Source organism: Cyprinus carpio, chromosome A6 (genome assembly GCF_018340385.1).
Source record: "Cyprinus carpio isolate SPL01 chromosome A6, ASM1834038v1, whole genome shotgun sequence".
Lineage (NCBI taxonomy): Eukaryota > Metazoa > Chordata > Actinopteri > Cypriniformes > Cyprinidae > Cyprinus > Cyprinus carpio.
In genome coordinates, this window is record NC_056577.1 from 3913644 (window position 1) to 4197275 (window position 283632).

The 283632-nt window shown below is 35.8% G+C and overlaps 4 protein-coding genes across 7 annotated transcripts in view; all 4 read left to right on the forward strand.

Annotated features, from left to right (window-relative positions):
• The first annotated feature begins 26816 nt into the window (after positions 1–26816).
• On the forward strand, positions 26817–150786 carry LOC109080458 (plexin-A1-like). The gene is made up of 32 exons (XM_042759170.1): positions 26817–26968; positions 51036–52400; positions 61256–61438; positions 75005–75112; positions 92101–92201; positions 94741–94864; positions 95083–95236; positions 96457–96556; positions 101081–101195; positions 109521–109721; positions 115961–116057; positions 117087–117277; positions 118509–118660; positions 120200–120320; positions 120406–120542; positions 122357–122524; positions 123761–123854; positions 124574–124807; positions 126870–127013; positions 128180–128414; positions 130777–130919; positions 130998–131254; positions 136018–136084; positions 140527–140673; positions 140969–141128; positions 141319–141422; positions 142521–142617; positions 143544–143734; positions 146270–146439; positions 146530–146742; positions 147608–147758; positions 147843–150786. The coding sequence occupies exons 2-32, from the start codon at positions 51222–51224 to the stop codon at positions 147936–147938; spliced, it is 5634 nt and encodes a 1877-aa protein (XP_042615104.1). The 5' UTR covers positions 26817–26968; positions 51036–51221; the 3' UTR covers positions 147939–150786.
• Positions 150787–204941: 54155 nt separating this feature from the next.
• On the forward strand, positions 204942–216445 carry LOC122134354 (protein NLRC3-like). Of its 2 annotated transcripts, none has more exons than XM_042757580.1 (6): positions 204942–205034; positions 208750–209017; positions 212391–212435; positions 212665–214420; positions 214808–214923; positions 215854–216445. In XM_042757580.1, the coding sequence occupies exons 2-4, from the start codon at positions 208762–208764 to the stop codon at positions 214248–214250; spliced, it is 1887 nt and encodes a 628-aa protein (XP_042613514.1). In that variant the 5' UTR covers positions 204942–205034; positions 208750–208761; the 3' UTR covers positions 214251–214420; positions 214808–214923; positions 215854–216445. The 2 variants fall into 2 exon arrangements, with proteins under 2 accessions (XP_042613514.1, XP_042613513.1); XM_042757579.1 differs by having other exon boundaries at positions 214750–214923; positions 215854–216441.
• A 6324-nt stretch (positions 216446–222769) lies between these two features.
• Positions 222770–231783, forward strand: LOC122134236 (NACHT, LRR and PYD domains-containing protein 12-like). 2 transcript variants are annotated; one of them, XM_042757582.1, is made up of 4 exons: positions 222770–224046; positions 226290–226463; positions 231291–231464; positions 231730–231783. In XM_042757582.1, exons 1-4 carry the CDS (start codon positions 223913–223915, stop codon positions 231752–231754), a joined length of 507 nt encoding a protein of 168 aa, XP_042613516.1. In that variant the 5' UTR covers positions 222770–223912; the 3' UTR covers positions 231755–231783. The 2 variants fall into 2 exon arrangements, with proteins under 2 accessions (XP_042613516.1, XP_042613515.1); XM_042757581.1 differs by lacking the exons at positions 231291–231464; positions 231730–231783 and adding an exon at positions 226773–227221 and having other exon boundaries at positions 222772–224046.
• Positions 231784–248050: 16267 nt separating this feature from the next.
• Positions 248051–283632, forward strand: part of LOC109075607 (NACHT, LRR and PYD domains-containing protein 12-like) — a 60561-nt gene continuing 24979 nt past the window's right edge. Inside the window, exons 1-8 of one of the 2 annotated variants that reach the window (XM_042757578.1) lie at positions 248051–248122; positions 264028–264296; positions 266406–266447; positions 266667–268470; positions 268811–268984; positions 270011–270184; positions 271415–271588; positions 277989–278162. In XM_042757578.1, the coding sequence (XP_042613512.1) occupies positions 264041–264296; positions 266406–266447; positions 266667–268470; positions 268811–268984; positions 270011–270184; positions 271415–271588; positions 277989–278162 (2798 nt within the window). In that variant the 5' untranslated portion in view covers positions 248051–248122; positions 264028–264040. Of the gene's footprint in view, positions 248123–263994; positions 264297–266405; positions 266448–266666; positions 268471–268810; positions 268985–270010; positions 270185–271414; positions 271589–277988; positions 278163–283632 lie in introns of those variants that run through there. The other variant, XM_042757577.1, reaches the window with a different exon arrangement.

Here is a 283632-nt window from a genome sequence, read left to right on the forward strand (position 1 = left end):
CAAATGTACAAATGTTCAAGATAAAGTCTTATAGGAACGCAACCTTTGAACCATCAACTTTATTAACAACCCAATAAAGGTGTATAAAGTTTAGAAATAAAATGAACTGTAAAAGGATCAAAGCTCCTGTGAATATAAACCTACATGAATGTTCTTGAGCTGTTTTTCAAATTAACATCAAGAAGTTAAATATGGCTCTAAAGGAAAGTGTGCAGGTCAACTGCTGTAACTGGAAACTGGAGGTTTTGCACCTTTAATCACATTTTTTGTCTCCACAAATTGTGACAAATACATATTATGTGGTCTTTTAGGTAATATGGTCATAAGTGCCATATACTGTATGTCACACCACAGGACGTCAACTTCTCAAACGCATTTCATATCAGTGAATCGGAGCTGAAGTTGAGCTGAGCATCATCATTCATGCGGTTTGTGCAGCACAATGTCTGTACAGATGCTCTCGCTCAGAGTCTAAACAGACTTAGTTACGCTTTAGCTGTGTGTGTGTGTGTGTGTGTGTGTGTGTGTGTGTGTGTGTGTGTGTGTGTGTGTGTGTGTGTGTAAACAATAATTACACAAAGAAACACACACTGCTCTGAAGAGTAGAAAGACACACAATATATTCTCTTTATCTCATTACATGAAACACAAAAACATGTATAGTCATATTAAACCTCAAAGTTGAATAAAAGGAAAAATGTAGTATATTATATTATATACAAAACTTCATATTATATAAACAGACTTCATTGACCGGCTCAATATGGCAAATTCTGACTCAATCAGTGGATTGAATTTGAGGCAAAATTATCTGTTCGTTAACCCACAGCAGACAAAGATGTGTACAAGAAGACCTGTTTGAAAACAGTCATTATTTGTACAATTTCAATTGGTGATGCTGGTGTACACTAGTTTTAAACGTACACACACACACACACACACACACACACACACACACAAAGTGGATGCTCTGCTCTGCTTATACAATCACACACTCCTCCATCCCTGAATCTTTTCTCTCTGTGTGTCTCCTGCTCTGTTGAGGTGGGACCTTTAATCGGCTCTCGTCTGCTGCAGTCTGTGTGTGATGCTTTAAATGACGGCTCACATTTTTAAGATTCAGCCTACACACACTAATCTGAAACGCTTTGGTTAAGCTCTCAGAGAGAAATGCGGAGCGTGACACAAATGCATCTGACACACACACACACACACACACACACACACACACACACACACACACACACACACACACACACACACACACACAGGAACAAAGATCCTGATACAACTGATTTATATTGTGAATATATGTGTTGTTGGATATTAGGGCTGTAATGTAATATTCATGTCCTTCATCTTAAAAAGGGTTTGTGCTTTCACTCTGTCAAGCTTTTGCAAGAATAAATCAGACTCAGCTGCTCGTGTTATCAGATCAGACTGATATCTGCTCCAATCTGACATGCCTTAACTAGACATACAGGTGTAATTTCCTTCATTATTATTATAATGATACAGTCAGAATACACAAATCTACACCACTTACAAATATCCTTGACTTATTTTCTGATATTTTCCTCTAATGCTGCATGTAACAAACAAAGTTAAAGACTCTAGTCTTTTTGTTCCTACACTCTAAAAACATGTTTTTTTTTTCAAAGTTGTAAATGAAAGAAAGATTATCAGAGTATGCTTTACAAGAAAATACTATTTCAGTCTTTCTGCTTCAAAATGCGTGTTTAGTTTAATGTGTTACTTGCTGTTTCTTTGTAATTATGAAATTTACTAGCAATTTCTGAGTTTTGTTGTTTCTACGTTTTTTTGTTTTTATGTGATTTTTTAGTTTTTTGTGTTTTTTGTTGTTTCAAGACCGTATTAAAGAGGCCCACGAGCGTAAGAGGGCTAAGTACGCAGGGCTCAGCTCGCAGTGCCGGAACAAACGGCTGGAAAACTCGCTGCGAGCAGTCGAGGTCGGGTGCCGAGGCTTCGCTGGCCACTCACTGCTTGCGAATCCTCAAACTCCTTGGAGTGAAAGGACTGCAATTGAAAAAAAGCCACCGCAAACATCTTAGAGGCTTACAGAGGGCTTCTCGGTGGCTGTGGATCCATAGGGGGGATCCGTGGAGCAACATACCACTGTTTGGACACAAGCCGGGGACTTTTGCCCGTGTGAGGTTGTACTGAAGATTAAAGACCCTATGTTTTTCAACTGATGACGTGTCCAGTAGCACCAGAAGGTGTATTCAAAACTCTACAGTTGTTTCTACACTAATTGTTCCTATGCGTACAATCCACTGGAGTTTCCTGCTGAAATCAACCAGAGGCACATTAGTGGCCATTAGTGGCCGTAAAACACCAACAACTTTTTGACTACAGAGGCAGATTTTCGATTTAATAAAGACTTATTTTTGCATACTCTGTTATGACACAAAACACTTTTACCATAGCAGTGATTTGGTAAACTAAATATTTCTGATGTTTGCATCATAAACCAGCCACCATACGTGTGGCGCTGATGTAGTAGCTTGGGTGTGGTTTTTCTGATGTAGTAAACTTGCTGCAGTGCACAAGATCCTGTGAAACACGAGTCACAGTAAAAGACTTGTAGAAGCACGATAAAATGCCATGATTGTTTTTTATCTCTCAGTTGCTTTTGTTAACGCTCCCAGTCAGTTTTAGTGTAGGCAGTACATTGTTTTCAAATGCAATAGAGCATCAACCTTTTAGCGCCACTCACTGGACATTTCTATGAAAGTTTATTTCCACCATAAAATAAAAAAGGTAATTGCAATTTTTTTTTAATCTCACAATTCTTACTTTTTCTCACAATTGCAAGTTTACATCTTGAAATTGTGAGTTTATGTCTCGCAAAAATTGTAATTGCATAAACTTGCAATGAGTCAAAAAGTGAGATAAAAAAAAAATCACAATTACCTTTTTTTTCTTCCATGGGGGGATAAACAGACTTGTGACATGTAAACTCAAAATTGCAAGTGTGAGAAATACATTTCTAAGAAAAATGTCCTAACTGTGAGATAGAAACTTGCAATTGCATAGAAAAAAGTCAGAATTGTGGGATTAAAAAGTATTTTGAGGTGGAAATACATGGAAGCCCGCCACTGCTAATTGCGACTTTTTATCTCATTGCAATTCAGAATTTTTTTTCAGAAACCCACAGTTGCAACTTACAAAGTCAGAATTGCGAGACTTGTAAAAAATAGTCTTTTCCCCCCTCCAAATTGGATTTAATAGTTCGCAATTGCAAGTTTATATCTCACAATTCTGAGAAAAGAAGTCAGAATTGCAAGAAAAAAAGTCAGAATTGTGAGATAAAAAGTTGTAATGACCTTTTTTTCTTTTTTATTCAGTGGCGGAAACAGGCTTCCATAGAAATGCTAAATGGTTTAATATTAGTTTAATGCTAAATGGTTATAAAAAGCTTAACACGATACCTCTAAATCAACACTGAAATTTTAACAAGCATGATAAAAGACGTTCACAACATAGATTTGTTCTGTTCAACCTTTAAATGAATTTGAGAGAGTTTATGCACCATCTGCTCCAGCTGTGCTGTCACTGTATTTCATCAAAGAGACATAAACATTGTGTTTCTGCGTGTGCACTATTACTGAGGTAATGTTTAAACACAGAAAGACCACTCAGAGCAGAAAGTCAGAGGTTAAAATATACAGAGACACTTCACCAGAACTGAGACTCAGGTAGCGATGAAGCAAGAAACAAGAGAACGAGCCGAGAATCAAAAGATGGAGCGACTGCGAGACATTTAACATTATCTGAGCTTTAGTTATTTGCTGTTTATCACATTAGACTCTAACTTCTCTGAGGGAGGAACTATGGGATTTCAGCTTCAGTCACGTCTCTTGTTAGAGGTGTTTGAGAAGGCGTTCATCGTTACTGTTACTAGTTAGTGATCAGAACAAACTGCTTAAAGGCATAGTTCACCTAAAAATGACAGTTCTGTGAAGAAATACTCACACTGGTTTCACAGACTGATGATTGCTGATGCTTTTTTTGTCCCTCTTCTTTCTACATCTTGCGTCGGGTAATTGTAGATTTAATAAGATAACGGAGTCTAATTACTCCAGCTACGTGATGATACAGACTGTGAGATGGTAATTACACTGATAGATTATAATCACTTACAGCGTATTGTTTTTGTGTCTTGCTGGATTTAACAGCTCAAAGCTGAAGGAACGAGCAGATATTACAGCGATGAAACTCAACGGACCGTATTTCACACTCCTGAAGCACTGAAGTCCAGTTATAATGTCAGTCAAGGTTTCTTGCATCAAAAGAGTCATAATTTAGGTTTTCATGACCATTTTCACTCCTTAATATTAAATCTTTTTGATACTGTACCTTTAAGACTTCTTCTCACATAGTAATTTCTGGACTGTGTTAGTTTAGTATAATTTATACAATATTTAATGATATTTTGAATTAGCTTTTATTTTTATAGCTTTTTTATATTTTCAATTCAGTTCAGTTAATTTTGTGGGGTGTGTTTGCCAGTTTTTTTTTATTAGGTTTTCACTAATATTTCTTTGTAGTTTTATTTATTTTTTATTTATTTATTTATAATTTTTTTTTTAGTTTTCGTTATTCCCATACATCAAGTACATCTAAATGAAAATTAAAACTAGCTGAAAAAGTAAATTTTTTTTTTTTTTTTTTTTTTTTTTTTTTTAGTTTTTGTTGTTCATATAAATTGAAATTGTAAATAGTATTTCAAATAACAAAAGTGTTTTTTAAAGGATTTAGTTTTAGTTTTAGTTATTTCTGAGCAGTGTTAGTTTAGTATTATTTATTTGCTGTTAATTAATATGTTTTAAATTAGTTGTTATTTTTATATTTTCATTTTAGTTTTTGTCATTTTGTTTTGTGCTTTTGTTATTTTTATTTTTATAATATTTATAAAGAGTTAATTTATTTTTATTTCCGTTTTTAGTAATTTTAGTAGTTCAACTTCTGTTTTTTTTTTAGTTTTAAGTTTCTCATCTAATATTTATATTTTATTTTCAGCTTTATTTCAGTTACCTGTCAGTAGTTTCAGTAGTTTTAGTTGAACTGTAACAATGGTTTCTGAATGAACCATTTTGCAGTTCAGCTTCAGGTAAAACTAATGCAGTTCTGTGCTGTGAATGTTGGTTTTTGTCTACTTAACCATTATATCAGATGTGTTTATTTAAGAAAAGCAAGCAGATCCTGCGCTCCATCAATCTAGTATTATTGTAGCAGTGGTGAGTAGCAGGTAATTTTTCTAGTTGCTGGTAAAAGTTTATCTGAGTGAGAAGTGATGATCTCTCATGAATGGGAAGCTGTGAATGTAATGTTCTGCACCGCTGTGTTTTGTAATTGTGGTTATTGCCGTGTAAATGCCCATAAAACTTGCCAAATAAAACGTTACGGCGTCTCATTCGGTGTTCGCTGGCTGAGAGATGTGCTGACAGAGCTAGAAAATAATGCCGCTGCTTTAATTGAACCTGTGAGGATGCTGAAGAGCTGCTCCATACACATTTAATAAGAAAGGTTTTTAAGCATTTATTGCATTGTGGGATTGGTTTAGAGAAGGTAAGAGAAGCAGGAGATTTAGAGAAAAATCACTACTGAACCAAAGCAAAGCGAGAATGAATTATGATATCTTGGTTTTATTCCCCATGAATTTGTATGATAAATGTGGCAGAAAATAAATAAACATTTGCTCATTGTCATTGGAGAACCTGCAGGATCACAAATAGAATATTTCAGAGAGATTTGACGTTTCTTGTGTGTGTTTTATGAATGAATGCAGCTTCACATGACTGAGTTCAGACTCTTTGTGTCTGTTTCTGCAGAACACTGAATACTATCAACAGACTCTACACGGTTTCTGCAGAACACTGAATACTATCAACAGACTCTACACGTGTTCCAGCAGGAGGCGCCTAAAGCAGAGGCCACGTGAAGTGAGTACAGATAGAGACAGTGCTGCTTTAATTTATTTTAAAGTTTTTGTAATTTGTGTTTTGTGATTTTTTTTGTTGATATTTAATTTTTTTTAGATTTTTTTTTAGATTTAGTTATTTTTTAGATTACATTAAGCTAAAATAAATGAAAATGAAAAACTTTGACTTGGCAACTAGCTAAAATAATTTCATACTTTTTATAAAGTTTTTTATATTTCTAGTATAAAAGAAAGTATTAAAAAAATTAAAAATCATAATAAAAATTATATTTTATTGTATTTCAGTTAATGGTTTTTTTTTTTTAATGGTTTTAGTTTTCATTTTTACTTAACTTTAATAACCTGGTTTGAGATGTCTTAAGATAAAATTTTAACCTTTAATGACTCATTTTCCTGTAAAACAGTGTATCTCTGTTGAGTCTGCCTCTCTTTTCTCTTTTGTGAGAAAAAGACAAATTTGGTTGAAATTGATCTGATTTGTTTGAAGTGTTTCACTAGGGTGGTAGGTGGCTTTTGATTTTTTTTTGCAGTTCTCAGTTTTGTCTTGCACTTGTGATTTGTTTTGTTGTGTTCTTGAGCTGGTGTTTAAAAACAGTTTGAAGGTGATCCTGTATTAGTTTATTTTGATTTTACAGTAGAGTGATTGTGAGTAGCATAAAACCTTTTATATGAATTGCATTCAACTGAACACGCAGAAGACGCTGCACTGCTCACACCTGGCCAGAGACTACATCAACTGCATCAACACCTCCAGGAAGGTGCATGTGGGATCTGTGTGCTTTTATTAGGGATGCACAATATTGCAAATTGTTATTATTATTGTATATAACATTAAAGGACAACGCACAATCAACCAGTCATTAATTGGTCAAAAATAAACGCTGATGGCTCAGTGTTATTTTTTAAAATTATTTATATATTATTATAGTGTTTATTTATATTTTAAATGTATTAATTTATTAATATTTTTCTTTATTTATTTTTAGTTTTAGTAATTTTGTGACTTGATTTTATAATTTTTTTCAAATTAGTTTTTTTATATTTCTGTTTATTATATTACTATTATTTTATTTATTATTTTTTTTATTATTTTTATTATTTTTTTGTTGTTGTATTTTTTTTAAGGTTTATATAAATACTATATATATATATATATATGTGTGTGTGTGTGTGTGTGTGTGTGTGTGTGTGTGTGTGTGTGTGTGTGTGTGTCTGTATTTTCATTTTTTAATAGATTTTATTCAGATTTATTTTAATCATCAAAATAATATGCATTAGTTGTAGTTTTAGTTAGCAATAACAGCACTGTGATGAGGAGATCAAGACCCTGATGTGAAGCAGTTAATTCTATAACTGTGTAATAGCTTGGTGTAATAATAACAATTGTAAATGTACACTTGGATAATTGTTTAGTACTTTTTATTAACCAAGCATAGTAAAAGAGTTTACTGTTTAAAATGTAAGAAAGCAGCCCTGATGATATTGGCAATTAGAGTCTAATCAGACGCACACTGATAATAAAACAACATGATAATACTGGCTGATAGTGATATTTAATTCATATTTCTCGCCATTGTGTAATGAAGAGCTAGTTAATTTTAAAACATGCCAGAGTCATTTTGCAGGAAATAAGAAGCAGCCTGTCTTGTTGTGTGTATTAGTTTATATTTATCGTATGCTGGTGTGTGTTATGTGTGTTTGTTTGAATGAGCAGATTTTTTTCCAGAATCAATTTAATATTGGATCATTTTTTATTATCACACACACACAGTCAGATAACAGGAGGTGTGTGTGTGTGTGTGTGTGTGTGTGTGTGTGTGTAAAGCTGGCGCAGTGGCCGTATGCTAACTAAAGCGGGCAAACTGCCACACTGCTACTGAAGTGAAACACAGTGCTAATGAAAGACATTTACATTCAAAAGAAGGGTCTACAACTAAAGACTGAGTGCAGCTCTCCAGCACTGAAGACTGAGCATTCACACCCAAACACTACCCTGATATATACTCTGCTAGAGGATCACATATAGTCTCTTTGTTGTTAGTTTAGTGTTTATATATATATATATATATATATATATTTATTGGATATATATATATATATATATATTTATTGGCATTGAGAGTTGAAATTGACATAAAAAGTCGAAATCATGATGTAATAGACTATTATGGAATAAAAAGTTGAAATTAAACACATCTCAATTGCAAAAAAACTTTTTTATCTCATAATTTTGATCTTTTAGCTCATAATTTTGACTTTATCATAATTATCAACTTTTTATCTAACAGATATTTTCATTGCATTATTTCAGCTTTTTATCTCAGAACAGATTTTTTTTATCTCATAATTGTAACTTTTTATCTTATAATTATGACTCATCATTTTGACATTATGACTTAGTCATAATTAAATTAAAGCCATAATGATGACAAAAAGACAAATTTGGACAATTTGAGATATAATTGTCCAAATTTGCCTTTTTGTCATAATTAAAGCTTTTTATCTCATTATTTCAACTTTTATCTCATAATTATGATTTTATCATAATTGTGTTTTTTAATCTCATTGATTTTTTTTATCTCAATTTAAAACGTTTATCATAATTATGACTTAGTATCTCAGTGTTATCAAAATGTTATCAAATATTTTTTAATCTTAATTTTGGCCTCTTATCTCATAATCTTGATTTATTTCATAATTTCAACTTTTTATCCCGCACTTTTTTATTTCATAATTTAAAATTTTATCTCATAATTGAGTTTTCATCTCATAATTTCAACTTTTATTTCATAATTATGACTCACTATCTCATTTTGACAATTATCTCATTATTACTTAGTATCTCATAATCAATCTCATAATTGTGACTTTTTATCTCTTAATTTCAAACGTTTATCTCATAATTTAAATTATGACATTTCATAATTATGATTTATCTCATTATGACTTAGTATCTCATTATTTTGAAATTATATGTCATAATTTACCAAAGCAAGATTTCTTTTTTTTTCTTATGTGGCAGAAATGGGCTTAAATAGACCTGAGCAGAGAGCAGAACATCTCAGAGACTTGAGACTCTTTTCACAGCAGACTGAAAACTAGTGAAAGCTCAGATCAACTTATCAATCTCCCAAAACATGCTAACATTGAGGCACCCAATTGTTGACTGGCAAGAACTTCAGAATGTAAAAAAAGGGAAAAAAATCAAGCTATTTGTTTGTTTTTTGTACCATATTTTGTCGTTAAGTGGGTTCAGTTTGCATCATTTCAGACTGTACCACTTTACTGTGTTAAAACCACACAATCTGTTAATATGATATTAATATGATAATAATATGATATTCTGCCTCAAACAAGAGATCACTTTCATATCCTGATATATCCAGCTGTTTGAAGATTTTCATATCCAGGTTCAGTGTGATAGACGCTTCAGAAGCCGGAACAGATCAGCCCGGTTTAGTGCGTGAAGATATCGAGATCTCGCTCCGCTGTGTGATTGAAAGAGCGCTGATAACGGAGGACACGTGTGCGTCAGGACGATCCTGAGATCATGAAGGCGTCTGACATTTCTCAGGTGCCGTCCTGCAGCTGTGTGATTGATTCAGATGATGAAGCTGACAGCCATTGTTTCCTCCAGAACCGTTCTCCGGACCGTGATGGTCGAGGTATCGCCTTCATATCTCTGAGAAGACAGCAGACGTCCTCTGACCTTCAGATTTGTAAGGAACTCACTGACATCTGAAGCTAAATATGAACGTGAATGTCTCGTTCTAGATATTTCCTATGGACTGCTGTCAGAAACACAGACTGTACCGCTTTCGTTTTTGTAATTTTCTTTCTTGTGATGTAGGAAAAAATGTTTGTAATGAATCATATATTTCATCAGTTTTAAGGTTTATGTTATTTAAATACTTTATTTACTAATACACAAATAATCACATTTGATTCTTTTCTTATTAAAAGATTTGAAGTAAAAGAACTAAAAGATTAGATACATAACATGAACAATGATATATATATATAATATATTTAATATATACAATTATAAAGTGAGCATTTTTTTCAAAAACAAAAAAAAAAATCTGAATATATATATATATATATATATATTCTGCTCACTAAGGCCCCATTTATTTGATCAACATACAGTAAAAATAGACTGTAAAAATAAGTGATGTCAATATATGTTTTTCCATTACATTAACTTAATCAACATAATTAAACCAATTTTACATTTTTTTAAGTCATATGAGATTCAACTTCATTAAAAAAAATTTTTAATAATAATAATAATAATTTAAGTTGAAATGCCTTGTAAAGCCAGTTTTATTCAACATAATTTAAGGAAGCAACTGTTTTTTTTTTAACTGCTATAATATTGTGAAATATTATTGCAATTTAAAATAACTGTTTTCTATGTGAATATATATTTAAAATGTAATTTATTGCTGTGTTAAAAGCTGAATTTTCAGCATCATTACTCCAGTCTTCAGTTGACTCATTTCTGTCGTCACGCTGTCTAATATTTTTGGAGTCAGTGTCTCTTGTTCCTGTATTGTGTCTAAATATCTCATTATCTGTGCGGGACAGTAATGATGGTCCGTCAGAAGTAATAAAGTGAGCGTCCGGTCAGAGCAGGTGTCTGCGGGGGGCGGCGGGTCTCAGCGAGGCGTGAGCTTTGACTCGTGTGTGTGTGTGTGTGAATGCTGCTCAGTGATGAAGCCGCCGGTCGGGTCATTAATCTGCAGCAGTGTCTGCAGGACGAGGACAGGAGGGAAGGTGGTTAGTGGTTCCTGATGCCTGCGGCGCTGCTCTGCTGAGGCTGTCGTCTTCATTTTATGCTCCTTCGGCTTGATTGGGACGCTGCGTTCCAGCTGTGGCAGTTTCTCTGTGCTGTCGGGATGAAGGGCGCGTGAGGATTGAAGATGTGTAGCTTTACAGTCATGGGCAAAAATATGGGCACCCTTGGTAAATACGATCAAAGGAGGCTGTGAAAATTAATCTGCATTGTTAATCCTTTTGATCTTTTATTAGAAAAATTCACAAAAATGTAACCTTTCATTGGATAATAAGAATTTAAAATGGGGGGAAATATCATTATGAAATAAATGTTTTCCTCTAATACACATTGACCACAATTAACGGCACCCTTTTATTGAATTCTTTTTGAAACCTCCATTTGCCAGTTTAACAGCTCTAAATGTTCTCCTATAATGCCTGATGAGGTTAGAGAACACCTGACAAGAGATCAGAGACCATTCCTTCATCCAGAATCAATCCCAGACCCTTTAGATTCCCACTTTCTCCTCTTCAGTTCACTTCTCTCATTTTCCGTAGGGTTCAGGTCAGAGGACTGGAATGGTTATAGCAGAAGCTTGGTTTTGAGCTCAGTGACCCATTTCTGTGTTGTTTTTGAGGTTTGTGTTTGGGTTATTTTACGGTTGGAAGATCCAAACGTGGCCCATTATAAGATTTCTAACAGAGTCAGTCACTTACTGATTTTTTAACTGTTGGTATTTGATAGAATCCATGATGCCATGTATCTAAACAAGATGTCCAGGACCTCCATCAGAAATATAGGCCCACAACATCAAAAATACAGCAGTATATTTCATTGTACACATGGGGCACTTTTTTTCTCTGTGTTCATCAAACCCATCTTGAGTGTTTGCTGCTAAAAAAGTAATTTTTTAGTTTCATCTGATCATAGAAGCCATTCCCATTTAAAATTCCAGTCATGACTGATAACTGAATATGCTTTAGTTTGTTTTTGAATGAGCTAGGAGAATTTTTCTTGTAACCCTCCCAAACAACATGTGTTGATGTAGGTTCTGTTTGACATTTTTTTAATGGTTTTCTGACCCCAAGACTCAACTATTTTCTGCAATTCTCCAGCTGTGGTCCTTAGAGATCATGTCTTTAGCTACTCAAACTCTCCTATCTCACCGCACATTAGGGGGACGATATAGACACATGTCCTCTTCCAGGCAGTTTTGTAACATTTTAATCTGTGTTTATTTAGACATGAGCAGCTCATGATCCGGTGTTTCAGCGGCTCAGTTCTCTACATCTGCTCTGAGTTTGACCCACTTTAATAAGTGTTTGACAACACAACATGTGCTAGACCATCTTTTCAAAATTTGTAAATTGGCTGTTGACAGCCAAAGAGTGTCCCTATTATGCCACTTTAAGCTTCCTAATATGGTTTTGGGAGTCTCCTTAATAGGTTTACATGCATGTAAATATTACAATAATACTTGAGTAATACTTTTACAATATTAATAGGTTTTTGTTGATGTGAATGTTTGTTTATTATTTGAAGAACTTCTTGAGTAATACTTTTACAATATTACAACACGCTACAATACTTTACATTACATAATAAATTGATACACTTTTTAGTACTGGTGTATCATGGATGTATCATGGATGAATGACTGTTTGTTTGTTCGTTCTCTGCAGAACTTGCTTGTGAATCACGGATGAAGATGTGTGTGTGTGGGTGTGTGTGTGTGTGTGTGTCGTTGTTTTGTGTGTGTGTGTGTGTGTGTCTGCGGTATCAGGATGGTGTTGGTTTGCTAAGCTGATCTTCATTTACTATGAGCAAATAAAGTCTCGTCAGCAGCTGTTTCTCTCTTCAGTCTCTCATTACTTTCCCTACAGTGAACGTGAAGAGTGATCATCAGTCTGAAACTGTGTTTTCTGAGGCCCGTGCAGATGAACATGATGGAACTGCACCAATATGAAGGAAAAAAATGCCTTTGTCCACCAACGTGTGTTCTGAGTAAATGCATTTTCTCACAACATATAAATCACTAATATTTAGCATAGTTGATGCATTTTTAAATCTCTAAAATTTCATTATTGTTGCATTTTTAAATCTCTAATATTTCAGTATAGTTGAATTTTTAAATCTCCAATATTTCAGTATAGTTGATGCATTTTTAAATCTCTAATATTTCAGTATAGTTGAATTTTTAAATCTCCAATATTTCAGTATAGTTGATGCATTTTTAAATCTCTAATATTTCAGTATAGTTGATGCATTTTTAAATCTCTAATATTTCAGTATAGTTGATGCATTTTTAAATCATTAATATTTCGTTACTGATGCATTTTTAGATCTCTAATATTTCAGTATAGTTGATTGCATTTTTAAATCTCTAATATTTCAGTATAGTTGATGCATGTTTTTTAAATCTCTAATATTTCAGTATAGTTGATGCATTTTTAAATCATTAATATTTCGTTACTGATGCATTTTTAGATCTCTAATATTTCAGTATAGTTGATGCATTTTTAAATCTCTAATATTTCAGTATAGTTGATGCATTTTTAAATCTCTAATATTTTAGTATAGTTGATGCATTTTTAAATCTCTAATATTTCAGTATAGTTGCATTTTTAAATATCTAATATTTCAGTATAGTTGCATTTTTAAATCTAATATTTTAGTATAGTTGATGCATTTTTAAATCTAATATTTTAGTATAGTTGATGCATTTTTAAATCTAATATTTCAGTATAGTTGATGCATTTTTAAATCACTAATATTTCAGTATAGTTGCATTTTTAAATCTAATATTTCAGTATAGTTGATGCATTTTTAAATCACTAATATTTCAGTATAGTTGATGCATTTTTAAGTCTCTAATATTTCAGTATAGTTGATGCATTTTTAAATCACTAATATTTCAGTATAGTTGATGCATTTTTAAATCACTAATATTTCAGTATAGTTGATGCATTTTTAGATCTCTAATATTTCAGTATAGTTGCATTTTTTTAAATATCTAATATTTCAGTATAGTTGCATTTTTTTAAATCTAATATTTTAGTATAGTTTGATGCATTTTTTAAATCTAATATTTTAGTATAGTTGATGCATTTTTAACCCCATTAATATTTAGTATATTTTTAAATCACTAATATTTCAGTATAGTTGATGCATTTTTAAGTCTCTAATATTTCAGTATAGTTGATGCATTTCTAAATCACTAATATTTCAGTATTGTTGATGCATTTTTAAATCACTAATATTTCAGTATAGTTGATACATTTTTAAATCACTAATATTTCAGTATAGTTGATGCATTTTTAAATCACTAATATTTCAGTATAGTTGCATTTTTAAATCTAATATTTCAGTATAGTTGATGCATTTTTAAATCACTAATATTTCATTATTGTTGCATTTTTAAATCTCTAATATTTCAGTATAGTTGATTTTTTAAATCTAATATTTCAGTATAGTTGATGCATTTTTAAATCACTAATATTTCATTATTGTTGCATTTTTAAATCTCTAATATTTCAGTATAGTTGATGCATTTTTAAATCTCTAATATTTCAGTATAGTTAATGCATTTTTTAATTTTTAATATTTTAGTATAGTTGATGCATTTTTTACAAACAAAATTTATATCAGTAATATTTGCTTCAGCTGTGTGAGATAATAAAAGAGATCTACAGAAATTGGCTTTAAGATCATGTAACAATCTTTGCATCATAGATTTACATGATCAAAAATGGTCAAAAAGTAACTGATGTTTTCTTTCTCGATGGGTTGCTTTTTATACTTTGACTCACTTTTTCTGGCCTTTGCAAACACGGGTTTGATTTTTGAATTATAAATATGTCTGTGAAATATGACATATCCGTGTTCTGTGATAATTGAGTGTTTCATGAAGTTCAGAAATAGATGTGTTTCCTGCGAGAGGTGGAATGAGTGTCTGTTTCCTCAGGGATCAATAACTGATCTCTCTATCATTCTAGCGGCGTGTGACTTGATTTCCATGCATTGCTTCTCTGTGCTTCTCTGGCACAGACTCACACTTGTGTTTATGAGTAGCGGATGCTCAGGAGAGGACGGTGGTCTGTGTGCTTGTAGTCATGGTAACGCTGGTGGAGACAGATGAAGATAACAGGTTGGAAAATGGGATCTGGCGTTCCCGATGTGTCGTATTGATCTCCCATCGCTGCGTGTGAATCACAGAAAGAGAGTGTTAACATTGATTCAAACATGCACCTGCAGAAATATAGTTTACTCGTGTGACTGAACATATGACAGCGCTTTATTATGTTTGCTGAGCCCATATTAAAATAATACCAGGATATGAAACTGCTTTCTTGTTTGAAGTAGAATATTATATGATATGAAGATGGCCTAACTTTAGGGTCAAAAACACTGAGCTCAAGAAAAACAGATGTTTTATTGTTTGAAGTATATTATTATGTTTTATTAAGATGGCCTAACTTTAGGGTCAAAAAAATTTTTTACACTTTTAATAGAAAAATCACACTTTTTTAGCAAATATTAAAATTGACAAAAATATTATGTGATGTGATGATTTTTCTCAGTTTAACTATAAAGTCAGATGACCCCATTTTATTTTTTTGTAATCTTTTATATTTTCTGTTTTTATTTTATTATTAGTTTTGTTGGGGTTTTTAATTAAATATGCCTATATCATTTTATTAACTTTTATTTAAGTTTTGGTTGTAGTTTTTTTTAATTATTATTTAAGTTTGTTTTTTAGTTAATGCTTATTTTATTTCAACTAACAAAAATGTTTTTAATGGTTTTAGTTAATATATAATAACTATAATAACCTTGATTTTAAGTATATTTTTTAATAATTTATCAACTCATGCATATTCATAGCTCTCTAATGGTGGTTAATGGTCATATTACATGCAGAAAAAAATATTTAATATTTTTTAGTAAGTGTTTAATTTTGATTAGTTTTGTTTTACTTTAAGTATTTATCTATTTTAATTTTACATTTTTATTATTTAATTAATGACTTTTTGGGGGGAACCCTGATTTATTCAAATGATATGGAAAGGTTGTAATTGGAGGAACAGTCTATAATCAGCCTTTGACTGAATAAAATAAATTAACCCTCAGAATATAATTACAGCAATGTGAAAATATACAGTGTCAGACACTCTCACAGATTTTGAATTTCAGCATAATTATGTGATCATAAAATTAATGTATCACCCAGTAAAGTGCAGCATGTTACACATTCATCAATGCAAACAATGAATGTTTCACATATTATTGGTTAACAGCATCAGTATTTAAATAAATGTTCACTTAAAGATCTTATATAGACCATATCTGCATTTAAATGCCATTTGGATTAAACATGTTGATAGACGTGATGTGTGACATTTGAGGCAGACAGGGATATTCATAAATCACACACAGTTTACCTCATCCGAAATATCACGAGGGCAGAACCTTTATTACTCTCAATGTTATAAGTGAAATTGTCATTTCAAAAAGTTTTAATTTCATTCACTTTGAATTTTTTATTCTAATTTATTGCACTTTGCACATGTCATGAGGAGAGAATGAGCTGTTCTCTCTGAGGGTGAAACTTTATTCACAGCCCGAAGCTCACATACAGACACAAAGTGAACAAATGCAAATGAAAGTTTCTCAGCAGGTGCAAAATGCCTTCAAACCATGAGAAAATGCAAAAAAACTGAGCTGTTGCAAATCTGTAAATCTCTCGATAAGCGTCTGTCAGAAGGGTGTGTGTGTGTGTGTGTGTGTGTATGTGTGTGTGTGTCTCCTGAATTTGCATTTATAAGCATGCATTCACCATTACGCCATTAGAAAATCAAATTCCTTGATTTCCTCCTGGAAGCGAGATTGGCTTTTTACTTTCTTTTAAACACTTTAAGACTTTTTTTTTAGCACCGTGTGTGTGATGGAATCTCATTTCACAGCTCATTTAACACTCGTGGAAGCATATTCATGAAAATAAAACCTCTCCGCCGTCATTTCCATTGAGCTCCGTGTTCTGCGCTCATTATGACCTGTTTACTTGCTTTAGTATAATGTAAAATAATTGTATCAGACTTGTTGCAGTAACAAGTATTTGATGGAGAATAGTTGGGCTGATGCACTACTGCAGGAAAACACAGTTTGAGTCTCGCTGAACTGTAACCTACAGGAAATATTCTGCTTAATCACAGTTTGCCTGATAATAATGCAGATGCCAAACCGCAACATGCTCTCATGCCAACAACATTATCTGATTATGATTATTATAGCCAGTCAATCATTATCTTGTTATCTTGCTAACAGTTTACTTCATATAAACTATAAAGCATTGCTCAAATTAAGATGCAAAAAAGGAGCATTAAAAATTTGATTTTGATTATATGTTTCCGCTAGGGGTGTTGACAAAGTACTTTTTTGTGATTTTTGTAGATTGGTTTTAGAAGTAAGTGAGTGTTTGAGTAAATTGGTTTTAGTGTTTAAAGAAATTTGTGTGATTTTAAATATGTTGTGCAGCTGTTAAATTGAGCTCACAATCAGTGAAAATCAGATTGCTTTATATGATGAACAGCAAGCAAATATAAATCTAATTTCAGATAAACTCAAAAATTATTATTACAAAACCAAAACTTATGATCTGTATCTAATTTCTGACTGGATGAGCCACAATTAAGGTTGTAAAATGCAAAAAAAAAAAAAAAAATAAATAAAAGCAAAAAATTTTCTAAAACTATTACTTGGAGCAAAAATTGTTTGTTCTGTTTATTTTTAAAAAATTAATTAAAAAAAATAAAAATTGTTCATGAAACTGAATATGAGTTAAAAAGCATTTAATGTATCATGGCTCATTGCTATTAAATTTCTGTCTAATAAACCTGACATTGTGTATTACATATATTGTTGTCTCTTTGACAAATTTCTTTTTTTGCCTTTTGCAATCTGCTAAATGCATATATGTAAATGTTTGTACAAACCAGCCAATCAGATTGAGGCTTGTGGGCTAAAGTGAATTATCAATATGGCATCTGTTTCATAGTGTTTGTGTCTTTTACTCACCACAAATACAAATGAGGTTAAATGCTCTTTACAAATGCTGGTAATTTTTCAAAGGCCACAGGCAATAAGGTCAAAGGTTAGAGGTAGTTTAATCTGATGTCATTAATCAATAGAGGTCTTGAACTCCAGTCCTTCCTGTCCATAAAAAGAATCCAGAACATTCCGTTGATGAAAGTCTGTGGAATTCTCTTGGGATTGTTTTTGACTACTACAAGAAAACCATTCAAATAACCTAAAATGTCCAGGTTTTGGCCTTGTTTTCCTATTAGCGTTCTCTCTACAGTCCTCATACATTATATGTGTGGTATTTGCATTACTTTGACTGTTCTCTAGATCCCGTCGATTATGTACAATTCCTGCATGCTATTGGTCAAACTACTTTTCACTCAATACCTTCAGCAAGTATGAAAACAATAGGAAAACAAAGCCAAAACCTGGACATTTTAGGCAATTTAGAAATCCATGGAAAAATTGGAAGTATGGTCACCCTAGAAAAAAATAAAGCATACTAATTCAGAACAGGCTGAAATACTATGCAATAAATTAATTTGTGACAGCTTGAAAGCTCTAAAAGGAAAAGTTTGCACACTGCTTCTTTGACAAAACAGCAAGTAAACAGAAACACATCAATTATAGCTGAGGAAAATAAACTTGTGATGTTGCACACGTATGTGAAAACACACGCTGTACGGTGGCCTGAGGGCGCCATTTGAGATTGAGTGTCATTCCGCATGAAGAGCTCGGAGGAGATGAGAAGCGTGGAAAACAGTTTACCTGAGACTCCCAGCTGTGTGTGTGTGTGTGTGTGTGAGTGCGTGGTGTAAAATAACAATATGCAAAAACATGTTACAGAATATGTGTGCATTGATGAGTCTACCGTCATACACAAAATATTTGAATATTCCAATAATAACTGAGCATTTCACCTCAGGCCTCAGTGTGTTTGCATTCATCTGGCGGTCTCGTGGTCCTGACTGAACCGCCTCAGGGCTGTTAAACACAGAAACCAGATCTCCGCTTTGCTTCTGTCGCTTTTGACAGTTATTTGAGGATCAGTTCCACACCTCCAGGTGTAAACCAATGCCGTTCTCAGCTCTGAATCCCAGATAGAGCCGCCCGCGAGGAAATCAGTCACCTCGCCCTGAAATACTCCTCAGAAGAGCTGCTGAGAGGTATGGAAGATCATTGTGATAAGAGTCAGTCTGTCCACCGGTCTTCCTCAAGGATCAATTTTAGGACCTTTGTTGTTCTCACTTTATATAAAGGACCTTCCGTCTGTCTGTCCAGATGTTTCTGTGCAGATGTATGCTGATGACACTGTAGTCTATGTTCACGGTAGTAATATCTCTCAGGTAGCTGAGAAAATCACTAACTCTATGGTTAATATTACAGCTTGGCTGAAACATTCTTGCCTGCAGTTGACTACATCAAAAGCAGTAACGTTTTTCACCATTTCCAATAATAACTTCAGTGTTGAGCCAGATGTTTTTGTGTCAGGGGAAAGGCTGCAGATCGTGTCAGAATACAAATATTTGTGAGTTTTAATTGATTCAAAGTTGTCATTTAAATCACACTGTAATCAAATAAAATTTAACCTCAGTAACTTTAGACACATTCACCATCAAACGTCTACACAGGCAGCAAAAATGTATACGCACTCTATGATCTTTTCACATATCACTGTAATCATACCTATTTGGTCACAAGCTAGTGTTACATCTCTGAAACCTCTGCAATCACTTTACAAACGAACTGTAAAAATTCTGGATAAGAAACCAAGCATTTCTCATCATTGTCGAAAAACACAGTTACTCAGCTGGGAAAACATGGTAAAATTTTCAAATCTATGTCTTGTTTATAAAATTATTCATGGTTCATCATCCCCTCCTCTTCATCAGTTTGTCGACATCCGAACAGCTGATCATAATAGAACCAGAGGTGCAGCGAGGGGAGATTGTATCATTCCCTTTGGGGAAAGTGTATTTGGCCAAACCGCTTTTTCTGTTCGAGCTGCTACTGAGTGGAACCTCACCCCCATAAACATCAGAAATCTAAACACATAGAGTACAAATAAGATCCAGTTAAAGAAATGGCTCGTTGATAATCAGAGCTGTCAACATTAGCTTACTAGACCTGCTCTCGCTGCCCCTTGTTGGTTTCTTGCTTAGTGTGTGTGTGTGTTCATGTATTTGTCTGATGTTTGTCTGATTGTTGGTCTGTTGTGTTTCTAATGTACATCATAGCTTAATAGTACTTTTTATTAAATGTATTGTAATTGTTTTATTGTTATGTAAATATGTAATTTTACTCTCTTTTCGGGTGACTATTACCATCTGTCTAGGGGCTGCAGGTGAAAAATAGCCTTCTGGCTAAATCTGGCATATTGCCAGAAATGTTTATTAATATGCATTGTCCCTGTAATAAATAAAATAAATAAATTAATTAATTAAAAACTCACTGAGAGTGACTGATTGGTGCTAAACGTGTGTGATGCTGCTTTGTGCTCCTAATTCTGTCACTGTTATATGACAGAGACGAATGGCTCTGATGGTTTGTTTGTGGGGGAGTGAGTGTGTGTTTGGAGAAGGCTGAAGTGATGTCATGAGTCACTGGGTGTGATGTCCTGGCAAGCAGGAGATAAGTGCTAATGAGCAACCAAAGCTAGTGTGTGTGTCATTCAGAACTGAAAATATAGCTTACAAAGTTTGGACACATTATGATTTTTAAATGTATTTAATGAAGTCTCTTCTGCTCACCAAGGCTGTATTTATGCACTCAAGAATACAGTAAAATCACTAATATTGTGAAATATTATTACAATTTAAACTTTATTTGGTTTTTTTAGGTATATTTTAAATATGTGTTTTATTTGTGTGTTTATTGTTGAATTTAATTTATTTCTGTTATAGTATTTGGTTTTACATGATCATTAATAAATAGTGTTATAGTGTTCCTGTGGCTCAGTGGTAGAGCATTGCGTTAGCAGTGCAAAAGATAGAGTTTGATTGGACACACAATCTTTAACATCAGCAGCAAATGAAATAGGAGCTGGGGAAGTGTTCCTCCTGTTTCTAAGTTTATACACTGATTATTCAACACTGGGGCCTCATGTTCCAGACAGTCAGAGTTTATACAGACTCCTCCTACAGGTTACATAGTTACACCAGTAGGTGGCGACTTGATGAGTGAATCAACTGAATCACTGATTCATTCAAAACACTTATTAATTCAGGAAAGAATCAATGAGTGAGTCATTGAATCTCTCACTCAGCCTAGTCATTCAAAAATGCTTGAATGCCCCCTTAGACAGGAAGAGACCATCTGACCAACATATAAAGCAACAACATTGTTTTATGTGTCATTTAGGGCTCAGTAAATCTGAAAAAGATGACAGTACAATAACAGATGGAAGCGGAAAACACTCAGTATCACAACAGTCCAGGATGAACAGAAACATGTCACAAACTTTGTCAAATTCAGTGATTGGAAGCCAAATGATGTCCTCAGATGGATGAGCTCCATGATGTTCTCTCAGCTGTGTGCTCGTTCTCGTGGTGCTAAACATCTGTGGATTTGTGGGCTGAAGTGACACAAACAAACAAGTATGGAGCAGCAGATTTTGCAGAGCTGCAGAAAAAGGATGGCAAAAAACATTTTGTGCATAATTTACATATCTCAGTTTGTGGGATTTCATAGGTTTGATATTATAGTTTTATTCTAAAATAGGAAAAATAGTCTTTTTAACTTTTGACTGCTACTGTACATTTGGACCGTTTATTTATGTTCTTGAGAAGAAACAAAAGGGTCACAAACAAACACACATAAACACTTTGCACACTTATCAACGTGAGCTGAAGATGCTAAGCAATATTCAGCGTGTCGAACTGATCCCAGAGCAACTGCAAACATCAACATATCTTTGTTTTCTGTTTAGCATTCACTTTGACTGAGTGAAGAACCTCTAAGATCTGATCCTAAAAACAACCTCAAGTTCAAGACAATCAACCATCAGATCATATCCTAAATGAAAAACTCTTCTGGCTTTTAGCCAAAAACACTGCTGTTATTAGGGGTAAAAGGTTATATTTCACTCAGATAAGTTGAGATCAGGGTTATGTTATATTGAAAACCATCTTAATACAAGAGAGAAGACATCTTAGCTTTTTTAAAATGTAGCTTTCCAACTAATTTTTCTTCTTTTTAAATGTTCATCTGTAGGAGTTGACCCCCTGATTTGATTTCTGAATTTAGTCTCTGTATATGGACAGGATTTGACTGAAACTTGTGTATTTCCACATTGTGTAATTCACAGATCACGTATTAAATGTGCAGCCATTACTGAAACCACAAAATCCGCTTTGCTTGGTGCAGTTTCAGTATGCAATTATGCATGTAGGCGTTTTATGACTTGTGAGAGTTTAAGGAATTGTGATTGTCATTGCTGTGATCAGCTGTTCCTGCTTTCATATCTGCTTTAACAACATGTACATTTTTCTTTCAGCTTTCTATATGACCTTTTTCATTGCCATCGATTGTCAATGGACTAGTCTGAACAGGACTTGATTACACATAAAATTATAAGCACCAGAATATAGAAAAATATCTAAGTGAATCATCAACTGTGGTTTGAATAGCAGAACCACTGAACATGTCTTTTCGTTTCACGTGACTTTAGCTGGTTTTAATTGGCCTTGAAATCAGAAAAAGATATTTTTTATCATTGAAAATGAGATGACATCTGAGGAGAAAAGCTCAGAAATGTTCATTTGTTTCAAAGCATTGGATGTCTTCTGTTCTGCTCCCTTACCAAAAAGTAGTATACTTCAAGTTTGTTTTTTTTGTTATTGTTTAGCTCAATTCAAGTATATTTTTAAGTATACTTTATGTAGCAAGTATACAAATATCAGTGTTCTAGTAGTATACTTGTAAGTGTTTCAATACTCCTTGGGACTAAATTGGCCCACCTTCTAGTAGATAAAAGTATACTTTTAAGTATACTCTAAGTATAACAGTAGCAAACCAAACTAGTTTACCTCTATGTTTGTAGTTTGTACTACAATTATACTAAAAGTGAACTTATAGGTATACTGATAGTTTACTAATTAAATACTTTGTACACTTTGAAGTACAGTATAGTCTCAGTAAACTACTAGTTTAGTAGTTTTATAGTGCAAGTATACTAATAAGTTTTCTTTGAGTGAACTTTACATCAGACTTTAAGTATACTACTATGTCCCTATTTAGGTTTAATTTGTATATATTTTGTTAGATGTATATTTTAACATACAAAACTTCCAAAGAAAGAACTGGGTATCTGCTTGTAAACAAAAGCATTTTATTCTAGCTTCATGCATTCTTTTTTAAACACTTTAATGTGGGTAAGTTTCATAAAAAAATAAAGAAATAACATTTTGAACAAAAAAGCTGAAAAAAGACTATGAATTGGATTCAGAATGATAATCATAACGTAGATGGAGTTGATCAACACCCCAAAGCTTGACTATAATTATTACCTTTTCATTGGTCGACATTTTATTCTATAACGTTACAGTTTTTATGCTGTTTCATGTCAGATGATTGTGTTAGATTACATGTGTTAGTATCTGTTGTTTCTTTTTCTTCTTGACTTGTGTTTTTTTGTAAATTCTGTGCAGAAGATGTGTATAGCGCCCTCTACCGTATAATAATAAAAACACGGATTCTAGGAGCACAAGTATAGCTCAAATATATTTAGACTTTTTGTTCTACCGTATAATGTTTAATTAAATGTCATTTAAAGTACATTTCTGAGGAGTACATAAAGCCCATTTTTGAGAAGTGCATAAAAAGTAAACTTAAAGCATACTTTCCTATTTTTAGTTTAAAAGAAGTATACTAATAGCACACTTGAATAAACTTCTTTTCGTAAGGGCTGTCACGGTCTGGCATACTAAAAGAGGGATTAAATTACGTTAAACTGGTGTCATATTCAATAATGAGGACTGATTCATCCAATTAGGATGAATTCATAAAGTTTCTCAAATGCTAGTAATTGTTTCACTGTGGGTTTATGGAAGTAAAGACATTATGTGAACAAAAACTGTGGACTTACAAAGGAAAAACCGAAGCTCAATGGGAAAACCCGTCGTCTGCTTGAAAACATTGTGGCATGGGACACAACAGCAGTCATTCTGAGAAAAGCAGCTGTTTAAAGGAAATGCAAAAACCATTCTCCTTCCAGATTTTTTTAATATATAAGACTTCACCATCAAAATACTAACCCTAAACAATACAATTTAGATATGTTACTCAAGAATACAAGAGTTTGAAACAAAACCACACAATATGACTCCAATAATAGACTTTTGATGAACTTAATATGGGCAGCTATCTGTAATCCGAAGCCCTGTAACCCGAGTGGAGGATGTTGTCTCCTCAGCTGAGCTGATGGAATTAGATGTGATTATAGAGTCTCAAAGGAAGCCATCATAGATTTACATTCAGTGACTGAGGGTTTGTCTCAGCCAACATAACAGCGATTCAGCAAGAACTGCGTGTGTATGGATGTGGCAAACTTTATAAGGTCTTTTATAAGGTATACAACAATTATATGGTTAAACAAGTGCCTTGGACTCTTTAACAAGCTCAACTCCAGCCATAATGCAAAGACAGTAAACATTGTCCAAGGTCAAAGCCAAAAATAGTCAATTCAAATTCAAGTGAAACAAGAGTCCAAATGTAATCTGAAACCAAGAAGGCAATCACAACTACCCTCAAACCAAAAAAGAAGGCTTCATATTGCAGTACTTCCATGACTTTACGGTGCATAAGAGACATATGCAAAGTATTTAACAGTTGAAATCACAAGAAACAGGTGTGTGGAAAATAGGTGAAAACAGCATCAATTTGTTTCGAAAATGGTGGAGAAAGTGTGGTGCACAGACATTCTGGTTGTCAAAATAGCATGATTTGCACAAATAATTGAATATACTTGTACGGTTTCAATAAAAACAGATCAGTTCAGTAGGTTAGTCATTTGCTATCTGAAATATAAATAAGATTTGGTTTAGAAATATCGAAAAAAATCATTTAAACAGAAATTTTAGGAGAACACTCATTCTTGTCAACTAATTCATATAGTAAACAAAGTGTCTCATTAAACTTGATAACTTATTTCCAACTTTTGTCAGTCCAGGAAGGTTCCAAAAGGGTTTTTTTTTGCAGAGGAACTATTTTTGGTTCCCCAAAGAACTTTTCATGTTCTTCAATAGCTCTAAAGGCTCTTCGTGGAACCATAGATGCCAATAGCTTTATTTTTTAAGAGTTTAGATCAGTGGATAAATACATGGATCAGCAGTTAAAGGTCCAGTGTGACTGGTTGGTCGAGTGGGAATGTTTTTGTTGCTTTGAATATGATGGGTTTTAAGTTGCATTCCAGGCTATTCTAACTTTTTTATTTTAATAAACCCACATTGCTCTTTATGTGAGTGCATGTATATCTGGAATTTGCATTTTGTTTTGTGAACAGATAGAACAGATATATATAAAGCAATACAGGTCTACATTGTAGCATGAATCTGAGTGCTGTGTGAGAAAACACACTGCTATTGCTGTCTGCAACGAACACTCAGCAAAACATTAATTCCAGTGCTGGATGACCATTCACTGTATCAAACACTAGAAGAACTGAAGATGCTTCCTCTGTATTAGATTTATCCCTGCCTTGAGCGGTTTCAGAGTGGTGGGGAAAAAATCAGCCATTGGAACTAAATGACGCTTGTGCCTCTGGTGGTGTGTGGATGTCTGTATGACACCTGTGCAGAAAACAGAGTTGTTAATCTCCTTATGGCTGCAGTCTTTAAGTAGTGGAATGCGGTGGATGGTTGTATTGTGTGTGTGTGTGTGTGTGTGTGTGTGTTTTAATAGCTTGTCTAATCTCATCCCAGCAGGGTTGCCAATCCTTGCCATGTGGCTGTGCCTCTAACAGGATTCAGAAGAACAGAGGGTCAACAATTTATTGGGTGATGACCAGTCAGTGAGTGCATGTGCTGAGGTAAATTATAGTACAGAATAACTTCTTGTTGCAGTTATGTTAAACTTGTTGTCAAGTGACCTAAATAAATAAATTCACGCAGTATATTAATGTTGTTTTATTACATGATTATCCAATATGAGCACAATTAACAGAGCCAGATGCTGTCCAGATCTGTCCTGTAAACTAAGACATGTCATCAAATGATTTCCTTTTCCAGGCTAGTACAAACACTTGGATGTGGTTTGGCGAGAGTTTTTTTTTTAGAGACATGAAAGAAAGACATTAATCATATGAAATGCAATATCAAAGTATCTATGAAGATCTGGCTTTGTTGCAGCTCTAGCCTTTTGTAGTATAATGATTTGTTTGTTCTGTGTGAATTATTTATATTGACAAATACTTATATTTACATGTTTGCTTGCATTCACACAGTGTTTGAGTCTGTGGAGTTGGCGTGTGTGCGTGAGCGTAAGTGATGTCGCCACCAGCGGATCAATCGAGTCTGTGGCCTGAGAGAGCTTTTGTTCTGTTTTCAAGTAATCACATGCTCGCACAAATACACCAGTCTGTACTTAACTCCATCACATTATCGCTATAGGGATCATTTCACAGATGTTTTATGCACAAGTGAGTTTCCTGTGGTTTTATGCCACTTATAATACAAAGGGATCAGTTTGATTGCTGCTCTGTAAATACTTTTTGTCTAAAATCTGTAATTGAAAACAAAAATGCTAAGCTTCTGAATTTTTGAGAAATGCAACATAGCAATTGTAATATATTGTGTTTGTTTGTTTATTGTGTAATTGTATGTTGTGCTACATTGTGTTGTGTTTAATGTCGGGATCAATTCTCTACAACAATTTTCTCCAAACTGCAAACAGCTTCACAAGAAGGTTTACATTGTCGTGGCTTTACACGCCGCCAGGCGGCGCTCTAGAGCAGCGTCCGGGCGCGCCTCGCACCTCGCGCGTGATTGTTCGTTTCCAGCGCAGCCAGTCCTCGCGCTGCTTAAACCGAAGCTGCTCGCGTTCGCAACGCCGACACGCATTCCACTCGCGCCACGGAACGGAATATTTAGGCGAGTTTGGGAATTTAACTATGACTAGGACATGCCATCCAAGGATCATTCAAACGTGTAAGTGCCATAAACGAATTACATGAACGTTCTACGTTAACATGGTTAGAAATGTGAGTAGAAATCTCGTGTAGTGTGTAATTTAAGCACTGCTGTGGTGTTCAAGTGTGGAAAGCAGCGTTGGGCTCCGAGTACCACGGATCTTTCCGTACGAAACTTTAAGAACCCGGCGTTTGGATTTTGAGTATTGGTCGCATTTAGAGACTTTTATAAACACTTAAATCTCAGGATTGCTGGAATCTGGTAAGTTAGCTGGGAAATGCGTTTTCACCCAGTCCTTTTACAAGAGCGTAACCTGGAATGAAAGACCGGGAATTTATTACCGATTACATTTCCTTGAGCGCTCGGCTGAATGGCAGCGTTATAATGTATCGGTTTGGTCTACTTGATCCGGGTTGTATACTTTCCAAACACGTTGTTTAGTTAAACAAAGTCGGGTCGTGGTTGACTGCGTTGTCAAAGCATTTCGATTCCAGAGAAGAACAACAGCAAGCGGCATGGTGAGGGATTGTTCTGGTAGGGTTAGGTCAAAGTTACTGAGAACGATAAGAAACTGTCTTTTCATTGGCGTTTTGAGCAATTCGCATGCAAATAGACGTTTCAGGAATGGTGTGTTTGTAACACTCCGATTTGAAATTCGTCTCGGAACCATGTGTTGTTAAAGGGGCTATTTTTAAACTAATGTTACCCCTCCTGTTTCAACCATCCAGCTCTCTAAAAGGCACCCTCATCTGAGAGGACCACATGTTGCTTTTTGTCAAAATCGATAGGCTCTAATTGATTTATAAATTATTAGTCAGGTGTGTAATGTTAAAAGGGCGTTAACAGCAGAACGGTTTATGGAAGCGGTGCATCTGAAGGTTCTGTCTGTCCGTGGGTGTGTATAAGCGCCTACATAGGCTACTATTCATTTTCTTGGTCTTCAATGGATCTGCATGTATGTAATCCTGTGCGGAGCATGAAAAGCATATATAAACCATTTGCTAGAAGTTGACAGACGTGTTCTGCCCCTGCATGACCATTGAGCTCGCGCAGGCTTTTTAATGATCGTGGACTGGTGGGTTTTGGTTACTGATGGTTCTTGAGGGTTTTAGAAATAGACCCTAGTAAAACGATTGGTCTCGACATCTCAGACGACTATTCATGGTCCCTGTCTTTCCCATTGTTATCACGACGTGACGGTTAGGAGCGTGACGGACATTCAGATGGAAATTGGGAATGTTTCATCAGGCGTGATGGAATCGTTTGTTTGGACTCCTAACACAAACCTAACGGGGGTAATCTCACGGTTTGGCAATGAAAAACGACTTCGGGCCCTGTGGGTCAGCGAGTTAAAGCCATCTCCCTCTTTTGGATGTGTATAAATATAATTCACGTCACGTTAACCAAACCACTGATGGGTTAAGTTGACTTTATTACTTCACTATTAGAGTCCTGGATCCTTGTAAGTGTGTCAAACAATTTCGATTCGTCAAAGGTTTAACAAAGACTTTTAAGCTTGCTAGAATTTCGATTCGTTAAATGTTTAATAAGGACTTTTTAAACGTACTATCACGTTGAAACCCTGTTTGTTAGCATTAATCACAAAACTAGCTAGAGTTTGAGGTCTCTTAGACCCCACAAAGGCTAGAATACGAACCTGATGTAGCGTCGAGCAAACTTTACCTCAGAATTAAGACCTGTACGTGACCCTACGAAGTGTGTTTTTACTGTGAAAAATCCTCGCGCCGGGAGCGTTGGCGATGTGTGGAGTTTGGAACTGGCCCGCGTGCTGCTGTAGGATGTGCGCATGCGCGCAGGCTTCCCCTCCTCTGGCGCTACTGGTTTTTCTCTGACCAACAGCAAAACTAATGACAAAGATTAGCTCCTTTACCAAAATAATTTATCTCGGCAAGACAAAACTGATTGGAAATAAATTGCACGAACGGGGAAATAATTACTGAGCGAAAGATACAAGCGCTGCACTAAATTGGGCACAAAGGGAGAGAATTAGGCTATTGTTTTTGTTATAGATTATTATGAGTGGAGATGTAAGTGAATTTGGAGAAATTAAAGATTAATAACCGTGCATGGACGAGAGATGAAAATCTTGGCAAAATTGCTGCTATAATAGGTGTTACAGTTTACTGTACTATGGTGGTACATATAATAATAGATTTGACATACCATGGTACTGAACAATTATCCATGGTATGTGCATGGATAATACAGCCCTGTTGAAAAAGGCAGCATATGCTGGTTAGGTATGTTTTGAAGCTGGGATGCTGGTTTATGATGGTCCTTTGCTGGTTTAAGTTGGTCATGTGCTGGTCCTAAACTGGTCCGACCAGCTAAGGACCAGCTTAAACAAGCTCAAACCAGCATCTCAGCTTCAAAACATACCTAACCAGCATATGCTGTTTTTTTTTCAACAGGGAGAGCTACTTGTCGAAAGACTCATGGCTGTACCATAGCATTTTTGGTTTGTTAGTGGCTGGTGTTTAACTAGGAGAGTTGCCTCTTTGTATATTTTGTGCTCTTTTTGTGTTGTCATCGTCCCAGGCTGCAGCATGAGAGCTCATAATTGTGGCCCATAGCTCACCCTCTGTTTGACTTCTATTTATAATCTCTCTGCCATTCTCTCTCTGTCCCTCACTCTGTACTGGGTAAACGCTTCTGTGCCGCCTTGCCAATCCATAACGCAAGGGTTTCAAGCCCCATAACCAGACTGAAAGAAGTCTGTAGGGCTCCTTATGATCTATTGGTCTCTTATATGCTCTATCATAAGTTGTGATAGTGAGTTATGAAAATATGGTCTCTGATCAGAAGATGTGACTCCAGAGACATATCACGGCTCTCAAGCAAATCAAAGTGAACTATAGCCGTTAAATTACAGGCCATGGACACCATTATGAGCTCTACACAGCAACAAACAGATTAACCAGTTAGTGAAGTAGAAGTGTTGATGTTTTTCTAGCTGCATTTTTATAATTAGCATGTTGTGATTTAGCTGTTAACCTGGTAAAACCAACTCAGAAAATTCTAAATGCAGCAGGACGACTACTTCCTCCTCTTTTTAAAAAAAAAAAAAAAAAAAAAACTGATTTTACATGCTTGTAAGGTGACCTGTTTTTCCTTTTTCCTCATTCATATTCTATTCTCTCTCTCTCTCTCTCTCTCTCTCTCTCTCTCTCTCTTTCTCTCTCTGTCTCTCATTTTCCTACTTGTCCTAAGGCCAGTGGTGATATTAAAAAGCATTTAAAAGGCCTGGCTGTTACTCTGTTTGTTAAAGAGCAAACAGCGAGAGGTCGTCTTCACACACACACACACCGCTAACTCTTTCCAACCTTCAGACAGTTACTGCACAGTTTGACCTGCCATGACATCACATGACACGTTCAGTTTCATCCATATTAGTGATATACCGATAAATTGGATGATATTTACCCGTTTCTAGACCATCAACATTGGCTGATAACTTTACCCACTTGGCTTTACCCACTAGACTTGTTAATGGATAATGGCCAATTTTGGTTTTCAAATAGTTTAGTGAATTTTGAGTGTATGCATGTTTATCCAGTTGCAATAATTTGTATTTGTGGCTTACATCACATAGGCCTATTGCCTTTTAATTTGACATTGGCCACCTCATTCTCTAGTATTTATCAAACCATATTGGTTGACCACTAGTCAACACACCATACTGGAAACTAATATCATGCTTCAGAATGCAGAAATGCTCCTCAAACTTCATTCAAGACTCTCAGTATGACAGCTGTCATAACAAACATTCATTTTGACCATTGCAGTTTAGCATTTGGTATTTTTTTGTATATTAATCATACCTTTTATATTCTGTTGATATGTGGCCTTTCATTTGAGGTGCATTAGTGTTACTTTTTAAAGAGCTTTAAATCAAGAATGTCACAGTGCTGAAGTTCGGTAGTCATGACCAAATCTGATCCAGAGCAAGAAAAGCAAGTTTCTTTAGTTTGAAAATTGTATCACTTCGGTAAAACTCAGCAACGGAGACTGGCTTTCCGTGGGATGTGCTTTTTCTTTGGATGGCATGTGAACACTTTGAGTTGGCAGTTATACATTATTAATGTCCAGCTTTTTCCGGTTTTATTTTCATCAGCTAGACTTTTAACTTTTTCAAAGGGCATCCATTCTCTCTCTCTCTCTCTCTCTCTCTCTCTCTCTCTCTCTCTCTCTCTCTCTCTCTCTCTCTCTCTCCTGTGTGACATCTGTTATGTAGGATGAGTTGTTTCTCAGGAATGGCCGACAATTGCTGTGGTTACACCCTGCAAGCAAACCATTTTCCTGATTATACTTGAATGTATATAGATTCTCTCTCTCTCTCTCACATTCCATTGAATTGTATTTACTTGATTGTGTATTTCATGGAACTGGTCCGACAGTTATGTTGCTGTGCATATCGCGCCTCCCATGGCCGAATCTCAACTGGTATTACACGACACCTTGCAGGCCGCTGGCTAGTAATGGACGCTAATGTAGTTAATTAAGTGCGTTGCCTCTGCACGCTATAACATTTTTTTAATGACTCTCATCGCCCTTATTTCTTCTCATTCTTTTGATGCGTTGTAGGTCACCTTTTTGGATATTTTTACCTCAATTTTTACTAACACAGTGCACAACGGCGATTTGTATTTGCAGTGCTGTCGACTTAAAAGTTGCACAGCTAATCGTAGAGTAGGTGCGTCAGTGTCGAGATCATCCTCCTGTAATTCTGTTCTTGCACAATCTCATGCTATCCGAGAGTTGATCCTTAAAGTCCGTGTAAAGCAATATTAAATGTGGCTCCAGTGTATTATCGAGGTACGGTTTCAATCCCGCTCAAAAAAAACCTGAGCACAAAAACTGTTTTAATGGCTTAACTCCACAATTCAGTGCTACATTGTTCACAGTATTTGTAACAAATACACAGTATTTTGTGTTTTCAGCAATACATTTCTAACATTTTTAATGTGTAATCTGAATTGTCTTTACACAGACTTTAACGATTTCAGAAGACTTGTATGATATGCATCATGTCAGTTTTGCACAGAAAAAGAAAAAAATAGTTTCAATAGTGGTTGGCGTGAAGTGGGAAGCAGCTCGGTGCCACTTTCCCACTGCTTCACCCTTTCATTTTTTTTTTGCAATTTCATTGGCTGATTGCTGCTGTCTTGCTTGTTGTTGATAGTGTGCACATCTGTAGCATCTGCGATCCTTGGCAAATGCAATGAGCTGGCTGCAATTTGGGGTTTTTGTTGCAGACTCATAGCTGAAGTGTGTGACTTCTTTGCCACTAAACGAGATCGCAAAATAATGCCTGTTTCAAACAAATAGCTAGTCTCACTCCAAACTCACGGCGTTGGTTGAGTCAGTGTTGCTCTGGCAGGCTGGATGGGTGTCTCAAACATATTGATGGTGGTGCCACAGTGTTTACACTTTTTCAGTGAAAACAAATCAAATGGTTTACTTGAAATTATCTCTATTAAGCTGAAAATTTGACACACTTCAGCTTTAAAACACGAAAGGACTTTTGTTGTATGGTGTTGGCTAGTCTTTACAGCTTCGTGTGAAGCACATGGTGTCTTGAACTAGTACCTTTTGCACTCAAGTGTGTTTGAACAGCACAAATGACATGAGTCTGTCCTGTCAGAGAATGAAGAGCGAGCAGAATCTGATCTTCATGATGTGAATCTGGAGCATAGCGTGGGCTCATGTTTGTGACGTAGTGATACGCTCTGTTGGACAGAAGTCAAAGTATTGTAGTGGAGTTTACTGTTGTGTGAGTCATGGAGATAGTATGTGATTCAGATAGGAAATGGTCATGCATCCATACGGCTGATGCTAAATGTTTTCTCTTTCTCTCTGTCAACTTGACTTTCTCCCATCACTCCCACTCGCTCTGCTTTTTCTCCCCTTTCCTCTGGTTGTTATTCTCTCCGCTTCTCGCATTGCTCATCTCCTGTGTTTTTTTTGTGTCAGTTTTTTGTTGTTTTTGTTGTATGTGTGTGTTGTAGACCCAAACTGAGATTTGTTTTCCTTGTGAATGCAGTCAGTGGCTAAAGCAGCAATCAGGAGGACTGGCTTCTCCCAGAGTTTTTCTTCTTTACTCTGTATTTTCCGATTGTTTTTACAGTGCATTGCTTTTAAGTGCCGATTTTTCTAGATCAGGGGTTCCCAACCACATTTCTGGAGATCTCATAGATCTTACAGATCTTAGCTTATTCGCCTTATTCTTATGTGTGGAAAAAGCATTATTTTATGGGGGTAATTTTGGCAATAGTCAGTGAAAAACTGAGATGCATTAGCTCAGATCAATGAGGCATGTGATCAGTCAGTTTCAAAACCTGTGCTAATTGAAAGAAAACAAGCTGACAAAAGACTGAATATAGAATTTGGCAATGATATTGAGACATTTACAATTGCAATTGTTTTATTGGTCATTTTAGACCAGAGACTCCAACAAGGTGGGGGAAAAAAAATCCTAAAAAAGTGCAAAAAATATCCATATTGATTTGGGAAGTTGTTATACCCTGTGAGCAAAGTCAGTGAATTTTACTCTGATGTGATAACATGAACTAGCATTTTTGGGAAAAAGACAATCCTCTCTTAATAAAACAACATGAATGTTAAAGATGCTTTTGATGTTCAGTGTAAATTCAGGGTCCTGAAGCAGAACCAGTTGAAAACCGCTGCACTTTCAGAATCACAGTCGCAGCTCTGTTCTCTGTGGTTTCACACAGCGCCACGGCATTGCATTCTCTGCATGTTGCACACACACATGCATGCATTCGCTCAAACACACATTTCTCTTCCGCCAGTATTGTGTGCTTTTCTCCTCCTGCAGTTTTAACCACACAGCCGTTTAAATAATTCAGCATCTTAAGCTCAGCTTGTAAATAATGCGAGCCCACATATTGCACTGCAGCGAACTGTTTAATTCAATACAACTCAGTGCGTTCATAATTTCAAAAAGCCTCTTTAATGCAAATGTTTCAGTTATAAATGACACATGTACACACACAGCAACACATAGTTTTAATTATAACGTGCTCCAGTGACAACTAATGAGATTTATTTCCTTCAGTGACTTATGGCGTTGCTCAAACAGTGTTCTTCCCATGAGCCAACGCGTCCGTGCTCTCTGCTCTGTGTTTGTCTTGCACTAAGTGGTTGTATATCTAGTGCTGTTTTATTACAGAGCTTGCACTATATTCAGATTCCCTTTTGTTTCTGCAATTAATTCAATCCCAACTGCTCTGCAGTAATTCACCCGCAAATGTAAATTCTGTCATCATTTAGTCATTCCCCATTTTGTTTTCTTTTTCCAAGAAATACAATAGGAGATTTTAGGCAGATTGTTTGAGCTTCTGTTATTCATACGAGGAAAGTTTGGAGCCAAGCTCCAAAAATGTCAAAAACACCATTACAGTAGTCCATATTATACTGTACAAGACGTTTTGTGCCTAAAACCTGAACTTGCATAAAATATTAACACAATTTCACTATTGCTGCCTTGCAAGCATGTTACAGTGAGACCTGAAAGGAGCACTCAGGGTTATATATGCATGCAAATTAAGGTTTGCATAAGGTTTTGTCTGTAGATTGTTCTAGTTGCGCTGTGTGTTTGTGTATGCGACGCTTTCTCTGTATTTGTTTATAGGTTAACTGTTAACGCTTTATATAGGCAACAGCTCCATGCACCATAGAAATAACATTCCTTATGGCAAATGCATGGAGAGATTTGATTCACAAGTGGTTTTAAGAGTTGGCATTTTACATTTACATTTATGCGTTTAGCAGATGCTTTTATCCAAAGCGACTCAATTTGTCAAAAATAATTGAGGGGAAAAAATTTAGTTAGAAGCATATTGCTAAACAAATGATGTGACTCTCTAGCCAACAAAAAAATACATCATCACACACATATTGGGTAAAATTAACTATGTGATCTCAGCACAGTGTTTTCAAGGATTGCCTTCTCTGTGAAGGATGCATGTGAATGATGCTGCCCTGAAATATGGTATAAATAAATATTCTGCCTAACTCTATGGCGTATGGCAGACTGATAAAGCTTTTAAACTCTGCCTCGGCACTGTTCTGGAACTGTGTGTTTGTGTGTGTATGTGAAGGCCAGAAGCTCTCACAGATTGCAGTATGACATTCATGCTTTTGCTTATAATCCTTCAGTGAGCGTATCAGTTATCAGGGAGGCTGCTGTGTGCGTTGATTGTGTAATCTGTAAATTCTAAACTGTGTTAATGTTGTCATTTCACACTTCACTGCACCTTTTAAGGAGCCTGTTTTCACATTACTAACATTCCAGCAGCATGAGATGAAGAAACAGCTGTTTGCGTGTTATTACAGCATATTGTTTTCATTTCAGATCATGGTTATGGTGTATAAAGATATAGTTTTTTTCGCTGGAAATTCAATTACAAAATGTTTGACACATTAATAACCATGGAATAAGGCCTACATTTGGATAACCCAAACAATTGCCTGCTTTATAAATGAAAGGCTGTGTATCGCATTTGATTAATTTCCTTTTTATTTGGAACTTGATAGACACAATTCAACAGGTAAGGTTAAGCAAATTAATAAGTCTGATATCAATGCAAAAATGGTGCAATGTGACGCATCAAGACTAGCCTAAATATCTGTAATGAAGCTGTCAAAACACTCACTTGTGGTCCATTTAAAAGTTACCCTCTTAAAAAATAAAGGTCTTATTGACTTACTTGAGTTACTTCTGTGGAAACTTTACATTCCACAAAAGGGTTTTTATAGTGTTAAAAGGTTCTTAATTATTAATGTCCGTCATGCCAAGAAAAAAAAAAGTTTTTTAAAGGGATAGTTCACCCAAAAATTTTAATAGTCCTTTACTTACCCTCAGGTGACCAAACATTTCTGTTTCAGTTCTATGGAAGTCAATGGCTACCATCAACTGTTTGGTTACCAACATTCTTCACACTGAGAAACAAACTCATACAAGTTTGGAACACTGAGGGTTAGTAAATGACAGATTTTTTTTTTTGGGTGAACTTTACCTTTAAGAACTGTTCTCTAAATGTTTTTCGGAAAACCCAAACTTCCTTTTTAAATCTTTTTTTTTTTTTTTTAAGAGTGTAGACTTTTTTTTTTAATGCATGCTATTGGCTTTTTACCTTTTTTTCGCCCAATATATATCATGCATTAAACTGAGCTCTCCACAGATTCACACATATCTACATCACATCATATACCGTCATGCCGTAGTGTTTCCATGGCACTGCTCAGCGATGTGTGAAACAGTGGAGTGTCCATCAGGAATGCGGTGTCACCCACATGAACACGCCGCCCCTGACCCCTTCAACAGCCCCGCATTCATCCATCTCTCTGCCTCTCATTCTCTCGCTCTCACTCTTTGTCTTCACTGCTTTTGTGTTTGCCAAAGGCCCAGAGAGTCACTGGTGATGAGGCAGCGGCACACTGTTTCCCGCGAGTGAAATGCAGCGGTGTTTTACTCTCGGGGTCGAATGTTAATCCCAAGCGAGCCGGTGATGCAAATGAACGCGGAGGTCGAACAACAACAACGATGTTAATTTGGGCTTAACCCGTTGAGCTGTATGAGTGGCTGTTCATCTTGTCAAAGAAGTTCATGGAAATTTGTTTGTTATTGTGGTTTTTGTAAGAAGTGGGATGTTGGTGGACAGCTGCTCATCGTATCCATTTTTGATGCACAGTTTTGGTTTAAACAGTTGGGCGAAGTTTTATTTTAAACGCTTTAATTATAGATTATATAGACATGGAGGACACATGTGTTGTGTAAAATGTGTATGTCTGTAACATTTTACATCCCACCTTTATTCTGATTGAAAACATCCATTAGGATTTCATTGGATGATTAAAAGGCTGTGATTATTAATAGTGTAAATGTTTCCCATCCACACAACCTTGGTTATGTCAGCAGAAAAGTTGATTCAGAAGTGCAGAAAGTAAAAAAAAAAAAAAAAAAAAAAAAGATTATGAACGCAAACTTCAGAGTGAAATGCACAGATTCATTAACAATAATACTAGAAACATTTAGCCTATTAAAAGAAGAAACATTAGTGGATTATTACATGGCAGTGTTTTTCAGGGATAGTTAATATAATTTAATTTAATTTTTATAATTTAATTTAAATTAGTTTCTTTTTTAATATTTAAAAATAAATTAAATTTTTATATTTAATTTTTAATATTTAATTTAATTAAAGGTGTAATTTAATGTTTGTGCAATTGTTGAATATAATAAAATTATTGCATTTAAATTTAAGTTATGCTACACATATATATACACTTTTTTTAAACTGCTCTAGACACGCAGGTCATGACAGTACTGCTCTCATGAAGTGGGTGTTGTAGAAATACATGATTACAGTGGAATTTGATTGGTCACGGTTGTGTTGTGTTCTTTTCTTCCCAATCACTGAGTCATCAAATATCATTCAGCATATTACACATAAAGAATGTGTGTTTTAGTGAATGAGTGATACAGGAAGATTTTCCACCTTGGTGTTTTCTCTCACTCTGGTCCTCGAGCGTTTCTCACGGCCGGGGAATGTCGTACAGCTGGTCGGATGATCTGATGTGGGATTGTCCACCTGGTTACTCCCTCTCGCGCCCTTCGGCTCTCATCGGACGGGTTTCTGGCTGGCGTTTGGCTGGGTTTGATTCTCCCGGGCTGCTTGGCTCGGCGAGTGGATGAACGAGTCGTGCCAGCCAGACGGAAACAAAGAAGCAGGCCAGATCTGTCTGTCATTGGCGGCTGCTCTACAAACACACAAACACACCCACAGAAACACGGCCATGTGGAGAGCTGGGAAACTCGTCTGGTGGGTGTTTCCACAGAGTGAGACAAGCTTATTATTGATTCTTCAGTTTGGTAGTAGTCAGACAGAATAATGTTTAGCTGTAGTGCTTAAAGATGATGTGCACATTTTTGGGCATCAGTATCTCCTGAAGAGTGAAACGTCGTTTTAATTTTTATAAACAGTTGATCTCTTTGTTTTTAATGTAGTGTGAATATGGAGGAAAAAACTACTCAGTATTATTCAAAGACTCAAGTTTAGACTCAAAAATATGCAATTTAATGCAGATGCTGATATTTATATGGACAAAAAGTGATGAAATTCTGATGCTTTTAATCTGAAGCAAGCAGATACTTACATAAAATACGTCTTAGTTAGATGGTATTAAATGCTTAGTTTGATCAAAACATATAATGCAATGCAATACAATGATGATTGAAAGATAAACAAATAAACGTTCCTTAGAAGCCTGATGATCATATTTGAGGCTCACAGATTTTTGTCTGGATAATAAAGTAAAATTAAACCGCTTTAGTCCAGTAAGCGTTTATATGAAATATTGCTTACTATATCAAAGTTATTATTACTCTGATAACACAAGGCATGGAGTAGATTGCGTGCAACAGGTTTTTCTGCAAAGTTTTGATCATGTCAATCATATAGAGGCCTTAGACGTTTGCATATCAAATATGATACAGCAGTTTTTATGGGGATAAATGTGCAATGAATTTTAAGTCTTTTTTGCAGTGCTTATGTAGCTGCACATCTCTTTTTCGCCGGGTTGTGCTAATGCAGTTTCTTTGTATTAGTTGCATAAGTTTTTATGATCGCAGGGTGCAGCCAATCACAGCACAGCCGGCTTGATTTCACCGCTGGAGGTTTCGATGAGAAATCAGCGTCTTGATTGCGCTGGCGTCACACAGATGATTGCAGGAGACACCGAGAGCGTCCTGTGCAAGCGTCATGCCGGGACGCTTTCCGTCTGTCTGTGCTTACGGAGGAAACTACAGCATAAATGTGTCTGATTTAATAATATCAGCACAGCAGAGAGGAAAAGATCCAAATCCTCAAAAGACATTCCGAAATGCACGACCAAGTGGAGAATTGTTAACCAAAAATATTATATGCATAATCCAATCAAATTCTGATGGATGAAATCAAGTTTGGCTCTGTTATTTCATATTATGGAGGTTAAATGAGCAGAGTGTCATTTCGTCGTGTTTGTGTGTGGTGTCAGATTTGAGTTGAGTTTGTTTGGTAGCACTAGAGCATTATTTGATTGTCGTCTCAGTGAGATCAGTGTCTGATATGGACAAATACAGTGTGTTTTGGAGACTAGTTAAGACATTTATGGAACTGAAGTTGATACTTGAGTATATGTTATACTGCCTAAATCAACATGTAGTGTCAAGTTATCATCTTGGAATTTTTTTTGTATTTTTAATCAAATTCTGTGTATCTGATCTCTTGGCAATGCGTTCTTGTGAAACAGATCTTGGCTTAAACCAAGGCTGGTTCATGATTAATGTTATTTATTTGTTTAATCACTCTAGCATTGTAAGCACATTGCATTGTTAAAAGATAAGTCTCATTGAAAGGAGTATCTTTTGCTCACCAAGGCTGCATTTGTTTGATCTAAAATACAGAAAATATTAAAATATTATTACAGTTTTAAACAGCTGTTTTATTTATGTGAATATCTTATTTAAAATATCATTTATTTCTGTGTTGCACAGCTATATTTTCAGCATCATTACTCCAGTCTTCAGTGTCACATGATCTTCAGAAATCATTCTAATATGCTGATTTGCTGCTCAAGAAACATTTCTGATTATTATCAATGTAGAAAACAGTTGTGCTGCCCAATATTTTTGTGGAAACTGTGATACATTTTATATTTCAGGATTCTGTGATTAATAGAAAGTTTAAAAGAACAGCATTTATTTGAAATAGAAATCTTTTGTAACATTTTAAACGTATTTACTGTCACTTTTGTTTGTTGTTTTAATGCATCCTTGCTGAATATAAGTATTAATTTCTTTGAAGTTTAATAATGACATATTATGAAAATACAGATAATACAGCTTTTATCAAATTATAAATTATATTTTTGGATAGTTGTATATAATGGGAAAAAAATATTGTTGCCTGAAATTGCTTTAATGTAGTTAGTGACCTTTTGTTAGTTTATGCGTAGCTCACTTTTTGTTTTGTTTGTTTGACTGTAGTTTAAATCGCATGACCTGTGGTTTGAAAAAATACAGTCCTCATGATTATATCTCTCATATCTTCAGTATATCCCCCAGCTCTGTGTGTTTGCACGTTACCTGTATCTTATGTAAATATTGAGATTTGAGAGGTTAGAACCACACACTGATGTCATGCATGCAAATACAAACCGCTCAAACTCTCAAGGTGAAAGTGTGTGTGTTCTAGCGGTGAAGAAGTCGAGCTGGTCTGTCCGGTTGAGTCACTGGTTAGAGGTTTCTCCGCTGGTTGGTTTATGACAGACGCTACAGTCTCAGAGCTGTGGGTTGAAGTTTGTTTGAAACCTCTTGGATCTGCGGGATACAGACGCTCGTTCTCATGGTCATGCTGCTATTGTAAACAGCACTGTTAGCATTGTTTGCTAAGTAAACCATCAGTAGTGCTTAGGATCGCTAATCTAAGCATGAAAATGTGTCATCCTACAAATTTGTATTCCAGTAATAAATAAAAATTGCATTATCCAAAATGCAGAAATGTTCCAGAAATGTACTTTTTGCATTGTCTCAAAGGGATAGTTCACCCCAAAATGAATTTGTCATTTCGTCACACTCATGTTGTTTCACAAAATCATGTTGACCAAAAAAGAAGATATTTTGAAGAATGTTTTGTAACTAAACTGGCCCCCATTGACTTGCATAGTATTTCTTTCCATACTATGGAAGTCAATATTTTTTTTAATAAAATGGTGTTGATTGAATTGCATAGTATTTCTTTCCATACTATGGAAGTCAATGGCTACCAGAAGCTACGCTATATCGAGTTCATTATCAAAGGCGATTCATCTTCAATAATGAGCTCGATATAGCGTAGCTTCTCAGTGAACTACGGCTCTGTGTATTAACTGCTGCTCCGTTTGAAAGCAGGTGATGGCGATTTACCGCTAATCATGGAACCGGCTTTACTGACGAGATGCACATGGTCATATTGTTCGATATATTGTCCAGCCCTACGTTCAACAGAAGAAAGAAACTCATACGGGTTTGAAACAACTTGAGGGTGAGTGAATGATGATCATTTTACTTTTTGGGTGCACTATCTTTTTAATGCTACAGTGCATTTTAATATGCGTTTGAAGCGTGTTCTTCAAGAGAACTGTGAGGAAATGTGTTCATAATAACAGCAATTTAATATCTTGTAAACTTCTCAATCTTCATTTTCCTCAATTAAAGTCATAAGTGTCTAATTGCGTGACATCACCTTTCCCTGAAGTTGCAATCAGCACTCTCTCTCTCTCTCTCTCTCTCTCTCTCTCTCTCTCTCTCTCTCTCTCTCTCTCTCTCTCTCTCTCTCTCTCTGTCTGTCTCTGTCTGTCTCTCTTTCTGTGTGCAGTGGCACAAATCTGCAATTCAGTTTGCAACAGTTTAATTTGTGTTTAAGATGCAAATGTAGCCTTTCTGATAATGAGAATGCTAAACAGAGAAAGGAGTCCAGAGTGCTCACACACTCATTCATTAGCTCACAGTGTCAGCACACACACACACACACACTTGTGCACGAAAATTAGATGCAAGACAGAATAGAATTATCTATCTGTAAAGGTTACAAAACGAGAGTAGAGGTGGCCAGAAAACAAATTGGATGGAAGATTTTACTCTTCGACTGTTTTAAAGACATTAATGCTGAGAGACAGACAAGAAACACAAACGAAAGAGACACATGAAACAAAATCTGAAATAAACAAATGTGTGTGTATTCCATTTTATATAAATAAAATATTTTAAATGCAATATAAATAATACAAAAAGTTATGAACAATTTAACTTTTTTTTTTATTTCAGTGTGTACTTAAAATACATACACAGTAAGTCGTTTAATCTAATTAAACTTAAAATCACAATTATGATTTATTTTTAAGGCTTTGTAAGCTAATAAAGTATAAACTACAGCACTGTTATTCTTTTTTATATATAGTTATATAGTATTAATAGTATAGTTAAAATTTTATATATACTGACATTTATTTTCTATGAGATTTTTATATCATTAAAAATATATTAAATAAAATATAAATAAAATATTAAAAATATATAAAAGTTATTCATTTTAAGTTTTGCCTTTTACATTTTAAGTGAATGCTTAAAACACATACAGTAAATCATTTAATCGCATTAAACTAGGAATCACACAATTATTTCTGACTTCCTTTAAGGCTTTGTAAGCTAATATTGCAGAAAAGTGTAAACTAGAGCACTATTCATTGTTCTTTTTTATAGTTATATAGATTTATAGTATAGTATACAGGCTTGTTTTATAGCAGATTAGGCATTGCACATGCACAGATTGCAGACTCCAGAGGTGTTCACCTGTTCCTCATGCATCTGATTTCATTTGGAGAGTACATGTAAAACACTGCTGCACCGGAAAAAAACAATCCATCCGTTTCTGAAATTCACTTAATTTTCTTGTTTGCATAACACCATGTGACTGGAATTTAAAGAGCACTGTTATCACAAACATGGCAGTGGATATGATGTAATAATGGCGATAGACGGGTGAGCGAGTGCAGCTTTGAGCCTGTTTTACTAGTTTGTCATTCATTCCCTCTGCGTGTCATGCATATGCATGCATGCAAATGTTCACGCGTGTGTTATGCACATCATGTAATGACTGTGAGATTGACTGCTCAGATGTCTGTCTCGTTCTGCTGTTGTGGAAGGTGATGACACTGTTTGATTTAAAGAATGTGCACAGTTTCATCTTGTTTTATCTCTCGCAGACACTCACAACTGTACTGTATCTTATGTTTCACTGACCGTGTGTTGCGGCCAAGTAGGAAACCGGAGAGACGGCAGGACAGACAGACAGTTCACATGTTGCTGCTTCACTCGGTTCCTCTCGTTTCCTCTGGAATCTTAACTGGCTGAACCCTCACAAGTCATCGGTGCAGGGGATTCTGGGTAATGGTCTCGTAATCCCAATAGCTAGGTGATGTAATGGAAGGGTTTTGGTCATCCTGGTCTGTTTTGAAGTAACTTGAGACAAAACGTTCTGGTTTTCTCTTTCATAGTCTCCAGTTTGGATGATTTTAATGAGAGAACATCTCTAAATGCTTTTGATTCACACTCCGAGACGAATCACTCTGCTGTGAAGGACTGGCACGAAGTCAAAATATTAAATAAAGGCTGAGGGATGTTCAACAAGCACGTTTTCATAGCATCATGTCTGTTGAGCAAAACAGTCAGAGGTTGAAGGTCGTAGTGCAACAGTCAAGGTCTGGAAGTAAAAATCCTGTTCGTTTTCTCCAAAGGGGGATTGATGTTTAATAGGTTTTATTGTAAGAGGTATTGTTTTGTAGTAAAATAGTAAACGTTTTGTGACCTGGTTAATCTCTACCAATCAGATAAATATGACATGCAAATCATGCCAAAAAATACTTAAGCCCTTTCCCCTACCATGAAGCACTGCAAATGACATAATAAAAGTCATATGCTCTCAAACTACTTCCGTTTTTTTATATCTATATATCTTGCAACACATGGAAGTATAATGTATAAATATATGAAAATAAAACCATTATAACTGATAAAATATGGAAAAATTAGTTACATTTTTTTCAATCCATTTTAATTCGATTCTCATCCGCAGTGCATCGTGGGATTGTAGCTCTTTCCCTCATTAAAGCCTTTAAATTCACAGTTTTATAAATTTGTCTGATTTTCAATTTTTTTTTTTTTTTTTTTTGCTTTGCAGAATCTGTAATGTTGTGACTCATGTTGTGGCTTCTTTTTTTTTTCTTGCTTTGCAGAATCTGTAATTTTTTTTAATCCTTATGTAAATTTTACTTTACATTTTTACATTTTTTTTTTTCTTGCATTTTTACATGCAATCACAGAATGTTGCTATTTTGTTGATACAGTGTTTTCTTTGGTTGCTAGGGTGTTTTGAGTGGTTGCTGGGTGGTTTCTATCTTATTCAAAGATTGTTAGATCAGATAATGGGATCATATAATGGTTTTATGGTTGAATATGAATGGTGATTTTTATTATAAATGTGTGGTAGATGTCATGAGTGCAATGAACTGTACAGGTTTCAGGAAGCTCAAAGCTGCATGCAGGGGCAGGGCTGGAGATCAGGGTGTGTGATGGGGGATTTTACTCCTCCATGTTGGGTAAAGAGGGTTAAACGATGGGGGAAATGTAAACAACATCTGTTTAGCCCCCTGACTTCAGTTTCTGACAAAATACTGGTAACTACCAGTAACACTACAGTAAAACAGTGTCACATGCTTTAGATTCTAAAACTACTTTCATTGTTTGAAGAAGTTTGTTTTAATTTATCGTTTTACAGTAGTAACTGTGGTATTTTGGGGTATTATTGTGTAAATGTTATGCATACAGATAGTAAATGTTGGATGTGCATGGATATATTCACACCCCTCCAAACACAGAACACTGTTTCTTCAGTGACGTATCTGTGCACTGCTGGATAAACACGTGTGTTCAGTTTTGCATGCGGTTTGTTTGTCTTCAGCTTATTTACTGTTTAATTAGAGGGATAATGAGCTGTGAAATGACCGTGCCATCGCTGACTGGCCACTTCCTGTGCACTCGTGTTTTCCTTCCTGTCCTGTTAAAAATTTCAGTTTGAAACTTCGAATATCAGAACTGTCAGTATTCAAGCTGTTGAAAGTGAACAATCACCCAAATATTATATACTAGAAACATATTAAATAGTGTAAAGCAGCGATTAAAATTTAAAGCAGAAAGTGCCTTCCAGTTCAACTTGTCTTTGAATAAACCTTGTGTAAAAGTTTCTTTTGGCATTTTAAAATTAGTCAATATTGCTGTAGCTAAACAGTTGATGAAGAAACATTTTTCACTCGGAAATTGAAAGTAAATTTCACAAACAAACAGCAAAGAATGCATTGGATTTGAATTTGATTATTTTTGAGTTTTTTAAGTGGAATAATTTTTTTAGTTTATTTATGGTGGAAAATAGTATTTTTAGAGTTTTTAAAGTGTTGTAGGTCTTGTTGAGTTGTTTGATTGAGTATCTGTAATGCAGTTGTTTTCAAATATAGCAGCACATAATTTAAGTATGCATATTGTGCACATAATGGTTATTGTTTTTTCTTTTTTAAAAAGTATTCCATAGTTTGCCATACAGTTTCTCTGTGTTTTTTCCCAACTGAGGATACTGGTTTATATGAGTATATTGCTTTTGTGTGTGCGTTTTAATACACTTCTGTTTGGGAGTGTATTCTGTGTGTGTATTCTGTGTGTGTATTCTCGCTCCATCTGAGAGGCGGGTGCTGTAATTGATATGCCACAAGTAATAAATCAGCCGGCCGCCTGCCACCACTCGCCATTATCTGAGGAGACGGGTTTAGAGGTCTGTCCGCAGTGTGTGGACGTGAATTTATGCTGTTTTCTGAAGCAGAGGGGCTGTGAGACGACTCACAGAGTAACGTGTCCTCGGGCAGCTGTGGGAAAAATGGAGAATGAATTGACTTCCATATTAACTGTGTCTCATGTTCCTTATGTTGAAATGTACTCCAGCGCTTGTTTCGTTGCTGTGTGGCAGTTTCTAAGGATGAATCTCACAAAACCTGTCAGGAACGTTTCTTGCCCAAAGCATTTTTTGCTTAAAGATAATAAAGAATGTTTTAGGACCATTATAAGTTTTTGCATTGCATTGCATTTCCTTGATGATGCTGTGGTTGTTTTAAATAATTGAATAAAACATATATAGTGTGTTTCTGCGTATAAGTTATTGGATGCTTATACATAAAGGTTCTATGACTGTAATGTGTTTGCACAGTAGTCTGTCTGCGGTTTTAGGAAGTGTGTGAGTGGCTCATTTGACACAAGTAGAATCTGATGCCAGTGATAATATTGAGCTAGACTGAGATCCGTGACATAAATAACAACATCTGTGATAACTCCAGCTTGTATGGGCATATCTATATATTCAGCGGCTGTTTCACTCATTTGGCGTCTGTGGATTCATTGATCATTGTCATTTAAGCAGTTACTGATCGTCTGAAGTGCAGGTACTCATGGGAAATTGGCAAATCTAAAAGTGGAAGATTAGAACACAAGATGAAAGAAAGCCTTCAAGGATGTTAGACAAGAATTTCTTTTATCTCTTGATGAGACTGATAATTCTGCTCAGATGTCAGTACTTTCTGAGGCGTTTAGGGAGACATTCTTTCATTTATATTTTCATTCATTCGTTTCAATTCTCATGCTCGCTCATATCTCTAAACTCGCTACAAATACTTTTGTGTTGACTGTTTTAACCGTTTCATTGCCATGTAGCCGTTGGAGGACACACAGATGCACTTTGGTTTGTTATTTATGGGTGTTGACTGTTTTAGAAGTTTGATTGTAATGTTTACACTTGATAGAGATACAGTTTTGTTATATAGCTTAACTTATGATTTGCCTTACTGTGGCGGTACAATAGTAGAGTGATGGTATAATGGCATGGTACTGAATGGTTACAAAATTCATGTGCTTTTGTAGTATTTCAAAATACTATTGATACTAATATTATTGCATGGGTTACACTGGGAATGCTTGTAAGGGTTACCATTTTTATTGATTGGTTTGCTTTTGTAGTGTTTCAAAATACTATTGATACTAATTGGGCACTTCTGAATACCGTGATTAATTATATATTACAAATTAATCAGAATTTGGAATGCATTTTAAAGAAATATTATTTTTCCCATCAACTGCTCAAAATGCACAACACCGCTGTATGCTGCTTGAAAGAAGCGTGTGCTCTGATGTAAAAGAGCGTGTGAGAGGAGCATGTGGGGGAATGTGTGAGATGTGCTGTTTTTGAGAGCATTCACTCTCTGACAGCAGATGGCGCTAAAATGCAGCCTTTACTCTGTAAACCCCATAAATAAAGCAGCTGCTACTTTCTGAAACCTATTTAAATAATTTTTAATAATTTTTAATAGCCATTCAGATTTGTGGATTTTCTGTGGTGTTCTTCACAGCGCCAATCACTTAAATATTTAGACTTAATGGGCTATTTATTTTCAAACTTTTTTTTTTTTAATCTGGACTACAATATTGCCCTAGATATTGTTTGAAAGTGTTTTGATTCTTTATTGTTCATTCACACTTTACATTGGGGCTTCTTTAGTCAAACAACAAACTGCCAATGGAAAACTCTTCTAAACATTCATTAATCTTAGGTGAAAACTCTTCTAAACATTCATTGTTAAAACTGAAAGTTTGCAACTTTATTTAATGAGCTAACATGAACTAAGACTTGTATTTTTTAACAAAGATTAATAACTTCTATAGCAAATGTAGCTATTGCTCATTGTTTAGCTGTGCATTTATTGAATGAGCACTATGCGATGTCCAGACTGATTACACTATATTTTATGTATTGCACTGTATTTTATGTAAAATCATTTTCTATTTTTAAACTTTCTTAAATTCTTTTTAAGTCAATTTTTAAATAATTTTCAAAGTTCTTAAATTGCTTGTTTTATTTTGTGTTTATTTTTTTCTTCATGATTTTTTTTTTTTACTTTTATGTAAAGCACTTTGAATTACCGTTGTGTACAATATTTGCTATATAAATAAACTTGCCTTGCCTTGAATGTTAATGCATTAACTAAGGTTAACTAATGAGGTCTTATTGTAAAGTGATACCTATTGGTCTTTATAGTTCTTTTGCACTTTAATGTGTAAAACTTTTAACTTATAATTTTTTCTGTATTACTTTATTTTATTTAAATGTTCAGTATTTTTGTTATAAGAAAAGTTATTTAACCTGTTATACTGTATTATGACCACTGTTTTTTTTTGAAACTAAATTTCAAATACCGTGATAATACCGTATACCGTGACACAAGAATTATCAATTAATCGCAACAGGAAAATTTGATACCGGCATATCCCTAGTTACCATACTTGCATATATGGAAAAATAACAGAACAGTTCAAAGTTTCTATTAGGGCTGGACGATAAATCGATTTTATCGATTAACTCGAATGTGTAGTTTACATCAATTTGTTTGAATGAAAATCAGTTTTCTTTTTAACATCCGCTGACGCTCCACTCAGGGCTCCCGTAGTTCTAAATGGGCTCAACCTCCCCCCGCCCCCCGCGTAGAGACATGCTGCCAAGCAGAGCATGTGAGCGAAACAGCGCGGTGTGAAGCTCCGCTACGTTTCCCGCTTGATGGACGTGCGCTCCACTCAGTCGCACCAAGCAAGCGCCCCGTTAATATTCCGCTCACCCTCGCCATAAACCAATTCCCGCTCAGATCCCGCTCCGACATAAAATGTCTCTAGCAGGCCTAATGTTTACTGTTTGTACCGAAAGTCTTGGATAATTGTCTAAAATTATGCATGCAGATAAATGGCAATTTTTCAAAACGAAAATTCTTCCATTCTTCTTAATTTTATTAATTGTATTAGGCTGATTTAAAAATCTATTTAATATATTAATCTAACCTTAGTAAACATAGCCTACCTAAATTTCAAAAACTGAAGAAGTGTATTTGGATTTTCATGAAAATAGCTGCCGTTGTTATTCTTGTTATCTAACGGTGTAGACACAGTTAGACACTGTCTGCTCTATTTACAACAAGATGGAAATATAGACTAGAAAAATATATTTACACTGGCTCTGTCCTACGTCCATGACACTGACTCACTGCGGAGTTGGCAGTTTTAATCTTAACGGCTCTTAACCCCGAGTGTGCACATGGATGGTTAGATGCATGATGGGCTAGTATAATCTTGCCAGCATTAAGGTAATACTGCCCTTTTTTTTTTTTTTTTTTTAAATCATCTTGTCTCAGTTACAAATTTGACTGGTAAATGATAAAGACTGATAGCCCCTTTTGTATTGCATTGCCTTGCATATCAGGGATGACAGATTGATTAAAAAGACATGCTATTTGTGACTAGATTTAGCTTTTGATACTTTGCGGTAAAAGTGGCTCTCTGATTGACTCTGCCCTATCAGTGCGGCTCCCATTAAAAAAATAAATAAATAGTAAAGACCTTTGACAGTCTTACAGACTGTATCCAGTATGATAAGAATGTTATGTTACTTTTATTTTATGTAACGTTTTTCACGGTTTACAATGGCAGGACCTGCCATCTTGTCTTTTTTGGCTTGTTGTTTCTGATTGCAATTTAACCTGAAGGGGGGAATCCAGATCAAATCCCAGAAGGTAAAATCAAAACAAAATAAAGTTAAAACTTGTTTTAAACAATTTCTTTGTCATCTGAATATTGATTTTAAGTAGGGGGAAAAAAAATCGATTTAAAATCGGATTTTTTGTTAAAAAATCAGGGATTTTGGGTTTTTTTTAGGCCATATCGCCCAGCCCTAGGGTTACTATAATTTATTATATGGGTTAGTCTCTGAAATGGAATAAATTTAGTCGGTTGGTCCTCTGCTGATAGACAGAGGAGTACTTTCCCTTTTCCAGTCCATTTTCACGCATGTTTCTGGAGCTCTGTGGAATGACGCCACTTCCCATCATCCCGTCCTTGGGGAATGATGGACAGATAAGAAGGCCTTCAATCACCAGAACAGGAAAAAAGCAATGGAGATAAGAAATGGGCAAAGAAAAGGAGAGAGAAAGGAAAACATTCTTCCTATTTTCCCTCTGCTCTATCTCCCCTTTTTATTTCCTTTATCTTTAACCGTTTTCGCTTGCTTCGGGGCTCTCTTCTGTTGCTGAGATTTTCCTGTTTTTGTAGTTCTGACTCCCATTTTTTTCCCTCAGTGGAAATGGTGAAGTTGAACTCAGATTTGTTTGTTTGGATTTATTTTCCATCATCAGCAGAATCACAGTCTGTTTTTACTAACAATTACGTAGGTAGTAATTTTTATCAGGTGCTTTTATCCAAAACAGCTACAGGTATAGTAAATTAGCTATATAGACCAAAACCAGTTTTTGTAACAGGCTGTGAACTTTTTTCTGCTGTAAAGTTAGGCATTTTAACATGGGGGGGGGGGTCTATGGGATTGACTCCCTTTTGGAGCCAGCATCTAGCGGCCAGTCGATGAATTGAAGTTTAAGTCACTTATGTGTTGGTTTCAAGAGAGAGAATGGAAGGTTGCTGCTTGGTTTAAAGGCCTCCCTTTTGAGTTACCAGTCCAGATTTTTATTTACTGTAATATCAGTTCTGGGTTTGTTGATCTGTTGACTTTAAATTGCAATGTCTAAACCAGGGTTCATCAAATTTTAATAAATTTGAGTAACCCTGAAGACCTAGGTTAGCTTGTACAGTTATCTTTGATTAGGTCAGTGGCTGTCCAGAGGCAGATTTGAGGATCCCTGGTCTAAACTTATGGCCCAATTACTATTAATAATTGGTGTATAGGCCAAGCATATTTTTAGCGCAGTTTACTGGTTTGTCACCACTTTGGATCATTTAGCCTAACCATGGTGTACAGCTATAAATTAATCTTTGTAATGCATTGCTGTGGAACTCTTCCTGGCTTTATAGTGTAATCTGTTTTCTCAGAGCTGTGAATTTGAAAATATGTATAAATCATTTCAAGATGATTTGAAATGGCACAATATCATTTTCTTGCCCTTGTAAAGTTCAGAACCACTTCAAGCATTTCAGACCTCAAAGACTTACTTTAGGCTTGCTTGTTTTCAGGGCTCTTTTAAATGTGCACTGTTATGTACTTGGATACTTCATCTACACAAAGCTGCTGTCAGATGCTTTGTGATGATGGATGTCTTATGTCCATATTGAAGCAGGACCAACTCTACAGCTGCTTAGAGTTGCTTAGTGAAGAGTTTGTACACAGTGCGTCTCCAATCCATCTTCACCCTCAGAGCTATCAGTCTAAGTAATTAAAAGTTGACACGGTTCACCTCATTTGACCACACAATTCTAAATGATTTGTGGCTAAATGAAAGATATCGTCTTAACTCTCTTTCCTCACTGTTTGACTTTGATAAATGATGCATAATGAATTGGATATGTTCCATTTGCACTCATAATGTGTTTTTTGCCCTGCAGGAGCCCAGGACAAAGAATTGAGGTGGATGTTGAAGTGGATGACTGTTGTGTGAGAAGGCAAGGAACCGTTCAATCAATAAAGCCTTTGCTGAGTCCCTTTCTTGTTTGCTGAGTTCGTTTAAAAGTCCCCGGTTGAAGAGGAAGCGTGGACCACCATATTCTTCACTTGCGAGGAGCAGGGCAGATATGTGGCCTCAGCGAGGGCCACAATGCTTTATTAGCCCAAGGACTGCGGTGCTCTTTGGGCTGGTGACTATCTGCATATTCCCCCACTTTTCTGAAGGATCCCCAGAGCCATTTAGGTCCTTCTTGCCTCCTGACTGGGGTCTAACACATTTAGCCATCCATAACAAGACAGGGGATGTGTACGTTGGTGCGGTAAACTGGATCTACAAGCTTTCTAGCAACTTGACCAAGTTGAGGAGTCATATGACTGGTCCTGTAGTGGACAACGAGAAATGCTATCCACCTCCAGGTGTACAGGTATGCCCCCATGACCTTGCCCCAAACAGTAATGTGAACAAGCTGCTGCTAATAGACTATGCCCAAAACCGACTCATTGCTTGTGGAAGCACCTCGCAAGGCATCTGTCAGTTTCTACGCCTGGATGATCTTTTCAAGCTTGGCGAGCCACACCACCGTAAGGAACACTACCTTTCCAGCGTCGTCGAGTCAGGAACCATGTCCGGGGTCATCATCTCTGAGGGACAAATCAGCAAGCTTTTCATTGGAACTCCCATCGATGGAAAATCAGAGTACTTCCCAACTCTTTCGAGCCGTAAGTTGATGGCCAATGAGGAAGATGCTGACATGTTCAGCTTTGTCCACCAGGATGAGTTTGTCTCCTCCCAGCTGAAGATCCCCTCGGATACGCTGTCCAAATTCCCTACATTTGACATCTACTACATATACAGCTTTAGCAGCGAACAGTTTGTCTACTACTTGACCTTGCAGTTGGATACCCAGCTAACTTCTCCTGATGCCAGTGGGGAACAGTTCTTCACCTCTAAGATCGTCCGACTCTGTATTGATGATCCCAGGTTTTACTCCTACGTGGAGTTCCCAATCGGATGCACCAAAGATGGCGTAGAGTACAGACTGATCCAGGACGCCTACTTGGCCAAACCCGGAAGACAACTTGCAAACTCTCTGGGCATATCCGAGCAAGAGGACATATTGTTTACGGTCTTCTCCCAAGGCCAGAAGAACCGGGTCAAACCCCCAAAAGAGTCAGCACTCTGCCTGTTCACGCTGACGAAAATAAAGGAGAAGATAAAGGAAAGGATTGATTCATTCTTTTATGGGGGGGAGGGGATGTTTTTTTTGTGGTTGCTAATCAACAAGGAGCTACCATGCATCAACTCGGTAAGTCCACTCTCTGATAGCAGGCCATTAAGACACACTGCATGGCTACAACGATTGATTTGTTGGGTTTGATGAATGGATGTGCTTCAGTAATGTTCCCTGCCAGAGATCAACTTCCATTATCTTGGTGCAAAGGGTGATTGTGATTAGATATAAGTGGAGAAGTTGTAGATCAGACTAGGGTTCTGAGGGTGGGACAGCTGGGAATGTTAAGGAGTGGCCTAGTAAAGTCCTCTAGATGAGTAGAGTCTCTACTCATTGGGTTGGCGACTGCAAATTTGAGGACGGCCCTCATTAAGACTACTTACAACCATTGTCAAGAACGTGAAGACTTAGACTATTACCTTGTGTCTAACTGTGTCTAATAGTCTAACGTCATTTAAATTGTTGTAGAATATAAATATCACAAGCTCTCTTCCTGTCACCCACCTCCTGTTTCCTTTTGCGTCCATTCTCTCTCGTTGTCTTTCTCCCAAGTGCTTCCATTATTCAGTCAGACAGGAACATCATTAGGGGAGTTGAGTAAATTTCATGAGTTGCTCTCTCGCTCATGCTTTCTAATTCATTTAGCGAGGCTTGATCCCATCTTCTCTGCCATCAGGGTCCGCTGGGACCAGGGCTTGCTTTTCGTCCTCTCGTTCACTCGCTCTTAATCTTTCTCTCCTGATTCGTCTCTGTTCGTCTCACTCGCTCCGTCTTTCTTGGGGCTTTCAGTGGCAAAGAATGGCTTTCATTTAACCAAGCACTCAGAGATTAAGATCCCCATTTTTATTTTTCTGACTCTTTCCAAATTGGTTCAATCTTTGCTCTTTCTTTATATTATATTTGTTTTTTTTTTGTTTTAAGAGTTTGTAATTATAGAGAATGAAAGACATTGAAGCAAAACAGAGTGGCTGAATGTGTGATGTATAAATACTTCAACATTATAAATCGTTAAAGCTCTTCACTCTTTTTTTTTTTTTTTTTTTTTTTTTTTTTTTCTTTTCATAAAGTTCAAATATATAACAATGGGCTCTTCACACTGTGCTTACCACTGGATTAGTGTCTTTTTAAATCCTTTCTTATGGCCATTTTTAATCCTGGTTATCCCTGGCCTTTACACAACTGACCCCACATTTCAGTCCTAAAATTCTACAGTGTGAAACAATTAAGGAAGATCCTAAAACTAGTCAATTAGTGATTCGGTGGGAATTACAGTGCTGCTTTTAAATGGAGATTTATTTCACAATTGTAGCAAGGACAGCTCTTAAATTGTTGTATAAAAACAACTCAACAAAACTTCTTCAACCTTGAATGGTTGATTGCAGAGTAAGTTTTACCCTGTGAGTCCAAATGCTCAGGTTTCGTTGAAGCGCATCCAGGATGCATATAGGGACGTGCTATGCTAGTTATTTGGAGCCTTTCTCATTTCAATTTCAAAAAGCCCTTTAAGATTTTTTTTTCAGGTTATGCTAGTTTTGAATAACTGTTAGAAAAGGTTTCTTATTGTTGCAGTCTATATGGAAATCAAAGCATCTGCTTATTTTTGGCACAGTCCATGGTTTAAAATGTAAATCATGTTGTTATTAAAATATTGTTTCCAAACAAATGTTCTTTAATTTTCTATAATCCTTATCAGATTAAAATTTGCTTAAAATTTTTAAAACCACAACACGATGATAATAATAAGCACTAAAGGAATAGTTCACTCAATCTAATTTCTCACATTTACTGACCTGAAGATGGATGTCAAATGAGTTTGCAGTGACATAATGGTGAGTAAATGATTAGACTTTCTAGGTTTCTAACTATTCCTTTTGATTATCCTTGTTAAATTTGGTGGTGGTTGTTGTTGTTGTTGGCATGATGCTTGACGTCAGTGATTAAGCACACTGCTAATTAACTTCTTTAATGCCGCGTGTCTGACAGAATGCCCCACCTGTAACGTGTTCTTACTCACAGGGACAGAAATGAGCTGTTTAAATCTCATCCAAAACAGAATGCTGAAAATCTGGTGCTGCTCAAATGATTCACGCTGATCAGATCAGGCAGCATGCTTAATATAACTTGTTTAACGCAAGAAATCTAAACATAGTTTATACAGTCATGTGTCTCTCTCCATCTCGCTCTCCCTGTGGAATGTGGTGTGTTTGGTTTCGCCTCTGCCCCAGGCAGACACATAATCATCAGTCTGAAAACATCTCACACACACACTCACGCATGTCTATTGTTGTGAGGTTATATGTGTGTGTGTGTGTGTTGGTATGTCCCTCTGCAACCTGTTTAGTCCTGCATTTAGTTTTCACTTCACCAGTAAAGTGTGAATGTGTGTGTTTGTGTGTGAGAGAGAATGTAATTACTTTAGCACACACACTTTTGAGTGAATGCAATGCTCATCTTGTCTGTGTGACCCATGAGGATTGAGAGAATACTGCATCACATCAGCCATCAATCGAGTGTGAAATAGCAGTGGGACCAGAGTTCTGATCCAAAATTCATCATAGGTGCTCATGACTTTAAAAAAAAACATACCCTACTGTTCAAAAGTTTTTGGTGTTTGTAAGATATATATATATATATATATATATATATAATATATATATATAATTATATATATATATATATATATATATATATATATATCTATACTATATATATATATATATATCATTACATACATACATACATACAGAGCTGGTAGCATTACTTATTAATTGTAATCAGTTACTGATTACAGATTACATGACAAAATTTTGTAGTCAGTAATATAATCTCTTAGATTACAAATTTTTGGTAACGTAATCTGATTACTTTTGTTTACATTTTAGATTACATTTGTGCTAACCCTAATTTGATATCCCATAGGCTATATATGAATAGCCTAATCTTGTACTATTTTGATAGATACAAGAAAGAATATATTCCAAAAAAAAATATTTAATTTCACCAACAGAGCCCATAATAGCTTCGCTTGTTCAAGTGCAATGTATGGACAGTTAATACTTAAAAAATACTAACACTAATGTACCTTGCTGTCAGTGTTTGCTAGTAACCACTGAATAAAACAAAATCACATCTTATGATTTTAAAGCATATTTACTTTTTTAAGAAATTTATTAAGTAAATTTAGAAAACAGCTACATTACAAAAAACAATATTGAAAAACATGAAATTCACAGCAATATCACTGCTAGGTCAAATATTTAATCTAAAAAACATTAGAAGTGTATATGACTGTATCAATGAAAAACATCAAACAATAGCTACATTGCAAACATGAATTTGAAAATAATAAATTCACACAGCAATGACATTTTCTATCTATCTCAAAATATTTTAAGTGCATAGTAACAATGAGGAAAAGACAAACAATATTACAAAAATGAATATTAAAGAACATGAAACTTACAACAATAACACTGGTAATTTATATATACAGTGTATATATATATATACAGTGTATATATATATATATATATATATATAATATATAAATACATACATACATACATACATACAGAGCTGGGTAGATTACTTATGAATTGTAATCAGTTACTGATTACAGATTACATGACAAAATTTGTAGTCAGTAATATAATCTCTTAGATTACAGACTTTTTGGTAACGTAATCTGATTACTTTTGGATTACATTTAGATTACATTTGTGCTAACCCCTATTTGATATCACATATAATGAATTAGCCTAATCTTGTGCTATTTTGACAGATATATATATATATATATATATATAATATATTCTAAAAAATATATTTAATTCACCAACAAGAGCCATAATAGCTTCTTTTTCAAGTGCAATGTATGGAAAGTTAATACTTAAAAAATAATAACACTAATGCACCTTGCTGTAAGTGTTTGCTAGTAACACTGAATAAAACAAAATCACATCTTATGATTTTTAAAGCATATTTACTTAGAATTAAGTAAATTTAGAGAAAAGCTACATTACAAAAAACAATATTGAAAAACATGAAATTAACAGCAATATCCCTGCTAGGTCAAATGTAAAAAAAAAAAAAAAAAAAAAAAAACACTAGAAGTGTATATGACTGTATCAATGAAAAACATCAAACAATAGCTACTTTGCAAACATGAATTCTGAAAAAGACTAAATTCACACAGCAGTGACATTTCTATCCATCTCAAAACATTTTAAGTGCATAGTACTAATGAGGAAAAGACACAAAACGACTGTAGTATACATGCCAGACCAGCATGTGGCACTGAAATTCTGCCACAGAGATACACTAAGAACGGAGAAGACAGGGACTATGCCCATAAACCTTGCGCTTGGTATACAAACAAACATGGAAACAATACATTTATTAATTTGTGTTAATGTTAATTAATAAAAAGACAATTGTTCTGTGTTAGTTCATGTTTTTGTTGCTCTTACGTGACGTAGCATGTTTTGACTAGGGGCGAGACGTGGGCTGATGACGTCATCGTTTCAGAAAATATACGGATTTGTTGTCCACACGAAAACGCAAAGGTGGCATTTTCAAATTTATCCACTCTCGGACCCGGTTTAAAAAATATCGGTTTCACTCTCTCAAAACGCCAGATCCGTGTGGACGAAACACCTATACGATACAAAATGTATGCATATACAGCGAAATGCGTCTCCGTGTGGACGGGGCCTTGAAGTGAATAAGGTAGTGTAATGAAGAAAAATCAACATTACAAAAAATATATTAAAGAATCATGAAATTCTCAGCAATAACTTTGCTTGTGTCAAAGATTTCCGTGACACAGCAAATTAATCCGTGGTAGGCAGATCTTACACTGAACAGTGACATTTTCCCGTGACTTTCTTTAAAAATTAAATCATGTCTGTACATCCAGTGATTAAAGGCTGCTTTACCCGCTATTTTCCATTATCTTGTTGCTGATTTCTTCTAAGCGCGATTCTGACACCCCTCCCCCAACTTGAAGAATCACGAACGTATATAAGCGGCAGGTTTATTAGGAAAAAATATAAACGTTAAAAAAGGAAATTTAGAGAATCAATTAATTTTGAACAACTTATTACCATTGTGTAAATAATATGTAATCATGTCCATAAAAAAGTAACTGTAGTCTGATTACGAGTATTTTAAAAGTAGTTTTACTCATCTAATTACAAGTACTTGAGATTTGGAATCTGATTACGTAATCCAGATTACATCTGTAATCCGTTACTACCCAGCTCTATATATATATATATATATATATATAAATAAGACAATTTCTGGGTCAAATCTTTCATCTCAAACAGCTTCCTATCCTAGCCCTTCTTTTTTTTTTTTTTTCTCGTCTCAAGAAATATCCGAGTCCACACGAAACCGCAAAACCAACACAAAACAATGTAGTATACATGTCAGACCAGTATGTGGCGCTGTAATTCTGCCACAGAGATACACTAAAAATGGAGAAGACTACATGGACTATGCGCATAAACCTTGCGCGTGGTATACAAACGAGCATGGAACAACACATTTATTAAGCTGTGTTAATGCTAGTTAATAAAAAGATAATCGTTCAGTGTTTGTTCATGTTTTTGTTGCTGTTACGTGTCTGACTGGGGGCGAGACGTGGGCTGATGACGTCATCGTTTCAGAAAATAAACAGATTTGCTGTCTGCACGAAAATGCAAAGGTAATTTTTCAAATTGATCCACTCTGGGACCCGCGCTTTCAAAAAAATATCGGTTTCACAGCAAATTAGTCATGGTAGGCAGAGCTTACACTGAACAGTGACATTTTTCCCGTGTCTTTCTTTAAAAATGAAATCATCTCAGTACATCCAGTGATTAAAGGCTGCGTTCCCCTACATTTTCCATCGTCTTGTTGCTGATTTCTTCTGAGCGCGATTCTGATACCCCCCAGCCCCCCCTCCCCTTCGCCGGAAAAACTCGAAGAATCACGAAACGTTCTGTGTTTGCTGGGTATATAAACGGCAGGTTTAATAGGAAAAATATAAACGTTAAAAAAGGAATTGAATTGTGAACGACTTATTACCATTGTGTAAATAATATAAAAAAGTAACTGTAGTCTGATTACGAGTATTTTAAAAAGTAGTTTACTCTAATTACAAGTACTTGAGTTTTGGAATCTGATTACGTAATCCAGATTACATGTAATCCGTTACTACCCAGCTCAATATATATATATATATATATATATATATATATATATATTATATATATCAGTTTCCACAAAAGTATTCGGCAGCACAACTGTTTTCAGCATTTTAAAATGATTTCTGAAGATCATGTGACACTGAAGACTGGAGTTATGATGCTGAAAATTCAGCTGTGCATCACAGAAATAAATTGCATTTTAACAGATATTCACATAGAAAACTATATTATAGTTTTTACTGTTATTTTTTCTGATCAAATAAATCCATCCTTAGTGAGTTGAAGAGACTTAAACATTAATATGACTCCAAACTTTTGCATAGTATTATATATCTTCACAAAGAAGGCAGTCCTATAATGCATTGCATCATGCTTAGTGGGAAAAAAATATATATATATATATATCTGCTTTTTTTTTTTTCCTGTACAGCCATTCACAGGGATTGCCTTTATGCTAATAGTTAAAAGTCTCACTAGACAAGACTGATATCTAAATAAGCTCAGCTGATGATGGCATAAAGATGTTGAATTAAATTACTTTTGATGTTTTCAAAACAATAAATCCCCCAGCCGAGCTTTCAGTGTGTGTGCGAGTGTCAGACTGCTTGACATCAGGTTTTTTAGCTCAGAGGAGAAAAAGCGAGTTTGCTAAGTGAATTGATGCCCGTCTGACTCCTTCCTCTTTCTTTTCTTCTCTCTCCTTTCTTCCTGCTTTGAGCTAGAGACTCTTCTGGATGGATTAAGACAGAAAGAAAAACAGAGTAAAGGAGAGGTGAAGAGAGAAAGGCACAGAGAAAGAAAGGTTATTGATGTATGCCTGGGCGGCTTTAGAGGACACACACACACACACACACACATTTACTTAGCCTTCTGAATGATCACATATCACAGACTGTTGTTTATATATAAAGCAAAGACTAACCTAAACTCTAATCCTAAAAGAAAATTTCACAACATTTAGTTCGAATAATTTTCACCTTTTAAGATTGTCACTAGTGGGAGGTTTTGTCAGATTTAGCTCACTTCAGGAGTTTTCTTTTCCAAGGTACAGCTGTAAAGTGTGGCAAGTTAGCCAAAAATATTTTGGCCTTTAAACATTTTTTGAAAAAAACTTTTAAGTAATGTTTGTTCAGATGTCTTTCAAAATATGTGGTGAATAATGAGTGGAATTTTGTGAATGGACGGCATTCACGTTCTGTTCTTTCACTGGAGTTCTGTGGGCACCGATTCCATCAGCGAGGAAGGTACTTTATGTTGGCTGGAAAGAGAAGAGAAGGATTCTGGAAGTAAACAATCCATTGAGAATCTCTGTGTATATCGAGAATGATTTAGAATGAGCCGTCAGGTGAAGTAATAAATGCTTCTGTAGAAACCAAAAAAAAGGGATATGATCAGTAAGTCGTGGCAACTTACGTTTTATATTTCTTTAACTAGTCAAAATGAGCAAATTCAACTCCTATGAGATTCAACTTGCTGACTTTTTAAGTACGTTTAATAAAATTAAAATTACTTGTGTAACCAAGTTGATAATACTTAATTAAGAACTTAAGTTGAAATATGTGAAAATGTTCTACAGTGTAATTTTTAAAGTAGCCATGTAAAATCATCCTCAATGATTCAGTTCTTTGATTTGTTTTATGGGACGAGAAATTAATTCATTCCAAACAATACTCTTCTAATTTCATATTTTTAAAAATACTTAATATTTTTTGAATTAATTTGGTGAATTTTATGGTTAAATGTTGTGATTGAATTGAAATGGTTATATAGATTTGAAATTTGTTTAATTTGTTTCAAATGTTGTACTTTTTTTTTTTTTTTTTTTTTTTTTTTTTTTTAGTAAAGAAATTTAATACTTTTATTCAACAAGGAGATATTTTAAGTTGATCAAAAGTGACAGTAAAGACATTTCTAATGTTACAAAAGATTTCTATTTCAAATAAATGCTGTTCATTGGAACTTTCTATTCATCAAAGAATCCATTCCTGAAAAATAAAATGTATCACAGTTTCTGCAAAAATATTCAGCAGCACAACTGTTTTCTACATTGATAATAATCAGAAATGTTTCTCAAGCATCAAATCAGCACATTAGAATGATTTCTGAAGATCATGTGACACTGAAGACTGGAGTAATGATGCTGAAAATACAGCTTTGATCACAGAAATAAATTACAGTTTAACAGAGATTCACATAGAAAACAGTTATTTTAAATTGCAATAAATAAATAAATATATTTATTTATTTTATTTATTTATTTATTTATTGTTACTGTATTTTTGATTAAATAAATGCCTTGGTGAGCAGAACACTTCTTTCAAAAACATTAAAGAATCTTACTGACCCCAAACTTATATATATATATATATATATAATATATATATATATATATTATATATATATATATATATATATATATATATAACAGATACTTTAAAATGGCAGTCTGTTGGATAATGAAATGTAAATTGGTTTTCTAAGTATTGTAAATATATATTAGCTTTTTCCCACTCTCTAACTTTCGTGTCCTCACATCCCCTTTCCAGAGTTTCCTGCAATACAGTGACCTTGCTTTTTCTATTTTGTCTTCCAAGTGATAAATAACCATACAGCTGTCTACCGCTGACTTCCGCTGATGTTGTTTTTAGGAAAACCCACCCTGACAGTCCGTCTTACCAAGACACTGACCTTTAGGTGCAGTCCCTTTCTAACTCTGCCTCCGTTTGTCTCTTCCAGCCTCTCCAGATCGACGATAACTTCTGCGGGCAGGATTTTAACCAGCCTCTAGGGGGCACCAGCACCATCGAGGGCATTCCCCTCTTCATAGACAAAGATGACGGAATGACTTCGGTAGCTGCTTACGATTACCGCGGCAACACTGTGGTTTTCACAGGAACACGCAACGGCCGAATGAAGAAGGTAAGCATCGTAGAGTCACACATCTTGTTTTTTCGATACTGTGTGTGCATTATTGGTATCTTGTGGGGTTTTCTTTTTTTTTTTTATTACAAAACCTCTGTTTGGTTGACTTAGCAGATTGTTGAAAGCTATAGTTGAAGAGGTTTAAGAAGCAATTATTGGTGTATTGTGTTGTTTTTTTATATTTATTAATATTAAGTTGCTGTGATGGAGAATAGTTGGTCTATGAGAAGTTGAAACCATCAACCAATTAGTTAAACTGACAAATCTGTTAAAGGAAACATCAAAACGGATGCCGTTTAGTTTCTTAGTGCATGTGTGAATGATTTACACCTTATTCCAAAAAGACAATTTGTTTCATTTTTCATTCAAATGAAATTGCTCTGCTTCTTCAGAAATAATGGAAACCATCAACCAACTAGTTAAAGTGACAAAATAGTTTCCTAATGCGTGTTCCTGCTTATATTCTGAAAGATTTATCAAATTGCTCTGCTTCTGAAACGGCTTTCCTATTCATCTGATATCACTTACGAGTGAACTGTTGGTTAAAGTAAACAATGGCAAATGCTATTTTAACGTTGCCTTTAAAACTAAAGCATGTCATTATCCATTGATGAATGCTGATTGGATTCAGTTGTTGTGTTTGGGACTGTAAGTAAGTATTAAATGGTGTAGATGTTTACAGTAGACATTTGGAGATGATTGAGACATAGCATTATGGTTTTCATTGTTTATAGTTTATAGTTTTCTTTGTTATGACACAGACATTGCATTGTTGCATTGTGGAAAATGGTTTTCAGACCTCCAGCATCATGTTTTCATGTTCCCGTATTGCAGTAGACTGATATATCACTAATATTAGACATTTGGCGTCTTGTAATTATCGGCATTTCCTGATGATATAGTATACATTTCATAACAGCTGGAGGTTGAGACATTTCTGAAGTGTTTTAGATGCTAGTGGACCTGTGTGCATTGGCTCAGGTTTTCAAATAGTAGTTTGGCATCGTGGCTCATTTTTGTGGTTTTCAGGTGTGAAATGTGCAGCATGCATCAGGTGTGTGTGTGTGTGTGTATGATGAGCTCAGAATGAGGTGCTTTCACCATGTTGTGTGTGTGTGTGTGTGTGTGTCGGAGGCTCGCAGGAGTGGAAGGACTCAATGGAGCATCAGATGATGGATTCACTGAGATGTGAAATGGAGGACAGACTCTGTCCATCCCTGAGAGATGGACTGAAGATGAGAATGAAATATCCAGCAGCTTAATGTTATGCATGACAGTCAGTCACAGAAGGGCTCTTCTCTCACTGTGTCTTCAGTTACACAAACAATCTTTCACTTTCGTTGTTTTTTTTTAAGGTTCATCTGTTTGTAGTATTTTGGACCCTTTTCAGATTTATGATTTTGGTGTGAGCCCAAATCAGTTTAGCGTCAGAGTTTGCTTTAATTGGTTGGTGTGAAAATGGTTTTCAGCTCTTGAGCGTTTTAATGTTATGCTTCTTAATTTTCAAAGCAGAAGTAAGCCATTTAATGTGAATGTGCCGGATTTTAGATTCATTCACTGCTGAATGACTAGAGGAATAACAGTGTAGTAAACCATAAAACTATTTGCAGTACAAACAAGAGTGTTTAAATGATACCCACTGCTACGGGTGTGTGTTCACTGCTGTGTGTGTGCACTTTGGATGGGTTAAATGCAGAGCACGAATTAAGAGTATGGTCATCATACTTGGCTGTGTGTCACATCACTTTCACTTTATGATTACGATAATAAAATAATGTTTGTAATATCAAGCAGAATATAACAGGCTACTTTTGTACAGCTAAAATAACTGGAAGATAACTCCTCCTCGTACAATAAAATAAGTGGTTGACCGATATATCGGCCGATATTTGGCATTTTTATTTGCCCAATTCTGTTCCAATTCCAAATCTGTTTGGACAACAAGTGTTTTAAGCAGGACTTTTATTTTGAATCAAGAAGTTGTAAGTTAGAATAAAAGTAAGAAATATAAATCTGTTTATTTTAGTTTTTTTTTTTGGTCTTCATTTGGATTCCTTTTTTTAAAACAATGTACTTTATAGTAAATATTATGTAAAAGAAATATACATTTATTTGCAGCAACTGTTAATCTTTAAATTAAATGCTATGATATCATATATATCGGCCATCAAAAAACCTGTATCAGTTGACCACTACTCTTATACATACTCCTAGCTGCTTGTTTTCTAATAAATTGCCTTCAGAAAGCGCTTCATATTTGTTGCATCTCCTGCAATTCATCCAGGATACTGTTTTTTCTTGGTCTTTTGAAATAAGAGTTTAGTACCAAGCAGTCAACAGGATCTCACACTAGTTCCAACCAGGCATAACATCATAAAGCAACAAGATATTAAATGCAGTTTCTTCCTTCTTGAGAGAATCTTTACGTATGGCACAAGCCATTTCTGTAACTCCTCACGACTGAATATTGAATATCAACTTTTGGAAAAGTAATTGTTGTGATTGCTTTTATACCTTTAGTGGAAACTGACAAGTTACTTTGCGTCGGAAATGGCTTTGTGTGGCTCCTGGTTAGGAGTGTTTTAGCTGGTAGTTGTTGGCGAGTGTCTGGCAGTGCTGAAGCTGGATTAGTCCCGCTGGGCACGAGGAAGTCGTCTTGAGCTCATCCCGTCTGGGTTTACTGCGCTAGACGATGCATTCTGGTCAAATCAACAACAGATGGACGAGCCAACTGAGCCGAGCACACAGTAAAGTCGGCCAGCCCCCCCACTCCTCTCGGTTTACTAATGTTGTTAATTATGGCTCTATACAAACTGCTGCGGATTCCTCCTTTGAGCTTTTCTGGTCTTGACTCTTGAGTGTCGATAGCAGGTGTTTGTTTGTCCTTTTTTACCACGCACCCTGATTTTTGTGTGTAATGTGTAGTGTAATGTGTATATGAGATGTTTTTTTTGTGTATTTTGTGTTATGAGGCTATTATTGTGGGTTTTGTTTTGGTGTTGTGCTGTTTTTAGAAGGTAAACTCCCTGTAAGCTCAGGATTGATCTACTGACCCACTGACCTCTTGACCTCCATGACCTCAACAGATGACAGTTTATAGAGTCACTTGATCTCTCTTTTTTTTTTTTTTTTTTTTTTTTTTTTTTTTTTCTCTCGCTGTTTTCTGTCTCGCTCACTCTTTCTAATAATATTTTCAGTAATAGCCACTATTAGTGGTTGCATGCTTGTACACAGTTTAAATCACTGTTATTAGTGGTGTTTTCTGTTACATCGCCCTGCATCATGTTTGCGGAACAAAATCCAACACTTGTTTCTAACTAATTTTAAGGTGCTGATTCCAAAAATAATGTCTGCGTTGCTGGAGCTTGTCACACTTTCACACAGATATGTTATGTTATTATATGAAGTCTTGTATTCTTCCTTAATCGGCAAAAAAACTGTAAGTTACACGATGCATTTTAAATTCTACATTTTGTCATTAAAACTATTGATATTTGCCTGCTTTTGTTATTTTGATGTGCATTAAAGCTGAGACATATAGAGCTGGGTAGTACAAATCATTATTTTAATGCATTTTATGATGCTGAATTAATAAATCTTCTTTCTCTTTGCTTTTTTATATCAATATGGTACGATTAATGGCAAGTTTAAAACAAGTTAGATAAAATGTAATCTAAAAAGTAGTCAGAAGAATATGTTTGTTATATACATTTAACACTTAATATTGAAGTTGAGTTTTTACTCCATACATGAATGATTTCTCAAAGCATGTCTTTTTTTTTTTGGGAGGGATTATTGAGATTTATAATCCAAACCCAACCCCATTTTTTGTTTTATCATCAGACAGGTGAAATCTTGTTCAGCTGTAGCTCAAACAGTAGAGCATGCCGCTGGCAACACCAAGGTCAGGGGTTCAATTCCCAGGGAATGCATGAACTGGATAAAAGCATCCTCCAAATGCATAAAAGCAAGTGTGAAATGCATCAAAATGAAATGTCTGGGTAGTAATAGTGACACTTGACTTAATAAAAGAGTAAGAACAGAAAATTATAATGAAAGATAGATGAGTGATGCATTCTGGGAATACACTGGGTTGTGGTTACGGGTTTGGATCAAAGCTCACGCACACAGAGGAATGCTGTATCATCGCTCCTCTTACATGCAGTTCAGAGTGTTGGCTGTGATTGGAGCTGCGGAGGTTAATTACACACATGCGTGTGCACATAGCAGCGCTGCTGGGTCTTGTGTGTGCTGTGCTGAGCTCGACATGTCTGTAATTAGTGTCTCAGCGTGAGATCTGCCTGAGAACACACACACACACACACACACACACACCGATTCACTCTGGTGCATTTGCCTTTGAATGATTATTGATAATAACTCTGATTCATCAGTGTAGATTAGACGGTGACGGATTATTACAGATGGCACTGGGTACGATACGACAGCCAGCATCTGTTCATCTGCTGTTTTGCAGTGTTTTTGTGGATGATGTGTGTGTTGGGCATTTGGTTTTATTTGTTTTACACTACCATTCCAGTCAGTAAGATTTTTATTTTTTTCCTGGAAAGAAGAAATGAATACTTGCATTCAATGGATCAAAAGTGCCAGTAGAGACATTAATAACGTTACATAATATTTCTGTTTCAAAAAAATGCTGTTCTTTTAAACTTTCTATTCATCTGTGTATCCTGAAAAATAAAATGTATCACTGTTTCCACAGAAATATCATGCAGCACAGCTGTTTTCAACATTGATAATAATCAGAAATGTTTCTTAAGCAGCAAATCATCATATTAGAATGATTTCTGAAGATCATGTGACACTGAAGACTGGAGTAAATGCTGAAAATACAGCTGCGGCATCACAAGAACTAAATACAGTTTAACAATGCACACATTCACAAGAAAAAAAATTTAAAATTATTTTTTATATATATATATATATATATACCAGAAATAAATATATATTATATAATATATATATATTTATATGAAACTATTTAAAATTATTTTTATATATATATATAAATTGTACAATATTACTGCTTTTACTGTACAAAAATAAAACCTTGCCTAGCAGAAGAGAGATTAACCAATTACAGGTTTATGTAACATTAAAGCAACATTTACTTTAACTCCAAGACATAGTTGTAGTGAATTAAAAAAAAAAAAACTGTAATTGATGTTTCAAATGTTGTAACAGTTCAAATTTAAGTATGATTTGACTGTCTTTTTAGCTGAATAATACTGGAAAAGATTTAAACCACATAGAAGCACTTTGTTCTTTGAACATCTAATTGAAACTCTGAAGAGAAACAGTATGGTTTTTATTCCTCTTAGCAATAAATGACCACGAGTATTCAGTTTCACTATTGATTGAGTATCATAAGTGCAAGTTCACCAAAATAATACTTAAGTGTAGTAATGAAGTACAATTACTGCAGTATTGGAGCTCTGACAGCTGTCAGGTTCATTGTGCTCCACGATTATGTTTCATGATGCAGGATGTAAATTCAATAACAGTCTCCATGAACGAGAGGAGCTTTAGAGAACTCATGCAGAAGAATGAATGAGAAGATCATCTCAGTTAATGCTCACTTTCTTTTCATTCACAGTAGCGTCTCTCTTCCAGTACTGATGGTGTTCGTGCTGACACACACAGGAGGGGGATCTGAGACAAGAACCCCCCCACACACTTGATCAGCGTAGTTTGTTGTGCCTTCATTCATGTGTAATTATAGGGCTATGTTTAAGCTGTGTTTTGTCTGTTTTGTGTGTTATTTTAGCATTATTTATATACTATTATTTATATACTATATATTATTTATTACTATATTGAATTAGCTTTTTCATTTTTCATTTTAATTTGTTGTTTTATGTGCTTTTGTAATTTTTATTATTATTTTTCATTTTAATTTAGCTTTAATGATTTTAGTGCTTCAGTGCAACTTTAAGTTCTAATTTATTATTTAATTTATTACTTGGTTAAGTTCTAATTTTCTCTAGTTTTTTTATTCTAATATTTTCAATTTATTTTACTATATTTGCAATTGATTTTACTTTATTTAAATAAATGATATTTTTAGTTAACAATAATAACATTGTTCAATATTGACATTGGTTAGTCAGTTTTTAATAAAATCAGCAGGAACATATTTTGTCAAAGTGAAAAAACGTTGTGTGTTTACATGTCAGTGCATGTGCAAAAGTACTTCATAGACCCTCAGCACTGCCAATCATGCAGTTTTTAAGTCTGTGAATTCAGTCTAAAGGCTCGTTCACACCAAGAACTGAAACTATAAAAATAACTATACAAGCATCTACACCAATGCATGATAATGTTCTGTTTATTACAAGCGCGTGCTGCAGTTTTGTCATCTGCTGCTTTACATGCTCACGCTTTTAGAAGTCAGTGTGAGAAGTGTGACTGCAGCTGGAGACGTGTGTGTGTGTGTGTGTGTGTGTGTGTGTAAATGTGTGCATGAATGTCGCATGGTGATCATATTCCATTGGACGCTCCCGTTTGAACGTTCCCACGGTCATGTCCTAAACATACACATGGATGCCTCAAGACTGTCTCACAAAGAGCGCAGTGTTCGTCACCTCTCACACACACACACACACACACACACACACACACACACATACATTCAGACACGAGGATGAACACAAAGACACATCTGTCTGTGTGTGTGCGTGAGTGTGTTGTGGTGTTTCAGGCCTGGAATCAAATAGGACGAGAGTCAGACTATCCACACACATGCGTTCCTCTTTGACCTTTGAATATATTCAGTTTTTCTGTCTGTGGTCAGAGAGTGAGACAGGACAGGACAGGACGGCTGAGTTATGGAGAGAGAAAGCTTGTCATCTTTTCAGATGTGCTGAAATATTCATGTTATGCTGCTCGGAGGGACGGCCTCTGGGAGCTTTTACAACACACACACACACACACACACACACACACACACACCGAGTGATGCTCAGGTGACGCTTGAGGTGTTTTTTGTGCTGTAGGTGAGAGAAATCTAACAGTAACACCAGTTTGTGTGACTTCCTGTCTGAGTAGGTCACATGATCTTCAGCAGTGAGACGTTATTTAATTTGAGGTTTATTCACGGATGGTTTTGGAGGCGTGTAAAGCCAGTATAAAATCAAAATAGACTTTGTAAGCTTTCTTAATTCATGTTGCTACTCTTATTGTGATTTATTCATCAATGTCGTTATTATAAAGAACATTTTATTTGTCCTCAATGTATACACATTTTAGACACATACACAAGTGCTGTCCTAAAATTTTATTTTTTTATTGCACTGTATTTTTTTCTTTATCTTTCTTTTTTTTTTCTCTCTATTTTGCGCTGGTTCACGTCACATTATCTCATGCACAAAGTCATGGATTCCTTGTCAGTCGATCTCCTTTGAATTTAAGTCCCCACTGGGATTCAACTTTTTCAGTAATTTATTAACACATTCTCATGTTCACGGTTTTCTGCTGTTGGTAAATGGTCACATGACATACAGGGAAACCAGTCAAATATTGAACTAATTATTTTTATTTGGAGTTTTCTATTGGCTGTTTCTTTTTTAATTTTTAATTTAAATTTTACATTACTTTTTTTGTGATTTAATTAATTAACTAGATTTTCATCAACAAGATGTTGGTTACTGATCACATGACATTCAGGTAAACAAATCAAGTGTATTGTTTTTTTTTTAATAAGGCCTTATATTCTATTTTTTTTTTAAAATTATTCATTTTATTTTTTTATATTTGATTTATTTTCCATCAATGCACAAACCCCTGCAATTAATAAATAATAAATGTATTAATAAATAATATTTTTGCATAGCTCTCTGTAATACTTGATTCTGATTGGTCAGTTTCAGTTTAAATATTTCTCAAAATATTTAAATATTCAGACCTATTTCTGAATAGTTTCCCATGCAACTTTGTATAACTTGGATGCACATGCATGAAACTGATTTGCTCATGGTTTGTGTCTCTGCAGTTTGTGCAAGTAAAATAATTAAATAATTTCAGATGTCATATCCACATATTTATGCATAACTTTTTTTTTTTTCTAGCAGCACTATAACATTTAAATTCATGTTCTTTGTGTCGAGCCAAAAGGTCCATCCTTGCATCTGTACACATCTGTCCATCCCAAACAAGCCTTTCTGTGTGTTTCTTCATCATTGTGTTTCTATGGTAACCTCAGGGATTCTTCAGTTGTGGGTTCAGTCTCTTCAGGTGAAAAAAAATTACATCTTACACACACACACACACACACACACACACACACACACACACACACACACACAGAAACACACCTGCCTCGGTTTAATAAGCCAGCTGTTCTGGCATTTTAATCTCTGTGTGTGTGTGTGTGTGTGTGTTTCTCTGATGTGTGTGTTATTGTAATAGTGTCAGAATGAAGCGATGCTGTGACTGCAGCTTACCAGCTAGTTAATTAGCTGTGTGTGTGTGTGTGTTGTGGAAATCGTGGTTTAGTAGGAAAATGCCGCAGCAGCAAACCATGTCCTGCTTTATTAGACCCTCGCCGGCTTTGTTTTTTACTGTGTGTGTGTCTCGTGGGGCCGATAGCTCTGCAGTCACACTCAATTCTGTCTGAACGCAAACGCTTGTTAAACTGAGAGCCAAACCCGAGTTGTTTTTGTGAAGCGCATGTGAATGGTAACATGCGAGCTCCATGCTGTACCTGCAGTCCTGGAACGCCTCACTGAACTGACTGTAATCATAATGAATGCGTCTCGCCCAGCAAAAGGTTTATGTTTCAGGATTAACCTTAATTAAATATTAATGCATGTGTGTGTGTTACTGAGCTCCACCTCAGACCAATCAATATCTGCATCTGTAACCAGAACCACAGTCACAGGATTATAGTCTTGCCTTTATATTTATATGTGCTTTTATGATGATTAATAGGCGTTACACACAACTTTTAACTTTTAGAAGTGGAAAAGGCACTAAAAAACCCCAGTGTTTAATAGATAATTTGTTGCTATGCAGTTGTATAAGTGTGTTGCTATGTAGTATTGTGGGTGGGTAATTTGTTGCTATGCAGTTGCTAAAGTGTAGCAGTGTTGTTTCTATGTGGTTTTAAGACTATTTCGGGTGGTAATTTGTTGCTATGTAGATGCAAAGATGCGTGAGTGATTTAGCAGTGTTGGTGTGTGGTTGTTAGGGTATGGTAGATGGTTGTTAGTTTGTTGCTATGCAGTTGTTAAGGTGTATACATGGTTTCAGTGTGTTGCTATGTGGTTGCTAGAGTACTATAGATGGTTGTTAGTTTGTTGCTATGCAGTTGTTAAGGTTTATACATGGTTTTAGTCTGTTGCTATGTGGTTGCTAGGGTATTGTGGACTGTTATTTTGTTGCTATGCAGTTAAGGTGAATAAATATTTTTAGGTTTGCTATGTGGTTGCTAGGGTATTGTGGATGGTTGTTAGGCTGTTGCTATGCAGTTAAGGTGTATAAATGTTTATAAGTGTATTGCAATTTGGTTGCTAGGATATTTTGAACAGTTGTTAGTTTCTTGCTATGCAATTAAGGTGTTTAAATGTTGTTTAGTGTGTTGCTGTGTGGTTGTTAGGGAATTGTGGATGGTTTTTAGTTTGTTGCTATGCAGTTAAGGTGAATATGTGGTTTTAGTGTTTTGCTATATGGTTGTTAGGGTATTTTGAATGGTTGTTAGTTTGTTGCTATGCAGTTGTTAAGGTGTATTAATATTTTTCAGTGTGTTGCTATGTGGTCGTTAGAGTATTGTGGATGGTTGTTAGTTTGTTGCTATGCAGTTGTTGAGTGGTGAAGTGTTTTTAGTGTGTTGCTGTGTGGTTGTTAGGGTATTGTGGATGGTTGTTAGTTTGTTGCTATGCAGTTGTACGGGGTAAGGTGTTTTTTAGTGTGTTGCTGTGTGGTGTTAGGTATTGTGGATATTGCAGTTTGTTGCTATGCAGTTGTTAAGGGGTATAGTGTTTGAAGTGTTTTGCTATATGGTTGTTAGGGTATTTTGGATGGTTGTTAGTTTGTTGCTATGCAGTTGTTAAGGAGTAAAGTGTTTTTAGTGTGTTGCTGTGTGGTTGTTAGGGTATTGTGGATGGTTGTTAGTTTGTTGCTATGCAGTTGTTGAGTGGTGAAGTGTTTTTAGTGTGTTGCTGTGTGGTTGTTAGGGTATTGTGGATGGTTGTTAGTTTGTTGCTATGCAGTTGTTAAGGGGTAAAGTGTTTTTAGTATGTTGCTGTGTGGTTGTTAGGGTATTGTGGATGGTTGTTAGTTTGTTGCTATGCAGTTGTTAAGGGGTGAAGTGTTTTTAGTGTGTTGCTATGTGGTTGTTAGTTTGTTGCTATGCAGTTGTTAAGGGTTAAAGTGTTTTTAGTGTGTTGCTGTGTGGTTGTTAGGGTATTGCGGATGGTTGTTAGTTTGTTGCTATGCAGTTGTTAAGGGGTGAAGTGTTTTTAGTGTGTTGCTATGTGGTTGTTAGTTTGTTGCTATGCAGTTAAGGTGTACAAGTCTTTTTTTAGTGTGTTGCTATGTGGTTGCTAGGTGGTTGTGTATTAGCTCAAGTTGCTGATATTTTCTGGATGGTATTAATATATGAACTCCGCTGATGAGCTCCAACAGCTTCAAACACATCTGATGAAATGATATTTTAGAGTCAGAATGATGAGTTCTGTAAAGTGCTGAGGATGTGGAGCTGCTCGTTCAGATGAAGTGCACTCATGAAGTCCATTGATGTGAGTGACTGAGTGTCTCTCTGTGTTTGAGAGCGCGGTACATCACGTGAAGGACTGTATAAGCGTGCTCAGCGTGTTCAAACAGGGTGCGTGGGGCTCATTTCTCTGGCGTGATTCTGGCGGCTGTGCCGGCGATGGATGTGCTCTGAGTGTTCAGGAGGAGCCGTTCTCTGCCACTGACTGAATGTTAAATCCATAGTTTGATTAGAGAGCCGCGTCTGCGCTGGCAGCCCAACGGAGCCGTACATCAGGGCCAAAAGAGCCATCTGACTGAGCGCAGCAGTCGAGGCCACCCGAGAAGAGTTCAGTCAGGGATAAAAGAGGATTTACTCTGTGTGTGTGTGTGTGTGTCGTTTGGGCCTGATTGTTCATCTCGCCCTGTTTGAGGAGTGAAAGATAGAAAAAGAGGAGTGTGAAAAACAGGGATTTGCACTACCACTAATTTTACTGACGTCTAAAGTGAAGTTTTATAACAAAAGTTTCCAGGTACAGTACATCTTGAGAAAGGTTGCTTTGGTTACAGTATTTGACAAAGGTGTAAAAAAAATGCAGTGTTGAGGAGAAAAATGCAGTGCTGCAATCACAGTCACTGGTATCTGGGTGGGTTTGAATTTCTCAGAGGATGCCAAGAGGAATGGAGATGAACAGTAATTTGCTGTGTAGTTTTTACAGCAGCTGTTTAAGGGGAAATACATGGATGCTTTTGATTTGGATGTGATTTGAAACTGTGTCTGTGGAATTTACACTAGTTCCATCTGAATATAGTCCAGTGTTGTTATTGGTAACCAAGACTTAACCTAAAACCATAAAAAAAAAAAAAAATAAAATATAAATGTAATTAAAATAAAAATGACAAAAAGCTGAAAATAGATTTAAAATAATACAATTGCTAAAACTAAAGCTGAAATAAAACTAAATGAAAGCTACATAGAAAAGCAATGTTTTGTATTCTGAACCACAAATGCGAATTGATGGTGTTAAATTTTAAATCATTTTTATATTTTTATATGTGTTATTTGATTTTAAATTGTTATTTTTTAAATGTTGACATTTAAGTATTTTGACATGAATTCTTTTGACAAAAATTCTAATTGTTTGTTTTAAATTTTTTTTTTTTGTAAAGCTGCTGGTTTGCTGTGTGTCTCGGCATTTGATTTATATGTATTTTTGTTTTTTTTAAAATTATTATTGTTTTTATTATTTTTACTTTTATTTATTAAAAAAAATATGCTTGTAAAAAAAAAAAAAAAAAAAAAAAAAAATTAAATGGCAAAACAACAAAATTACTTTCATATTCATATAAAAGCTAATTCAAAGTGGCAAAAATACTACAATGTTATATCAAACAGTGCTAGAATAACACTGGTTTAGTCCCTGAAATGCTAAAAAGTCAAAAACTGAAATACAAATAAATGCTAAATAGAAATCAAAATAGATTACTTTCCCTCATATTTTTTTAAAATGATGACAAACGCTGTGTGTCTGTGTGTGTGTGAGAGAGAGAGAGAGAGAGAGTATCTGTGGTTAAGACGGGTCCCTCAAACACACTCGACTTCTGTCATAATTACTCTGTGTGTGTGTGTGTGTGTGTGGCTCTCTTGGTAGCATGCGTGCATTGTTTAGTTGGCTAATAACTGCAGATGGAGGCTGTGTGTGTGTGTGTGCCAGATTTTCAATCGCTCTGCTCTTAGCAGAAAAGGCTTGTAATAGTTTGTGGCCCTTCATCAGGCGAGGTCAAACCCCTCAGCAGCAGCGGTGAACACGTGTGTGATTGCTACAATCACCGGCTCTGCGAAACATGAAGCACACTACAGCACAACGAATGTGATGATAATCATTTCAAATAACAGTCACATGACCTCATCCTGCTGAATGTCAATATGGAATCAAAACGGAACCTATTTGCTTTTTTTAAAATTCACATTTTTGCTTTATTTATTCTGAAGAACAATGTGTAGAGACACTTTTCACCTTCCGATCAATTCCTGATGGATAAAGTCAAATCACGCTCTGCTGAGTGACGTGGCCACATGTAGAGACAAATGAATATGTAAATGAAGCTAAATGAAATCAGCTAGTGGTTTTAGATGCTTGACGCCACATTTGACAATGTCTTTTTTTTTTTTTTTTTAATACAGCTTTGCTGTGTTTGTTTGTAGGGTTGAACAATTTGGCCAAAATTTTTGTGATTTATATATCAATTTGACTTTCAAATATTTTTTATTTTATTTTTTAATAGTAAAATGTAATAATTATATTAATAAAGATTATTTAATATTATTTTATTGTGAATACAATTATTAAATACATAAGGCTTAATAAATATTTCTATTGTAAAATTGTATATGTAATAATTTCTCTCTAAAATAAAAAATAAATATAACAAGAAGAAAAAATACTGTAAAATAAAAAAACTAACAACAAATATTATTAAATAATATTATTTTATTATGGTTATAATTACTAAAAAGTATTAAGCAAAATAAGTATTTCTGATGTAATATTACTATTGTAATATTTCACTGTAAAATAAAAATAAATATAATAAGAAAATAAAATTAAACATTATATAATAAAAAGCTTTGAGCTGCTGTAAACACTGGATCTTGATCTGCTCATGTGTAACTGAACACAGTGCCACACGTCACTCTGAAACACACAGAGCTCTATATATATATATATATATATATATATATATTATAATAATATATATAGTATAAATATATATGGCTCTGTGTATGTATGGTATGTATGTACATACATGTCTGTGTGGAACAATGCTTTCCTGATGCCTCGTGTCTCTCAGGAGAGCAGAGTTCACCCGCAGACTAAACTACAGAGAGAGGGTGGAGAGGGAGTGTTTATGCCCCGAGGAGAGAGACCTCGTCCTCGTCCTCCTGTGCTGGAGTCACACGTCTGTCTGAGTGTTTCTCTCTCCCAGAGGAGCACTGAGAATGAATGAATGTGCTAACAGACATTTCACGACACGTAAATGAGGACGTCTCCCTCTGTGTGTGTCTGTATTGTCTCTGTATAATGAAGGGAGGCAGGTCATCTGCTCTGCTTTAGAGTGTGTGTGTGTGTGATGGAGGAGTGTATACATACAACCATCTGCTGTCAAACTGCACATGCTTTAGTGGACATGTGGAGCTACGTATGTTGTACTTTTAGTGTTTTAATGCAGGGATCTCCAAAGCTTTTTGTTTTAGAGAAATAGTTCACCCAAAATCTATTCTTCGTAAACGTACTGTTATTATTATTATTTTTTAATAAAATATCACAATTGAAATAATTCACTGTAAAATAATAATAAAAAACATATTAAGAAAATAATAATAGACAAGGCAAGTTAATTTATAAAGCACGTTTCATACAGAAAGGTAATTCAAAGTGCTTTACATAAAAATGCATAAGAAAAAAAACATGCAAAAATAAATAAACAAAAAGCAAAAAATGTAAAACAGTTTTAAAATATATTTAAAAAATATAATAATAATTTATATAATAATAATTTATCACAGTACAGCTGTATAATTACCACACTAATAATTTTCTCTTTAGTTGAAAACTAAAGGTTTATAAGTGTGTGGAAATAAAAAAATAAAAAATAAAAAAAAACTGTGATTATTTACTCACTCTCTTGTTGTTCCAAACCTCAGTGTCTTTGTCTTTTCTGTGGAGCACAAAAGGAGACGTTGCACTGTCAAGCTGTAAAAATGACAAATAAATAAATCACCATTGGAGCATCATTACAGTTGTTCATATGACTCATCTGCATTATATTCACAGTCTTCTGGGCTCGTATGATGTGTGAAACCAAACCCAATTTAATCATTATTCACAGACTTCTGGACTGCTGTTATGATACTTTTATTATTTTTATTTGGAGCATAACAGGTCCTGTCACCACATCCTTTCATTAAAGTGCCCCTATTATGCCATTTGTAAGTTTGCTAATATTGTTTTATGAGTCTCCTAAAACAGGTTTACATGCATGCAAGGTCAAAAAACATGTTAATTTTCTCAGAAAATAGATTTAATTTTACCTCATATCTAAATGATTCATAAACGACTCGTGCGAAGCAGTTCAAAGAATCAGTTTCTCTAAACCCCTCCTTTCCGTGAGCCCTCACTGCTGTGATTGGTCAGTCCCACACTATGGACTTCAGTCATTTCTCTGGTGGGAATAAAGGATCACTGTTGGTTCCTCTGTCATAGTTAATCTAGTGTGTGTAGCCTCCGTGTCTCAGCATTTTAAGCCGGTGCACCGCTAGTGTAACTTTGTTTTCATTTTGCGCAAGTTGCAACTGTTTCGTTCTGTGCAACAGAAACACTCGGTGTAGCGGAGCCTTTACGATTAATTAACCGTGACATTTTAAAATGCGGTTAATTGCTAAACCAGTTAATCGCTGAATCCCTATATGAGATAGTTTTAATTAACCGTGCGAGTCGACTTTTTTTTTTGACAGATAATAACTTTATCTATCATGCACTGTCGGCGTCACAACTTTGCAGATAGTTTATGTTCACATACAGCTACATGACACAGTGCATGAAAGTGTAATGTAATGTCAAAAAGGCATAATAAGGGCACTTTAAATGCAGAAGAGCATTCTGTGTTCTGTAGAGGAAAATCAAACAGGTTTGGATCAATATGAGGGTGAGTGAATGATGACAGGACTGAATTTTTGGGTGCACCATCCTGTTATCTTTTGCTGTGGCTGAATGCCAAAGAATAGCATGTCCTCATTTGCTGCTTTAAATGCAGAAGAGAAATAAGTCTGTGTTCTGTAGAGGAAAATCACAACAGGTTTATCAATATGAGTTGTTGCGAGGATGACAGATACCTGAATGTATGGTTGAAATCATCCTTTTAATCTTTTGCATGTGTGCTGATGCCAAAAATAAGCATGTCCTCATTTGGGCTGTTAATTAGCTAATAGAAACTGTTGCCAGGAGACGGATGTCTTATTAGGAAATCATTATGAATCCCCAGAGGACACAAAATAACAATCTGTGTCTGTATTGTATCATATTTACAGTATATATATCTGCGTGTGTTACCAATGCAGTACTATTGTCTGAGTTATCAGTGTTCACTTCACCATCAGACTGTGTGTGTGTGTTTAAAAATGTGCTTTAATGCAAACACTTTCTGTGTGTGTGTGTGTGTGTGTGTGTTTATAAATGTGCTTTAATGCAAACACTTTTTCTGTGTGTGTGTCGGTCACTCACCGGTGTTTCTGCTGTGTAATTGTCGTGTGTATTAGCTGTGATCTTCCGCTGTACTCCATCTGATCATTTTGATTGATCTGTTCATTGGCCATGTTTTTACCCTTATTTGTATAGCACTTTATATCATACAGATTTGTGTAAAAGCAGCTTTACAGTGTCAAACAGGAAAAATGGTTCAATAGTCAATAATGCAAGAGGACAATAACAAACAGTGATTTTTCAGCTAAAATCAGTTCATTGATGTTTCAGTGATGTCATCGTCCAGTTCAGTTCAGTTTAAATAGTGTCTGTGCAGTCAAGCCAGCCATGTTGCCTGACATGATGCGTCCCCAACTAAGCAAGACAAAGACGACAGCGGCAAGGAACCAAAACTCCATCGGTGACAGAAATGGAGAGAAAACCAGGCTCAGTCGGGGGCCAGTTCTCCTCTGGCCAGACGGAACCAGCATGCTGTGGTTTAATTCCAGGCTGTTCTGCAGCGATCAGCGCTTAACCATTCAGGAGGGGTTACCATAGCAACCTGTTGGATTAGACCCTCACACACACACACACACACACACACATTACTTGATAATTTGCAGTACGTAGCATCTCAGAGACAGTGAGACACGAGAGAGATCACTGTATGTTCCCTACATAGACAGCACCCTAACTGAGGTAGAATCCCATGAATGTGACGCATGTGAAGCACATGAGAGATCTGACTCTAGTGATCTCCAGTGTCACTACTGATGTGCATCAGGAGCACATCTCTAAAGCTTTAAAATGCTGCCTATGTAGGAGCAAATTCTCCATCACTATTGGTATTATTTTCCATTTTTGCCAACATTAAAATATAATTTTTCATATTTAGTTAGTTTAAATAACAGCATTTTAACCAGTGATACCCTTTTTTACTTTTCTTTTTTTTATGTTTTTAAAAAAAATATGCAGAGAAAATATGTATGACTTGCCAATTATGGCTTTTAACAGCTCTATATTCTATTCTATTCTATGAATTATATTATATTATATTATATTGTTTTATTTTATTTTTTATTTTTTTTTTTTTTTGAGGGGAAATTGCTGCTTGTTGTTTGCCAGTAAGGGCCGAAATTGACTCGTTTCTAAAAAAAAATTATTTTCTTTTATTTTATTTTTCTTTTCTTTTATTTTATTTATTTGATTTTATTTTAGTTTTTTATTTTATTTTTATTTTATTTTATTTTATTTTATTTTATTTTATTTATTTTATTTTATTTTATTTTATTATTTTATTTTATTTTATTTTATTTTTTTATTTTATTTTTTTATTTTATTTTATTATTTTATTTTATTTTATTTATTTTATTTTAACTTTTATTATTTTTTTTTTATTATTTTATTTTATTTTATTTATTTTATTTTATTATTTTTTTTTATATTTTATTTGATTTTATTTTTTATTTATTTTATTTTTTTTATTTATTTTTATTTTTTATATTATATTTATTTTTTATTTATTATTTTATGATTTCTTTATTATTTATTTATTTATTATCTATTTTTTATTTATTTTATTTTATTTTAGCAGAGCAAATGGCTCCATGTATGATTTGCTAGTAACAGCTAGTATTTACTGTAATTTCTTATATTTAATTTTACTATAACAACACTTTTTATTTTATTGATGAGGAGTTTTGGGGTGTATGTTTTTTGATGTATTTGATTTTTTTTGTTGTTTTGGGGAAGACGGCGCAGAGATTTGAGGAAATGTGCTGTGAACATGTGTGGGTGGTTTATTAACATCTTCCTGTGTGTTTTGTGCCACTGCTGCTCCTTCCTGTCCTTCTGTGTGTGTGTGTGTGTGGACGGCGCAGAGATTTGAGGAAATGTGCTGAACACCTGTGGAAGTGAATTAACATCTTCCTGTATGTTATGAGCCACTGCTGCTCCTTCCTGTCCTTCTGTGTGTGTGTGTGTGTGATGGGCTGCCCTGGCCTCTGAATCGGTTTTCTCTGGAAAACACTCCTTTTCCCAGAACATGAAAGTTCCCGTGATTCATTTCTATTGTTTCGATCAGTTTCTTAAGGAAGAGCTGTTTATAGACGTCACCTCCCTTACAGAAATGTGTTGTCGTGATAGCATCATGGTAATACCACGGTATTTTGAGAGATAGTCCTCAGAATCATTAATAAAAATAGCTGATTATCATTTAGTTTAGCTCTTATTTTATAATCTTTGTTTACATTCAGTTTCCACGTTTTTAAAAGAAAAGACAGCAGATCGGAGTCAAATCTCCTTTCTTGTCTACAAGTTAACAAACTTGGTTAGTAGGTCTGCTGAATATATTTTTCTTCTAATTAGTGTAATTTGATAAATGAAGCCGTGAGACACAGAGTGACTGAACGTCTCTGCCTTTATTGAAATGTTGTTCACTTCTCTTTGGACCCCAAGAGCTTCTTTCCAGACACCCCTAGAGCGCTGTTAATTACTCACACACACACACACATGCGCGTGTGGATCGATACACACTTCACTCTTAATTGGCGGTGCTGACGTTGGCTTGCGGTCGCTCTGATGAACCTCTAAACACTCGCTGTGAGTTCAGTCACTGTTCATCGGATTCACTTTCGAGACACATGCCGCGTCCAGGGGTCGATGCCCCTGCTGTTACCATGGCAACAGGCCAGACCGCAGCTGCAGCATCTGTTTCCCACCTGGTTGCCTGGCGACCACCCAGCTGTCAACACACTGCTGCCACATGCCACAGCTGAGTGTGTGTGTGTGTGTGTGTGTCCTGTAGCTCCACACGTTACTGTACACTCACAGTGTTACTGAGATGGGTTGTGTTTCTTGTCATTTAGATTACATTTTTTTAACATTCAAAATTTCTCAGTTTAATTAGATATAGATTAAAAGTTATATTATTTTTTAAATGTTAAATTTATTTTTATTTACAGTTTTAAATTTTTTATTTATTAAATTGACTTTATAATATTTTTTTTTATAATTTTACAATATGTACATTTTATTTATTTATTTGTAAATATGATATAATATAATTGAATATAAATATAAATATAATTTAATTTTGAGAAAGATCCTTTACTTATGTAATCATGTTTAAAACCCATCTTTTTTCTTTTTAATGAAGCCTTTACTGCTTGACAGGTAGGTTTGAGCAGATTCATCTGTTTATTTTTGCATCTTTAAATTGAATTGAATATTAAGTTTTAAATTTAAGTGCTTTATATATATATGTATAATTATTTTTATTTATTTATTTATTTATTTATTTGTTTTTATTTGTTTTTATTTATTTTTATTTATTTATTTATTTATTTATTTATTTTATTTTTTATTCATATTAACAATGAATTGCTTTAATGTTAAAACAGTGAAGATGTTTTTCTCTCACTCTTCCTCTGATTTGTTTCTGCTCGTGTTGAATTAAAGAGAAACAGGCTGGACAGATTTCTAACTTTGGGCAGCTGACTGATGGTAGCGTCCAGCTCCAGCGTTGTTTGTGACTCTTAAAGCGTCCTGATCATTTCAGATGTTGTGTGGATGTGTGTGGGTGGACGCTGCAGTGATTTCAGGGGACAGGAAGTGGAATATGTCATCGTTTAATTACGCCTGGCTTCCTTAAACACTCATTTTAGGCATCGTTGCTTTAGTAATCACCCACGTCTCCCTGAGGAAGACCAGTCCTCTAGTGACTGCAGACACACACTCAGACACACACACACACACACAGACACACACCCCCACGTCTCCCTGAGGAAGACCAGGACACACACACACACACACACACACACACACACACAGACACGACACACACACACACACTCAGACCACACACACACACACTCACACTCAGACACACTCAGACACACCACACACACAAAGTAAGTGGGTAATAGTTGTGTTAGTGTGTATTTGTGGACCAAGAGTTCACACTATATTTGACGCCACTTTCACATAACGCATAAGTCTTTACATTTAGTCTTTATATCTTTTACTGTGTTATTTGTTTCTGTTGGTAGGTGGTGTGTGTGTGTGTGTGTGTGTGTGTGTGTTTTAGTGGTGTGTTAATCACGCAGCAGCACTAGACAGTGTGGCTTTGTGTGTGTGTTTTGGTTTCTCTTTCAGTTTGATTTAATGTTTCATGAGAGTTTGTGTGCGGCTGAATGTGTGTTAAATTAAGTCAGTGCATGTTTAAAGGCAAAAGCATGAAGTCTGCAGTCACCACTAAACATGAAACCGCATCAGCAGCATCACAGTGTGAGATCACAGCCGTTAGTATCACCACACCATCATCAGATCCGGTCCAAACCTCACCAGCACTGAGTTTAGGCCTGAAGTCTGGTGCACTTCGCCTGCTTTTACAGCCAAGAGTTTCCATTTAAGAACAGACTGTCTGACCCACAGTTCATCATTGTATGTGACGTTTAGAGCTGCGTTTGTCTGAAATAGGTGAAGCTATATGCAGTATTTACGTTTGTTATCCTCACCCGGTTCAGACTGACACAAAAGAGCCGCATCTGTAGAAAAACACATATTGAGCACTTATGGTTTGAACCGTCTGTAGAAAAACACATATTGAGCACTTATGGTTTGAAATGTGTGTAAAGTTTTATTTTTGTCTATTATGGTTTGAACCGTAAGTCACGTTTTCATGCTGTCTATTTTATTTTTTATTTTCTAATTTTTTTTTTTATTTTATGTTTTTTTTTTTTCATTTTTGTTTTTTTTTTTTCATTTTTTTTGTTTTTATTTTTTTTTTTATGTTTTATTTTATTTTTTATTAATAAATTATTTATTTAGTTTAAATTAATTTTAGTAATTTTTTTTTTTTTTATATTGATATATGTTTTCTTTTTGATTTTTTATTTAAGTTTATTTTTTAATGTTTTTTATGGTTGTAGTTTTAGTTATTGATAATAACGCTGTCGTGTTCCCATGAGTGCAGGTCTAGAGCAGACACTGCTGTGTTTCTCATCCTGAGTTGTGTTTATTTGACTTCCTGTAGTTCTGGGAAGCACAGATCCGTCAGTGTCACATCTGTGAAAGTGAGCATCATCTGGAAACCATCAGATTCTCTTTTATGCATATAAACACATGAAACATGTCACACAGCAGATTCACATGCATTTGAAATTATAAATATTGCAGGTTTATCTTATCTAGTTTTTGGGACTATTTCGGACGTGTAAACACTCAAAGTTAGATCGTCCAGATGAAAACACATATATTGATTAGACATCTCAGCAACTTTCCTAACAGGACTTGATGCCATTTTTTTGGTTTGTTTGATAGTACATATGTTGATTAGACATCTCAGCAACTTTCCGTGATTGGAATTAAGAGAGTATTATTGCGTGGAAAATAGTAGCCAACGGTGAGCATCTTCTCAGTTCTAACGTATAATAAGAAGATAAAACGAGAAGATATACTAAAATAGCGCTCTATTTAAGCTGAAATGTCACTAAGGATAAATGAATACATAACTAAACAGCTGTATTAAACAGTAAATACTCAAACAAACATTAAATGAATAAAAATTATTGACTAAAACAAACTATATAGACATTTAAAGTATTAGTAAAAAATGAAATCCTAAAATCAATAGACATTAAACATGAAATATATAAAAATGAATAAGAAAAAAATATAAAAAAAAAATAGGAATAATAATAAACATATATCTGATATAAAAAATACAATTTTGTTTTAAACTGAACGATAAATAAAAATGGCAAAATACAAAACTTAAAACATTTCACAAAAGACTTAGTAACTAGACATGAAAATTGAAAACAGGAAAGTGGTGATAAAAGAACTGATATAAACTGAAAAAAAAAAACGGATTAGGAAAGGTGATTTTTCAAAGACTAAAAAATAGGTAAAAACCATGAACAAAAAAATTATGGAGCCGAGAAAATGTTACATTAAAATGAAAATGGGAAATATAAACTGAAGGCAGATCTTAAATTAAACCAAACGTAGTAGACAGGTATACGAAATTTTTTTTTGTTTTTTGTTTTTGTACTTAAAATAAAAAACTAAAATGGAATATAAAATATAAAAAACTAGAATGTTCAGAAAAATATAGATAAAAACTACTATAGTATATAAATGATACTAAAAAATATTAACATGGTGTGTGTGCAAGCATTGTTAATAATACGATACCCAGCGCGGTATTAATAAAAACTACTACAGTATCTCAATGATACTAAAAATAACACTGGTGTGTTGCAGCATGATCCCAGGCGGCTTGTTTTAATATCTTCCTTGCATTGGAGTGGTGTGTGTAACTGATTTTATGTGGTTTGAGATGAAATGTTGCTATATCAACAGATGCTGATTACAGATACTCAATCCTCCATAATCCTGTTATAGGGCTGAAAGCGCAGACTAAGCGCGTGTGTTTGCAGGGCAGATACGAGTAACAGCGGCACCGTCAGAATGATGCCTGCGATCGTGTTAATGCTGCATGTTTACTGAGAGCAAAAGAAGTGATGGATGTGTTCAGCGTGCAGGAACAGCCCCCTTCCCCTCACCAGATCATATTTACATTAGTAATATATACTTCCCCCGGGTCTCATTACATTCATACACTCATTATGTAAGAACTCACATGTGTGCTATCTGAAGTGAAAAGGTACTGTCATATGCTCACTGTATCTAAATGAAAAGTCTGTCATCATTCATTCGTGTGTGGATGCAAACCTGTGTGACTGTGTTTCTACGTAGATCACAAATAGAGTTTGTTGTGAATAACTGCTTAAGCTATAATGTGATCCTAACTACTCTTCTACAAGGGGACGCAAGAGGGGTCGGGTAGGTTGTTTTTTTTTTTTTTTTTAAAAGCATACAGAAGGCTGTACTGGATAGTGAGGCAATAAATACATAAAAATTGTGCACACGAATATATATACAATTTTCTTACAATACACGCGCGTTTTATTCTACAGCGACATATATTGTTAAAATGTAAGTTACTGTATTACCGTGTGATGTGCAGCTGTATTTCTCAGCAATCAATACTGCCAAGTCTTCAGTGTTCACATGATCTTCAGAAATCATTCTAATATGATGACTTTGCTGCTCAAGAAAGATTTCTGATTATTATCAATGTTGAAAACAGTTGTGCTGCACAATATTTGTTGTGGAAACGGTGATTGAATTTTATTTTTTCAGGATTCACAGATGAATAGAAAGTTCTAAAGAACAGCATTTATTTGAAATAGAAAGCTGTGGTCTGTTTCTTGTCTTTGCTGAATGTTTCTTTATCGTTGTCTCTGCTTGTAAAAGTCAAGAGTGCTAATTGGTTCGTTAGCACAGAGTTTGCAGTTTGAATGAATCGTAATGATTAATAATGGAAATTCTTTGACATTTCATGGAGAGCCAGTGATTCCAGATGACCTTTGTGTGAAGACGTTTTGTTTTTATAAGTGGATTGTGTGTGATTGTGTGAGTTTGGTTTTATTAATAGTGTTTAATAGTGTTGTGTTATTTTTTGTTTGTTTTTTTCATTTTTTGGTTAAATTAGTGTATATTGTCTTGTAGTGGTACGTACAGCGAGGGATGCTGACACTGAAAATGACTGGATTTTTGATCACCGGCTCTCTATAGACCGCGTCCATCGATTCCCAGTCGATGTCTCTCCTGAGAGGACGCACACCACAGATGATTAGCAGTGGCCGTTTGTATGTCCTGACGCTCTGATGGATCCATTAACTGTAATGATGTTTTGTGTTTTCACATGATTGTAGTAGGTTTGGATCGTGAGTGTTACTGGGGATATTAATGAAGATGATTAATGGTCGTGTGCTTGTGGCTTTGTGTATTATTGATCAGATTATGATTAATTTCGGTGAGTCCGTCCCGGCGCAGGCGCTGAGTACGACCCGAGCCATATGATACGGTGACTGGCGAGGGGCAGTTCCGGTGTCTGCGGGATAACGCTCTTTTCAGCCACCAGACCTGCAGTTCATCTACACGCTCACCGACAGACAGGTGAGCACACTGGCTTTTACAACATTATAAATAATGATTTTTGACTTTTTATTGCAGTTTTGTGGTTGATTGTGTTTAATTTTGTTTAATATCAGTGATGAAGTTCATAAAAAAAAAAAAACTTAAAACCTAAAAATAGGATGCATGATGGTTATGCATAACCCATTGTTTCCAGCTGTGGTTGTTCTGCACGAAGGGTTTGCAAAAGCTCATCATGCAACCAGAAGTTTTCATGCAGCTATTTCACATCAATGCACACTGAGCAATGATCATTTCAGACAGACGCGTCCTGGTGACTCTTGTTGACATTATGCATTTTTATTAATTAAGCTGAGTAATTGTTGTTTTTGTGAGTATGGTACTGGTGGTTTTTGTTGAGATTTTTCATTTTTATTAATTAAATGTTTATATTAGGTTATACATCATGTGTCGGAGCATATAGCTTATCATGACAAGACATGTTTTTGTTTATTTATAGTGACATCATGTGATAAACTGCATGATTTTATATTAGTTTTATGTGTGATTGGTATGGGCCGTTATGATAACCTTAGATAAAAATATAATTAATTTCTGGGTAAAAAACACCTTTTTTTCACTGAAGACATTTTATTTTTAAGAAACATATAGAACATTTTGGAACAGTAAAAATGTCAGGCTAAATAATTCAAATAAATAATTAAATTCTTCTTAAGTGCAGTCACTTAAGTGAGCCTAAACCTGCAGCTCAACAATAATCAGCACATAAATTATTTTGTAAAAAATAAAATAAAAAATGCAGTCATTAAACCTACAGCTCAACAAGTTTTTTGGAGACTTGCTCGATTTTCTAGACATTCCATCTTTCACTTTTCAGTCAAGTTATGATGCAGGAAGTTCACCTTTCCTGGATTAAAGTCTGGAGCTATGGTTTGGAGCGGTGAGGTCGAACGATGTGTGCACATACACACCCAAGGAAAGATCGGAAGAAGCACCGACTGAATCTGCTCACCCACACACCCACAACACCACACAACACACAGCGCACCGCACACACATCAAACTCACCCACCAGTTCAATTCCCAACCACTTTTGGTGGATCTAACAAACCACACCACCACACCCACTTTATGCCCCCCACACCCCTCATTACCAAATGATTTATGACATTTTATGCGTGTTTCTTACACCTGTACACAACCACGTCACGGCAACCCTTTCACTCTTTCGTTTTTGGGTCGTGTTGTGACATAGCCCTGCAATAAAGAAGTTGCACGCTTACATTTTCAAAGAGTGCTATTTTCCTCTCATACCGTGCTCCTGTCAGAGTATTTCTTCGTATGATAACTGAAAATCATTACGGCAACCTGAAGAGTCCTGACACCTTGACTCGTCTTTGACCAACATGTACACCAAAAAAAAACTGCAAATACCGTCGCAGTGTTGGTAGGCTAACTTATGAAAACAGTGGTTGACATATGTGGTCTGTGATCAAAACACCGCTGACGATGGATTTCTACCAAAAACGCACACCTGCCCAGCCCGCCTATGACGTAGACAAACCCGATGAAGGGCGAACCCATTAATCAAGTGCAACCACTCATACCTCCAAAGTAGTCCACAGATATCGTTTTTATATTCTTCAATCAACCTGCATCGTCATGGCCGATGACATCACTGCTAATTAACATCTGAAATATTACATTATGTTGTGCTGAATCTATGGGTGTAATATATATATATAAGTTATGTAGCACTATGCCCTAATATATTATGATATGATATGTATTATCATTGTATATATAGCTATGTATATTTGTAATATAGGTATATGAAGTTATGTGTAAACCCCAACTATGTAGTTAAAATTACTCGCAAGATGTCCTAATATATGTATGTCGCTATCATATATGTATGTGCGAATCAACTATTTCCGTGTATCTATAACCATCGTATTGTCCCCTTAATGTATGTGAGACATTCTGTATGTGCCCTTGGGTATACATCAGTATTTGTATACTTTTGTTTAGAATTGGAACTAACATTTTGTGAAAACAGCCGTGTGCGAAATCAGTCAGACCCATTCATGCAATGATACCGGAATTCTTAAAGATGCAGTGCAAAGACCTTTCAGACATTATGAACTGCGCAGAAGCCAACCATAATGCTAAAAGCAGTCGATATGTCAGCCCCAGTTATTGGATGATTTCGTCTTGAATGAACAGAGTTGTGGTTTACAATCCGTGAGGGCGTGAGGAGGTATCAAGCGATGGAGGAGACCATGTGTCCAAAAAACTTAATTTCTCCTCACTTAGATAGTCTTAACCTTTTGTGTGATTCATAGTCTAATCGCCCGACGGCCACTTGAACGGACTCTGTAGTGTTAATACTGTTTATGACCTTTTATATCAGGCAAGCGAGTGAGACCAAACAGTGACACTGCAAATAGTGTCACTTCCAGGCTTTCGTTTTTGTGTAGTGTGTCGCGTAAAATATCCTGCAAAATGTGTGTGACGTAGAGCTTGTAATTCCACATAGTTTCTTAATTGGTTTAATGTATTTTATACTAACACACTTCGACAGGAATGAATAGATAGGGAAACACGGCGTGTGGGGTCTGCGTAGGAATGCGTGTTTTCACAATTACACCAGCCTCGTAGTATCAACACGCACCAGATGGCCTTAAGTTCTCACAGCTAATGGACCAATTAAAATGCAATCACGATAGAAGGCGGGTGTCTAACAAAGCTTTTAAACCTCCTGCGTAATCGGACGCACCTCCAGATGCTGAAACCTAGATAATAGACACATCTGGATGTAAGCTTTACTTTTGGGACGGAAACTCAAAACTCCCTCACTCAAGCGCTCATAGCAGCATGCGTAAAACTATGTAGTCAGAATAAACAAGTGTAATCAAGTCGATGATTCTACACTGTTAAAAAATATATGATACCGCCATATATCGCATATCATATATATATTATATAATATTCTCTTATCACTATTGCCAAAACAACACTGATTAAAAAGTATTGGGATTGTTAAGCGTATTATTCAAATATTTGCAAAACAATTTGGTTTGTATTGTTTTATTATATCTCTAGTGCTACCATGGCCTGCAGCCGTTTGCATCGCAAATTTCAGTAACCGAGGCACGAATATGAGCGGAAATATTAACAATCATTGTCACCAACAGTGAAGAAAAGAACCATGTCAATGTATCTATTTTCACTAAAAGACTGTTGGGCGCAGCTGTATGTGTGAGCAAGGATACTCACGTATGTATCACTTTTGTACACATGATCTTCAGAAATGCATTTCTAATATGCTGCTTTGCGTGTGCGAAATCGGATCAGCGTCATTTGCATATAGAAGTCTTAAATGAATGTTTTGTGCAAAAGGACCAGTGTCAAGACATTATATTTTTGGGGAAGGAAATAAATGATAAAAGTGTAGAATGTGGGCTCTTTATTGGATGATTCGTCTTGAATGAAAGAGTTGTGGTTTAATACAGAGGAGCTGTGATGGAGGTTATCACATGGATGCACAGGAGTGTGTGTTTAAGCTCATGTGTTTTAAAGTCTTAACCTTTTTGTTCCGTCTAATCAAATCATTGATCATCTGGAGTAAAGTTAATCCCATAATCCTTCATATCAGCAGCGAGTGATTCATCCAGTCTTACTGCAATTAGGAACTTCAGATGTGTGTGTGTGTGTGTGTGTGTGTGTGTGGTTCAGTATTGATCGTGTGTGTGTGTGTGTAGAGTCTGTATTAAAAGCCTCTTGATTGGTTGAGATGTTTTTACTAAAACACACTGACAGTAATGGAAGAGAGAGGGAAGGATTTCTCTTATTTCTGCTTTAGGAGCAGTTCACACAGCACACGCTCTTATAGTATGTACACGCACCAGATGGACTTAGCTTTCACACTAATGGACCAATTAAATCAATCAAGATGCAGAATTTACAAATAAAAAATAAATAAAAAAAATCTTTAAAATTTATGCAATGACACCTCAAAAGTATTTGAAATGCATGTAAATTACTTTGTGACGGAACAAACTACTCCTTCCATAAAGCATTGTGAATTGTAGTCAAATAAAAATGTTTATTATTTTTTGAATGAAAAATCTAATGTTTCCATAAAGCATTGTGAACACACAAATATACACAAAAGAACACAAATATACCTTTATAATCCTCAGATAGTCTTATATTGTTAATGCAAAACATACACTTTCTCCAAGTTTGTGTATTTGTAAAAGTCTTTTGGGGTTGGTAACCCTAACGATATTATTTATGTGGCTCATAGTATCAAAAAAAAAAAAACGTGCCTCAACCCCATGGCTATTTTTTGTTTGTTTTGTGTTTAAGTTGGGGTGCTTAATTCTTTTTAAATATTTTAGTAAAGTAGTATTAGTACTGTTAAATAATATAAAAAAATAGTTAAACTAGAATTTATTTCTGTCAAGTCTTTCATCGTGACACCATGAATCTCTGCAGAAATCAATTCTAATAGATGAATTTGCGCTGATCGAAGAAACAATTTTCTGATTATTATCAATGTTGAAAACAGTTGTGCTGCTGAACATTTTTGTGGAAACTGTGATACATTTTATTTTTCAGGATTCACAGGTGAATAGAAAGTTCAAAAGAACAGCATTTATATGGAATAGAAATCATTTGTTACATTATAAGTGTCTTTACTGGCACTTTTGATCAATTTAATGCATCATTGATGAAGAGAAAAAATAAATGCATGTTTTATGATGAAAACCTTTGACTTTAAAAGTTTGTAAATACACTCCACAATCATTTCCCACATCACCTGATAGCTGAGTTTATTGTCTGGGATATAGAGGTAGATATATAATTTTAATGCATGTTTTATGATTGTGGGTGTGTGTGTGTGTGTGTGTGTGTGTGTGTGTGTGTTCATGTTACACACACGTCGTCATCGTGTCTCATATTTGATTGACATGTGAAGCCTGAGGCTCTGAGTTTTTCCTCATCTCTCAGAATGTGTGTGTTTGTGTTTTACACACTCTATCATCAGGTGTTGTTGTGTGTGTCATTTATCTTCAATTCATTTGCGTCTGTTTTGACTGCAGTGTAACACACTGAATATCAGATGAATGGCGCTGGCGGCTGCTCACGAGTGTGTGTGTGTGTGTGTGTTACATGATGAGTTTCACCGTGTATTAAAATGACAAATTAATATTGAATGTGTGTCAAATGGTGTCGCCTTTATTGCATGTTAATTTTCTTTTTTCCCCATTATACTGTATGTTTTTAAACACACACACACACACACACACACACACACACACACTGACAGGCTGCATATGGTCAACTTGTTTCACTGAGTGGCCCTTGTGCCCCACACACACACACACACACACACACACACACCTGACTCTGTCATCCTCACCATCTGTTCTTCCTCTCTGTTCGTCTTCATCCCTCCATCACGGTTTTTCATTTTTTTTCGTTTTTATTCCTCAGTCACGGTTTGACTCTTTATGTATGTGTGATATTTGTTTGTTTGTGTGTGTTTCGTTAGGGTGTGTTTGTGTGTGTGTCCCTCATGCACGCTGAAGTCTTAATTGTCCCTTCAGATGTAAACCGTGATAACTGTTAATTATCATCTGTCACCCCATGTGACTGATAGCATGTCTGTTTGTTCTCCATATGCTCATACTAGGGTCCATACATACTATCACACTTTCACCTTGTTCGTTGTCCTGTTCACTTTCACTATCTATGCTTTAACACAAAGGGTCATACTCCATCCCTGAAGGCACAGAATTGCTGATACTTCGTTTCACACCTGTTAGTTTTTGTACATGTTTATCATACATCGGGGGTCCTGCAATCGAAAAAACAACTTTTTTTTGCCAGTACATTTTGACAGTTTGTTTATTTCATCCAGATTTGGCGCATATATGATTATATCACATTGGGTTTCATATACTATATAATATAGGATTATATATAAAGATATATAATCTTAAATAATGCTCTATATCTAGATATAATATGGATATATATATAATGGAAATGTCTTCGGAACCGGGCTTTTTATTCCGCCCTCATCTCCTTTTCTGCTTTTCCTCCCTCTCGCCACTTCCATCATTATTCTTTTTTCTCCTCTTTCTTCTGCAGGTACATATTTTTGTAACATACATAGTTAGGTATTGTTACTATATGTTTTACTATCCTTCATCTAATTGATAACCAATACTTTGTGTAACCATAACAACATTTGTGTTAGTGAAAAAAACCATTTCAATTCTTTAATTAATGTGCTAACTAAGCTTTTTTGATTCAATGCTAACTAACTTTAAGTGCTAGACCTATTGCAATCCTACCCCTCTATCCTAATGCCATCTCTCTCTACCTCTGCTTGCACTTCCTGCCTCTCCACTATTTTCAAACACCACCACACCCACACAAGTGGTGGAACCCACACTGACAGATTTATTCTGTTTTTTAGCAGGAGGGCTGATAGGGTTCCTGTCCAATCAACGCGATCTTCGTGGTAATCGTCCAGCATGGTCTGCTGTGATGATCAATATTCTGTCTGATCTTCGTGGTAACTGTCAAATGGTGCTGCATGTGATGAGCAGATTCTGTTCTCTACTCATGTGCACTGTGTGACTGCTGTACTTTCTCTTGCTGTGTGTTTTTCAGTGAATGTAGGGCTGTTGTGACTGTGGTATTTGTTTGTCTCAGTACAGCAGCTGCTCTGAATGTCTGAGCTCCAGAGACCCTCACTGCGGCTGGTGTGTCCTTCACAACATGTAAGCAAACACACACACACACACACACACATGCAACACACGTCACAGAGTTACAAATATCTACATAAACACATTTCCTTTCACCAATCTGAACTTTACATGCAATTTGACCGACATGAATAAGTTGACGTTAAAACTCTTCATTTGTCACCCTGGGCTTGTTTTCTGAGCGTCTGTGTTTTTGCATGTGGTTAACCGTGTTTTGGCACATCAGTGGATCAGACTCTTCCTCAGGCTACAGAATAAATGTGGTTTTGTTTTTTTTGCGTCTGTGTTTTTGCATGTGGTTAACCCGGGGAGAAACTAAACAGGGTCAAAGACATTGTTGAAATATTCATTATGATTCACATAAACGGGTCACCGAGGCTCCTCTGATCTCACTCACGGGAGAAACATTAGCAGGATTTCAGCCGAGAATGATTACTTAAATGTGGTTAGAGATATTTGACAGATTCTCTGTTCACTATCATACTGGCGAAACAGAAACCATATAAAAAATTTTACTAATTATTAATTATTTTTGTATTTATGTTTTTTTTTGTTTTTATTTTATTTTCTAATATGGCAGTAAGCTATGCTTCAAAGCTGGAGAAGTGAGCAGGATATTTGTTAATTCCCTCTGTGAAAATCTCTGAAACCTAAATCAGCTCCTAGATTTCTATATCTTTAGATGTCAGCTTTTGCCCTTCAGGGGTCTGTGAAGTCTGTCTGTTCATGTCGGAGCGCTCTGATGTTGGTGGGGTGAGGGCTGTTGAGAAATGCGATCACAAGCATCAAGCTGTCCTGTGTAAAAATATTGTGTTCCGCTCAACCTTCTGGCAAACATTAGCAGTGAATAATCCTGTTCCACAACTTTACCACAACTTTACCCACAAAGAAGCAGTTTTGCAAGCTGTTTAAATAGTTTTCACATGTAACATCCACATTAAACGGCTGATGAGCGCAGAAGTCAGCTTCCAGATGTAAAAATCCCATTCTTTTTCTCCTTGGTGAGAGAATTATTTTTAACAATAGTATAAACGGTAAGGCCGAACACTGAGGTCACAAAGTGATGATTATATGATTTCAACATCATTAAAACATGTTTAGTTTCAAATTCCCAATAAAGAACTGAACTGCTCCTCATCCTGAAGAGATCCACCAACCAGAGAAGTCACTGTTACCATGGTAATAAAAAATAGGGACCGCCCACTTCCTTAAAGCGTTGCAAATAACCTAATATCTCCTAAATAATAAATAAATTAATATAATTGATATCATATATTAATACAGTTATATATGTTTTATAAATTTATAAGATTATACATATATATTTTGCAAAAGTCTTAAAATATATTGCATATTTATGTTATGATAATTGTATTGTGTATTTGTTTTTTTTTTTCAAACCATTAAGATGTTTTACATGGCAGTTTCATTATTTTCATGACAATTATGCAAAATTTGGAGAATCCCAAATTCTCATTATCAAAATGCAATATTTAACTTTATATTTTTATATTAGATTTATAAAAAAAATCTATAATAGAATACAAAATAATCAAATAGAAATAGAAACCAAAAATAATCTAAATTATTCAAATAATGAATCTAAATTAATTACGTAATATAAATAAAAACAAAAATAATGTAAATGTTATACAGTGTGTGTGTGTGTGTGTATATATATATAAATATATAATTTATACACACACACACACACACACACACACACACACACACACACACACACACACATGTGACTGTGACACTGGAGCGCAGTCTTAAGTCTCGGGGTATTTTTGTAGCAATAGCCAAAAATACATTGTATGGGTCAATATTACTGATTTTTTATTTGATGCCAAAAATCATTAGGATAATAAGCAAAGATCATGTTCCATGGATATATTTTGTAAATTTCCTACCATAAATATATCAAACTTCGAGAAAATTTTTTGATCAGTAATATGCATTGCTCAGAACTTCATTTGAACAACTTTAAAGATGATTTTCTCAATATTTAGATTTTTTTGCTCCCTCAGATTCCAGATTTTCAAATAGTTGTTTCTCTGCCAAATATTGTCATAACAAACCATACATCAATGGAAACCTTATTTATTCAGATGATGTATAAACCTAAATTTTGAAAAATTGATACTTAAGACTTTTAGTGTTTTGGTTTTGTGGTCCAGGGTCACATATTATAATCAGTATGTCAAAAAAATGTGTTGTCTATTGTTTGGTAAGTAATCTGTATCTCAGTTTCATATGCTTTTTCGCTTAAAATTTCCCATTTTTATTTATGATTCACCAGGGAGCTGCTCGGTTTGGTTCAAGGCTTGAAACTCTGTATTGAGGAATGTTTCTGAAATCCTTGGAGAAAACAAATGTTTAGCCCATAAGCAGCTTTAATGACAATGTGAAGTCCTTCACAAGAGCGCAATCCTTGACTTTACGCAGGCTTTCTCTCGGTGTTGATTACATTAGGTTATTAATACTCTGAACCGCTCAAGGATGGACCTTTTGTAGTAATGTAAGTCTATTCTGTCTCTGTCCTCAGCTGTTCTCGCCGCGATCGCTGTGAGAGAGCAGACGAGCCGCAGAGGTTCGCCTCCAGAGTGGATCAGTGTGTGGAGCTCACGGTGCAGCCCAACAACATCTCCGTCACCATGGCCGAAGTCCAGGTGTGTGTGTGTGTGTGTGAGTAGATACGACAATGCACTGCGTATCGGTCACCTCTCCATAGATGTTGTGGAGCGGTTCACTATATGGACGCTAGCAGACACGCAGCAATATGGAGCAGCAGATGTCATGTAGAGTGTATTTTAAAAACAAGCAGATGAATTATGGGGACGTGGGCCAAGCTTTTTCACTTTGTCTGTTTTCTCCATCGATCTGCCAGCTGGTCCTGCAGGCCCGCAACGTCCCGGATCTTTCCGCAGGGGTGGACTGTTCCTTCGAGGATTACACCGAGACCGAAGGAACAATACACGGATCACGAATCTACTGCCTCTCGCTGTCAGCCAAAGAGCTGGTCCCCATCACACGCCAGCAGAGTCAGTAAACACCAGCACTCACTAGAAGCTTCTCTTCTACATCTAAGTCTTGAAGAACATCAATGAGCAAGCTTTTGACTGGTTTGATGGTTATTATATAACACCTTCAGTCTGTTCCACAGATTCAGTCAGTGGTTTTGATTTCAGATCGTCATCGTATCGGTCCTGTATAGTTTGATTTGTTGTTTTGTTGTGTCCCAAATAGGGTTGTTGATTGGGAGGTATTTTTTATTTAGGTTTGGTTTAATTGAAAAATACTGAAACTGAGTGGTTTGGTTGCATTAATGGTTTTGAAAAATGTACATTTGGTCACTGAATATGCTGATTTTGACCCGTCTAGTTTCTGGATTGAGGAGTAATTATAGTTTTTGATTAGTGTTGTTTGTGATTGATTTTTCATGATTTTTGATTTTTTGTGCGTTTGATTACTCAATATTTTTGTTTTTATGAAAAAAAAAAATCTTAAAGAACAAAACAAAATAATTAAAAGGAATCGAAATCGCTTCATTTCAGTCTCAAATCTTAGTATGTTAATACAAATACAAAATGCTGAAGGTGCCTGTGTAGTGAACATCAGGGTTATTATAGTAAACTTAAAAACCATAAAAGAACATTTGTGTTACTTGTAATAAAACATAAAATTAAATCGAATAAAATATTTCAAAACTTTCTTGTTTCAAGTTGCCAAAGCAAACATTTCTAATTTTCAGAATTTTCATCTAACTTGATGCACTGAATCAACTAAAAGTAAAACTATATATATAATATATATATATATATATATATAATATCATATAATATATATATATATATATATATATATATATATATAATTTTATGATTTTTTGTGTAAATTGATTTACTGTATTAATTGAAGTACATGCTTATAGTAGAAGGTTATGAATTAGGATGGAGCCGTAGACTTTATTAAACACTGTAAGTGTTTAGCATCATTAAAATTTAAAATTTGCTACATTCAAAACCATTTTATGTAGTTATTATGATTTTAATGTGTGTGTGTATTTTTGCAAGAGCACTATTGTGCTATATTTTGTGTGTGGTGTTATATGACCTTAAACTGTGTCTGTATAGTGATTTTGACACAGTTAAGTGAAAAGACTGTTTAGATAACAGCAGTTTTTAGATTTTTTTTTTGATGGTAGTTTTTTTTTGGTGGTGATCTTACTAACCTCTTTTCTCTTTTATTTGTCCCTCTGAAGGAGACACTCATGTGGTGAAGCTCTATCTGAAATCGAGGGAAACGGGGCAGAAGTTTGCCAGCGTGGATTTCACCTTCTACAACTGCAGCATCCACAGATCGTGAGTGTCTCTCGCTCTCTCTCTCTTTATCTCTGCTCTTCTCGTTTTACCCACAAGCTCCTCACCACTCGGGGGGGTGGGGTCATATTTCTGTTGCCACGGCAACCGTTGGCGTGCTGATTGACGGTTATTCTCTTGAAAACAAACTGTGGTTCGAGTCCTGCAGATAGTGGGACCCCCAGCTGAACATCTCAATGAGTTTGTGTGTCATGTGTGCTTCTAAGATGCTCCAGATGGGTCCGGACTCTTTTGGGAGGTCTGTGTAGTGTCTTATTGCAGGATTGATGAGCCCAAAGCTGTCTCCAGAGATATAACACACACACACACACACACACCCCTACCTCTGAGTTACAGCATCTCAGATACACAATACCTTCCCATACATACACACACACACACACACAATCAGCAGTGAGATTTAAAACTAGGTCACACTACTCTTCTCTGATAAGACCAGCTTGTGTACTTGAAAAATACACACTAGGTATGAGTATTATCATAATTGGATAATCCTATGCTTTTTTTATTCAGTGCGTCCACATCTCTAAAAACACAACTGCAATTTAGAGCACTGTATTTTGGATAATAGTGTTATTATGGACATTGTTGAAGCTATAGATGATAAAGAAATAAAGATAAATTTTGTGTGAGTATCACGAAACCTGTCAAGAACATTTCCCGGTCACATATCCTCTTAAAATCAAAAGAAAGATTTTTTTTAATTAATTTATATTGATTTTTATATTAATATATTTATTTTAATTTATATTAATTTTTTTTTCTTTTTTTTTTTTTTGCAAATTGGAAAGCCTATTTTTGTGCCTTTTTTGTAATATTTTTTTGTTTTTTTTTTATTATTTTATTTTTTTAATTTATTAATTTTATTATTCATCACATACTGCTTTTTCTTTAGAATAAAAAAGTTAATGTATTTTTTTTTAATGATGTGTTGATGTATTTTTTTTTTTTTTTGTATTTATTGAATCTTATTTTTTTATTTCATTTTTTGTAAATAGGTGATTTTTTTTATAATGTATTTTTGTTTAGATTTTTTTTAATGGGGTTTAAATGGTTGTGTTATATTTGTGTTGTTGAGAATCATAATCATGAACCATGAAAATAAAAGAAAATAAAAAAAAAGTGCTTCATTTTTATGAATAGAATCAATCTCAATGCAAAACATCTTAATGGTTTTTATAAAAAGCATGCTTCATTTTCTTGCTGCAAAATACAGTTTCTTATCTCCTTTCTTTTTGAGGAGAAATATGACCTGGCTGCTTTTGTGAGATTCACCCAAATGGAGTTTGTCTGTGATGAGGGCTTTCGGAGGTGTTCGGTGTCCTTTTTGTAGGAGGCTTTAGAACAGCCCAGCATCTTAATGAATGTGAGTGAAGGAAATGACCGTCCCGATGAGAGAGCGAGTGTTAGATTTCCTCTCCTCCAGCGTGTGTGAGGGTTTATGCTGATCAGGGGACGCCCTGAAATCATCGCCCGTCTGTGGGGGAAGAGAGCTCAGCGTGAGGGGCTTAAACTAGAGACACCCTCAATCAGCCCCACTCCAGACGGGACGGGGATTAAACCCTCTCCTGGGATTGGTGCAGGGGTCAGGAAGAAAATAAGGTCACATTTTATTATCTTCTTACCTTTTTTTTTTTTTTACATTTATTATCTTCTTACCACTTGAGTGAACCAGATTGCATAGTTTAAACTGAATTGGTAATGGGCTGGGGGATAGTTTAAACTGAATTGGTAATTGGGTTGGGGTTAAACATGGAGGGAAATAAACTTCAGACTTCATACAGGATAGACGGCACATTTTATTAAATGAGCTGCATGAAAATGAATCAGTGATGGATTGGAGGTACGGTCTTATGTGTCATACTGCTTTAAACAGAATTTTATGGAACTGTTTAACTGGAAATGTTTTGGAAAGGCACGACTTTTTGCTCACAATTTTGACTTTATATTTCATAATTCTCGCTTTTTCTCACAACTACGAGTTTGTCTCGTAATTCACTTTTTTCTCACAATTGTGAGTTTATATCTCATAATTCAGACTTTCTCACAACTGTGAGTTTATATCATAATTCTCGCTTTTTTTCCTCGCTATTGTGAATTTATATCTCATTCTCACTTTTTTTCTCTCGCAATTGTGAGTTTATATCTCATAATTCTCAATTTTTTCTCACAATTTTGACTGTCTCATAATTCTAGCTTTTTCTTACAACTACGAGTTTATATCTCGTAATTCCCACATTTTTCTCACAACTGTGAGTTTATATCATAATTCTCGCCTTTTTCTTCGCAATTGTGAGTTTATATTTCAATTCTCGCTTTTTCTCACTTCAAATTTATATCTCATAATTCTCACTGTTATCTCACAATTTTGACTATCTCATAATTCTCACTTTTTCTCACTATTGTGAGTTTATATCTCATCATTCTTTTTTCTCATTATTGTGAGTTTATATCTCATAATTCTCACTTTTTCCTCATTATTGTGAGTTTATATCTCATAATTCTCACTTTTTCCACAATTGCGAGTTTATATCTCAATTCTCGTTTTTTTTTCTCACAGTTGTGAATTTTTATATCTCACAATTGTTTAAATCTCGTAGTTGTGAAATTTTTCTCAGAATTGCGAGTTTATATATCATAATTCTGAATAAATTCTAAATTTTGAAAAAAAGTCTGAATTGTAAGATACAAAGTCACATCCACATGTGTATTCCACATTGGAAATAAGCTTCCATACATTTGAAGAGTTTAGTTTTAGTGCAAGGGAAAAACTCATTTCTTTTATAGTCTAATCCACACCCACTACACAACAGTACATCATGGTGAAGTACATGATCGTGTTGATCTCTTGTGGGTTTGTTTTTATTGTTTTTGTTTTTATTATTTTTATTTGACTAAGGAATATTGCATTGTGACATTTACAGATAGTCAGGCTGTACTGTCTTTATCTGTTTATGTATGTTCTTGCATATCTCAGACATGTTGTGTGTTTTCACCTGCATCCATTTGTTCTCCATCACGGCCACCCTCTGGATTTTCTCCTGCTGATTAGCAGATTATGTGTCTCTGGAGACGCAGCATTAGCAAACTGACAAATGGCGCCTCGATGGGGGATCATTACCTACACAAACACACAAACGCACACCACATGTGCTTGTGCCTCCTCACGGGACTCAGAGATGCAACAATTATGCAGCAGAATCCTTTAGTGCTGCTGAATAAAATACTCACAGTGCTCATAAAATTAGACAGCTTGCTGAATGATTTAGGGTTTTAAAGAAAAGTGCGATTTTATAAACTAAAATTGTCCTTTAAAAAAAAAATCATAAAAAAAAAAAAAAAAAAAAAAAATATATATATATTATATATAGATATTCTATCCTTTTAAAAAAAAAATATATATTTTATTGAATGTAAAAAAAAAAAAAGAATATAAAAATGACTTAATGAATTTTTAAGTATTTTGTTACATTATATATTTTACATATTTATATATTCTCTCTCTCTCTCTATATATATATGGCATTTTTTTTTTAAAATCAGTTATCTGGTTTATCTGATAACAGTTAAATCCTCATAGATGTTAAAAGCATTGTTTTATTGTATATAAAAATATAAAAAAAATTATATTTTCTCTCTCTCTCTCTATCTATCTAATCAGTTATCTGGTTTATCTCTCTCTCCTCTCTCTCTCGCTCTCTCTCTCTCTCTATATCTATTATATATATATATATATATATATACTCTATATGATATATATATATCTATCTATATATATATATATAGATATATATAATATATATACAATACATTTATATATATATAAACTTATTTTCTGATTTATCTAATAACACAATCCAATCTTTGTGAAACGCATTGTGAATGCTGCTCTTTGAGATACCAGATTTCATTAGGCAATCATTTCTCAACTCTGATTGGACAGCTGCTCTCAACGCAACAGCTGATTGGTCAATTACACCCAGTGCTTGAAACCATTATGAGGTCAGAGCTCTTTGTCCTAAAGCATCAATTAATTTATGTTGTTTGTTGAATAATTTGTTGTTGGTATTGGATTTTATTAATTAAAATAATTTTTTTTTGTTTTGGAGAGAGGAGTCTCGGTTGTTAATGTTTTTTTGTGAGATTCTTTAGTTTATTAATGAGCAGAGTGTCTGTGAGACGCTTCAATCGATTAAAAATGAGCCATTTCACTAATACTTGTTTGTGTGTTTTGAGTTTCTGTCTGTATGTACGGTTCGGTAGTTTTAAGTTTGTGCACTATTTTTTTTTTTGGCATTGATTTCTGTTTCTTTTGTCATCGCTCACTTTCTTTCTTAAACCGGAGACACCTACTAAAGTGGATCTTTGTGAGGGAATGAGAGATGATTTCACACTCTTTCATGGGCAGAATGAGAGCGTGTGAGTGAAGCGCTCTGCTTTCTGACTCTATAATGTGTTTTGGCTTGATTCTGTGTGTCTCATCTGTATTTTTCTGTATCTCTCCAGGTGCTTGTCCTGTGTGAACGGCTCGTTCCCGTGTCACTGGTGTAAATACAGACACTTGTGCACACAGAACGCCAACGACTGCTCCTTCCAGGAAGGACGCGTGAACATGTCAGAGGTAAGAAACACATCCTGAAATTAATGCACATTGCTTTTTTTTTTTTAAGAAGTCTCTTTTCTGCTCACCAATACATTTATTTGATCAAAATACAGTAAAAGTTGTGAAATATTATTACAATTTAAAATATCATAGTATCATACATCAATATCATATATCATACAATCATAGTAAATTCCCATTCATAGCAAACATCTGAGGAGGAGAATGGGATTTCTCTTATGGTTCTACATGACACCATTTGACAAAGGCGCTGTATAGCACCTTTAAAGAAAAAAAGCTACAGTATATAGCACATGCTGTGATGACGAGCCAATTTTTTGTGTGATTTAGCACATTTTTTTTTTTAGAGTGTAGTGTACGAGTTTATTTATATATATATAGTATATATTATATATATATAGATATATATATATATATATATATATATGTCAATATATATAATATATAGATATATATTATATATAGTATCTATACACCACACATATATCTATATAGTTTTTTTTGTATTTTTTTTTAAATATATATATTCTTTTTTGGGTTTTTTTTTTTGAATCAGTTTTTTTTTTTTTCACATTAAAAGTTTTAGTACTAATTTTGTGGTCTGATAATCATTTGCCACTTTTAGTTTTTTTTTTTTTTATATACATATGTCTATATATATTTTTTTTATTAGTTTTTATTTCAGTTTAAGTTGTTTTTCAATATTTATTCAAGTATATTTTTAAGTTAAGCTAAATTAAAATGAGAAATGTTGCCTTGGCAGCTAACTGAAAAAGTTTATTTTTGTTTTTATGTTTTACTATATTTCATGTAACATTAATTTTATTTCAAGTAACGAAAATGTTTTTTTTTTAATGGTTTGTTAACTATAATAACCCAAAGGTCCCGTTTACTGTAAAACATGCTGTGCTATGTAAATGCCAAACTGAATTTAATTTCCTCTCAATTCATCCAATCCGATCTGATGGATAAAATCAAGTCCCCACCCATTTTCTCCTCATTTAATATCCAGTTTCAGTGCATCACATTACGAGTGTCACACAGCACACAGTGCCAGTGTAATGGGCCGCAAACTGCATTTGACGTTGGGTTTAAAGATCGCATGAGTTCTGATTGGCTGTCATTGATTTGTTCTCGCTTTCACTAAGTTGACACTGGAAACCTGATGCGTCGCGGCGTGTTTATCTCTCGTGTGATCGCTCACACTTCCTCCTCCTGCACGTCCGTCCTCAGATTTTCACTCATGAGAAACTCAATCTGTTGTACTGTTGCGAGCGAGAGGAGTGAGATAAGACGAGAGAGTCGGGTCATCGATGCTCGCTCATTGGCTGAGTGTGAGTCCGCCGGGAATCTCCCATAATTCTGTGTTTTAAAAGCCTGTAGGAGAGCAGATGAAACGCGCTGGTTTCCTCTAATAGACTCCAGATGTGTGCGAGGGAGAAAGTGTGAGCTGAGCGAGGGGAGTGGGAAGGGTCTGGCACTGACGTGGGAGATTACATTATAGATGTGATGCCATGTATTTCACCAGAGCTCTGGCTGAGAGAGAGAGAGAGAGACAGAAGCAGGGAAGAGCCGTAATGAGGAGAGGTGGAAAATAAAGCGCGGGCCGCAGGAAGGAAAGGCGTGTCCGTCTGTGCACTCGCTTGATTGTCCCACGAACCGTCCGCTGAACATCGCTTGTGATGTTAGTATGAGTATAGTGTGGGTCTGGATGTTTCTCTGGAATTTTCCTATGAGGATAGGGTGGTTTTGATTTTATACATCTAATAAACTATGTTTGAGTCGGAGTTCATGCCGGTTCGCCAGAATAAATATTTTCCTGAAATCTGTTCACTTCCTGCCAATGAAGCATAAATTACTGGCTTTGAAATTATTAATATTTTTATTTAAAAGAAAATAGTTTTTTTTTTCTTTTTTTTTCCCGTGAGATATTTTACCACAGTTTTAATAACACTAGGCAGAGGTTTTATTCAAAACATTTTTTTTATGAATGTTTTCAAAATGATCTCACCAGGAAGAAATGAAAGTGGGAAATGAAACATTTTACATGTTTAGTCATGGGGAAATTTATTATGAGGAAATTTGAAAGTGATGATTACTAGGCTTTGGTGTCATGGAAATGTCGTGTAGTTTTCTTTAGCAAATATTCATTTTTACTAGAGCTCAGCTCTAAAATATTTAATTTGGCTAGAAATCAGTGTTTATGAGTGCAAATTATTTTTAATAATTTATTATAAATCCCAGTGTGTTCATTTCATGCAATCTGCTGTAATATAATGAATTAGCTGTGATTTGCACTGCCATTCAAAAGTCTCTTCTGTTCACCAAGGCTGCATTTATTTGATCAAAATATAGTAAAAAAGTGAAATATTATTATAATTTTAAACAGCTGTTTTCTATGTGAATATCTGTTAAAATGTAATTTATTTCTGTGATCAAAGCTGTATTTTCAGCATCATTACTCCAGTCTTCAGTGTCACATGATCTTCAGAAATCATTCTAATATGCTGATTTGCTGCTCAAGAAACATTTCTGATTATTATCAGCGCAAACACAATATGTTTTTGTGTAAACCGTGATGCATTTTATTTTTCAGGATTCACAGATGAATAGAAATTCCAAAAAAACTGCATTTATTTGAAATAGAAATCTTTTGTAAATGACTTTACTGTCAATTTTGATAAATTTAATGTGTCCTTGATGAATAAAAGTAATAATTTCTTAAAAAAAAAAAAAAAATCTAAGTGTCTCTAATCTTTTGAACAGTATCTTGAATAGTTTAATCAGAATGCACAGCCACTTTTGTTTTTAATGCAATGTAGTTCAATGTAAATCATGTTGACAGTTGTAATTAAGTTACTGGTGATTTTATGTACCTGCACTTAATTTTGCACATGCATTTATCTTTTCTGCACCTCTGAAGGTCTATGCTGAGCGTTTGTTCACCAGTCGAGTAGAAAAGCAAGAATGCATCAGTGATGGTGTCTGTTAGAGGCTAGGAGATGAAAAAGATTAGAATCAGCACGGCAGAAAGAGTCTGCGCTTCATTTCTAACAAACGATTTGCTCTTACGCTGTCTGTTCTTTCACTTCTCCTGTCACATCGCGCTGATATTCCTCCTGTAAGATTCCTTCTTATCTTCTCGACTCTTTTGAGAGCCACAGAACAACCAGGTGACGAGTGACAGCCGGTTTAAGTCAACGTTCTCCAACAGGAGTTTTATCACATGTGCAGCGCAACACGCCAGTCGTCATGACTACAGCACTAATTACAGCGCCTGCATTCCAGAGACCTTGAAAACAGGTCACATGGCCTTTAGCACCACCTCTGACCCCATTACCCACAATTCTCTGCTCCGGCATGCTGATATTCAAGCATGTCTGTCATTTTCAGCCTTTCTTTTCTCTCTGCTCTGTTCCTTTATTCTCAGTTCATATCTGATGTCTGTCATTTTATGTCTTTCTTTTTTTTTTATCTTTCCGCTCTCTCTCTCTCTCTGTCTATGTAATATTCATCGCTGGGATGCATTGGGCAGCTGAAGCGCAGATCTAATCCACTTTGAATAATTAAACCAGAGGAGGAGAAGAGAAAGAGAGAGGGAGGTGCAGAGAAATGACTTTATCAGAGTGATTACTTCCTCTCCTCTCTTGTCTTCTCTCTCTCTTTCTCTTTCTTTGTTCTTGGCCGACACCTTCTTACCAGCATGCATTCTCTCACGCTTCCATCGCTTTCACATTTATATGCATCACTTGTTATTTTTAGTGTGTCTGCTCCGTACGCTGGTGTGCTGCCTACCTAGACAGTATTTTTAGGCCTCACTGGCGTGCTGAAGCAGAGCCTGGTCCAAAAGATAGGCAGCAGCTCTGTGCTGTCTTGTAAGATAACTCGTTTCTGTTGAATTCTATAGAGGGGTCTCATTGTATCCTTCAAAAGACAATCTAAAAAGACCCATAAAAAACAATCCCAGAATGCATTGCGGTGAGTCATGATTCATGCTGCACTGAGGTGCGAATGATCGTGTTTGAGGTGTGAAACACAAGTAACACCAAGATTACTGGATTTGAAGTTGGACACGTTAATTAGTGGATCATGACACATAGTTGGAATCAGTATAATTCTAGAATTATTTATTATCTATGAATATTTTGAATTAGATTTTATATTTTCAGTTTTATTTTTCATAATTCTGGTTTGTTAATTTGTCATTTATATTATAATTTTTTATATTTCTATTTAGCTTTAATTGATTTTTTTGTTTTAGTTTTAGAACTTATTTTATTTCAGTTACTCGCCAAGGCAACATTTCTATTTTTTTTTTTTGTGTGTGTGTAATATTTAGATTTTATTATTTATATACTATTATATTATTTCTTAATATTTTGAATTAACTTTTCTGTGTATATTTTTAGTTTGTTTGCGTTTTGGTAATTTTGTTTCGTGAACTTGTCATTTTTATTTTTATTATAATTATTTATAAATTATTTCTATTAAGCTTTAATTTATAATTTCAGTTTTAGTTTTATAATAACTTATTTTATTTCCGTTAATTGCCAAGGCAACATTTTTGATTTTTGTTTGTTTTTCATGTAACAATTATATTTTATTATTTATTTACTATTATATTACCTTTTATTTTTATATTTTCATTTTTAATTTGTTTACTTTTTGATAATTTTGTTTTGTGAATGTGTCTTTTTTATATATATATATATTTCTATTATAACTTATTTTATTTGTTAACTGCCAAGACAACATTTCAAATGTTTGTTGAAGTTTTCATGTCATATTTCTATTTTATTTTATTTTATTTCAATTACCAAAAATATTTTTAATAGTTTCAGTTAACATTAACAGTGCTGATTGATATTTATAAAACAAATAAAATAAGTTGTAATTGTACATTTTGCATGTGCAGTTAATTTATTCAAATATTTTTTATTGTTACTGAAGAATGACCATAAATTTTACAGTAACTGTTACTCATTTAAGTGAATTTTGAGACGAGAGGCCTGTGCGACACAACTGCATTTACTAATTCATTTGTCTGTGCCACTGCAAGTATAACGAAATACTCAAAACATCAGTAACACACTGCTCACGCTTTGCTGTTCATTTTGTTGAATTAGCACTATAAAGCTACTTGTCTTTGTCAGTTATTTTAAAAAGAGAGAACTAAATACAGAGTTTCCCATTGCATCCGTTTATTTTTTCACTGAGCAAACTCACATTTCCAAACTTGTAGGCTGGACGTTCCCAAAGGAGCCTGAAGGCAGCAAAAAATCCTCCAAGATAGCAGACAGAGCCTAGAGAAATATTGACTTTCTTCATTCAGTATGAAAAAGTAATTCAGCTGCACCCAATAATTGTGTGTGCTGTGTATTTATGCTTTAATTGTCCAGTTTTTAGCATAGCAACATTTGTTAGTAGAGTCTTGTGTTCTTTATATCGGTTACTTTTGAGGCTCTATTTCAGTTAGGATGCAGTCTTTGAAGGCAGTTCCCTATGTAGACAGCACTGGCGGCTCACTAGGGAACAGATCCTGGACTGATGAGGTCACTATAGAGAGCGTGTCGATGGGTAATCACACACTGAAGAGCTCTGACATCTAAACGACGTTTGCTTTCCATTCAATTTAACACGGAAATATTTAAATGAGGCCATTTAATTTAAATAGATTGAATTTAAAGATTTAAATTAGTTCAGCACACTGACTTGAGAATGATGGGTGGCTTTCTGATGGGCTTCTTGAAGTCGTGTTACGGCTCGTTTTCCATTTATTGCACAAAGCTGTTTTCTTCAGTGTTGAAAGTGGGTTTAATGGCGCTTGAGCTTCGGGCCGCTGGAAGGATTTGGACCGGAACAAATATTAATGTTTTTAATGTGGGAGATGTGATATTTTAGGGGCAGGTATGGCATAGTTAAAGTAAAACCAATAGCTGCTTCTGCTGCAGTGTTAATACTTGTGTTTGTGCACACAAAACCATTCAAAAGTTTGAGCTCACCAAGGCTGCGTTTATTTGATTAAAAAAATAGGAAAATATAGTACATATTAATAGTAAATACAGTAAAAATTGTGAAATATTATTACTAATTAATATAGGTATTTTCTATGTTAATATCTGTTAAACTGTAATTTATTTCTGTGATGTGCAGCTGTATTTTCAGCATCATTACTCCAGTCTTCAGTGTCACATGATCTTCAGAAATCACTCTAATATGATGATTTGCTGCTCAAGAAACATTTCTGATTATTATCTGAAGTGTTGCTGCACAATATTTTGGTGGAAAACGTGATGCATTTTATTGTTCAGGATTCACAGACGAATAGAAAGTTCAAAAGAACAGCATTTATTTGAAATAAAAATCATTATAAATGTCTTTACTGTCACTTTTGATCGATTTAATGCATCCTTGATTAATTGTATTTTTTGTCTTTTTTGTTAGAGTTATTGTATTGTTGATTAACATTCGAGTTGTACTTTATGCCCATATATGAAGGATTGTTTTATTATTTTCTTTGACTAAAGGATCTTCAGTTTGACTGACCATAATGGACGTGGTATAGCCATATTAAGCTCAAGGCTTGATTCTGCAGAAGCCCTTCAAAAATATTTTATATTAAATACTTATTCAGCAAATATCCTTCCTCATTGCTCGTTTACATCTGTACGGTTGCTGTGGTTTGCAGAGGTGTGGGCGGCTGACCGGACGCCGCTGTGGTCACTCTTTACGCTAAATAAGCAAAAGTCAGGAAACCAACGCTGTTACCAAAAATACAATCAGTTTACAGATGAAATCAGGATAACATCAGAAGAATCTCCTTCGGTTTGAGGAGGGCTTGCCGTCTAGACACCTGGAGGAGTCCAGTGATGTCTGCTCTTGGTTTTATCCTCACACCACATTAACAGCTGATTTCATCGCTTCATTTAGAAGAGAGAGATCTAATTCTTTCTCAGACTGGAATAACTACTTCCTCTTCTCTCTCTCTCTCAGTTCTCTGAATATTTTCCCATCAGTAACACAGTTTTTATGGTGTTTGTCCATAAGAGCTTTTCTGTGGCTGCGGAGTGTCAGCTTCACGTCTTCGGTCCTCCTGTTTTTCTCTCTTTAGTGCTTGTTGACGGGCAGCGTTTCTGTCCAACACACACTCTTCAAAGGTTTGGGGTCAGAAAGATTAGAAATGAACACTTATTCATTAAGAACTCAATAAATTAATAGATGATTTAAGTTGATAAATTCTTAATGTTAAGAAATTTTTATATTTATTTTGTTTTAATTTTTAAGTAAATTTTTTTTTTTTTACATTTATGCATAAATTTGTATATATAAATAATATAAATATAAATAATTAAATACTTTTTAATATTAATATTATGAATAATTTAATACTTTAATAATTTTATTCAGCATTGCTGCATTAAATTGATCAAAAGTGACAGTAAAACTATTTATCATGTTTTTCTTTTTCATATGAATGCTGTTCTTTTGAACTTTTTATTAATCAAAGAATGATGATGTTAACGAACTTAAAATGATTTTTAGTTATTTATAAATCCAATCCAGAGATTATATAGCCATATATTTTTAAACATTTCTATGAATAAATGCAATATACAATTTATATAAAAATAATTAAATTGAAAAAAAAAATTATATATGTATAAATTAAGTCAGTAGGATTTTAAGCAATTACTAAATTGCTGCTTTCATTCATCAAGGATGCATTAAAAAAAAAGTGACAGTAAAGACATTTATAATGTTACAAAAGATTTCTATTTATATTTTAAACTTTCTATTCATCTGTGAATCCTGAAAAATAAAATATATCTCAGTTTCCATAAAAATATTGTGCAGCACAACTGTTTTCAACATTAATAATAATCAGAAATGTTTCTCGAGCATCTTTGGTGAGCAGAAGAGACTTTTCTTTCAGAATCATTAAAAAGTTTTGAACATCCAGTCATGGTTTGAGGTCTTGACTGATTTGACTCATGTTTTATTCCTCAAGTGTACACACACACACACACACACACACACACACACACACACACACACACACACACAGACAGAGCAGTGAAGTATTCTGGGATGTCCTCCAGATAATGTCAGTGTCCAGCTCGTTTCTCCTGCAGGTCTTTGCGTGACGTTGTTCCATATGTTCCCCATCAGGCTTGTTTAACCCAATGTCAAATATGTCAGCTGGTCTAGACGACTGATCGCTCGATGTCCTTCCTGTGTTTTGTTGTTTCAGTAAGAATTATGTCCCTTTCCAGAAGTGTTTGTGTCAGCTGATGATAACAGATGTTGGTCTTTCTTTCACAGGACTGTCCTCAGATTCTGCCGTCCACTCAGATCTTCATCCCCGTCGGCGTCCCGAAGCCCATCAAGCTCTCGGCCCGCAACCTTCCACAGCCTCAGTCCGGTCAGAGGAACTACGAGTGCATCTTCCACATCCAAGGCGAGACGCAGAGCGTGACGGCGCTGCGCTTCAACAGCTCCAGCATCCAGTGCCAGAGAAGCACCGTGAGTTACACACGTCATCTCACCACAGCATCAACACAAGCAGCTGTTGATCCAGACACAAACATACTTCAGGTTTTTTTCCATTCAAAAGTTTGGGGTCAGTAGATTTTTTTGGGAACTAAAGACTCTTATTCATCAAGGATGCATTAAATTGATCAAAAGTGCCAGTAAAGACATTTATAATGCTACAAAAGATTTCTATTTCTAATAAATGCTGTTCTTTTAAACTTTCTATTCATCTGTGAATCCTGAAAAATAAGATTACCACAAAAATATTGTGCAGCACAACTGTTTTTAACATTGATAATAATCAGAAATGTTTCTTGAGCAGCAAATCAGCTTATTAGAACGATTTCTGAAGATCATGTGACACTTATGGAAGTCTATCTTTGCCTCATTAGAAAAAATCATGCTTCGGAAAATCATAATTTTGAGATATAAAGTCAAATTTATGCCACAAAAAGATGCAGTTATAAGAAAAAAAAATTGTCATAATTATGATTAAGTGTCTCATAATTTTGACTTTTTTTAAATATTATAATACGGACTTTTAATCTCATAATTATGATTTACCAAAGCCTGTTTTTGTTTTCTTTTATGCGGCAAAAATGATCTTCCTCAGAAGACTGGAGTAATGATGCTGAAAATGTAGCTTTGCATCACAAGAATAAATTACATTTTACAATATATTCACATAGAAAACAGCTATTTTTCAAATAAATGCAGCTTTGGTGAGCAGAAAAGACTTCTCTCAAAAACAATAAAAAAAAATCATTTTTATGCATTATGCTGTTTTTAAAGACTGTATAATGTTCGCTGTAGCGCCTCTTGTGGCAGTGCTGATAATGCAAATGTTAATATGAAATTAATATAAGTTAATATAAATCTTGCATATGAGTTTGCATTCACGCACTTGCATACAGTAACTTATAATGATGATGTATGATATAATCTTCACTTTCATATCAGCAGTGCTGCATTGATTATGCAGTGTTATTTTCAGATGAAATCACATTAAATTAGATTGAATCCCACAATCTAAATCACATGATGATATCAGTGTTTACATACACACCAGTGCATGTGACGCTCCTGATAACGCATGCAGACCAATGCAATGATAATCTATGCTTAATCCACCGTCCTCAGCATGTGCATGTGTGTGATATGGGTTATTCATCCGGAGTGCATAGATTATAGTGAACTTGTGTTATTCCTACACACTGTTACAAACATACTTAATAACCAGCGCATTGATCTAATAAGAAGAACTGCAGATGAGAACAGTATTTATATCCAAACACACACACAGTGTCTTATTGTTTTGTTGAAGCAGCACAGATGGTGGAGGATTCGTCCTGCTGTCCGTTATCATAAACAGTTTGTGTCTGTGTAGATGGGCGTGTGTTTCTGGACTCGAGCTCTTCTCGTTGTCTCAGTTTGGCTGTGTGTTTCTCCCCGGATGATTGGGTTGTATTGTGTTCTCGTGGTTTCCATCTGAAGGCTCTTCTTGCACTCTAGTGGTCAGAACCGACCCAAAAACTGCATCAGACACAAACACACTCCTCCCTCGTGGCGTCTGAACCGCTGTGATCGTGAGCTGGCGCTCGGATGCATGGGAAAACCACAGCTGGCATTCCTCTAACTGGATAAAGCTGCGCTCGCAAAGCAGGAAGTGAGAGGGGCTCATGGGAAATGTGGTTTGAAGGGCTGTCAAGCTAGATGATGACAAATATGTTTCTGAGCTGAGCATATACACTACTGTGTATCTCATCTGCTCGTTTATTTCATCAAACATGCTTTAAAAATCATGAAAAAAATATAATTTAAAACAGCTGTTTTCTATGTGAATATATAGTAAAATGTAATTTATTTCTGTGATGTGCAGCTGTATTTTCAGCATCATTACTCCAGTCTTCAGTGTCACATGATCTTCAGAAATCATTCTAATATGATGATTTGCTGCTCGAGAAACATTTCTGATTATTATAAATTTTGTAAACTGTGATGCTTTTTATTTTTCAGGATTCTTCAATGAACAAAGTTCAAAAGAACAGCATTTATTAAATAGAAAATATTACAAAAGTCCTTATTGTCTCTTTTGATGAAGTTTGCCGAATAAAACTTGAAAAATCTTACTGACCCTATTTGGACGGTAATTGATATAAATATGGTAATTAGGGTAATTAAGAATTTTTTATGAATATATTTAATATTTAAATGTACATATGTCTGTATAATAATAATTGGCAAATAATATTTTCTTTAATATTTTCTATCAAAATATTTTCTTTATAATAATATAATCTCTGGATTGGATTTATAAATATAAAAAAAAATAAATAAACATAAGATAACAGTATGTTTCTGTGGCTGCATTACACATGCTTGATCACGTTGCAGCATTTATCCCTGAAGACATGTCTGATGTACAGTATCAGCACAGACTGTCACTGTGTTTAATTCATCTTTCTTTATGAAGCCCTTTCAGTCTGTCAGAAAACAGGCTGGGAGGAGAATAGAAACGAATAGAGCGGCTCTCGTGCAGCTGATGTGTGTGTGTGTGTGTGTGTGAGGTGCAGCAGAGTTCTGATGAGAACCAATTAGAGGAGACACAGATAAAAAATGATGATTAATTACAGTGTGAGAGCGACACAGCAGTAATAGATACTACGGTAAAGAAAAATGAAGCAAGAGAGAATGAGAGGAGGAGAGAGACTGTAGCCGGGGGCAGTTCAGGAACAGCAGAGGCTTTTAGAAACTCACTGCACCTGATCCTCTGTGTGTGTGTGTGTGTGTGTGTGTGTCGGGACAGCAGATATAGAACTGCTTTAAATCGTTAATCACTTAGGAGAAATAAAGTTTATAATTGAGTGTGGAGGGACTTGAGAGTAATATTATTTTAATGATAGTTATTGTATGAAGATGAGTCAGAATGATGCATTATTCTCTCACTATTAAATGAAGTTTAGGTGGAAAACAAAAAGCCATGATTTTACCACAGTTTAGCTCACAGCAGTAGTATCAGAGTATTTAATTAATTACATTATTCTATACTTGGTTGCTTTTTATTAGTATATATCTCGCATTTGAATGAATTGCAATTATATTAGTCTGAATGAGGTCAGTTTGATATAAGCACACACTCTTATTTTAATATTTATTTGCTTTGGGAGAATTGAGACATTGAGAATTACAACATCCCCGGAGTAGCAAAGGTCCCACTTCAGGACACAATAGCCAGGGTCAGAGGAAGGACGAGATCATTAAACCATCAGCTGAATCACTAAATCAACATCCTTCAGCGTCCCACATGAGACTCCAACCGCCAAACATATGATCACTGCTGTGATTGTGTGGAGATCAGATCAACAAGACAAAAGAAAGATACTATGACTTGGCTTATTATAGGTTTGAAAGGTTCACTACTTCTTTTTGGTGTTTGCTTTTTAAGTTCAATCTCATTTTATTTAGTTTCAATTGTTCATAAACTTCATTATAAACTTCATTATAAGTTATAGTTTTACAGCACATGAAGTATACATCAGATGAGCACATTTTTGCCTATAATGCATGCATTTATGCCTTTATTTGTTTACTTATGCATGCATGCATGCATTTATGCACTTTTTATGCCTTTATTTGCTTAAGCATGCTTGTTTTTATTCGCTTATTTATAAAAAATTATTTATTCACTTATTTGTTTATGCATATTTGCATTTATGCTCTTATATATGCTTTAAGCTTGCTTTTTTATTCACTTATTCATGCATTTATTTATTTGTTTATTCATTCATGCCATTAATGCATTTATGCATTTATGTTTTTGCATGCTTGCATTTATTCACTTATTTATGTATTTATTTGTTTATGCATGCTTTCCTTTATGCACTTAAGTATTTATTTTTGCATGCTTGTTTTTATTCACTTATTTATTAATTTATTTGTTTATGCATGTTTGAATTCATGCATTTATTTATTTATGCATGCTTGCTTTTATTCACTTGTTTATTTATTTATTGATGCATGCATTTATTGTTTAGCAGCCTCCCAATGTAGTTTTCACTGCTGGTTTTCATCTTTGTAATGGTTTTGGTTAATGATAATAATCTTGGTGAGATGCAGAAATAGGAAGCATGTGTTCTGCAGTGGGCGGCTGTGCTCTCTTTATATAGAACACATATATTAGTAAATTAAATCAAACTCTTTCAGTGATTATCATTTGATGCAGCTGCTGATCTTACACACTTAAACACATTGTGCTCTTCAGCCTTGCCGCGTCATCTCTCGTTTATTTAATTAGACAAGCACTCGTCTTCCCACGCCGGTGAGAGGTTAACCGTCTGCTCAAAAGCGTCAGTCTCTCGCCAAAAAAAATCAATCGCACGTCTGCAACCTACGGGGGGAATGAATTACCATAACATACATGTAAGACAGAGCAGAACTCGTGTTCAGACCATAAATCATTTTTCATTTCTTAGCTAATGAGAGATCAAATCGTTAGTGTCTTGTTAATTATCCGTGGCTCATGAGTGCAAATGCAAATAATGACTGACAGATGAGCGTGTGTTTTATCCTATGGAAAGCATCACTGTTATCATCGCTTATATAGAAAGTAGTGATTTGAGGCATATTTACAGACCAGATTATCACAGAGGGTGGGTGAGACTGAACGTATATCCAGAATACCCTAGCAACCACTTAGCAACATGACAAAACCACTGAGAACAACCTGCCGTACTGCATACAGTAGCAATGCCCTGGCACCCATCCACAGCATCTCAGCCTCACGTTGTTTTTTTCCTCTGAGTGTGTTCTGTTCTAGTGCTCTTTGAAATCTCTGTGGTGTGTGTGTGTGTGTGTGTGTTTCTGAGAGCTTTGCTTTCTAACAACTCAATGCAGGTCTGCTCTTAAAATAAGCAATTATCTGAGCGCGACGGCTACAGAGTCTCTCTCTTTCTCTTTCTGAAGCATTTCATTTGTTTATTCCTGTGTGCTGCGTGTGTGTCTTAAACGTGCTGCTCTCGTCTCTCAGAGGGAGGTACTGCGGTGAAGCGCTGTAGTGCTCCTTCATTAATCTCTATTCAGTGAATCATGCTGTCGCAGACGTGTGTTCTGTGTGTATCCTCATGTGAGTCCTGCTGACTCCATCACACACACACGTGAATATTCCTCCTCTCCTGTAGTTTTTCATCCGTGACGCAGGTCTGGGACGTTGAGACTTCAGCACAGCCAACAAACCTTATTCTGATTTATTAAATCTGTTAAAAAAGAATGATCTGTTTAATCTATTTAAATATATTAAGTGCTGGGTAGATTTAGGTTGATATTTTTGATCTGTTTAAAAACCTTATTCTGATGGTTAGTGATGTAACTTTTGTACATATTTTAGGTTTAATCAGAGCTTTTAGATTCATGCTAAATGCGTTAGCATTTAAATTATTAATGCATGCAAATGCGTTACTTAATTATTAACATGCTACCTTAAAATCTCAGAGGCACTTCAAGTACATATATAAGTGAAAGAGGTTCAAAAAAATTAAAATAAATACATTTTGCACAGCCCTGCGTTATGTGTAAATAAGATTTAATGTGAATTTGTGCATAAAGTAAAACATGGTTAACTAACCCACTGAGTGTTAACTGAAATAAATATGAATGTTCATCAGTAGTTGAAGCAATGTTGAAATTAGGGGAAATCAATAAATTATGAATCATTCATTGCTATTGTCTGAATAATCATGTGATCGATAAAAAAGTAACTGTAGTCTTATAAAGTAATGTTATCTTATTACAAGTACTTAATTTTTGGAATCTGATTATGTAATCAGTTATGAGTGTAACTAAATGTGTTAATGCAGATATTGATTCATGTTGTTGTATCATATTTACTTTTTGACATCATTACGGAAATGAAATGAGTAACGAATGGGGTTTCGTTGTATTTTCAAAAGCACTGATTTCTCTTTATCCATGAAAACACAGCCACACACACCTGAACCTCCTCTCTGGATCTGTAGTGTTAGGAGAAAATAGCAATTATGTTAACTGAGAGCAGATGTTTGTCTTGGGAAGACGTCCGCTGCAGAACAGACTCACTGAAACTTTAATGAGAGTTAAGGGCGAATGAGAGGACGGGTGTTTTTGGGTTGATTTCTGCTGGTGACCAAAGACACTCGAATCCAGTTAAATGTATATGTGTTGGATTTATTTAAATGTCATTTGTTCTTCTTTTACAGTATAATTATGAAGGAAGTGACATCAGCGATCTTCCCGTTGATCTGTCGGTGGTGTGGAACGGCAACTTCATCATTGACAACCCTCACAACATCCAAGGTAACCATGGCGACCACTGCAGCACACTGTAGCCGGTAGCCTAGCAACCTCCACAGGATGCTGCAGCAGAGAGATGCAGCATTCATTAATGTTTTAAAGCATCGTCTGCTTGCGTAAACAAGCACGTTTTCACATTCTCTACAGTCTGTAAGCGGGGAAAGCAGATGCTTGTAATGTTGTAATAAATGAATCCTGTCCTTCAGCTCTGCAGGCGTGTTGTTGCTCATGATTCATAATGCTGGCATCATTTTGAACTCATGCTGTCATCCCTTCACAGTCAGATGTGGGATATTTCTACTTCATATCTCTTCTGACCAGCTTAGGGTTAGAAAACAGCGTAGCGAGAAACAAAAATGGAAGTGTTATCATTAGCTTGGCACTTTAATTGATAGATATGTCAGCGGTTTTCAATCTTTTATATGCCACAGACATCCACATATGATCATCTTTGTGCAAAGCACCCATAAATCTTAAATTTAAAGGCCAACAATATTGTTTCTTGTATAAAGACCAAAATGATACTATAAAATTGTTTATTAGAAAAATATTTAGGTTTTGTTAATTTAATAATACATTTGATTTACTAGTTATAGGACTGTACTGTTAAATGCTTATTTAATTTAATCTTTATGTATTTATTTTATTTATTTTAATCTTATTTTTTTCTTGTTTATATATTTTAATTTAATATTTTTTATTCTTGTTTATTAATTTCCTTATTTATTTCTACTCTTATTTGAATTTATCTATTCATCTCTTTAAAGCTAATATTTATTTATGTGTTTGTTTTAATCTATTATTCTTTTATTTATTTATTTAAAAAAATTGTCTTTGTATATTTGTTTTTTTTTTTATTTTTTCTTTTTTTTTTTTTTTTTATATTATTTTTTTTATTATGATTTTATTTTTTTTATTTTTGCTGTGAATATTTCCCTGGAATCAGTTTGGAAACACCTTGACTGATTTAGATAATCAGCAGAGTTTATAGTTGTCCATAAATCATAAGTGAATCTCTCTTGGTCTCTGCAGCGCACCTGTATAAGTGCTACGCGTTGCGGGAGAGCTGTGGTTTGTGTCTGAAGGCCGACCCCAGCTTCGAGTGCGGCTGGTGTGTCCAGGACAGGAAGTGCTCTCTGCGGCAGGAATGCACTCAGCAGGAACACACCTGGATGCACGCGAGCGCCGGAAACAGCCGCTGCACGCACCCGCGCATCACCAGAGTGAGTTACTGCAAACCAGGGCTCAAAGAGTAACTCTAAAAACCTTTTATAAAAGTGTTTTATTCAATGTTTTCTACAGTTTAGTTCCTTTTCCTGTTTTTACTTTTTTCTGTGAATATAGCCGTGGTCGCTGACTTCGCTCTAAATTATAATCAATCAATCAAAATTAAAAGTCTTCTTTGATTTCAAACTTGTACAGAGACCTGCTTATAAATCTATTGTCAACAAAAAGGAAGTTTTAAGGTCTCCCTGTGGTTTCCACATAAATAAAAGCTAATAAATTATTATTATTATTATTATTATTGATTCGTTTAATTTACAGTACAATAATAGTATTGCAATACTTTTTTATTTTTAAATGTAAATGTTTGTATTCTTTTGAATAATAATATTAATAGTAAATATTTAGTAGTAGTAGTATTTAAATTGCATTTTATTAAAAATTTTTAAATGATTTTTTTTTATTGCAATAGTAATGTTTATTCAAATGTTTCATTAAAAATATTAAATACAATTTTAATTATGTATTATTTGTGTTAATATATTATTATTATTATTTAGTCATATTTAATGGAGGGAAAACAGGTTTTTCTTCTTTTCACATGACAGACCCTTGATATCATGACAGGTTTTGTCAGACAGTGTTCCAGGCACTGATTTCCTTCTTCTTTCTGCAGTTCTTTGTCTCTCTCTCTGTTTCTCTGGAAGCAGATTTTCTGCGGCGTTACATTGTCCTCCTGTCAACGGAATATTAACTTTTAAAACATCTTACTAAATTTACATTTAAATTCTTACTAAATTTACATCCCCTCGTGTTAATTAAACTCCTCCTTTGTTCTCCTCGTTCGATTTCTCATGCTCGCGCTCTATCTGTCTTTTACTCATTAGATTAGGTGGTAATTTAATTTGGAGAAGAATGAATTTATCACATGGATTATTAGCACACCGAGAGCCATCTGTTCAGAAGATGTTCACCTTTTCTCTCTCTGTTCCTCTACTTTACTCTCTCTCAAGCTGCGCTTTCGTATTTTCATTCATCTATCTGTAAAAATGTGTGAATGTTAAATTAAAGCAGTTCCTCTGAAACCAATTAAACGTTTGTGTTTGCTGCTGCGCTTCGGTCTCGATGCACTCGCATCTGATGTTTTCCTTCATGTCTGTGTCTCTGTAAATTGTTTTCAAGGTATAGTTTATACAGAAAAGTGTAATTTCTGTATGTGTCCTGGTGCAGTTGTTTCCTGAGACTGGCCCGCTGCAGGGAGGAACCAGACTGACCATCAGCGGAGAGAATCTGGGCCTTCAGTTCAAAGACATCCAGAACGGAGTGAGGATCGGGAAGGTGGCCTGTCAGCCCATCGAGGAGGAATACATCAGCGCTGAGCAGTGAGTGTCTCAAACAGTTAAGTCTGAAGGACTTTATTGGCATGAATAATGAATAAAATAAAATATAGAATAGAATAGAATAGAATAAAATATTAAAAAATATTTACTTATTTTATTAAAATTTTGATCTATTTTTTATTTATTTAAATTTAATATTTATTTATTTGTTAAATGTATTTATTTATTTATTTATTTAATTAAATTTATTTATTTGTTGTTTGTTTCAGTCTAATTTAAATTATTTATTTTTATTTTTATTTACCTTAAATTTAATTATTTTTTATTTATTTTTTATTTTATTTTATTTTATTTTATTTATTTTTTTTACGCTTTTTCTATGAACATTTTCTCGGACCCTAGGTTGCACAGCCCTGGACTGTGAAATATATATTTATTTAGACACATACACACACACACACACACACACACACACACACACACACACACACACATATATATATATATAATGCATTTTGCTGCAGTTGATGGGTAGTTGTGTTACTTTAATTAGTAAGTATGTGTCTGTTTGAGTGAATGATCTTTTACATTTACGTCCTGAACTAGCATCTGATCTGAGTTTAGTCTTGACTAGTTTAACTGTTGACTGTCAGCTTAACATCTGCCCACTTAGAAAGAAAAATACCTTCTTATTCACCAGCAAAATCATAATTTGACAACTCACTGTATTGACTGTAGATCTCTCAAGTGCTTTCTGTTATGATGAATATAGCACGGCACATCTTCAATATCAAAATATGGTTTGTGACTGTAATTTGTCAAAAAAAAAAATGGCAAAACTATTTGTGAAAACAGAAGCATTTCCATCATGTATTCAAAAGAGCACAGTTGTCAGTTTTGAGAAACTGGCGAAAAATAGAAATGCAGAACTTATGCACATTTTGGACATTTTATTGTTCTTCCTATTCAGATTTTTTTTTATGCAATATCTCAGAATTTGCATAAAAACATGTGCATGGAAACCCAGCTGTTTGACGGTAACCATAGCGACAGTAGATTGTTTATCATCAGCATCGGATGTTACATCATCACTGTCACTAGTGTTAGTGATAAATAACGTAATGGCACATTATCAGTAATCAGCTAATACTATAGTTCTGTTTTCATTTATCAGTATCAGTTGATATTGAATGTATAATTATATATTTAATTGTGCCTGCTCATTTACAGCATTTTTACAATTGCGAATAATCTTTAAAATACTAATTTGATAACATATGTCAAATAACAAATAGTCTAAAAATGAATATTCACTTGCTGCATTTAAATTGTTTTCTAGATTTATTTAGATAAAATATCGTAGAATTTTAATATTGCTTTGTGGTTCATCTGTATAGGTCATCAGTGCATCTTTAACTCTGTGTCTGTAAATCACCGTCTCTCATTAAAAACACCAGTGACGTCTGTTTGCTGCGGTTTTCATGATGCTTGACGCTCTTCATTCATTCTGGGACTCTCTCGCTCTCTCTCTCTCTCTCTGTCTCTCTCTCTCTGTCTCTCTCTCTTTCTCTCTGTGTGCAGGATCGTGTGTCGATTGGCCGATGCCACAGGTTACCGTGTGCAGGAGGCTCAGGTGGAGGTGTGTGTGCGAGACTGTCTGCCGGATTACAGGGCCGTGTCTCCCAAAGCCTTCACGTTTGTGGTGAGTTTCACTCTCAAACAGTGTGATCTGTGACAAAATCTCTGTGTAATGTCACTGTAAACTGTATGTGTGTGTGTGTGTCCAGTCGCCGCACTTCACACGCGTGCTGCCGTCATACGGGCCCATTTCCGGAGGAACGAGGATCACCATTCAGGGCAGCCATCTGAACTCAGGCAGCGCCGTCTCCATCAAGATCGGACTCAACACCTGCCGCTTTGAGAGGTGCGCTGATCTGTTCACCTCCTCTGAATGAGATATAAGATACTCATATGTACTGTTAATTCAATCAGTCAACACTGTGGCGTGTTCTAAACTGATTAAGGCGGATGGAAGCTTTAACCTGCAGGGTTTTGCACTTCTAGATGCATCCCTCAGTGCTGTTATTGTTAATTAAATTGAAAGCTATTAAAAATAATTTTCGGTAATTGAAATGAAGCTGAAATTAAATAAAATAGAAGTATTTGGAGAAAAACTTGAGCTTAAAAAATTAAGCAAAATTTAGAAATGTTGCCTTGACAAATAATTGAAATGAAATAAGTTAAATGACTTAATTGCTAAAACTTAAATCTTGATATAAAATAGGGCTGCACGATAAATCGCATGTGATCCATCACCTGCACGCTTTCACATGGAGCAGCATTAACTACACAGAGCCGTTGTTCACTGACGAAGGGTTGTCATCAGGTGTTCAGAGCAACTGATATCTTTTAGTCATCAGGTCTGAAAGAAAACAGAAATTATTGGTGTGTGTGAGAACCCGCCTCTACACTAATGTGACGACAGTGCTGTCAAAATATGTCCAGAACTCAGCAGGTTTCACCACTGCATGTTGTGAACACGGTTGCCCAGGCAACACAGCAAGTGTTGAAGGACACTCGCACACACACTCACTCATTCACAGTCACACACACACACACACACACAGAGGACACGCACATGCATGTCTGATCAAACATGGGAAGGAACCTTCAGACTGAATCTCATCTTGCTCTTATCTGTCACATGACTAAACGTGCCGTCAGTCGTCATGTGTTGGTTTGATCAGATGAAAGTCTGTCGTGTTCGGAGCCGTCGCTCTGAGAGATCTTTGAACCTCCAAACCTGATGAAACCGTGCTGTCACACACTCTGAGTCTGCACACATGATCACCATTCTCCCGTCTCTCTGCGTGTGATCATCGTTCTCCCTTATCTGTCTTTACTCTTCTGTCTCAGATTATGAGTTTTCAGTGGGATTAAATACAAATAAAATATAATAATAACAAAAAAACATTAAATATTGCACAAAGAAATTAGTTTAGTGTAATATTTACTACATTACTCAGTTTTTAAATAACTAAATTGTCCTTCTCTCTGGTTGGTTTGTTAACGGCAGATAAAATAAAATAAAAGAAAATCGTGACATATTTGAAATGAAATAAATTACCACAATGTTTATTATAGCTGTCAATCATTTTCCTCTCTCTCTGTGATTGGTTGTTCAGTTGCTGATAACCAATAAAAACCCCATATATTTTCATAAAATACTTATAAATAAAAATATAAATGAATGAATGAAAATAAAATCACTTTTTTTTTTATTAAATAAATTAGCACAGTATTTACTGCATTACATTTGTTAGTTAGTTGGGAACAACATCAACAAAAATAAAATAAAAATAAACACAAGTCCTTCTCTCTGATGGGTTTGTCAATAGCTGATAAATGCCCATATATTTGCATAAAATATGTATAGATAACAATATAATAAAAACTATTTAATTTAATTAATTACAAAAAATAAAATCATAAAATAAGTTTTTGAAATGAAAGTTTAGCACAGTATTAATTACTCAGTTTTCCTTCTCTATGATGGGTTTGTTATAGAGAGCAATAAAATACCCATATACAGTATGTGTGTAAAATACTTGAAAAATAAGTAAGCATTTAATGATTTTTTTAATTAGATTCACACACACAAAAAATGACTTTACCAATTTTGACGTTGCATAGTACAGTACATCAAACTCTTCTCCCTGTGTGTGTGTGTGTGTTCAGGCGAAGCGCCCGTGAGATCGTGTGTGTGACTCCGGCAGGTTTGGGGACAGGAGGGACCCCAGTGATGGTGGACATAAACGCAGCCGAGCTCAGAAACCCGGAGGTGAAGTTCAACTACATGGACGACCCCAGCATCCTGAAGATCGAGCCGGACTGGAGCATCGCCAGGTCAGACTCATTAACACACTGTGACCTGCCCGCTCAGGTTTGATTCAGAGGGTTATATGATTCAGAGAGTTTCTCTGTGATGATGAAGTCCACGAGAGCGGCTCGCGGGTGAGCGTTCACAGCTCCGTCTCTGGAGGTTTGAGTAACACCACAGCCTGCAGACACATGACACTGACGGCAGAGAAATACTGCAAACAGACTCACACTGAGGTCTAGAGCGTTTCTTTTCTTTTATTACGTTTTAAATGTGAGATTGTTTGAAGCATCCTAACATGGCTGTTTATTGGCATTTTCATTGCAAATGTAAACGCATTTATGCATATGCATTCAAATTGTAGTCAAAAGTTTGGGGTCAGTAAGATTTTTAAAAATCTTGCTCACTGAGGCTGCATTTATTTGATCAAAAATACTGTAAAAACAGTAAAATTGTGAAATATTATTACAGTTTAAAACTGTTGTTTTCTATGTGAATATCTGTTAAACTGTAATTTATTTTTGTGATCAAAGCTGAATTTTCAGCATCATTACTCCAGTCTTCAGTGTCACATGATCTTTAGAAATGTATTTATTTATTACAGGGACAATGCATATTAATAAACATTTCTGGCAATATGCCAGAGTTAGCCAGAAGGCTATTTTTCACCTGCAGTCCCTAGACAGATGGTAATAGTCACCCTAAAAGAGAGTAAAATTACATATTTACATAGCAGTAAAACAATTACAATACGTTTACAATAGAATACATAAATCATTCTAATATGCTGATCTGCTGCTCAGGAAACATTCTGATTATTATCAATGTTGAAAACAGTTGTGCTGCACAATATTTTTGTGGAAACTGTGATACATTTTATTTTTCAGGATTCACAGATGAATAGAAAGTTCAAAAGAACAGCATTTATTTGAAATGGAAATCTACTGTAACGTTAGAAATCTCTTTACTGTCACTTTTGATCCATTTAATGTGTCCATGTTGAATTAGAGTATTTGTTTCTTAAAAAAAAAAAGGACTAACTTCTAACTTTTAAATGGTAATGTACTTCATGTTTAAAATGACATTCTTGACCTTTAACAGTTTAGTATGTATTTTTAGTGCAGTAAAAGTGTTCAAAGTGTGATTCAGCCGAAGTGGTTAAAGCAGCTTCAGAAGGAAATCAAAATGATGAGTGAGGTGATGAATGAGAGAGAAAATCCATATTTTCTTGAGGTTTACACTATTGTTTTTCTCTCTATTAGTGGAGGAACCCCGTTAACAGCAATCGGCAGCAACCTGGCCACCGTCAGAGAGCCGAAGATGAGAGCGAAGTACGGCGGCATCAGTTCAGTCCACGTAAGTCTAACAGACAGACAGTTATCATCACATTATCCCTTCCTTTCCTTTCTCTATAGTCATACCCAACAGTTTAGCAATAGTTTACCCCCCAAATGAGAAATATTAAGCAGCTTCAACATATTTAATAATCAGAAATGTTTCTTGAGATGTTTATTGAGCAGCAAATCAGCGATGTGACACTGAAGACTGGAGTAATGATGCTGAAAATTCAGCTGCGCATCACAGAAATAAATTACATTTTAACAGATATTCACATAGAAAACAACTATTTTAAACTGTAAAAATATTTCACAATATTACAGATTTTTCGGTATTTTTGATCAAATAAATGCAGTCTTGGTGAGCAGAAGAGACTTCAAAAACATGAACAAATCTTACCGACCCCAAACGCTGCAGTCTAGACTAGTTTTATGGTGTTTTTGTGTTTACTCTGAGCTCTAAAGCAGCAGGAACAGACAAACCAGTGTTTAACCCGAAGGCCTGTGTGCCTGCACATGTTTTTTCTTCATGTGTGACATTGAATCACCTTTTCTCAGTTTAACCTTTAAAATGTCAACGGCTGATGGGATATAGAATATAAAATGGCTCTATAAAGCCCTGAGAAAGTCCCCCAGGGCCAGCGTGACCTTTTGTTCTCCTTGACCTCGCTCTCGCTGCTGTTTTCTTCCTCTCTGTTAGTGTCTTCAGTAATGCGTGATGTTTGCGGTCTCTCACAGAACTGCACTGTGCTCAATAACACGGTGATGGTGTGTCTGGTGCCGTCCGTGGCGGGGTCCGAGAGGGGTTTCTCAGAGGCGGGCAGCGGGCCGGATGAGATCGGGTTCATCATGGATAACGTTCAGACGCTGCTGGTGGTGAACGAGACCTTCAGTTTCTATCCCGACCCTGTGTTTGAACCCTTCAGCCCGTCCATGCTGGAGCTCAAACCGGGATCTCCTCTCATCCTGAAGGTGAGGAGATCTCTTACACTTGTTGGAGACATTGTACTGTGTTTCTTTATTTTTTAGCATAATAATCCCTTAGAGCAACACTGCAACTATAAGACCACCTGTATCTGTTATTGCATTTAATCACAGTTTTTACAGCGCTTGAGAAAAGCAGCACTGGAGTGATATTTCTCAAACATATTAGTAGTAGCACAGTTATTATAGTTAACTAAAACCATTAAAAAATAATAATAATAATTAAAATTGTTACTTGAAATAAAAAACTGAAGTAAAATTAAAGTTTTGTTTGATAGATGCAATTTCAGAATTTTCATTTAGTTTAACTTAAACTTAACAAACAAATAAAATATAAATAGTAAGAGAGAAACTTGATGTGAAAATGTAGGGGAAAAAAAATAAATGAACCAAAAATGACCAAACCTTAAATTAAATGAGGCTAAATTGTAATAAAAAAAAAAAATTGGTGACACTTTACTTTATGTATAATGCATTATTAAGGGTTATTAAAGGGTATAATGCATTATAATTATTCATAATGTGCATTGTCATACATTTTATTTTGTCGTAAATAATTATAACTGAGTTTGAAATGCATAGTGTAACAATGAATTGATAAGTGTTATAATGTATTAACTGTGGTTATAATTATTCATGAGATTGTACAGTGCATTATAATGTTTATTACAGGGCATAATTAATGCATTAAAACTTTTAAATTCATTATACATAAAGGCTTCAAGGAAAGTGTTACCAAAAAATCTAATAAAAATTCCAACAACAGTATACAAGATGTCTCAAAGCATTACATTTTTACATGTAATTCATCCAACATCCTTTGTGCAGCAGAAAAGAAAGATTGTTTAAATCATGAAGTGTTAATACTTTTCTAAGCAAACACATTTTCACATGGAGGCTGGCAAAAATGAGACTTGATGGAGGGTCCTGAGCCATTTCTAGGGATCAGAATATCGTGGAAATTTAAGAGTGAATTCTTTAGACTTGAAACAGTAAGAAACTGAAGTGTAAACTGCATAGCAACACCCTGGCAACCATTCACAAACCCTGCCATTTACTTCAGGAAATATATAAATCTAGTTCATTAAAATGCTCATGTTTCACTCATGCACAGCGTTAAATGGTTTCAGAAAAAGACATGCATCCAATTATTTGCAATTCATTTTCCCGTGCAAACACTTCTGGGTAATGCGCAGTATGAGTTGAGTCTACATGTTAAATGGAGCCCTTCAGTAACATCTCTAAATGAAGCATGCAAATATTTATGCATGGTTCTGCCTCCAGGTTTTGCCTTCCCATGAGCCCCTTGGGCGGAGGGAGAGAGAATGTGCTGTAACTCTGGTTGAGCAAACGCATTATACACTCAGACTGGAGAATATGTTTAGGAGTTAAACCATTCTACTTCATGGCAGTGTTATTTAAAGTATATACTTTTATAGTATCTATTAATTTGAAATTAGCTTGTATTTTAATATTTTCGTTTTTCTTTTTTCTTTTTTTAATATTTAAGTACATTTAATATTTAAATATTTTCATCAGTTTAAGTTTTTTTTTTTTTTTTTGAAAATTAGCTTTATTTTTAGTTCAGTTTCAGTCATGTTAATACTTAAACTTATTTTCTATTATATATTTCCCAAGGAAAATTATAATTTTAATTTAAGTTTTTCATCTAATGCTTCTATTTTATTTCCGCTAATAAATATAACTTTGAATGTTTTACTTTTAGCTTTTGTTAACAACACCGCTTCATAGGAATATATGCCACTTCAGATTCTGGTTCTTTAACAATTTAAGAAACAAATACTGTGCACACAATATTTCTATAGCTATCCACTAAAACGGTGCAAAGAAACTGCATTTGCACAGACTGATTTAAAGACTCGAGCTTTAGTGAGTTTTTAAACTGATTCAATAAAAAATAAAACGCCTCTAAGTCATAAGTACAACTACTGGTTGTTTTTGTACATTTGTTTAGCAGGAAACACTGGCAGAGTATTTTAGGATGATGTTCTATATATTGATCATTTGTGTGTGTGTGTTTGTGTTTCAGGGCAAGAATCTGATTCCTTCGGCTGCTGGTAACTACAGATTGAACTACACGGTTCTGATCGGTGACGAGCCGTGTGTGTTGACCGTGTCCGAGGCTCAGCTGATGTGTGAATCGCCAGACCTCTCCGGACAACATAAAGTCACTGTAAGTGTGTCATCTCTTCTTCTGTTCCCATCTCTTTCCCACGACTATCACACGTCTCATCCTCTGCCTCTTTCTCTCCTCCGTGTGTATTGTTCTGCGTTTCAGCCCGTGTTTCTCAGCATCAGATTACAGTTTGGAGTTTCTGTCGTGGCTCTCCGGGGTTTTGTGTTGTATTCATTTACACAGAGTTTGCAAAGAATCTGAGACGCAGATCTGTATTTACATGTAGTCGGTTTCATCTTTAAATGGATGTCTTTATTTTTCTGATTTTGATTTTTATTTTTTGTTGGCTTTTTTTTAAAACATCACTCCCATGTTTTTTCCCAAGCCGTCTGCTCTCTTTCTGTGTGAGATGCGCCTGAAGGGAGAACGTGAGAGACGCTGCGACCCACATGTTTGTCCTCGACCTATATATCATGACCCATATGGAAGCTGTGTGACAGCGAGAGACTAGCGTTTAGCTCACGATATAAGACTTCACACTCGCCTGTTTGACCCCATTAGCCTCCTTAAACCCGTGTGCAAACCCTCAAGCTTTGTTTCAAAACTGCATGAATGTTTTTCTTCTGCTGAACACAAAATGAAGATATTTTGAAGAATATTGGGAGCCAAACAGTCGCTAGTCCCCATTGACTTCCATAGTGTTTTTCTAGTTAGTCTTAGTTTAGTCATAGTTGCAGGTTTGTGGGATAGATTGTTATTGTAGTCATAACTGTTTTAGGAGCTCATTTTATACATTTGATATTTGCACCAGTCCATTTCCAGTCCATTTCTAGTTATAGTCTGTTTATTGAACCAAAACTTTTGTAGTTTGGTTTTTTTATGTACATTTCCCATCACCTCTGACACTAATAATTAAACAGGATGGTGTTCCATATGTAAATAATCTATGATTATGATTGGCTGACCTTTTTGCGCATGAGGAGCTACACCCCTGCTGAGTTGCTGTTGAAGTAGTGATTTTAACACTGAATGGTGATTTCTGAATTGCTATTTATTTATATGAATTGTTCTTTGTGGACTTGTTTAATCAAACTCTATTATAACTTCAGAGAGAGAAAGTTCCTGTTTCCCATGTAGTGGTTGTTTTGACACCTGTCAGTCATTGTTTGATATGATGTGTGATGCTCTGTGTGTGTGTGTGTGTGTGTGTGTGTGTTGTGCAGATCTTGGCCGGAGGTTTCCGATACTCTCCAGGAACTCTGCAGATCTACTCGGACAGCCTGCTGACGCTCCCCGCCATCATCGGGATCGGAGGAGGAGGAGGTCTTCTTCTGCTCGTCATCATCCTCATCCTCATCGCATACAAGCGTAAATCCCGTGACGCGGACCGGACGCTCAAGCGGCTGCAGCTGCAGATGCACAATCTGGAGTCCAGAGTCGCTCTGGAGTGCAAAGAGGGTAAGACGGCCGTCATGACATCACTGCGTTCACCAGTGATCTGATACTCTCACGTTCGTTCATGCTTTCACACACTTCTTCAGCTGCTCTTTCTTTCTTTTGCATTTTCTTTTACACTTCTTCTGCACACTTCTTGTTGCATGTCTTGTATTCTTTTACTCCTTTGATTCTTTCTTTTCAATTTGTTTTTAACCCTTGCACTTTTTTGCGCTTTTTTTTTTTTCATGTGCTTCCAAGCTCTTTAGCGCTTTCTGTTGCATGCTTTGTTTTTGTTTTTCTGTCTTTCTTTCTTTTGATTGTTCTTTCACACATTTGTACTTTCTTTCTTTTGCATTATTACTTTTTCTTTCACTCTCTTTTGCACTTTGGTTTTAACATTTGCACTCCTTATTTTTTTTCACACTTTTTTTGCTCCTTTCACTTTTCATTCTTCCATGTTTTCTTTTGCACTTTCAATCCTTTATGAGCTTTCTTTTACTTCCTTTTGCTTCTTTTTTTTTGCTCTTTATCCAGTTTTCATGCTTTCTGTCATGCTTATTGTTCCTTTCTTTTTTCTCTTTCTTTCTTTCTTTCTTTCTTTCTTTCTTTCTTTCTTTCTTTCTTTCTTTCTTTTTTTTCTTTTTTTTTGTTTTCTTTTATTATTTTTTTTTTTTTTTTTGTTTCTTCTTTCTCCTTCAATCTTTTTCAATAGTTTACAATTGGTTTTCCTGTTTTAATTTTATCTTCCGTTTGCTCGTGGCCGTCTCGCTCTCTCTCTGATTGGCTTTGTTTTCTCTGGTCTCCTGTTAGCGATGACCTCATGATGCACACATCATTTATCATACACACACGCGCAGCGCACGCCCGTCTCATTCCCGCCGCGGTCATGAGGGTGAGACGAGTCCCCCATTATCTGTCTCTGTCGGTCCCGAGGTGAAGACCTTGTCTGTCTCCAGACACAGAGCGAAGGATGAGGACAGGGAAGAGAGGATAAAAGAGATGGATAGCAGGAGGTGAGAGTGACAGGTCACTGATAAGTGATGAGGCGTCCTCCAGGATGAATAAAAAGAGGCAATAAATAACCACATCCTCCAGATTGATTAGGTGAGTGGCAGCAGTAGCAATCTGGATCAGAAGATTGGGAGCGAAAGAAGACATTACTGATGTTCAACATAGATTTATAAGAGGAGCCGACTCTCAAATCAGAAAGCTTCAGTCTGATTGGTCGGCTTTATGCAGTTTCCAGGAGTCAGTGCACACAGGTTTATATCCGTCCACCAGGAAACAAAGTTCCCAGACTGCTCTAGTGTAGACTAGTAAAGAACTGATCACTGTCACTGGATTTGACATCACATTTTTGACAGGTATTTAGATCATGAAATCTGTGAATCTGTGTAAACATCACCACCATGATGCGAGGGTGTTGTTAGTGTTTGCCAGCGAGGGTCAACCAAGATTTACTAAACTATAAATAAATAATTAGTAAATGAACGGATATAAAAAAAAATAACCCTAACTTGTTGGGGAAGGGGGGTTAAAATAAACAGAACTATACTTTATATAGCAACTTCTTAATTAAGTAATCCTATTACATAATATTTTTCACAAGTTAAGAAATTATTAAAAACAAATGAAAAGGAAGTATACAGTTTAACCAACAATGATATATAATACATATGCACTTGCTGAATATTATCATTTCTCATAGTGCTTGCCTTTCTGTTAGTAATAATTGAAAAGCAAACAATAAAGTAATTTTCCATATTCTGTTACTTTACCAGTCCTGTCTAATAAATGATTATTAAACTGATGAAGATGGAGAATCCTGTGCATTTCTGCTCAGGTGCTGATGAAAATAAGTCGTGCTTCCAACTCTTTATCAGTCAACTAGAAAAACACTTTAGAATAGGGAGCACATATTCACTTTTAACTAAGAGTTTTCCCTCAATAAACTTCTAATTTGCTGCTTATTAATAGTTAGTAAGGTAGTTGTTAAGTTTAGGTATGGGGTGGAGTTAGGGATCTAATATATGGTCATGAAGAATAAGACATTAATATGTGCTTTATAACTAATAAAAACAGCTGATATGTTAGTAATATGCAGGCTAATAAGCAACTAGTTAATAGTGAGAATTGGTCCTTAAAATAAAGTGCTACCGTAAAACTTATTGGGGAAAAAGCAGATAATTAAAAAATGCAAGATATATAGGCTGATATGTTGCCATGGTGTTGCTATGTGGTTGCTAGGATGTTCTGGTTGTTTCCTGTGACACATTTTCAAAAACTCTTTTTTTCTTTTTAGAACCTTTTAGAGAATCTGGAGAACTTGGCTTCCACTCAGAGGTTCGAAAGGTTCACTGTGTCTTTTTCTCTTTGTTTCCAGCGTTTGCGGAGCTGCAGACTGATATCCATGAGTTGACTCAGGATCTGGATGGAGCTGGAATCCCATTCCTGGATTACTGTACTTACGCCATGAGAGTGCTTTTCCCTGGAATAGAGGACCATCCGGTGCTGAAGGAGATGGAGGTATGAGCCGTGACGGATTTAAGCTTTGGGCTGAACCGGACGAGATGATTGATGTGTTTCTCTGTCTCTCTCTCTCAGGTCTCAGTGAACATGGAGAAGGCTCTGACTCTGTTCGGCCAGCTCTTGAATAAGAAGCACTTCCTGCTGACGTTCATCCGGACGCTAGAGGCCCAGCGCTCGTTCTCCATGCGCGACCGCGGGAACGTGGCGTCTCTCATCATGAGCGCCCTGCAGGGCGAGATGGAGTACGGCACCGGTGTCCTGAAACAGCTCCTGTCCGACCTCATCGACAAGAACCTGGAGAGCAAGAACCACCCCAAACTCCTGCTGCGAAGGTACGCCGTGTTTACCAACATCTAGTGGAGCGCACTGCAAAAAATGATCAGCTTCCTCACTGTTTTAGTCTAATCTTCCAGTACTAATATCTAAACATTCAAGACACACGCAAAATATATTAAGTAGGCCTGTCGATTGAATTTGGGAAAATAACATGTTAAAATGATTAACACACCACCCAGAGCTGTCCATCGATGAACATGATGCAGGACGACAATTCAAGATAATGTATGAGGGCAAAAAATGACCCTGGATGGATTTGTCTTATATTTATAGCATATGATGTACATTAGCAATGTCTCGAGCAAGAGCTGTTTTCCCTAAATATTTGCGTTATTGATTTTATACAAAAGTTCAATAAACAGGAAGTTAATATTGCATTAAATTTTAGACTCAGTATTGGCCGTTTTTGCTCCGTTTCGCAAGCGGAAATAGTTCCAATCAAAGCCGCGGCAAACCTGTTTGCCATTTCGGAGTAACACACAGCAGTGTTTTGTTGCTGAATGAATCAGCTGTTTGAACGAATCGCGTGAGTCAGTGATTCAGTGACTCATTCATAAAGAGAGTCACTAGCTTCGTTTCTGAATGAATCAGCTGTTTGAACGAATCGAGTGAGTCAGTGATTCAGTGACTCATTCATAAAGAGAGTCACTAGCTTCGTTTCTGTATGAATCAGCTGTTTGAACGAATCGTGTGAGTCAGTGATTCAGTGACTCATTCATAAAGAGAGTCACTAGCTTTGTTTCTGAATGAATCCGCTGTTTGAATGAATCGAGTGAGTCAGTGATTCAGTGATTCAGTGACTCATTCATAAAGAGAGTCACTAGCTTCGTTTCTGTATGAATCAGCTGTTTGAACGAATCGTGTGAGTCAGTGATTCAGTGACTCATTCATAAAGAGAGTCACTAGCTTTGTTTCTGAATGAATCCGCTGTTTGAATGAATCGAGTGAGTCAGTGATTCAGTGATTCAGTGATTCATTCATAAAGAGAGTCACTAGCTTCGTTTCTGAATGAATCAGCTGTTTGAACGAATCGAGTGAGTCAGTGATTCAACGACTCATTCGTAAAGAGTCACTTGCTTTGTTTTTGAATGAATCAGCTGTTTGAATGAATCGAGTGAGTCAGTGATTCAGTGATTCAGTGACTCATTCATAAAGAGAGTCACTAGCTTCGTTTCTGAATGAATCAGCTGTTTGAACGAATCGAGTGAGTCAGTGATTAAGTGACTCATTCATAAAGAGTCACTAGCTTCGTTTCTGAATGAATCAGCTGTTTGAACGAATCGAGTGAGTCAGTGATTCAGTAACTCATTCATAAAGAGAGTCACTAGCTTCGTTTCTGAATGAATCAGCTGTTTGAACGAATCGAGTGAGTCAGTGATTCAGTAACTCATTCATAAAGAGAGTCACTCCCTGCGTCTCAATGTTCATTCTATCCATCCTAAATAGTTTGTGAGATTAGAATAAGTGTGTCCCAAAACATAGTATGTTGAAAAGAGTATGCCAAAAGTCTCCATATGGTCTACTATTTCAGGTCGATTTTTAAAAGCACACTCTAATGGCTAAAATTGTCCACAATCCATTGCACTTTGGCGAAGGATTCAGTCCAGAACTACAAATAAGAATAAAACGCGTTAGAAAAACTACAAACGTGGTCGATGCGGTGATTGACGATTAGGTAGAGAGGTTACAGGGGTTTGAGTTACTAATAATCATTATTTAACCTGGTAAAAAAATATTTATTTATTGTTATCCATGTTATATTTTATTGTGAACTTTAATAAACATCCATTTGGTCGTTAACTTTTAAATGCATCATTATGCAGAAAATATGAGCAGAGTCCTCCGCATGAAAGACCCGCGACTGGCAGATCAAGTAACATTATCTACTTCTTTTCTCTCCAGTATGGTAGGACGTTAAATGAAATGAAATGTGGAGGATGTTAACTGTTAAAAGATGATTGACAGGTCAGTTTACAGTGACAGGGTGCGTGTAACAGGTGCCACAGAGCGGTCCTCTAAAGACGCAGTTGTGTGACGTGATAGTACGTCCCAAAGCATGCCTACTCTTCTACTACACACTCAAAAGTGTGCACTTTTTCTTCACTAAAAGAGTACAAACTTTAAGGGCGTAGTATAAGTAGGCATACTGAGATGCAGGGACTAGCTTCGTTTCTGAATGAATCAGCTGTTTGAACAAATCGAGTGAGTCAGAAATCTGACTTGCCTCCAACTATTGGCGGTTCTAGTTTCATATTGAGAGTATCATTTCTTATTAAAAAAATATATATTTCTTATGTCAATATTCAATTAAAAAACAAATTTCCATTTATTATCATTTTTATGCAATGTTGATTCAAAATATTTTTTTCTAAAGCTACTTTTTTTGTAGTATCTATTCAATGATTTTCTCATTTAACACAATAATGACACACAATGGATGTGTGATTAATTTGCATTTAATTAGATTAATTAATCGGCACATTGTTTAATTAATTCGATTAAAAATTTCATCGCTTGACAGCCCTAATATTAAGTCTTGCTTTCTGAAAAAATATCTGCCAGTAGGGTCAGAAAAATGAACTTAATTCAGGGGAAAACAAGTTGGGCAGAAACTCACCATGCATTTGTCAGAAAACAAGATTTAATATCTTATGTAATTTTGCCTCTTAAATATATATTGGTTGAAGAATGTTTAAATATTTGTGCTGGAAAACATGACAAATATTAAGTAAGGAAATCATTTATTGCACTCCATTTATCTGACGTTCAACAGTTCCCACAATGCACCTGGTGAGGACACCGTGTTAATGGACATGATGAAAAAGATGAGCATGAGTTTGACTTCTAGGGGTCACATTTGCTCTCCCGTCATCGTTCTCGGTTTGCCCTTTCGTGTCCGTGGCTCTGTTTCTGTCAGATGGTGTTACACACCTGAGCACACTCTGGTTCCCTGCGGAGCGCTGTGGGAGATGAAGCTCCTGGAGGAGACGTGACGGGAGATGAGAGATGTGATGAGAGACTGAGGGAGACCAGGAGGAGCTGAGTTGATGACTTTACTCCAGAACATGCTGCTGTAATCTCCCGTCTCGCACATGTCAGTCATTCAAACAGGCTTTTTGCATTTCAGTGTTTCATCTGAAGTTCAGACTTTGGCTTTATTTACAACGAAATTACAAAATCACATCCTCAGATCCTTAGGATGAATCTAATAATAGCATGTTAGGGCACATTTACTCCAAAATTAAAAGGAAAAAAAACATTTGCATAAAGAAAAATGAGGCCTATTTTTAGGACCATTAAGACTCGTTCTTATTGTGACATTATTTGCATGACAATTAAACAGTTTTCATGCTGATTACAGTAGAAATGGCTGTTTAATCAATTTATATACAAAAATATGCTAATTCTATTCTGAGGTATCTGTACCAATTGTTTAATTGTCATGAAAATAATCTCACTGTAATATTTGTCAGTGGTCCTTAATAGGCTTAATTTTCTTTGAACATTATTTATATATATATATTATATATATATGTGTAAAATAATGTGTTGAGTGGTAGTGTGTGTATATATATATATTTATATATATATATATATATATATATATATATATGTATGTATATTAAATATTATATTATTTTATAACATATTTATTTATCTAAATATTATAGCATATTACCCCAACCCATCATCTAATTTGCCCTTACCCTTTTAATTATTTGTTTGTTTGCCTTATTTATTATTAGTACTACATTTCTTTTTCCCCTTTATTTATTATTTTGTTAATGTATTTATTTACCCATATATATATTTATTATTATTAGTTTTGGTGGTATTTATTTATTTACCTTAACTTGTTTATTATTTTTAATATAAAATATGACGAGACGGTTTTTTTTTTTTTTTTTTTTTTTTTTTTTTTTTTTGGTGATTCATTCCTAAGCCATATTCAACAATATCTCAAAAAGGACAGGTTTTTTCTGTCTGTTATAAGTGGACTGTTCTGATCTCTCGTCTAGTTTGGCTCTAGAGTATATTTTTCTTCTGTAGCTTCTCCGTTTCTGTTCCTCTCTTTCAAACATGACAGACGTCATCTGAAGATCAAATAAATGTGAGCAGTCAAATCTCAATCTTTCACCCCTCCAGAAATGTTTCCAGCACAATATTCTCCGTTATTTTAATAACTCCTCGCAGTGTGTGGTTCACGTGGAGCTCTTATCGTTCTCCTCTGCATCGGTCTTGGTGTCAGAACGAGTGAATAATTCAGCAGAGATGTTAAAAACAAACATATTTCACCTGATTCCTCGTCTGCGCCTCCTCTCGCACGCCATGAGCAGATTAGCGCTAATAAGGTCCGTTAATTACCAGGCCGTGTAATTAGCCTCATTCCGAGGGACTTTTTTCGGAGGCTTGTTATTGTGCGCCAGGTTTCTGTTTAATGACAGAAGATATGGAATATTTTTAATTGGTGTTTTCTTAATGAAGTTTAGTTTGCTTTGCTTTGCACTCGGGTCCTTTGAAGGTTTGAAGGAATAATTCGGCCGAGGCACTTTGATGTCAAATTGGATTTTAATTCAACATCTCCTGAAAGATGTTGGTAATGGGAATGGCTGTTTTTCTTGTTGTGAGATTTGGGAAATTGGGGAATGAAGAAGCCTTCAAAGCATCTCTCTCTGCTCTTAAAGGTTCACCTCAGAGACTCCGGCATGTAAGTAAATAAATCCTTGACATTTATTTTTTTACTCTGTTTCCCCCTCAGGACTGAATCTGTGGCTGAGAAGATGCTAACAAACTGGTTTACTTTCCTCCTCTACAAGTTTCTTAAGGTGAGTGGAAGGAACTGTATCACTGTGTTTATGTGGATCTTTTGCAGTTTTACTCACTGTATGATTCCCCTGCTAACAAAAAATAGGTTTGCTGGTCTTCCACTGGTTTCAGAGAGGTTTTGTCACATGTTGTATTTATATTATGTTTGACACAATAATATTTAATATTTCAATGCATTTATTTACATGTGTACATTTATACACTACTGGTTTATTCATTAAGGATGCATTAAATTGATAAAACGTGTCAGTAGAGACATTTATAATGTTACAAAAGGTTTCTATTTCAAATAAATGCTGTTCATTAGAACTTTCTATTCATCACAGAATCCTGAAAAATAAAATGCATCACCGTTTCCACTAAAATATTGTGCAGCACAACTGTTTTCAACATTGATGATAATCAGAAATGTTTCTTGAGCAGCAAATCATCATATCAGAATGATTTCTGAAGATCATGTGACACTGAAGACTGGAGTAATGATGCTGAAAATACAGCTGTGCATCACAGAAATAAATTACAGTTTAACATATATTCACAGAGAAAACAGCTGATTTAAATTGTAAAAAATATTTCACAATATTACTGATTTTACAGTATTTTTTAGTATCAAATAAATCCATTCTTAGGGAGCAGAAGAGACTTTTTTCAAAAACATTTAAAAGTCTTAATGACTCCAAACTTTTGAATTGTTTTGTATGTTTGTTTGAAAATGTGGTTAAATTGAAGTCTTTTTGTTTTTAATTTTGATATTTGCATCAACTGTTAATTTTGTCAACTAAAATGATATACCATTACAGTAGAATTAACTAAAACTAATGAGTATGACACAACAAAATATTGACCAAATGTAAAGTAAATTTTCATCAACAGACAAAAACATTGACTAAACCATAACTGAAGCCAGTAAACCACTTCAGGCGGGTTTAAGGTGCTTTCCAACAGGGTCATGAGTGAATTAATAAAAGCAGTGGTTTTTGATTGTGTGTTTAAAGTCCAGACACTCTCTGTGCGTGTGATCATGATGCTGTTGAATTATTATTTCACCTTGAGTTTGTTTGTGATTCAGATACAAGATAGACAGATGTACGTTATCGTTCCCGCAGGGGAAGTTCATTATTACAGTCTTTAAGAACCTGCTTTAATATAAAGCGCTTCCATAAACACACTGGAGTGAGGGGCGTTGTGTGTGTGTGTGTCATCTCCTGCTGCTCATTAACAGCTGTGTGTTTAATTATCCCCTGTGCTAATGAGCCCAGTGTGGTAGGACCAGCATATGGATGGGCCGCACCGTCCCACTACAGATCCCAGTGAGGGACACGAGACACAACAAACATCCAGCAGGAGTCACACACGGCTGTTTGTCATTGTGTTTTCACCTGAGAGCGTGAGCGCCGCTGATTGAAGTTGTCTTATACAGTTTAATTACTTTGGGTAATTAGCCATGAGCCTTAAAGAAGCGGCTTTTGCGATGCATTTAACTTTAATAATGTGGCATAATGTCAACTTGTTTCCTGAACACGCCCCCCTTCTGCCATTGGTCAGTTAAACCAATAGCCCCGCCCACAAACCCTAACCATTGGTTGAATCAGCTGTGCTAATGTTTTGAAAGCAGCATTACACTTTTTTTCTTCTTCTTAATATTAAGCTAAGACACTAGAGGATATTTAAACCATTATAAAAACTAAATTTGGTTTCATCATTTTAAAGCCGAGGGCTCTGATCTGTGGTGTTTTGTGCTCTCATTTGGGCACATTTGCTTCAGAGAACAGAGACGTACTCTCAGGAGACTGACGCGACTGATAGAACTAAGATGATGATCAAATTAGTGAGACGGAGACGAGAAGAGCAGCAGTTGTGAATGATGAAAGCCAGAGAATGTGTGTAGGAGGAAGAGACTGAGCCAAACGCGGAGAGAGAGGCGTGTGATTGGCTGTTTGACACGTATCACGCTCTGAAGTGTTCCTCCAGCTCTCTCCCCCACAGTCATTAGCCTTCTATTAACCCTCGATTGCTGGTCTGTTCACCTCGGGTCTGTTCACGCACCCGCCGCTCATTTCCACATCTAAACAGCTGCTTTTATACGGCTGATGCTCCTGGGAGGCGCACGAGTTCTGTGTTTTGTCTTATTTATTTTTGTAGGAGCTGCACGGATTACAGAGGAAATAACTCCTCTGTAAACTTTGAAATGAGCCATTTGATTTTATTTTCACATTCGTTCTGTAACTAATGCTCTGGTTTACATGTAAGTGACCAAAAAGGCACAATCTGTTTTGGTAGAAACTTTTGTTAACAGACGAATTAATTGTAAGGTTACTTTTTGGCAACAATAAAAAAATAAAAAACCAACAACAACAAAAAATCTAATTTAAATTAATTTAAATAATAAAATAAATATTTATGTAAAATTGAATTTAAGTTAATACTTTATTAATTTATTTATTAATTTCTCTTTTATTTTATTTTAAATAAGTCAACTTAAGTAAATGGAATGAAATTAAAAATAGTCTAACAAAAACATGAATCCTGCACACTGCTATAGTTTGCAAATAATATTTAATACATTTTACATGCAACCGTATTAGGTTGGAACCGTATTAATGCAACCGTATTAAAACCATCAGGCATCGTTTTATTAATAATTAAAATAAAATACTTTTTTTTTTTTTTCCAGCTGAAATTCACTGATACACAGCAACTTTTTCTTTGCTTGGTTTATTTTAGATCAGTCAATTTGTAACAGTGAAATTATTTTACATAATGTCACTATTGATCAGTATATGATCAGAAACCAAATATGAAGGCAAGAGAGCAGAAACATCTCTGATATAATGACCAGGCATTATTAAAATTGCATTTTTTATTTATTTTTATTATTATTATTAGTGAGATGTTTGAACGGGAAAGTAAAGTGTCTAAAGTAAGTTTAGTGATGTACTAAACACTACATTGCATGTATACTTTGCTTGGGTTATTTTAGATCAGTGAAATAGTATTAGTAAAATAATTTGACAATATCTGCATATATATATATATATATATATATGTGTATATGTGTGTGTGTGTGTCAGAGAAGTGTGTGTGTGTGTGTGTTTGTTTGTGTGTGTTTGGTTTTTTTTTTTTTTTTTTTTTTTTTTTTATATTGGCCACTGATTAAGGGACGTTTGTTATTAGTGTGATGGGTGAAAGGGAAAGTGAAGTGGCTGGAGTAGATGTGCAACACATCAAAAATTAAAACGGGGCGTGACGCCGCTAACAGTATGTGACTTGTCTGTTTTGCACTCATTTCATGGTCACATGAGGTTATTTTGAAAGCGGTGGAGTGCTGTGAAATGGGCAGAATGAAAGCGAGAGGGACGAATAAAAAAGATATCCACAAGCGTCAATCATCGGGTAAAGTGGAGAAAATGACCACAATTGACAAAATTGGAAGAATAGGTGCTGCAGACACAGTTATCCAATGGTGGAAAACTTCCTCGATCACAGTATGGTGTCACTTCAGTTATAACGGCCCCTAGGACCACAAATTGGTGTCATTTGGGACACGTCCCCAGATTGTCCTGCTGTCCACATGGAGTCATAGGCCACACCTAAACATTTAATTAGCTCAAACCTGTCAAATGGGTTTAGAAATTAATTATTTTAACCTTTCAACAAACCCCTATTATCATGTAAGTTGTGATGTGTTTGAAAGTCCTTAAAGGGATAGTTCACCCAAAAAGGAAACTCCTGTCGTCATGTAAGTTGTTCCAAACAGTTGATGGTAACCATTGAGTTCCATAGTATTTTTTTCCATACTGTGGAAGTCAATGGGAACCAGAAGCTGTCTGGTTACCCACAGTTTCCAGAATATCTTATTATATGTTTAACAGAAGAAAGAAGCCAAGAAACTACTGTAAATGAGTAAATGATGACCGTTTTTTTTATTTTTGGGTGAACTATCCCTTTAACTACAGATGAGTTCATTAGGAAAAAGCTGTTGTTTCAAATGATTCAGAATATAAGGTTTGAAACCATTTCAGGCACATACAGTACAGTTATTTTCACATAAATTAACACTTACTATAGTACCACCTTCAGTTCTCACAAAATATAAAAATTGCATGCCATGTAAATCCTATGACGATCGGCCGTACGCTATTGATATCACAGCTGTGTGAAACTCAAAATGCCGCCTTCCAGGGATGAAATGGAGAAAATGAAGGATTAATTTACCTCATACAGCCCTGATTTAGAAGCAAAAACATGAACTGGCTTGTTACAGCTCCCCCTAGAGTCAGACGTGTGTGTGTGCATGAGTTATGGGTGGATTTTGGGGCTGTTTTAGGACATGCATATTTTCGGTGGTATAAATATACATGTGTTTGCATTGAGTATGTGTTCATGTGTTATTCTGAGGTTTAATCTCACTCTCTTTTGTCTGTCCTGTGTGTGTGTTCAGGAGTGTGCAGGTGAGCCTCTCTTCATGCTGTATTGTGCTATAAAGCAGCAGATGGAGAAAGGGCCGATAGACGCCATCACCGGAGAGGCCAGATACTCGCTCAGCGAGGACAAACTCATCCGACAACAGATCGACTACAAAACACTGGTCAGTTCTGACTCAGAATCAACCAGAAACGGCTCTGAATGAGTCAGAAACACACTTCTTTGTATTGCATCTTGTCATAGTTATCAGTATTGCATGGAAGCCTGTTTCCACCACTGAATAAAGTATACCTCCACAGTATAGCTTGTTATAAGTGTTAAAAACTAAAATTGTATTCCCCTATATTTTAATAGGTTTATTGTATACGTTTGATTTGTTTTCTGTAGACAGAGTGTATGTGATTTATGTGAGTGGGAAGGTCTTTTAATACTCTTAAATGTGTTTCTCTGCTCTGCAGACGCTGCACTGCATTAACCCAGAGAATGAGAACGCAGCCGAGGTCACCGTTAAGTGCCTGAACTGCGACACCATCACGCAGGTCAAAGAGAAGCTGCTGGACGCCGTCTTTAAAGGCACTCCGTACTCGCAGCGGCCCAAAGTCGGAGACATGGACCTCGGTACGAAAATAATGAATGCTGGTTCATTGTGGTTACAGTTTGGTCTAAAAGCTGGAGCAAGATGTTTGGCCTTAACCCCACCAGCTAGACATCACCACATATAACCAGTTGTGGTTATTTTTTGGAGTAGCTGGATTTTTACCCCACATTGCTCAGACGGCTGATTTTGGTGTATGTTTTGTCTGCTCAGAGTGGCGTCAGGGTCGCATGGCTCGTATCATTCTCCAGGACGAGGACATCACCACTAAGATTGACAACGACTGGAAGCGTCTCAACACACTGGCACACTATCAGGTAACCGCAGTGGCCTCGCCGCATCCTCTGCCAGGTTGCTATTGCAATACCTCTACACCCCGCTGCCCAGTAACCATGGCAACCCCTCAGAAAGTTACTAGGTAACAATCGAAGCGTTTTAACACAAAGCACATGAGCAGGTAACCATAGCAACACTTCACAAAACACAACCACAAAAGCTGCGTTGGTGAGATGCATTGATATAGATGTTTACAAAAATACAATTTATACATTTAAAGAATTTTATATTTTCATGTTTACAAAATTGTAATTTTACAAATAGATTTATACATGTTCATTTTTACAAAATTATGTAAATTTATGGTAACTGATATGACGACTGAAGTTATAAGTACATGCTCACAAAAAATGTAGAATTTAGAATTTTATGTATACCTTGATAAATGTTCAGTTTACATTTAAGAATTTTATGTTGACAAAATTGTAATTTTACAAAATAGAATTGTATGGTTTTGTATTTACAAACATAGTTTTACACTATAGAATATATTTACAATTTACGGCTGATAGGTGATTATAGAAATTGTAATTCTGAGCTGGCAAAAAGCTCTAGAAATTAGAATCTAGAATTTTTGCATGTCTTTAAAAATGTACAGGTTAACAGTGAAGAATTTTACATTTTCATATTTACACAATTGTAGTTTTATCAAATGGATTTGTACATTGTGTCATCACAAACTTATAGTTTTACAATATAGAATTTATTTAGAATTAATGGCTGCTAACTGAGATGATGACTGAAATTATGACTTAGCAAAGCTGTAGAATTTGAGAATCTGGAATTTTACAATTATCCTTACATCGAAGAATTTTATTTTTTCATGTTTACAAAGATTTTTTACAATATTGAATGTTTTACATTATAGAATTGAACCAATATCAAAACAGTAATTTTACAAGATATATTTTTACGTTTGTCTTTGCAAAATTAGAATTTTATATTATAGAATTTGCATGTAAATTTTTTTGTTTTTAGTAGCTTGACGTGATTGATGGCCGTAATTAAAAATGCTGAGATTGTCTCCTGTATTTGTGGCAGTAATAGACAGTGTCAGTGTCAATCTGTCTGTTGTCTAGGTAACAGACGGGTCAGCGATCGCATTGGTTCCCAAGCAGAACTCCGCCTACAACATCTCCAACTCTTCAACCTTCACCAAATCCCTCAGCAGATACGGTGAGAGAGAGAGAGAGAGAGCTCTGCTTCTCTAGCACTAGTGATATTCAGAGGGATACCACCTTGCAATATAAAATCAGAGCATGAAATACTGCATCTCATAATGCAGTGGATCAAACTTGACCTCCTATTGCTAGTGTATATATATATGTGTGTGTGTGTGTGTTCAGTTAAGCACATCATTTTAGTATTTTTACTACTTAAACTTATTTATTACAGTTAGTTGCCAAGTCAACATTCCATTGCCAGTGTAACAAACTGGAATTAATCAGCATAAATTTAAATGTTTGAAAGTGTGTACACAGAAATGAATAAAAATGGCAAAAAAAATAAAAAATATATAAAAATTATTCCACGTTCAAAAAAATAAAAAAGAAGGTAGTGTACAAAATATAAAATGCAGTATGCAGTGATCATTACCACAGTAGTCTGTTTTATTCCAAACATAGCCTTTCTGTCTTTTTCAGTCTGTTTCTCTTTGGCGTGCGTTTGTGTTTGTGTTGTTGTGTATCCTAATGCTCTCTTCCTCAGTGAGTTGAACTCAGCGGTCGAGGACTTCAGACAGAATGAAAATGATGGATATGAAATCCAAAATCTGTGTTTGTCAGCGAGGGAGAAAGAGAGAAAAGAAATAGTTTTACTGTACAGTTTTGAGATATCACTGTTTTTTTTTTATCACTAGATAATATAATCACTAGGTTTTGGACTATGTTACTCCCCTTAAATATGACTCTTAATTATAATCTTTCTCCCATCCTCTTTTCAGTTTTCTTCAGTATTACAGTTTGCATAAATTTCCCCCCAAATTCTGATGACACAAGTTATTTCTGTTCTCCCACATTTCTCCCACTTTCTGTCTCAACCCTGAATCTATTTTAGAGTTATCTAAAACACATTTTAATGACCCGTCCTCTTTGTGTCCACAGAGAGCATGCTGAGAACGGCCAGCAGTCCAGACAGCCTTCGCTCGCGGACGCCCATGATCACGCCAGACCTGGAGAGCGGCACCAAACTCTGGCACCTGGTGAAGAACCACGACCATCCGGACCAGCGGGAGGGCGACCGCGGCAGCAAGATGGTCTCTGAGATCTACCTGACGCGTCTGCTGGCTACTAAGGTAAGGAGAGAGACGCCTGGAGAATCACATGCCTGATATCAAAGCTACCTTGAAAAACTTGTGTATTAAGTGTATGCTTAATTTACAAAATACTTGCTAAGAAGGAGATTAAGCATGTTCAAGATAATAGATAACATCATTTAAAAATCGTGTTTGATAATACTTGTCATTCGTTTATCACACTGCAAAATAGAAGGCTGAGTCAGGCGCATTGCATTGTGGGATACAGTGGCTTGTGCATGTGCTTTGTTGTATACTGCAAATGTAGGAGATCATCTGGGTATTTGTGCATACAGAATACTTACTGCATATGTCTAGGTAGTACGTAGTATGCAATTCTGACTATACACCGTGCATCATTTACATGCTAATATAGTACTTATTAATATTTTGAATTTGTTTCATTTTTATTTTCAGTTTATATTATTATTGTTATTATTATTATTATTATTATTATTATAGTTGGTTTTAGTAATTTTTTATATGGTTTTGCATTTTTTTTGAATGCTTTTGTCACTCTTAATTTTCATTTTATTATTTTGTACATTAAAGCTGCATTTCTAAAGATACACATTTTTTATTTTCAGTATTTTTAGTACTCTGACTTAAAATTTATTTTGGTTAGTTGACAATGCAATATTTATTATTTCCATTAATTAATTCATTTATTTATTTATTTATTTTTTATTTAATATTTATTTGAATTTTCAGTTTATTTCACTGAGCAAAAACTATTTTTGGTAACACTCTATTTTAAGGGATCTTTGTTACACGTTACATGTACTTACTATTATAATATCAATTAATTATGCATAATTACATGCAAGTAACCCAAAGTCAAACCCTAATCCTAACCCTAACCTTATAGTAAATACATGTAGTTAATTGATATTACTCAGTACTTATATGTATAATTACACTGTAACAACACCACCTTTTAAAAAAGTGTAGTGTAATTTTTTTTTTTGTTTTAGTTTTTTTTTTTTAATATTTTTAATTTTAGTTAACAATATCAATACTGCCACATATTTACTTTTAATCAGAGCAAATAGATTTTTTACTACATTGTCCTGATGCATTACTCAGGGAGGAGTGTTTAGTATGAGTACAGTGAGATCTCTCGCTAATATTCTCTGTCTTGACAAACACACACACATTGGAACTAATTGCCTCACTTTTGAAGCACATGTCTGATTTTCTTAGCTGATGTCCGCAGACAGTTAGTGTTGACCTTTGTGTGTGAATGACTAGTTGCTCATTAACATTTACCAGTGCTCCCACTCTCATGGAGAACTGTATCTTAATTAGACCAGTGACCTTTGCTTATTGAGCGGTTTGGGAAAAACTAGCTCTTTATCCATCCTGTGCTCCGTCTCCGTCTGACACTACACAGATATCTGGGCTCAAACCTGCTGCATTTCCCTGCAAATATATAGTGTTCATGTGAAGAACACACGCATCTAAACCTACAGCAGCTCCAATCAGTGACTGTTCACCTGAGAAATTTAAAAATGCCTGAATGTCACTGCATTATGTAACAGTGTCACTACATGGGCATCAAACTCTGCAAAAACTAGTCTAGTTTCCAGGACAAACATCTAAGCATCCTTAAATCAAGACTGAAGCAAAACCACATAAGATGTGTGACCCTGGAGCACAAAACCAGTCTTAAGTCACTGGGGTGTATTTGTAGCAATAGCCAAAAATACTGTACATTTTATGGGTCAAAATTATTAATTTTTCTTTTACGCCAAAAATCATTACTTACTACAGTTTTCTACTGTAAATATATCAAAACTTAATTTTTGATTAGTAATATGCATTAGTAATATGCACCCTCAGATTCCACATTTTTAAATAGTTGTATCTCAGCCAAATATTGTCATATCCTAACAAAACCATACATCAACGTAAATTTTACTTATTCAGCTTTGAGATGGTGTATACATTTTCAAATTTATTATTTATTTTTTTTTTTAAATTACCCTTATGACTGGTTTTGTGGTCCAGGGTCACATATTAGATATTAGCTCTTGCTTTCTGAAAAATGAATCAAAATTAAGTGAGTTAAGGTCACTTTGCTTTCTACATAAATGTATCTTGATTTAAGATTTAGATATTTGTACTGGACAACAAGACAAAATATTAAGCAAGTGTATATTTACAGTATATTCACAATGTTTTTGCTTGCAGTATAAAATTAAGCGTTGTGGACATTGCAATGATTTTGCAATTAGTTTCTTAAAGAAAAAGTTTTGCATTAAGATAGAGGTTTAAATAGCATCTCTGATTTATACTTTAGTTGCATTAGTTGGTAGGATTCATTCATTTATATGAATCAGTTCAGATCGTTTGCATGAATCTATTCATCACAATGCATAAAAATTCTGGGACTTTTCATTATTATTTTTAGAGAAAAAACATGCTGTAAATATTTCTGTTTATCACTGTTATAATGGTGCAATGATTAAATATTGTGCCTCAGTTTGTTTAAAGTGTAAAACATTGCATTGATTCCTTGATCGTCTCTCACAGGGGACACTGCAGAAGTTTGTAGACGACCTGTTTGAGACCATCTTCAGTACGGCCCACCGGGGCAGCGCGCTTCCTCTGGCCATCAAATACATGTTTGACTTCTTAGACGAGCAGGCCGACAGACACATGATATCAGACCCCGACGTCAGACACACGTGGAAGAGCAACTGGTGAGTTTGTGTGTGTCGAAGTCGAGGAGTGTATTAAAGCATGCATGCTTCCTCTGTTTGTGTTTGATTGCCGTTCCTCTTTGTCTGCAGCTTGCCGTTGAGGTTCTGGGTGAACGTGATCAAGAACCCTCAGTTTGTGTTCGACATTCATAAGAACAGCATTACAGACGCGTGTCTGTCCGTTGTGGCTCAGACCTTCATGGACTCCTGCTCCACGTCAGAACACAAGCTGGGCAAAGACTCGCCCTCCAACAAGCTGCTCTACGCTAAAGACATCCCCAACTACAAGAACTGGGTGGAGAGGTACGACTCTGAGATGTTTCATTTGACTGGAATTTTTAGTTTGCTCTCAAAAAAACTGCATGCCGCCAGCTGCATCTTCAGTGTTGGATGATATATCTTATCCTCATAACATATACTTGCAATGCATTGTGGATGATTTTGCACTTTTTATCTGAGCGAGTTTCATAAAGAACATGTCATTAGATTAGTTTTGCATTAAAACACATTTTAATAGTGTCTCTAATTTATTAAAAAAAAATAGCATTAGTTGAGTTGGTTTGATACCTTTACATTAATAAGTTCAAATTGTCTGTTTGCATGAATCAGTTGATCTTTTAAACAATATATGGAATCACTTAATGTTCACAGAGGCCTCTGTGGGAAATTTTTCAGGTATTAGAATTAATTTTTGAATAACTAATTTTTTTGAAGGAATATTTTTTTTTATTGCTATGTATTTTATATTGCGACAATGATTAAATATTATGCATCCTTTCATTTAATGACTTAAAAATATTGTAAAAAAAATACCTTGATTATTAGATTTTACATTTAAATAGTTTGCATGTTGAATACCATTAAAATGTTGAAAAATATGTAGATATAGTTGTTTTACACTTCTGTTCAAAGGTTTGTGGTTGGTTCTGCTCAAGTTGGATGTTTTTTTTTTTTTTTGTTTTTATTAGTGAAATATTATTACAAATTAAAATAAAAAATTTTGGTGCTAGAGACCATTATAATTGTAGATATAGGAAATTAAATGCTATATAGTGTAAGATATGAATTCTTCAGCTCTTCAGTGTAAAGGGTGTGTGAGTTAAAGCAGACATCTGGATTGATATGTTTGATCTGCTGATGGCTGTTAAACTGTGTGTTTGTTGTGCAGGTATTACTCTGATATCTCGCGGATGCCGGCGATCAGTGATCAGGACATGAGCGCGTATCTGGCCGAACAGTCGCGTCTGCATTTAAATCAGTTCAACAGTATGAGCGCACTGCACGAAATCTTCTCCTACATCACCAAATACAAGGACGAGGTGAGAAGCGAACACAGCTCAGGCCTCAGAACGCGTTCAGTCTGATGTGTCTCTGAATTCACTGTGTTTTCTTATTCTGTGTAGATCCTGTCTGCGCTGGAGAGGGATGAACAGTCCCGCCGCCAGAGACTGAGGGCTAAACTGGAGCAGGTGATCGACACCATGGCTCTTTCCAGCTGATCGCGACTGGAAACCTCCGTGTGTGTTTCTACACCAGGACAAAGCCCACAACGCTGAATGTAGGTGGTGTAGATTTTGCGTTGTTGGACAAAGACGCTCTTTCTTGCTTTGAAGAGACAATGAGGACATTTGGGACCTCTGATGAAGTCATGTGACCGTGTCACAAGCCAATGATCGCGATGGATCAAAGGACACTCTACTCTGATTTCGTGTTTACTATGTTTATTATTTTGTACATATGTTATCGACTCTCCGCTCTCTCTGCCACTTGTGTTTCTGCTGAATTTGCACAGTTTACAGAATCAACGAGCAACTGCCTCCATCTCATGCACACGACGACCTGTTTCAGGTCAGGAAACGCAACGGTGGGTTTATTTGAACCTTTACGTACAGTAATGTTGACGAAGGTAAATTTGACATTACACAAATGACAAAAAGAAGGAAAACATAACTAAAAATATGATTTAAAATATTGTCCTGTGCCATGTTTTATTTGTATGTTGTTTAATAAAAAAAAAATAAAGGTTTGTGAAGCAGGAATGTTGACAGGAGAAATATTTCATCCAAAAATGACATGTTTTTAATTTTGACTGAACTGTTAAAGCAAAGCTTTAATTACGGATTCATCAGATGCTCCTCTTGATTTTAGCGTGTGCACTCAGATCATTAAACGCGTTCGTCCTCCTCGTCTTTCAGCAGAAATCACTATGTTTAGTGAGACTGAGCTGAAGTAAATGAGTGAAAAGGAGGCCGAGTGAATTGTTTCAGATGCAGGAGTCAGTGTTTCTGTGGCGTGTCGATACGCTCGTTCATCAGGCCTTCAGCCTCCGTGATCAGAAAAGAGAACTGGGCTTTTGTTTTTAATGAGATGGGCCTGATTGATTCAGACTGATCCATCACTCTGCTTTCATTGATCACTTTAAGAGGAGATGTCTCGTTTGTCAAACCCGTTTTGTTTTGATCTGTTTATTCCCTCTTGAACCTGAGATTCATCTTTTATGAGCGAATGTTTCAGTGCTTCATAAAGTGGTACAAAATATAAAATGGACAGAGACAAAAACAACAGTATCAGTGAGGAAATACCATTCTAGTTTCTCAGTTTTTTTTTTATCGATCTTCCATATTCTCAATGAGTCTCTTCTGAAGTTTTTGGCCAGTTTCTCATATCAGATTTAACTCAAAGAGCCCGTGTGATCAACATGTCTGTTAGATTTGAGTGCATCATTGCTGGTCTTCTCCTAAAAATGAACAAATTAAATTTTAGCTGGTTTACCTTTAGCATTTAAAAATTGCAGCGTTTTTCTTCCAGGAAACCAGTCCAAAAACATTGAGGATCTTGCCATAAACTACAACAAAAATTGCTAAATAAAAGCTATTAACTGTTTTGTAGAGTAATGAGATGGATCCCTTTTAATTGGAAATATGCCAGCAAAGGGAAACAGTACTCATCAGGCGTTTTCATGAGGTCTCTAAGGCTTATTTTACCAAAATATCAAATTAAAGTCCTGTTCATACTAAGAATGATAACTATATTAGCATCCACACCAAAGGACAATAATATTGCATATTTTAAATGTGCACTTCTGTTATGTTTTGTGAATAAAATTGCAGTGCACACTTTAAATGGAAAGATTTTGACTTGCTGTACGTTTTTATTGTTCATCAGCTATAAAAAATAAATTTGAATCTGAAAGTGATTCCAAATAAACATTTCCTTGTAATGTGGACTCTGCCAAAGCATTATGATTAAAGTTATTATTCTTGGTGTGAACCGGTTTAATGGTTGTACTGTAACTAAAGTAACCAGCTCTGCTCTGATAGTGATGTCAAAGGCAGGTAGTCAGATGACATCATCATCATCCTCAGTGACATCATTCAGTTTTACAAAAAGAAGAAAAACAGACTTTATATTAACACTGAATTTTTAACTTTATTGTTTTGGCTTTCTTCCTGCTTGACTGGTTTGTTTTGACAGATATAACTATCTGATCTACATAATCTTCATGCAATAACCTTGTGCTGTCAGCGGGTTGGTGCATGTCTTCACTTTGCACAATCAATCCTGTATCGGTTGATTTAGACTGATGGAGGTCGGGTTAGTGTTTTTGGTCAGTGTAAATGCAGCGGACAGCCCGTTGACCTTCTAATCAGTCTGGTTTGACGTCACATGCTTTAAAATGAGTTCCAAACATCTCAGGATCTTCCTTTTGCTCTTGAGTTTGTCTCTCGATCAGAGACTGGACTCACTGGTGATGTTCTGGACATTTGGGTTGCGGTTCTTCCCAGGGACTCTCAATGTTTACACCCAACGTTCAAATCACTTGTACAAAAAAACAAAAATTGTGTTTTAATTTATTTATATTTTGATCCTGTTGTTGTGTTTCTTAGATTGAAATGTGTCTAAACTGGTGCTTTTGGAGTGTTCTCTGCTTTCCTTTCATACATTGCTGAAATAGCTTCTACAATTTTCATTAATCTGCTCTTTAACTCAAGATCTCTGTGAAGGTCCGCGTTGATGACACGCAATAATACTGAGGCACAGATACGAAAGCTATCGTGTCTAACCTCATCCCTTTTTTGCTTTGTTTCTTTCCAGTAATTTTTGAAAAATAATAATGAAGTATCTGTCCTTCAGACCAGACAAAAAAAATGCAGAGATGAAGCAAGACCATTTGTGTTGTTGGTGAAACTAAAATAACAAAAGACATTTGAACAATTATGATTCAGGACTCAGACTGTCACCGGTATCTATTCATATGTAAATATGTTGTTGTTGTTGTTTTTGCAGATTTACTACTTGTGAATAAACAAGCATCAAGGAGAAATTAAACATGTTTTTGCTAAAACCTCTCTGGTGATCTTCATTCTCTTTTCAAATATCTAAAATCACTGCAGAAATCCTGCACAATCTGGAATATTGACTCACGATGGTGCCATTGACTAAAATATGATTTTATTTATTTATTTTTTTGGGATTGTATAATTTGGTGACTTTTGTGATTAGAAAAGGTTAAATGGTCTTAAGAAATATTCACACTTGTACTGTTAGCTTTCAAAAAAAAGAAAATACAGAGCATTTTTGGTGGAAACATTCTACAAATCAGCCACAATACAAAAAAGCACCAAGTATATAAAAAAGACACTCTTGATCTTGTGTGATTAATAATGCTAAAACTAACACTTCAAATCAACATAAAAAAACTCAACTTTGAAAAAAGTAGTCTTTGTTAATATCTAAATATCCAAATGCAAAACCTAATAAAATTGTCTACAAATACTGTTCTCAGTGACTAGACATAATAAATAGAGATAATGCATAATCTTTTTATGCTGAACATTTACTGTATATGTAGAACATCTAGTGTCTACACTGTAAAAATGCTTTTGCGAAGTTGCAAATAGTTTTACTTCAACATTTTTGACATTTCTTTGTAATTATTCAATTTACCAGTATTTTTTTGTAATTTTATGTAAAATTATTTGAAGGTAAATCCAACACCAATCCTACTCCATTTGCACTAAATTAATTGAAAGCCTTTTATAAAATGTTTTCTCTAATATTTTTAAATGCTGATGAAATTCCTTCAGAATACAAAATATTAACATAAAAAAGTATAGATAACGGAGTATTTTTTTTTTCACTTTGAGTTTGCGTTTTGATGATATAATTAATTTGTTTTTGTTTGTTGATGATTGTTTGATGATTCTTGAGGGTGGTGGCGGAGGGGTGGTAGTTGTTATTATTAGCATTTGGCGTGCAGTTCAACCAATGCTGGGAGTGAACTTTGGAAATCAGTGTTGGCGAATTGCGGATCATGAAAAGCCCTTTTATGAAGCTCATTCATTACAGGACTTTCAAAGTTGTCAGATTGTTGATGTAGTTTTTCACAATACCAAATCGTCTGCTGTCGCTGATGTCAGTTCAAGGAAGGTCTAAGTTAGATATTTAAACATCTCGGGCATCGGCTCTTCTCTCAATCGCGTATTTGATCATTCAAAAAATAAAGATCGTTACCCACGTGAATGAGCGCAGATTTATTACACATTTGGGGCTTTTGTCGCCGGCGATCTCTATTAACTGCATTAGCAGAAAATCAGGCTTAAAATCATGTAGTGTTTGGAGACAAAACCTGCCAAATGCCTTCTGGGCGTCGGCGACTCCAGAAACTATAGAATACCCAAGACGTGTCACTTGTATTGTTTTGAATGAGCAACCCTCAATATGGCCACTCTATTGAAGGAAGCCATGTGTTGTTTCACTTAGGACTGTGCATGTGCCGGTGGCTAGATAGAAAGTCAGCATTCTGAGGTTGTGCACTGTGCTGGCACTGGCTGGTCTAGCCTGAAAAAAATAAGCTTTTTATAATGCTATTGGAGCAAAAGAAACAACATTGATGAGACAGTTGTCAGATTTCATTGGTGGTTTCAAGTATGAAATTTAATCATATGCTTAGCGAACAGTTTTGGAGAATTTGATGTTTCCCCATTCAAAGAGATAGGAGCTGCACTTGCATGCCTGAGAGGCGTTTCAATGATGGCCGCCGAGTGACTTGCCTAAAATAAAGGTATTTTGGTGACTCACCGGTGCTTTAAAAACAAACACATTCTGAATAGTCAATCATGTGAATGCGCCCTATTAACTACTTAAATTTGGATCTGTTTCACATTTTCAATTGGAATATAGCCCAACGTTCACAAAGCTTCCTACTAAACAGTCTTTTTACATGTATTACATTCAGCTAGCTTTTAGACGTGACTTATTTCTGGTCTTGTGTGGGTGTAAGTGTGAAAATCATGCTAGAACTAAGTTCTGTTAATTACAGAATTGCAGGTTTTGTGGCCGTCCCTCCGTCACCTCCAGCTCCAGCGGGACGCAGCACTTTCCCGTCAGTCTCTGCTGCTCAGGTGAGGAGATCTCACAGGTGAGTGTGTGTCTGATGGAAACAGAGCCCGGGAGCTACAGTCATGTGCCAGGCAGCTCTGTGGGGTTCAGTAGCACCTGTTCTCCCTCACCTTGAGCCTGTCCAGAGTGATTCAGCTCTCCCTCAGAGTCACTGTTCGCTTTAGGGCCAGTGGAGCTTGACATCAGTTACGTCAGTGAGCCTTTTTAATAAAAACAATTTTAATAAAAAAGAAAATATGATCTTTATTTATTTAATTAATTAGGAAGTATTTGTTTGGTTTTTTTTTTTTTTGATTGCTGGCTTCCTTACTGAGCTGCATGTGAGGTTCAGGTGGTGAAGCTGCTCTGATCTGGGCTCATAGATGTATAAATGTGACATCACTCTGATTTACATGCAGCCTGATCCCACCTGGACAAAGAGAGCACCACAGGCCGTATGTTCTTTGATTTGTCCAATGTGTTAATCACAACCTCACATCTCTGGCTTAAGAAGCAGCTTATGGTGATTCAGTCAGAGACACTCACACTCACTGACTCTGTTCAGAATGGAATACTAGCATACTACCTACTGAGTACTACAATTTATATATATATATATGTATATATACACATGTTCAGTGGTATGCAACATTGCTTGTAAGTGGTGTTAAGTTATCAACTTGGAAATATTAATGGCAGTTAATATTTAATTCAGTTTTGCATATATATGTTTTAATTTTGGTATTCTGATGAAAAAGTGAAAATAAGTTAATAGTTTAAAGTCAACTTATTTACAGTTAAGTGCATTACATTTACATTGAATGTGCAGTCAGTATTTTTTGCATGAAGAAAATGTCTATTTGAAGTGTTATTTTGAAGACCCCTTCTAAAAATAGTAGCTTATGTTATAACAAATACCACAGTATTTTGGTTGTCACCATGATTATTGTTTTAAAAGCATGTAAATTTATGTTATTTTCCACAGTCCTTTCCTATAATTGCTGAGCCTAAACTATGAAATATGAAAATTAGAAAACTAAACTGCAGCTACTAAAAGCATTGCTGAAACTAAATTGAGATGTGAAGTACATTTGAGAATGGCCTTCAAATAACAAATTTTAAAATATAAAACTGCCATATCCTTGATTAAAACTGTTTTGCCTAACACTATCGCAGTGCACCCAAACAGACGAACAAAACGATTGTGAGTGCGTTTTGCTGCTCTCTTAGAGTCACTGAAGACTGATTCAGAGAAAAGCTGGTGGCCAAACTGGCCTGTATCATGAATAATTCTGCTCACTTTGTCTTAGAGCTGCTTTAGCCACTGGCATCTTCCAGCACAATGTTTTAAGTCGCGCTGCCGGGAATCTTCGCTGCCGGCTGGAACGTCTTCTCTTTCTTCTAACTCTGAGTTTGCCTACGTGTGACAGCTGGCTGATACCTGAGCCAAGAAGAATGACATTGCACAAGGACACATCTTCTTATTCATGGACCCTGTGGCATTATCATGCATATTACACACTCTTTCTGTCTAACTGTGCTGTGTGCATGTGTGCAATATTACTACGTGCTTAGTTTGGTGGTGGTCATTGCTCTGGTATCAGTAAAAGCATCTGTCTACACAGATTTTCATTCAAAACATTTGAATGTTTTTTTATTTTTTTCAATACAAAGTTGAAGAGAGGAGTTTTTAATTTAATTTGGATAAATATAAGTCTTTGATATAAAGTTGTTCTGAGAGGAAATGAATGTCTTTGGCTTATATAAAGGCAGTATGCATCTCGTTTTTCCACATTTTCTGCTCTTGTTTTCTCTTTGCCTTTTCCTTTCCCTTTCCCTTGCTTCGACAGCTATCTTAAAATGTAGTTTCCTTTTCCTCCAATCAGGTCAAGCCCCAGAGGAGCAGCGTGTCTTTCTGATGGTAGCAGTCAAACCTCTCATCTGCACTGAAGGATGGAGGGGGTAGGATGGATTAACAGGAACCAGCGTTGTCAGCACAAGTAAAACAGATATGCACCTGTGAAAGCGGGTGATATTGGGCGATTCTGGTGGTTTTATTTTAGATTTTATACGTTAAAATGCAGTAAATTGAAGTGTACCATCATGGGTCAAATTAAATGTGAAAATAAAACAATCACAAGTTAACTAGAAAATAAATTTTGACAGAATCCAAACACTGACATAGTTCCACAAATGCCCTGCCTTTGTTGCATTTCTTTTCATTATTTCACCTAACTTAGTATTACAGTAGATGCTTTCTAACACACCTTACCATGTTTAAATTGATTCTGCAGGGTTTCCCAAAACCAGTGCAGAAAAGAAAACAGCTGAAACCTTATAGTAACTGATTTCAACCTTTTTGTTAACTTGAACAATCTGCTCTTTTTCCAATGTCATCCAAACTGGAATGCCCAAATTGGATGGCAGGCAGTGAGTGTTTCCAATTGGCTAAAAATGAGAGGGCAGGCCCTTTTACTCTTGTGCTGTTTGTTGCATTCAAAGAGATTTCTCAGGGGACATTTTGTGTGATTTCTTCCAAAGAAAAAGGCCACTAAATATCTGTCCGGTTCTTCCATAGGTTCTAATGCAAAGGCATGTTGATGGCATTTTAATCTTTAGTAGAGCTGTAGTTTGTAAGGGATGATGAGATGACACATGGGTCCTGACTAATCTTAACTTGATGATCAGCACAAGTCTTGAGCAATATCTGAAATTTGTTCATTAGCACAAGCATTCTGTTCTTGTTGTCTCTCGTGGTTTCTCAGCCTCTAGCGTCTGAAGGTGTGCTGCTGTCCAGGGTGCTGAAGGTCTTTCCACCAACCCAATCCCACTCTAACTCGAGGCATCAAACCGATCTCTGTGGACTCTAGAGAAGTGTATTCATCTCTCAGAAATTATTTGTATCACCGTAAGCTGATGCCAAGAATCTTCAACACCAACTTGGTGGTATTCATGATGGTCTTGGAGTGCAGCACATCATCCTGGATTGACTGTCTTGTTCTCTGGCATCATTTGTTCATGTTTGATGCCATTCTTATTCAACAGAACTAATTTTATAAACCTGGTACATTGTAAATGTGACTTTATTTCCATGTGGTCTTGTGCACTTTGACTCCTTGAAGTTGCATAAAGCTAGCCAATCAAATATAAACTATTTCATTTTTGTGAAATATGCATCAGAGAAGTGAACAGGCTGTGGGTGGTTTGTGGGCTGAAGGGTCTAGATGGGTCTCAGGTGCTGGATGGCATAATCAAACACAATATTCTCATGGTCCCAGGCAGACCTTGCAGTCTGGCACCAAAGAGTTCAGCTGTGCATTTCTATTACAGAAAGTTTTCCCCTCTTAAGTCAAGGGCGAATAACTGATAACCCTTATTGGGAGGTAAATTTTTTTTATTGAAAATGTTAACCTCTCACCCCCTCATTTGCTTCTCCAGCAGAAGTATGTAATGTTTGCAAATGTATTTAGTGGACAGGCTCCTCTAAAATGAGAGTTTAGAGGACTGAAGAAAATGGCAGTTGTATGGGCTGATTGGGGAGCAGGTAGATTTTCTACACCAATATCAACTGGCCATTCCAATTGGATGAGCTACACTCGTACATGCTGCCAGAGCCCCGCGAGTGATTCCCTGGATGAAGATGGCATGGAGAGAGCCAGAAGAGAGCAGCAGGTTGTGTTCTCCTGATCACCTGTGTTCACCTGACCCTGTGTTGACTGGTTTCCTTCCGTTCTGCTGATCCTCCTTTACCTTGTCAAGCATTAAATCTTAAACTTTTCAACCTACCGGCTGTCTATGTACGAAGCATTTTTAAGATGCTCTTCTGACAATAAGTCTGTTTCAAAAGGTAGAAACCGTCTACGATGGGTGAAAAATCCAATTTGGAAAAATTGTATTTTTGCATTTGATAAAGCTGCATTCATTTCTTCAGTATAACTGAAAATAGTTCAGCTGGCAAAAACACATTGAAATCAGTTGTGAGTTGAATCTCCTGGGTACCTGTTGAGTGCTATTTGTATGATGCACTATTTTGAATGAGCTGCTGTTTGTGGATTGCCAAATCAGTGTTTTAAGAGGTTTCTTGACAGTCACGATGCTGCCTTAAAAGGTAGCTTCCTGTGTAGGTCACCAGGGTTTGGAGCAGAGCCATTGTTGAGCCGTTTCAAATGACCTGCAGATAAGCTCACTACACATTTGGCAACATTACAGATGAGAAACAAGCTCTGTGTGTTTAATTAATTATGAGAGGGCAGACAGGCCAAGAATCACATATCTAACAGAGACAGAAGGCCTGGTAGGACCAGATCTGCTTTAGTATCCCATGCACTTTGTTCTGGTTCAACATAAGAGTCCATTCATTCAATGCAATGTTTTACCTTCTCTTTCAAGTATGAGGAATAAACTGGAAGTGATATCAGTTGTGTTTTTTAACAACTCCTCATTAGAATGGACTGGCAAAAGTTACAATAATTTTACACAGCAGCAAATTAATATTCAAACAAACTATTTTTGAAGCAATAACCGTACACCACTCGGTTCATTATGATTGCAGCATTTTTATTTTTAGGGAAATAGTTCAGTATATGGTGTGCAGTACTGAGTACGCAGATTCCTCACACAGTCCCTGTGTCTCTTGTTTTCCTCAGGCCATGTGTCTTATTAATGATGGGGGCGGAAAGAAGCCACACTTTTCATTAACCTTCAGGATTCATAATTCACAAGCCCATGTTTTTCCTGCCTTCGTTTAATGTTCTTCTCTGCCAGCTGTCACAGAAACTGATGAGTTCATGTGACTGTTGCTTCTTAAAGTAGCCAGTCAGTGTTGACATGACGTCATTTCTCCCGCAGCCCCAGCTTGATTAGTCACATGGTGTTAACGACTCAAAGTTTTGTGGTCCTGACTTCTGCAGGTCCTGCGGCAGCTGAGCAACTGTCATTGAGATGAATGGGACTGATAATGGATTCTCTTTCCAGGTGTTATAGATGACACAAGGATGGGTACAAAATGACGATATTTGCATTTTTGCATTTTTAAGTCAATGTTGTAAAACAATACAATGTAGAAAAGACAAAGATACAAGACTGTGTACTTTTTGAGGTCATGAACTACTTAATAATGCCACAAAAAAAGCATTGCAAATCAAGTAATCAAACAATAATAGCAAAATAATAATACTGAATTGAAAGTCAGTATTAGCAGTGTCCGTATAGATTTTTTTTTTCTTTTTGTAAGTGCGTAAATTGTTTGAGAGTGTATACTGTAGGAAGACTGATCTGATTGTGTTGTTCATAGTGCTTCATGTGAGTGTGTGGTCATTATTATTTTTTTCCTGTGTTTCCATGGTAACAGAGACTTCTCTGATTGGTGGATCTCACTTGAGGACTGTGGGTTATGTAGCTCGTATTTGGCCTGTATTGAAGGGTTTATACATTATCCCTAAAAATCAGTTTCTCTATGGAGAAGATGAATAGTATGTCTTCTTCCAGACCAGAACACTACTGTTGCTCTCTGACACTGTAGAGAAAGTTTGTCACAGACACTGTGGTAATAGATGAGGAGGATCTCACTGTACTCTGTATGAACCTGAAAACTTTATTCAACACTCACATCCTTGAGTCTTTCATTGTATGACATTAATCACTGTTGACTCATGAAACTTTCAAAGCAGCATCACATAGAGGATTCAGTTCATTCTGTGCTTTCTGAAGGTCACTCTAAAAAGAATTGAACTTGAGAAAGAGATGGACAGCATGTTCCTTGCGCAGAAAACTAATCTTGTTAGAAAGTTGGCAGTGTCTATAAAAATGGTACTGGAATTGGAATTTAAGCTTTAAATTATTAATAAAGCCACACTAAGTCATTTTTCTTTTCAACAAATGGTTTGTGAAAGGAGGTGCTTAATCTTGCACTTTTGTTCATCCAGCTTGGGAGGTGAAAACCAATTTTATTTTCTGTATATTTTATGAGGTTGATGATTTTTGCAGCCCTGTTACCAAACGTGTGAGCTTGTATGAACAGTTTATGATGTTTGAATGTGTGATCTTATTATTTTCTGGCAATAAACATAACTGAATGGGTAACAAAGTTTACCGTTACAATAATTGCACCTCTGAGGAAAGCTAGTTTTAGACCAAACATTGGTTTTGCAATTAATTGCATCATTTGAACTGTTTATGTCTAAATTGTGATGCTTTTGACACGTTATGATTTTACTCATAAAGAATACGTTTTTTTTTTTTTTTTTTTTTTTTTGATAAATCTGGACCTATCGTTTAATTTATTAATTAATTTATGCTATTTTTCACTTGTTTCTCATCATAACTATAGCCTTGGTAGCTGGCATGGTGCTAAATTATAAACATAAAATTGCTGGATACAAGACCAGTTGTAGGTTGGGAGTTTTTTTTTTGTGTGTGTGTGTGTGTGTGTGTGTGTGTGTGTGTGTGTGTGTGTGTGTGTGTCTATTGTAATGTTTAAAGCTCAGTACTTTTTATACTGTTATTGTTTTGTTTTTGTTTTTTTGTTTTTAATAGTTAAACATTTAATGGTTCTTACTCCAAGGAACACAAGATTTGTGCTTTCATTGCCTTAATGGGACATTAATTTGTACCCCATTTATGTGAAGTGCCTCTGTATTTTCCTTTATCCGTTCTGAATTTTCTTTAACCATATTGTGCATTTTCTTGTTCTCTCTCACGGCAGAATAGCACACTTCAGTAGCCCTTCAGAAAGCTGTCAGACTCCACCCTGGTGCTGCATCCTTCTGATTTAAAGCGAGAGAGAGATGCAGAGGACAATGCAGGAGAAACGGCATGAAAAGTCTTGGTCTCCATGGTAACGTGTTTCTGCTGTATATACAGCGTTTTAAACGAACACAGCAAGAAAGCCATAAGAGACTATTTATTCTGTATTATGGTCATGATGCCATAAATAAGAGAAACATCCACATAAATATCACTGCATGCATTTGAATTTGAATCACAGAGTAGTTTTCTCATAGTTTTGTCTTTCATCTCTTTGTGTTTGTTAGAAGTCCATGCAGATATGGATATTAATGTTGTTGTGTGTTGAAATTAAATGTTTTTGGTTGCAGGTGTTCAGAGAAGCAGTAGCAGGTGTGGATTGGGCCTGATTTTCTCTCAAACCTCCTCCATCTTTCAGACTGTTGAACTGGATGGATGTTGGTTCACATGTGAGCGTCTCTCTGATTCTCTCGCTGTGTTCCTCTGGTGCGCCCGCTGTCACATCGAACAGGCCCAGCAGGTCCGTCGCGCCCCATTTCTCTGGGTTTGCGCCACAGATGTTTCTGGGTCAATAACCTGACCATGTTTAACATGACCGTACACTCGCTTTCATCAGGTGTTACCATAGAAACACACCCTCCTGTCTGTGTTAATTCATCATGGATCACATGCTTGCCTTTCTGTCTATTCATCTTAATGTAATAGTAATTTAGGAACAAGCTGAAACAATGACTACACTGAAAATGACTCAATGACTCTTTTGTTTTTGACTTTGTTTTTTTTTTTTTTTTTTTTTTTTATATTGAAGATATTAAGAGAATATGTCCTGAATATTGTCTTTTAACCACTGAATTGTTTACATTGAGATTGATATATATATATATATATCAAACTTTAAAGATGGATCTTTTAAAACAACATTACCAAACTAATTCTGTTATACATTATTTTATTTTTAGTTCTGTAGCCTGTTCTGCTTTTTTGTGTTATAGATGTATTATGGTTTTTCTTTAGTTTTTCTTTAAATGTATACATGGCATATATTGTCTTTTTTTTCTGCTGAGAATGATTTTATGTACTTCTAATAACACACTTTAGTCTTTCTCTGCATCCCTCTAAACTCACACACAGGGAGCATCTAATTTGCTTCATCTGTTTTATAAAAGAAACATTTTTGATTGAATTTTGTGTCTTTTAGAGACCCGTTTTTTTTTTCTTGAAACTCTTTTCTTCCCCAGAGCCTCTATTGTGTGTTTGCTAGACCTCGAAGATAATTACAGGTTATACCATAAGAAGAAATATTCCACAGATGTTCTTTTAGGCCTTTCAGAATGAGCTTTATTCAGCTTCAGAGTTAGTTCAGTGCAGAGGATGAAAATAAATGGTTTCTGACTGTTCCACGCTCCAGAGAGGACAAAAAGAGAGCGCTATATCATAGTTTATTTTATTCAAGCACTGTATTCCTGATCTTATAACGTCATACAATAATGTTACGAGACACAAGAACCAACGGTGCTCATCACAAAACCATTGTATATCTTCAGAAGATAAGTTGGAATATAGTGTTGGAGTAAGCTGTATCTGCTATTTTATGACACTTTTACAGGATTCCTGTGCAGTTTGAAAAAGTATGGAATTTGATTTGAGTAATTTCCAGGTCTGGAAAAGTATAAAAAAGAAAGCAGAGTATGGAAAAATATTTGCATTTCCAGACTTTTGCCCCTATTTAGTTTTCAATAATAGAAAATTAAGAATTTAATGAAAATACATTTATCATACAAGATGTATGTTTTCTTGACAGCTCCATGTTTAATGTTTCTTTAGTGATTTAGTGAAACACAGCTGAATGAATTCAATGTGCTCTTTTTCATTATGCAAAAATGCAGGTTTTAGGTTTCTTCTCACAATATTCTCATCACTGTTTTACAGAGCCTTGAAAATAATCTTTGCAAAGATAAAAAAATATACAGACTTTGTTGTGTGCACGAGAAACCATTAAACCCTTGAACTTGGCAAATAGGACAGTGCACACAGCCGTATTGTGCCATCAGCCCATTTCGTGTCATTGTTTCTGTGCCGCCACAGAGGATGCATTAAATTGGACATTAGGCCTTGATATTAGAGTTACTACACAAAGGAAAGCCACATTTTGAGCAAATAGATCTCTATTAATTTATGTGCATTCATGCTCTCATTTTCTTCATCGTAAGATGGCAGTGACGCACAAAGTAATTAGGTTATAGTATATATAAAACTAGAAATTCTAACAAATTCCCATACGCATGTGAATAGTTTCTTGAGGGCACAAAAACAATTCTTGTGTGCATGCAAAAGTGTTTATTTATTTATTTATTTTTTTAGGGCCTATCGAGAAAAACAAAGAATAAGACCCTGAGAAAATAAAAAAAATTTACAGATGACTGTAATACAATATAAAGCTGACAATAATGCTCTATAAACCATAAACAAAATATGGTTTCTATGAGGTTTGGAAATCTGAGTCTGCAAATGTATGGAATTTTGAATTGGAAAATGTGTAGGAACCCTGCTTTTATTGTGCCTTTTTGACAGCATCTGTCCACATTCACTTTCTGTTCATGGAAAAGAGCAGCATGAACCTGCTGTTAAACATCTCCTTTTGTGTTCCACCAGAAAAAAAACTCCTAAGGGTTTATACTGACATGAAGGTAAGTAATGAGAGTTTTCTTTTTTTTGGTTGAACTAACCTTTTGAAAGCATTGGAAAAACTATTTTCATACCTGCAGAATAACTCATGCCACAGTCGATAATAGAGCTTAAATAATAGATCACAGCCAAATATATATAATGTATGATGAGCGCTAATGACTGAGCTTCATGAGGCACTTTGTCATGACGCTTGCCGAGACAAACACTGCTATATGATCATAAAATTTGCTAATTTTTTTTTTCTCAAGTGAAGCATAATGCATCTACAGTAGCTAGTGGTTTCTGTTCATTATCAACAGTGTGACATCCCGGACATATTCAATCTACATTAAAATACTATATGAGATCTCAACAGTGTCTCAAACTGTGCTCAGATTTGCCAAGATACTAACATCTGCAGTCAAAAATCAGAAGTATAGCTCTATATTCTTACTGATTCAGAACTAATGACTAATTTGAGTCTCATTTCTCAAGGAATTAACAGGAATTTAATGAACATGAGACAGATGTGATAGTTGAGAAGTGACATAAATTAGACTGCTTTTACACTGTAAGGTCTAATGCATAGAACTGATGTCTTGACATTTCCATTCACTGAAAACAGAACTGAAAGTAATCAGATGATATTTGGGTATTTTGAAATTATTGCCCATACATTTCAATAATTTATTTTAAAGCCAACATTTTGCACAATATTTATTCATTAATTTATTAATTTTCCACAATTTTGTGTATACTGTATTTAGTGCATCTCAAAAATCTTATACAGTGTTTGTTATATGCAAGTTGGATATCAGTTGTTGTTGTTTTTCGTTGCTACTGTATGTTGCTACTATTTATTATTATTATTATTATTATTTATGTTTTTAAATACATTGATCTTGCCTGGAAAATATCCATAGATGCTGGTATGGCAATAAAAAACAAACAAAAACATATCATTTTGCTACGAATTTGGTGTAACAGCATTTTATCAGTCATCCTGCTCTCAAGATATTGATATCTGCGTCAACTGTAATAAAGGTCCATCACTAGTCAGATGATTTAAAGACAATTTTGAAAATGTCCCTAATCGGATAGAAAAAATCCAAATCTCATATGCAACAAGATCCAGTCTGTGCCAGATACAAAATCATAATTGGTTGACGGTATAAATGCTGCCTGAGTTTCCTTAACTACAAAAGCACAACCTCAGAGCAATAAAGTTTTCCTTTGGGATTACAGATATTTATAAGTCTGTGGCTACTATGGCATTTGATTATTTGCTGCTATACTGTTACACACAATGCTCTTTGAATTCACACTGTTCTCCATCAGGATTACAGAGGTCTGATGCTGTAGTCGGTTTGTCTGTAGGCAGAAGAGGAGCGTGTCAAACGCATCAGCAGATGGTGAACCGCATCAGAAGAGCTGCTGGGCTGAACTGCTGTCATCAGAGATCAGAGGCCGCGACACTGACCAAACGGCATAAGTGAAGAGCATGAAGAGTCAAACAAAGCTCGCTTTCTGAGACGTGCAGATGGAGGGGTCAGAATCTGGCATAGACGGCATGAAAACATGGACCCGACCATCAAATAGAGACTTTGTGCCATCACACCAAGCAAGCTGTAAGTCGGTTCCATGAACGTATTTGTGGCGTCTGCAGATTTTAGATCAGTGAAATATGATTTTGAACAGGAGTATTTCTCGTAATCTTTCATCAAAATGTAAAAACCTGCTCCACTCTTGAAACAGAACTGACGTCAAGTCCTCTTATTTTTCAACCATGGTATTTATCCCCTTTCTTATGATTGAGTTAACTCATAACTCATGAATTATGAAGTTAACTTCATAATTCATAAAATGAAGCTGTCCATTTTCTAATAATATATTCTGTTCCACTGAAAAAAAGTCAAATTGCACACTGTATTGTCAACTGTGTTTCTCATTCTTTTTTTCATCATGCAATCAGTATGGTACTTTTGTCACGTTGGCAATAATTAAATGTTGGCAATCTGGACAATCAATTTACACCTTCAGACTTAATTGAACTAACCTCTTTAAATTAGCATTCTCTGATTATTGCCAGCTTTGGTACTAGACTTCATTATCACTCAGGTCATATTTGCACCTTTTGGCCTTGTAATATCTTTAGTAGCATTCAGACCAAAAAAAATATTTTAATTAGAGTAAGATGTGTTAATATTGATATATCATGCTGACTAAATGCTGGCTTCCTTGCAGGGCTTGTAACTCATTGCCTCATTTAGCGTTTGACATTTTTGCACTTATTCTAGACATTTGTCAATTAAGAATATTATAGTTGACATTTAACTCACACTTGAATACTTAATATCCAGAGATATTTAAACCACCATTGCAATAAAACTTGCTCAAAAAGTCTCATGTAGTCAGTCATCTAATGATCAGAATAAAGTCCACGTTGGAGTTTATTCAGGCCAAGAGCTGTCCAAGTCTAAAGACTGTCTGTTCAGCATGAAATGCATCCAGTCATAGTTTTACTTTTTATGTGCCATTTAGAGGCGGGTTTATGTAAAGTACATCATGCCACAATATTAGACAGAAAAAGTTGATTTAAATAATAAAACAAGGACACAGAAAATACTGAAAATGTATGTAGACTGTGGTCAGTATTTGTTCTCTCCAAAACTATGCTTATTTCAACTCAGTAAAGAGGATTTTGTTTCCTGGCATCTTGTGTGCATTTGATCCCGGAAGTTGGATAAATCCAGCCAATCAGATGGGAGCTTGCCAGATTAAGTAAGTACTTTTCTTTTCATTTTTTTTCTTTTTCTTTTTTTTATGCAGTATGCATTGGATGGTCAGTAAACAGACTGTGAACTGTGCGTCTGAGACAGGCAATAAGACACTTCATGGATGTTATATAGATTGTGTCTGTTATGGTAAAGTTATGAACGAGGACTTCATGGATGTTATTTGTTTTGTTTTTTTGTGTTGGAAGTTCTCTCACATGCATACAGATTCCCATACATAGACTTTAAGACACAACCAAACAGTTGCTGAGTCACTAGACAGATCCAGATCCAGACAAATGTTTTGTTTTAGCATTTGCAATTACTGTTCAATCTGAACTGTCATAAAAATAATGAACTCTAAAACTATTTAGTGCAAGCCTGTTATGTTTTCCATTTCTGAATTTGGCAGCAGCTTTGGTTTCCTGTTAGAACTTGACATGCATTCATCTGAATTGTTTCAAAAATGCTCTTTTTGAACATCAGAAATACGAAGACGAGGATAAAAGGCAAAGGCCATAACTGAGGTTGATGCTCAAGACAAGCATGCATAAATACTTTTTTCTGTTGTTGTGTGTATATATAAATAATACAAATGCATTTTGTGCACAAAAATACATATTACTCTCTCACTTACACAGCTTTCATAAGCACACACATGCAGACAAGATGTTGAACAGAGGTTTCTAGTTCTCAAGGTGTTCCACTGTGAGCACGTCTAAAACACATAATGAAAGGAGACAGATTGAGGTCATTTTGACTCTCTCTTTGTTTTGAAGGGTTTGAGGGAAGAAATAGACACACTGAAGCATGAAAAAATCAGTATGACTAACGGAAAGAGAGTGACAAGATTTGTGTGTGTTTGAGAAGGATAGGACTGGGATGTGTTTGTGTGCGTCTTGGCAGTGGATGTATTCTTGTGTTCACTGGGGAGAACATGCAAACACACTTAGATCTGTTATAACGCACATTTTATGTTATTATTCATCTTTTTCCTCTTCATGCCAAAAGTAGAAAAATTAAGCATAACATTTTTCCTTTCTGTCACACGTTTTGGAAAAATGTCCACATATTTCTTACAGTATCCAGTGTTGTTCTCTAATGGAACACGCTGGAGAAAATCATATTCTTCATCAGTTTATTGTCATGTTTTGCAGTAAAAATGTTTGCTAACACTTTACAATGCTTTAAGCATTTAATAATCCTAATTTTATTTTTTATTTGTATCTGTTACTATTACTTAATACACTGTGAACTAACATGAACAAACAATAAACAATTCCATTTGTATTAACCAAGATTATAAGTGCTCTAAAAAGGCATTGCTTATTGTTATATTGTTAGTTAATGCATTAACTCATGTTAACAAATGACACCTTATTTTAAAGTTTTACCAAATGTCTAAACTTCCTTAAGAACAGATATGAAATATATATTTTATATATTCGTATTTGCTGCTGTTGTTTGTTTGATTTCCTATTTTAAACATAAATATATAATTTATTATTATTTGTGCAGATATGATTTATGGATGTAGTTCAGGGGATTGAATCAAAGAGGTTCAAATGAGTTCAAGTGTCCTGAACTGAAGAAATTCTGAGACACTTTTTCCCCAGATCGACTGACATTTCACTAATTGCAGTTCAGCCTCCCTGGAGCATGCTGGGATTGAGGGGTGCGCTGGCTATGAGGCCAGAGTGAAATCCAGATCTTGGGAGAGAAAAACACTGTACATCTTTTTGCTTTCTAATCCTTTACTATCAGCTCCGAAACACCTAAAAACAAATGCAGAAGTGAATTCTTGGCCACTTCATTGCAGTTGCGCAGTTCTGTCGTGGCAGTAACTCAAGTGATGAGGTAGCGTTAATATCAAGAAGCTGCTATAAAGAGTTGTTTGACAGTAGAAATTAAATCTCAAACTGAAAAAATGAACATCTGAGTTACATTTTGAGTTATGAATAATTAAGTTCAACAACAAAACTGTGCTCACAGGATATTAGGAAACATCTCAAGGACATCTAGACAGGCTTCAAAAGCCATCTAGATGAAGACATCTCAGTAGACAAGATGTTTTGCACAAATAAATTGAAGCCTTATCTCCATATATTGTCTGAGTTTGCAGCATTTCTGTAAGTAATGTTTAATTTTCTACTTTTTACTTGATCAAGTACAACCTCCAGCTCTCTCCATTTTTTCTGCAGTTGCCTCTCTCTCTCTCTCTCTCTCTCTCTCTCTCTCTCTCTCTCTCTCTCTCTCTCTCTCTCTCTCTCTCTCTCTCTCTTTCCTTCTCTCTGTTTGTCTGTCACATTCGATCTGTGTTTCCACAGATGGAGGGGTTTGGGGTCCAGACTGCTGCTTTACTCAGTCAGTTAACATTGACTGTTCCTCCCTGACAGCGTGTCAATACTCACCAATTTACAAGCACATTAAAAATTTACCCCAGATAAAAGGCAATTTCTGCTTTTCAGCTAGAAATACATTAGAGCAGAGAAAGAAACAGAAAAAGAGGGACAACCAGTGAAAGTACAGTCTTGTTTTTGTGGTTTAGAAATAAATAGTTTTTTTTTTTTTTTATGGGGGGGGGGGGGGGGGCGCTAGCACCGTTTTGTTCAACAAACAGATGCAGAACATAGAGGGACAAACATAGTCCTTTCTCATTTGTATGAGCTTGACTGAGCATCACTGCTGATCCAAAAGATCTCTATGGCTCCAAAACCAAGTCAGCTGACTATGTACGTTTTGTTTTTACATTTACATTTATGCATTTGGCAGACTCTTTAATCCAAAGCAACTGACTGCATTCAAAGTATACATTTTCTCAGTTCTGGCTTGCTCTGGGAATTAAGCACATGACCTTCGCTAGCGCAAAACTCTATTGTTTGAGCTTCAGGAAAGTAGGATTTTAAGACATCACAGTTGCATTGGTGATAAATGCACTGCGTAATTAAGATTGTTATTATACATTATTAATTCAGTAATAAAAATATTTACCCAAAATATTTGTGGATTATATATTTTTGAATGTATATATCATGGTTATTATATTTAACCAAAACTGTAAAGAACTTTGGTTACACTTTATTTTAAGGTGTTCTTATTACAGTGAAATTATGCATTTTACTTACTATAAGGTTAGGATTAGGGTTTGACTTACTGTAGGGTTACTTGCATGTAATTATGCATAATTAATTGTTATTATAATAATAATAAGTACATGTAATGTGTAACAAGAACACCTTAAAATAAAGTGTTACCAGAACTTTTAATACTTAAAAAAATTAACTACCTAAAATAAAATAAAATATAATAAATATATAAAATATAAATAAGTCCTTATCTTTTTTCAGCTAGTTGCCAAGGCATTGTTTTTCATTTCCATTTAGTTTAACTTGATGAAAATAAATAAAACTAAAACTGAAATAAGTTGTTAAAATGTAATTACTTAAAAAAAGAATTCAAATTACAGAAACACAAAAATTTAACTGTAATTAAATTGAAAACAGAAAAACTAAAAATTAAAACATTCAAAATATTAATACAATTTATAATAGTATCTCAGTTATACTAAAATAACACTGACATACATGCAATTTGCTTAACTTTACTTCTACATGACTTCATTTCATGTTTATTTCAAGTGGCATATAGTTATCTTCTGTTATCAGTGGATTTTTTTTGTTTGTTTGTTTTTTGTAATTCAAGAAATGTTAAAAAGTCTTTTAGATAATAGTTCATTTGTCACACAATAGATAATTGGTCAAGTTGAGTGCATTGCAGTGTGCTCTGGTTGTGTACTTCATATTTTGGCAATGTTGTAAGTAGGTCATTTGGGCATTTCATGTAGAAAACTGTCATGCTGTGCGCTCTATACATAATGCATGCTTCAAAAATTAAGAGTCAAGTAAATCTCAAGACCTCCCAATACGCAGCTGACACCTTCATATGTGGCCTTCAGGACGCCTGAGAGGAAATCAGTGCTTTGCGTGACCTCAATATTGCCTTAAGAAGGAGATGAGAGAATGTTCTGTGATGATTTATTGATCTGAATTTATATAATGAATTTTATATCTATATCAATATGTTTACAATGATTAATTCATTTACAACTGTGTTAATTAAGTATGCATGCGTCATGGGGGAAGGTCTTGTCGTTAGGGGGGACGTTTTTGAATGGCTTTGCAATGATCAGATGTGTTGGGGGTTGAGGAGTCTCTAAAGTCTGCGTGAGTAATGATTAATTTATGGCTCCTGAACCCTTGAGACCTCAGCTAGAGAGAGCAGCCGAGCCTCAGTCAAATAAAGAACAGCCCAGAAAGATGAAATTCTCCTCAAGAAAGAACAAACAGCAGCAGGACCGTGGTACGAATCTCTGTGTTTTCGTGAATTTGTGTTTTCTGTGAATTTTCAGTCATTCAGTGAATTGTTTTCATGATGGAAAGCCATATTTTACAAAAAAAAATTCTAAAAAATCTCAATTTTTTTTCATTTTTATTTATTTATTGTTATTTTTCTACAGATTTCTTCAGATCTTTCCCACATTTGTCTCAGATCTTCTTCTGTGCCGGCCAAAAGCTATTAAAAGTTTTTCGATGTAACAAACTGTTTACATGTAATGCATCAATGAATTTAACATGAAGACTCCAAACTGGATCTGAGGTTGCATTTTAGTAAGGCTTTGGTGTATTGATACAAAATTTCTTCTAAAAAAAAAAAGGTAAATCAATTTGGCACCACCTATTGGTCAAAAGTCGTATGCATTTCTACATTTGCTGGTATGCTTATTTTGGGATGTCCTATTAAATTTACTCCTAAAGTTTATGACACTGAAGTGCCTTGCACTGTAATTGCTGCCTGCTGTGTTATTATTCTGATTAGTTTTGATTGGCTGTCAGCCAGATCACTCTCATCCTTCATTCTGTTCCTTTCTTTCTGTCTATGTGCATCATGCATCATGCACTGTCTCATATGGTACATCCTGCAGATGTTTGTTGAAAGAGAGGCGGAGTAAATGGGTTGGTTATCTGTCTGTCAGTTGGTTACTGTTAGGCAGAGTCTAGTGCCATCAATCTCATGCACTCTTGAACTAGTTTCATTCCTCTGATTCACCAGTTTCACTGTTTACATGTTTAGCTTTTTAAGACAAAAATACTGGTTAAGAATCCTCTTTGTTTTTTTTTTGTTTTTTTTTTAATTTATTTACTTACCTTTATTTAACCAGGAAGTCTCATTGAGATTAAAATCTCGTTTACAAGAGAGACCTGGCCAAGGTAGCAGCCATACAGTAAGACACATTTTAAAATACAACAAATACACATTTAAACAATATTTAAACATAATATCCTCTCAATAAAAACAATCACAAGCCTCAATTACCAATCTCTTTATGATGCCTTTAAATTAAAAATTAAAACATTTTTTTGCGGTGCATGTTAGAAAGAAAGCCATATGGCTTTGAAACAACATCCGAGTAAATGATGATTTTGGTTGAACTGTTCAAGTTCAAGCAATTTTAGTATTCGTTTTCTGCAGTGGAACACAGGTGGAGTTTTGATGATTAATTAATTTTTATCATATTTCATTACCTCCCTGTGATTGGACGGACCAGGTTTCTGATCACTGATGTGTAAATGTGGACGGTCATGTGTTGGTGTTCATCTGTGTGATGTCAGAAATATGCAGAAGTTCAGAATGAGTCTTTTATCTGGTTTAGTTTCACTAAATGTCCCCTTTTTAATAGGTAGCTTTAACTTTAATAGTAAGTTTCATAGTTCACTGAACACTTTTATCTGAAAATGTGAAGGAAAAATGTACTCCTTGTGATATGAGCGCTTTAAAGTTAAACAGCTGTATATTATTACTTAAAATTGAGAAGAGCAATATCCTCAATTGTAGTTACAGTAGACGTGTACTGTATGGCTGAGCCTTTTTGTGTTTTTTGTTTGTTTGGTTGATTTGTTTTTTTGTGTGTGTGTGTGTGTGTGTGTGTGTGTGTGTGTGTTAAAGCAGGTTAAAACCTTCTGAGAGTGTGTGTTTGAAAGAGATAACTTTAACGGCTTAAGGTCATGTGGAAGGGCAGAGCACATCTGAAGATGAAACGCCTTTGATCAAAGTACAAGGCAAAGAATATTCAGAGTCAGCTGTGTGTGTGTGTGTGTGTGTGTGTGTGTGTGTGTGTGTGTGTGTGTGTGTGTGTGTGTGTGTGTGTGTGTGTACGAGGAAGCACTCTTGATCTGAATTCCAGGACATGTGAAGGACAGTTTTGTGGACAGTTCCAGGACAGTTTTTTGCTGCTTAATTGTTTTTGTGGACAGTGTTTTTTAATCCATTATTAATACATGAGCACCAGTAATAAATAACTGAGCTCCAGTTATCAACATATTTAAATGATATTGAATAATGTGTCCAACAGCTGCTGTACCACAGTGCATCTCTTCCGTATATTCCTCACCACATTTGCCAGTTCTTGCTGTAAGATGTTACTTCTCTCTTCCACCAAGACTCTTGCAAGTTCTCGAACATGTGTGGGGGAAACGTGGTTGTGTGTGGTTTGCTGCTGCGAGGACATTCAGCTGTCCTTCCAGAAAGGTCTCTTTACTGCCACAGGTTATTTTAAATGTGACTTTATTTGCAGACCACCTGTAAACTGTTAGTGTCTTAAGGACTGTTCCACAGGTGCATGTGCAATAATTGGTTATGGTTCACTGAACAAATGTGAAAAATATTGTTTACACCCTTTCCAATAAAGATCAATGAAGCTTATTTGTTTTTTTACAATTTATTTTTTTTAAATAGAGCATCCTAAAAAGGAGAAGTTTCTTTTTATTTTTATAGTTTTTTTTATAGTTTATATTATGTCTGTCTATTCATTGGACTACAGCAATACACTTTGTTCACCTGAACCAAAGCTCAGTGCCACTTCACTTGTGATCTGCATTCGCATCAATTGCAAACTACACTGGAGTTTCTATGGATCATATCCCAGAGCCTGTCCCAGCCAAAAGCTCTAGTGTGAAAGTTTATTGCATTATTCTAGAATGAGATTAAGGTGTCAGTCTATCTATAGATGGTAGAAGTGTGCATATGGCAATAACTCTTATGATTGAAATGGAATGCAAGCAGTGCAGTGAAATATTCCCCAGAGACTCAGAATGGATAAAACAATAATGCATTGAAAACTATTGATGATCCAGAGCTGATGGGACACTCCATGCAGACGATAAACTAGACTTGCTCAATATATTCAGCACTTCATTCGAATGAGCAGCAATTTCTTACACCATTTACCTCACAGTGTTTCAACAATGAACCATCTTTATGTTCGCGCTTTCGATGAGATCTTGGACTCTTGGATGTTGATAATAAATGATAGAAGCACAAACCCAGTTTATCGAGATTGTATGTTGTTCCTTACATAAGCTTAACCAACAGTTTTATGGATTTATGGTTTTTTTTTTTTTTTTCAGTGAATTAGATGAACTGACGTGCTTAAAAGTGACTTTAGACTCCACTGAACAGTCAGGAGATGACAGCAATTCAGAGATCGCCATTAATCAAGGATGAGGAAGTTTATCTTTACAAGTCTTTTATCAATTTGCCACAAGATGTCCTTGTTCCCCCAGTTATAATCTGTTTACACCAAACTTTCACCCAAATAATTTTTACAATTGCTTAATTATGCTGGAAGAGCTTTTCCGTTTCTCTTGATGTAATGATATATCAGCATGTTTTTGAGCCTGTTCTCTGAGATCTCTTGCTTTTTGATAATATGGATTTTGCAATTGATTTAAAGACTTGGATCGTGCTGGTGTATTTACATGTTAAATTCAGGGACTGGATCCATCATCAGGTTGAGTCTATTTCGTTATATTGTCATTGATTATGTTGCTGCAGCCAGTGGTGGTCAGTAACGGAGTAGCTACTGTACTTAAGTACATTTTTCAAGTATCTGTACTTTACTGGAGTAGTACACGTTTACTTTTACTTCACTACATTCCAAAGCATAAGATCGTACTTTTTACTTCACTAGATTTCATAAAACATATCGTTACTCCTTATAATATACCACATGCTCCGACATGCAGAAGTGGTGTCTGATGCATGAACGAACTGATTCTTTTCAATGAACCATTTAAATCGGTTCGCAAATCGCACCAAACGATTCATTCACAAATTATAATGATCCGATTGCAGCTGTCCTCGAGTTGACAACTCACTGATTCAAATGAACCGTTTAGTGCGAGTCTCCAGTGAACTGAATTCACAACCGGCAGATCTTGTGAGCGCGCGCGACTGATGCTAAAAGTAAGTTACTAATGTCGAATTTTAGGATTACTTATTGTAACTGAATACCATATTTAGGTTAAAACTGTCAGTTGTTTGTGAACTAAATCTGCTGTAAAGGGTGATCTATTTAAGCCCACTGAAATGCTTGAATGCAGACACATCAACATCCGTGTCATGTTTTAGGTCAAGAAAGGAAACATTAAAATAACACAGATTAAATTAAATAACTCATGCACGTTCAAATTCTCCGCTGCCGTAACATTAACAGTTTTATTAAAACACTACGTGTGATGTCTGTTTTTATACTGTATTGTTTATCAACAGTATACTGTACATTTTTATATTGTTTGGATTAACTAGCAGAGTAGACAGATATGAATGTTTCTTCAAAACCATACTGAAAATTAAATATTGTTAGCTTATGCTAACTGTCTAGCTAACAAGCTTGCTGGTGATAAGTTGAGGTAATCTTTAGATATAAAGTCTAAATATTTTTATTCAACCACCTACATTACATCTGGGGGGAAAAAGAAAGGATGTGATGTTCAGAACATGGTAACTACAGTAATTATTATAGTTATTATAGTATTATTCTTCCATCTTTATTTGACCCTCTAACTTTTGCACTCACTATTCTAATTCTATTTAAAAAAAAAAAAAAAAAAATCGAACTACCTTTTTAATCTTTTTGTATTCTATCTATTTTCTTTTCATTTATTATACAATTATAAAAAAACCTCTAACACTAGCTTGCTCTATTCTTTTTCTATTCTATCGTTTTTCTTTTTATTTATTATATTATTTAAAAGCCCTTGCCACGTGTACTGCATTTAAGCTAACTGAGACTTGTTATAGCACTTATATATCATTGCTCTTTTGTTGTTTTTGATTGCTTCCATTGTCCTCATTTGTAAGTCGCTTTGGATAAAAGCGTCTGCTAAATGACTAAATGTAAATGTAATGTAAATGTAAATTATCAAAGTGGGAAGTGATGCCCTCTGGGGGCATTTGGCCAGGGTTTTTTTATTTTATTTTTTTTACACCACAGACAAGGTTTGAGAAGAAAAAAAAAAAAACAGTATGAAAATATAATTATATTTTCCTTAAAATGTTCTTCCTAACTAAAAGCCTTATTCTCATGTCATATATACCTGTGATTTTCTGGAAAACAACAAATTTTAAAACACTTTTTTCTTACCGGTGAAAATCAGATGGTCAAATCTGTTTTCTCTCAGGCACATCACAGTGTAAGCTTCACAGTGAACATTACTACATCACTCTCATCAACGTAGTCCATATCAACAACAAAAATATATCTTGACTCCATATAGTGGTTATTTTGGGAAAATCCCAGGCATTTTGAGCAGTATAGGATTAGAAAAAATATGTGCTAATATAAAATTAAATTAAGTAGCTTATATATATTTGCAAAATAAAATCTATCAGTACTTTTTTTTTACTTAAGTACATAAATTGAGTACTTTTGTAGTTTCACTTGAGTAAAATTGAAAAAGGAGTACTTTTACATTTACTGAAGTAATATCTTATTATACGTATCTGTACTTTTACTCTAGTACTTGTTTTGTGTACTTCGTCCACCACTGGCTGCAGCACAAGCTGAGTACAATGTACTTTACACAAGGTTTTTCTGTTTGAGATCACGTACAAAAACAATGATTTCTGTGATTCTTAAAAACATTAATTATTGTAATTACTACTAATTATTTTAGGTTTGCAAGATTAATATTTTCTCTGTCCCTTGAAGTCACAGAAATCAAGTCTGTAAGTGTTGTTCTGGTCAGAACAGCAGCTGAACTCTTGTCTTTTGAAATGCTCATTGATTTGCACTCTGGGCCGAGTTCACAGTCCAGTACTCGAGCTGAAATCCTGAGCCACACACAGGTGAATATGATTTCAGTGTGATCGTCACTGCCTGTTTGTCTATATGAGAGTGATAATAGTAAACTTTTTGCAATAATGACAACAGTGTCTTTATGGCTATGAGTTCCTTCAAATGTAATTTTAATGAGCTTTAAGAAGAACATTAAAACATTAAGGAGAGTCTGATCAAGGACTGCTCAGAACAAACACATTAGTAAAGTGTCAGGTATGGTCCTTAACTTAATTAGCTACAATTAGTCATATCACGTGTAAGTCTTGATTATTTCAATAGATTGTTTCATGCATCCAGAGCATGACCTTCCTCAATGCTTTATTCATTTACATACAGTTCGACTTATCACATTAATATGGTGTATATTTCCCTGTCAACAACTAGATATTAAATGAGATTTTGTTTTGTTGCATAATTGTTCTAAATTATTATTATTATTTAATTACGTTAAAACAGAGGTGCCTTTTTTTTTTAACACATCAAAGGGCAAAAAATAAAAATTGATTGATGGCCATGGAACAAAATGTTGAATCATATCCAGTTATTTATTATTATTATTATTATTATTATTATTATTATTATTATTATTATTATTTTAATCAAGTTAACCTATTTTCTACATGTCAATACAAAAATAAATAAATAAAATACAATAAACAAAAAGAAATGATAAATTATGATATGCTTCTATGTCGTGTCTCTATTTGTTCCTCATCTTGTGACATGGCATGGTGGGCCAAATTAAAGGTCATCACGGGCCAACTTTTTTGGGCAACTATGAACTTTTTAAGTCTATAAAAGTTTAAATTTAATTACCTTAAACATGTAGTTGCCAATAAATTATGCAGCAAGTGAGGGACACAGATGCATAAGAAAAGAGAGAGAGAGCAAGCACAAAATAAAGGTACATGACTAGATTTGTACGTATGCTTCCATGGTTTTAAAATGTGATTATTTCATTATGATTTTTTTTTTTGGTTCATTGGTTTGTGTGTGTGTTCTTTCCTCTCAGTCATGTCCAGGTCTGCTCCCCAGTGTGCTTTTGCCAGTCTGTTCAAGCTGCCCACTGTGCCGCCCCCAGAAGTGGGCATTAGTCTTCTAATTAAACTTCTTTATGGTTTGAGTGGCACAGAGCGCAGGCACATGCCAGCCTCTGCTGTGCTCTGCCAAACTTCGCCATCTGACAGTATGCAAGCCGCTACATCTGAAGCCAGATCTACACCAGACTGTGCCAGTGATGAAGGTCCTTGCCAAGCAGTGTCACAGCATTCCAGCCGTTACCATTCAACACCAGTCTCACCAAAACTAGAGTGAGTTCTTATAAAGCTGCTGCTATTTAACAGGGACCTTCTTCAGTGTATTCAGAAACACAGGACCAATAGAAAATATTAGTTTTATTCTTACTTGTCTGATACATTGACACACTTCACTTGGAGAAGGAACGAGAAGCTCCAGGAGAATACAGAAGTAGGATATTTAATTAAATCCACAAGGTGACACAAACATAGGAACTTATAAATGCCATACAACCTGAGAAATGACATTCAACAGCAGACAGAGTACTAAGAACAGAGAACACTTTAAATACAGAGACACTGATGAGACAGGGCTGGAACCAAATGAACTAAACAGGGAACACCTGGAACTAATAGAATAGAACAGGAAACATGACCAAATAAGGAAAACAGGAACTAGGACCGGGGAAAAACAAGGAAACTAAAGTCCACAACACTGACATATATACAGTATCAGTTATACGTTTGAAATCATGATTTTTTAAAGAAGTCTCTTATGCTCACCAAGACTGAATTTATTTGATCAAAAATACAGTAAGAACAGTAATATTGTGAAATGTTATTACAATTGAAAAGAACTGTTTCCTAATTCAATATATATTAAAATGTAATTTATACCTGTAATGGCAAAGCTGTATTTTCAGCATCATTACTCCAGTCTTCAGTGTCACATGATCTTCAGAAATCATTCTAATATGCTGATTTACTGCTCAAGAAACATTTCTGATTATTATCAATGTTAAAAACAGTTGTGCCATACAATATTTTTGTGGAAACTGTGATACATAACAGTTGAAATGTTTGGAATCAGTAAAATGGTAAAAATGGAGAAGCAGGTGAATTTGGGTGGAGGAGAGCTGGAAAACATACCAGATTGAGGTAAGCAAATCTATTTATGCTCTTTTTAAGTAACCTAACAAAATTTGCTGCAGTACCATATAGTTTGTAGTGATGGCTTCAGTTGTTACTTCTGTAAATACTTTATTCTTTTGTTTGACAGTGGAGGTTAATACAAAGTTACCCTCAGCTTTACTGTACTAACAATAACTTCAGTAACTATGTTTTTTTAATTATTAATTATACTCACATTTATAAGAGTACATGCTCCAAAGATTTATTGTAAAATATTGCAGGTGAAGGCCAAAGTTCGATTCATTGCATGAACTGATAAAATGTGTAGAATGCAATTCAAGTCATTTAAGATAAAAGCATTTGCCAAATGCGTCAGTGTAAATGTGAAACATATTGCATTATTGATGAGACATGAAAAGCCGGATCACATAATTTCCTAATTTTGTACATGTTTAGTTTGCATTGCTCTTTTGTAGTTTATGTAAATTGGGAGCTGTTCGTTTTGAGAGGTTAATGCAATGCCGGGTTAATCTGGTAATGGTGACCTGTAGACATCCAGGTTAACGGGAGATTCAGCTAAGTGCAATCTTAACCCACACATACACAAGAGAGTTCCTGCATTCCGGTTGCTGTAAGTTAGGAAATTCCTCTTTAACAGGAATGAACTCAGCAGATATGTGAAGCATAAGACCGAACAGAGAGCTGATGCTAAATACAAAACCAGTAAACACATTTGGCCAACTCATCTGCAAGCTGTTTCCCCACTGGACCTGCAAGCTGTTCCCACAGCAGCCAGATGAGAGAGTAGTCCACCTGTTTTCAATACAAGACCAACAAGGGCCAGAGCTTACAGAAGCTTGACTGAGGTACTGTATATTATTTGAGTTATTTTTTTTTTGTTTGGTTTGTTGTTTTAGTGTATTATGACTGTTTGAAACACATATGCTGTCATTAGTACAGTGTTCATGTTTAATACACTCAAGCACTCATGTTTTCCTCCTGTGTGTGAGTCTAAATATGGATTCCAGAAAGATGCAAATCTACCATAAGTTCAAATGGCTAATGTGCATTAATATGCATTTCCATCCATGCCATGTTTTCTGGAGCAGGTGTTCAAACAGGCTGATGAATAATGAGCTCTTTGCTAGTCTGCATCCAGATTTTTATATAAAGTATTTTGATATAAAGCGGTCTCAAATCTACCATTAACACCTTAATTTTTTTATTTATTTTTTTATTTTTTTATCTGTAACATCACTTATTAGAACATTTCCAAAACAAATGACTTGATAATTTTATTAATGATTTAAACTTTGAACAAATTTTTGTTAGGCCCTAAAACTTTTCATCCCAAAAGATGTTTAAAAATTGTTTCAAACTGTTTTTCAAGTGTTGGTATTTGAACAATGATTGGACTTAATTTTTCCTGTAAGAGAAAGAAGCTGTTTTGCACGCTAGCATTTGTCCTTTTGTGTTTCACTTATCTAACAGAAAGTTAATCTGAGTGTTTCCATGTTAAAATATTAAGGAAACCAAATGAATGAACATTCATTGAACACTTTTTGGATTTATTTAAAACTGCAAAGGTTTTTTTATTTATTTGATTTGTTAGTTTGGTTTTGATTTTATCACAGTTTCATCTCATGTTGTTTGACTCCTAAAAAAACAGTTCTGCAGAGAATACCCACAGTTATTTGAAAATGTAAACGTGACAGGAAATTCACTGCTTCTGTTGAGCAAGTTACGAAGTCAGAGGAGGACAAAAACATTGGACAAAAATTATTTCCATTATTCAAGGTAAGTTAGTATATATATATATATATATATTAGTATATATATTATATATATATATCATATATATATCTTATATAATATATATATACATACATACATACATACATACATACATACATACACACAGTTGTGGCCAAAAATATTGCCCCCCTTGGTAAATATGATCAAAAAAGGCTGTGAAAAATCATCTGCATTGTCTTTTAAAAAATTCACAAAAATGTATCCTTTCACTGGATAATAAAAATTTAAAATGGGGGGAAATATCATTATGGAATAAATGTTTTTCTCTAATACACATTGGCCACAATTAATGCCCCCCTTTTATTCAATACTTTCTGAAACCTCCATTTGCCAGTTTAACAGCTGTAAATGTTCTCCTATAATGCCTGATGAGGTTAGAGAACACCTGACAAGAGATCAGAGACCATTCCTTCATCCAGAATCACTTCAGACCCTTTAGATTCCCAGCTTCTCCTCTTCAGTTCACTCCTTTCACTTTCTGTAGGGTTCAGGTCAGAGGACTGGAATGACTGGAAGATCCAAACATGGCCCATTATAAGATTTCTAACAGAGTCAGTCAATTACTGATTTTTTATCTGTTGGTATTTGATAGAATCCATGATGCCATGTATCTAAACAAGATGTCCAGGACCTCCAGCAGAAATATAGGCCCACAACATCAAAAATACAGCTGTGTATTTCATTGTACACATGGGGTACTTTTTTCTCTGTGTTCATCAAACCCATGTTGAGTGTTTGCTGCTAAAAAGCTCATTTTTTAGTTTCATGTGATCATAGAAGCATTCCCATTTAAAGTTCCAGTCATGACTGATAACTGAATATGCTTTAGTTTGTTTTTGAATGAGCTAGGAGAATTTTTCTTGTAACCCTCCCAAACAACATGTGTTGATGTAGGTTCTGTTTGACATTTTTTTAAAAGATTTTCTGAACCAGAGACTCAACTATTTTCTGCAATTCTCCAGCTGTGACCCTTAGAGAGTCTTTAGCTACTCAAACTCTCCTTCTCACCGCACATTAAGACGATATAGACACATGTCCTCTTCCAGGCAGTTTTGTAACATATTTTCTGGTGGTTGGAAATTCTTAATTATTGCCCTGATGGTGGAAATGGGAATTTTCACTGCTCTAGCTCTTTTCTTAAAGCCACTTCAACCAATTTGGGAGCTCAATATCTTTTGCTGCACATCAGAAATACATTCTTTGGTTTTTCTCATTGTGATGGGTGATTAAGGGAATTTGGGCTTTGGTTTTCCCTCCTCTTTATATTTCTGTGAAACCAGGGAAGCCAGAGCTGGATGATTTCATGTTTATAATCATACTGGAGTGCTCAAAATTGGTTAATATGAATGGGAATATACTTCAGAGATATTTTACTCATAAGAATTTATAGGGGTGCCAATATTTGTGACCAACTAGTATTTGAGAAAAAAACATTCATTTCATAATGATATTTCCCCTCCATTTTAAATTCTTATTATCCAATATAAGGATACATTTTTGTGAATTTTTTTAAATAAAAGACCAAAAGGATTAACAATGCAGATGAATTTTCACAGCCTTTTTTGATCATATGGACTGTATATATATATATATATATATATATATGTGTGTGTGTGTGTGTGTGTGTGTTAGCAATTTTAAGTTACTAATCTATGTTTAAGTATCACATTTCCAGTAATCACAGCAGATTCATGAAGCACGTCGAATAGATTTTAGTCACAGTAGACACCATATTGAATTTAACACAGATAAAAATGATGCTTTCTGTGACAAACTTACAGTCTTTACAATGGCACTTACTATATAAAGGTCAGTAAGTGCATGCATTCTGTGTCAAAATCAACAAAATTTCAGAAACTTCTCTGGCTCAGTTATTTTATTATTTTTATTAAATGTAATGGATGAATATTAACAGAGTAATTCACTATTTTGAAGAGAGGGGCCAAAATGACAATTTTCACCTGAGATTCAGAGCCAAAATTACAGGGACATAAAATGACTTAAGAAAGATGGCTGCATCATTATCATTATCATTATTATTATTTTATATATATACAGAGATAGGTAGGTCTGTTAGTAATATGTGTTGAAATTAGCTATCGTTTTTGCATTTCATGCCAGTGGTGGAATCTCAGTATGGCTATAAAGTACAGTGTGCTATGTGTCAAAAAGTTGATTGATGAGGGGTCATAAAAAATTCCACCCCCCCCAACCTCCCTCCCACCTTATTGGACACCTGTTTGGACACCTGTTCCTATACAGCCCTCACCCATCTAAGTGACCATCTGTTTATCCATCCCAATGATCCAAAGGAATTTATGATTGTTTGGGAATGTGTTTTTTTGTGTGTGTGTGTGTGTGTGTGTGGGCCATTGAAAATGTGCTTTAAACTTTAAAATGTGGTATGATTATTAAACGCGATAAGGGATGTTTTATTAAAGTTTTTACATAAACAACGCATTTCAAGAAAAACATTAAAACATACAGGAAATAGAAACTGTTTTTCCCCAGGAAAGAGTAAAAATGGGTCAAGGTATGTATTTAAGTGTTGTTAAACAATTGAAAAACTAGTTAGAGTTTGTTACAAGTTAAAAAAAAAAGAAAAGTAGGCTACTGACCATCTATCTAAAACGAACAAACAAAAAAGTATCAGATACGTTTGTTAAACAGTACGTGACAGTCAAAATCGTGTGACATTACAAGTTAAAAACTATTTAGAGTTTGTTACCAGTTAGAAAAGAAAATAAAAAATGTTGACTTATCTTACCTCAATCTAAATAAAAAAAGTATCAGAAGTGAACGTTAAGCAACAAGATACTTGTCAAAATCCATGTTGTAGTCCATTACAATTTAGGAAAGCTAGCGTTTTGTCACAACGGTAGAAAAGTTAAACAAAAGAAAAAGAACTGCGTATTTACAGTGATCTAAAAGAAAATGCATCAGACGCAGTCGTTAAAACACCAGCATAAGATACTTGTCAAAATCTATGTTGTACTGTAGGCGGGATGAATCCTCCTGTATGCCGGATGTAGTTTGAGGCGGACTGTCACCGGACTAATGATCTTGGTGACAGGAAACGGGCCAATAAATTTGGGAGCTAATTTATTAGAAACGGAATGGAGAGGAATGTTATTAGTAGAAAGCCACACCTTTTGACCCATGACGTATACGGGAGGCTTAGACCGGTGGCGATCGGCTTTGGCCTTGGTACGCACCCTCACTTGGAGCAGAGTCTCACGGGCTCTGGTCCACGTGCGGTGGCACCTCTGGACAAATGCGTGAGCGGAGGGAACCGCGACTTCAGATTCCAGACTAGGAAAAATAGGTGGATGGTAACCTAAACTACATTCAAATGGAGAGAGGCCCGTGGATGACACTGGTAGTGAGTTATGAGCGTACTCAACCATAGAGAGTTGCTGACTCCAGGAAGAAGGATTCTTGGAGACCAAACATCGCAACGTTCTCTCCAAATCCTGGTTGGCCCGCTCAGACTGAACATTGCTCTGCGGATGGTAACCCGAAGACAGACTAACCGTCGCTCCCAACAATTTACAAAACTCCCTCCAAAATTTGGACACAAATTGGGATCCCCTGTCAGAAACCACATTTACCGGGAGGCCATGTAACCGAAAGACGTGATCAATCACCGTGACCGCTGTCTCCTTGGCTGAAGGTAATTTGGGTAAGGGAATGAAATGTGCCGCCTTCGAGAATCGGTCCACTGCGGTCAAAACGACCGTCATGCCATTAGAGGGCGGTAACAAAATCTAGAGCGATGTGGGACCAGGGTCTCGAAGGGACAAACAGCGGTTGAAGAAACCCATCCGGAGGTCGGTTAGACGTCTTACCACTGGCGCAAACGAAGAAGGCCAACACAAAATCGTGAATGTCGCGAGCCATAAGTGGCCACCAGAATCGTTGCTTCACCAAACATCTAGTGCGGCTTATTCCTGGATGACAAGCGACATTGGAGCATCGAATCACGTCGGACAGCAACAAACAAACGGTTCGGTGGACACCCAGGTGGAGGCATTACCCCTTCTAAGGCCGTCTCAATTCGACCTCCCATATGAGTGATGAGATGACTATGTTCTCAGGTAAAATACACTCGGGAGTCACCGGGCGTTCGGATGGATCAAAAATATGTGACAAAGAATCGGGTTTTTGGAACCCGGGCGGTACGATAGAGAAAAATCTAAACGACCGAAAAACAGTGCCCACCGAGCCTGCCTGGAGTTGAGTCTTTTGGCAGTTCTAATATACTCTAAATTCTTATGATCGGTCCAGATGATGAAAGGTACCCCCAACCCCTCCAACCAATGACGCCACTCCTCCAATGCTAATTTGATGGCCAACAACTCTCTGTTACCAATGTCATAATTACGTTTGGCAGGAGATAAACGATAGGAGAAAAACGCACAAGGATGCATCTTGTCGTCTGAGGCAGCGCATTGGGAAAGAACTGCACCTACTCCCACCTCTGATGCGTCGACCTCCACTGCGAAGTGACGTGTGGGATCAGGGGCGACTAAGATGGGAGCTTAAACGAAGCAGCTCTTAAGGTTGGAAAATACAGTTTCGGATTTTCGGTATTCAACCACCTGAACGTAGTTCTGGGGGAGGTCAAGGCAGTCAGAGGTGAGACTAGTTGGCTGAAATTGCGAATAAAACGCCGTTAAAAATTGGCGAACCCCAGAAACCGCTGTAGGGCCTTACGGGAATCTGGACTTGGCCAAGCTATCACAGCCTTAGCCTTGTCAGGATCCATACGTATTCCCTCAGACGAGACGATGTAACCTAGGAAGGAAACAGACTGTGCATGAAATACGCATTTCTTTGCCTTGACAAAAAGCCCATTCTCTAGTGAGCACTCGTCTGACGTGTTGCACGTGTTCCTGGAGAGACGAGGAGAAAATCAGTATGTCATCCAGGTAAACATATATGAACTGATCTACCATGTCTCTCAACACGTCATTGACGAGTGCTTGGAAAACCGCAGGCGCGTTGGAGAGCCCAAACGGCATCACCAAATATTCAAAGTGCCCTCTGGGAGTGTTAAAAGCAGTTTTCCATTTATCCCCCTTCCTGATGCGGACCAAATGATAAGCGTTAAGTAAATCCAATTTTGTGAAGACGGATGCTCCCTGTAACCTCTCGGAGGCTGAAGACATCAACGGCAAAGGATCTGTATTCTTCACCTTGATATTGTTCAGCTCTCAGTAATCAATACAAGGTCGCAGAGAACCATCCTTCTTCCCCACAAAAAAGAATCCCGCCCCCGATGGAGAAGAGGAAGGGCGGATGAACCTAGATGCTAGAGAATCAGAAATATATTTCTCCATGGCCTACCTCTCAGGAACTGAAAGAGAGTAGAGCTTGCCCTAGGGGCATAGGGATGATGCAGAGGAAGAGAAGCAGCACGGGACTTACTGAACACTTCCTTCAGGTCCAGGTACTCAGCGGGCACGTTTGACAAAACCGTGGACTCCTCCTGCAACACAGAAACAGACACAGCAGGACAAGCAGAAACCAGACAAGACTCATGACAACATTCACTCCACGAGGTGATAGTGTTGGAACCCCAATCCACTTGTGGGTTGTGTTTGACCAGCCAGGGGTGACCAAGGACGATGGGTGCCACATGGGAGTTCATGAGGAGGAAGGGCATGTTCTCAGTGTGGTTGCCGGAGGTGAGAAGGGTAATAGGACCAGTAGTGTGGGTGATGTAAGGTAGTTCCTGGCCATTGAGTGCGCTGACGGTGATCTGATGTGAAAGAGGAGTGATCGGGAGTCTCAGGTGTTGTGCAAGGGTAGTGTCCACGGCACGGTCGAATACCCTCTTCATTTCCTCGGAGAGGGAGTGGAACGAGGCACAGCATGGATCTTGGTTCTCCCACACCGTCGTTCCCCACAGGGCAGCCTTCCCGGGAAGCAAAGTCAGCACGAATGCCACCTTGGACTCCTCGGTCTCAAAGGTGCGAGGCTGCAGGGAGAAATGCATGGAACACTTGGTTAAAAATGTTCTGCAGTAGTTGGGCTCACCGGAGTAGTTCTCGGGAACTGGTAGGCGTGGTTCGGGGCGGTAGCTGGGTTCGGCGATAGCCCGGGGAACTGACGGTGCGGGTGGTGCAGCGGGAGTAGTCAACTGTTGGATCTGCTGGGTGAGCTCGGACACCTGTGTCACCAGTGCTTGGACAGCGCGTCCGGTGTTGACGATGCTCTCCTGCTGCTGATCCATGCGGTTGACGCTGTGGTGGATGAATTCGGAGTGACGTGGAACTTGCTGCTTCCATGATTGGTCAGAGCGTTCTGTAACGGTAACAAAGGGTGAGGAAGCAAGTGCAAGAGTGAAATACAAATGTTTATTGAAGGCAGAGATACAAATGAGTCCAGGTGGAACAACGGATGGTCGCAGCGATGACAGACGATGATCCAGGAAGTGGCAGTGAGGGGAGGCAGCAGGAGAGCGTGACACAGGCCTGAGATGAGCAGTCCGTGGTGGTGAGTTGATGCATCCGGTGGTGAAGAGTGGACGGGGTTCCAGGGTCAGACAACAGTGAAGCATAAGCACAGAGAAACAGGAACGAGAAACCAGGCAACCGAACAGGAGACTTCATACAACGCTCTGACAAACACAAGACGAAAGAAAGGGCAATAAGTAGGGATTGAGTAATGAGTAACAGCTGGTGCAGATGAACAATCAACGGAGACGCCCACATGAAACAATCAGTGCTGACGAGCGACACACACAAACTCCACCCACATAGTGCAAACCCGAGACCACGGTTTACCAACTGTGACAGACAGACGTTCACCATAACGACATTATGACCGGCTTCCTGCGACCGGAGAGAGCTACATCGACCAAATATACAGCCAAAATAACAGAGAGAGAGAGAAGAGTCTTGTTTTATTTATCTGCCCGTTCTTCGTACGTCGCTTATTACATCCAAGATGATATCATCCTGCTAATCAGGATCTGGCTAATTCAGTTCTTCGAACGCACCTGTTGTTGTTGATTAGTATGGCTGGATTGAGTTATCTGAGATAATTGCATGTTCATAGGTTGGTTCAAAAGGGGTTAGGTACATAGACTGTAGGGCATAATGCAGTTGGTGACATAAATGACATAATGCAGTTGGTGCGTGGACGCAGACGGCCGAAGTATATTTTGGCCTTTATCAGTGGTGCACGAGATGCGATGACAATGTGTGTAATTGCATTATAATTTTTTTGTTAGCCTATCCAATTAAAGCCACTAGATGCAGCGCTGCTGCGACGTTCTTTCAAAATATTGTGGAAAAAGAGAACATCAATGTGGAGAAGATCTTGTTTACATCAAAACTGAAACCAAGCCGATCACGCAGAAAGCATATTTCATTTTCTAGAGGGACATCTTCTATCACCATTGCACTCGTGTCTTGCACAAGAGAGCTGCATGTTTAGAAAGCCATGTAAAATTGATGTAAGTTCAACTTTTTAAAAACATATCTCGAGACTTTATGGTGGGTTTTCCCCATCCCACTGCAACTCGTGTTTTTAAATGAAAAATGTACTCTGTGTGATCATCTTTCGGTCCTTTGTTTTAAACTATGCATGCATACATGATGCTGTTTTATTTATAGTTGTTTAAGCAACTTAATTATAATTGGTTTATAAACATTATTTTAAAATAATATTCACTTCACAGTCATGTATTCTAATGCTTTGAATAAACGTGCATTGGTAATATTTTGCTCGATGCACCCTCTTGTGGCCTCAGGAGAGAAGACAAAAGCTTTTCTTCACCCTGACTGAAATTATGCATTTTAAATTCGAATGTAGTTCGAATTTTGATAATATATTAAGTACAAAATTCGAATTTAGTTTTTCAGCCATTTTGACAGCCCTAATAGACTGCATAAAAACGTATGTATCGATACTCGAAACCATGATCAGCAGCGCAGCAATTGGCTGGTGGCAAGACAGCAACGTAATGACATCATATAATTAAAAACCACACCTGACAAAAAAACTTGACAAATTTCTGGACTTTTATAAGGAAACAGCTAAGCGAACAAAACTACATAAATGTTTTTGTAGATAAATGAAATGTGCACTGTTTTTATTTAATTTTTTTTTTTACATGATTCCCAATTATTTAGATTCACGATTTTTAATAGAGCCATTACATTTTTTTCAATGTAGTAATTAGCGATTAATTAAATTTTATTTTTGAACAGATTTGTTATGTGACCACATAAAAGTTTCTTAAGGGTCAAGATCGTGTTATCTGCATCTCCTGCGCTTCATCAAGCCACTCCCATAATATGTCATCACTCAAATTAATGCATGACTCTATATTATCTGAATAGCATGTGTGTAAGGCTCTAATACAATTATGAAGTAATTATTTTACGACGAATAAATCTTTCAGTGAGTAAAACTGGCTGTGTCTACAGTATTAAAGTCTACACAAAATTATATAAAATTATATTATCTTTAAATTCATTTTTAAATTATTATTATTTTAAATTATTGTCCCTGGATCAGTAGGATACTCTTGTAATAAAGTATTGGTGGTAGGGGACAGATTTCAAGTATCAGTTCTGCTTAAAAAGATGCGATCTAATTCTGTTTACATGAAGTAAGCCTGTTCCCGAGCAGGTTTAAGCTTATGGACTTGTTGCAATGACAGCAACTCCAGGATGAGCTTCAAAGAACCAAACAATCCAAGATAATGCCAAATCATCAACAATCAAATCCAGCTAACTGAGTTAGCAACGTAAGAATAACAGGCCCCTGAGCTAGACTTTCACACACAAAACTTTCTATACAGAAATCTTGTGTTCAATGCGATAAAACACCGGAAATGTCAAGTTTACTGTCACTCTTGAGTCTTCCCATGATTTGTAGACCAACTAAGAGAAAAATAATCAAATACACACCCTTGAGAAAAAGAACTGTGCTTATTGTATTGAATGTGTACTAATATCATCTCTTAAAAGTACACTAAAAATTTTGAATAATTTAGATTTTTTATGTTTTTGAAAGAAGTCTCTTCTGCTCAACGAGGCTGCATTTAATGCAGTAAAAACAGTAATATTGTGAAATATTACTGACATTTAAAATAACTGTTTTCTATGAGAATATGTGTTAAAATGTAATTTATTCCTTTGATCAAAGCTGAATTTTCAGCATCATTACTGCAGTCTTCACACCAAGAAAGTAGTTACTTTAAAAAGTAAAAAGAACAGCATTTATTTGCAATAGAAATGTTGCATAAAAGTGTACATTCTTCTTACCCTAGACTTTTGAATGGTAATGTTTCATGATTTCCACAAAAGCAGCAAATCAGCAATAAACAAACAAATAAATAACTGAATATACTAAATTTGCAAGTATATTTTTAAAGTATATTATTTTTACAATAAACCCTTTTTAAAAGTGTGCTAAGTGTACTTTTCTATTTATAAAGGTATTTGATCCAGATCCACATCACAACATATGAGAATGACACCGATTGCAGACATTACAGTAAAAATAATGCTTTAAACAACACACTATGAACAGACATGAAACAGCAAACATCTGAACGCTGATGTAGCCCCATTCGAGAGGATGTTCACACTAAATGTAGTGTCTGAATATGACGAACATCAGCTGAAATTTTAGGGCATCTCACTTAGTGTTGAACTTGTGAATCTGTAATTCTGTCATTCATTAGTAACTGTGTCTAACGAGATGAACAGAGCCATGAAGGAAGACTGAAGGTCAAGCAATCAAAGATGTTAGCTCTTTCAGAAACTGGTCAGGTGAGCTGATCCGTAAGAAGACATGTGACCCCAAGAAATCAATGAGTTCAACAAATATTAATTATCAGGAATACAGTCATGGAGTGGAATAATTTACTATTTATCTTCATACCTTATAGTCACATTTAGCAGATTCGAGCTGAATAATAATATAGGTACATTTTGTGACGATATAAACAATCAAGCAGTTGAGGTTTGCTGTATAGTACATAGTGTTAAATGTGAGTGCACTGTATGTATGCAGTAAGGTTGGCTAGACTTACAGTAGTTGTGTAATTTGTTATTAATTCATTATGTGGCAATACTGAAAATTATAAAGCCTGTTAGGGTTATAATCTTGGAAATAAAAGTTATTAAATGTCACATATTGTACACCTTTCTGGAGTTTTATTTTAGGTTTTGATGTCCTTAAGAATATATATTTGCGATATAAGTACAAAAAACCATCTCAATTTATTTTTACAGCTTTTATTTTCTCAGGAGGTCTGCTAAGAACAGGTCGATTTTGGTCTGTCTAATTAATATTAATGAGCATCTCTTCTGATTGGCCTGTTGTTTTCTGATTGATGCACGGCTGGGCCAATCACAGTAAACTAGGGTCAGCCGAGTTGGGAAACTGAAGGCGGCCCATTCAAACCAGAGCAGATTCAGCTACATAATGAGCTTAAAATATCATCTTGTTGTGATGTTGTGTGCCGGAATCTACGTAATACAGCCTCAAATTAGAAATTTGATCGCATATCTGCTGCCACTGCCAGACAAATAACCGATGACAGCAGTGGTTAAACGTGATAAAACGAGCAGACTTGACAGAAATAAACGTCAAAAATGCTCGCGTTTGCAGCGCACACTTCACACAAAGGTTCAATAAAGTATTGTATTTTGTTGTCATGGACGCATCTACAGATTTCTTGCAATATGTTTCATGCATCTCACGACTATGTTGTGTATGAAGTAATAATAATGTGTAAAACAGCAAACTGATGATTTACATATAATCATTTGTAATTGTATATACATTGTTGTGATTAATTGTGGCTGGAACAATAATGTAGCTGTAAAAATAGCTGCATGCTGAAATTTAAATACATATTCATCATGACTAGGTATACACGGTGAGTTTGTCTTTACTATACACGTTAGATGTGATTAACCTCACAGTAACAATCCTGTCAGATCAGATCGTCCATCCTTTGAGTGAGAGTGTAACGTTACAGGTCGGCCGATCTGGTTTTGTGGTTAAAGTTAACCTTTTTGTCATGTTTCCGTGTTGTTGTTGCTCAGCAATGTTATGGACGCGATGTTGTCTGGGGGTTTGGCAAAAGGAGGGTGGGACGGTGGGCGGTGCTCGGGGTGGTGACTGAAGGAGGTGACTGTGTAGTTCTGACCTCAGCTTTTTATGGAAGTCACAACGGTTCGTGAAATATAACAACTACTTCATGAAGGCTTCGTGCATTTTACTGTGGACTGACTGTTTTGAAACTCATATGGTAGTTAAATAGCCCCTAGACCTCAGTTATAGTGAAACAAGCCAGGAAATTTCAGTTTTGACAATATGGGACCTTTAACATTTTTATTACAATTTTGCATGAAATGTGTCTTAAAATTTGACATTTTGGATTCAATTATGAGTGAAAAAAAAATGGTTTAAATGGATACTTGCGGTTTATTCATCACTCTGGAAATGGAAGGTCTAGTGAAGTGCATTGCATTTGTGGGATATATTGCATACTACATACTACTATTGCATTTTATATGGAACTATTATGTTATTCCAAGTATTGTGAGAATGTGTGATTATATATATATATAGTGGTTATATAGAGGTGTGTGTGTGTGTGTGTGTGTCACATCAGGGTGAAGAGACTAACAGTGTGCAGGAATCCATGTGTGCAGCGTTTCAGTCTATTTGTAGTGTAAAGTGTTTCTCAAACACACACACTGTCAGACTCAAGTGGAGCGTGACTGCTGATGTCTGAGACACTTTCACATCTCACACTCACAAACGCCAATAATTAACATTCAAATCACTCTCAATCACACACACACACACATACACATATACATACACACACACACACACACGAGACACAAAGGAAGGAAGAGCGATTGATTACATACACAAATGGCATCTAATCATGTATTAAAATGATCTTTTGTCTTCATCAAAGAGACGAGGAGATGTTTTCTTTCATCAGTCTGTTTTCAAGCAGTGAATTGAAACAGGACGCTTCCAAACTGATTTCAGCTCCATTTGTTCAATAATGACCAGTCAGTTATTCACCAGACAAAATTACAGTGTTGAAAGAAATATCAGCTGAAGTTGTGTGATTTAGTCTCATGTCTCAACAATCAGTGTGTGTGAGAGACATTATATATGAAAAATTAATATCAGCGTGCATCATCTTTCTGCAGCATCTGTGTGTGTTAGTCGTCAGCTGAGCATCACAGATCATATTTGTCTTCATCTGAGAGACTTATTCTAAATTAATGGATGAGAACGAGAGACGAGGAGTAAAGACAGATGTGTGTGTGATTAGAGGAGCACTGACGAGGAACACACTGTCATATCTGCCTTCCTCTTCTTATTAGAGTGATTGACTGTCACCATGGTAACAAATTATGGAGCGGTGGAAGATTCTATATATATGTCAAGATGTAGTTTTTAAAAAAAATTATGGCAAATAATTCGAATTTGTAACAACTTTTATTTTGACTTGTTCTATTTCTTTATCATTTTTATTCAGTGTCTATGTGCTTCAAAACTCAGTAAGAAAGCAAAAGATAGGCTATAAGCATTTGTCAAAAACTATTATTCTGTTAAATCTATTCAGAGATTTTTGTACAAGTTTATAACTCATATTCTAAAAACCTTACCAGATAATGAGTTTGTAACAAGTTTTATTTTTACTTCTTGTGTTTCTTTATTTATTATTAATCACTTTTATTCAGTGTCTATGTGCTTCTGAAACTTAGTAAGGTTGCAAGACAAACATTTGTGTCATAAAATATTAGTTAAATCTATGCAGAATTTTATGTGCAAGCTATAAATATTATAAATAGTTAGAAATAATTTATGTGATGAAGCAAGAAAAATAAATGTGGAGATTCTACACCAGAACAACAGCGTTAATTTATTAGCTTAATAACAATTACACAACTACTACAAAGTTAAACAATGTGTATATTGAATTTGTTTTAGTTTTAACTGATTAACTAGTAAATTTTATGCAAATCTACTGTAAATCAGTTGCGCATTGGTCGGTTTAAGCCACTAGATGGCGCCAGTGTCCATATCAAACTCACTGAGTTGTCTACAAGTACTCCCTCACGGGTTTTGCACGGTTGTCTTACATTGTTATAAACAATAATAAGATTAAATCATAATATTATGCTTCCATGAATTATCAGTGTATTTATTGAGAGTTTGAGGTCTACTGAGATTCACGGTACCTTAGAATCAGTTTTCTTTAAAGGGCTTGAGTTTATTTTTCATGTTTATTTTACATTATAAGTTATGAAAGCTATATTAGACAACACGTTGTTCTTAGTAAGTGAAACAGTCAGGCGCGCGCGGGTCAGGCCCGTGGGGTCTTATGTAAGAAGCGCGCTCCAGCGGCGGAGCGTCATTCGGCGGCGGTCTCAAGGTGACAGGTTTTAGTCTCATTTAACATGATATTTAATGTCACAGCATGAGTTAATGTTGAGAAAGTTTGATTTTAATCGTAATCATCGACTGAGGAAGTGGAAGAGCACGGAATATCGACCCGTGATCGGTTATTGATCATCATGCCACCCATCGAGAATGACGCAGGACGCGAGCAGATGCGATCGAAGATCGAAGAGCTGATCGATTCTGATCAAGTGCTGGTGTTTGGCAAGAGATACTGTCCCTACCAGAGGTGTATAAACTACTCAAAAAAATTTTACTCAATTAAAAGTACAAGTATCTGGCCAAAAACATACTTTAGTAAAAGTAAAAAAGTACAACTTTAAATTGTACTCAAGTATTAAAAAAGTAGAAGTAGACTTGTTACACATAAATTTTGTTAAAAGGAGAAAATGAAACAAAATGCACAGGTAACACACACACACAAATACAGGGAAAAGGATTAAAAGGAAACTCTATCCTTTCCACCCACTTGCCATCCTATATACATGACTTTATGACATTTATCAGATGAACACAGACCAACTCTCTTTGTTTAATTCAAGTGTATGGGACGTCCAAAAATGATTATGGCAGACAGTAACTCATATAACCCCTGTTAATGAATCAGTGTATTCTTAAGTGAAAGGATAAAAAAAAAAAAAATACAAATACCAATATTTTAAACTTGACCATTGTGTTCACTTTGTGTGGTTTCTGAAGTGGTCCTGTCCCCTTGCATTAAAAATATTTTCTTGTGTTCATCTAAAGAAAGAAAGTCATGAGGGTGAGTAAATGATGAGAGAATTTTCATTTTTGATACTATTCCCTTTGAATAGCAAGATGTAATGCAGAGGCTAAATGTTATGGGCGGACGGACACCACCCTTAACATCAAGGAGAGATGCAAACAGATCAGCTCGTGTCAAAGGTAGGGGTATGTTTGTTTAATAGAAAGGTTAACAAATGATAGATAGGGTAACACAAAAAAAAACAACTACAAAGGCGAAACGTTTTCTACACCCGGGTGGACAGCAATCAAATTGTAAAGTTAGACAGCACGGCAGTGCATCGGCTCTGTTCTCTGGCTCTCTGTGTGCGCCTCAGGTGTGATTTCGGAAACTCTTTATAGCGCAAGCAGGCTCTGCGCAGGTGTGGATCATCTGTAATTAAGAGAAGGGGAGGAGACACTGCGTTCAAATACATGTATAGGAACAAACATCAGAGCTGGGGGGCGTAACACCCCCACCTCGAAATGGTGACCTGTCGCCATACTTTGAACATAAGAAATACTCATTTTACTCATGAATTCTGTGTTCAGCTTAATGTTCGAACTAACCCAGATAATAGAGTTCCCACTACAAATAATTATTACCTCGTTTCAGGCATGCCTATGCAAAAAGGTAAAATTACACAGGAATGTAGTATTTTTCAAACATATCTTCCTTTTTTCCTTTTCTTTTTTAAAACGAGAGAAAAAAAAATTTACACTAAGCATCCACCCTAGACAACGCATCTGCAATTATATTGTCTATTCCCCAGACATGCACAATTTGGAGGTTAAACGGTGGAAGCAATAGACTCCAGCGCATTAATCTACGGTTTGAATTGTACATGCGATTGAGGAATTTGAGTGGATCATGGTCAGTATAGACTTGGATGTACCTTAGAACCTAAATACACTTTGAAGTGTTGAATAGCTAGGACTAAAGCCAAGGTTTCTTGCTCAATAGTGGAGTACTTTCGCTGGGCAGAATGATATTTCTTAGAGAAGAAACTCACGGGATGGTTTACATCGTCTACCCCTGACTGTAAAAGTACGGCACCGGCGCCTACGTTGCTGGCGTCCACAGCAAGCTGAAACGGTCTGTTAAAGTCTGGTGCAGCCAGCACGGGAGTAGTCAGCAAGAGAGCTTTGACGTTTTGAAACGCTTTGTTACAGGACTCCGTCCAGTCAAATTTAGTCTTGGGGCTCAATAAGTTAGTGAGGGGACAAACTACAGTTGAAAAGTTCTTACAAAAACTGCGATAGTAGCCTACCATTCCTAAGAATCGGCGTAGCGCATGCCGATCGCAGGGCACTGGGAACTCCTGAATAGCGGCCACTTTAGCCATTACTGGTAAAACATGTCCTCTGCCAACTATCCGCCCAAAGTAAGTGACAGTGGCTTTTCCGAACTCACATTTTGCTAGATTAATTGTGAGCTTCGCATTGGACAGCCTACGGAAAAGCTCTCAAAGTTGTGTTATGTGCTCGATTCTCATTGCAGGATAGTTCGCTATTCTGGATTTACCCTATATGGGTGTTGTTTAAGCGGTTTGAGAGAGAGTTAAATGTGGTAAACAATTTGCAATAACCGACAGCATAGCAGAGTTTTTAAGTCGACATTCAATCACGCATCTCGACAGAGGAGTCTCCGCGTCATCTTCATCTATGAGTGAAGAAGGCAACACAGAGGACTCAACAAGACCGTGTACATTAAGGCTACACAAGTCAGTCTTAACATCTTTACGCGTATAATATGGTTTGAGCATATTTACATGACAGACGCGAGAACGTCTTCACTTGTCTGGGGTTACAATTACATAATTCAAATCGGATATTTTCTTTTCAACAGTATATGGTCCACTGAATCGTGCCTGGAATACAGAACCGGGCACAGGTAAGAGAATCAACACTTGGTCTCCAGGTTTAAATGAACGGGCTCTTGCTTTTCGATCATACCAAGTTTTCATGCTAGTTTGGGTCTTTTCTAAATTCTCTCTAGCGAGTTCACGCGCTCTGTGTAAGCGGGTGTGAACATCACTTATAAACTGTAATGCGCTACGAGAAGTAGGCTTGCTCATCCACTGATCTTTAATCTTCTAAAACGGGTCACTCACGGCAGGTATGGGGTACAACGGTGCAGGTGGAATTATCTGGTTTGGTTTACCACTAACCTGGCAGACATGGCACATTTTACAATACCGCCGCACATCACGCTTCAGCCCAGGCCAAAAAAAAAATGATGAAGAAGGCGGTTGAATGTTTTAGTCACACCTAAATGCCCAGAAACACCATCATGTGGGACACTCAGAATAGCACATCTATTTTCAGTCAGCATAACGATTTGCTCAATGTCATTCCACTCATTACTTTTCTGAGGTCTCCACGTCCACATAAGTAAGCCGTCTCTGATGAAATAGGCGGGGCTCTCGCTGGCACGGGTCTTTTTGTTGAGCATTAATAAGCTTCTCTAAGGACAACAAAACATCTGGTTCTTTTTTTTTTTTTTTTTCTTTCTCACCGTTCACCACAGGTACAGGACTACTGCAGCACGGAGTGGAAGGGCGTTCGAATAGCCTCTCACACTCTGCAGGGTGAGCAACGAAACTGTCATTTAGGTCGACATCCTTGGGAGGTACTGCATCCCTCAACCTTCGAGTCTGGGACGTAGTGACGACACTAGTGGGAAAAACTTTGGGGAAAACCTCGCACTCATCGGGGCACCCTTGACTGAGCGTCACTGACACAACCTCTGGTGGGACATCACCCCAACTCCACATGTTTCCACCGGCTAGGTCATTGCCAAGGAGGAATGTGACACCGGGGTTCGGCAAAAAGTCTTGAATGCCAACAACCACGTCATCACACACCAAATCTGACTCGAGATGCACATTATGTAAGGGAACATCGAGAAAACCCATCTTGATTCCTCGAACAAGAACACTACTACCAGTCCCAGTGTTTTCGGACAATGGCAACAAACCGCGAAGGAGGAAGGACTGCACAGCGCCTGTATCTCGCAAGATGCGCACAGCAACAGCTTCCTCACCAGGCACAGATACGGTCCCATTCATCAGAAAGGGATCGTACATGGACTGGGTTTTCTCTGATTTTAACCCTGTACGAAGGATAGCTGATACTTTCTTCAAGAAGAACTAACGAGACCCATTGGTTTCGTGGACTGTTTTATATATATATATATATATAATATATATATATATATATATATATATATATATTTATATTAAGCAGTCTGCGACGATATGCCTGGGCTTTTTACAATAAAAACAGTGTCCGTCATCTTGTTTTATTGCACTCTGTTTTCTGTCTACATCAGAGGTCGTAGAGGGATTAACTCTTAAGCGAAAACGTTCTCTGCTAATGTTATGTGTTAGAACATATTCGTCAGCAAGGATAGCAGCTTCAGAAATTAACTCAGCCTTCTGCTCAGCTAGATAGGTGGCCACTGCGGTTGGCAGACAGTTCTTAAATTCTTCTAAAAGAATTAGTTCATGCAATTTCTCCTGACTATCAACCCGTTGTGATGAGCACCAACGATCAAAGAGGACTGCTTTATCTTGACCAAATTCAACAAAAGTTTGACGCTCCGTTTTTTTTTAAGTTCCTAAACTTCTGTTGGTATGCTTCAGGGATCAGCTGATAGCACCTCAGAACTGATGCTTTCACTACATCATAGTCACCACTCTGCTCTACTGTTAGTGATGAGTAAACCTCCTGCGCCTTTCTCACTAACACGCATTGCAGGAGGAATGCCCACGCCATTCTCGGCCAGTTTAAATTGGTAGTGACGCTTAAAGTGTGGAAAATATTTTTCCACACCTCTTTCCACAAAAGGTGGCACAAGACGGATGTGGCAAGTGACATCAAATGAATTAGGATCAGAAGGAGCGACACCTTCCCTCTGGGCCTCGATTTCTAACTTTCTCAATGCCAGTCGATGTTCAAGTTCATGCTCACGGACCAGTGCTTGCACGCTCTTACGGTCATACTCAATTTCCTTCTCTTTGATGCTTAACTCCCTCAACCGAACCTGCAGCTGTAATGCATCCGTAGACATGGGAGATTGTTTCTCTACAGGCAGAATGCCCTTATTAATCAAAGCAGCTTGTAAGACGGCAGCTTGGTGCGCTTCTTTATATATATATAAACACTCACCAAAGCAGTTTAACTGCGATCAAGCTACAAAGTAGTGAATATCTAAAGTGGTCAAACGAAAAGCACAGTGTAGGCTACAAACGACAACAAATTTTAATGTCTACCCATAAATTTAACCAATACGCTAGTACAACCAAAGTACCAGCGTGCTAGTGATGTGTCGTTCATGAGCGAATCGTTCTTTTTGAACGAATATTTTAGGTGAACGAATCGTTCTCGTTCATGTAAACCATTGACTCATATTTCTCGTTCACTGAAATTCCTCCCTCCACAGCAGCGCGGCGCTATTAGCAGCGCATGCGCAGCTCGGTGAACCGTAGCTCTGTGAACTGTTTCATCCTGTCAAAGAGTTACTCAACCTCGAGCCAATAGCCTTCGAGTATGAGATGTGACTAAGCATGTGATTTGTTGAATGTAGTGAATGAATACGCCCTTCACTGAATGAGTTTCATATGAGTCTGAACCAAATCGAGAGATCTTGAACGTGAACGAGTTGAATGATTTGGTACATCTCGTTCATGAATGAAATGACTGAACTGGTACATGACTTCGTGAACGAGTTTAATGAATTGATACATCTCGTTCCTGAATGAAATGAATGAGAGTAAACCGGGTCAGTCGGCCATCTGTCAATCTCTCAAAAAGCAAAGCGCAGTTATAGGTACTGTGCACATACGCTTGTTTTCATATTTAGCATACAGAACTTAACTCCACGTTTAATCCCCGATTTATGAATGTGAATATATAATATATGAACTGTCTGACCAAACAATTAAAATGTTAATTATGCAAGAAAACCTCGTGCTTTGTTCATCTGAACAACTTATTTAGACTTTTTTTATTTATTTATTGAATGTGATTATGCACCCATTTTAATAAAGACAAATCAGTTTTTGTAACAAGTGAATACGTTCGTTGCCTTATTTAACACATAAGACACTCTTTTTCGCCACCTGCTGGCGTATTTTGTGTAATATGAAGAAATGGTCACTGAACGAATCAGTGAACGAATCTGAACGAATCATTTTGGTGAACGAATTGAATATGTTTAAAATCTTTTCACATCCCCCATACAGGCTACCATATGTAATGATTGGATTGGCTGTTTGATGTTATATTTAATGTGCTTTTAAAATATTTTAAAAGGTATTCTGATAAGCAAAAATGTTGTCCAACTTCTCTAACTATACACAAAACCAAAAAAAATAAAATAAATAAGAATCCTAAATACCTACGCAATCTTCAGTGGCTTACTCAGCTCGAGGCCTCTCACGTGTCCCCTCCTGAGATATCCACCAAAATAAAATAAACAGTCGACTAAACAAAAGCACAGACAACCATAGTTGCCTACCAGAATACTCACCAAAATGTTGTATCCTTCAAAAGTTTTGCAGTTCACACTAAACACTAAAGTCCAACTTGGTCCAGGTATCGTTCGTTCATTTGTTGTTGCTTTCACATATGAAAACGAGAAAACAACTCCTTTTTTCATTTTTTGAGAAAAACGGAAAAACAAAATTATGACTTGATTTTTGGTTTTCCCGTCCTTGCACAGAAATCAGAAAAACCACTTGATATTCCGATTGGGTCCTGTGGGTGGTGCTAAATCTGATTGGACATTGTTTTTCAAAATAAGAGTTTTCCCAACACTGTATTTTTTAGCCTGTAAAATTAATAGTCTATATATGCATGCTATTTGTCACCCAATTATTTGGCTACACTGACTGAAAAAATATATTGAAACAGCCTAAATGTAAACATGTTCACGCATTGACAGTTGTCATCATACAAATTTAAATAATACATTTATTCTTTGTTTCAGATGTTTTATGAACTTAAATTCTTATGAATAATGTATTTTTTATAATGTCTATTTGTTATTTAAGGCCTGTATGCACACATATTCTTTCGGACAGTTCGATTCAATAAACCGGTTGCCGAAAACGGTTCACCAGTTCTTTTGCACTCGATGTAATGACTTCATTGGCGATGATTGCCCTTGATTCAAGCCTTCGGTTTACCCGCGCTCATAACATTAGCACAGAATCAGTTCAGAATCAATCATCAAAAGAACCAGTTCAGTTCAGACGCCCTGTGTGTCAGTCTGCTTCACGCTGAATCACGCATGCGCAGTATCATCAGCTCCTCGCTTCTCGAACCGGACGCGTCCGACAGAAACGGTTCTTGACTCGAGAACGAGTCAATGCGCTCCTGGCCATTATTTACTGCAGTAGTTTACAGGGAGCGATTTTTTTTTTTTTTTTTTACTCAGTAATTAATGTGTTTTAAAATGTAGCGAAGTACAATACTTTAAACAAAATATAATTAAGTAAAAGTAAAATTACAGATTTTAAAAATTACTTTAAAAAGTAGAAGTACACAAAAAAGCTACTCAATTACAGTAACGTGAGTAAATGTTATTCGTTACTTTCCACCTCTGATATTTTCTTGACCTGGTAAGGACTCTAGCCACTGCATTTTGGACTACCTGTAGCTTGTTTATTGAGGATGCAGGACAACCACCTAGCAGTGCATTACAATAGTCCAGTCTAGAGGTCATGAATGCATGAACTAGCTTTTCTGCATCAGAAACAGGTAACATGTTTCGTAGCTTGGCAATGTTTCTAAGATGGAAGAATGCTGTTTTTGTAACATGGGAAATATGATTTTCAAATGACAAGTTACTGTCTAATACAACACCCAGATTTTTGACTGTAGAGGAAGTAACAGTACATCCGTCTAGTTGCAAATTGTTATCTACAAGATTCTGTGTACTGTTTTCTGGTCCAATAAATAATATCTCTGTCTTATCTGAATTTAATAGGAGAAAATTATTGGTCATCCAATGTTTTACATTTTTAACACACTCTGTTAGCTTAGATAATTTAGAAGTTTCATCCGGTCTTTTTGAGATATATAGTTGAGTATCATCAGCATAACAGTGGAAACTAATCCCGTATTTTCTAATGATATTACCAAGGGGCAACATGTATATTGAAAATAGCAGAGGACCTAGGAGAGATCCTTGTGGCACTCCATATTTTACTGGTGATAAATGAGATGACTCCCCATTTAAATAAACAAAGTGGTTGCGATCGGACAGGTAGGATCTAAACCATCTTAAAGCCTGCCCTTGGATACCTGTATAGTTTTATAATCTATCTATGAGTATGTCATGATCTATGGTGTCGAACGCAGCACTAAGATCAAGTAAAACTAGCAATGAGATGCAGCCTTGGTCTGAGCAAGAAGCAAGTCATTTGTAATTTTAACAAGTGCAGTTTCTGTGCTATGGTGGGGCCTGAAACCCGACTGAAATTCTTCATAGAGATAATTTTTTTGTAGGAAGGAGCACAATTGAGCAGACACAACTTTTTCAAAAATTTTTGACATAAATGGAAGATTTGAAATGGGCCTGTAATTTGCCAGTTCACTAGGATAGGATTATTTAGCTCTTCTTGTCCTATAGTTGTAAAGCACTGCAGTTTATCTTTGGGTGCGATAGATAAAACTGAAGTATTAGATGCTGTAGAATCTACATTTGTTATTGTATTTCTGATGTTATCTATTTTATCAGTGAAGAAATTATAAATTCATTACTATTTAACTGTGAGGGAATATTTAGATCGGGTGGCGTCTGGTTATTTGTTAATCTAGCCACTCTGCTAAATAAAAACCTTGGATTGTTTTGGTTGTTTTCTGTGAGTTTGTGGATATGCTCAGCCCTGGCAGTTTTTAGAGCCTGTCTATAGCTAGACATACTGTTTTTTCACGCAATTCTAAAAACTTCCAAGTTAGTTTTTCTCCATTTGCGCTCAAGACTACAAATTTCTTTCTTGAGAGAGTGGGTATTACGGTTGTACCATGGCACAGTACGTTTTTCTCTAACCTTTTTCAATTTGATGGGGGCAACGGCTTCATATGTATTAGAGAAGATAGTGCCCATGTTGCCAGTCATTTCGTCTAGTTCTTGTGTATTTATGGGTACACAGAGCAGTTGAGATAAATCAGGCAGGTTATTTGCGAATCTGTCTTTGGTGGCTGGAACAATAGTTCTACCCGGACGATAACCCGAAGCCATATAGTTATTATCATCAATACGCAGAATGCACGATACAAGGAAATGGTCAGTAACATCATCACTTTGAGGTACGATAGCTATATCAGTTAGATCGATTCCATGCGAAATAATTAAATCTAGCGTATGATTAAAACAATGAGTGGGCCTGGTGACATTTTGCTTTACTCCAAAACAGTTTAATAAGTCAGTAAACGCAAGTCCTAATGCATCATTTTTATTATCAATGTGAATGTTAAAATCTCCGAAAATTAGTGCTTTATCAGCGGTAACCAATAGGTCTGAGAGGAAATCTCCAAATTCTTTTAGGAATTCTGTATACGGCCCTGGTGGTCTATACAGAGTAGCCAGAGCAAGAGATACGATAGATTTCTTTTGCATAACATTAAGCAAAAGTATTTCAAATGATTTAAATCTGTATCCTGTGTTCTGGGTAACATTGAGAATATCACTATATACAGGTCCTTCTCAAAAAATTAGCATATTGTGATAAAAGTTCATTATTTTCCATAATGTAATGATAAAAATTAAACTTTCATATATTTTAGATTCATTGCACACCAACTGAAATATTTCAGGTCTTTTATTGTTTTAATAATTATGATTTTGTGATAAAGCTCATGAAAACCCAAAATTCCTATCTCAAAAAATTAGGCATATCATGAAAAGGTTCTCTAAACGAGCTATTAACCTAATCATCTGAATCAACTAATTAACTCTAAACACCTGCAAAAGATTCCTGAGGCTTTTAAAAACTCCCAGCCTGGTTCATTACTCAAAACCGCAATCATGGGTAAGACTGCCGACCTGACTGCTGTCCAGAAGGCCATCATTGACACCCTCAAGCGAGAGGGTAAGACACAGAAAGAAATTTCTGAATGAATAGGCTGTTCCCAGAGTGCTGTATCAAGGCACCTCAGTGGGAAGTCTGTGGGAAGGAAAAAGTATGGCAAAAAAACGCTGCACAACGAGAAGAGGTGACCGGACCCTGAGGAAGATTGTGGAGAAGGACCGATTCCAGACCTTGGGGGACCTGCGGAAGCAGTGGACTGAGTCTGGAGTAGAAACATCCAGAGCCACCGTGCACAGGCAGCGGCAGAAGCGCCTGACCTGGGCTACAGAGAAGCAGCACTGGACTGTTGCTCAGTGGTCCAAAGTACTTTTTTCGGATGAAAGCAAATTTTGCATGTCATTCGGAAATCAAGGTGCCAGAGTCTGGAGGAAGACTGGGGAGAAGGAAATGCCAAAATGCCTGAAGTCCAGTGTCAAGTACCCACAGTCAGTGATGGTCTGGGGTGCCATGTCAGCTGCTGGTGTTGGTCCACTGTGTTTTATCAAGGGCAGGGTCAATGCAGCTAGCTATCAGGAGATTTTGGAGCACTTCACTGCTTCCATCTGCTGAAAAGCTTTATGGAGATGAAGATTTCGTTTTTTCAGCACGACCTGGCACCTGCTCACAGTGCCAAAACCACTGGTAAGTGGTTTACTGACCATGGTATTACTGTGCTCAATTGGCCTGCCAACTCTCCTGACCTGAACCCCATAGAGAATCTGTGGGATATTGTGAAGAGAAAGTTGAGAGACGCAAGACCCAACACTCTGGATGAGCTTAAGGCCGCTATCGAAGCATCCTGGGCCTCCATAACACCTCAGCAGTGCCACAGGCTGATTGCCTCCATGCCACGCCGCATTGAAGCAGTCATTTCTGCAAAAGGATTCCCGACCAAGTATTGAGTGCATAACTGAACATAATTATTTGAAGGTTGACTTTTTTTTGTATTAAAAACACTTTTCTTTTATTGGTCGGATGAAATATGCTAATTCTTTGAGAGTTTTCATGAGCTGTATGCCAAAATCATCAGTATTAAAACAATAAAAGACCTGAAATATTTCAGTTGGTGTGCAATGAATCTAAAACATATGAAAGTTTAATTTTTATCATTACATTATGGAAAATAATGAACTTTTATCACAATATGCTAATTTTTTGAGAAGGACCTGTATTGTTGCAACCCCTCCCCCACGACCAGTCTGACGGGGCTCATGCTTATAACAGTAGTTTGGTGGAGTAGACTCATTTAGACCAATATAATCATTTGGTTTTAGCCAGGTTTCAGTCAAGCAGAGTACATCAACACTATTATCTGTGATCATTTCATTTACAATGACTGCTTTGGGGGTGAGTGATCTAATGTTTATGAGCCCAAACTTTAAAAATTGTTTTTTGTTTTATTTATGTTTTTCTGGTTTAATCACGATAAGATTTTTTCTAGATCCTACATTAAATTTATATTTTGACCTCACTATTCGGGGAACAGACACAGTCTTAATAGATTGGACAGCACAAGTACTTCTAACATTTAAGCGGGTAGAACAAAGGCCATCATAGCAGTTATCTGAGAATTGCCCTACTAGTCATATGGAGTGTAGAGTCCTGGAGATGTTGTCCGAGAGCAGCTCCGCTCCGACTCTGCTGGGGTGCAGGCCATCAGCACGAAAAAGTCTAGGATGCTTCCGGAAAAGATTCCAATTATTAACAAAGAGCAGTTTCTGTTCTTTACACCATGACAATAACCATTCATTTAGGGCAAAAAGTCTACTGAACCTTTCGTGTCCTCGTCGATACGTGGGCAGTGGTCCTGACACGATGATCTTTGCCGCGGGCGTTGTGCTGTGCACCGTCTCGATCAGGCTCCTGAAGTCCCTCTTCAGCATCTCCGTCTGCCGCTGCGTGGTGTCGTTAACCCCGGCGTGAAGCACGACCGCTCTGGGGCTCTCGTCGGCCTTCACGATCGCGGGTATCTGTGCAGAAACATCGGGGAAATAGTGAGTGCGCACTTTACCTTCGGCTAACGTAGCGCGGACGTGTCGGACGATGGAGTCTCCGATGATCACAGCGTCGCGTTCCGTCTCGCAGAGGGGAGAGAAGCGGTTCCGTGTGGAGATTTTTAATGAAAGTTAAGCTAAGCTAAACTGTGTTATTCCATTCAGGGGTTGCTTAGTAATTTGATTATGATTTTTTTTCATTCTGGCTTAAAGGGTTAATTTAAATTATATTATCTGCAAGTGCACTTTTTAAAAAGTATACTTTTTTGAAGTACACAAAAGTACACCTTTAATACAATTAAGCACACTTCTTTTTCACAAGGGTTAATCTGAGTGTTTCCATGTTAAAATATTAAGGAAACCAAATCAATGAACATAGTAACTGTTGATTTATTTAAAAATGCAAAGGTTAGGTTGGATTGGATTGTGGATTAATCACAGTTTCGTCACATGTTGCTTCACTCCTGAAAAAACAGTTCTGCAGAGAAATACCCACAGTTCTTTGAAAATGTGAACATAGAAGGAAATTCAGTGCTTCTGTTGAGGAAGTTACAAAGTCAGAGGAGAACAAAAAGCATTGCCGATTTTTACCGTTATTCAAGGTAAGTGAGTAAATATTATTATAAATATAGTAAATAATACAAAAAATATATATTATGTTAGCCATTTTAAGTTACTAAACTATGTTCAAGTATCACATTTCCAGTAATCAGCAGATTCATGATGAAGCACGTCGAATAGACATTAGTCACAGTAGACACGATACTGAATTTAACACAGATGAGGCTTTCTGTGACAAACTTACAGGGCTCTATCGCGCAGCGCCAGACGCAGGTATCATGTTCACGTCCTGCACCACGTTGTTTAAATAGCAGATGCATTTGCGTCCATGGGCGTGCTGGTCATTGCCGCAATTTATTTATTTATTTATTTTTTTCATTAAAGAGCGCGTTAGTGATATGCGCCTAGGCGGGTGATCAATGCGCGTACACTCTGCTTATTACACACAGAGACGCGCAGCAGCACACAAACATGCCAAATATTCAAAATGAAAGGACTACAATGTAAAAGATTATTATTGTGCCCCTTTGATGGTCTGCTCGCAAGCTTTAACCTCGCGCACGAGCAGATCCGTTTCCTCTCTGGAGAAGCGTTCGGTCTTTGTTCTTGCTCTCCTTAAACTAGCAAAAGTGTATTCGGACACGCCCTAGTCAGAGCCGATCCTCCCTATACGCAAAAAACACCAGGGGACCCCTTGCTTTCAAATATGAAGTAGCCTACTTTTAGTTTCGTTTTTGAATTTGACCAGCGGTTATGAAAACATGAATGATAATTTATTTTAATGCGGTGCGCTGTCGCCCTTTCTACGTAAAAAATCAGTCAAATCATGTGATGTGAATGTAGTTCAGTCTTGCTCGAGACTAAAAAGACGAGTTGAAAGCGTACAGAGCCGCGGAGGAGACAGTGTTTCTCAAGCGCTTTCCGCGAGCGCGATTCGAGACGGAGTGAAACAGACCTCTCATATAAAATATGAGTGAAAAAGTAAAATACAAAGTAAAATATGTTGAAATTTGCTATCTTGTTTTGCATTTCATGGCAGTTGTGGAATCTCAATATGGCTCCAGGAGTAAATTATTAAATTGTATAGACATCCCACCTCTCCCGGAAGCTCCGGGAGTCTCCCGCGTATTAATAGTGGCTCCCTGACGCCCGCAAATTAGATACAATATCCCGGGAATCGAGGAGGCAAGAGGAAAGAGCACCACTTAAGCGAGAGAGAAACATGTAGTGATATATAATCATAACCGTAGCCAGCTATTAGATCACCATATGAATGTCTGCATGTATAATCCAGTTTAGACAGTTTGCAAGAATGTTTAGCGTCCGTGGTATGAAAACAATCGCTGCGAGACGCTGGCGGAGTGAACGAATCTTGAGGGCGCGGGTGTCCTGACATGTTATCCTACCTGTCAGATTGTCCAGCCAGGGTTTACTGTGCACATCAATATTGCGTCCTTTTATTTAATGTATCTGCATTACTGTTACAAATCGACAGAATACTGGCACAGATTGCCACTGTTGCCAGATCCAGCGATTATAGGCATTTTTGAACTTCAAGTCAAGTCAAGTCTGCTTAATTGTTAATTTTGTACAGCATACATACAGAGAATTAAAATTGTGTTACTCTCAGACCCATGGTACATACAGATAACACTAACAGTAGAGCCTAAAAATACAGATAGATACAGATTAAATATAAAATATAAAATACAACTATACAAATAAGTGCATGTAAAAAACTAAAGTTAAATAAAGCAGCGCAAGGCACATGGCAGATAGAGTGCAAACCAGTGAAGTGAATAAACAGTGCAGATAAAAAGATTGTATTGCAAAAAAAGCTTATACTGTCTGATTAAAGTGACAAAGAGCTCAGAGAGCAATTCTTATTTAAACTGACTGAAGAGGTAGTAGAATGAGGTCAGTTCTATGCTGAATGAGGTAGTGAGCAGACCAATGCTGCTGCACAAAGTGACTGGTGCATGTCACCGTATGTTAGTGGGAGGGGGGGGGAGTGGAAGGACCTGGGGCGGGGGGGGGTGGGGGGGGGGGGGGGGGGGGCAAGGTTGGGAGAGAGTTCAGCTTCCAGCCTGGTGAATGAAGCTGTCCTTCAGTCTGCTGGTCCTGGCCCGGAGACTCCGCAGTCTCCTCCCTGATGGCAGCAGACTGAAGAAGCTGTGTGACGGGTGGGTGGGATCACCTGCGATGCAGAGGGCTTTGCGAGTGAGACAGAGTGACAGACACAGTGATGCAGCTGGTCAGGATGCTCTCAGTGGTGCCTCTGTAGAAGGTGCACATGATGGGGGCCGGAGCTCTGGCTCTTCTCACTTTGCGAAGGAAGTAGAGACGCTGCTGTGCTTTCTTGGCCAGTGCTGCAGTTTTGTCGGTCCAGGAGAGGTCCTCTGTGATGTGCATACCCAGGAACTTGGTGCTGCTCACTCTCTCCACAGTCGCACCGTTGATGGTCAGAGGAACATGTTGAGTGTGCACTCTCCTGAAGTCAACAACAATCTCCTTCGTCTTCTCCACATTCAGAGAGAGATGTGTCTTTTACATTAAATTTGACACTTTAGAAGGTTAATAGACTGGGAAGTTGCAATTTAAGGTCAGCGATATCCTTATCTTATTTGCAAAATATTGTTTTTTATTTTTCGGGTTTTATTTGTTTTAATAGCAATATCTGCCAACACTGCATCGCCGGCACTTAAAGTCAGCGTAAACCGGAAGTTGCTGCCGACTTTAGCTGTGTCCGAAATCGCTCACTCGTTTACTCATTCACTAATCCCTATATAGTGTATGGCAGTTGAGTGCACTATATCAGAAAGGAGTTAAATAAGTAAACGGATTTGGACGGTGACGTATAAACTGCGCGTGAGACTTGGAGCTGTTGCAAAAACATCGTCACATATGTACTTTTATATTACATGTACCTTATATTAGAAAATAATATCAATAGCAATATCACTCAAAATTACTTTATAATTGTTTTATAATTATACATACCAAAGCGTCAGCTTTGTGGTTTCATCGAAGGTATATTATTAATTAGTTTTGTAATGCTTTTATGTTCATAATCATTAAATACTATTAAAATACTGAGAACAAAAATAAACACACATTAACACATGTTCATAATTTTATGTATTTATTATTTTTAGTATGCAAATGCAAAAAATATCATGATATTATCAATTAGAAACGTTATCAATGTTATCAAAAACAGTAGCATTCTCCAGTACTCAGATCTGTTGAACAAGTAGGTTACAGAATAAAAAATAAATATATATAAGCAAACACTAGCCATGAAGAAGTCTATGCTATTTTATTCAGTAGTCGTTACATTTTCACAAAGTCATGCTAAAAACACCCATAAGACCACTAGACAAAATTATCATAGCAATGATTATTAATGAAAACTATAACAGTAATATGGATTGTTTCATGAATAATAAACAACTGATAAAATGATCCACCCCTGTTCTATAGTAAATATTAACAATGCAATAAATAGGCTATGGTATAATTTTACAGTGTCCATCCTTTCACAACAGAAAACATCTTTCACAAACATCTAAATTTCTGTCTCTCCTCACTAATAGTAAGTAGTAATAATAGTAAGTTTTGAATTGCAACAGAATGAGCATCCTCTGATGATTGGTCTCATATGTGCTTAGTAGACCAAACAGTTATCTCTTATTTCATGCAAAATTAATAAAGTCATTGACACAGATTGACTACGCTTTCTTTTTTCTTGTTCAGTTATGAAGGACTATGGAATCTGCTTTAGAACTGCTTTATAAAACTCTAGATGACCTGGAAAAAGACGATCTGAAGAGATTTAGGAGTCTCTTAAAAGAAGATGGGCGCATTGGAGCTGGTAAACTGGAGGATGCTGATGTCACTGACATAGTGAATATGATGGTGGAGTGTTATGGACCAGAAGAAGCTGTAAAGATCACACTGAAGATCCTGAGGAAGGTGAACCAGAACCAGCTGGCTAAAGAGTTACAGGAGAAGCACGAAGAAGGTAATAAAGGCAAAAATACTGATCGCAGAAAAAAAGAGGCAGCACAGATTCAGAGAAGGGAGTATATCCAGAAACAGCCATGAGCACAATATTAGAGCCTTGAATTTGATGTGGAGCTACCTGTTCAGTAGAGGTGTCACGCTTCTAGTTTCTCACAGTTCGGTATGTATTGCAGTTTTGAGGTCACGGTTTTGGTTTGGTTCGGTATTTGGTGGTGATTGCTGGGGTGAGATATTCTTAATGTGGTATTAGAAATTACTACAAGAATACTAATTTGTTGAAAAAAAAAATACTTGGAACAATTTGCCTTCAAAAAAAACTTTCAGTGAATATTCTGTAATTGTGCTCTTTTCTGATGCACTCCATCGTGTGTAAGGGAAACAGGTCAATTTAGCTCAAAGGGAATCATTTAAGATTTTAAAGGGAATTTGAACAGAATCACTGTTTTACGGCTGATCACTGAGACAGCCAGCGATTCACTGAACGAGCCGTTTAACATCAACTCTGCAATGGATATTAATATCCAAAGTATAGTGAAAACACAATAAATTAGCATAGTAACAAGATCGGCAGTTTAAGACATTAACTTGTAAGCACAAAACACAAGATACTTATCTTTTCAATATGAATAAGGCTTTATTAGATGAATCTAAGACATATAAACTCATAAGCACACGCACTCACACATTCACACAAGTTGCAGGAAAAGAGAAAGTTAGGAAAGAATGAGTCTAAGAGAATGAAAATGTGAAATCCCAAGTTTACAGCAATACATGAAATTGCATAGACATGAACAACCATCAATCATTTAATTAACCCTCGCATTGAGTTCCTCAATGAGGTTAAAATTATATTAGATAGCTACACCAGTTTAGATCAGAGTCTGGAGGTACGTTACTTGCGTTGCCCGTGAAAAGGGGGTTCCCTTTTGTTGAAATGACGTCTTGGGAAGCCCGTGGCTGGGCATTGGCTGACGATGTGGTGTTGTGGGCTGGTTGTAGTTTTAGGCAGGCGTGCGAGGTCAGACTCGGGGAAACAGCGTTACAAAACTTAACTCAGAACACGAAACTCTCAATGGAAAAGAACAGAAACTAAAGTAAAAGAACAGAAGTAAAGTTTGACGAGACTAGGTGGTGTTTCTTCTCATCGTGGCTAAGTAGCAGCAGGCGTGCAGGCCGAAGCACGCTGGAACAGCGCTCAAAGAATGCAAAATGTAATGACAAAAGGCATGGCTAAAAGCAAAAGCTAGGAGCAAGAGCTAAAAGCAAAAGCTAAGAGCGAAATTTGATGGTGTGCTGAGTATTTAAACTGGCCCTTCGGCCACAACTCAAATGTTGTCTTGACCAATTAGATGCTGTCTTTGCTCGGGGTGTTGCGATGTTTCTCCTGCCCGTTCATAAATCATATGTTATCTTATCAATCACGTGGTCTGCATTTTCCCGCTCTTGCGGGGTATAATTTTGGACATGATTCCTATAACAAGAATATGATACATTTGACAAATAACTGATGGTCAGAAACGTTTCAAGCAAGAAGATTCAAACACACACATACTAAACATGAATATGAATCCTTAAGCTATTCAATAGTTATTAAAAAGACATACACAATAAGTGATTATAAACATGATAGTCAAATGTGTGGGTTACATATATGATATGGAGTCAAGCAATGTACTGGTATTTGTTTAGAAGTCTTTTTGAGTTCCTTTTGGTGCATCTACATCTGTAAAAGACAGTTTCTCTGCCATTCCTTGACATAAGGACGTTCTGTGGAGACCAGAGGTTAAAAGGTCCCCTTAAAGGAATTTCAGTTCTTGGTTCTTGTCTTCTAGGTGGGGGAGGTCAATCCAATCTTGTGATCATGATTACTATCATGGGTTTACATGTGATGGTCAGGCTGTGCACCTCTTTGACCATCAATCTGGATTACTTGCCCCAAATTTGACAATCTCTTCTCCGTATTGAAATTGTTCTGTGAAAGAATTGGTTGGTTATCTTGCTTTAGACTGTGGTGCTAGGAGTTGATTTACAACATCCTGTTGCCTTTCTGTGGAATTCGGCTCATGTTTCAACCATGCTCCCGATCAAATCTTCAATTTGTCTGGTTCGGGTCTGATACGCTTAATTTTTTTTATATTATAAATGCTTGCAAATTCTCCTCTATTTGTTAAAGGCAGATTAGGTGATGTGGTTCAGAAACACTTTTATTAGGCTGGTTGAAAGTCTCTTAAATCCAGATAATCACTAAGTTAAGTGATCTAAATGTATTTGTGTGTTTTTATATCGTCTGTGGAAGGTGTAGGACCATAAAATGTTTGTCCAATCATATTCCTCAGCCCGAGGCTATAATAGGCTGTCCTACTGTCAACATATGTATTTGTATACTTCCACACACCCTGTTCATGCAGACATGATAGGTCATCAAGTCTGAGCGAGAATGGAAGATGTTATTATTGTAATATTATGCGAAAGTTGTCACTCTGACTTACTATTTGAGTCACTATTTGAAAGAGAGGTACACCATGGAAGTACCGCAGTACATACCATGGGTGGTGCATCACAGTTTTCTTGGTTCGGTTTGACTATTTTTACACCTCTACTGTTCAGTAGCCAATGAAAGAAGACCAAAAGGGGTTTAACATGTGTCCTCTTGGGATGTTCAAAGAGGAAACCAACTCAGGAAACCTGATCACAAAAAAGAGAAGAGACAGTGATATCAATAAATACATGGTCAGACATAAAGGAGTAGCAATAAAACTCTTATATTTCCAGGGTACACAGTTCTTGTCTCACTACTTGTAATGTGAAAACTTGATAAGAGACATTACTAATACTAACATCTGAGTAAAGACTAGTAGACAGTCATTTAACAGCTTGATAATTCCACTAATACTCATTGGTCACACTACATTGTAAAAGGTTGGGATCAGTAAGATTTTTTATGCTTTTGAAAGAACTTTGTTCACTCAAGCTGCACTTATTTGATCAATACAGTTAGAAAAATGTAATATTGTAAAATATTACAATTTAAAATAATTTTCTGTTACTATCAGTGTTGAGAATTTTTGTGCTGCTTAATATTTTGTGTACACTGTGATACATTTTATTTTTCACGATTCACAGATGAACAACGTTTGAGGAACAGCATTTATTTAAAGTATAAATCTTTAGTAACTTTATAAATGTAGTTCTTGATCAATAATGCATCCTTGCTGAACAAAAAGATCAATTTCTTAAAAATAGAAAAAGAAAAAAATTATAGTGATCCCAAACTTTTAAACAGTAATGTATATATATTAAAGCTTCTGTTCAGGTTACATTGATACCTTGTATTCCTATATTTTTCTCATTCTTTTTTTCTCTCTTCACAGTGCAAAAATTATTAGAGGCAGCTAAGAAACACTCGAGAGAACAAGGTGAAGCATCTGAGGTCACTTTTTACATTGGGTTTAGAAATGATTTTACCATGTTTGATGTATATTGATTTCAGTACAGAATTGCTTTCAGTACTATGAATTTTCATACCATATTTCTGCAATACTTGATTTTGATGACAGTCATGCCAATGTGATAAACCTTTGTGTTTAATTTTCTGATGTTGTTTTATTCCCACCTTTTCCCTTTTATTTATATTTTCCATAACAGATTTCTGGCTGCAGGAATTCTTAAAAACTCACAAAATGAAAATGAAGGAGAAAGTGGAACACATATTTGAGGGTAAAAAAGAAAAGGAAGAACATCTGAAGAATGTTTTCACAGAACTCTTCATTACAGAAGGGGATATTAAAGAAGTCAATCATGAACATGAGGTTCTGCAGATTGATGATGCCCTTAAAACATGTAAATCACAGAACAGCTCAATCAAATGCAATGATGTATTTAGTCTGAACAAAAATAAGAAAAAGTTTGTGCTGACCAAAGGCATCGCTGGCATTGGAAAAACTGTCTCAGTGCACAAGTTCATTCTTGACTGGGCAGAAGGAAAATCCAATGACAATATTGACTGTGTGTTTCTGCTTCCGTTCCGAAAGATTAACTGCATTAAAAACAGAGAGATCAGTCTGCATGAGTTTCTACAGAAGTTTAATCCTGAAATGCAGGACCTGAAAACAACAAAGATAAATAAGGTATATAAATGTACGCTTGCATTTATCTTTGATGGACTGGATGAGAGTCAACTAACTCTGGATTTTGACAGTGGAATGGTGACGAGTGTTGAGGAGCGATCTTCTGTAGATGAACTGTTTACAAGTCTGGTGAATGGGACTCTGCTTCCATCAGCGTTCTTCTGGGTGACATCACGACCAGCAGCAGCCAATCAGATCCCTCCTGAGTATGTCGGGTTGTTCACAGAGGTGCGAGGATTCACTGACCAGCAGAAGGAAGAGTACTTCAGAAAGAGAATCAAAGATGAGACTCAGGCCTCCAGAATGATCTCACACATTAAGAAATCTCGAAGTCTCTACATCATGTGCTACATTCCTGTGTTCTGTTGGATCACAGCCACTGTTCTTCAGAACATCCCTATTGTGAACAACGCAGAGGACATCAACACAACTCTCACTGAAATGTACATCCATTTCCTGCTGATACAGATGAACATGAAGAACCAGAAGTATGACAGAGAAAAACAAAGAGAACATACCAAGCTCTTAGACTCCAATAAAACAATGATTTTGAAGTTAGCCAAGCTAGCGTTTGAACAACTAAAGAAGGAAAATATTGTTTTCTATGAGGAAGATCTGCAAGCATGTGGTATTGATGTAAGTGACTTTGAGTCCACAGGAATGCTGACTGAGATCTGTCATCTGAGTGTTCAAGAGTTTCTCGCTGCAGTGCATGTGTTCCTCTGCTACCTGCACAAGAACATGGAGGAGCTTCGGTTTTTCTTTGAAGAAACACAAAATAAGGTCAGGCTTAACTTTAAGCTTCAGTCTGAAAGTCCATTGCATTATTTACTAGTGAAGGCTGTTGAGAAAGCAGTGCAGAGTCGGAGAGGACATTTAGACCTCTTTTTGCGGTTTCTGATGGGCATTTCACTGGAATCCAATCAGGACCTGCTCAGAGGCCTGTTTCCTCACACTGAAGACAGCAAAGACAGCGTCACAAAAACAACTGAGCACATTAGAAAACTATTACAAGAGGACATCTCACCTGAAACGTCAGTAAACCTGTTTTACTGCTTACTGGAGCTCAATGACAATTCATTATATATGAAAATCCAAAGTTGAATCAAATCAAATAGAAGAACTCGCCTTTCATCTTCCATGTGTTCATTGCTGGCCTACGTACTGATGATGTCAGAGGAGGTGCTGGATATGTTCGACCTGAAGATGTACAATACAAAACGGGGAGACAACAGCACACTCCTCCCCGCTGTGAGATGCTGCAGAAAAGCCATGTAAATAACTTGTTGACATTTGTTTAACTTTTTTTTAGCTCTAAAAATTAATTTCAGTGTAAAATGCAGTCTCTCACTTTTACTGATTTTGGAGATTAAAATCCATATTTACTTGAATAAATTTAATGAACATAGTAAATTCATAGAAATGCAGTTGCAAATTTTTTGTTTAATTTGTATTTTAACATATAATGAAGCTTACATGGAAGATTTTTTTTCTTTTAGAAAGCTTGAATATTTACAAATAACATGGCACAATGTATCAAACAACACGGTTCATACAAAATAAACAGAAAAATATGTCCTGGACAAATATTTTGTTTTTACAGACTCAGTGGATGTCGTCTCTATGATACTGACTGTGAAACTGTGGCTGTGGCTCTGCAGATACCAGACTCACCTCTGATAGAGCTGGAAATGGGTCGCAGTAATCTACAGGATTCAGGAGTGAAGCTGGTCTCTGATGCACTGAAGAGCCCAAACTGTCAGCTGAAGATACTGAGGTTTGAGAATCAGATGTGTTTTTTTGTATGTTCATTTGATACACGAGGTATAATCACCCAAATCAAGTAAGCTATTGAAAGTTAAAAAGCCTTTATTCACATTATGTTCATCACAATCAAAACATTAAAAATGACTAAAACACTGCACACTGATTCATATCAGCCTTCAGCCTTCCTCAGAGTGTGGCAGGTACCAAATGAAAGACATATAATAAGGTATAATTAATCATTGAAGTTGGGAGAAACTTTTGTGTGTGTGTGTGTTTTTTTTAATAAACATCAAAAGGATGAACAATACAATCTTTTTTTATCATATTTATCCAAACATTTGCCAGTCATTCAAAAACCTCAAATATGGCACTATAGACACATCCGAGTGTTTGTGTGGAGTGTGGAGCTGTTAGTGTGTACTGCATGACATGAAGGCACCGGTGCAATAACTCACATTTTTCCTGATAAGAGTGGAAAAATTTAAAACACTTTGTCATTTTATTTATGAATACATTATTGATTAAATTATTTATTAATAAATAATTACAATTCATAGTCATTACTTTTGCCGGTGCTCTGTGGCGAGCTTTATGTAATTAAAGTAATTAAATTAATATAAACATGCAATTAGTCGACTAATGGCTTAAATAAATGACTACTACTCGACTAGAAAAATCTTTAGTTGGGGCCGCACTAGTTTGATTTTGCACTGTTAAACTGTTTTATTTTTATATATTATTAGATTGTGTGTCTGATGTTAACAACAATTATAATTTTCTTCATACTTTACCTGGCAAATGGCTGTAGAGATAAACTGGTTAACAATTTGATTATTTTTAACAGAACATGTATCTTTATTAAATGATAAAAAATACTGGAACTTTTGTTAATGAGTAAAAATGGATGTGTAATTATTCAGTTATTTATTACTCTGTTCAGACTGGAAAGCTGTAATCTCACTGGTCAGAGCTGTGAATTTGTGGCATCAACTCTACAATCATCAAACTCTCGTCTGATAGATCTGGACATGAGTTGGAATAATCTGCAGAACTCAGGAGTGAAGCTGCTCTCTGATGCACTGAAGAGCCCAAACTGTCAGCTGAAGATACTGAGGTTTGAGAATCATGTTTCTTTATTATGTTGATTTGATACATATGAGGTGTAATCACCCAAATCAAACAAGTTATTGAAATTATGTTTTATAAAACTGATAGTTCTGCTTCTTGATCGGTGATTGGCTGAACTGCATTTCAAGCTGTTGTAAAACACTCTGTAAACACACACCTGTGACATTATCACATCAGAATTATTGTATTGTTGTGTTGCTTGGCCATCATTTATCTAAACATTGGAATCCAAGGCACTTCTTCTGGTCCAAAAAAAGTTAAAAAGCCTGTATTCTCATTATGGTGATCACAATCGAAACATTAAAAATGACTAAAACACTGCACACTGATGTATTTCCGCCTTCAGCCTTCCTCGGAGTGTGTCAGGTACATAATGAATGACATGTGTAGGTATAATTAATCAATGAAGTTGGGAGAAACTAAAGGAACCTTTACAGGGGGACCTAATTTCCCCCCCACTTTCATTTGTTTTACTTGTTGAAAGAATAAACAATACAGATTTATTTCCGGAGTTGTTTTTTGATCATTTTTATTCAAACATTTGCCAGTCATTCAAAACCCTCAAATAGGACACTATAGGCACATCCAAGTGTTTGTGCAGAGTCTGGAAGCTGTTAGCACAGAGGTCTTCAATCCTGCTCCTGGTTTCCACTGTCCTACAAAGTTTATTTCCAACCTTCTACAGCACACCTGCCGGTGTATTTTCAAGCAGTCTTGAGGAGCTTGATCAGATGCTTCAGGTGTGTTTGATTAGGGTTGTAGCCGAATTCTGCAGGACACTGGGTCCCCAGGAGTGTGGTTAAAGACCTCTGTGTGCTTACTGCATGACATGAAGACACCAGTGCAATCACTTTGATTTTTTCTTGATAACAGCGGAAAAACTTTAAATACTCAGTCATTTTATTTATTAATAAATTATTACATTATTTATAAATAAATAATTAAAATATATCTTTGCTGTTTTTTCCAACACATTGATAGTCATTATTTTTGCTGGTGCTCTGGGGCAAGCTTTATGTAATTAAAGTAATTAAATTAATATAAACATGCAATTAGTCAACTAATATGGTTTATGTGTTTGATTAGTGACTAGTAGTCGACTAGAAAAATCTTTAGTTGGGGTTTTGGCAGTTTTTGGGTTTTGGGTTGGTGAGGGCTGGGGCCCGGTGATTGTGTTTGGATTTGGATGACTGGAGCGCCGATCACCAAAGCCACCACGCCCCCCACTTATTAGCACTGTTATTTAGTTGATCTTTTCCGTAAATTCCATGCATTACCATTTGAGATTGAAACGTAAAGTCTGAATTTGGTTTACCAATCAAATGCATTTATTCTATATTTGACTTTTGAATGATATGTGCACACATCTATCAGGTGATCGCTGCCCAGTATGTCTGCATTCACCTCTCTTCACTTCGTTCTGGAGTAATCTGGAAATGGTTGCGCAAAAAACAATATTCAATAATTAAAAATGTCAGCCATTCTAAAAGAGAGAGGGGCTCAAAAAATGAAAACAAAAAACTTCAAATACAAACAACACAAAAAACTTGAATTAGTAAATTCCCCAGCTATCAGGTTATTTTACTAAAGCTGATGATGGAGTGGAAGTTGCTGTAACAGCAAGTGAAGCGGGCTCCTGGAGCAGATAAAAACAGTGTCATCGTCCACACAGATTTTAGGTTAGTTTGATTATTAACTGGATTTATATTGTTTTTGTGTTTTTTTGTGCTTTGATGTAATTAGTTTATGTTCTTTTAGGTGATGGGGTATAATCCAGTAGAAATATATAAATCGTTGATTGAAGCGCGTCATGATGTAGGCTAAGCTTGTAGTTTTAAGGAGTTTTTTGAACAAATGGTTTATATACTGGTGTTCATGGGACATTAAGCTGCGGGGCAGAATTCAGTCTGGTAAATGCGTGCGTTTTTAAACGTGATTAACGGTTTCTACCTGACACAAGCGGCGCACACCTGCTCGTATTACTGACTAAACTTTCGCTCCTTGTGCTTAAATGCTCAAATACACAGTTATGTGTCAAAATGCCCGTCTTTGAGAGTATCGTTGCAAACACAGTTATTTGTGTCTTAAATGAATGTTAATAGTTAAAGATAAAGCACGTGTAGTGTTAGGCTATATGAGATCCTTAGCCTATATGATGAGATCTTAAAATGATATTCACCCAAAAATGAAGATACTGTCATCATAAAGGCCTACTTACCCTCAAATAGTTCTAAACTTCTATGAATTTCTTTTTCCTCCTCAACATAAAAGAAGATATTTTGAAGAATGATCGTAACCAGTTTCTGGTCCCCACTGACTCCTATGTTTTTTTTGTTTTTTCTCATATATGGAAGTAGTGAGGGCCCAGCAACTGTTTGGTTACCAATATTGTTCCAAATATATTATTTTGTGTTAAACAGCAGAAGGAATCAAAAGAATTTTCATTTTGGGGTAAATAAATTAAGCAGCCTAATATAGCTGCTTTTACCATTTGTGTAAATAATGTAAATCAAACATCAGAAAGAAAATTACTCACTGTCCTTGACTGAATCACTTTTGTAAAATAAATAAGAATGAATATATACTGAATTTATACAGAGAAGACTATTCAGTCTATTTGCACATTTTCTTTATACAATATAATATTTATTATTCAGTTCTTTAAGTTTTTCAAGTAGGCCATTCTTTATTATCTTTGATCTTTAAAATTAGCATTTCTTTATGTCTACTATGTATAGGTTTCTATGTAAGTACTGGTACTTCTGAATGGGTTGAGGCTGGGATTTAGCGCATCTTGAAGGTGAAAGTACTTGATGAACCATATACTATGTTTGTGGAGAGCATTCACTCAGTAATTTTTGACTGTTATATCAGTCTGGTTTTTGCAGTATTGTTATCTCATTTTTGACCAAGATGGCTTTTAGAAGCTTTTGCATTCGAAGTCTTCATATATATAAATATCATTATTGTGATGGGGGCCCTGCAGTAAGTCATAGCCCCCGAGGCCCAGTGCAGGTTTAATGCGGCCCTGGTTGGGGCGGCACTAGTTTGGTTTTGCACTGTTAAACTGTTTTATTTTTATATGTTATGAGATTGTGTGTCTGATGTTAACAACAATTATAATTTTCTTCATCACTACTTTATCTGGCAAATGACTGTAGAGTTAAACTAGTTAACAATCTGAATTCACCTTTATTTTCAACAGAACATGTATCTTTATTAAATGCTAAAAGATACTGCAACTTTTGTTAAGTAAAAATGAATGTGTAATTATTCAGTTATTTATTACTCTGTGGGAGTAATTGGGAGGCTGTTATCTCACTGGTCAGTGCTGTGAATTTGTGGCATCAGTTCTACAATCATCAAACTCTCGTCTGATAGAGCTTGACATGAGACATAATGAGCTGCAGAACTCAGGAGTGAAGCTGCTCTCTGATGGACTGAAGAGCCCAAACTGTCAGCTGAAGATACTGAGGTTTGAGAATCAGATGTTTTCTTTATTATCTGCTGATTTGATACATATGAGGTATAATCATCCACCCAAATCAAATAAGTTATTGCAAAATTAGGTTTTATAAAAACTGATAGTTCTGCTTCTTGATTGGTGATTGACTGAGCTGCATTTCAAGCTGTAAAAACACTCTGTAAACACACACCTGTGACATTATTACATCAATATTATTGTGTTCTTATGTTGCTGTGTCTGTGTTGCTTGGAAATCATTTAAACATTGGAATCCAAGGCACTTGGCACTTCTGGTTCAATAAAAATCCTTTTATTCACATTATGGTCATCACAATCGAAACATTAAAAAAAACACTAAAACACTGCAACAGTGATGCATTTCAGCCTTCAGCCTTCCTCAAGAGTGTGTCAGGTACATAATGAATGACATGTGTAGGTATAATCAATCAGTGAAGTTTGGAGAAACCAAAGGAACCTTTACAGGGGGACCTAATTTTTCCCATCACTTTCATTTGTTTTACATGTTGAAAGAATAAACAATACAGATTTATTTCCGGAGTTGTTTTTTTGAATAATTTTTAATTCAAACATTTGCTGAAAGAATAAACAATACATCAAACCCTCAAAATAGGACACTATAGGGCACAATCCAAGTGTTTGTGGCAGAGTCTGAAGCTGTTAGCACAGAGGTCTTCTCAATCCTGCTTCCTGGTGACCCCACCTGTCCTGCAAGTTTATTTCCAACCTTCTACAGCACACCTGCTGGTGTATTTTCAAGCAGTCTTGAGGAGCTTGATCAGCTGCTTCAGGTGTGTTTGATTAGGGTTGTAGCTGAATTCTGCAGGACAGTGGGTCCCCAGGAGCAGGGTTAAAGACCTCTGTGTGCTTACTGCATGACATGAAGACACCAGTGCAATCACTGAATTCACCTTTATTTTCAACAGAACGTGTTGATATTATTAAATGATAACAGATGCTGCAACTTTTATTAGTAAATAAAAATGGATGTGTAATTGTTCCGTTTTTTGTTATTCTGTTCAGACTGGCAGGCTGTAATCTCACTGGTCAGTGCTGTGAATTTGTGGCATCAGTTCTACAATCATCAAACTCTCGTCTGATAGAGCTGGACATGAGTCGCAATGATCTGCTGGACTCAGGAGTGAAGCTGCTCTCTGTTTCTGTGATGAGCTGAAGATGTCAGATTAAGGTAATGATGAAGATACTGAGGTTTGAGAATCAGATGCATTTTATATGTTCATTTGATACATATAATAATTATGAGTCAGAATTTACCTCAGAAGAACAGCATGATCTGACTTTATTCAGCGGAGGATATTTTTTTCTGACGTGCAAGTGATTTTTTCTTAAACATTAATGGTTCAATGGACTAACAATCATATTGCTTTTTTTTTTGAGTCACGGATCGGATACATTTTCGGGTCAGAAAAAAAAAAAAAAAAAATAATAATAAACATAAAAATCACTTAAACACACTCTAAGTAGTTCTTCAATACCACAGCAAAAACTATTAGTCTAACTAAGAAAGTCCACACATGATTAAAGACAAGTAAACAGTCAGTATAAAAATGTAACACTTTATAATAACTTTCATTTATAAATCATTAAAAAACATTATATAATGCTTAACAGATCATTAGTTAATATATATCCACATAGCTATATATATGAGATAATGTTCTTGTTAATGTTTACTAATGAACTTACTAAACATTACCTAATGATTAACATATGATTATTTAATGTAAATTTAAATTCTTACAAATGTCAGTAAACTTTCAGTTCATTTGATCTTTATTTGATGGTCTTTGTTTGTTGTGTAGATCTCTATTTACACATCTTACCAAATAATTTATAAATTATTAGTTCATGTTTTTGCAGTACCCAATCTAAAGTGGAAACCATTCATCGTTTGAAAATGTTTATAAACGTTTAGCAATCATTAGTACCTTTATAAGCAGTAATCTTGATGGCAAAAAGTGTCCTAAAAGACCTGAATTTACCCTTTTCACACATCTTTACTAATCATTTATTAATCGTTTGTTCATTTTTTTGCTGTAGCCAATCTAAAGTTGAGACTATTCATTATTTGTAAATATTTATAAATGTTTCCTAATCATTTAGTGTTTTTATGGGCATTGGACTTTTATCTAATGTAACTAGGTTTGTGTAAAGCAGGGTTCCTCAACTCTTGCCCTGGACGGCCAATGCGCTGCAGAGTTTAGCTCCAACCCTGATCAAACTCACCTACCTGTGGTTTTCTAATGAACCTGAAGACATTGATTAGCATGCTCAGGTGTGTTTGATTAAGGTTAGAGCTAAACTCTGCAGGAAAGTGGATCTCGTGGGCCAGATTTGAGGATCCCTGGTGTAAAGGGTGGCTAGTTAAGTTTAGCTTAATGTTTGCTAAACATAAAAGATTGTAATTTTGGTGCAAAAAAAAAGTTTTTATTGCCTAAAATAAATAAATATAAATATACCTATACATATTTATGAGAAGAACGATTGTCTTCTTTCCTATTGGCTGTCGCTCCCAAAAGTCGCTCTTCATTTGCTAAAAGTTGAAGGATTCTAAACATTGTTGCATCGCTAGACACGCCAATCCAGTGACCAACGTCGCTGTTGCTCCTGTCGCTGGAAATCGCCAACTCTCCATTGAAATGAATGAGATTGTGTCGCTTTGTCGCTGCGTGTTGCTTGTAGTGTGAACGGAGCTTTAGCTGTTTTCATTCACTTAAGACATAACTGACTTCTTCAACCTACAGCTCAACCTGGCAAAGACTGAGCTTCTTGTTTTCCTTGCCACTTTGACTCTACAGCATGATTTTACCATCCAGCTACATTCATCAACAATAACCCTATCAAGTTCGGTCAGAAATCTTGGTGTAATCTTTCATAACCAGCTGACCTTCAAGTACCACATTGTAAAGACAGCGCAATCACGCAGGTTTGCATTGCATAACATCAGAAAGATCAGGCCCTTCATAATGGAGCATACTGCACAACTTCTTGTCCAGGCCCTTGTCATTTCTAGGCTGGACTACTGCAATGCTCTTCTGGCTGGACTTACATCACGTGCAGTCAAACCTCTTCAAATGATTCAGAATGCAGCAGCACGACTGATCTTCGACAAGCTCAAAAGGGTCCACTTCACCCCTCTCTTTATCTTCCTGTACTGGCTACTGGTTGTAGCTCACATCAAGTTCAAGACACTGATGCTTGTGTAACAGGGTTTAAAAATGTTTTACTAACAATGTTGTGTCTTTCACCAACATTGCTGTTTCATTCAATTAATAATTGTTTGGGGACCTCTTGTGATGACATTAAGTAATTAGTGGGTCGTTCACCTATTACCGGCGAAAAATCACCCAGCAGAGAAGTTTATCTGATACTGAGAGGGGTTAGGTACAATGTGCTACAGCAAACTGAGCTTTTTACTAACTTAATACTTAGTATTTAAGTACTTAGTAACTTAGTGGAGATCTCGAAGACTGGAGGTGGTGGAGGGGGAGAGGTCCTCGCCCAGGGCCTGGCTCATGCCTTCCGCTGGTGCACCCAGCATCCGTGGTGTCCCGGCGCCTGAGTGAAGGAGACCTCAGAAGATTGTGTCCTGGGAGCACAGGGTCTATGCAGAGAAACACACAGAGTAGAGGTGGTGGGAGTGTTAACATTGTACCGTAGACTTGCCTCGGACTTGTGAGCGTCAGCCCGGGATGTTTCCAGTGCGGCTCTCCGCTCTCGTAGCTGCTTCTCCAGTAGGTCATGGATCTGCTTCTTCATGGACTCCAGCTCCAGCTGAACCAAATGTTCAGCTCAAACCTGTCCTCACCTGAACTCACCTCACCTCAACTATTAATGACTTATTCTGCATGACCATATCTTAGATATGCACCCCAAACCTAAACTTAACAACTACCTTACTGACTATAATTAAGCAGAAAATTAAGGGTTTGGGGCAACAGTCAAAATTAATAGTTAGTTAATAGTGAGAATTTGTCCCCAAACTAAAGTGTGACCCACATATTAAATATACAAAAAATGTATGATGCGAGAATTTTGTATGTGTATTTGTAAGAGTCATGCTTAGAGGAAAGAAGAATATTGTTGCACGAAGTGCCAACAGCTCAGTTTAAGATGCTGTTGACACAGTATTTAATTTACAAAGAACCCATACCTACCCAAGCACTTCAATTTCCTCATGATCCACAGAATCTGGTAGACAGCTGTACAAATCAACTCAAAACCATATTCTCCTTTCAGCTGAACTTTTTTTATGTGAGAGATTCCACTTTTATCTGCTTACAATAAATGGATGTGTAATTATTCAGTTATTTATTACTCTGTTCAGATTGGAGCGCTGTAAACTCACTGGTCAGAGCTGTGAATTTATGGCATCAGTTCAACAATCATCAAACTCCCGTCTAATAGAGCTGGACATGAGTGACAATGATCTGCAGGACTCAGGAGTGAAGCTGCTCTCTGATGCACTGAAGAGCCCAAACTGTCAGCTGGAGAAACTTGGGTTTGAGATTCAGATGTTTATTTTATTATGTTCCATTGATACACATAAAATATCATTACCAAATCAAATAGATAAGTGGGTTTAATCCTTCTTGGTAACACTCTATAATAACATTCAGTTGTGTCATTTATAAATGATTAGATAATGATGAACTTATTTGCAAAACATTCATAAGCAATTAAGAAGTGATATGCTAACCATTTGTGTATGTTTTGTTAATTCATTTACAAGTCATTTACAAGTGATTAGTTAATGATGAATTAATTATTTACAAAACATGACTGTGCCTTCATGAATGATTAATAAGTGATATGTTACAATTTTTATCTTTTTTATAGATTAAGTTATAATAATTTATAAGTGATTAGATGATTAACTAATCATTTACAAAACATAACTATACATTCACAAATAATCAACTAACGATTTACAAATCTCGTAAGTTATCTTAAAAATAGCTTCATGAAATAATCAAACAGATTCTTACATCCTTAGTAAAAGGTTAATACACTGAAAAAAAATATACTATTTTTTTTTAAGGTAAGCGGTAGCAAACAATATATTTTAGTTGCATTTAAATAAAAAAAAAATTGATAGTTATACAGCAAAATTTGTTTATTTAAATTTAGATAAAATAATTTGGTTGCAACCACTTATCTTAAAACAATAGTAAATTCAATTAATCATTGTTTTCAGTATAGTTACTAGTTAAGTTACTAGTTAATATATTATTATTCACTTATAAATCATTGAAATGTCAACATTGTACTATTATTGCATAGTGTTATAAATGATCCATGTATTAGAAAATACATCTGTCTATACCCCCACCAGTCAGCCCTTACTTTGCTGTACACACTACAAAGGTTTCAAAAACCTGTTGTGTAAACGCATGAATAAATAATTTACAAAGCTTTCTGCATCCCCTAATCTAAAGTGTAAACTACTCATCAGTTGTAAATGTTTTACAAACCTGCTGGTTACAGGTTGTGTGTGTGTACACACTGGGGTGAAAGATCTATGAATGATGAGTAAAACATTTACAACTAAGGAGTAGTTTACACTTTAGATTAGGGGATGCAGAAAACTTAAATGATTTCTTCATGCGTTTACACAACAGGTTTTGGAAAACTTTGTAGTGTGTACTGCAATGTAAGGGCTGACTGGTGAGGGTGTAGACAGATGTCTTTTCTGACACACATGGAGTATTTTTAATGGTGTGAGATAATAGTACAATGTTGACATTTCAATGATTTATAAGTGATTAATAATATATTAACTAGTAACTTATTAACCATTTACTAAGGATATGTTTGATTATTTCATGATATGCTATTTTTTAAGATAACTTATGACAGATCAGTAAATCGTTAGCATATTACTTAAAGGGGTCATATGATGCGAATTACAAGCTCTTGTTGCATAAAGAAGATATGTAAAGTTGCAAAGACTAAAGTCTCAAATCCAAAGAGATATTCTTTATAAAAGCTTCGTCCCTGCCCCCTAAAACGGCTCATTCTAACACACCCCCACATCTCTACGTCACTATTTGGGTAGATTTGCATTATAGCTACCCAGATGTTCACGCAAAGAAAGAAGATGTACCTTTTATTCTTGTTGTAGTTTTGTTGTTGCTGCTGCTGCCATGTTGTATAGACGCTGTGTGTTTCACTGTGAAAGTGAAACTACTTTGTTTGGCCTTCCAAAAGAAGACACGACAAGAAATCATAGTTATATCACTTTTATATTGGGTTTTAATGTTTATGTCTCATCGCTCCGGCCGGACAAGGCATCACAATATGTTAAGGGGCGTAACATTTCCATCACACGCTTGAGGCATTCGGCCAATCACAACGCACTGGATAGCTGGCCAATCACAGCACACCTCGCTTTTCAGAGTGATGAGCCTTCTAAAAATCGACACGTTTCAGAAGGCAGAGGCATAGAGAAGAAACAATACAGTGTACAATGTACAGTATGTGGAAAATAATGTGTTTTTTAACTTTAAACTGCATAAACACATTTCATTACACCAAATACACAAAATAATGTTCTTTTTAGCAGCATCATATGACCCCTTTAATCATTTGTGAATGTATAGTCATGTTTTGTAAAATGTGTGCAGTATAATAAAAAACCTGTAATGTCTACCATGTTATTGTTTTCAAACTCAGATGAAGATATGAAATCATTTAAATATTTAATGGATGTATAATTATACAGTTTCTTATTACTCTGTTCAGATTGGCAGGCTGTTATCTCACTGGCCAGAGCTGTGAATTTGTGGCATCAGTTCTACAATCATCAAACTCTTGTCTGATAGAGCTGGACATGGGTAGCAATAATCTGCAGGACTCAGGAGTGAAGCTGCTCTCTGATGCACTGAAGAGCCCAAACTGTCAGCTGAAGATACTGAGGTTTGAGATTTTTTTTACATTTTTCAGTATATTGAAATATTAAAGAATCTGCTAAATATATATTCAAAATGTATAATGTGTGAATTTTGTATTTGTTTGTTTAAGACCCACTCTCAGAGAAAATAATAATATTGTTATACAGAAAACAATTCGCAGAGTTTCAACAGCTCAGTTTAAGATGCTATTGATGCATCATTTCATTTTTAAAGAACCTAAAATCCAAACTTACACAAACACGGCCTTCAGGAGATATAAACCTATTTGCTCATGATGGATATGTAATTATCAATTTTTTATTATTCTGTTCAGATTGGCAGGCTGCAAACTCACTGGTCAGAGCTGTGAATTTGTGACATCAGTTCTACAATCATCAAACTCCTGTCTGATAGAGCTGGACATGAGTCACAATGCTCTGCAGGACTCAGGAGTGAAGCTGCTCTCTGATGCACTGAAGAGCCCAAACTGTCAGCTGGAGATACTGAGGTTTGAGATTCAGATGTTTTTATGTGAATTTGATCCACATTATGTAGGGATGTAAAGATTCACTCATTGTCTCAAATGCATTGATTGCAAATCTTGATTAGATTAGATTCAACTTTTTTGTCATTGCACATGTAATGCCACATTTCCGTCGAAATTACCCAGAACAATTGTACCAGGAACTTTTTTCCCCAGGAACTATTTTCCCCCCAGACCTGTTGCTTTCTGCATTTCCACCGTGGTCTAAAGTACCGTGAAGATTATGCAAATAGTCTGGTGACGTACAAACCCGATTCCAAAAAAGTTGGGACACTGTACAAATTGTGAGTAAAAAAGGAATGGAATAATTTACAAATCTCATAAACTTATATTTTCTTCACAATAGAATATAGATAACATATCAAATGTTGAAAGTGAGACATTTTGATTTGTCATGCCAAATATTGGCTCATTTTGGATTTCATGAGAGCTACACATTCCAAAAAAGTTGGGACAGGTAGCAATAAAAGGCCGGGAAAGTTAAATGTACATATAAGGAACAGCTGGAGGACCAATTTACAACTTATTAGGTCAATTGGCAACATGATTGGGCATAAAAAGAGCCTCTCAGAGTGGCAGTGTCTCCCAGAAGTCAAGATGGGCAGAGGATCAATTCCCCCAATGCTGCAGCGAAAAATAGTGGAGGAATATCAGAAAGGAGTTTCTCAGAGAAAAATTGCAAAGAGTTTGAAGTTATCATCATCTACAGTGCATAATATCATCCAAAGATTCAGAGAATCTGGAACAATCTCTGTGCATAAGGGTCAAGGTCGGAAAACCATACTGGATGCCCGTGATCTTCGGGCCCTTAGACGGCACTGCATCACATACAGGAATGCTACTGTAATGGAAATCACAACATGGGCTCAGGAGTACTTCCAGAAAACATTGTCGGTGAAACACAATCCACCGTGCCATTCGCTGTTGCCGGCTCTAAAACTCTATAGGTCAAAATAGAAGCCATATCTTAACATGATCCAGAAGCGCAGGCGTTTTCTCTGGGCCAAGGCTCATTTAAAATGGACTGTGGCAAAGTGGAAAACTGTTCTGTGGTCAGACGAATCAAAATTTGAAGTTCTTTATGTAAAACTGGGACGCCATATCATCCGGACTAAAGAGGACAAGGACAACCCAAGTTGTCATCAGTGCTCAGTTCAGAAGCCTGCATCTCTGATGTAGGGGAGACGGGCGATATATCTAACGATATGATCATGCACATCTAGTCAGTAAATCTGGTTCCATGATTAGCACTAAATCGCCATCACCTGCTTTCAAATGGAGCGGCATTTAATAGACAGAGCCGTAGATCACTGACAAGCTACGCAATATCACGTTCATTATTGAAGGTGATTCATCTGCGATAATGAACGCGATATTGCGTAGCTTGTCAGTGATCTACGGCTCTGTATATTAAGTGCTGCTCCATTTGAAAGCAGGTGATGGAGATTTAGCGCTAATCATGGAACCAGATTTACTGACTAGATGCGCATGATCATATTGTTAGATATATCGCCCAGCCCTACTCTGATGGAATGGGGTTGCATGAGTGCGTGTGGCATGGGCAGCTTACACATCTGGAAAGGCACCATCAATGCTGAAAGGTATTATCATGACACCTAGGCAGGATGCAAATGCAAGGCGATTTATTGACAAGATATGAAGAAGGTCAGACAAACAGACAACAATGGAGTCCAAACACTGAAGGGGATTGGCGAAGATCTCAAGCTCAGATGGTAGGTGACGCAGGGACCTCGGTGGACAACCAGTGAAGATCCTCGGTGATCCGGTGCTGTATATCCCAGTGAAGGTGCTCGTGATTCCGGTGCTGAGTGCAGGAAGACACGACGAAGAACAAGGGGGGAATCCACGATCCAACACAGCCAGGGGAACAGAACGAAAGAACCACAGCGATCTGACAACAAGAGACACCAGTTACTGCACTTAAATAGACACATACAATGGGACGCAGGTGGTGCTGTTAATCAGCCGTGATCAGAGACCACGCCCACAGACACACACCTGCACACTAAACAAGCCGAGAGAGAGACAGCGAATTCATGAACCGTGACAGGTATATCCAAGTTCTAGAACAACATATGCTCCCATCCAGACGTCGTTTCTTTCAGGGAAGACCTTGCAGGGAAGACCTTGCATTTTCCAACATGACAATGCCAGACCACATACTGCATCAATTACAACATCATGGCTGCGTAGAAGAAGGATCCGGGTACTGAAATGGCCAGCCTGCAGTCCAGATCTTTCACCCATAGAAAACATTTGGCGCATCATAAAGAGGAAGATGTGACAAAGAAGACTTAAGACAGTTCCGCGACAAGAAGCTTGTATTAGACAAGAATGGGACAACATTCCTATTCCTAAACTTGAGCAACTTGTCTCCTCAGTCCCCAGACGTTTGCAGACTGTTATAAAAAGAAGAGGGGATGCCACACAGTGGTAAACATGGCCTTGTCCCAACTTTTTTGAGATGTGTTGATGCCATGAAATTTAAAATCAACTTATTTTTCCCTGAAAATGATAAATTTTCTCAGTTTAATTTGTTATGTCATCTATGTTGTATTCTGAATAAAATATTGAAATTTTAAACTTCCACATCATTGCATTCTGTTTTTATTCACAATTTGTACAGTGTCCCAACTTTTTTGGAATCGGGTTTGTATTTTTATATATATACTGTGTGTGTGTGTGTGTGTATATATATATTATATATATATATATAATATATATATATATATATATATATATATATATATATATATATATATATATATATATGTATATATGTGTGTCTGTGTGCATATTTGTGTGTGTGTAGTTATTATGTGTAAGGTACAGTATATGTATGGATACATATATTTGTGAGATAAACTGTTCTAATTTTCTATGTATGTGTGTTTTTATTTTATTTTTTGCTCGAAATAAACTTAAACCTAACCTAACTGTAAGTATGTTTTGTTAGGTTTATGTTTATTAGTTTAAGTATTTGCTATTGACTGTTCAAATACGGAGTTTTGCACGTCATGTATGTATGTATTTATGTATGTGTGTGTGTGTGTGTGTGTGTGTGTGTGAGACAGAGAGAGAGAAAGGATCACACAGTGGAGTCAGCTGTCTTAACCATCCGTAGCTTGTGTACTGCAGACACATATGAGCTTCATCACTGTGTCTGTCACGTGACTCTGTTCCCCTTTTGGGCTTGAACTGATGGTAAAATTAAGGACATTATTAACTGTCTTTACATTTATTTTGAAAGATGAAGCTTGCGATTATGGGAAGGGGCAATACATTTCCAACGAGTGCTTGCGGAGTTTGGCCAATCACAATGCACTGGGTCAGTTGGCCAATCAGAGCAGACTGCGCTTGTCAGAAGGAGGGACTTTGTAGAAAACAATGCGTTTGAGAGAGGCGGGGCATAGAGGACCTACAATAATGTACAGTATTTGAAAAATAATGTGTTTTTTGAACATTAAAGCATGTCAACATATTCTTTTACTCAAAATACATAAAATAATGATCTTTAAAAAAAAGCATCAAATGACCCCTTTAAGTTTTTCAGGTGATCTTTTGTCATTACACAGGTTCAGCAGATCTATGCAGTTTCTTAAATTTGTAATCCAACAGCAGCTTTCTGAGCACCTCATATTTGATCTCTCCTCAGGACAGTCACTGATTATCAGAAATGAACTGATGACAGATCTCTCATAATAGCACTAGTCTTGAGTGAAAGAATTTACATCCTTATCAGTTATTTCCAGCAAAATAAATAAATAAATAATAATAATAATTGTGAAATTAGATTTTGGTCATATTGCTCACCCCAACTATGAATGTATTTAAAAGATACAGAATCAATATGAATCACATTGAATGGAATTGTTCTGAATTTGATAAAATTGTTCCTGAATTGAATCAAAAACCTATGAATTGTGAATCAAATTGATTAGCTGTCTACCCAAAGATTCATACTCCTCTTAAGGTATGACTATCCACATCTGAATGAAATTATGAGTTTTGAACCTTAAGACAATGACAGATTGATTATTTCTGCATTGGATACAAATGTGTTAAACCTCACGACAAGACCAAAATATAAACAGGAATAGAAACATTAATTAAATAAAGATTGAGGGAGCAAACATATGTTTTACTCATAATCTATAGCTTTAATTGATTTGAAACATTAACTGCAGTTAGCATCTCAATGTACCTCCTTCAGGTCAAAAGATTTAACAAGCTTTTGTCATGAGTTTTAATGTCACTGATGTTTTTATTGTTTCTGTGTGTTTGTAGATTACAGGAGTGTAAGGTGAGAGATGAAGGCTGTCATTATCTGGCTTCAGCTCTGTGTTCAAACCCTTCACTACTGAGAGAGCTGTATCTGCGCTACAATGACACAGGACAATCAGGACTCAAGATGCTCTCTGATCTACTGAACGACTCAAACTACGCACTGAACAAACTTGAGTAAGATTCATCTCATCCTGCATGTGTTTGTATATGTATTTCAGTCTAACCATCTACAGATATACAGTGGAGTGAAATGTCATTTAGAAGAGTCTGTGATAGGGCTGTAGGATATGGAGGAAAATATTAATTTATCTACTTACTGTACATATCAGTCTCATTGAGTAGGTGTTCTTTGAAAGATAGTTAACCCAAAAATCTAAATTCTGTCATTTGCTCACCCTCGTGTCATTCCACAACTGAATGACTTTCTTTCTTTCTGCAGGACTTTCAGAATGACAACAGCTTAGCACCTATAAAAAGAAAACACAAAAAAGGGAAAAAGCACACAATTTACACAATTTACTATAGCAGTTTAATCAATGTCTCTTGATAACACAATACATCAACAGAATCTCCCCCCGCTCCACGTCAGCATCCACAGCAGGTTTCAGAGGACGCTCTGCTCTTTTCTGCCAATCCCAGGCATGTCAGGTGCATTCAATTAATGTGAATCAGATTCCTGCATTCACTGAACAGTTTGAGCTTATAGGTTCACTTCTGAGTGTTCAGGAAAGAGTTTGAACATGTTTTCATTGCTGGTTGTGGTTTAGTCATAGTTATTTACTCTTAAAGTGCTTTTAAACACCTCTGAGGAAAAAGAAGGGGGAGTAATCTGCATAAAAACTGCTTGTGCTGCTTCACAAATTGGGTCATTTTTAGGTTAGTTTCATGAAAGCACTTTACAGGCACCTGAAAAGAGCTTGTGCAGTGACAACTATTCTGTAGCATTAATATCACTGGATAATGCTCTCCTATTTCCACTGGACTAAGAAAGTATCTGATCTGGGTCATTACACAAGTAAGGATTCAGATGATAGCGTTTTTAATTAAGAGATCATTTGAGGATACAATAAAAGCTAATAGTCCCTGTTTCTGGACAGAGGAATGTTTCATTTTGACATCACACACTCATATCCACACGGACTGCCATTAATGACCAGAACAGAGATATATTTGGAAGTGAATCAGTGTAATGTTTACCCTAACATTCATAAAAAAAAAAGAAAAAAAAGAGGATATTTCAGAAATAATGTTTTCTTAGATTAGCGGGAACGTTCGCAAAATGTCCTTAGAACATGTTTTTGTTATCTGGGTTACTGGCCACATCAGACCCCTTTTAATTTGGTTAAGAAAACGTTATGCAGCATGTAGTCCACTGTCAATACTGAACCCATCTGAGAAAGAGATGTAGAGAGAGTGTGGTTTACACAATGTCTCGTATTTAAAACAAAAGATTCCTGTCTGTTTTCTAGTCTCGGGCACTGTGTGTATTGTTGTAAGCGTATGTTGTTTTGTTTGCCTTGAGGCTTCTGTTACAATCCAGACTGTTCTCTGAAAAACTCTATTGCAAATGAAAATGGATTGCTAAATATCACAGTCTAGAGAATATATGTTAATCTACTGAATAATTCAAGGCCAAACACACTTGTGTCTGTTGTGACTAATTAAAAAAAAGCACCAACTTCATCTGTGCACAACTAATTGTGTGTGTGTGTGTGTAAGGTGAGACCGCTAAAACTATACACTCACACCCATTTTTATAAATAAAGCTACTGAAATGTGTATGAAATAATTTTCATGCTGCAGTCAGTCCTGCTGTGAATATTTTAATTGATTATTGCTGCCTGATGTGTGTTCAGTAAAGTGATTATTCCTGTTCCATGTGAAAATGATAATCATTCTGCAATTATAAACAAGTCATGATTTTAAAAACAGTGTTTGAATGTTAAAATGCTTGATTTTGATGCCTGATTCTATATTTTACTTTCAGAATGGTTTTATAACCAAATATCAGGTTATTATCGGGGTAAGTTGTCATAATAGCTGAAGTGATTGTTTTCTCTAGCAGAGGTTTTATATGTTGGTTACAATCAGACATTCAGAATAGTCTTAGAATGATTTTGGTGAATTTTGTCAAAATTAAATTTCACATATCTGTATTATACATATTATGACTGTTGGCTGGGTAATACCATAGAAGTAAGTGAACACAAGAAAATTACACAAACAAGTCAATTGTAATGAAAGTAGATTTGAATTTTTCTTAATTCTCAGGTTGTCATCAACCATTTAATACTTGAAAATTGTACATTGTTTTAAAAAAAATTGTTTATTATTTTATTATTATTTTTAAACACTTATTTCTTAACTTTTTACTGGTTCATGAATTGTTCTGACTTTCATAATTGTCATGATAAGTGTTTAAATTTTGATGAAAAGTTAATAACAGGCTGTTTATTGACAGACTGTGACAACTTGCCCCATGTAGTTCAACAATATAACCCTCTGCTGCTTTTAATGTACTCAATACATTTGTTCCTGGAAAACTTTTCATATTTGTGTCTTTACCGAAATGGATTCTCAAAAATAAACCCACCATTAGAACACAAACTCCAGCATTTTAAAGCTGTCAGTTGGATTTAGAAAGAACAGCTGTATAGTTCTGTGTGTGTGTGTGAGAGAGAGAGAGAGAGAGGGTCATTACATGTTGGCCACAGAGAGCGGGTGAAAGTGTATTTCAGGGGTTACAGTGTTGGGTCAGCAGACAGAGTAAAGCTGTACTGTGATTGAAGGATCAGAATCAGATCTGATTGGTTCTGGTCACTGATTGACCTGCCAGTGCAGTCTATTCAAGCACAGCGTGCTGCTTATGAAAAAGTGCTGCAAACACGATTGATTAATTAATTGATTGATTTATTGTGTGACAATTTAACCCCATAAAGCCTGCTGTATCATATTTGATACACAAATTTCTAAGGCCTCTAAATGATCAACATGATCGAAACTTTGCTGATAAACCTGTCACAATCTCCTCCATGTCTTCTGTCGTCTGATTGATAGTTTAGACTTTTTCAACAAGTGAAAGGTCTTTTAGTGTAATTGTACAAACGTCCAGCTTCAGCTCGTGCTTCACGTGTCTTTCTGCTGTCAGATCTTTACTGATTTTTATAAAGTAAGCTTAAGAATAACTTTGATATTTTTAGCATTGTTTCACTATTAACACTTAATGGACTGAAGCAGCACCGCTTTATTTAATTATCCAGGCATTATTTTTTAGAAAAAAATCATGTTCAAATATGATCATTGGGGTTTTTTGGGTTTTTTTTTTTTTCATTTTTTAGTTTTTTATGTATTGTTTTTGTTTATTTTTTTAGTTAGGATTTTGGTGTTTGTTTATTATTTATTGTTGGAGATAATATGGAGAGTGACGACTGATATTTCTATCATTTTATGTAAGTATCTGCTCTACTGTAATAAAGGTCTCATTAATTTACATTTAAAGCTATCAGAATTTCACTTTAATTTCATCCTCACCTTTGTTCATTTAAATATCAGCATCTGAAACAAATTGTATATTTTTACACAGTTTAGGCCTTTGAATGAGCTGAGCTGTTTTTCACTATATCATACTATGTGAGCCACAAAAGCCTCTTATATCAAATATGATATTATTAAAACATAAAAAACATGCACTTTTAAAAATAATTCAATACAATTTTACATCTAAAAAAATATATATTTTTTTCTGACTATTTCATACAGTATGTCAGGCTTAAACATTTTCATTTACACAAATTATACAGAAGGATATTTCATATTTGAGTGACTCAAAAAACGTTTAGACTTAACATGCGAGCAAGAATACATGTTGTAACACCTTATTATAGAGTATGAAACTTTATTAATTATTAATCAGATCTATTACTGATTCAGTGTGTAAAACATTAATAACAGAAACATCTTGAGAAAAGCAAACAGCGTCGTAATCTCAGTCTCAGCTCTCCTGTGGATCCGCTCGGCTGCGGTGATGCTTTCATTTGATTGACAGCTGTTGTAAGAGTGTTAGTCTGTTATCAGCCTGACCGGATCATCAGACGAGTCCGGCCATATGTTCATGACATCTCCAGCACTCTTTATCTGACAGAACAGACCTACACCTGTCTGTCTTCACACACACACATCCTGATAACATCAAAACACTGAGCTCCAAATCACTCACAAGGAATCAGAAACCTCATATTCCTCACTGAGATACTTTGGACAGCAGATATCCTGCTTATTTTTTGTTTCTTCAAGTTTATTGAAGTAGTTCTGGTGCTATAAGTGAAAGTTATACACTGAAGCAGTCAAGTATGTTGTGATGCTGCAGGAAATTCACACAGGTTTTACACAACAATGCATTTATAGGTATTTTTATAGAGTCTCTGATTTAAAATTCAGTAGCAAAAAAATGGTTGTTAAGCTCAATTAATTTCAGTCTATCAATTCAAACTGTCTGTGTCAGTGAACTGCTTCAAAAATCACTCAGATACGGAAGTCTCTGTAAAGCATTTCCATATGTTATATGAATGTACACTCCCAGAGAGAGAAAAGGGTACAAAAGCTGTCACTGGCATGGTTCACTTTCAAAAGGTACTATATGTGCCATTTATGTACTATTATTACACGGCTCTGTGGAATACTTGATTCTGATTGGTCAGTCACGACATTCAGAGGTATGTTATCCCTCGATAACAACCGGTAAAAACTGATAACACAGGCTCATCCGGGTAACAGCAGTCGGCGCTGTACTCTTGCTTGAACAATTTTTTCTTGGTGGAAGCTTTGCGTTTGTTTAGCTAATAAAATATTAAAACTCGATTCAAAATGTTGTACAATTATTTCATTATGTCATCCTGGTATCGCGGACTCGCAGCTGCTGCCATTTTGCTACGATTGTTTTGTACCCTGTAATGGATTATAAGAGAACTAACAAACTGGTACAGTTTTAAAACATTTTCGTCTTAATTCTTTTGTTGCCTTAATTATTTTTGTGGTTAAATGTTGTGTAATAAGTGGTTTGACTGCACCGTTTCCCTTAAATGTCCGTCTAGTTTGAATTTACCGCTTGCTCACAACTGTTGTCTGCAAGGAAGCTTTACTCAAATCGATATTTTGCGTCTAATTTACTTAGGTGGCAAGTAGCTGTGTAATAAGCGGGATAATGTACATCCAGCCGGTTGTCCTGATCACCCTGTTGGGGTTTATTCTGAGATAACAACTGGCTGGATGTACATTATCCCTTACATATATACACTTTAGGTACTAATATCTACGTTTCATATGCACTGTTTAGGGGTAAATAAGCTACAAAAGTGTATATTTTTAAAATGTGCCAAGTGGCAAAAATGTAAATGTACCCAGTGACACCTTTTGTACCTTTATTTATTTATTTATTTAATTGAGAGTGTACTTGTGTATTTAAAAATATAAATGAGCAATATGAAGCGAGTAGCAGTGCGATATGGCTGTATATTGGCATGGCTGTTGGTAATCAGAGCGTGCTGATATAAAGACATATCGCACTGTTACTCATGTGATATTGTGTTTATACAACAGTTCGACGGCACGAGTGTGTAAATACATAAGACACAACAACTGTTTCTTTAAAAACCCTCTTTTATGCGGAAATACTTCCTTCTGCCATGGATTCAGGTCTCAAGTTGACAGTTTATTAGCTGAGCTAAAACCTCCGTTACCAATCTGAAAATGTCACTATAGAACTAGTAATGAAGGAACGTTGAATTGCTTCATTGAAAACTTATTGTATTACTGTACGTATTACTGTGCTTATATGTACGTTTTTACTTCCAAATGAGTCCAGAGCAAGAGAGTTCAGCTCAAAGATTTTATGTTGCACACAATTATTCCAGGTTTTTTATTGTGATGCCATGCTCCTCTTTTGCATATTGACTGTATCTTTTTAAATGCCACATCCATTATAGATGATCATTACTCATTCTCTCTTAAGTCTGTCAGAGAGAAACTACTGCAAACTCCACATAAACAACAGCAGATGATTCAGTGTGATCTAGATCTAGATGCCAGATAGAAAATATACTCTTTCTGTTTCTTTGGCATTCTGAGGACTGGAGTGAAACAACAGCAACTCCTCCAAAAACCTCCAGCATTCCTTGTTTTTGTCTTAGTCTGTGCCGGTGATTCAAGAGAAACACAACTGCAAACTGTCACCAAGTGAATCCTCAGTAGAATCGGATCTCTTTGAGGATTTACTGGCTCTGGTGTGAGACTCTGAGAATGAGCTCGAGTGAAGCATCAAATATACAGCAGTTCTGAAGCGTCGAGGAATCTGTGTCCCGCTTCACACCGAAACTTCTGTGACACACTTCACTGCCTCCAGTGCTGCTCTCCTGCTGCCCCCTTCCTGTCTTTTGCCTCTTTTAATTTTTAAATAGGTTTCTTCAAATCTGGGTTCTTGATTCTTATTGGATTTATCTATTTTATTTCAGATACTCTAATAATTTGTCACTTGTCAGAATTAAAAAGCCTTCATATAAACACTTAAATTGGAAAATTATTATTAGATAGAGCTCAAATTAATTTAAAATTCAAAATGCATTTTTTCTCTTTTTATTTTTTCACCTCAGTTACGTTTACATTGTTTTTTTTTTGTTTTTTTGTTTTTTTTTGCACCAAACATGTCATTTATTTATTTATTTATTTATTTATTTATTTTTATTTAAAAAAGGAAGGAAATAGATAGCTCTCTTCAGGTAATATATATATTATAGCTCTTTTTTGGATTTATTTTGATTTTGATAATTTGATCAGATTGACAAAAGTTCAGAACTTCTACAAAAAAATAGTATTTTTAAATGCTAAATAATAATTAAATAATTTTAAATAATTTAATACATTTAATAAATAATTTTATCATAAAATAGACCATTGCACTATCAACCTCAATTTTTGATTCCTCAGGTAATAGATAAACTGATGAAATATATATTTTAATGCACTGTAAGTCGCTTTAGAAAAAAGTTTCCACAAATGCAAATTTAAATGTGCAACATGTTGAGGTAATTATGAATTATCATTGTAAAATGTGTCAAATTGTTTCACATTATATTTTCTTGATTGTATATAGTGTGAACTGTAAAGTATTCAATAAGTAATTTAATAATTTAATTATTCCATTCTGAACATGAGTAGTAACTTAGTAGCAAGTATTCCCACATACAGTGGTGGTTCTACATTGAATTACACCCTGGGCAAGACCCACACACACACACACATTAAAATATATTGTAGAACATACTATATTACACACACACACACACGAGACAAAGGAAGGAAGAGCGATTGATTACATACACAAATGGCATCTAATCGTGTATTAAAATGATCTTTTGTCTTCATCAAAGAGATGAGGAGATGTTTTCTTCCATCAGCAGCTAAACATGTCAGGAGTTCCTGATCTCACAAATGTGATAACAAGCTTCATAAGACACAAAACACCTTGAGTTTCTCTGCAGTGAGTGTGTGAGCACTGGTTCCTGAGCTCTGGGACTAAATAGCCACAGAACTGACAAAATCTACATTTATGTAGCTGGAAATTATTCTGGATTCATTTTCTCACAAAATGTGTTTTTTCCTATCAAATATGTATAAAATATGGGTTTTATACCAGCAGATACAAAACTAATGCATCAAACACTAAATCTTGACCAGTCTAACATTCACTTCAGTGAAAGAATGAATTGAGACGCTGATTTCAGCTCCATTCGTTCAATAATGACCAGTCAGCTATTCACCAGACAAAATTACAGACAAAACAGACATATTTTACACATCACACCTGTGTTAAAATGCAGCAGCCGTTTTGTTTTTGTGGTGTTGCTACATGTAGAATCTACTTAAAATAAAATAATCTAAAAATCCCAAACAATTTATTTATAATTTATGTGATGGAGCATGAAAATAAAATAAAATAAAATAAAAGTTTCTAGTGTCATTGTGGAAAATAATAAAGCATAATAAATTATATAATAATATCAAAATAGCACTTTCGAGATGAAGACTGGCTTTGACTGATTTAATAAACCAAAGTATAGGAACACAGATTGGAAATCGTGTATATATATATATATATATATATATATATATATATATATAAAATAATATTTTATTATTAATTACTTTCCTTCTAGTAAAGGGCATAATTTTTCTTTCAAATGTTTATATTTTATTTCTTACTCTAAGTATTTGAATCTATATGAATTATTGAGTTGGTTTTAAGGTAGTGAAACACAATATGATGTCATAATTTTGACAAAATAAAGAAAAAATAAAATCAAAATTAAGACAATTCAAGTTCTCAGATTCATTAACTTAAGACCAAATTATACTTTTATGAAAAAAAAAAAAAATCAGCTGAAGTTGTGTGATTTAGTCTCATGTCTCAACAATCAGTGTGTGAGAGAGACATTATTTATGAAAAGACATGAATATCAGCGTGCATCATCTTTCTGCAGCATCTGTGTGTGTTAGTCGTCAGCTGAGCATCACAGATCATATTTGTCTTCATCTGAGAGAATAATTCTAGATTAATGGATGAGAACGAGAGACGAGGAGTAAAGACAGATGTGTGTGTGATTAGAGGAAGCACTGACGAGGAACACACTGTCTATCTGCCTTCCCTCTTCTTATTAGAGTGATTGACTGTCACCATGGTAACAAATTATGGAGCAGGCAGAAGATTCTATGTATATGTCAAGATGTAGTTTTTTTTTTTTTTATGGCAAATAATTTGAATCTTTAACAACTTTTATTTTGACTTGTTCTGTTTCTTTATCATTTTTATTCAGTGTCTATGTGCTTCTGAAACTCAATTATGTAGCAAGCAAAACATTTGTGTCATAAAATATTAGTTAAATCTATGCAGGATTTTATGTGCAAGTTATAAATATTAGAAATAGTTAGAAATAATTTATGTGATGGAGCAAGAAAAATGAATGTGGAGATTCTACACCAGAACAACATCGTTAATTTATTAACTCAATAACAATTACACAAACTACTACAAAGTTAAACAATGTGTATATTTAATTTGTTTTAGTTTTAACTGATTAACTAGTAAATTTTATGCAAATCTACTGTAAATCAGTTGCGCATTGGTCGGTCTGAGACACCAGATGGAGCCAGTGTCCATCTCAAACTCACTGAGGCGTCTACAAATACTGCCTGACGGGTTTTCCACGGTTGTCTTACATTGTTATAAATAATAATAATAAGAAGAAGAATAAGAAGAATAAGAAAAAAAAAAAAGAAATCACAATCTTGTACTTCCATGAATTATCAATGTATTTATTGAGAGTTCGAGGTCTACTGAGATTGACGGTACCTTAAAATCAGTGTTTTTTAAAGGGCTTGAGTTTATTTTTTGCGTTTATAATACATTATAAGTTAAAATAGCTATATTAGACAACAAGTGGGTCTTTAGTAAGTAAAGCCTCGGGCTGATTTTCAGTCAGGCGCGCACGGGTCAGGCTCGTGGGGTCTTATGTAAGAAGCGCGCTCCAGCGGCGGAGCGTTATTCGGCGGCGGTCTGGTTTTAGTCTAATTTAAAATGATATTTAATGTCACATCATGAGTTAATGTTGAGGTAAAGTTTGATTTTAATCGTAATCATCGACTGAGGAAGCGGAAGAGCGCGGAATATCGACCCGTGATCGGTTATTGATCATCATGCCGCCCATCGAGAATGACGCGGGACGCGAGCAGATCCGATCGAAGATCGAAGAGCTGATCGATTCTCATCAAGTGCTGGTGTTCAGCAAGAGCTACTGTCCCTACTGCGTCAAGGTGAGCGCGGACAGAAACACGAGAAGTGTGTGTTTAGTGATCATCAGTCAGTATATCCTCCTGAGAGACACAACTGAAGTGTTGAGGATTTTGTTGTTCTTCATGTGATAAACAAACGGGGAATAGCATTAGTAAAATATGTATATGTGTATATATGTATGGATGTATATGTATGTGTTTTTTTCATTCACCAGTCAGTTTTTAGGTTTCAGGCTGTTTTTAGCCAAACTTTGTACAAAGATGATTCTCAACTATGTTATGAAAGATATAACAGAATGATTTGATATAGTACTGTACTTAATGCAATATGTTCGTAAAATGTTCATTAGTATTTTCATTCTATACAATGTATCTATTTCCTCTAATTTGCATATTAATTTGTTCAAACCATGATGAAAAAAGAAGTGTTATAATGGGGGTAAAAACATTTTCATGAGATATCTCATATTTCATAGAAATATTGATCTATAATTCTCTCCCTAAAATGCCTGATTAACATGATGTTTGTCGTCTACAGAAGACATGTATGAAAATCACGCCGTTTTGTTAAAATAAAGTCATATTCAGATTTAAAACCCCATAACGTTTTTCTGAGATGTTTATTTTACGACAAACAATTTGTAAATTAGCAAAATTAAAATGATAATTACAAAACATTAACATATTTCCCTAAGAGTGCTATATTTGATAATTCTGTCAATATCAGTCATATTTAAAGAGCAAGGAGAGGAAGTGTTTATGATCAAACCTCCTGAAAAAGCCCTGAATGTGCTCCGTACAGGACATAAACCTGTGGACTCAGAAATACACTGAAATATAATATTCAGAAATCTGTGCCTGGGTCCCAGGAGGATATGATTATGTGATTATGTGAAGTTGTGTTTCTATTGTTTTAAAACAATTTATTTTTTAAATATAAATTGCTGGATAATTTGTTTGTAGTTTATATGATTTTTCCTTAATAATTCATTAATTTTATTATGTTATTGTTTATTTCTTATTCCTTTGTTGTTTTGTGTTAATTATTCTGTTATGTTGTAAAGTGCTTTAAGTTTTAAGGTACTGTACAAATTATTATTATTATTTGTGTTTACATGTTTTTAGACTCTTAAATTTTGGGGAAATTTTTTGGATTTTTGGGTTAATTTTTTTGTACAAAAAAGTATATGTTATTTTTTGTTATTTTTATTTTTTTTTTTTATTACTTTTATTTTGTATTTTTATTAATGATATTTGATTGTATTTATTAAAGATGTGGTAGTTTCTCAGTGTTGTTTTTTTTTTTTTTTTTTTGGTATTATTTTTAATCTATGGTGTGAAATATGTATAACTCTTCATTTTGTGATCTGCTACAGAAATAATCAGTTTGAATTAAGTTTCTCAGTAGCGGTGTGAATTAAAAATAGAAATTCCTTTTCTCTCCTTTCCATTTTCCGTAATTTCTCCCTTCTCTCTCTTTTTTTCTTTTTCTCCTTCTTCCCCCTCCTCTCTCTCTCTCATCTTTTCCTTCCCTTCTTCCGCGACATATCAACCTCAACTCTCCCTCCTTCTCTCACCCTCCCTCTCGTTCTCCCTCTCTCCTCTCCTCTCCTCTTCTCCCTCCTCCCCTCTCCCCTCTCTCATTTCGCTCACCTCCTCGGCCCCCCTCTTCCTTTTTTTTCATTCCTCCCTCCCCCCAGCCTCAGCCTCAAAAATAAGTGAACTGAAAACTAAAAAAAAAAAAAATGGAGGATAATAAAAGTGAATTATCATCATTTATAGTATTAAGGAACTCATTTGTGGTTAATGTTAGGTATGTGTTTAATGCATAAAGTAAGTTTACATTACTAAACAGTGTATTAGTAGCCTACGTTTATCTTTTATAAATAATTATTGACCTAGATATATAAGTGCTGTAATGCTGTTGATGAGTTATAACAATTTTTTAAATTTTTTTTTTTTTGAGTGTTATTCTAACAGTCAAAGTAATATTCAAAATCACGTTATTATTATCGTTCTCTCCCCCTCAGAATGTTTTTTTAGATTTCAGACTCAGGCAAAGAAAAAGCTTTAAATCTCTCTCTCTCTCTCTCTCTCTCTCTCTCGGCTCGGCCTGCTCGTGTTAGCGGGTCGACAATGTGGCAGAAGACGTCTCCGTTCATATTATTGATACTAGATAGATAGCAAAACTGCCAAAAGTGGGACTAAAATGTCACTGGTTCTAGCGTGACATGTTTGAGCTTTCGTGTTTACTGCGTCACATCTTATGTTTGTGCGTTGATCAGTTGTGAATAAAAGTTCAAATTAAGTCTGAAATTTATGAATGAGCACTAACCTGTCGATCTCTTATTCTCGCAGAAAGATCAGGATGAGCACACGATTGTGCAAGTTAGCAAGATTTGATGTGCTGAATTCTGTGGTCAGTTCGTTCCCCTTTATCAAGTTTGTTTTGTATGTAAAGTTATGCCATATTTCACTTCTACTGCTCTCTGAATTTTATTCGAGTTGGGCGGGCGGCGGTAATAGCAGTACTTCATCTGTTTGATTCCATGGCGTTGTTCTTCAGGTTTACCGGTTTTGCATCAATTTGGGAAGCACTGCCACCTACAGGTGAACTTCGGAACAGCAGTGCATGAAATACCGAATTGAGCAAAATTATGATATCGTACCGTTTGAAATATAATAGATACCGGTATTTTTCCAGTACCGGTATACCACACACCCCTAGTGTCAATACTCACCAATTTACAAGCACAGAAAGAAAGAGGTTGTTTGTTTGTTTTTTTGTAAGCTAGCACCGTTTTGTTTGACAAACAGATGCAGAACATAGAGGGATAAATAAATATAGTCCTTTCTTATTTGTGTGAGCTTGACTGAGCATCACTGCTGATCCAAAAGATCTCTGGCTCCAAAACCAAGTAAGCTGACTATGTAGGTGTGGGATTACAAATGTAAGAATCTGTTTAAAATATGCTGATCCTATGATCTGACATAGCATCACATGAAAAATTGACTGAGACATAAAAATGTACATTGTGTATTACATTTTGAGGTAAAGATGATGACATTCTAAGAAGAACAAGTCAAGCAGCCCAAGTGTCTGAGACATTTACCTTTTGTCTTCATGCACTTCCTGACTATTGGGCAGGGTGCTATGTTAAAGGTGAATGCTCTCTATGATAATGTGAAGGTATGGGTGATACTGTCAGGCTGATTGGATTAGCACCTATGCATTTGAATGACACTGTTGTGCTGATGAGATCAGGGCTGGGAAAACTCCGGTAACAGGCTGATTCCTGTACTGCATTTGCATTCTTTTTTTAGATTGTCTCCACCTCTATGTATCCCTCCCCCTTGAAATATAAACTACAATGCATCAATGCCTTTGATGACTGCAGCGCCATGCAGCGTGTTCTCAATAAAGAGTCCTGCTGTAGATACCCAGGAGTCTCCTGGTCTTCGCTTCTGAGTTTCCAACATAGGCAACATTTTTACTTTTACATTTATGCAGTTGGCAGACTAGCGCAAAGCTCTATTGTTTGAGCTTCAGGAAAGTAGGATTTTAAGACATCACACTTGCATTGGCGATAAGTGCACTGCGTAATTATGATTGTAATTATGCAATTTTAATTTATTATGCATTATTAATTCCATAAAATATTTACCCAAAATATTTGTGCATTATATTTGTTGGAATGTATATATCACAGTTATTATATTTAACCAAAACTGTAAAGAACTTTGGTTACACTTTATTTTAAGGTGTCCTTGTTACAGTGTAATTATCAGTGGTGTAATGTAACGAAGTAATAAATACTTTGTTACAGTGCTTAAGTATTTTTTGGGAGTATCTGTACTTTACTTGAGTTTTTATATTTCAGCCAACTTCTACTTTTACTCCACTACATTTCCTAATTAAAATGTACAGGTGCTGGTCATATAATTAGAATATCATCAAAAAGTTGATTTATTTCACTAATTCCATTCAAAAAAGTAGAAACTTTGTATATATTATATCATTCATTACACACAGACTAATATATTTCAAATGTTTTATTTCTTTTAATTTTGATGATTATAACTGACAACTATAGGAAAATCCCCAAATTCAGTATCTCAGAAAATTAGAATATTGTGAAAAGTTCATATTGAAGACACCTGGGTCACACTCTAATCAGCTAATTAACTCAAAACACCTGCAAAGGCCTTTAAATGGGCTCTCAGTCTAGTTCTGTAGGCTACACAATCATGGGGAAGACTGTGTAATGAATGAATATAATATATAAGTTTCACTTTTTGAATGGAATTAGTGAAATCAACTTTTTGATGATATTCTAATTATATGACCAGCACCTGTATACTTTTACTCCGATACATTTCCCCGAAGCATATTCATTACTTACTACAGAATATATTATAATATAGTCAGAAGAACACAGACTGCAGGAAAGCAGGTTTGATGAATCAGTGGTCTGGCTTTTGCAAGTTAGACTCATAAAAACACCTTTGCCCATGTGCAAACTAGTGCACGCCGTGCACAACCCAGATAATTTCATTTTCGACTCAAGTCGAGGCTCGGGTGTGCAATTTACAGCATCGTCTGTGATAATATGGTAAGTGTTGAAATGATGTGCAATCTGACGTTATCAAGTAGGCTATATCACAAAATCACACAGAGTGCACGCACATTTATTTATTAGTCTATTAAAACTCAATATTCCAGTCATTCTAAATTGTAGACTGCAAAAATTCTTCTGTATGCTTTTTATATTTATATAATTTAAAGTAGGCCTATAGTTAACAATCTATATTACACAAAGAGTACCATTTATTCTGCACATTTAATAATCATTTCATACAAGTTCAGTAAAGCAATAAGTGACTTACATTTTAGAGATTGCTTGTTAGATATTCCTTGTTTTTGCTCAGTTTTGCTAACAAAAATAGTTCCAAACATAGATCACAGCACTGTTTTGCGTCTCTGAGCAATGGACGGTGTTTACTTACTGAATGAATCGGTTGAATAAATGATTCAGTGATTCACTCATTAACATGGTCAAATGCTTTGAATTAGCTGTTTGAATGAATCGGTTGAATCTTCATAACTAACTCATTGACAGTCACTTGCTGTCACCTACTGGTGGTTTTAATTTCACATTTTGAATTTTTTTTTTTTGAATATATATATATACACATTTTTATGTAATATATATATATATATATATATATATGCTTATTTTCCATTTTGCATTTACTTGTACATTTACTTTCGATACTTGCATATGTTTAAGATTTTAAAAATGCTTTTCGTAGTTCAGTACAATAAAAATAACAAAGACTTTTACTCAAGAAATATTCTAAACGGTGACTTCAACTTCTACCAAAGTCATTTTCTGGTAAGATATCTGTACTTTTACTTGAGTATGACTTTCAGGTACTTTATACACCACTGGTAATTATGCATATAAGTACTGAGTAATATTAATTAACTACATGTACTTATTATAAGGTTAGGATTAAGCGTTTGGCTTAGGGTTACTTGCATGTAATTATGCATAATTAATTGTTATTATAACAGTAAGTACATGTAACGTGTGACAAGGTCACCTTAAAATAAAGTGTTACCAGAACTTTTATCACTTAAAAAAATAAACTAGCTATAATAAAATAAAATAAATATATAAAATATAAATAAGTCCTTATCTTTTTTCAGCTTGTTGTTAAGCCATCCTTTAGAACTTTTATCACTTAAAAAAATAAACTAGCTATAATAATGGACTTGATACCGACATACACAAAAATAATGACTCATTACTCGTAGACTGTAGCAAGGAGAGTCAAAAAGTTGGTATCGTTTGATAGAAAACTTTCTGTACTAATACATGTTATCATTTGAACATTCTCCTGCTGAGAAATAGCTGTGTAATTAGTGTTAGTGATTTTTTTTGTTTTTTATTTTTTTTATTTGTTATTTGAAATATCTCAGGACAGAAATAAGGTAAGAGGAAAATTATTTTTGTTATTATATTCCCCAGCATGTTAGCTGTATTTGTTTTAAATTTTGTGGTTATTTGTTTTAGTTTTTGTGGTGTTAAGTATTTTGTAAAAAAAAAAAAGCAAAAACGAAAAAAAAAAAAAAAAAGCAAAAAACAATTGTTCAGCTCGTTTACCCCTCCCCTGAAGGTATTTCAAAGACTGTTGTTTTCTGAGTGACATACACAAAAATAATGACACATTACTCCAAGACCATAGCAAGGAGAGTCAAAAGGTAGGTATTGTTTGATAGAAGTCTTTCTTTATTTTTGGGGTAAAGTTTTCCGTTTGAGTATTCTCATGTTGAGAAATAGGTGATAAAAAGTATGAAAAATTTGTTTGGTTTTGTTATGTTTTTAATGTAATTTTTTATTTGATGTTCAATATCTCAGAAAAAAAAAATAAGGCAGCAGAAAAATTCTCTTTTGGTGATGTTCCCCAACATATGTGCTGTATGAATTAACTTTTGTGGTGATATCATAATTTAATCAAAAGTTACCTAGGTAGCCTTTCTCTGAGCCCTTTACAGTTTTGAAATTGTTGTTTTGGTTTTTGATTTGATGTTTATGTCTTGCTTTTGTTTAGTGAAAGAAACAATAATATTTTTTTTGTTTTATTTTATGTGATGTTTTATTTTAAATAACATATGTTAGTATGAGTTAATGAAAGTTAATCTAAGCTAAAATGTGTTATTCCATCCAGGGGTTGCTTAGTAATTTGATTATGGCTTAAAGGGTTCATTTAAATTATAAATGGATTGTGGTTTACTCACACTTTTGTCTCATGTTGTTTGACTCCTGAAAAAGTTTTGCAGAGAAAGTTATTCAGTCCAGGGGACCCACAGAAAATGTTAACGTGAAGAAGATGTTAAGTTGTTATGTGTTTAGGTGCTTCTGTGTTGAGGAAGTTATTTAGTCAGAGAAGATCAAAAACATTGCCAGTTATTGTCATTATTCAAGGTAAGTTAGTAAATATTATTATAAATATAGTAAATAATATTAAAAATATATATATATATATAATGTTAGCCATTTTAAGTTACTAAACTATGTTTAAATATCACATTTCCGGTAATCAGCAGATTCATGAAGGTTTGCAGGTTTCAGCTTGACCTAGTTACCTTTTTCACTTTCTGCACCATGTTGTTGAAACAGCAACTGCATTTGTGCCATTTGTGTTAAGGCGTTTTTGTTATTTTGGTGTTGCTGTTTTGGATTGAATGTTTTGTATTTGGCGTTTTGTATTTGGTGGTTTATGTAAGTTTTGTACGGAAAGTATTCAGACCCCCTTAAATTTTTAACTCTTTGTTATATTGAATCATTTAAGTTCATTTTTTTTCCCTCATTAATATACACACAGCACCCCATACTGACAGAAAAACACAGAATTGTTGACATTTTTGCACATTTATTATAAAAGAAAACTGAAATATCACAGCTGGGTCCTAAGTATTCAGAACCCTTTGCTCAGTATTTAGTAGAACCATCCTTTTGATCTAATACAGCCATGAGTCTTTTTGGGAAAGATGCAACAACTTTTTCACACCTGGATTTGGGGATCCTCTATCATTCCTCCTTGCAGACCTCTCCAGTTCTGTCAGGTTGGATGTAAACGTTGGTGACAGCAATTTTCAGGTCTCTCCAGAGATGCTCAATTGGTTTAAGTCAGGGCTCTGGCTGGTCCATTCCAAAAACACAGTCACGGAGTTGTTGTGAAGCCACTCCTTTCGTATTTTAGCTGTGTGCTTAGGGTCATTGTCTTGTTGGAAGGTGAACCTTCGGCCCAGTCTGAGGTCCTGAGCACTCTGGAGAAGGTTTTCGTACAGGATATCCCTTGCACTGTGAGCTGTAAGGTCTTATATAGACAGGTGTGTGGCTTTCCTAATCAAGTCCAATCAGTATAATCAAACACAGCTGGACTCAAATGAAGGTGTAGAACCATCTCAAGGATGATCAGGAGAAATGGACAGCACCTGAGTTAAATATATGGGTGTCACAGCAAAGGGTCTGGATACTTAGGACCATGTGATATTTCAGTTTTTCTTTTTTAATAAATGTGCAAAAATGTCAAAAATTCTGTGTTCTTCTGTCAATATGGGGTGCTGTGTGTACATTAATGAGGAAAAAAAATGAACTTAAATGATTTTAGCAAATGGCTGCAATATAACAAAGAGTGAAAAATTTAAGGGGGTCCTTAATACTTTCCGTACCCACTGTATATATAATATATATATACACTGTTAAAAAATTCTCGATTACAGTAAAATTCTGTACATTAAATTACAGTTAGACTACTGTACAATTTACAATAACTGGCTGGCAACCCTGCAGGTTTTTATATTTTGTATACTGCATTTTTACAAAAAAATATATTGTATACTGCATTTTTAATATATTGTATATGGCATTTAACATACTTCTTTAAATAGCAAATACACACATTCAAGTAGTTTACTGTGAAAAATACAGCAATTCTTTAAAAAAAATTTGTATTTGCTATATTTAAAGTATGTAAAATTATAGCATACAATATATTTTCCCTATTGCTGACTTAATGACTGGCAGCTGAATTTTAAATTTAAACTATTAACTGCATACACTTTAAACAATTTTTAACTGCATAGTGTTGTATAATGCATAACTCAATTCACCAAAAAAAAAAAAAAAAAAAAAAAAAAGTAAAAAAAAATTGATGCTTCTTAATCTTAAAAAACAGGTCAAAATGTAATGTATCACTTTCAAATTTACATGAAAAAAAATGCCATAAAAAGTGTATTATTTTGAACGAAAGAAAATACGCAAACTGCGTTATAACCAAAACATGACCAACATGGTCATATTAAAACAGTTCACCCAAAACAGTTCATCTTCACAACACACATTAAGATATTTTTTATAAAACCTGATGGCCCAGTGAGGCCTGCATTGCTAGCAAGATCATTTCCTTTTTCAATGCCCAGAAAGGTACTAGAAACATATTTAAAACAGTTTATGTGGACTACAGTGGTTCAACCTTAGTGTAATGAAGCGACGAGAATACTTTTTGTGTGCCAAAAAACAAAATAATGATTATTCAACAATATCTCGTGATGGGCGATTTTTTTTTTAAAATGCTTCTTGATGATGCTTCGAAGCTCTATGAATCTTTTGGTTCAAATCAGTGGTTCGGAGTGCATCTCAAACTGCCAAAGTCACATGATTTCAGTAAACGAGGCTTTGTTACGTCATAAGTGTTTTGAAATTTCAATAGTTCACGTGACTTTGGCAGTTTGATACACGTTCTAAACAAATGATTTGAAACAAAAGATTCGTAAAGCTTCGAAGCTTCATGAAGCAGTGTTTTGAGATCGCCCATCACTAGATATTGTTGAATAAAGTCATTGTTTTTTGGGGGGTTTTTTTGTCGCACAAAAAGTATTCTCGTCGCTTTATAATATTTAGGTTGAACCACTGTAGTCACATGAACTGTTTTAAATATGTTTTAGTGGCTTTCTGGGCATTGAAAAAAGAAATGATCTTGCTAGAAATGCAGGCTTCACTGAGCCATTGAATTTCATCAAAAATATCTTAATGTGTGTTGTGAAGATGAACGAAGATCTTACGGGTGTGGAACGACATGAGTAATTATTGACTGAATTTTCATTTTTGGGTGAACTAACCCTTTAAAAACCACAAAGACGCTTTCATCACTTAATGAATAGACCAACATGGCCAAACAAGTCATACAAACTTTCCATCAAAAACAGATAAAAATCAACCAAAGAACAATTATGCTCCAGATGGCGTTCCATCCCAGGATTCAAAGTGTGACTAGAAATATTGAATAGAACAAAGAGGACAATACATTAGATATATTACAAAACATAATAATACTTTCAGAAACAGAGGGATGAGAGGTACAGTCAGAGACAGAGAGGGATGAGAGGTACAGTCAGAGACAGACAGAGGGATGAGAGATACAGTCAGAGACAGATAGAGAAAAATAAAAGGAAGACGCAATCTTGGTGTGTGTGTATCCTAATATTTCAGAAATTCCATTGGAAATCCATTATTTTGCACAGAAGAGTGGCAACATGTGGGTTGACTGCCACACGTTTCTTCTTGTCCTGTTTTTTTTTTTGATGGCACTTTTCCCTTTGCTTTGGATCCTCTCTCCGGATTTATGCCCACAAAGCGCCTAAAGGGTCATGAAACAGACAATATGTAATTAAGATCGGTTTGAGGACCTCCCAGAAAGTTTGAGATGTCCACTAATAAAAAAAAAAAAAAAAAAAACAGATGTAACTCAATAGCTTGCTGGTGTTAAATAGGGGGCCAAATATATTCTCTTCTTGAGTAAAGAAACATTGTGTTAAAGGCCTCAACAGAAATAACACTTACAACATAATATTATTCAAAGAAAAGTTCTGATATAATTTATCTATAAGTAAAATGCTGGTTCTGAAGTTGTTAGAATTTCAGCCATTACCTTTGAATGAACTCCAAGGTACACACTGCTTCCTCCTGGTACTCAAGATTAAACAAGTAATAAGCAGCAAACAGAGTGGCAAGGCCGGACAGGAAACTGGGCTGAATGCCCTCACACACAACCTCGCCTTCAATACTCAGCATCCAGTGCCCACTTGTCAAAGTGTCTCCTAAAACAATCAATATCACATGTGACAATAGTAATTTTTACCTATACCATTTTTATTTATTTTTTGCATTTCAGATTTTTACATTTACATTATATATTATATTTAGTAGGGGTGAGATAAAAATTTGATTCTTAAATGCATCGCAATGCGGAAGCAGACGATTCTGAATTGATTCACAAATGTCAAAAATCGATTTTCAAAATGTTAATTGATAACATAATGTTGACGGAAAGTAAAAGGCGGAACTCTGAAATGTGGAAGTGCGTGCCCAGACAGTCAGTGACGTGCACATAACTGTGTGTATCCACTGGCGCAGAGTGAGTGGCACAGAGCGAGCGTTTTCAGTTCATTTATGGAAGTTGAGCTTCCATAGGAATGAACTGAAAACGCTCACTCTGCTCTGCTTTTAAATAAAACAGCGCTAAGGCTTCCTGGAGGTTAAGTTAGGGCCATGCAGGGCCAGTGCTAAGGGACCAACGTTTTGCCAATGAGCAAATTCTCAGGGGCCTTGCGCTGGCAGCCCTAAGTGGGCCCATAAAGGGCCAGTGCAGGCTTGTATACAGGAAACGTATAAGGTATATAATAATTTACTTCAAAATTGTATCCAGAGGCTGTTCGAAATTAGTGAAAGTCAGTATAATCTAAGAGGACTTATACAAAAATTAGATGTATATCTGTCAAAGAAGTAAACCTATGGAATAATTGTGATAAATAAAACTGTGTATTTCAATTTGTAAATTCAAGAAAATTATTTTTTGATCAGTGATCAGTTCATTTGTTCAAGTGTCACTGCACTGATAAGGTGCCTTTGTGCACCCTGTGCAAAAATACACACAAGATTTGCCTGCCAACATAAATATAAACACAAATATCTATAAATCGCATATTTAATTTCAAGTAAAAAGTATTCGGGTTGCCCTATGGTAATAAATTAACTATACAAAGCAGACTTTATATCAAACAGATATGTTAAAGTTTTCACATTACCTGAAGTTAGCAAAGGCCCAAAAAATCCACATCTCACTGGTTACGTTAACCTCTTGGAACAGCACCACTGAGAATTTATATGACACACACATCCTCCGTGAGCGGGCCTGATTCTGACCACGAGGCTTTAGCAACGCATTTTATTTTGGCGCCCGTGTTAACAGATGACTGCCTGTGTAAAGTTGTTTTACATCATAAAATAATCACGACAAAGTGTGCTGATAAACATGAAGTTACCGTAAATATAAACTATTAGCACTTAAACATGTCATTCATAATGAAGGAACCCAGAGATTTTCTGCCCATAGCCGCTATAGCGCCGGGGAATGTGTGAAATCCTACCGCGACCGCGCTACTGAAACCCCGCGCAAGTCTGCTCTGCGCCCCGCAGACGGAGGATGCTTGAATCTGGGGTTACCAATATAAACCGCGAATGTAGATACCTTCATATACTACAAGTTACCAAACATGAAAAATAAAAAACTGAAGTCACTTACCACAGAATCAATCCACTTGCCTTTAACATTAATCTCAACCATTGTAGATCCAATGATGCGTCTCTGAAGATTTGAAATTTACAGCAATATTCTGTAAATTGAGTCAAACCAACACGTGACCCCAGAATGCATTGCAGTTTACAGCAATATGCTGAATTATTAAAAAACAGCCCGCAGCTGTAAAATAATGCTATAATTTTTTACAGCAATTCATTACAGTGTATATATAGAGCGCCAGGGTATTCTTACTTCCGCCAGCTATCGCTACCAGCATGGAGTTCACCCAGACGCTTGTACAACTGTCACAAATATGATTAGAGGATGACTGCTGCTGTCTATTCTCGTCCTCATTCAGGGAGAGGCGTCTGGCATCTCCAACAAACTTTTTGCGATATTTGTCACTTGAAGTCGAGGGAGGAGTTTAAAACGAAGCACTGCAGTCACTGAATCCTGTGTCTCTCGACGGACTGTTTGCTGTCTTTTTTGCAGTTAGATGAAGTTGGTTAGATATATTTCTCAAATAAACAAACATTTTAGACATTTACATGTTGTAACAGAAGGCCTTTTCATTCAGTAATTTATGTCCTGCTTAATACAGCGCCTGTATGTACAAGACTAGTTAGATACATAACAAGCTTGTACTATTTACATATCAATAAAATGGGGTCTATCATTTTCCGTTTTATTATTTAATGTAATTCAGAAATAAATATTAAATATATTAAGTTTATATAAAAAGCATATAGCCTATAATGAAAATAAAATACGATCGATCATATTAATCAGTAATAATTCACAAAGTAAAAACATGGTATAACGTAGTTAAAGCGAAATTGAATGGAGGAATTTAAGTAATTGTAGAAGTCCAAAGTTCTGTAGAACTACGTAGCTGTCCTTTTTTTATTGTTTCAATGTTAAGCCATTTTATTCTTGAACTGGATAATGAGTTTCTTTTCAGACCACTTGCCTATGTGGATGTGAAATTCGCCATGTAGTTAAAAAGATTTAATATAAAAAATGATTTGTCCATGTCATTTTCCCATAGTAAATAAAAACAAAATCATTTTGCTTGTCTTTTTATTGCTGAACTATACAGGGAATTTAATTTACATAGTGTACTCACAAATTATCCAAGGTATGACATAAACCGAAATAACAAGTGAAAAGGTTTCAAGTATGTATTTTGTGTGGACAAATAACTGTTGTCATACAAATCTGAAAGCAAGCAAGCCACTCATCTAAAGCAGATGCAGAAAAACATTCACAAAAGAACCCAAGTGTAAGAACATTAACATTATTAGTCTTAACTCCTAACTAATGCCTGTCATATTTCAAGTTTTTCCCATATTTTCCCAAGAAGTCTCCAGTGTAAAGGTATAAGGGAAGTACAGATACACTGCTTTGCGGGGAAGCAGAAGTTAGCTGACGTCACTGTGAAAAGGGCCTATTAAAGAGCGCGTTAGTAATATGCGCCTATAGGCGGCAGCGGCCGGGTGATCAATGCACGTAGGCATACACTCTGCTTAATACACACACAGAGACGCGCAGCAGCACACAAACTTGCCAAATATTAAAAATGAAAGGATTACAATGTAAAGATTATTATTGTGCCCTGTAGATGGTGTGCTCGCACGCTTTAACCCTCTGGGGTCTAAGGGGTTTTGGGGGCCTGGAGAAGTTTTGACATCCCCTGACTTTTGTGCTTTTTTCAGTTGCTTATAAACGTATACATGGCTAAAATCTAATAATACTGTAATCAGTACAAACTGGCCTACAATAATATGTAAATAGCATGTATGTACATGACTGTGTTTTTGAGAAACCAACGTTTATGCGTGCTTAGTGAAAAACTACAATTTCTTTTTTTTTTTTTTTTTTTTTTTTTTTTTTTCTTATGCAAACAGACTATTACAATATTTACAAAAAACAAATGAAATGCAAAAAACAAATTCAGAGACCAACATAACATACATATCAGTATGATTGTGTTGTGGTGTATGTGTGCTGTGTGTGTTAGTGTAACTGGGTGCGGGAGTAGTAAAATATTGAATAAAGGGGGCTGTAGAGAAGTACAACAGACTTAACCAGAGAAGAAAAAAAAAAAAAAATTCAATACACATACATATATATACACACATAACAAATAGCCATAGTACTAATGATAATAAATAATAATAATAATAATAATAATAATATGATGATGATGAATACAATTAATAAGAAAAGACAAATGGAATAATAGTATTAGCAGTCCGTAGTAGTAATGATAAAACATATTTATTAACAAATATTTCTTCCAGAATGAGGGGGAGGTTAAAGGATCAGGAAAAGGACAAATAAAATAGTAGTAGTAGTAGTAGAAATGATAATAATAATAATAATAAAAAATAATAATAATAATATTGACACAGCCATTGAAAGTAATGATAATAGCTAGTAGTTGCAATAATCATAATAATAATAATAATAATAATATTGATACAACTATTAATGATAAGGTATTGTAAAGCTGCCTCTGACATCCCTCATGGCCAATGGCATATGATAGACCCCCTGCCAGCGTCAAGTTGGCAAAGGGGTTATCAAGGTGAGTCGTGCTTCGGGGCCAGGGTCACCAAATCCAAAACTCATTCCCAGCCGTCTCCCAGACATGCCACGCTTACCCTGTCTTGTGTTTTTTTTTTTTTTTTTTTATATATGGCTGTTTTCATTGTTATATCTCATGATATGTTTGTCAACTATGGTGTGTAATGCATTAAAAAAAGTATGGCGTGTAACATGGGAGCAGCCCAGTACAAAGCCCAAGCTGCCACGCCCACACCACACTTACCCTATGTGTTTTTTTATTTAGGTTTTTTTTTGTTTTTTTTTTATAAATATGGCTGCTTTAATTGTTATACTCATGATATGTTTGTCAACTAGTGTGTAATGCATTTAAAAAAAATATGGCGTGTAACATGGAGCAGCCCAGTACAAAGCCCAAGCTGCCACGCCCACACCACACTTACCCTATGTGGTTTTTTTGTTTTTTTTTTTTGGGCTTGTTTTTATGGTCCAAAATGACTGGTGTGTGCACTTCATCTAACATGTGAATTGTATTAAAACAGCGAGGCAAGTGCTGGTCCAGCCGGAGACGAGAGATCCCAGGTTAAAAAGTACAAGCTGGAGGGCGAAAGCCAAGGACCCGGCCCCACAACACACCCACCCACAGCTAATCAAAACCATACATGGTAGGGACCAGTATGCTACAGCCAGCCCGGGTCCAGAAGCAGCGAGAGAGAGAGAGAGAGAGAGAGACAGAAAGAGAAATTTCAATATAATCTTATGAGTATTTTTTTATATATTTGATATATTAGATATATATATATATATATATATATATATATATATAATATATATATATATATATATATATATATATATATTTAATAGTTGGTGTTGTTACCTCTTCCTGACTTTGCTCCACCCAATCATGTGTGAATATTTGATGGTGTTATAATTGAAGATGGCTCCAGACAAAGAAGGTCAGTGGATTCATGACTGTTAGGAGATAAGGAGAGATAACCAAGAAGGGTGTAGTTCTAGTATACTATTTTGAGTGGAGGTAGACAAGTTTTCCCATGGATATGTACCTATTAATAAATTTTTCCAAGTTGTAATTTTGTATGGGGTCCTTGATTTCCAGTTCATGAGGATAGTTTTTCTGGCGATAGTTAGAGCTACTAGGAGTAATTGACTGTTTGTTGTACTGTTTAGATTGATTATGGATATGTCACCTAATATACAAAGGGAGGGGGACAGCGGGATGTGACATCCCATAAATTTGGATAGTGAGTTAGTAACATTTTCCCAGAATTGTTTAACTGAGGTGCAATCCCAAATAGCGTGTAAATAGGTGTCTGGAGTGTTTTGTGTGCAATGTGAGCATGTTTCTGCAGTAAAACCCATTTTAAATCATTTCTGCCCAGTAAGGTGAGATCTATGAAGTACTTTTATATTGTATAAGTTGTAAGTTGGCGTTTTTTGTCATGAAGGTGATATTTTTACAGATTTGTGTCCAGAAAGCAGCATTGGGCGTAATGAATAAGTCCGATTCCCATTTAGCACTGGGTAAGCTTAATGTATTGTCTGATTTGGATATTATTTTATATATTTTGGAGTGTAGTTTTTTTGGGGAGGGAAAAACTACAATTTTGAAGTCACTGAAATAAGGTCATAAAACACATACAGAGCATTTGTTCACAAGACCGTCAAACATGGACCTTGTAGCCAAGAATTTTTGCTTCAAAATGATGTGAAAATCATCTTGTTTACTCATTCACAGAAAACAATAGATTGATTTACATTTTCTAAGACACTTTTTGTTTGTAAAGGGCATATGCGAGTAGGCGTCAACTATCATGAATATTAGTGTGATTCACACCTGAGAAGACAAAGGCCTGCATAATGAGCTGCATAATGAGCCTTTCAGCCATGTGTGTGACCATGAGGGAAGAGTTACAGGAAAGAATGTGAGGACAAAATAAATGTATATATTTTTATGTTTGTAGTTTATTTAGAATATATTTAATTATCCCACAAAATAACTTGAGATTCACTTGGGAATGCAGTTAAACTGTTTATTATGAACAATCAAAGCTGACTTTTAAAGCTGAATTTTTAGCATCATTACTCCAGTCACAATATCCTTAAGAAATCATTCTAATATTCTGATTTGCTTCTCAAAAATAATTTATTATTATTATTATTTTTTTTTTTTGATGAATTGAAAGAACAGCATCGTTTGTAACATGATTATTGTATTTATCATCACTTCTGTGCTAAATAAAAGTTTTAATTTCTATATATGCTGACTCCTAGCTTTTGAATGGTATAGTGTATATTGTTACACTTGGAGTAAGACTGGAGTAATGATGCTGAAAATTTAACTTTTTATATTGTTTTTGTAGGCTGCTTATTTGCATTGGCTCGCTTTGTAACAGGTTATCTTTTATCTTAAATATAAAGTAAGCATGCTGTTTACGCAGATAAACTGCATTATTAACATTATTGTGATGGTCACTGATACTAACTAGTAAAATGTGTACAAGTTATATTAAAACTAATACAAGTAGATTAATAATAAAAAAGATTTACTTATGTTTATGATCTGCTGGGTCAAGCTGCTTCATTCTTCTTTCTGAGGTAATCAAAAGCTTATTCCTCTCAGCGGTCTTATTGAGGTGAATTATGTCTTATTCCTCTCAGCGCGATGCGAACAGTAACATTTAAAAAACGTGAAGTACAATCTTGCTGCTTTGTTTGCTGTGAAGTGGGTGTTTACCCACCGCGAGCTTCATGTGGACGATTATAATATCTATAGCGCTTGGCGCGTGGGCGAGGTTGCATTAGATATAATGAAGGGAGATGTGAAAGACTGGACATCGTGTTGTTTTCATATGGATTACTTTATCACAGAATATTTGTTTTCGATAAGACTTGCTCAGTTTAAATGTCAAGCTTTCTGTAGATATCTCTCTCATGTCTCTGTGTTGTGTATTTGCTGAGTTACCGGTAATTTTAATGACGAATTTCTAAATGAAGATCACGCAGAACCATGGCAGCAGACAGCACACTCTGTTTGTTTTCTTTATTTTATAAATGCACAAAGTTTTGTTGTTATTATGTGTGTATACAAATAAAAGTAGACCCTTTACAGATTCGATTGATGTATTGCTCTTATATGTAAGATCAAAACGTAAGTGTAATTTAAGTTCTTTTCGGTCTTATCAGGAGAATATGCCACAAAACGCGTATCTGCATTAGTCGACCCCAGAAGGTAACCTCGACACGAGCAGATCCATTTCCTCTCTGGAGAAGCGTTCAATCTTTGCTCTTGCTCTTGTTAAACTAGCAAAAGTGGATTTGGACATGCCCTAAGTCAGAGCCGATCCTCCTTATATGCAAAATACACCAGGAGACATAGGTGGAGCCTGTGTAAGGCTGGGGAACTGACCACGGGGTCTTATGGCAAAATTGCCACTAAATTGGGCAAAAATGCTCATGCACAAATAAATAAAATCTATTGCTTCTATTGCTAACAAAGTAAAAATGAGAAAGTGTCAATTGTGGCATTAGATTAAGATCTGCTCATGTTGCACCGCATTTCATTTTAGGCGTTTTTACAATTTTGTTAATTTTGCATTATAACCAATCCCACACGATTCTGTAGAGCTTAGGAATGCAATGGCCAATCAGAGGCGTTCAGATGAGTCATCACTGAAACTCATCAGCTTTGTTGAGTGTGAGTGGGGTTGATGTGTGTATTCTTGAATCTTGGTTTTTATGTGTTAGTAAACAGCATGACTCAGTTGTATACACAATGTAAGTAAGAGATTAATTTTGCAGTGTAGACAGATTCCGTGATTATAAGGACAGTTTGTTTATTTTGGGAGTGCTTAAACTCGCAATAGATCAAAGTTAGTGATAATGTCATTTTCTGTAGGCTATGTAATTTATTCGCCGTTTGAATAACCGTGGAAAGAAAATGTAAAATAATTATCAATTTCTAATGTTTTAATTAAATTGAAATCACGTCAAATACAAATTCACTCCCATATTTTGTCACCCTACATGACACCCATGTCTTATTCTTGCCTAAAAAGACATGATGCTTGTATTTAATGGATTTGGCTGCTTTAAGCCTCACCCTGGAGTTGGTTCACCTTGGGCCAGGGAGCTCCCTTGCTCTCAAAGATGAAGTACTTTTAGTTTAGTTTTTGAATTTGGCCAGAGGTTATGAAAACATGAATGATCATTTATTTTAATACTGTGTGCTGTCGCCCTTTCTAAGTAAAAATCAATCAAATCATGTAATGTGAATGTAGTTCAGTCTTGATTATTTTTATTAAATGTCATGGATGAATATTTACTGAGTAATTCACTATTTTGAAGAGGGGGGCCAAAATGACAATTTCCACCTGAGATTCAGAGCCAAATTACAAGGGGGTAAAATAACTTTAGAAAGATGGCAGCAACATTTTATTTTTATTAGTAAAATATGTTGAAATTTGCCATCTTTTTTTTGGATTTCATGCCAGTGGTGGAATCTCAGTGTGGCTCCAGGAGTAAATGATTAAATTGTACACATTTTCATTGGTCAAAACCCAAATGTGAATCACTTTGCATATGCATGATACTTTTTTTTATTTTAAAGAGCAATGTCTGAATAACAAATAATGTTGAAACTAGTAATGAAACTAGTAAATCTTGTTTCCTTCTGTAAAAACGGCATTGTACACATCAAGTCAAGTCAAGTCTGCTTTATTGTCAATTCTTCCACATGTACAGTACATACATACAGAGAATTGAAATTGCGTTACTCTCAGACCCTTGGTGCATACAGATAACACTACCAGTAGAACATTAAATACAGATAATAAAATATAAAGTACAACTATACAAATATACAAATAGGTCATGTAAAAAAGCAAAGATAAGTAAAGAAGCGCAATCTACCAAGAGTATAGAGAGTTAACAAGTGTAGTTAACAGTGCAGATATAATGATTGTAGTGCAAAAGAGCTTATTCAGTCTGATTAAAGTGTCAAAAAATCTCTGAGAGCAGTTTTTTTATTTAAACTGACAGAAGAGGTAGTTGAATGAAGTCAGTTAACTGCTGAATAAGGTTGTGAACAGACCAATGCTGTACAAAGTGTCTGGTGCATGTCCCAGTGTGTTAGTGGGAGCTGGGGGTGGGGATAAGGACTGAGGTTCAGAGTTCAGTGGTGCATGGGGAAAAAGAGGGGAGGGGGGGCAAGGTCGGGAGGGAGGTCAGCTTCCTGACAGCCGGATGAATGAAGATGTCCTTCAGCCTGCTGGTCCTGACCTGGAGACTCCACAGTCTCCTCCCTGATGGCAGCAGACTGAAGAAGCTGTGTGACGGGTGGGTGAGATCACCTGCGATGCAGAGGGCTTTACGGGTGAGACAGGTTTCGTAGATGTCCTGGAGAAAGGGGAGGGAGACACCAACCATCTTCTTAGCTGCTCTCACTATGCACTGAAGGGTCTTCCGGCAGGACACGTGGGTTGGAGGTTGGAGTTGTGTGACGGTGTGCAGTTGTGGGTCAGCAGAGTGAAGAGGAAGGGGCTCAGTACACATCGTTGGGGGGGCCCAGTGTTCAGTGTGATGGTGCTGGATGTGTTGCTGCCGACCCGTACTGCCTGAGGTCTTCCAGTCAGAAAGTCTAACAGCCAGTTGCACAGCGAAGTGTTGAGCCCCAGCTGGACCAGTTTGTGAATGAGTTGTTGAGGGATGATTGTGTTGAATGCTGAACTGAAGTCTATGAACAGCATTCTGACGTATCAGTCTTTTTATGAGTGGTGAGTGGCGGGTAGTGGCGATGGCATCATCGGTCGAGCGGTTGGACTGATATTCAAACTGGAAGGGGTCCAAGGAGGTGGGGAGGGCAGACTTGATGTGGTGCATGACTAGCCGTTCAAAGCACTTCATGAGAATGGGGGTAAGGGCAACTGGATGGTAGTCATTGAAGCAGGATGGAGACGGCTTCTTCGGGACTCGAATGATGGTGGTAGCTTTGAAGCATGTGGGAACAACAGCCTGACTAAGCAAGTTGTTGAAAATCAGTGAGTTCCACTGCACAGTCTCTCAGTACACACCCAGGAATGTTGTCAGTACCTGGAGCTTTGCGTGTGTTGATCCTGCTGAGGGATCTCCTCACACTGTCCGTGGACAGCGTCATCACCTGGTCGCCAGGAGGAGGTGGAGTCTTCTTTGCAGTAGTGCTGTTTTGTGCCTTTTGTGTACGGCTTGTAGTCTGTAATGGCACTGTTTGTGTTCCTGTGACTCAGTGGTAGAGCATTGTGTTAGCAGCGCAAAAGGTTGTGGGTTCAATTCCCAGGGAACACACATACTGGTAAAAAAATGTATACCCTGAATGCACTTTAAGTCACTTTGGATAAAAGCGTCTGCTAAATGCATAAATGTAAATGTAATGGTCAGCTCTGAAGGCACCGTTCCGCATCTTCAGGAGTCTGTAGACCTCCCGTGTCATCCACAGCTTCTGGTTGGCCCAGACAGTGATGGACTTTGTAACTGTTACATCATCAGTACACTTGATGATGTAGGCAGTGACAGTCTCTGAGTACTCTTGGAGGTCTGTGGTGTTATTGTATGTGGCAGCCTGTTTAAACATATTCCAGTCATTGGTGTCAAAACAGTCTTGAAGAGCCTCTGATGATCCTTCCGGCCACACTTGTATCTGTTTTTGAACTGGTTTGGTGACTTTAACGAGCAGTCTGTATGCAGGTCTGAGGCACCGAGGTGGGGAAGGGGGAGGGCCTTGTAAGCTCCTTTTTGGTTGGTGTAAACAAAATCCAAAATGTTTTTACCTCGTGTTGGAAAATGAATGTGTTGGTGTATTTTTGCGAACACACTCTTTAAGTCTGCGTGGTTGAAATCCCCAGCCAAGATGAGAAAAGCATCAGGATGGGCTGTCTGCTGCTCACTGATGTGCTGGCACAGTTCATTCAGTGCCTCGCTCCTGTTGTTGTTATTGGAGCTGGGGGGAATGTAAACAGCAACAAGCAGTATGGCTGAATATTCCCTTGACAGATATAACGGCCAGCACGTAATAATCATAAACTCCACCAGGGGCGAGCAGTGTTTGCAGACCACAACAGCAATGCGGCACCACGCATCATTGATGTAAACACAAAGCCCACTGCCCCGTGTTTTTCCTCCCGCAGCGAGGACTCTGTCCACTTGATAGCATGTCAGCTGATCGAGCTGGATAGCACAGTCTGGAACGCTGTTGATGAGCCATGTTTCTGTGAACACAAAACCACAACAGTCTCTTACAGTCCTCTGAGTTGAACATAGTAATTGGATGTAGTCCAGTTCATTGTCCAAAGAGTGTACATTAGCCAGTACGAAGGTGGGGATAGGTGGCTTGTGAGGGTTAGCCATTAGCCTAGCCCGGATACCTCCGCGCTTACCCCTCTTCTGATTCCTCTCACGCCGCTTGTGGCACCTCCGCTGTTGGCAACATGCAGCAGTGGGGGTCGGTGATGGTGAAGGCTCCGGAGCAGACCGAGATCGTGCAGCTTTTTGGCGTGCGCAGAACTCTAAAAAAGTGGTTCTGCCGACATTGAGCAGAAACTCAGAAATGCTTAAATACAGGTAGACGCGTTGAAGACGTACAAAACCACCGTGACTCACAAGACAAAAAACACGAAAACACCGATCTGACGGGAAAGAGAGAAGCCGCTGCGTGTGGACGCGCCGCCATTACGTTTCCATGTTTCCTACATCTGTCTGAGTGACAAATTTTTTTTGCCAAAGTTTTCATGTCTGTAACTCAACAAGTATTAGAGATATTTCAATGTTTTTATATTCCGATTCTTAATAAACTTTTCATTTAGAATCTTTGTTTTCAAGGCCCTATATCATTCAGTCCCAGAAATATGGGGATCTCAATGCGGCTCCATGTCCAGATTGATGAATATTACCCATTTTCAGTGACTGAAAGCCAAATGCTGGTCACTTACACATACAGCTGATGCTTATTATATTTAAAGGGGAATGTCTAAAGAATAAATAATGTTGAAACTAGAAATTTAGCTTGAAAATGAATGTTTCACTATAGTTGATCTGATCACAGTGTGATTTCATTATGCACATGTTCTCACTGCATAGACCCCTGCTATAAAACTCTAACTACTTTTTCTTTTTTCTCATTCAACAGTCCATGAAGGACTATGGAATCTGCTTTAGAACTGCTTTATAAAACTCTAGATGACCTGGAAAAAGATGTTCTGAAGAGATTTAGGAGTCTCTTAAAAGAAGATGGGCGCATTGGAGCTGGTAAACTGGAGAATGCTGGTGTCACTGACATAGTGAATATGATGGTGGAGTGTTATGGACCAGAAGAAGCTGTAAAGATCACACTGAAGATCTTGAGGAAGATGAACCAGAACCAGCTGGCTAAAGAGTTACAGGAGAAGCACGAAGAAGGTAATAAAGGCAAAAATACTGATCACAGAAAAAGAGGCAGCACAGATTCAGAGAAGGGAGTATATCAAGAAGCAGCCATGAGCACAATATAAGAGCCTTGAATTTGATGTGGAGCTGCCTGTTCAGTAGAGGTGACATGGTTCTAGTTTCTCACGGTTCGGTGTGTATTGCAGTTTTGAGGTCACAGATTTGGTTTGGTTCAGTATCGGGTGGGAATTGTTGGGGCGAGGTATTTTTAATGTGTTATTAGAAATTACTACAAGAATACTCTTTTGTTGAAAAAAATCAATACGTGAACAATTTGCTTTCAAAAAACTTTAAGTTAATATTCTGGAATTGCACTCTGTTCTGATGTGCTCCATCATGTATGTGCATATTTAAGTCTTTTAAGTTGAACTGTGACTCAATTGCTGATATAACAAATTATTTGCCAAATACAAACAAGTGCATGGATTTCAATTCATTATATTTACAAAATGTCGAAAACATTGGAAATGAATGTAATAGACTTTGATGCAAAATCTTAATATATTTTATATTTATATTAGAAATGCTTGCAAATTCTCCTTTATTTGTTAAAGGCAGATTAGGTGATGTGGTTCAGAAACATTTTCATTAGGCTAGTTGAAAGTCTCTTCACATCCAGATAATCACTAAGTTAAGTAGTCTAAATGTATTTGTGTGTATTTATATAGTCTGTGGAAGGTGTAGGACCATAAAATATTTGTCCAATCATATTCCTCAGCCCAAGGCTATAATAGGCTACCTGCCTGTCAACATATGTATTTGTATATTTCCACACACCCTGTTCACACAGACATGGGGCCCTATTTTAACAATCTAAATTTTAAGCATTGTGGACCCGCCTATACTAACACGCTCTTTAAATAACAAAGAAAAAACATTGCGCCAGACTTTAGACCAGGTTTGAGTTGGTCTATGGCGCAGTCTATTTTCAGCTCCTTAAAATAGCAATGCGCCAGCAATGTGCCTGAACACATCTCTTTTTTAGACCAGCACAAATGGGTGCAAATGCATTTGCTAATTAAATGACGTGACTATGGATGGGAAAATGCCGGACTGAAACTTGCGTCGCATTGCGTCGGGTGTATGATAGGGCCCATGATACGTCATCAACACTGAGCGAGAATGGAAGATGTTATTATTGTAATATTATGTGGAAGTTGTCACTCTGATTTACTATTTGAGTCACTATTTGGAAGAGAGGTACACCATGGAAGTACCGCAGTACATACTATGGGTGGTGCATCACAGTTTTCTCAGTTCTCTTTGAATATTTTTACACCCCTACTGTTCAATGGAAGAAGACCAAAAGGGGTTTAACATGTGTCCTCTTGGGATGTTCAAAGAGGAAACCAACTAAAGAGAGCCCATGTCACACAAGGAAACCTGAAAATAAAAAAGAGGAGAGACAGTGATTTCAATAAATACATGGTCAGACATAAAGGAGTAGCAATAAAACTCTTGCTGATCCAAATAAATGTATTAATGGGATCTATTACTCACTGGTTTTCTATATTTCCAGCGTGCACAGTTCTTGTCTATCTACTTGTAATGTGAAAACTTGACAAGAGACATTACTAATTCTAATATCTGAGTAAAGACTGGTAGACAGTCATTTAACAGCTTGATAATTCCAGTATTACATTTTTGGTCACACACTACATTGAAAAGGGCTGGGATCAGTAAGATTTTTATGCTTTTGAAAGAACTTTGTTCACTCAAGCTGCACTTACTTGATCAATACAGTTAGAAAAATGTAATATTGTAAAATATTACAATTTAAAATAATTTTCTGTTACTATCAGTGTTGAGAATTGTTGTGCTGCTTAATATTTTGTGTACACTGTGATACATTATATTTTTCAGGATTCACAGATGAACAAAGTTTGAGGAACAGCATTTATTTAAAGTTTTTTGTAACTTTATGAACGTAGTTCTTGATCAATAATGCATCCTTGCTGAACAAAAAGATCAGTTTCTTAAAAAAGAAAAAGAAAAAATTATACTGATCCCAAACTACTGTTCGGGTTACATCGATACATTGTATTCCTACATTTTTTTAAATTGTTTTTTCTCTCTTCACAGTGCAAAAATTAGAGGCAGCTGAGAAACACACGAGAGAAAAAGGTGAACCATCTAAGGTCACATCTTTACACTGGGTTTAGAAATTATTTTGGCATGTTTGATGTATATTGATTTCAGTACAGAATTGCTTTCAACACTATGTATTTACGTACCATATTTCTGCAATACTTGATTTTGATGACAGTCAAAAAAACAGTGTTTAATTTTCTGATGTTATTTTATTCCCAACTTTTCCCTTTTATTTATATTTTTCCATACAAGTTGATTTCTGGCTGCAGGAATTCTTGAAAACTCACAAAATGAAAATGAAGGAGAAAGTAGAACACATATTTGAGGGTAAAGAGGCAAAGGAAGAAGATCTGAAGAATGTTTTCACAGAACTCTTCATTACGGAGGGGGATATTGAAGAAGTCAATCATGAACATGAGGTTCTGCAGATTGATGATGCCTTTAAAACCTGTAAATCACAGAAGAGGTCAATCAAATGCAATGATGTATTTAGTCTGAACAAAAATGAGAAAAAGATTGTGCTGACCAAAGGCATCGCTGGCATTGGAAAAACTGTCTCAGTGCACAAGTTCATTCTGGACTGGGCAGAAGGAAAATCCAATGACAATATTGACTGTGTGTTTCTGCTTCCATTCCGAAAGATTAACTGCATTAAAAACAGAGAGATCAGTCTGCATGAGTTTCTACAGAAGTTTAATCCTGAAATGCAGGACCTGGAAACAACAAAGATAAATAAGGTATATAAATGTACGCTTGCATTTATCTTTGATGGACTGGATGAGAGTCAACTGTCTCTGGATTTTGACAGTGGAATGGTGACGAGTGTTGAGGAGCGATCTTCTGTAGATGAACTGTTTACAAGTCTGGTGAATGGGACTCTGCTTCCATCAGCACTCGTCTGGGTGACATCACGACCAGCAGCAGCCAATCAGATCCCTCCTAAGTATGTCGGGTTGTTCACAGAGGTGCGAGGATTCACTGACCAGCAGAAGGAGGAGTACTTCCGAAAGAGAATCAAAGATGAGACTCAGGCCTCCAGAATGTTCTCACACATTAAGAAATCTCGAAGTCTCTACATCATGTGCTACATTCCCGTGTTCTGTTGGATCACAGCTACTGTTCTTCAAGACATCCCTATTGGGAACAACGCAGAGGACATCAACACAACACTCACTGAAATGTACATCCATTTCCTGCTGATACAGATGAACATGAAGAACCAGAAGTATGACAGAAAAAAACAAAGAGAACATACCAAGCTGTTAGACTCCAATAAAACAATGATTTTGAAGTTAGCCAAGCTAGCGTTTGAACAACTAAAGAAGGAAAATATTGTTTTCTACGAGAAAGACCTGAAAGCATGTGATATCTATGTGAGTGACTTTGAGTCCACAGGAATGCTGACTGAGATTTTTCAGCAAGAGGCTGGACTTCACGAGGTGAAGGTCTTCTGCTTTGTGCATCTGAGTGTTCAAGAGTTTCTCGCTGCAGTGCATGTGTTCCTCTGCTACCTACACAAGAACATGGAGGAGCTTCAGTTTTTCTTTGAAGAAACACAAAATAAGGTCAGGCTTAACTGTGAGCTTCAGTCTGAAAGTCCATTGCATTATTTACTAGTAAAGGCTGTTGAGAAAGCAGTGCAGATTCAGAGTGGACATTTAGACCTCTTTTTGCGGTTTCTGATGGGCATTTCACTGGAATCCAATCAGAACCTGCTCAGAGGCCTGTTCCCTCACACTGAAGACAGCAAAGACAGCGTCACAAAAACAACCGAGCACATTAGAAAACTATTACAAGAGGACATCTCACCTGAAACGTCAGTAAACCTGTTTTACTGCTTACTGGAGCTCAATGACAATTCATTATATATGGAAATCCAAAGTTACATCAAATCAAAAAGAAGAACCCGCCTCTCATCTTCCATGTGTTCATTGCTGGTCTATGTACTGATGATGTCTGAGGAGGTGCTGGATGAGCTCGACCTGAATATGTACGAGACATCATGGGGAGACAACAGCACACTCCTCCCCGCTGTGAGATGCTGCAGAAAAGCCATGTAAGTAACTTTTTGACAGTTGTTTATTTTTATTTTTTTTGCCCTAAAAATCAATTTCAGTGTAAAATGCAGTCTGAAGTCTCTCGCTTTTACTGATTTTGGAGATTAAAATCTATATTTACTTGAATTAATGTAACAAACATAGTTATTTCATAGAAATACAGTTGAGAATTTTTATTTATCTTGTCTTTTAACATATTTTGAAGCATACATGGAAGATTTTTTTTTTCTGTTAGAAAGCTAGAATATTTGCAAATAACATGGCACAACCTATCAAACATCACGGTTCATACAAAATAAACACAAAAATATGTCTTGGACAAATGTTTTGTTTTTACAGACTCTACGGATGTGATCTCGATGATATCGACTGTGAAACTGTGGCTGTGGCACTGCAGATACCAGACTCACCTCTTATAGATCTGGAGATGAGTCTCAATAATCTGCAGGACTCAGGAGTGAAGCTGCTCTCTGATGCACTGAAGAGCCCAAACTGTCAGCTGAAGATACTTAGGTTTGAGAATCAGATGTGTTTTTATATGTTCATTTGATAAACATGAGATATAATCACCCAAATCAAATAAGTTATTGAAAGTTGAAAAGCCTTTATTTACATTATGTTCATCACAATCGAAACATAAAAAATGACTAAACCACTGCACACTGATGCATTTCAGCCTTCAGCCTTACTCAGAGTGTGTCAGGTACCAAATGAATGGCATATAATAAGGCATATATATATATATATATACATATATATATATATAATATATATATATATATATATATATATATCAAATTAATATCATAATATCATATTGAAATATAATATTAATATCAAATTATATTTCAATTAAACATCAAAAGAATGAACAATACTTTTTTTATCATATTTATCCAAACATTTGCCTTTCATTCAAAAACCTCAAATATGGCACTATAGACACATCCAAGTGTTTGTGTGGAGTATGGAGCTGTTAGTGTGTACTGCATGACAAGAAGGCACCAGTGCAACCACTTGCATTTTTCCTGATAAGAGTGGAAAAATTTAAAACACTTTGTCATTTTATTTATGAAAAAATATATATATATTTATTAAATTGTTTATAAATAAATAATTAAAATATCTCCTTGCTGTTTTTTCCAACACATTCATAGTCATTCTTTTTGCCGGTGCTCTGTGGCAAGCTTTATGTAATTAAAGTAATGAAATTAATATAAACATGCAATTAGTGGTTTAAATTAATGACTACTAGTCGACTAGAAAAATCTTTAGTTGGGGCGGCACTAGTTTGATTCTGCACTGTTAAACTGTTTTATTTTTGTATATTATGAGATTGTGTGTCTTACGTGATTAATTATAATTTTCTTCATCACTACTTTATCTGGCAAATGGCTGTAGAGATAAACTGGTTAACAATCTGATTTCACCTTTATTTTCAACAGAACATATATCTTTATTAAATGTTAAAAAATACTGCAACTTTTTTTTAAGTAAAAATGGATGTGTAATTATTCAGTTATTTATTACTCTGTTCAGATTGGCAGGCTGTTATCTCACTGGTCAGAGCTGTAAATTTGTGGCATCAGTTCTACAATCATCAAACTCTCGTCTGATAGAGCTGGACATGAGTTACAATGAGCTGCAGGACTCAGGAGTGAAGCTGCTCTCTGATGGACTGAAGAAACAAAACTGTCAGCTGAGCAAACTGAGGTTTGGGAGTCAGATGTGTTTTTATTATGTTGATTTGATACATATGAGGTATAATCACCCAAGTCAAACAAGTTATTGAAATTATGTTTTATAAAACTGATAGTTATTCTTCTTGATTGGTGATTGGCTAAGCTGCATTTGAAGCTGTTTTAAAACACTCTGTAAACACACACCTGTGACATTATTACATCAGTATTATTGTGTTGTTGTCGCTGTGTTGCTTGGCAATCATTAATCTAAACATTAACAATGACTAAAACCCTGCACGCTGATGCATTTCAGCTGCTTCAGGTGTGTTTGATTAAGGTTGTAGCTTAATTCTGCAGGACAGTGGGTCTCCAGGAACAGGGTTGAAGACCTCTGTTTGCTAACTGCATGACATGAAGGCACCAGTGCAATCACTTGGATTTTTTTCCTGATAACAGCGGAAAAAAATTAAATTCTCTGTCATTTTATTTATTAATAAATTATTACATATTTAAATTATTTATTTATGAATAATTTCTTTGTTATTTTTTCCAACACATTCATCATCATTATTTTTGCCAGTGCTCCGGGGGAAGCTTTATTTAATTAAAGTAATTAAATGGGGCAAGCCGTGGGAAGTTTCGTTAATGTTTTGGGGGAAGTCATGGCCTAATGGTTAGAGAGTTTGACCCTTAACCCTAAGGTTGTGGGTTTGAGTCTCGGGCCGGCAATACACGACTGAGGTGCCCTTGAGCAAGGCACCAAACCCCCAACTTCTCCCCGGCCACCGCAACATAAATGGCTGTCCACTGCTCCGGGTGTGTGTTCACGGTGTGTGTTTGTTCACTGCTGTGTGTGTGTGCACTTTGGATGGGTTAAATGCAGAGCACAAATTTTGAGTATGGGTCACCATACTTGGCTGTATGTCACGTTACTAAATTAATATAAACATGCAATTAGCCGACTAATGGCTTAAATGAATGACCACTAGTCGACTAGAAAAAACTTTAGTTGGGGTGGCACTAGTTTGATTTTGCACTGTTAAACTTTTATTTTTGTATATTATGAGATTGTGTGTCTTATGTGATTATCTTCATCACTACTTCATCTGGCAAATGGCTGTAGAAATAAACTGCTTAACAATCTGAATTCACCTTTATTTTCAACAGAACGTATCTTTATTAAATGTTAAAAGATACTGCAACTTTTGTTAATAAATAAAAATGTATGTGTAATTATTGAATTATTTATTACTCTGTTCAGATTGGCAGCCTGTAAACTCACTGGTCAGAGCTGTGAATTTGTGACATCAGTTCTACAATCATCAAACTCTCGTCTGATACAGCTGGAAATGAGTTACAATGAGCTGCAGGACTCAGGAGTAAAGCTGCTCTCTGATGCACTGAAGAAACCAAACTGTCAGTTGAAGATACTGAGGTTTGAGAATCAGATGTGTTTTTATATGTTAATTTTGATACTGTTGTAGAATTTTCCTTGTTCAAAATAAACTGCTTAGAGAGATTTTGAAGCCAGTATTGATCACACAACAAAGCTGAGTTGTGTTTGCCAAAGACGACAACTCTTGAATGTCATTTCTACACACACACTTATTGTTTTAAGATTTATCATTTTAAGATTAAAAAAAAAACACACTATATATATATATATAATATCTATATATATATATATATATCTATATATATATATATATATATATATATATTATACATTCATTTAAAAATGTACTAAAGCATTACTTCTACCGCCGCTCTTACCGCCGCCGCGGCGTCTGCAAAGTGCATTTGCAGCTTTTGACCGCTGAGTGGCGCTTTAATCACAAGTTTTCAAACAAGCGCATCAAAGCACATTTTCGCAAATAGACGTCAGTTTTGCCTCGCTGATGTGTTAAATTTTCACGGCTGCAGTCAGGGAAAATGAAAGAAAAACACTATAGTTAAAATATTTAATATATTCACAGATGAAAGTTTGGTAATTATGAAGTTATGTGCATTTCTTAGAACGAATTCAAGCAGGATAAATGTCAAGCCTGTGCCTGAGCCTGTGCTTATATTTTCTCTAAGCTACACAGTATTACACCATATTTTAGATTTGACACATTTAATAGGTGTGCAGTATTATTTATATAATATGAATTATGTGTTATATTATTCAAAAGAAATTGTGGTTTACTTTGCATCAGAGCATTAAAAGTGGCTTTTTTAGTGAGCTAGGCTACATGGATGTATATGCAAAATGTCAATATTCTCATATATTAGGCCTATATTTTAATTTATATTTTAAAATTCCTTTAATAAAACAACATGCATTTTTGTTATTCGTTACCTGTCCTTTATTTTGACAGACAACTTCTTGGGAAAATATATTTGTCTGTAAGAAATTGTTGCATGTTTTATAAATTATTTTCTTTATTTTAGTAAAACGTGAGGCACTGTATAATTTCGTTCCATTATTTAGGTCTAATTAAAACAAGAAACGAATAAATTAAACCTGCATGATTTAGCTAAATCATTGGAATTCTAAAGAATGGACGGATTAATAAAACGTCCTCACGATTAAACTCAAGTTCTCTCATTATAATCACCAAAGTGCAAATGATGTAAAAAAAAGAGCTTCATTAATAGACAACTTCAGTGATTTTAAAGGGAGCCGCCGTTACTTGCTTACATAGAATTTAAGTTAAAAAAAAATAAAATTGCAGCCGCATTTAAATGCAGGTGTTTAAAATGTCTGCGTGCAAGATTTGCGCGGCGCGAGTGATGCTGAGTGCATGCGCAGCATTTATTCTTATTTGTTTTATCTTCATTACCAATTTATGTTTGGTTTTATTTTGGATAATTGCATGTAAAAAATAATTTACGTTGTAATGCAAATGCAAAATGTGAATAATTATTCATATTTAAGTGTTTGTGCGAAAATCATTAATGCGCATGCAGGACAGGGAGGCGCCCTCTAGATCACTTGAATTTTTTCCTGATAACGAATTAACTTAAAATTGTGGTGTCTCACATACATGATAAATATTTCTACAGAAAGTTTGAAATGTCTTTTAAACGAATCAATTCAGAACGAAAGCATTATGTAATCTGTGAAGGTTGTATTTCTCTTTAAAGGCGGAGAGAGTCAGCACTGTGAATTTCATCTTGCAGCCGACAAGAAAACATTTGTTTATTAATAAATAATTAAACTGTGTCTCCTTTTTTACAATTATTGGGCTACTTCTGCTAATGCATGTGCTTGAGCGCCAAATATATTAAGGCTCATTATGGATTATAGATGTAAATGTAGTATAATCCTGCGATTAGTTGAATAATGACAAATGAACGACTAGTAACTAGAAAAATCTTACATGGGAGGCAGACCTATTAAATAGCCTCTAGACATCTCTGTTAAAGTTTTTAAAGCATTTTATACGCGTTTGCATAAATTCTTCTTTCAGAACGGTCTGTAATGGAGAGATGCCTTAACACTGATTTTTCCTCTGAAACACAAAAACGAAAATTGAAATAAAATTGATTTTTTTTTTAGAATGGCCAACCCTTCTCTGCAGATATTGTTGCTTCTGGTTTGTGCATTGTAAATAGGCTACAAAAAAGTGTATGATAAAAGTATAATAATAATAATAATAATAATGTCTCCAAAAACTCAAAAAAAATTTTTGTCATGTCTGTAACGCATGTGTATTCCCAAATCTAAAAAAGCCTATAAAACATCATAGACGGATCATACTGATGTCTGGACTCTGTTTGGGATTTAGAAAAACATAAAGAGATGGTTCAATATATTGTTCATAGGCTACATTCTGTGAGAATTTATATTTCATAGTCTAAAAAAATATATTGTTTAGACGAAACAAAATAAAATTAACGCAACAGTTTTTGCGAATTTATGCGATTTTTGAGTTAAGGCAACTTCCTCTGAAGTTATAATAACTAATAAACTATATTGCGCTATACATTAGTTAACATTTGAAGTGGATCAAAACCTTTCTTCAAAGTTGCCCTAAAACCAAAATGACGAGTCCTATCTAAACCTGTTCTGCAAGTTTGATACCCTCAGAAGACACTGTGCATATGAAAGACCAAGAGATTCACACATTTATATCAATCCCCACAAGCTATACATAAACTATCCCCAGCCCCCTCCAGCTGAACTGAATTCGGTCTGTTTTTTGGCTGTGAGGAACCGTGTGTTGTCATGTTACTGGGCTGAAACATGCCTGCACTCACAGCAGCCCTACTCTTTTTATTCATTATTTTCCCGCAGCCCATATTATTGTTTTCACAAGACCATAATAATAACAAATTATCAATTGATAATTAATCATTATTTTATGAAAATCATTGTTATTTGTGAACGTAGAGTTTGCGGAAGGCTTTAAAACCGAGCGGAATCCTCCATCAGCTGCTCCCGCTTCACAGCGCGCGGGACTCGCGCTAACTGCACCCAGCTTCAAAGTCCGCAAGTAGCAAGACAGAAAAACATTCAGTCTACCTGGAGGAAGACGTATTTCATTGTAAGTTAATGCTGTTAAATAGAGAGTTAAATAGAGAGAGAGAGAGAGAGAGAGAGAGAGAGAGAGGGAGAGAGAGAGAGAGAGAGAGAGAGAGAAAAACCAAAAATAAAAAAAACCCGTGTTGGCTATTCCTAAACTTGGAGCTCATTATTGAAGTACAAATCCAAACACCAGAAGCAAACTCTCAGTGTTCTTTCATTGAAAAGTATGCATTTTGTTTATTCACAGGCTATATGGTTGAAATAATATTTTAGTTCAAAACTTTAAGTGCCATTGTTTAAAAAAAAAATGCTTTATTGGCTAACGTTTCATAGGCCTTCAGTTGTTATGCTTTAAAATCCCATAACATTTGTAATTTCACAGTATTTTCAACTCCTAAATCACTAACCTTTAAAGTCACAATTCTATAATGGTAAAATTTACTCAGGCCGATGGCACTTTTAATTACATTATTTTTTTTTTGTTTGTTTTTGTTTTTTAGAATAATTGTAGCTTACATAAACAGGGGAAGCAAAACAAATATGAATAATATTTGGATCGTCCCTTATTTTTTCCTTATTTTCTTAAAGAATAAACACTTATTTTCTACAAGAATAAACATGATAACATATTATTAATTCATAGAAATAATTTAAGCAATTAAAACCTGATAACATATTAATAATTCATAGAAATAATTTAAGCATTTAAAACCATTTTTTAAAAACTTGAACTTCAATACTATTAAACTGACTGTAAAATCTCAAGGAGTTTATAAGTTAAAAAGGGTAAAATGTCACAGTGCATGTTTAAATAGCCTAAATGAACTTGTGTTAACAATATAATTAGAACAATACAATATAATTCGCATTTTTTTTTTAAATGAACAATTCCTGTATAAAATGGGACAGCAACCTTTATATCAAACATTTTTTAAATCGTCCACAGCTGAGCAACACGTGAGGCAGGTTGAGCGTGCGAAGTGAATGTGCTGCAGAAAGTCATTTTCAGATGCAATGAAAATAAAAAAATAAAAAACCCTGGATAGCCTAGATTAGGCCCAGACTCTGTTCCTAAGTATATAATAATTATAATTACCCCACAGTAACAAATTTTAACCGATTAATCGCCTATTTTCGTTTGCCGCATGTTATTTTATTTAATTTATTTTTTAATTTTTTAAAACAGGCTAAAAAATAAATTAAGTTTGTGAGAGGAAAAAAAATATATAAGTCATGTATAGGTTGCATTTTATTACATTCAGAAATAATAACGGGTGGCCTAATAATGTTATAATGTGCCAACAGGATATTTTTAGTTCTCTTCACTTTACAACAAATCCCTTAAATGTAACAAATTTATCAGAACAGAACAATAATTACAAATATGTAATTCTAATGGATAAATAAAATTGCAGTATATAATAATATAGGCTTAGCTATAAACAAACAAACAAAAAATAAATTAATAATAATTTAAAGCGAAGCATAAGGTAAGGTTGGGCTCTCATTCGGGAGAAATCCAAACGTTTCCATATTCGTGATGTTGCCTATTTCAAGCTTAACTATTATTCATTAGGAAAAATAGGCTTTGTAGTTCACGCGTGTTTCAGTATCGACGGAAAAAAAAAATCATAATGAGCAAAAATATGCCAAAGTGGGCCGCTGCTCACGCCGAATGGCACGGTGAACGACTGTTTCCAATGAATGTGCGCGAGGCACCAGCGCGATCAAACAGCTGAAACAGAAAATACAAAATTTTTGGTCACCACAGTAAAGGCATAATTCAAAAATGCAAAGTGTTAGCAGTTTGAAAAATCAAGAATAATAACAGAATTAATCATAATTATTGCTTAATGCTGGACCGTTCTCATTTCTATCTGCAAATGGAACCTGAAGGATTTTTTTTTTTAAACAAAGAATGAACCGAAATGAAAACATTTAGCTTTTTATCCGTATATATAGGCCTTATATTCAATGACTGTTAATAACAATAGCAAGCATAAGATCCTTGTGTAAAGGTCTTCTTTTAATTTTTGATGAGTAGGACTGTAGCCAAACTAAGACTATCCTACATTGTGAAATGAACTCACTGTACATTTTTTTTATGGTTTTTAAAGATGGTACAGTGTTATATCATAATGTTATTGTTGTTTTACCTCCTCCTTTTATCTCATTTTACAATTACATTCAGTTCGCAATCCGTCCCTTTGCGCCACCTGGCGGTAGTTTCGCGAATGAATTTAACACACGACTGACTTGCAGTTAACAGCGCGGCCCTGCGGCGGCGGTACGCGCAGCGGCATTACTCATTTTGGTTGTCTACCATCTGTAGGGCGTGGGTAGGCGGTGCGGGATTAGTCATTATTTATTTTTGTTGTCTTTGTTATGTAAATGTATATATTGGTTGTTTTATTTTTTTAGAGGTATTTTTTACCATATGTAGAATGATCAATAGCTGTCATGATATAGCTGTCAATAGCGGTCAACAAATTCTTTCCATATATGCAGGGTCTTTTAAAATAGTACACTCTGTTCTTTACTGCATCCTTTAACACACAGTTACTCACTCACAGGCTCTTTAAATAATAATAGTAGATAATAATAGAATATTTTTTTCCTATTTGTAGGAAAAAATTTATTCTACTATTATCTATTATTATTCTAAAGTGTTAATTCTAAAACCACTTTCATTTGTTTTACTTGTTGAAAGAATGAACAATACAGAGTTGTTGTCATTTTTTGATCATTTTTATTCAAATGTTTGCCTGTCATTCAAAAACCTTAAATATGACATTATAGGCACATCCAAGTGTTTGTGCAGAGTCTGGAAGCTGTTAGCGCAGAGGTCTTCAGCCCTGCTCCTAAGGACCCACTGTCCTGCAAAGTTTATTTCCAACCTGCTACAGCACACCTGCCTGTGTATTTTCAAGCAGTCTTGAGGAGCTTGATCAGCTGCTTCAGGTTTGTTTGATTAGGGTTGTAGCTGAATTCTGCAGGTCAGTTTGTTGCCAGGAACAGCGTTGAAGACCTCTGCATGCTTACTGCATGACATGAAGGCACCAGTGCAATAACTTGGAATTTTTCCTGATAACAGCGGAAAAACTTTTATTAATAATATTAATATTATAATTTTCTCCATTACTACTTCATGTGGCAAATGGCTCCTGAGGTAAACTGGTTAACAATCTGAATTCACCTTTATGTTCAACAGAACATGTTGATCTTATTAAATGATAACAGATGCGGCAACTAAAAAATACAAATAAAAAAAATAATAAAAATGGATGTGTAATTTTTCAGGTTTTTTTATTACTCTGTTCAGATTGGCAGGCTGTAAACTCACTGGTCAGAGCTGTGTATTTGTGACATCAGTTCTACAATCATCAAACTCTCGTCTGATAGAGCTGGACATGAGTTACAATGATCTGCTGGACTCAGGAGTGAAGCTGCTCTCTGATGCACTGAAGAGCCCAAAATGTCAGCTGAAGATACTGAGGTTTGAGAATCAGATGCATTTTATATGTTCATTTGATACACATAATAAGTGTAAGTCAGAATTTACCTCATAAGAACAGCATGATCCGACTTTTATTCAGCGGATGATATTTTTTTCTGACTAGGTAATTTATTCATACATTAGGTAAGATGTTATTTTAATATAAACATAAATGGTTCAATGGATCACAAATCTAATTATCATATTGCATTTGTTGAGTCATGGATCAGATAATTTTTTGGCTCAGCAAAAAATTAAAAATAAATAAATAAATAAAAATCACTTAAACACACTGTAAGTAGTTCTTCAATACCACAGCAAAAACTACTAGTCTAACTAAGAAAGTCCACACATGATTAAAGACAAGTGAACAGTCAGTATAAAAAGGTAACTTGATAATAACGTTCACTTAAAAATCATTAACAAACATTATATAATACTTAACAGATCATTAATTAATATCTATATTCACATAGCTAGAAATATGAGATAATGTTCTTGTTAATGTTTATAAATGAACTTATTAAACATTACCTAATGATTAACATACAATTATTTAATTTAAATTGAAATGCTTACAAATGTCAGTAAACTTTCAGTTCATTTGATCTTTATTTGTTGGTCTTTGTTTGTTGTGTAGATTTCTATTTACACATTTTAACAAATAATTCATAATTTATATTTTTATTTTATTTATAATTTATTAATTATTTGTTCGTGTTTTTGCAGTACCCAATCTAAAGTGGAAAACCGTTCATCATTTGCAAATGTTTATAAACGTTTAGCAATCATTAGTACATTTATAAGCAGTAATCTCGATGGCAGTGTCCTGAAAGACCTGAATTTACCCTATTCACACATCTTTACTAATCATTTATTCATGTTTTTGCTGTAGCCAATCTAAAGTTGAAACTATTCATCATTTGTAAATGTTTATAAATGGCTTTATTGTCAGGTATGTTTTCACATACAAGGAATTTGTTTTCATGACAGAAGCTTCCGCAGTGCAACAGAATGACAGCGACAGAACAAAAACACAGATTACAAAAGAATAATAATAATAATAATAAAAAGAACAAGTAAATAAAGAATAACAATATATAAATTGACAATTGTATGTGCAGGTATATTATAATAGACAGTTTTGTATGTACAGGTATATTATGTGCAAATTTGAAGTGTAGACTAAGTATGTGTGTTAGATAAATAAGTGTATGAGTGTATAAATAGTGTTGTGTGTTCAACAGTTATTGTCAAGTGTTCATGAGATGGATTGCCTGGGGTAAGAAACCGTTCCAGTGTCTGGCCGTTCTGGTGATCAGAGCTCTGTAGTGTCAACCAGATGGCAACAGTTCAAAGAGGAAGTGTGCTGGATGTGAGGGGTCCAGAGTGATTTTGCTAGCCATTTTGCTCACTCTGGATGAGTACAGTTCTTGAAGAGAAGGGAGGGTTGTACCAATGATTCGCTCAGCAGTCCAGACTCCCCTTTGTAGTCTTCTGAGGTCAGATTTGGTAGCTGAGCTGAACCAGACAGTTATAGAAGTGCAGAGGACAGATTCAAGGATGGTGGAGTAGAACTGTTTCAGCAGCTACTGTGGCAGGTTGAATTTCCTCAGTTGGCGAAGGAAGTACAATCTCTGCTAGGCCTTTTTCACAATGGAGTCAATGTGAGTGTCCCACTTTAGGTCCTGAAAGATTGTGGTGCCCAGGAACTTGAATGACATCACTGCAGTCACAGTGCTGTTCATGATGGTGAGTGAGGGGAGTGCAGGGGGGTTTCTCCTGAAGTCCACAATCATCTCCACTGTTTTGAGCGTTTTGAGCTCCAGATTGCTAAGACTGCACCAGACAGCCAGCTCCTTAACTTCCCGTCTGTAAGGAGACTCGTCACCATCCTGAATGAGGCCGATGAGTGTTGTCTGCAAACTTCAGGAGCTTGACAGAAGGATCTTTAGATGTGCAGTCGTTGGTGTACAGGAAGAAGAGCAGTAGAGAGAGAACACAACCCTGAGGTGCTCCAGTGCTGATTATATGGGTGCTGGACATGTATTTTCCCAGCCTCAGTAGCTGCTGCCTGTCTGTCAGGAAGCTGTTGATCCACTGACAGACGGAGGTGGGCATGGAGAGCTGAGTTAGTTTGGGCAGGAGGAGGTTTGGGATGTTAAAGGCCAAGCTGAAGTCCACAAACAGGATCCTCACATAAGTCCCTGGTCTGTCTAGATGTTGCAGAACATAATGCAGTTGATTGTTGACTGCATCGTCCACAGACCTGTTTGCTCTGTAGGCAAATTGAAGAGTATCCAGTAAGGGTTCAGTAGTGTCCTTCAGGTGGGCCAGCACCAGTTTTTCAAAAGACGTCATGAGCACAGATGTTAGAGCCACAGGCCTGTAGTCATTTAGTCCAGTAATTTTCGATTTCTTTAGGATGGGGATGATGGTGGAGCATTTGAAACATGAAGTGACTTTGCACAGCTCCAGTGATGCTGTTTAAAGATCTGTGTGAAGATGGGGGCCAGCTGGTCAGCACAGGATTTCAGACAGGCTGGTGTAACACAATCTGGACCTGGTGCTTTTTTTCCGTTTCTTTTTTGTTTAAGGTTGATTATTGATTAGATTCAGGTTTTTTATTTTTTTTCATACACGTATTATATTATAAAGAGAATATATAACCAGCAGTGAGTTAAGGTCCCGCTCCATGGACAGTGCAGTTATTAAAGAATACAACACATGATGAAAATATACATAAATATAGGTATGAAAGAATGAAATAAAAGTAAACAATAAAAATATAAAATAAAATATACAGTAGGTAGACAACCCAAATGAGTAATACCGCCGCGCATACCGCCGCCGCAGGCCGCCGTCGCGTTACTGCAAGTCAGTCCACCTTGTTAATTAATTCGCGAAACACCGCCAGTGGCGCAATTGAACGGATTGCGAACTGAATGTAATTGTAAAATGAGATAAGAGGAAGTAAACAACAATACATTATGATATAACATTGTAACATCTTTAAAAAAAACATTAAAAATGTAACAGTGAGGTTATTTCACAAATGTAAGGATAACTTAGGCTAACAGTCTAACTCATCAAAAATTAAAAGAAAGATCTTTACACGAAGGAATAGTGGCATCTATTGTGTATAAACAGTCATCTAAATATAAGGCCTATAGATACGGATAAAAAGCTAAATGTTAGTTCATTTCATTTCATTCTTTGGTTTTAAAGAAAAAAATCCTTCAGGTTCCATTTGCAAGATCGACAATGCGGAAACGGTCCAGATTTTAGCAATAATGTATACATTAATTCTGTTATTATTCTGTGATTTTTCAGAACTGCTTACACACTTTGGCCTATTTTTGAATTTATGCAATTAACCTGTGTGCCAACCTGTAGTATTTGCTGTGTTTCTCAAGCGTGTTGAAGTCGCGCTGGTGCCTCACGCACATGTGCAGTTGGAAACAGGAGCCGTTCCACCAGTGCCATTCGCCGACAGCGGTCCACTGCGTCCCTTTGGCTAAATTTATATTTTTGCTGTTTTATGATTTTTCCCTTGTTTTTTACCGTTGATACTGAACCATGCGTGCCACTACGAACGCCCTATTTTAAACTAATGAATCAGTAAGTTAAGCTTGAAATAGGCAACATCCCTAATATGCAAAGTTTGGAATTTCTCCCGAATGGAGAGCCCAACCGTACCTTATGGTTCGCTTTAAGTATTATTAGTTGCATTGATTTTTTTTTTTGTTTTAGCAAGCCTTATCTATTATATCCGACTGCATTTTATTCTATACCATTGATACAATATTATTTTTAAGTCCTTGGTGTCTGTTTCGGATAAATTTGTTTAATTTAAAGGATTTGATTTTAAACGAAGGGACTAACAATAAGCTGTTCGGCACTATTATAAATCATTATTAGCCGCCGTTATTTTTCTGAATGTAATAAAATGCAACTTATACATGACTGATAATTTTTCTTGTTCCTTCTCACAAACTTCATTTATTTTTTAGGCTGTTTTTTAAAAAGAATAAATAAAGAGCATCAGCAAACGTAAAATAGGTGATTAAGCGGTTCAAAATTTGTTACTGTGGGTTAAGTAACTTATCCACGTCTCTATATCACTTGGAACAGAGTCTGGGCAATCTAGGCTATTCCAGGGGGCTGTTCTTAATTTTTTTATTTTTTTTCATTGCAATCGGAAAAGAATTTGTTGCAGACAGTCCCATTCGCACGCTCAACTCCCCGCGCTTTCCAGCTGTTGAATCGGCTGTTTTTTGATTTCAACATGTTTGATATACAGGGTTGATGTCCCAATTTTATACAGGAATTGTTCATTTAAAAAAAAAAATTTAATTATATTGTTAGTTTTAATGACACCTTTAACTCACTGAACTTGTAAAACAATATAATTAGAACTATTTAACATGAACTTGTAAACAATATAATTAGAACTATTTAACATGCACTGTGACATTTTACTTTTTAACTTATAAACTCCTTGAGATTTTTTAAAGTCAGTTTAATAGTATTGAGTTCAAGTTTTAAAAAAAGGATTAATATGCAAAAATGTCAATATTCCTCATATATTAGGCCTATATTTTTAATTATATATTTTAAAATTCCTTTAATAAAACAACATGCATTTTTGTTATTCGTTACCTGTCTTAGTCTTTTATTTTGACAGACAACTTTGGGAAAATAAATATATTTGTCTGTACACTGATTAAGAAATTGTTATGCGTTTTATAAATTATTTTCAGGTTATTTTAGTAAAACGAGAAGGCAACTGTTTATAATTTCGTTCCCATTATTTTAGGCCTAATTAAAACAAGAAACGAATAAATTAAACCTGCACGATTTAGCTAAATCATTGAAAGTCTAAAGAATGGACGATTTCAATAAAACGGTCACCCCATGAGTTAAACCGAGTTCTCTCAAGCGCCTTCTGTTTAAACTCAAGTTCTCATTATAATCAACAAGTACACAAATGTAAATAAGAGCTTCATTTAATTGACAACTTCAGTGATTTTATAGGGGAGCCTCTTTACTTGCTTTCATATAATTTAAGTAAAAATAAATTGCAGCCACATTTAAATGCAGGTGTGTGTAAATTTGTCTGCGGTAAGGATTTGCGCCGCCGCCGAAAGCTGATGCTGAGTGCATGCGCACGCCGTTTATTCTTATTTGTTTTATCTTCAGTACTAAATCTTGTTTGGTTTTATTTTTGGATAATTGCATGTAAAAAATAAATTTACGCTTGTAATGCATAGTATGCAAAAGGTGAATTATTATTCATATTCAAGACTGTTTGTTAAAATTAATCAGCGCATGCAGGACAGTGGACGCGCTTCCTCTAGATCACTTGAATTTTTTCCCTGATAATGAATTAACTTAAATTGTGGTTTCTCACATACATGAGAAATATATCTACAGAAAGCTTGAAATGTCTTTTAAACGAATCAATTCA

Excerpts from the sequence above, each read along its gene's own strand:
- LOC109080458 (XM_042759170.1), top strand. The coding sequence starts at position 51,222 with ATGTGGCCTCAGCGAGGGCCACAATGCTTTATTAGCCCAAGGACTGCG. Across the intron at positions 95,237-96,456 it reads CCCCATCACACGCCAGCAGA|GAGACACTCATGTGGTGAAG; the intron begins GTCAGTAAACAC and ends GTCCCTCTGAAG. Across the intron at positions 131,255-136,017 it reads CCCAAACTCCTGCTGCGAAG|GACTGAATCTGTGGCTGAGA; the intron begins GTACGCCGTGTT and ends TTTCCCCCTCAG.
- LOC122134354 (XM_042757580.1), top strand. The coding sequence starts at position 208,762 with ATGGAATCTGCTTTAGAACTGCTTTATAAAACTCTAGATGACCTGGAA. Across the intron at positions 209,018-212,390 it reads ACAGGAGAAGCACGAAGAAG|TGCAAAAATTATTAGAGGCA; the intron begins GTAATAAAGGCA and ends CTCTCTTCACAG. Across the intron at positions 212,436-212,664 it reads GAAACACTCGAGAGAACAAG|ATTTCTGGCTGCAGGAATTC; the intron begins GTGAAGCATCTG and ends TTTCCATAACAG.
- LOC122134236 (XM_042757581.1), top strand. The coding sequence starts at position 223,913 with ATGGCATCAGTTCAACAATCATCAAACTCCCGTCTAATAGAGCTGGAC. Across the intron at positions 224,047-226,289 it reads TGTCAGCTGGAGAAACTTGG|ATTGGCAGGCTGTTATCTCA; the intron begins GTTTGAGATTCA and ends TACTCTGTTCAG. Across the intron at positions 226,464-226,772 it reads TGTCAGCTGAAGATACTGAG|ATTGGCAGGCTGCAAACTCA; the intron begins GTTTGAGATTTT and ends TATTCTGTTCAG.